The 219,698-nt window shown below is 32.0% G+C and overlaps 19 protein-coding genes, 1 long non-coding RNA gene and 5 pseudogenes across 50 annotated transcripts; 11 read left to right on the forward strand and 14 right to left on the reverse strand.

Moving 5' to 3' along the window:
• The first annotated feature begins 1,260 nt into the window (after nt 1–1,260).
• LOC111291988 (putative mannitol dehydrogenase) lies at nt 1,261–3,047 on the forward strand. The gene is made up of 5 exons (XM_089766459.1): nt 1,261–1,433; nt 1,545–1,658; nt 1,772–2,285; nt 2,406–2,559; nt 2,654–3,047. The coding sequence occupies exons 1-5, from the start codon at nt 1,336–1,338 to the stop codon at nt 2,857–2,859; spliced, it is 1,086 nt and encodes a 361-aa protein (XP_089622585.1). The 5' UTR covers nt 1,261–1,335; the 3' UTR covers nt 2,860–3,047.
• Nucleotides 3,048–4,339: 1,292 nt separating this feature from the next.
• Nucleotides 4,340–8,850, reverse strand: LOC111291757 (putative mannitol dehydrogenase). The gene is made up of 5 exons (XM_022883724.2): nt 8,648–8,850; nt 8,222–8,335; nt 5,214–5,727; nt 4,961–5,114; nt 4,340–4,830 (listed from the first exon to the last, which is right to left on the reverse strand). Exons 1-5 carry the CDS (start codon nt 8,743–8,745, stop codon nt 4,625–4,627), a joined length of 1,086 nt encoding a protein of 361 aa, XP_022739459.2. The 5' UTR covers nt 8,746–8,850; the 3' UTR covers nt 4,340–4,624.
• A 12,365-nt stretch (nt 8,851–21,215) lies between these two features.
• On the reverse strand, nt 21,216–24,017 carry CAD6 (cinnamyl alcohol dehydrogenase 6). Its single transcript, XM_022883723.2, has 5 exons — nt 23,860–24,017; nt 23,544–23,657; nt 22,001–22,514; nt 21,702–21,855; nt 21,216–21,601 (listed from the first exon to the last, which is right to left on the reverse strand). The coding sequence occupies exons 1-5, from the start codon at nt 23,955–23,957 to the stop codon at nt 21,393–21,395; spliced, it is 1,089 nt and encodes a 362-aa protein (XP_022739458.1). The 5' UTR covers nt 23,958–24,017; the 3' UTR covers nt 21,216–21,392.
• Nucleotides 24,018–24,884: 867 nt separating this feature from the next.
• On the reverse strand, nt 24,885–29,850 carry LOC111291755 (uncharacterized). 2 transcript variants are annotated; one of them, XM_022883722.2, is made up of 17 exons: nt 29,713–29,850; nt 29,456–29,587; nt 28,517–28,580; nt 28,218–28,339; nt 28,025–28,063; nt 27,813–27,935; nt 27,587–27,706; nt 27,343–27,484; nt 27,018–27,188; nt 26,746–26,904; nt 26,542–26,648; nt 26,338–26,428; nt 26,091–26,232; nt 25,802–25,958; nt 25,593–25,709; nt 25,379–25,505; nt 24,885–25,279 (listed from the first exon to the last, which is right to left on the reverse strand). In XM_022883722.2, the coding sequence occupies exons 2-17, from the start codon at nt 29,566–29,568 to the stop codon at nt 25,043–25,045; spliced, it is 2,031 nt and encodes a 676-aa protein (XP_022739457.2). In that variant the 5' UTR covers nt 29,569–29,587; nt 29,713–29,850; the 3' UTR covers nt 24,885–25,042. The 2 variants fall into 2 exon arrangements, with proteins under 2 accessions (XP_022739457.2, XP_089622586.1); XM_089766460.1 differs by lacking the exon at nt 24,885–25,279 and having other exon boundaries at nt 25,379–25,510.
• Nucleotides 29,851–37,399: 7,549 nt separating this feature from the next.
• On the reverse strand, nt 37,400–40,280 carry LOC111292991 (L-type lectin-domain containing receptor kinase IX.1 pseudogene; annotated as a pseudogene).
• Nucleotides 40,281–44,647: 4,367 nt separating this feature from the next.
• On the forward strand, nt 44,648–53,779 carry LOC111292992 (MADS-box transcription factor 23-like). Of its 2 annotated transcripts, none has more exons than XM_089766462.1 (8): nt 44,648–44,906; nt 48,100–48,178; nt 49,398–49,459; nt 51,202–51,301; nt 51,406–51,447; nt 51,544–51,585; nt 51,759–51,913; nt 51,989–53,779. In XM_089766462.1, exons 1-7 carry the CDS (start codon nt 44,725–44,727, stop codon nt 51,909–51,911), a joined length of 660 nt encoding a protein of 219 aa, XP_089622588.1. In that variant the 5' UTR covers nt 44,648–44,724; the 3' UTR covers nt 51,912–51,913; nt 51,989–53,779. The 2 variants fall into 2 exon arrangements, with proteins under 2 accessions (XP_089622588.1, XP_089622587.1); XM_089766461.1 differs by having other exon boundaries at nt 44,650–44,906; nt 51,544–51,624.
• LOC149516359 (uncharacterized) lies at nt 47,840–53,934 on the reverse strand. Of its 2 annotated transcripts, none has more exons than XR_016345570.1 (4): nt 53,818–53,934; nt 49,391–49,520; nt 48,377–48,511; nt 47,840–48,236 (listed from the first exon to the last, which is right to left on the reverse strand). It is a non-coding gene; the product is annotated as an uncharacterized LOC149516359 (long non-coding RNA). The 2 variants fall into 2 exon arrangements; XR_016345569.1 differs by having other exon boundaries at nt 49,391–52,091.
• Nucleotides 53,935–54,617: 683 nt separating this feature from the next.
• On the reverse strand, nt 54,618–55,761 carry LOC111293198 (uncharacterized). Its single transcript, XM_022885975.2, has one exon. The coding sequence runs from the start codon at nt 55,664–55,666 to the stop codon at nt 55,334–55,336; it is 333 nt and encodes a 110-aa protein (XP_022741710.2). The 5' UTR covers nt 55,667–55,761; the 3' UTR covers nt 54,618–55,333.
• Nucleotides 55,762–59,548: 3,787 nt separating this feature from the next.
• On the forward strand, nt 59,549–63,633 carry LOC111293231 (serine hydroxymethyltransferase, mitochondrial-like; annotated as a pseudogene). Its single transcript, XR_016345458.1, has 16 exons — nt 59,549–59,728; nt 59,808–59,859; nt 59,975–60,061; nt 60,144–60,265; nt 60,354–60,430; nt 60,617–60,741; nt 61,055–61,147; nt 61,499–61,590; nt 61,704–61,901; nt 62,016–62,186; nt 62,435–62,512; nt 62,728–62,863; nt 62,928–63,038; nt 63,220–63,382; nt 63,504–63,529; nt 63,591–63,633. The product of XR_016345458.1 is annotated as a serine hydroxymethyltransferase, mitochondrial-like (transcript).
• A 254-nt stretch (nt 63,634–63,887) lies between these two features.
• On the forward strand, nt 63,888–71,956 carry LOC111292357 (putative cytosolic oligopeptidase A). The gene is made up of 17 exons (XM_022884686.2): nt 63,888–64,485; nt 64,776–64,943; nt 65,331–65,454; nt 65,803–65,879; nt 66,174–66,317; nt 66,442–66,672; nt 66,739–66,829; nt 67,315–67,436; nt 67,530–67,637; nt 67,730–67,975; nt 68,734–68,879; nt 69,419–69,536; nt 70,158–70,317; nt 70,441–70,472; nt 70,787–70,852; nt 71,278–71,349; nt 71,580–71,956. Exons 1-17 carry the CDS (start codon nt 64,054–64,056, stop codon nt 71,658–71,660), a joined length of 2,418 nt encoding a protein of 805 aa, XP_022740421.2. The 5' UTR covers nt 63,888–64,053; the 3' UTR covers nt 71,661–71,956.
• Nucleotides 71,957–73,148: 1,192 nt separating this feature from the next.
• LOC111292358 (protein BRICK 1-like) lies at nt 73,149–94,390 on the forward strand. Of its 9 annotated transcripts, none has more exons than XM_089766463.1 (4): nt 73,149–73,408; nt 73,507–73,623; nt 86,733–86,908; nt 91,670–91,726. In XM_089766463.1, exons 1-4 carry the CDS (start codon nt 73,276–73,278, stop codon nt 91,709–91,711), a joined length of 468 nt encoding a protein of 155 aa, XP_089622589.1. In that variant the 5' UTR covers nt 73,149–73,275; the 3' UTR covers nt 91,712–91,726. The 9 variants fall into 9 exon arrangements, with proteins under 9 accessions (XP_089622589.1, XP_089622590.1, XP_022740423.1 ...); XM_089766464.1 differs by lacking the exon at nt 91,670–91,726 and adding an exon at nt 94,021–94,390 and having other exon boundaries at nt 73,151–73,408; XM_022884688.2 differs by lacking the exons at nt 86,733–86,908; nt 91,670–91,726 and adding an exon at nt 94,021–94,390 and having other exon boundaries at nt 73,157–73,408.
• LOC111292356 (nodulation receptor kinase-like) lies at nt 74,758–80,974 on the reverse strand. Its single transcript, XM_022884685.2, has 15 exons — nt 79,899–80,974; nt 78,887–79,385; nt 78,102–78,568; nt 77,828–77,978; nt 77,638–77,709; nt 77,485–77,553; nt 77,287–77,358; nt 77,128–77,199; nt 76,865–77,040; nt 76,485–76,711; nt 76,254–76,380; nt 76,112–76,180; nt 75,817–76,000; nt 75,509–75,641; nt 74,758–75,377 (listed from the first exon to the last, which is right to left on the reverse strand). Exons 1-15 carry the CDS (start codon nt 79,990–79,992, stop codon nt 75,024–75,026), a joined length of 2,766 nt encoding a protein of 921 aa, XP_022740420.2. The 5' UTR covers nt 79,993–80,974; the 3' UTR covers nt 74,758–75,023.
• A 172-nt stretch (nt 94,391–94,562) lies between the features above and the next one.
• LOC111292722 (ABC transporter G family member STR2-like) lies at nt 94,563–97,777 on the reverse strand. The gene is made up of 3 exons (XM_022885237.2): nt 96,644–97,777; nt 95,719–96,458; nt 94,563–95,606 (listed from the first exon to the last, which is right to left on the reverse strand). Exons 1-3 carry the CDS (start codon nt 97,124–97,126, stop codon nt 94,625–94,627), a joined length of 2,205 nt encoding a protein of 734 aa, XP_022740972.1. The 5' UTR covers nt 97,127–97,777; the 3' UTR covers nt 94,563–94,624.
• A 1,557-nt stretch (nt 97,778–99,334) lies between these two features.
• Nucleotides 99,335–102,465, forward strand: LOC111292023 (endoribonuclease E-like protein). Its single transcript, XM_022884204.2, has 6 exons — nt 99,335–99,569; nt 99,850–100,127; nt 100,468–100,633; nt 100,783–101,027; nt 101,665–101,852; nt 101,948–102,465. The coding sequence occupies exons 1-6, from the start codon at nt 99,383–99,385 to the stop codon at nt 102,168–102,170; spliced, it is 1,287 nt and encodes a 428-aa protein (XP_022739939.2). The 5' UTR covers nt 99,335–99,382; the 3' UTR covers nt 102,171–102,465.
• A 562-nt stretch (nt 102,466–103,027) lies between these two features.
• On the forward strand, nt 103,028–106,605 carry LOC111292226 (heat shock 70 kDa protein, mitochondrial-like). Its single transcript, XM_022884484.2, has 6 exons — nt 103,028–103,364; nt 103,817–103,890; nt 103,971–104,049; nt 104,167–104,733; nt 104,808–105,428; nt 105,730–106,605. The coding sequence occupies exons 1-6, from the start codon at nt 103,290–103,292 to the stop codon at nt 106,354–106,356; spliced, it is 2,043 nt and encodes a 680-aa protein (XP_022740219.1). The 5' UTR covers nt 103,028–103,289; the 3' UTR covers nt 106,357–106,605.
• A 1,614-nt stretch (nt 106,606–108,219) lies between these two features.
• On the forward strand, nt 108,220–113,849 carry LOC111292202 (glycine-rich domain-containing protein 1-like). Its single transcript, XM_022884455.2, is given in 10 exon segments — nt 108,220–108,392; nt 108,494–108,671; nt 109,013–109,130; nt 109,231–109,485; nt 109,887–110,342; nt 110,815–111,356; nt 112,163–112,361; nt 112,934–113,089; nt 113,182–113,434; nt 113,437–113,849. Coding segments are annotated over 9 exon segments (2,445 nt in total). The 5' UTR covers nt 108,220–108,392; nt 108,494–108,507; the 3' UTR covers nt 113,739–113,849.
• Nucleotides 113,850–136,670: 22,821 nt separating this feature from the next.
• Nucleotides 136,671–140,764, reverse strand: LOC111292248 (putative beta-D-xylosidase 6). The gene is made up of 6 exons (XM_022884522.2): nt 139,872–140,764; nt 139,359–139,525; nt 139,158–139,255; nt 138,699–139,049; nt 137,920–138,336; nt 136,671–137,606 (listed from the first exon to the last, which is right to left on the reverse strand). The coding sequence occupies exons 1-6, from the start codon at nt 140,628–140,630 to the stop codon at nt 137,011–137,013; spliced, it is 2,388 nt and encodes a 795-aa protein (XP_022740257.2). The 5' UTR covers nt 140,631–140,764; the 3' UTR covers nt 136,671–137,010.
• Nucleotides 140,765–154,638: 13,874 nt separating this feature from the next.
• On the forward strand, nt 154,639–156,488 carry BHLH093 (beta HLH protein 93). The gene is made up of 5 exons (XM_022885177.2): nt 154,639–154,783; nt 154,957–155,549; nt 155,727–155,897; nt 155,998–156,165; nt 156,266–156,488. The coding sequence occupies exons 2-5, from the start codon at nt 154,971–154,973 to the stop codon at nt 156,350–156,352; spliced, it is 1,005 nt and encodes a 334-aa protein (XP_022740912.1). The 5' UTR covers nt 154,639–154,783; nt 154,957–154,970; the 3' UTR covers nt 156,353–156,488.
• A 2,110-nt stretch (nt 156,489–158,598) lies between these two features.
• Nucleotides 158,599–161,560, reverse strand: LOC111292343 (uncharacterized). The gene is made up of 2 exons (XM_022884669.2): nt 160,762–161,560; nt 158,599–159,512 (listed from the first exon to the last, which is right to left on the reverse strand). Exons 1-2 carry the CDS (start codon nt 161,449–161,451, stop codon nt 158,754–158,756), a joined length of 1,449 nt encoding a protein of 482 aa, XP_022740404.2. The 5' UTR covers nt 161,452–161,560; the 3' UTR covers nt 158,599–158,753.
• Nucleotides 161,561–167,316: 5,756 nt separating this feature from the next.
• LOC111292819 (uncharacterized protein At5g65660-like) lies at nt 167,317–168,178 on the reverse strand (annotated as a pseudogene). The gene is made up of 2 exons (XR_016345571.1): nt 167,816–168,178; nt 167,317–167,719 (listed from the first exon to the last, which is right to left on the reverse strand). The product of XR_016345571.1 is annotated as an uncharacterized protein At5g65660-like (transcript).
• Nucleotides 168,179–172,388: 4,210 nt separating this feature from the next.
• Nucleotides 172,389–173,173, reverse strand: LOC111292117 (uncharacterized protein At5g65660-like; annotated as a pseudogene). The gene is made up of 2 exons (XR_016345572.1): nt 172,815–173,173; nt 172,389–172,719 (listed from the first exon to the last, which is right to left on the reverse strand). The product of XR_016345572.1 is annotated as an uncharacterized protein At5g65660-like (transcript).
• Nucleotides 173,174–183,598: 10,425 nt separating this feature from the next.
• On the forward strand, nt 183,599–188,336 carry IAA9 (indole-3-acetic acid inducible 9). Of its 2 annotated transcripts, none has more exons than XM_089766467.1 (6): nt 183,599–183,849; nt 184,706–185,395; nt 185,504–185,730; nt 185,878–186,019; nt 187,202–187,263; nt 187,930–188,336. In XM_089766467.1, exons 2-6 carry the CDS (start codon nt 184,734–184,736, stop codon nt 187,965–187,967), a joined length of 1,131 nt encoding a protein of 376 aa, XP_089622593.1. In that variant the 5' UTR covers nt 183,599–183,849; nt 184,706–184,733; the 3' UTR covers nt 187,968–188,336. The 2 variants fall into 2 exon arrangements, with proteins under 2 accessions (XP_089622593.1, XP_022740849.2); XM_022885114.2 differs by having other exon boundaries at nt 183,599–183,758.
• A 13,011-nt stretch (nt 188,337–201,347) lies between these two features.
• On the forward strand, nt 201,348–204,943 carry LOC111293079 (putative E3 ubiquitin-protein ligase EDA40). Of its 2 annotated transcripts, XM_089766468.1 has the most exons (3): nt 201,348–203,009; nt 203,093–204,783; nt 204,835–204,943. In XM_089766468.1, exons 1-3 carry the CDS (start codon nt 202,671–202,673, stop codon nt 204,896–204,898), a joined length of 2,094 nt encoding a protein of 697 aa, XP_089622594.1. In that variant the 5' UTR covers nt 201,348–202,670; the 3' UTR covers nt 204,899–204,943. The 2 variants fall into 2 exon arrangements, with proteins under 2 accessions (XP_089622594.1, XP_022741538.2); XM_022885803.2 differs by having other exon boundaries at nt 201,358–203,009; nt 203,093–204,943.
• A 4,296-nt stretch (nt 204,944–209,239) lies between these two features.
• LOC111292685 (protein RMD5 homolog pseudogene) lies at nt 209,240–213,399 on the reverse strand (annotated as a pseudogene). Of its 11 annotated transcripts, none has more exons than XR_016345582.1 (5): nt 213,302–213,373; nt 212,786–212,829; nt 211,186–211,316; nt 210,993–211,045; nt 209,240–210,597 (listed from the first exon to the last, which is right to left on the reverse strand). The product of XR_016345582.1 is annotated as a protein RMD5 homolog pseudogene, transcript variant X9 (transcript). The 11 variants fall into 11 exon arrangements; XR_016345577.1 differs by having other exon boundaries at nt 210,986–211,045; nt 211,188–211,316; nt 213,302–213,372; XR_016345579.1 differs by lacking the exon at nt 211,186–211,316 and having other exon boundaries at nt 213,302–213,382.
• Nucleotides 213,400–213,761: 362 nt separating this feature from the next.
• LOC111292609 (Aldolase-type TIM barrel family protein) lies at nt 213,762–218,597 on the reverse strand. 4 transcript variants are annotated; one of them, XM_022885057.2, is made up of 9 exons: nt 218,438–218,597; nt 218,220–218,325; nt 217,719–217,797; nt 216,862–216,970; nt 216,630–216,766; nt 215,449–215,585; nt 215,035–215,141; nt 214,520–214,647; nt 213,762–214,048 (listed from the first exon to the last, which is right to left on the reverse strand). In XM_022885057.2, exons 1-9 carry the CDS (start codon nt 218,480–218,482, stop codon nt 213,979–213,981), a joined length of 918 nt encoding a protein of 305 aa, XP_022740792.2. In that variant the 5' UTR covers nt 218,483–218,597; the 3' UTR covers nt 213,762–213,978. The 4 variants fall into 4 exon arrangements, with proteins under 4 accessions (XP_022740792.2, XP_022740790.2, XP_022740793.2 ...); XM_022885055.2 differs by having other exon boundaries at nt 217,659–217,797; XM_022885058.2 differs by having other exon boundaries at nt 217,659–217,797; nt 218,434–218,577.
• Between the last annotated feature and the right edge of the window lie 1,101 nt (nt 218,598–219,698).

The following is a 219,698-nucleotide window of genomic DNA, read 5'->3' on the forward strand; positions in this document are numbered from 1 at the left end:
TTATGAATTGTTCATAAAATTTATAACTTATAATATCATTTAAAAAATTTATATATATATAAAATTATTAATATATGAATATATTTTTATATGCCGCTTGTATTTAAAATTAATTTTCAAGTAAAAATAAAATGAAAGAGAAAGGTGTAATCCTTTCGTAATTGAGATGTTATTGGGCTAATGAATTATGATGACGTGTTTGATGAGCTGTTATAACGTATGATGTGAACTCATCATAGTCTGATTATAATAATTTTATTTGTTCCGTATTCGAAAGATTAATGAGATATAACTATTTTTCTATCATAAATATTATCTTAATTTAACTTTTAAATTTAATTATCAATTTTTAATTTAAACATTATTTTATTGATTAAAATAAAAAATCAATTTTCAAAATCCTATAATAAAGAGACTTTAAATATATATATTTAAAAATTTTAATTTAATAAAATATTTAAAATAATAAAAACCATGAATATTTTTATATATGTACACAAAAAAGAACAAAATATAGATACTCCATGTATATGGAAAGTGAAACATTTTATAACAATAATTTTAAGGAAAAGAGATAATTACTGCTAATTAATACGACGGTGTTTGAATTTAATTTAATTTAAATGAAAATTTTAAAATAAAATTTGTAAAATTTTTATTAGAAATAATTAAATAAAATAAAAAATTAAAAATTAAAATCAATAAATTAAAATATCTTATTATATAAATTAGGTGTATAAAATTTAAAATAAAAATTTTTGATATATATTTTTAGAAAAATAATTTTAGTAAAAATATTGACAATTTTTACCATTTAGATAAGTATTAATCAAAGTTGAATTATAAATACTATTTTTAATTATTTTTTTTATATATTATTGATTTTCATATTAAATTTATTAATTTATTGATTTAAATTTTTTATTAAAATTTTTATTAAATCATTTAATAAAATTTTCACAAATTTCACTTAGAAAATTTGGTGTTAGCTTTGCTCCTTCCTAATCATAACAATTAACAAGAGAGTCAACCTATCGGTGAAAATTGAAAATTTTGCTTTTGGAATTAAAAAAAAAAAAGAAGGAATTTGAGGGGAAATTGAAAACGAAAGGTAAGCTGAGAAAGTCGAATCATCGAATCCACTTTCATTGACAAACAGTTTCCTGTTTTATATTGGCTAGCTTTATTTAGCTCACCCTATACGTCAGCATAGCCCTCAAATCCCCGCTATAAATAATTAAGCAAACTCAAAAACTTGCCACTTCATGTATCATTTTTAATCACCATTTGCTTTGCCTTGAAACTTGAAGAGTTCAAACAGTTATACATACAACAATGACGAGATTGCCTGAACAAGAGCACCCCAACAAGGCTTTTGGATGGGCAGCCACAGACACTTCCGGTGTTCTCTTCCCCTTCAAATTTTCCAGAAGGTTTTCACTTTTCACTGTTATTCTATATCTTAATTTGAATATGTGCATGCTTGATCTTCTTCCATGGGTCTTTGTTGCTTGTTGTTTGATAAATATGATGTGGTTTTGCAGGGCAACAGGAGAAAAGGACGTGGCTTTCAAGGTGCTTTTTTGTGGGATATGCCATTCTGATCTTCATATGGTGAAGAATGAATGGGGCACTTCTGTCTACCCTCTTGTCCCTGGGTATTTCTCCATTAGTTCATCTATCTATTTTATGCTGTTGGTTACTATAAACAAATATATTGATGAACCTGAATAGTTATAGATTTGATTTGAACCATTCGTATTGGTTGCAGGCATGAGATTGTTGGTGAAGTGACAGAGGTGGGAAGTAAGGTACAAAAGTTCAAAGTTGGAGACAGAGTTGGGGTGGGATGCATGGTTGGATCATGCCATTCCTGCGATAGCTGCATCAGCAATCTTGAGAATTACTGTCCGAAAATGATACTTACATATGCAGCCAAGTACTATGATGGAACTATTACATATGGAGGTTACTCTGACTTTATGGTTGCTGATGAGCACTTCATCGTCCGCATTCCTGACAACCTGCCTTTTGATGCTGCCGCTCCTCTTCTTTGCGCTGGAATCACAGTTTATAGTCCATTGAGATTTTATGGACTTGATAAGCCTGGTTTGCATGTTGGTGTTGTTGGACTCGGTGGCCTAGGCCATATTGCTGTGAAATTTGCCAAGGCTATGGGGGCCAAAGTTACAGTCATAAGCACCTCTCCGAACAAGAAGAAGGAAGCTTTGGAAAATCTTGGTGCTGATTCATTTTTGGTCAGCCGAGATCAAGAGCAGCTTCAGGTTTAGTTTTGAAAACGTTTTTTTTTCTTTCAATAATTTATCAATAAGAGATTAATTATTGTGAGTGTAGGTATAGCAGTTTTCCAAATTCAATACATCATATATGTTTGTTGTGTTTAGGCTGCCATTGGCACATTGGATGGAATCATAGATACAGTATCCGCTCAACACCCTCTGCTGCCTTTGATTGGGCTGTTGAAGACCAACGGGAAGCTTGTTCTTGTTGGTGCTCCAGAGAAACCATTTGAGTTACCAGCCTTTCCTTTGCTCCAAGGTAAGAATCCTTTATTCATATGTTTTCCTAAGAGTGATACGAGATCTCAAATTCCTTTCTTTTATATATTAAAAAAATATATCAAAACTTTCAGGGAGGAAGGTAATAGGAGGAAGCATGATTGGAGGGATGAAGGAGACTCAAGAGATGATTGATTTCGCAGCTAAACATAACATAAAACCAGACATTGAAGTTATTCCTGTGGATTATGTGAACACCGCCATGGAACGCCTTCTCAAAGCAGATGTCAAATATCGATTTGTGATTGACATTGGGAACACGTTGAAGGCCACATCTTAAAGTTTGCCCCCTATTATTACACGACAGTTCGGCAAAACAAGTTCCAATATTCTTATGTTCTAGTAATAGTTTTGGATTATTCTTCTTTACTTGATAAGAAGCGACAGTATGCAACTAGAAAAAAAGTACGGAATGTTCCTGTAATACTTTTCAAATAAATAAAGCATACAATAAATTTTGTTTGAGTATATAGTTTGTTTTAAAAATTTATGTCTCACTTATTTTGGTTAATTAAATTAATTAATTAATTAATAAAAATATTATATACACTCATTAAAAATACATAATTTTTTTTAACTTAAAAAATTCACATCAACCTAGCAGATCCACATATAGAGTATGGGTATCCAAAAATTAAAAAAAAAATAAAATTTAATGAGAATTTTTATTTGGATATTTTTCGTTAGTAAAATTAATAAATTTATTAATATTTATATATAAATATATATTATAAACAAATGCGCTAAAAAAAAAAATCCTAACTCCGTCCACCACTACTCCAAAGTTTGGTCTTCTTTCTTGCCGATCAATCTAAAATCTTGTTAGAATAAAATAAAAAGGTCCTTTTTTTTTTTGGTCAAAACATAGGTCAAATAATAAGAAAACTGTCCCGTATGTATATTTAATTATCTTTCCCAAGCCAGATGTGAACCTTGACCTTGAAATAAGTATTTTTATGCCACTGTTTAGTTTTTATTTAAGTGTAAATTCCCATTTTGAATATTAATTTTATCTTGTCATGATACATATGTAATTTTTTTTTCTTTCAAAACAAAGGAATCATTCATTTCATGTAATAACAAAAAATTTTGCCAGCGTTTGGCTACGAAAAATCTTTTTATTTAAACGTATTTTAATTTTAAAAATATTTATATTTTTTACATAATTTAATTTATATAATAACATTTTAATAAAATGAAATATAAGGTAAAAGATAAAATTAATAATTTAACATTTTAAATTTAATTTGAAAATATTAATTTCACGGGTTACTTATTAGGATTTATTAATATAAATAAGAAATTATCTAATTTTACCTCAAATATTTTTTTGAAGCAGTTTTAAATCAAATATATAATAAATGATCATACATGCATGCATTCAATTATTACTATGTTTTCAAATCTTCCATGAAAATTATATTTCATTGTAGCATATTACATCCTTTTCTATGTGTATTTTAGATTAGTATAGTCTATACATATCTTTGCAATGACTAGCAATGACCAGGATCATGCATGGTAATACCTACAAAATTGTGATTTATATTTGATGTATTATCAATATATAAATTTTATATACTATCAATGAATCCAATGATATTATCTAATTAATGAAGTGAATCAAAAGATTTTGCTTTATTAATGAATAAATTTTTAAAAAAAATTAAATTTTTGTATATTTATTTTGAAGATTAATATTTATTCATTAATAATGTGATATTATTTGATTGATTGATAGTGTATATATACTAACAATACATCAAATATAAAATCGTAAATTATAAGGATCATGCTTTGTTAATTACTTTGAGTCAAATACATGCAAGATCCATAAATTCATGGTTTAATTACAATATTTTATCTAAAATACCCCACATCTCTATATAAAACAACTATTTTTTTTCATGCTAGCTTGGCAGTAATCTGCCATCAAAGCTTTTACACCATCATCCAAAGTTGATAAAAACCAGGAATTAAATTACAAAGGATAAGAATCTATGCCAAGATATATGTCAACTTGACCTGGTTCTGGCAACACAAAGTTAAGAGGTGGCCTTCAATGTGTTCCCGATGTCGATGACAAATCGGTATTTGACATCTGCTTTGGCAAGGCGTTCCATGGCAGTGTTCACATAGTCTATAGGTATAACTTCAATGTCTGGTTTCAAATCATGTTTGGCTGCAAAATTAATCATCTCCTGAGTCTCCTGCAACCCTCCGGAGAAGCTTGCTGTTACTGCCTTCCTCCCTGTCATTTGCAACGATCATTAATTGGCTTCTTGATTATCGATCAAATGATAATTTTATACTCACATATTGAACAATGAAGCAAAAATTTCAAAAATGTAATGAATCTATCGGTAATTTCATATGCCTACCTACGATCAAAGGGAAGACTGGTAGCTCAAGTGGCTTGTCTGGAACACCAATCAGAATAAGCTTGGAATGAGACTTCAATAAACCAATCAATGGCAGCAAAGAATGTGGAGCAGATGCTGTATCAATGATACCAGCCATTGTACCCATGGCAGCCTAATAATATATCAACATAGTGCCATTAGAATTTAACCATTACACCCAAGAATCCTCATATCAAGACAAAAAAAAAAAAGATGAAATTCAGAACCAAACCTGCATCTGATCCTGATCGCTGCTAATTAAAAATGAATCAGCACCAAGATTTTCAATAGCTTCCTTCTTTTTGTTAGGGGAGGTACTGATTACTGTCACCTTGGCTCCCATAGCCTTGGCAAATTTCACTGCCAAATGACCAAGCCCACCAAGGCCAACCACGCCAACATGCAAACCAGGCTGATCAAGTCCAAAATATTTCAATGGACTATAAACTGTGATCCCAGCACAGAGAAGGGGAGCGGCAGCTTCAAGTGGTAGATTATCGGGAATTCGGATAATGAAGTGCTCATCAGCAACCATGGTATTGGAGTAACCTCCATATGTAATGCTTCCATCGTAGTACTTTGCTGCATAGGTGAATATCATTTGTGGGCAGTAGTTTTCCAGATTGTTGACGCAGTTGTCACAGGAGCGGCATGATCCAACCAGGCATCCAACTCCCACTCTGTCACCTACTTTGAACTTTTCTACCTTGCTTCCTACCTCTGTCACTTCACCAACTATCTCATGCCTGCATCCAGAAACTTATTATTTCACCATTTATACATGCCACTGTGTTTTCTTTTTAGATGCAATTTGGATTATAAGTTTTGAATTTACATATATATTATCTTTAATAAATAAAAAATTCAAATCTAATCTATTCACTTGGGAATTATGCTTATTTTATCTACTATAAATGCAATTTTTTTTTTCTCCTTTGATTGAAGTGATTTGTTTTTGTTGGATGTAAGGTTGAGAGGAATCTTTCTTGTCACATATCAGAGTAACTTAATTAGTATTTGAGTTTTGACCTAAAAAACCAGGAATAGCTTTCATCAATAATTAGTTGGAACATCCAGCCCATCCCTGCTTCAAAGTTGAAACACTGGGCACCCTGGTGTCCAAGTAACAGTAGCAGCTTCGGTCCACACATTGCGTATTCGATTTCCAACCACACAGCAAATTCCATCCACACATTGGGTGTTCATATTTCATTTTCTCAGCATGAAATCAAACTTTTCTGCCAATTTGCAACACTGTAAAAGATTTTACATGTTGTCTTTAAATATTGTTATAGTTTTTAATTCTTTATTATTAGTATTTTAAAGTACTTTTAAAGGTAAAATTTGCGAAGGAAATCAATGGTATCTTTTGCTTGGCTAATTAACTCAGTAAAAGCTCTTGAAAGCTTTCTCGAATAGTAGACATCAAGGCATGAAGAGATCATAAATTTGGGACCCTTCGAAGCTGAGACTGAGATTTTCCTTGCCCTATCCTCTAAGCTTAAGCCTTCCTTTATGTAAAAAAAGAAAAATAAAAATAAAAATAATGGAAGGTAAATATGATAAATGGAATTTAGCAGTAATAATTAAGTATATTTCTCCCTCTCCTACGGCCTAAAGGTTGAATTGATCTTAATAAAAGTGTGAAATAAATGAAAATACTTTCTAGCTACTCTATCAAACCAAAAAAAAAGTTTAAAGGAATGATATTTATTGTAGACATCTCGTTTTATTTGAAGTTGATTTTATAGGATTTGGTTTGGTTTTTGTTAAATTAAAAAAAGGAAGGAAATAGAGAGCGGCGGAGGTTTGATTGAAATTGATGGAGTTGTGAATAACAAAGGATTTCATTGAATATAAAACTCAATTCTCATTTGGTGATAAGTTTTTGAAGAATTCAGCTTTAATTGAAATACTGATTAAGTTGGGATTTCCATCTATAAAAAAAACAGAGAATCAACAAGCAAAAGAACATGAATGGACAAAGATTATACGCACCAGAAAACAGAGAGGACACAAGAGCAAAGTTCTCGATAGAAATTGTGGGAGATTTGAAATTATGAATTTGACAGTGTTTTCAAGTCGTACCTCGCGAGCCTCCAAGCCGAACCATTTTTCTAGTATTATTATTATTATTATTATTATTATTTATTTATCTATTTATTTGTTTTTTTATTTATGTTTTCATTATTTTATTTATTTGTTATATATTATTTATTATTTAATTGTAAATATTTTTTAAAAAAATATTTTTTTAAATAAAAATGAATCTTACAAACATATTAGAGGGTTCAAATCTTCTAAAAATTAAATGTTTAAATAAAAAAATCTTATTAATATATTAGAATATTCAAATTTTTAATAAATTATTTTAATAAAATAAAAAATCTTATCAATAAAATAAACAATCTTATCAATATATTAAAAGGTAATTTGATTTTCAAAATAAAATTATATTAATATATTGGAGAACCTTATTAATTTTTTATAAAAAACAAATTTTAAGAGAAAAATAGTTTTTAATGAAGCTTTACTAACATATTAACAGATAATTTAATTTTTAAGATAAGATTTTATCAATATATTAGAGAATCTTATTAATTTTTTATAAAAAAACAAATTTTAAAAGAAAAATAGTTTTCAATGAAGCCTTACAAGACAATTTAATTTTTATAAAAAAAGTTTTTATCAACATATTGAAAAACCTTATGATTTTTAAATAAAAATTAATTTTTAGAAAAGAAATAATTTTCATAAAATCTTATCAAAATACTGAAAAATAATTTATAGCAAACAATCTTATTAACATATTGAAGGATAATTATTATCAACATAATAGAATAATTTAGGGATAATTTCTTACATTAAATTATTTGGTAAGTTTTTTTTAAGCTTTTAGATAACACGAAATCAAATTAATATTATCTTTTAGGTGAACAATATGAAAGTGTTATAATTTTTTTCACATATAACCATACTTTCAAATATAGTTTTGATTTCGTACATATGAATTTACTTTTTAAAAATATTTAAGTTAAAATTAAAATATTTTTTTAAAATGGGACAAGATCAATTATATTTATATAAAAAACATTAGTGATGACTCTTCTTATTAAATATAACTATAAATTTATAGATTATGACACTTATAATTCCTCATCATTTCAAATTGGTCCATTTTCTTTTCCTTTTTATCAAATAAAGTGATATATTTATATTTATGTTCATATATTTACTTACCCAGGGACAAGAGGGTAGATGGAATTGCTCCATTCGTTCTTGAGCGTATGAAGATCTGAATGACATATCCCACAATAAAGCACCTTGAAAGCTACATCCTTTTCTCCTGTTGCCCTGCAAATTAGCAATCCATTTCGATGTGGAAATTAAAACATTAATATCAAATTATATTAAATTGAGAGAGATTAATCCTAAATGCTTTTTAAGGTTGGTGTCATTAAGTTTTTAAAATATATACCTAATGTAAAATCAATTGACAATAAATAAATTTTTTTTTTATATTTATGTGCCTAGATTATCTTTAATTTAACAGACGTTAACATGAGATTTACTCTAAATGCATAATAAAATTAATTCTCTTTTCTTTATTAAGAAGAACAAAGAAATTGTGAAGAACCCTTGAAAGAAGATATTAGAATTGAAAACCTTCTAGAGAATTTGAAGGGGGTAAGGTAGCCGGAACTGTCTCTAGCTGCCCATCCAAAAGCTTCTTTGGGGTGCTGTTGCTCTGGAAAACTGCCCATAATGTTGTTTTTAGATCACTTCACGTACATACAAAGTAAATTTAGAAAGCAAACAGTGTCAACTTAATAACAGCAAGAACTGAGGAGAACTCTCAAGAAGAGATACACGTGTTACTTGAAACTTGACAATGCAATTTATAGGGGAGAAGTGGGGTTGACTAGCTAGTCTTCATGTACATAGGAGACGTATGGGATGAGCTAACTGATGTCGTCTGGGGGCCCATTTACTCCACGTGGATTCAATCTATTGCCAAGAAATGTTTACATTCAAACAAAACGAATAATGTTCACATGTATGGCTGTGACATTATGCATCATACAATAGAGGAAGACAAAATTGTTCGCAAAAAAAAAAAGAGAAAGAAATTAATTGATTTGACATTCAACCTATCAATATTCATGAATGAAAAAGTTAGATTACAGCCATATCAACATTCAAACACTTAAACGCTCAACTCAAAGCAATTCCAATCACAAATACAACAATATTGTCAATCCAAACAAATCTTTGAGCACTTGGCTCAGTTTCAACAATCTCAAAACCAAGTCAAACCAATCACAAATTATATAAGACTCAAAAACACTCTTCCTTAGTTCAATGAAGTGTTTATATATCTAATCTTGTAAAAATTCTACAACTCTACTTTCGATTTTTTTTCATATTACACTCTAGGAAGGTCATTCATCTTTATTTATAAAATAATTAATTTATTTACCAAGTAACTTGATTATTATGTAGAATTTTAGTGAGTATTAGATATCTTAAAATTTTTTCAACAAATCTTTTGAAATTTGGGTTTTTATTCCTAACAACAATTATGTTTGAACGTTTTCATGCTTATTATGTTAAGAATTAATTGCATGTCACCTACTTAATATTAAAAATCTAGAGACAGATCATTAAGGTGCTCTAACCACTACAAAAAAATTTTTATATACTGACGTTTGATTATACTGATGATCAAATTATATTAATAAAAGAGACTTTAACTGATGAATTTTTAATACCGTAAGAATATATTATACTTATACCAAGATTTTATTTAATTGTCGATATAAATAAAATTTTTTTATGGTATATGACTATCCATCAGTATAAATATGTTATATACTGACGGTTATTAATGTAACCGTCAATATAAGCTAAAAAAAACTATTAGCTTTTATCTGGGAAAAAAATTAAGGGTGTTTGGGAATGGATTATTCAAGGCATTTTTTAGCAAAGCCTTAAATAATCCTATTTAATTTTTTATAAATCCCTTACAAAAAATTGAATGGGGGCCAAAAACGCTTTGGATAACCTCATTCAATTTTTATGAGAGAATTATTCAAGGCGTTTTTGGCTAGAAAATACCTTGAATAATCTCTTGAAAAACTCAACAAACATAAGAGAGAGGAATTGAACTTACGACCTTATGGTTAATAATTGTATGCTCTAACCAATTAAGCTACTCCAATGTTTTTATAATTAAAGGTTATTATTTAAACTAAGATTAATCTCAAGGTGTTTTCTATTAAAAATACATTGAATAACCATATTTAATTTTTATGCGTGGCTCCAGGACACGGGGATAGACTCTTTCGCATCTTAGATCAGCCTAACACAAGAAACGATGCATGGACACATTGGACTGTGGGGCTTAGCAACCTAATACGCTGCAAAACAAAAGGGCACAGCAAGTGCCTGAAGAAAGGCTAACTAAAGAACAACAACAAGTTTAAGGCTAGAGGAAGGATATTGTATTACTTAAGTTGTGGTGTCTATACATGAGGGTGAAAGACTTTTTATTTATAGTTGAGTCCCCCTTACAATCAATGTTGATTTACATGCCTAAACTCTAGGGATCACATTAGTTTAAATCCTATAATTCTAGGAGATATGATACTACAACATATTTCTAGCATCTTTGATCAAATATGAGTGGGAATCTATCTTGGTTGGTTTCAGACTCGTGCTCAGCATCGTTCTCGCCTAGGCTTGTACCCGTGCCCATACTTGGGTTCGACTCAGTGTTGCCAACTCTGATTAGCTCAGGTCTGTGTTCAGGTATGCTCACATCTGGGCTTAACTTTGTGCCCGCACCTCGGTCATCAGTGCTCCCACCCAGGCTTGACTAAGTGCCTATGCATTGTGCACCAGTGCTTGCGTATTGCGCACTAGCTCTCATCCCTGGGCCTGGCCAAATCTTGTTGAACTTAAACACTTTCCTTAAGCATCTAGAGTCTTGATCACTACCTGCACCAATGTTATGGGCTGGTTTCCCATAACCTAGACCTCTAGTGTGCACGTCTGTGTTTGCCTATGCACCCACACTGCTCACACTTAGGCTTAGCTAAACTATGCTGAACTTAAACACACTGCCTGAGCTATTGGAGTCTTGATCATTACCTACACCATTGTTTTAGGCTAGTTTCCATCAACCTCAACCTTCAGTGCACCTTAGGGCTCGGTCCCTTTGGTTGTTAGATTATATCTTGTTAGAACTTAAATTGTCACCCGACTTGGAAAAAACTCCTGAGCTTGGACTAGCTTGCGAAATGTGAAAATCTCTCACAGTCATTTTTGTAACGCCCTTGTTGCTTAGGGGATGATGCACCTGCATTGCATGCCAGTTCTAACTCCTGCCTGGTGAACTAGTTTTTTAACGTTTTGGTCCCATACACAAATATGTACTATACTAGCTTTTGTTGTTCTTGATTATAAATTTCTTAACACTTTGCTGTAATGATCCTTTTCTTCCACGTCGTCGACGCTTTATGTGCTTCTTCTGAGTTACCCATAGCACATTCCCTTGTGAGAAATTTGATTGCACTTTAAGACTTATGCTGTGGCACTCGGTTGCCACTGGTTTGTCTTCGCCAACTCCTTGAGAGGTTTTAACCCCTTTGCAGTATAAAATAGCATACAGTCGCATCACCTCAAGCTGTCCATCCTTGCTATTACAATTCTCTCTTTTAGATAATTTCTCTGCCTGTTTGATAGATACAAGCCTCGTATGCATAGGGCACTCTTTAGCCCTATGTGGACTGCCACATAAATAGCAACTCAAGGGCTTTCACTCCCTACCCTTGTTTGAAGTAGCTTTATCGATCTAGGCCTTGCTAAGTTTAGGCTTGTTACTAGCCCTTTCATCAGATGAAAAACTTATATCTGTGTCTTTCTCACTATTACCTTTGTGGCTTGACCATGGAGACAGTGCTCTTAAACTCTATCAATGATTCTGTAACTACAATGGCCCAACTTAGTTCTCGTATGCCTTGTCGTTATAATTCAGACTTTACCCATAGTTTCAATCTATCCAAAAAGTAAAACAGAGCCTTCCCTTAGCTCATGCTTAGGGCCAATGGCAATAGCTTTGAGAAATCCCTGTAATAATCTCAAATTCTCCATTTTTGAGTAAGCTTGTGAAACTTTCCTTGAGCTTTTTCTTCCATATACTCTGGCTTAAACTGCCACTTAAGTTCTTCTATGAACTAGTCCTATATAGTGATTGCTTTCTTACCATGCTTGGCATTGTCATCGCTATGATGCCACTATAAAAGAGCATTTTCATTAGCAACGCACAATGATCAAACTAAACATTTATGAATGCAATATAAGAAATTTACCTTAACTTTCAAACTAGCACTCCAATGAATCAGGATTCTGCCAAACACAACATATGACCAACACTTTATTGGGTACCAGTCAGTACCTCTGCATAGCATGCCCAACACACCCATAATATAACTACAAGAATTGGTCAAACAAATGATCTACACTCTTGCACGCCAACACCTTGTGCACTAAGAAGCGTTTCACCAGTACATGAACATAGAAACATCCTAAAATACATGTACCACACAATCGAATGCCCTCACCAACATGTTTGCAACTTCTTTTAAGCTTAACACTAGTTCCAACAGCACTTGACATTAATCAGCTCCTTTAGACAAGCTTCTGTAGACTCTGAACTAGCTTCAAACCTACTATAATACCAACTGTCATAGGTGTGAACTTTAAACCAAAATTTGTATGGCCTTAGATTAGGATTGAACTCCTTAACCTAAGTTCAACTTATGAACCACGCATGTTGGCACTAAACCAATGGGAAAGGCAAAATACACAAGCTAAGAAAATAAGAAAACAATAAAAAGGTTTTATTATTATTAGAGTAAGTTTTGTGCAGGTTTTGTTTGATGGTGTTCAGATTACTCTTAAGGCATTCACGAAAATGACATTCCATAATGATGTTGCTAGCTAACAACAAGAGGCCCAAGAGCAAGGCCGTGGAAAGAGAAAGAAAGCTAGTTTAAGGGATATATGGTCAACCATGGATAGAAGGTTATTCTGGGTAAAGGTGATAGTTAGACTGATCTAGGATATCGGATGAGTTCATGCTTGAGTCCTGAAGCTGTACGAGCATGGAGCTTGAGTCTCGACTCATGATAAGTGATATCAAAACTAGCTTTAAAGGTATTAATGATGTACCACCGAGGATAGTGAGCTTTCATTGGAATGAAAAAAGATGTCATGGTCCTAGAAAAGAGTCATGAATCTTATGTTGACTATATACTAGAGTTGGTTATGAGATAAAATGGTTCACACTGTCTTCTACTTGTGAGGCACCTTTTATAGGACAAAATAAAAAATGTCTTGAATAATCCTTAAAAAACTTAAAAAAACCTAGAGAAAAAAATTAAACTTGTAACCTTATGGTTAACAGCTGTATGCTCTAACTGATTGAGCTACTCTAATATTTTTATAATTAAAAGTTATTATTTAAACTAGGAATAATTTTCTCATGAAAGAGATTATTTAAGGTATTTTTTACTGACACCTTGAATAATCACATTAAATTTTTATGAAGAAATTATTCAATGCATTTTTTACTAGAAAATGCTATGAATAATCCTTAAAAACTCAAAAAACACTAGAAGAAATGATCAAACTTATGATCTTATAGTTAATAGCTATATGCTCTAACTAATTGAGCTGCTTTAGTATTTTTATAATTAAAAGGTAGTATTTAAACTAAGAATAATCCCTTCCTAGAATGAATTATTCAAGGTATTTTTTTATAAAAAATATCTTTAAAAATCTCTTTTTATTTTTTTAAGGATTATTCTAGATATTTTTGGCAAGAAAACACTTAAAAAAATCTTTTGAAAAACCCAAAAAATGTTAAAATGAGGGATCAAACCTACAACCTTATGATTAATAGCTGCATGCTCTAATTGATTAAGCTACTTTGTGTTTTATAATTAAAATGTATTATTTAAACTAAAAATAATCTTCTCTTAAAGGGGATTATTCAGTTTTTGGTTATAAAATACATTGAATAACCTCATTCATTTTTTTTGTAAAAGATTATTCAAGGCATTTTTTAGCCAAAAATGCATTAAATAATCCCTTCATAAAAATTAAAAAGGATTATTCAAGTTATTTTTGATAAAAAATGTCTTGAATAACCCCGTTTAATTTTTTTATAAAGGATTATTCAAGGCATTTTTTAGCCAAAAATACCTTGAATAATCCCTTAAAAAAATTAAATGGGGTTATTTAAGGTAATTTTAGCCAAAAACGCCTTGAATAATCCCTAAAATATTTAAATCATTTTCCTTTCGTTCACATTTTGTTGACTTTACAAACTTAATTTTCACCTCCCACCAACTCTTTCGACCTATCAATACCCATAGCCTAATCTCCATCTCTCATAAACTCTTTCCACCTCTCATTAACTCAACAAACTTAAACCCATCAACGCCTATTTTATTTTAGAGTTGAATCAAAGTTGAAACATTAAGACTCTCGTTATTTTTCAAAAGTATTTTTCATTTTTTGCATTTCAATTTTGTGTCATCGAGCATACTTATTTTTTTATCCTTCTATTGTGCCGACTTTGATGATTGAATGTTTTGTGAAGAAGTAATAGTTTAGGATGATTAAATGTTTGGGGTTCACATAATTTGTACAAAAATATCCAAATCTTTGCAAGTAGTGACTCAACACATTTACAACCTTGGTATAGGTACAACAAAAATAGTAAATTACATTGTTAAAATTTTTTTTTTGGAATTCAGTTATTAAATTACATATTTTTTCTGTATGTAGGTAATGATAATTAGTTTATGAATAAAATTTTAGATCCATCTTATTTAGATGGTGGGCAACATCCCTTTAGAGACTTTTAAATAATTTTGAAGAATTCAACAACTTTAATAGTTGCTTGGGTTGGTGAAACATGGGGCCCTTATAACAGTGAACAAAATCTTATCAGTAATTCATTTGTTTATAGTTTCTAGTATGCTTCACTTAACATTGGGAACATTTTCTATGTTAATTGACTGATTAAAGCTTAATTTGACATGGAATTCTTTATTGGGTTTTACTAATTAAACAAGTACTTGGACCAACTTAGGATGGCATCATCTTACTTTAGGGAGTTGTTTGTTAACTTTGAGCATCATGTTTGTAGGCATTCAATCATAGATATTAATGTTTTTTTTTTTTTTTGGATTTGGTACAATGACAATAGTTCTTGACTTATTTTAAATTTGTGGATTATAAAAAGATTTTGTTGTTATTTTATTTCAAATGTTATTAAGTATTTTTACTTTATATGAAATCATATCATATTATGATTATAAATAAATTAATATTAATAACTGAAAATATAATTAAAAATTTTTTTATCGACATTTTGAAATTTATACCTACGCGTTTTACTATTAAAATATTTTAGGCTATACTGATGGCCGTAACAGACTGTTGGTAAAAGTTAAAACACATAAGGCTATACTGACGGGCATTGACCGTTGGTAAAAGATATACTGACGGACACATCATAGGTATAAGTTAAAAAAATTAAAACGTACAAGTCTATACTGACGAAAATAACCATCAATAAAAAGTATAATGTAAAAAATACAATAGTAGATATATCAATAGCTATACATATAGTGACAGATTAAAACTCTCAGTATATCTCTGTTACATATTTCGATAACTTAAAAACTGTCAATATAGGTCTATACCGACAAAGGATATACTAATGGTTATAAATTTGTCAGAATATATATTTTGATTGTTATTATAGGATTTATTGTGCTATACTGAAGGATTTTTAAGTTTTACTAATGATTTTTTGAACATTAGTTTATAGCAACTTTTTATAGTGAACCTAGACTTGAACTAAGTAATTAAGATTATTAGGAACAAATTAATTAAATCAATTCTGCCTTGATTATATCAAGTTATTTTTAATGCTAATCATATATGTCATAAATTTTACACCTTTTATCTTAAGGTGTATTATAATTGATCTTATGAAAATGGATTATGAGATTATTTGTTTGGACATGAAGTAATTATTTCATAAAATTTTTTCTTAAATTTGATTTCAATTTGGATTCTTTTACCTTTATTATTTTTTAGTTGTGGTTCCAATTTGTTGTTTTTGTTAGGAAGAGTGGGGTATAGCCTAATTGGTTTTAGCTAATTAAAAGGTCTAAAGCATTTTTTTTCTTTGACCTAAGAGAGCCCTACTTATATAAAGCCTTAAATAATAAAAGGAGAAATTGTGTAATAAAGAAATAGAAGGTGGTGGTGCCGAAACCAAGAGAAAGACAACTAGTTAGGAAAAATAGAGAAAAAAGAAGAAGAGAGAGTTGGTTGAACGAAAGTCAATCCGTGATTTAATTGAGCTAAAATTTTATCAGTAGGTTTATGATTTAGAGTTTTACATTTTGAACTGTGAAAATCAAGTTTGAAACTCTCTAGGAACAAATTTAAGGTGTATTTATTGAGTCACCTATTTAGTGAGATTTTTTCATTTGTCTATTTAGTTGTTGATTAGCTCTAGCTTTAATTAGAAAAAAACTTTGTATATTTATTATTTGATAATGAAGATTTTTTTAGTGGTCTATGAATTTTTTCCTCTATGCTGAAAAGTTTTTTTTATGTAAATCTTAGTATGCTTTATTTTTTTTGCGTTGTTGATTATTGATTGTTGTATATTACTGTAGGTTTATTGCAATATATTATTTTTACATTGTTATATTTATTAATTTAGGCCCAACAAGTGATATCAGAATAAGAGTTATTTTGAGACATCGATATAAAAACAGTATAAGATAAAAGTAAATTTATTTAAGATCATGAAAGATGATACATGTTTCATAATAAAATTAATAGTATCAAATTATTAAATTTGAAAGCCTATGATGAAAGATAATTTATATTATAAAAATTTGTAAAAGTCAGTATTTGATGATTCGGCTAAACCAGCATATATAAAAGATGAAAGCTAAAAAAAGTTAGGTAAAAAACTACTAGCCACAATAAAAATAGGTTGATATCAGTGTGTTTCATCATGTAACGCAGGAGATATATGCTTATACTATTTAAGAAAAATTAGCAGTATTGTATGAGAGAAAAATAGGTATGAATAAAGTTATACTTATTAAAAAGCTTGTAACTTTACAGTATAAGGATGGATGATCGATTACAAAGCACTTAAGTGATTTTTAAAATATATTTAATTTGATGACTACTATGAAACTTAAAATGGATGATGAAATGAAAGCGTTATTTCTTTTGGGTTCATTATCAGATAGCTAAAATACTTTCATTGTGATTATTCTTAATTTAACTCTTAATTATAAGATGACATTGAAGATGATAAAAGATAATATGCTTAATGAAGAAGCAAGGAGAAAATATTTAGACCATGAGAATCAAGCTCTGATCATAAAGAATAAAGGTAAAAATATTGACAGAGGTTAGAACTCAAAAGACTGTAGTAAGTTTAAACATATATCCAAGTTCAGAGATAAAGTAAAGTGTTTCTATTATGGTAAAATAGGTCATATAAAGTGATACTGTTAAATCTTGAAGTAAGAGTGAAAAGATGAGAAAGACAATAGTTTAAATGATAACAATGTTACGGTAATGAATTCAAATAGTAATTCGATTACTTTGATTTATAAACATAGTGATTGTAATCATGTTAGTGATCATGACATTGAGTGGATACTTGATACATGAGCGACATATCATTGTGTTCCTAAGAGAAATTTATTTACAACTTACAAAGTAAGAGACTTTGATTGTACTAAGATTAAAAATAAAAGTGTGATGCAAATTGTTGAGATTGGTGATATTATTGTACAAACTAGTACAAACTGCATATTAACTTTGAAGGATGTTAGATATATTTCAAATATGAGAATAAACTTACTTGCTATTAATATCTTTGATAGGGAAGGATATGAGAGTCAGCAAAAGAATAGGTACAAAAAGCTTCTTAAAAAAATCTATGATAGTTATAAGGAAAAAATTATGCTGTATAATGTATAAGACATGGATGCAATTGAACGATAATCAGATAAATGCCATTGAGAATGATGCTTTAATAAACTTATGGCATAAGAAACTAGCACACATAAACGAGAAGGGGTTACAGGTTTTGGTAAGGCAATCTCTTAGTACTTTGGCCAAATGTATGTCTCTCGATTCATGTAATCATTATTTTTTTGGCAAGCATCATAAAGTTTCTTTTCGTAAGAGTTTTTAGAGAAAAGAAAACATATTAGAATTGATTTATTCTGATGTATATGGTCCAATTGAGGTTAAGTCATATGATGGTAGCAGGTATTTTGTTACTTTTATTAATGATACTTTATGTAAAACTTAGGTATATATGTTGAAAAATAATAACCAAGTATTGCAGTATTTTTAAAAATTTTATACCATGATAAAAGGGATAATAGGGCTACTCTTGAAGTATATTCAGATTAATAATGATAGAAAATATACATCCAAAGACTTTGAAAAGTACTGTTCAAAGCATGAGATGATAAAACCTAAAACACAGTAGCATAATGATATAGCTGAAATGATGAATCACATAATTATGAAAAAAATCAGATGTATGTTAAGGATGGCAAAATTACCAAAGGCATTCGGGAGTGAAGTAGTCAACATAACTTGTTATTTACTTAATAGATCACCATCAGTTTCTTTAAGCTTTGACATTCTAGAAAGAGTGTGGATAAAAAAAGAAGGTTCATACTCTCACTTAAAAATTTTTTAGTGTAAAATATTCATGCATGTGTTAAAAGAGCAAAAGTCAAAGCTTAACAATAAAGTCACATAGTATGTATTTGTAGAATATGATGATAAGGAATTTAGCAACAGGGTATGAAATCTAGTGAAGAGAAAGATAGTCAGAAGCATAGATGTGATTTTTCATGAAAAAAAGCATAGCAGATCTTGAAAAAAATAAAAAAAATTATATGGGTTACTGTTTAGTGTAATATTTCAACACCGATAGAGGTTACACAGGCAAAAATCACAAATGGTGAAAATGGGTAAGAAACATAAATTGAAGATATGAATGAGCCAGTTATAATTAGTGATGAGCTAAATGTAATTAGTTTTGAGTAGATGGAGCAATCTTCTCTACTTGAGAATGTTGAGCAAGGTACGTAATTCTCTTCACCAAAAAATATTGAGTAGAGAAAGCTACCTTCAACATCAGGTGGTGTAAAGTCTCAGCTTAAGGGATCTACTAGATAATACAGGTCATCTACCAGGTTTTTAAGTTTAGATTTTATTTCAGTTACCCGTCAGAGAGAGCCAAAAAGATTTCAAGATGTGTAAACTACTCCAGATAAATAACACTAGTTAAAAGCAATGAAAGAAGAGATGGAGTCATTGTACAAAAATGATACATATGATCTTATTAAACTTTTAAAAGAGAGGAAACTGTTGAAGAATAAATGGATGTTTAAGTTGAAAAAAGATGGTGACAAACTAGTGAAGTATAAAGCTCAATTGATGGTGAAAGATTTTTATCAGAAACCAAGCATTGATTTTGATGATATATTTTCTCCAATTGTGAAGATAAGTTCCATTCGAGTGGTATTGAAATTAACATCTAGGTTGAATTTTGAGCTTGAATAACTTGATATCAAGATTGCATTCTTATATGGTGACTTGTAAAAGGACATTTATATGGATCAAAATGAAGGTTTTGAAATGAAAAGGGAAAGAGCACTTAGTTTGCAAATTGAAGAAAAGCTTGTATGACTTGAAACAAACTCCACAATAGTGGTACAAAAAGTTCGATTCTTTTATGGTAAGCCACAGTTATAAAAGAACAGTAACGGATGTTTGTGTGTATATCAAAAAAATTTTTATGGTAGCTTCATTATTCTTTTATTTTATGTTGATTATATGTTGATTGTGGGATAAGATGCTGGTATGGTTCATAGGTTGAAAAAACAATTATCTAAGTCCTTTAACATGAAAAATTTAGATCCAGCAAAACAGATTCTCGATATGAATATTATCCGAGATAAGAGAGCTAGAAAGCTGTGATTATCATAGAAAAAGTATGTTGAACGGGTGCTTAGTAGATTTAATATGTAACATGCTAAATTAGTTAGTAATCCACTTATCAATCATTGTCATCTAAGTAAGAAATCTTGTACAGTGACTAAGAAAGAACAACTAACTATGTATAGTATTTTTTATTCTTTTGCAGTCAGTTTTTTTAATATATCTTATAGTTTATACATGCCTGACATTGCTCATGTAGTTGATGTAGTGGGTAAATTTCTTTCTAATTCAAGAAAAGTTCATTGGGAAGTAGTGAAATAGATTTTTAGATATTTAAAGAGTACCTTAAAAATGTGCTTGAGTTATGAAGTTTTACAACCAATTCTGGAAGGGTTTACTGATGCTAATATGACAAGTGATCTTAATGGTAAAAAATCTATTTCAAGGTAGTTATTCACTTTTGTAGGAAAAGTTATTTCTTGGCAGTCTAAGTTACAGAAATGTATTGCTTTATCAATTACGGAGACTAAGTATATTGTAGTAATCGAAGTAAGTAAAGAAATGTTTTGAATGAAATATTTTTTTCTTGAATTGAGGTTAAATAAAAAAAAATATGTGATATTTTGTAATAGTCAAAGTATTTTAAATTTAAATAAAAATATCATATACCATATTAAAATAAAACATATTAATATTAAATATTATTGATTACGTTTGATAGTTGAAGAACAACAAATACTATTGAAATCCATTGGGTTTTTTTTTTTTTTTTGTGGCAAGGTTGTGATGTCGTGAAACACATGGAAAACGGACCTTCTGGATCTTGTCCTCCACGTCTATAAAAGTCCTCTTTTTTGTCTTAAGATTCTGTGGTGCGAAAGGTTCATGAGAAATTTGATGATCTGCATGTGGTACTGCAGCAGAGACCTAGCACTAGCATGACAGGTACCGATGAAATTGTCGGTTTACCAAAAAACCTTTTGCTGCGTGGTTTCAATTGGTTGGTGTATGATTTCTGCCTCAAAAGCAGTGTTTAAATCCCTCTGTTTCTCAGATACAAAATATCATATTCAAATATCTCTTTTTTAGAATTAAATAAGTACATATAACTTGTAATAAGAGGTTTTCTCTTGTCCAAAAACCATGAAGCATTGAATTTTTTGTTCCTGCACTCTTTATTGATTGACTGCTTAAACTGTCCATAACAAGTCTGTTTAAGCAAGCTTTATTCGATCACAAAACAACCCCAATGTCCAAGCTTTTTAAAGCTATGGCTGATACTATAGTAGTTTAAACAAGGCTAGACAGAGCCGACTGGTCTTCAGGGCTTGGTAGCGGCCAATGTGTTCCCAATGTCAATTACAAACCTGTATCTAACATCACCCTTTTCAAGTCTCTCCACCGCTTTGTTCACATAATCCACCGAAATAACTTCGATGTCTGCTTCTATGTTGTGTTTTGCTGCAAAATCAATCATCTCTTGTGTCTCCTTCATTCCTCCGATACCACTCCCAGCCATCGTCTTCCTTCCTGTTGTTTCTCAAGATACATCATGTTTTCTTGTCAGCTTAATTTAATTAGACTCAGAAATCCAACTCTATGATTAATGGTTTAAGTGTTTTATGCTTACCCACGATCAAAGAAAAGGCAGGTAACTCAAGTGGCTTGTTGGGTGCGCCCACCATGATAAGTTTTCCATGAGATTTTAGAAGCCCAAGCAGTGGCATAATTGGATGGACAGCAGAGACTGTGTCTATGATTCCATCAAAAGTACCCATGGCAGCCTGCTCGAATCCGAAATGACCCCAAAAGAATTCAATTTAAAAAATTCTTTTAGCAAAATTAGTTAAAGCAATTACCATCTGAATTCTAAATGAAGCATCCAAATTACTAAGTTTGCTTCAAATTTGGGTAGTTGTACTCAATTACCTGTAGTTCTTCTTGATCACGGCTAACCAAAAAAGAGTCAGCACCAAGATGTTCCAAGGCTTCGGCCTTCTTACTAGGGGAAGTGCTAATTACTGTTACTTTGCACCCCAAAGCCTTGGCAAATTTAACAGCAACATGACCAAGACCACCAAGGCCAACAATGCCAATGTGCTTTCCAGGTTCACCTAATCCAAAATATTTTAATGGACTGTAAACAGTGATTCCAGCACATAGCAATGGAGCTGCAGTGTCAAGGGGCATGCCATCAGGGATCCGAACAACGTAGCGTTCATTAGCAACCATTGAATCTGAATAACCTCCATGTGTCATTGTTCCATCATAGTAAGTTGCATTGTAGGTAAGTATCACTTTAGGACAATAATTTTCGAGGTCATTTTCACAGCTCTCACAGTTGTGGCAAGCACCAACCATGCATCCCACACCCACTTTATCTCCCACCTTAACCTTTTTCACTTTGCTGCCTAGTTCTGTCACTTCCCCTACAATTTCATGCCTGCAAATTACGGAGAATTTGTGTTATCTCTCATTAGTTGAAACTAATAAACATTTCTTTGAGTGGCCTAGTGGAGAGGCCCAGCAGGTAGCTTAAAGCGCAAAAGTATCCAGGATTCGGCATGGGCTGCTTCAGGAATAAGCTACGTACATTAAAAATTATACATACATGGAACTTGTCTTTATAAAGCTACTTTAAGGCCGCATATACAACACACCACATCTTTACTTTTCAGTGTTGAATAAAAAATATGGATTCCCAGTTTTGATGATTTTATGAGAGACAAATGGCTTCATATCTGTCTCATAACATGAGGGCTGAATGCAATACTAATGCCCACTTTTAATATATAAAGAAGGAAAAGATACGTAGAACTATTACACCAATCAGGCTTAGGGATGTTAGTAAGAATTTCTTCTTTTAATGTATGAATAAATCTACCAAAAATTGTCTTTTTCACTGAATTAAAAGAACATTATTGCATTAATTTTAAGAGGAATGGAATTTATCCCGTCGAGGAAAAAGCAAGTAGGTGGGAGTTTTACTGTTTCCTTTCGTTAAGTTTACAGATCTCATTCCCGGTGGTCCAGAAGAAAATGTTCTCCTATTTTTTGTACAAACAAAGACACAAGTGAGATTTAAATCTCATTTGTGTTGGATGTCATCTTTAAGAGTGACTGTCTAAGATCTGAATTTAATTATCAGATTGAAGTTAAGCTTTAATACTGCTGAAATCCATTCCATAAGGGAAAAAAAAAAGATTAGAACTTAGATTTGGTTATTTGAATTTGCAAGGAATGAATGTAACCTCAATTTCAAGTAGTTATGATTGGCTAAGATATGATGAACGAGCAGCAGATTTCAAGGAGTTTTTCTTAGCCTTGAGTTTGAATATTGTTATTTACCAAGCAATTAAAAATTTTGTGAAGTAAAACAAAAAACCAAATAATTGCGAAAATAAAAGAACAATTCAAGATTAATATTAAGAGGAGAATCCAGAATGAGATGGTAAAAGATAGATGATCTCACCCTGGAACCATAGGGTAGATGGAGATTCCCCATTCATTCTTGATGCTGTGAAGGTCAGAATGGCATATCCCACAATACAATATCTTGAACCTCACATCTTCTTCTCCAGTTGCCCTGTTCTCACCAGTTAAATACAACACATAACATTATCACATTTAAGGAATTAACCCCATGTTCTTTTTCCCCTCGAAATAAAAGAAAATCACAAAGATGTAAAAATCATTTAAAAATAACCTTAAATTAATGGAACAAGACGAAGAGAGAGAGAGAGAGAGAGAGAGAGTTCATGGTACTAAGAAAAATTGAGAGAATTCACCTTCTCGAGAAGTTGAAAGGAGAGAGATGACCAGATGTGTCCCTGGCGGCCCAGCCATAGGTCTTAACAGGGTGCTCTTGTTCCGGTGACTTTGCCATTTTTGATCCAAAGTGCGTTAGGCAATGAGAGAATTAGAAAGAAGATCAACTTGGTTCTGCAGATGTTTAGCTAATACCATCGCATTGATATAGCAAGTGATGATGCTTTGCTTAATGCCCTTTGTTCCGTATGGTGACATGACATGATATGACATGATATGACATGATGTGACATAAAATGTGAGCTCCTTGCCACCTAAAAAAGATGAGGAATAAAAACATTCCTAACAATTTTACTAGCCTGATTCCTGTTGCTCTTTAATTTCTATTATTTATTAAAATCAATACTCAAGCATAATGATTGTTAAAAAAAATTCATTTTATTGTACTTTCTGACCAAAAAAAAATACATCGCATCTCGGATTATTGATGTGCAGGATTAGATTGTGATTTATAAACAAAATTTTATTTTTTATTAAGGAATAATTTTTTAAAAAAGAAAACTGCGAGAGTAGATCCATCAAACACTCAACGCAGAAAATATCTTGTATCAGTTCAATAATTGTTGCTCGTATTATATTTGTAACTTTTTATAATTCCAATTTTTATTCTTCAGCCTTTGAACAATTAGGGCCCCTTGGGTTTTGCTAAACTGGTGAAATATTTCTGCATTGTGAACAAATTATTTATGCTAATTTATCGAAAAAGCTTCTCGAGCACAGTCAGGCAGTAAGAAGGCAGAATTAATTAAGGTCCTAGGTTCAAAATCAAAGGCTCTCTCAACACTGAATTGTGAACTACCAGCTTTTGTTAAAGTTGGTTTTGTGCTATGATTTTTTTATCTGGTTTGTTTGGCGTGTTTTAAGGTAATTTTCTTTCTAATCGACTATGGCTTGGACTGCTGCCTCCTGGGTGGGATCTTGTAATTGGTATAATGGATAGTTGCCAAAATCAAAGAATTCAAAGCAAGCTAGCCAATGAGCAATATCAAGTAAATGAAACAATAATTTTCTCTCATTTTACCTTCTTACTATGCATTTTGGCCCAAATTAGGCATGGATCAAAATTCACTAGCAACGCCTATGATCATTACAACCTGAAAGAATATAAACGAACTTCCTATTCGCACATTACTAGATAATTGATTATACTGCTGGTCCTTCTAATCGAATGTAGTCATACAGAACCGCGTTGAATGAGCCTTGGCTTCTTGGCTGAGTTAGAAAGATTGTGTTGTCCCCTTTCTGAAATCTATTACCAGGTACTTTTATACTATACAATCTGTACAATCCGTGGATTCCATGCCTTGCTACAACATTATCGTAACCTATTCTCGTCGTTGTAAAATGAGGTTGAATGACATCTGGATTGTTGAATCGAACCTATGAATGCATTGGTAAAGAATTTATCAGAAAAGCAGTTAAGTGAAAGAATACCCCTGATAAATGATCATGGCTGAGGATGTGAGATGACATTTATACCTGTACTTCAGCATAAGAAGCTGCTGCCAAGGCCAACTGGAGAGTGTACCTTCCTGTCTCGTTCACATCTTGGAGATTGTATTTAATCTGCCATGTGGTTCCCCAGTTCGAAGCGTTCTCTATATTCCTGTACTAGAAAATATTAGCACCAAACAGTCAAACACCCTGAAAAATATACGAGGATCGTCAGTTATTAGTGAGTTGAAATTGGCACCTGGGAACATGAGCAAAGAACCAATCCCGAGAATAATTGGTAACGCCCACAGTGTAGACAAGATCACTGTGACGATAAATATCTGAGTAGCGGTCCCACAATCCGTATTGTTTGAATCTGTTAATTGTTAAACATAATTTTAAGTTGTTGAAATCTATGTTGAAAATATTAGGCAGAAAGGTGTCACAATGTAGTTAAACAGAGCTTACGCGTCCTCGTCATCGTTGAGGATTGGGTTAACAAATGTTGGGTCTGGTTCCGGTACGAAGAACTCGGCTGCAGTCCTGTCAGGAATCCCGATTTCCCACAATGTAGGGCCATTTCTTGGAGGATCATATATAAGGGTACCCAAGTTGATCTTGTTTCCTGCATTCAGAAACATGTTCATGAATCTCCGATAAAAGCTAGTTCAAATGAACCAGAAAGGCAAGCCCAAGAATATGTTGACTTGTTAACCCAACGGCCCAAGAAGTGCATTAATTTGGAGATCAATTTTACCTGGTTCGATAGTGATGTTGAGATCTAACTTATAGGTTCCAATGAAACCATGGACCCATGCATACAAATTATACTCCCCTGGTCGGACATTTTTTATACTGAAACGGCCAGCCTTGTCTGTTTGAGTCCAGAACTGATAGCCCTGGAAACAGATGAGAAGATAACAAAAACATAGTCTTAATCGCTCGTTACACTTAATCTTGATATATGTCTATACCTGAGATACAACTTTGTTAACAATATTAACCTTTCCTTCGGTTTGCCATGATCCTGCATATCCAGGCGCCGCCAACCCCACAAAGGCAGATTGCGCCTGCATTAATTCTTTATCCATATATCTGAACCGAGAAAATTAGAAGTAAGACACGCTTGCGCAATACTAGATTAATTGGATAAAGATGACAAAACAAAGGGAAAAAAAAAAGACCATGAATGTAGACTAAACAAATACCGGTCTCGCACTAGTAATTGACCCTCCACTACTCCTCGTTCTTCAGCATGAGGAAAATCATCCGATTGAGTGAAATTGTACGGCCAGCTTTCAATTTCTTCATTCAACTGAATGTGCACAAGAAGTGTTAAAAGGGTTAGTTGGTCAAATATTATAACATAAGATGTTTAGAAAAAAATTGGGTCGAGCTAGCAGTCAACAAACCTGTCTTTTAGCGTCATCCCAGAGTGTCTTGCGGTAATCATCGTCGGGAGAAGCAGAATTAAGATAGATAAAAACAGGACCAAAAACTTTTTTCCAAGCCTCTCCTTCCTTGTAGAATACATCTATCTCGGTCCCGGTATAATGAGTACTAACAAACATCTAGATCATGGAAATAATCAAATTTTAGACAAACATTAAGCCAGTCAAGCTGAATGGAATCTTACATATATATATATATATATATGTTTGTGTTGGCTTATAATTGGACTTACGGAGAGAGCAGTGGGGCCAACGTGAGAAGTGAGGTCCTGCTTGTGTGGGCCACCAGTTCGGAACTCATCGCTGGGGGTGATTATCCAGAAACCCACGGCATCATCATCGGATATCCACCCATGAAGCTTGTTATCTTTGTTCTCACATGAATATTGGTACTTATCGTCAACCTGCACCCCCACAATTATGAAAAAGACAGATAAAGACAAAAAAAAGCCATGTTTTTTTCAACGCCTATAAGGAAGAGATTCCTAAAGAATCAAACTTTCCCACGTAAAATTAGAGTAGTACTTCAGTTTAGTGTCTTGAAGAAAAAGAAAATACCTGTCCTCTAAGTTCTGGATTGGTTGGATTGGTCAATAGAACCGCTTCTTTGTAGGCAAGAACCTGAGACCGACTATCATCTCGATCTTCCGCAGTAGGCATGATCCTTTGTATGGTGTCCGATGTCGCCATGAAACGAAACCTGATTCAAAATGTGACATGAAAACATTCACATTAATTGTTTCCTGACTGTTTAGGCAAAAATGGATCTTGTATGGTAGTCAAGGGTTCATCTTTGTTTTACTTGTCTTCCTTGAGCTTGAAAGCAATCCTTATTTGGAACATATAAGCCTCCGGAAAATCCTCCTGGCGCTCGAGAATGCTATACATGTAAAGCCCTGGCACGCCTCGTCGGACAATGAACCTGGAAGAATATTAAAAATAAGCACAAGGGCTATAAAAAGTTGTTCTTTCAAGCTGAACATTCAATCTTGTAGAATTTTGAGGTTTTTTTTATAACAATTGCAGACCTTTTGTCTACGTTTAAGGGAACTGAATAGCGATGGTCTGTTGCAAATTTCCATTTTTTGGTAAAGGAAACCTCTACTAAGTCATCAGTTTGTGTGATAACCTTGACATGTTTTGCCGCTAGCCTGCAGTAGCATGCAAAAAAAACAAGTGTCAATTAAAGAAATGACAGATATTCATGAAATCATTAATGTAGAAAGGCTGAAGAACTTACTTGTCATAGACATTATCATTCCAAACAACGTCCCAGTACCTAGAATATATTCCATCCCCCAAAAGAAAAATGTAAGTAACGGAGAACATGGTTTTTCCAAAACCTGGGAAAGTCAAAAAACAAAAACAAGGGGAAAAAAAAAGAAACTACAGAGGAGAGAACTTTTGTGACTAATTAACTAAAATCTGCATACCCTTTATTGTCGTTTTCGTTTCTCCTTTCAAGCACATTATGCATTCCCTTGTATTTAATTCCTGTCAAATGACCAGATGGATTCTCGATAGTGACTTGAACAAGTCCATTGTCAATAACCACCTGAAAAGGTTCATTTGATAATTAATGATACTATGATATGAAGAATAAACAAAAAGGTCCTTTTCTCGGTACCAAAAACAAAATGAATCGTACAAAGCAAGTTGAATTATTTTACTTTTCATCACCACTGGCATATACTAAACTTAGAACCTCATAAGAGGGGGAATATGATCTTACTCTGTGATCACTTATCAGCAACTGGACTTCAGGAGGGTTACTGTCCGCTTCCTTTAGGAGTTTTCTGCAATTCAAACATTCAAGAATGTGTTTATTTTTGTAAATGTCTTATAGTTAGTATAGATGTTTAATTTGTCCATGAAAAAAAAACATAAAGATCAAAAAATTGTGGACGGTTCTTAGTTCCAGGAATCAGATTCAATCTTTCGTAATCTCAAATTCTAAAAAAAAACCAAAAAAATTGATACTACAAGCAATAATCAGGAACTTTGAAAAACATGTTGATGTTAACCAAAAAAAGGAGGTCCGAAAGAATTTTATTGCCACCCAAAAAGCATTGCCGCAGAGACGATAAGGAGTTGTTGGGATACCAACTCTTATTAGAACTTTGGGTCACGGGTCACTATTCAATCATACCGTGTTCTTTAGGTTAAGAGTGAAAAAGTCATGGTGTGCCAAACCCTTCAATAGGCCCAATGAACTCTTAGATAGAGTAAGCGAAAGCGATGAAAAAGAAAACAGAGAACTATATACAAAGAATAGAAAGTTACGAAGAACTAGATTACTTAGGGACAAAATTTGTTTAAATTTGATTTGTTGACAGAGTATTTAACTTTTAATTTCGTGATTGGAGTTCAATTCCTGGCGACTTCAATTGTAACAAAAAAATTTTTTTTAAATCAAGCCATAACTTGAATTATTTTAGTCTATTTGAACCTAGCTCCTAATATTTAACATGGTGCACCATAAAGCAACCGGGCATGCGGACTCATCAACTCTCTTAAAAGCAATGCAATATCTCCTCTCTCTCTCTCTCTCTCTCTCTCTCTCTCTGTGTGTTTAATCACTCCCATAAGGAGAAAAGGCGCAGGCAGGAGAAACATACAGAATAGAACAGGGCAAAAATATGGGAGAATGAAGGAAGAGCAAAGGGAGAACCTGGCTGGGATTAATTCAGCAGAGCATGCAGAGAGAACGATTAATAACTTGATGATCATTATTAGCCATAAAACAAGCCCTCTCATGTGGCTCCTGTTTGCCACCTTCTCCATTTTTCTTGAAGGACTGAAGCTGTAAAGACCAGAACTTCTTCAGAATATAAGACGATTCATAATAATATTCACGCTTTTCAAAACATTAAATAGACGAATCCCAGAAAACAGGTAATAAAATCAAAAAGAAGCTTTCAAACTCACCATAAAAGAAAAGAAATCCTATGAACTTAGACAATGTTAAATCGTTTGGAAGCAAAAGAGAAAAGGGAAGAAATCAATGATTCTCTGACTGGACAAAGACTCGTCTTTTTCGTTACAAAAATATAGCAAGCGATTCTTAACGGCATTCAAAAACGTGCACAAGCCATAATGTTGCAGTCAGATGGTCTTTATATAAGTGGTCTAATAACAAAAGAACGACTACTAATTTCTTTTGGACAAGTTATGGCTGTTTTTAATTGAATTATATTCTCTTTAATTAGAGCTGTTTGACCTACGTTAGAACTTACCAAGAAATTATATTCCAGTAAACTGTTCTACAAATGCCGTAAATAAAATTTATAATGGTATATGATAAATTTTTTTCTATGTTATATAAGATGGATTATTTGATAAGTTTATTGCAAAAGTCCTATATGATATCGAAAATTATTTGAGATAGATTTTGTTTTATTAAGTCAAATCATAAATTTTAATTGAAAATAATAAATAAATAAAATTAAGTGAAAAATTGAACCAAATAAAAAAAAATGGATGTGAAAAATGTAATTATCCTTTCATTGAAAGTAAAAACTCTAAATAAATCTTTATTATTATTTTTTAATTTAACAAGAAGGGATTTTAAGACTTTCCTCGATATATCCCATCCTTCGGTCATTCAAATAGACTTATCAACACATAAGATAAAAATTTCGAGTAAAAAAGTCCATTTCTACTTTCAATAACGTGTGTGAAAAGCCAAAGGTCCAAAGTATTCTTTTGAATTTTCAATAATTAAAAGGGAATTCTTGGGTCATTTAGAATAATTCATCCGGGTTAAGCACCACGTAGACATAGAGAAAAAAAATATATGTTCAATGTTGTTTGTTCCTGGCTTTGACAAATTGATACCAAAGTAGCATTTTGTTCACCAAAATTTAGGTATGGAAACAACATATCCCACATTGAAAGGAAGAAAAATAAAAGTAAAAAATGACTTGTAATTCAGTTCCTACCATTTAACTTTGAAAGATTCAAAAAGGGTTTGATCCAATTGAACGAAATGTAAAAGCAGAAAAAAAAAAAAAAAAAAAGAAAAGAAAAGTCATATGAACAATAGGGAGAGAAAGAAAAAAGTGGTAAAGAGAAAATCTTACTATTAAGCTGACAACCATAAACTTGTTCTGTTATGAGACAAGAATTGTAGAAAGAAAATTTTTTGATGATTCAAGAGCAATTCATAAACGCCCTTTTTATACTGGCCAGATATAATATGTAAGGAATATAAAAGAATTTTAATTCAGGGAAAATTGCAGCTTAATATGCGAATTTCTTCAAAATGATACCAAAGATTAACTCTAATCAGACCAAGTTAACTGTGCAGCCAAACAAGAATTGCTGAAAGAAAGGTGTGTGATTTAATTCAAGTGCACAAATTCCTATAAAGGAATTAAACTTGTACTGAATTTTAGTTAAGGGCCAATTGAGCTTAATAAAGAAGGTTATTCTAATCATACCACCAGGCGCCAGTTAGATTAACACTTATCTCAGACCAGATCACCAGGTGCTTGATATTCGAATCATAATAAATGAAATAAACCTTTAATTTGATGCATTTCATTTTTTTTTTTTACAAAATTTGTCGACAACTTAAAAAAAAAAAATTACATGTATCGGATTTAATTAAAAATTTATTAAATATTATTAAATATCATTTTTTAAAAATAATTATAATTGAGGTAAGTTTCAAAATTTTCATACTGTCTAATACAGTACCCCTAATCAAATTTTCTTCCCAGTTGCCTATGCTTAAGGGTTTAATTCTTAGCTTACTAGCTAATTAAAACAACTTCCTCTTTTTCTTCTTCCTTGCTTTTTTGGTCATTAAGCCTTTGAGTAGTCATCATTGCCGATGGAATTACTGGCCAATGGAGTTGTAAACCTTTGAAGACCGTAAAAAAAAAAAAAAAAAGACTTTCAAAAATTAATTAGGAAAATTTTCAGGTTTTGAATTTAGATTCGCACTTGACCAATCACCAATGGAAACTCCATGACATCAACCGACCCCCATCGCGGTTGGATTACAAAGGTGAAAAGGAACCAAACCTTGCTATCCTCTTGTGACTTTTTACAACACCTTGTGCTGGGTGCCGCAGTCAAGACGCACAAAAATTTAAATACGGGGCAGCCGTAATCTCCAGGGTACGTTTTCCCATGACAAGTTTATTCTTTACCCTTTACCTGAACCACCATTATCAGATCTGTCCCTTTTTAACACTATTTTAACACTATCCTTTATTGAAACCGCAGTTCCTCTATTAGGACAGGACCACAAACCAACAAGAACAAGTGGAGTCAACATGTGAGATTCACAGCTTATCATCATTTTTACTCGGTTCATCTTTCTCGGCGATATATCATTATCATTAGTATTTTCAGAATCAATTCTGATATCAATTATCATTTATATCAACTTATGAGCTATTTAAATATTTATTATTTAGTTGATTTATAGTTATTAAAATTTTTTGAACAAATTATGTTATTTGAAAATTTTTTAATAATTACGAAAATTATTTTGTATTACTTAAAAATTTTATTTCAAAATAATATAATCATAGTGTGTCTTAATTTTGAAATGTGATATAAAGATATTTCTTTTTTCTTGAACAGTAAATTATTATGAAGTTTGATAATTTATATGATGAATCGACAAGAAAAAATGGGATTTATAGTATTAATTTAAGAAAAAAATTGGACCAGGATGCAAGCTCAGCGATGACATTGAACCAATGTCAAAGTTGGTTAACGAGACAGGTTATTATATCCATATGCCAATGTCAATTCTGTTTTGTTGAAGTGGTTGAAAATTTTTTTTACAAATACGTCAAAAAGTCGTTAGTTTAGTGGTTGAAAGTTGAGTTTTATTTTATCAAAATTGGTTTCGTTTCAATGGTTGAACTAAATCTTGAAACTTGAAAGACGTCATATATTTTATTCTTTTATCCGGTAAAATACAAACGTCAAATTTGATTGCTGTAAGGTGGCCGGTTTATCCTTCTTTTTCATCCTCTATTCACCCATTCTAGATTGGTTTACATTTCTTTTTCTCTATATATATATTTTCGCTTTCTCTCTTCAAATTAAATTTAATAATTCGTATATTTATGTTATATAAAATATTAACAATTTATATATTTGTATCATATTTTATACGAAAATTACATGTCACAGTTCGTATTGACATGAAAATATAAAATATAATTTTTTTGATTTTGTTAAATCTATTTATGGGTTTTATTAAAATTTTAAATCATATCATTTTTATATTTTTTTTGTATCATTTTTATATTATGTTATTATTTTGTATTTGAAATTTGAGGTCTACTTCAAATTCAAACTATTGACAATTTGGACAGCTTGGTTAATCTTCTAACTAGTTTACGTCAATCTTCAAATTAATTGTTTAATCCCAACACGCACTCATGTCTCATGAGCTTACTTTTGGAAAAATGTACTTTCAATTATGGTCTAGGATGAAAATAATGAAGACTAAAATTATAGTCATATAAAACATGTTCATATTTTCAACGAATTGTGCATACTTATTCATTATTTACTGCATTGGTCTATAGTACTTAATTGGTTGGACTAGTGCTTTGAATTTCTTCTTCCTATATATTTGGTACATTTCATCTTAATTACTAATCTTGTAAATCCTTCAACAAAATTAATACCATAAATAATGTTTATGCACATTAAAATGGGTGAAGTAAATTGATCGATTGTTAGGTTTAGTTCAATTGATTTATACATTCATCCGATTATGATCAAAACTTATATTTTCTTAAAAAGGTGACATGCATTTTTATATTTTGTTTTGCCATTGGCATGTTCTTAATTTTCTTCCCATATTTTTCACGTTAATTTGTTTTTGGCCTAATCTCTTATCGTAATGGGAAACGTAAGCGCCGAGTCCTTGAAAACGGCTGCCAATGTTTTCTATTTCCTTTGCAAAAATTTTGGTTAAGATCCAATCGAAATAGCCACCTTATATTCAGACCTAAATCATCTTTGGACTCAGTCTTGCCTCACATAAATTTTGATTGAAATTGTAATTTTCCAATTACGGGTACAAAATGAACTACATCGTACCGTTCAATTTCCAATTTAATTCATTCGATCTAGAAGACAACCTATTCCACGTTTAGGCATAAAAATGACCAACATGTGTTAACATGTGGAAAATATTTGTTTTATGATATCGTTGTTCCTAAAAATTGTCAATATGAGTAACTAGCTTAGAAAGAAATGTAATTAAATTATTATTATCATCCGAATTAAAGGGTCAAACTCTTCATTCTTATTAATTTTAACTTCTTTAAAATATTTTTTTATGCAAAGAGTGTCATAATCTTGAAATAGAAGAAGTGATATAAAATACTAAAATTTATATCTCCGATCTGTTAATATTATTTTTTAAAAATAATTATATAAATTAATTAATTTAAGATTCGAGTTCAACTTATAAATATTTTTGTAATCCATAATCTCTTCGTGTCAAGGTTTATAATTGTTAAGCTTCAAATAAACATATTTGAGTGAATGAAAATGAGTAAAAGAAAAAGGGAAGAAGACAAAAATACAAAGAAATTTGTAATTCTATCATGATAGCTCGGGAGAAAAGTCCGGTTAACTTGTATGAAAAGTATATAGAACCCTATTTACATAAACAGTGTAAATAATATATAAAATATAATAATGAGAGAGATTAGACATTATAACTGATTATAATTTATTCTATAAATTTATTTTAGGTTAATAATTGATTACTCTTTGATTACTAAAGTTATCTCATAATTATTTTTAAAGAAATCTTGAAATTTTTGATACTTTCTAATAATAATTAGCATAATAAAGTACTTGGTTGGCATTAATTAGATGCCAAATTAACAAACAATTTAATTACTTTCATTTTATCCATTTAGTTAGGTAAACTTTTTATCCCATACCCAAAAAAGCAAAAAAAAAAAAAAGTTTGATTTAAAATCTCGCATTTTGCTCGAAAAATGTAAGGAAAAAACACTTCATTTTTTTTTCATTTTTTAGAAATTAAAAATTGTAAGTTGGAACAAACAAGATGTGAAGAACAACTAAAACCCGTAACATCAACTACTTTGCAATGGAAAATTCCACGTTTTTCCGCTAACTGATTCTCTTGTCTTGTGTTGTTCGCATCTATAATGGAAACAGTCCACCAACACTGTTGAGTCTGTCACATGTGGTGCATGCACCTAACATTCTTTCATTTTATTCGTCAGGGTTCGGCTCACCACTTCTATTTGTCTTGTCCATCGTTTACAACAAAATATTTATGATGACAAACTTAAATATAGATATGTATATATATATATATATATTTGATAAAATGTTAAATTTTTTTTCAGTATTTATGGTTTAATTTTTGATAATCTTAAATAAAAAAATTATGATAATCTTCAATATAAATTTATATTTATAATGTATAGAATTTAATTATATATCTCAATCATTTGAAAAATTCAATTACAAAGATCAATAAAATAAACTTTTAAATTTTAATTAAATTCACAAATGGATTAGTATTATGTATAAACTTTGAACTATAATAAAATGTTCGAGTAGTATATGAATTTTAAAATTTTTTAATATGGATTTGAATTATAAAATTTTTTAATATGTAATAATCATTCATAATGTGATTGACTTCAAATTATGATACGTAACAAGCAAACAATTCTTTAAATACTACATTAATTAATAGATTCATAATTTAAATATTACATTAAAAATTTTAAAATTTAGATATTATATTAAATATTTTATTATAATTATCACATTAATTAATAGATTCATAATTCAAATATTACATTATAAATTTTTAAAATTTAGATATTATATTAAATATTTTACTATAATTTAAAAGTTATTTATGACATTAACCCTTCCCAAATATATAATATACATATATTTGATAGATAATAAGTCAAAACAAACCTAATAATCCCAATCAAATCATAAATGGATTATGATTTAATCACATTGAAGGATAAAACTGTTTATTAATCACACTCATGACCTAAGCATTAAACAATATATACTCCTTTAAGAAAAAAAAAATCTAATTAAATATGTGACATTTAGAGATTTTTTATTGAACAATGATACATCCTTTAAGAAAAAAACTTTAATTAAATATACTTACAAATACTTGTTTCCATAATATATGATTCAATAACAGTGAATTCAAGTTATATATCAACTGTATCATAAATTAAAAAAAAAAAAGTTACATATCAATTGTTACCTCTATTGTAAACAAACAGAGCAAAATATATCAAAAAGTTAATATTCAATAAACGTTTTAGAGATATATACTTAAAAAAAAAAAGGTTTTAGAGATAGGTTTGGGCTAAGATTTGAAAGAGTGGACCAACATAATTAATTGTTTTAATATTGTTTCTATACTATGTATTGTCGTATATAATATAAAAAAATTAATTTTGTTTCAAAAAGTAATCTAAAAAATTAATGTTATATATTATGTTATATTTTGTATATAATATTTGAATTATTTAGATAGATAAATAAATATAAATAAACCAAAATTTGAAATTTCAAGCAGAGTCCGACCCAGCACTTACTTTTCTGCAGCCTACTTGGGCCTCCGTAGAAACTGTTATGAATATGGGCTAATTTATTCTACTTGGCCCACCTTAGCTGACCAATGGATACATCACACATGAAATTAAATCAACTGAAAAACTTTTTTGGGCCAAAAAAAGGAATCAACTCAAAATTGACTTTGCCCCAAAAAATTGAAAATTAAACTTGAACTCATAATTTATGTTAATTGGAATTGCACCCAAAAAACCCAAACGCTCCCATTATTGAACTCATAAATTAAGCTTCATTTAGTACATTGTTTTTTTTTTTTTTTTTACTTTCTTTTGATTTTATTTCTATTTACTTATTTTGTTATTATATATAAAGAAAAGCATGAAAACAAAAAGTTAACATTTACTACGCCATATTTAATGAAGTTTTTATAAAAATTTTATTATTATTATTATAATTAATTTATGCAATCAATATCCAGCAAATAGAATTAAATTCTTGTACCTATAATTTTTTTTTTATATTTTCAAATTACAACATCTTTTATACCAAAAAATTTTCACCTTTCTTTCACTTATCTTGTCACTAACTGATATTTTGTTGGTTCAAAATTTTTTTTATATAATTTTAACTTCTTTTTGTTTTAAATAAAATGTTGATTTAAAGATGAAAAAAGTATTTCAAAATTATGAATGAAGTAGTTTCTAATTATATTCTTAAAATTTAATTTAACAAAATATTTTAAATAAAAAATAAGAAGTTTGATAGAAAAAAAAATACTATCAAACTGTGACAAGATGATTTAAGAGTATTATAATATATTGTCCAGGAACTTCATAGGAACTAGCTGTATATGATAACTAATGAAATGGGATCAATTTATTTATTTTTAAGTTTATGTTTTTGGGTACTTTTTTGCAGTTCATTGAGTTTGACAGTATTATAGAGCTTCAGATTGAAGGAATCAAGACGGATGAATCGAGGGTGGAATTATGTTCATATGGTCATCATTTGACCTTTATATTGTATGTTACAATCAGGTTTTGTCCAATTTCTATTGTAATCTTTCTGAAAGGGAATGGGAATATTCGGATGGCGGAAGTAGCCTTGTATCAGAAAAAGACTAGAAATATGGAGCCAAACTATGGAAATCATATAAACTTTGAAGAAACCGAAGGGGAAAAATATCGGATGATACCATAATTTAGCGCACACGACAACAAAGTTTATCAAAATCCAGAGGCAAAGCCACCAGATTTTGTTTGGGGGAATGCGTTGTAATGGACAAAGACAAAAGAAGGTTTGAAGATGGAACATGAGATTCATAAGGTTTCTGGAGGTTCTTTGAATTTGCTGTTGTCTGAATGGAGACTGCTGACAGACAATTTAAAGAGGGCACATCGACTAGAAAATGAAAGAAAATAGATTATCCCTTTGTTTTTTTATCAATGGTAGCATTCAAATGCTATTTGATGTCAATAAAAATTTCACCAACATTGTTAATACTCCTCAGAACCGAATTCTGGCTATTCGATTAGTTTGGCAAGGCTTTAATTTTCAGTTTAACACAGTACATTGAGACCATGATTCTAAAACAAACGATGAATCCATTTATCACAATTTTCACAAAATACCTGAACTAAACACAAGTTACATGGTGAAGCTATACTTTACCTATACTTGTATGGAATGTAGAGTTGCACAGGATATACTAATTAGTCTTATGAGAACTATTTAAAAGGCTTTTCCAGAGCCTCCTGACGTTGATGAATATGTATTTTTAGAGCAACTACTACATGAACATTGAGTTCGATGTTTCTCTGAACCTGTGAGACCTGTTGATGACGATGATGTGTAGGATAATTTGCAGAGATTCATGGGAGGCGCATAATACATTGGTACTGGTAACTTTGATGGCAGGATAGGCAATGGAGCTTCAAAGTTTAGGACATTTATCACTTGTCTTATAGAAGGGCGGTGAGTGTAATCAGGATGGCAGCACCATAACCCAGTTACCATCAAACATTCCATTTGTCGCTCATCAAAGTCCTTGCCTAATCTCTTATCGACAGCTTCTAGAAGTTGGCCTTTTCCATAGAGGTCCCAAACCCATTCTGTCATCCTTACCTTGCTTGGTTCTTCCCTCGGTTCAACTGGCTTTCTTCCACATGCAATTTCGAGGGCCACAACTCCAAAACTATAAACATCAGATTCCTTGCTAGCCTTGCCGGTTGTGACACATTCAGGTGCTAGGTAGCCCATGGTGCCGGCCAAAACAGTTGTTTGTGAACCAAGGTCATGGTCTACAAATCTTGCAAGACCAAAATCTCCCAGCTTTGCATTGAAGTTTGAATCCAACATAACATTGCTAGATTTTATGTCTCTATGTACCACACATTGTTCCCACTCTTCATGAAGATATAACAGGGCAGAGGCCAAACCAAGTGCAACTTTGTGCCTTACAGTCCATGTTAACATGGTTTTACCTCCAAAGAGATGAGAATCAAGGCTTCCATTAGGCAGGAATTCATAGACAAGAAGGAGTTCACCTTTTTCATGGCACCAGCCAAGAAGTTGAACCAGATTCCTATGTCTCAAACAGCTAATAATCTTCACCTCTGATATGTACTCCTTTTTTCCTTGCTTTGACCCACTGGAAACCCTCTTTACTGCCACTTCTATGTTGGACTCACTTAATAATCCCTTATAAACTACTCCAAATCCTCCCTCTCCAAGCTTTCCAACCTCAGCAAAACTATTTGTTGCGCGAATGAGTTCATGATACGTAAACCTTTTTGGCCCTGTCCCCTTTTCAAACTCATCCTCTATGGTGACATCAATGGCCTCACTGTCTTTCAAACGTGTCCTTATTTTCCATATGATGATGAAAGACAAACATAATCCACAAGCCAATAGGCCAAAACCTACAGTCAAACCAACAATCAAACCTAAATTCTTCCCCTTCCCACCACCTGTCTCCAAGCTTGAATCAAAACTCCAAGAAAGAATGTTATGAATTTCAACCTGACGCCCTGTGGATGCAGAGAAACCTATTCTAACCCATTCTGGCAAAATATCCCTCAAGTCAACAATATATGCAAGGCTAGAATTTCCACTAAAGACTGGATTATCAGCATAAGTTAGAAAAACACTTAGATTTCTTGTGGTAGAGTTGTAACTTACCCATGCGTTTGCTCTTGATCCTATCTTAATGCTACTTTTCCATGTGACAGTTTTCACTGAAACGATGGAGTTGATATTGATGCCTACATGATCATCACTTGGATCCCATTCATTTTGGAAACTATCAAACTCCACTGCAACAATATTATTGCTGGAGGAGTTAGTGGTTGAGTTAGGATTAAATAATGCAAGATACCCATCACTCGAATTGGGAGGAATTTTGGAGTCGAATGGTGCAATAAAGAAGGATATCCCATCACCATATTCACTAAGATTGACTGCTTTTAAGATGAAGGAGAAATGGGTAGTAAAGTCTGTTAGCTTTCTGTTGCTAGCATCCCAAAGGCGCACTGGTTGATTGTACGAGGCACGTCCAATGCTGCCAGTGAGGCTGTCAATAGCATCATTCTTTGTGAGTTGAAGAACGTTAGCTGATGCGAAAGAATCCCCTTCGAATTCAATGTTTTGCTTGTTTGGACTGAAACTATTAAAGTTGAAGGAAAGTGGATTGGCATAAGGGAGTAGCAAAAGAATGGAAATGAAGATCTTCATGACAAGAGAACGACATTGTTGAGCAGGAAGATGGCATGAAACTGAGATGGAGAGAGCCATGGTCGAAAGGCATAGAGGAGAGAATGAAGGTGAAATGTTCTTCAAGGCCTAAACGAATGGTTAAACTATATTACTATAGTTTTAAACAAACTCTTCTAATCATTCAACTTTGGCATATATAATTAAATTAAATCAGCAAAAGGTCAACATTATGTAAACAGATGCGTGTGTTTAAAAATTGAAGACTCTCTAATTGCAACAATTGGATCCTGAGAATGAGACCAAATGCCATCATATCCTGACCGTTGAAGGCGAGTTTTGGACTATACATAAACAGGTTTTCAAGGAATATAGAATTCTTATTGTCTATGCAGAGTCGACTGATAAATTAGCTTGGACGGCATGCGTGTTGCTTTAGGATGGTAATTTCGTATACGCGGTTTTATCTACTCCGACTTAGGTATTGAAATGTTTTTTTTTCACATGGTAGGTGACGATTCTTTCAGCCTTATGGTTTGGTCTCTTATGTTTGGACTTTGGTAGGAGGTTGACTAGGATGCCAACAAATGAAAACCAAACAGCAGGGATTAAAGAAACAAGGAAAACGAATGAAGTTCCATCATAGAAGGGAAATTACAGACAAATAATAGAAAAACGTCTGATGTTAATATCAGTAACCAACTTCAGAATTAACAAAGCTGATATTGCCGCCTTCTTATGGATTGCCAAATGTTCTACATTAACTGGTTTTTTTTTTCTTCAAGTGAAAGCCATCTACATATTGCTGCCCCGCAAAATTCAACGATCAAAAGGTAGATTATAATTCTGTCTTTCCTTTCTAATGGTCACTAGGTAATAAATCACCAACAGAACTATTTGGGAACCACGAGAGATTTAACAGCATAAAGTTTTTAACAAAAATTAGTTTCCCATTTAAAATGGTAGCAAGTTCATACTGTATATATACAAAAGAAATACGACTAAATTTGAGTTATGGGTTACTCATGGTTCGTCACATGTTTTGTTTCATGGGGAAGTTTCACTGGCTTTATTGGATACCCTTCCCTAGTTTATTTCTTTGGGCTTTTGGATGCTTGGATTTGTGGCATCTTTGTCGTATGTTTTGCCAAATTAGCCTGTTGAGCTTCATTTTATTTGAGCCTTCTAATCAAAAGAATTGCAAGGGGAGCCCACGGTCCATTCCAACTTCCAGGACAAACCCTTTTTAAGTAAATTTAATAATTTAAAAAATATAAGATAACCCGATATAAATAAAAAAATATTAAAATAATATAATTTAAAATTTTAACAAAAAATATAAATAGATTTAACAAAATAAAAATATATATTTTATGTTTTCATGTCAATATAAATTATAACATATAATTTTTATGTAAAATATGATACTAATAAACGAATTATCAATATTTTACAAAATATAAATATATGAATTATCAATATTTTACAAAATATAAATATACAAATTGCTAAATTTATTCTTGTCTAATAACAGTTGGTTTTTTATACAGGACAATATAAATTTTTTTAATTTTATAAATAAAATTAAAAATTAAAAAATATTTAATTTTTTAATTTTTTTTTAACTTCACAAACAAATTAACATCTTCATATAAAGCACAACAAGCCACAAGGTATATTTCTAATAGCAAAATAAAATTCCAAGTTCCACCAGATTACCATGTGGGCTTCCTTTCAGAGAGAGAGAGAGAGAGAGAGAGAGAGAGAGAGAATGACAAAGGCAAATCTTCTTTCCTTAGGTGGAGAAAAAATATTTGACAGTTATGATAAAGTTCATGTGCATCAGTTTCTTATTTATTTGTTTATGTCTCACTCTTAAACATCCCTAATTCCCAACTTTAATTTAATTTTGAGTAATTTTTTCTGATGGTGGGATGACTCATAAAAGCGACATTTCCATTTGTTGGGATGATAAATTAATGGGAAATTAATTCTTCATTGCTACAACTTTTTCTTGGTCTTTGTTCTTATATCATTTGTTGATGATTGACACCTGGCTAAGCTCGTTTGTAGCTACCATTAAATTAATATCTAATCTCGGATTTAGGTCTCCTTAATCTAAGAACCCTAGCCCTAGTTTCAGTTCATAGCAAGGATTATCGAATCTTATTGGTCCGACAAATTCCATTCACATGGCCTTGAGTCAATGGCAAGTTGGGTTTAGTGACAGGCAGTCACCAAATTATTAAGGTTATCTGTTAGCTTGGAATGGTCCACTAAACGTCAATTATAAACTTAATTAATCATAATTAAATCATAATTAAATCATACTAAGTATATTTTTTTTAACTTTATAAAGGATAATAAAATTAAATTAATAAGTTTATTACGGTCCAATTGTATAATTTGTTCATATAATATTGTATTCTTTTAATTTTAGTGATTAAGATTTAATTTTTTTAATTTTAAATATATACAAAAATACATATGTCTGTGGCCAATAATATTTCCCATTTGCTGAGGTCGATGCAAGCGTGCCGTGACTCCCCTCGATTGGTGGATGGTGATTTTTAGGCTTTCACATGTATGTCAGTACTCAACTTGTATTTTCCAACAAAAATGTTGGAAGAGATTTAATTGGTCATCAACATATCCATGCTTTAATCAAAGATAAAGCTTATGATATATTTATATTTTGTAAAATATGCATACATTTTATTTAGTGTATGTTTGAAGGCAACCTTTGCTCATGATCCATAAAAGAGAAGCTAATAGCTATGCATTTTCACTCTAAATTTGGCAAGTATATCAGTAAATGCTTATTGTTTGCAATCTTTGTTTTTACTTTTACAAAAGAAAAAACCCGAAGTTTAAGATTAAAAAAAATATAATAAATATTGAGATTTAAATTTTAAATTTATTAAATTTTATTTTTTAAAAATAATTATATTAATTAAATTTCGAGTTCATTTATAATCTTTGTTCGATATCTATAAATCATTAGCTTTACTCGGGTTAAAACTTAGAAGAGACAACTAAATCGTCCAGGAGATTTGTCCACATAAGTAAACTATATTAAATTAAGCATAATCAATCTCTGTCTATTGAGAAGACAAACGTTCGACAAAGACCTTGATAAAATAAAATGGAGTAGTATTTACATAAAAAAAAAAAAAGAAGCTTTAGCCATAGACTTGTTTTGTGTATAATTTTTTTTTCTTTTATATAAAATATAACACTTATAAATAAAAAAATTAAAATTAATCTCATCGCACACCAAGACAAGAATTTCAAATAAATTGCATCGATGACCAAAATAGAATTTTTTTCATATAAAAAAGAATAATTTTTTTTTTTTTGCCATCTTTAGTGTTTTAAGATTACTTATATCATATGATCGTGTAATTAAACTAAGGTAGGGATTCTTTAGGTTACAAAATACTTATATGTGAAGTCAAACAATTTCATCATTTAAAAAGAACATAAAAAAAAAACCCTATAATTTTCTTTATTTGGATGTGAATTTTTGAAAGAAACATTAAATTCGATATCAATGAGAAGAAAAGATAATTATTTTTACAGACAGAACAACTCTAAAACCCCATTAAAAAAAAAAAAGCATGTGCAACTTTGTACACTTAAAAATGTTAGGTTCAAGTTTCTAATTAAATTTGGTAAGGTTTTGTTTGGTAGTTTTAGAGACCAACATTGAAATGAAATAGTACCAACCAACCCGGAAAGCTTGCTGCAACCAATAGAAAAAAAATATGTAAGGCCTTTTACATTTGGATGGAAGAAATTTGTTTCTCTATCTTTTCCTTATTTGGAAACTTAACAAGGAATGAACCCCTCTCCAACTCCAACGCTCTGTCTGACACGTGGAGATAATCCCAAGTTTTGTAGTCGTTAATGCTATATATAACAATTGAAAAGAAAATACCTAAGTCATAAGCATTATATATGATTAATTAATTATACGTTAATATTTTATTAATGTATAAAATTAAAAATAATCAAATCTTTAAAAATAAATATTAATAGGTTTAAACTAATGTTACCTTTTTCTATTAAAATTTTTTAACTTAGGCTTGAAATTAAGTATATAGTTGTTAATTTCTTTTCCTCTTTTGCTTTTGATTCAACTTTTTCTATCGTGGCCTTGTTTAGATGTTTAAAAAAATAGTTTAAAAAACTTTTCAAGAGGTTTTTTGTTTCATTTGTTTTAGAATTTATTATCCAATATACCACTTTCATGTATACAAAAATATCTAAAAAAAATTCAAAATTTAATTTAATTTATTCATAAAACTATGCTTAAAACGTGGCATCCAACAAATTCTGAGTCCAAACCAGAACTATTCATAGTTATTAATTTAAACCTCAAAAACCAACTCCATTAATTTGCTCAATATGCAGTTCTACCTTCACCATAAAAGCCACTTTGCACTTATAAAGCTTATGTTGACCACCTTAACCACTAGCTGACTATTTCCAATTGGCTTAGCCCTGTAAGCAGCTTTCCTTGTATTCTTCTGAATAAGCTGAGAGAATCTTTAGTTTTTATTCACTAAGACTGGCCTTGGACTCTCATCCATTTAATTTTTTCTTTGTGCACTGTGTAGAAACCCTAGCTAGAAGAAAAGGATGGGGAGAGGGAAGATTGTAATTCGAAGGATCGATAATTCTACGAGTAGGCAAGTAACCTTTTCAAAGAGAAGAAAGGGTTTGATCAAGAAGGCGAAAGAGCTCGCAATACTATGTGATGCAGAAGTTGGTCTTGTCATCTTCTCCAGCACTGGAAAGCTCTATGAATTTGCAAGCACCAGGTAATTTGATATCATTTCATTATAGATTTTTTAAAAAAATAATTTCACATTCCAAAAGTCATGGATGAAAGGAAAATCTAACTTTGAACATTGAGAGGTTTTTTTTATATCTGAGATTGTCAAAATTTAAACCATAAACACTGAAACTAATAGAATTACTCGCGTTATCATAGTTTCATATGCTTTTTTTCTAATTTCTTTATATCTTATGCCTAATTTATGCTTTTTAACTTATGCAAATCACAAAATCTTCTACATTTCAAGCATATATATATATTTTGATAATGGTTTGTGCTATGAATATATATTTAGTAAGCAAGTAATTATCTTGCAACTCTATGTTAGTATTTATATGTGTTAAACATTCCTCATTTGGTTCATCACCGACATCAATTAATAACGTTGGCCAGTGGAGGTTTACCGTGCAAGATATTGCATGGTATCCAACTAATAAAGGCAAGGATTGTCTTCGTGCATGCCTCTGCCGTAAAAAATAAAGCTACTATATTAAGAAAGCTTACGTATATATATGCACCTTAATTTAGAAAAATGATCATGAACCGGCATCACTCAAATAAATTGTAGTGAAAGCTGATATTATTCAAGCATAGCAAAAGTCTTAGAACGCAGTCCGTAGGGATGACCAAGAGATTAGGATTGAAAAGGTACAATTTTGCAAGCGCTCCAACTGTCATGAAATTTTGAACGGAGGGTTTGAAGTTCCAACCTGACTATACATACATACATATATAAATATATATATATGTATATATATATATATATAGTTAGAATTAACTCGTTTTTTGCATAATATATCATGGGAGAGGGAAAAAGATTTAGTTTTCCTAATGGTTTAACATGGATGTTCACCGATCTTTTATAGGAGGTGAATTTTGCAAGCTGAGATTCGATTTCTAACATTTATAAATATAAATTTTCCTTTCTCAATTTCCCTAAATTTCGGTCTCCTTTGTGAAAAAAAAAAAAAAAAAAAACTGGAGGCAGGACAGTGGAGCTTATTTGCTTATTCATGGTCAATCTCATTACTCTCTTTTGCTAGAATTAGCCCCCAATAATATGATTTTAAAAGAATAGCCTGTCACAAGTTCATAAGATGCTTATTAATGGATAAGCTTTGTTACAGTTTTCTTCTCGGAGGGTTTAGCAAAAGAAGGAAGAATCTAGGGAATTGCAAGTTTTTGGTTGCACATGAATTCCAAACTCTATTTACAAACCATGATTGAAAATTGGAAAAAAATAAGGACAGGATATTGATTAAGAAGGATCAGCAGGCGAGATAAATGGGGTTATCAGATGAATGATTTGATTAGGATCGTTTCAGCAATAATAGAGACTAATTAACAAAAGAGAGAACAGCAAAGGTTAACATTAATAAGTGCTTTTTATCATCCATCCAGAAAAAAAAAAAAAAAAGGAATATAATAAGTGCTTTTCTATGAAGAATGCACTATTAGAAGGAACTGGATTCAATTTTGGTGTGCTCCAAGGACCATAGGAATGGCAGAAGTAGCATGATCAACACTGAATAGCTGACAATAAAATGGTGAAAATGGACCATTATCAAAAAAATTAAGAACATATATACATTAGATAAGGTAAATTTTGTAAAAATTTTTATTGAAAATTATTCAATAAAAATATTAATAAAAAATTTAAATCAATAAATTAATAATATTTAACGAAAAAATCAAATAAAAACTTAGACTAAATCTTTTAATATTATATATGCCACATTTTCAGTACCCTTTTTTCATTTCAAATCAAAGGAAATTCCCACGCCAGTTCTTTTTTGTACCTTTGCTGCTGTTGATTCTTATGTTAAGAACGTGATTGTATCATCTTTTTGACTAATTTCTCTGCTTTTGCTTATAAGAAATCATAGTAAAGTGCTTTTCATGATTTTATTGCTAGACCGATGACATTATTTATGTTGTTGATTTGATATTTGATACACCAATTCCCATGCATGTTGGCATTGAAGTCAAAATTATACGGCTAGCTTTAGTATAAGTTTCATTTAGGTCACCTCAAACGATCTCAAAATGGAAAAATCATATAGAAAAAGTAATAAAAGAATCAAGCATCATGCTAGAATGTTTTTTAGATAGCCACCAAGCACATATATAGTACTCCTCTTTTTTTTTTTTTTTTAACAAAATAGCCCTCAACTTTGGAATAAAGAAAGTAATTATAAATATTAAAATTTAAACGTCAAATTTATTAAAAAGTAAGTGTATAAATTAATTAAATTAAATTTTAAATTTATTTTTTAATTTCTTTTCATGTAATTAGATGAATGTATGATAGCAAATAACTTAAGTTTTATATGCAATGACATGGGTGTTATTCTTACAACTAGTAGTACCAAGTTTTAAGCTACTCCATGTTTATACATAGAGGAAATTATCTTTTTGATCACCTAACTTTTTTAGATCTTTTTATTTTGATCATTGAATTTTGAAAAATAACATTTTACGTATCAATATTTATAAGTATTATTATTTTAATCACTTAACCATTAAAAAATAATGAGCCCCTTCAAATGACATTCCACATCACTGTACTTTGATCTGACGATTTATTAACGTTAGGTGCTTTATCACATGGTAATAAGAAAATTTATTTTTTAAAATTTATTTATTTATTTAAATTTTTATTACCATGTGGACACAATCATGTAGCTGAGTAGCTGCTGTGGATATGCAATGGTGATACGGAGTTAATGTTAAGTACGGAAATTCGTTATCTTTTAACAACTCAATGACCAAAACAATAGAAGTTTGTGACTAAATTCTAAGTTTTCAAAATTGGATTGATAGAACAAAAAATTTTAAAAATTAATTGACCAAAAGATAATTTACCCATAAATATGATTTAAATGAAATGAAACTATATATTTTTGCCATGTTTTTGTGAGTAATTCCCATTTGCAGCCAAATTTAATTTGGCTTTTTGCTCTTTCTTTATATTTCAAAAATTAAAAAAATAAAAGACAAATAACAAAACGCAGAAACCAAACAAAGCCTAAGAGAGATCTCTTCTGATAATTTCTGGAGGTCTCTTTCAACAATGTAACCATTGCAACCAAATGAAAGGATAGACATGAAGTTTCAAATTAAGCAGATGCAATTGTACTGCAAGCCCTTGATTATTCTATTTACTTCTACACCAGCATGAAATCAGTTATTGAACGATATAACAGCTTGAAAGAGGAACACCAACAATTGTTGAATTCATCATCAGAAGTCAAGGTAAAGTTCTCCACCACTTTTACCATATTTATGAGGATTGCTATGCTAAAATTGTTCTCTGCATACATGGCATGGAGGGAAAAAAATGAAAAGAATGCTGAATTTGGTGTTTTATGTGTTATCATAAGATGAAACTAGAGCAATTATTTTCTGAAAGAACATGTATGTTATATAATCTTTGTTTGTTGGCAGTCTAACCTTAAAAAAAGCAAACACTGCAGCAAATGAAAGAATCCCAGGTTTGAAAAGTCACCTTTCCAATGTAAAAATACATCTTTCAACTGGTTATAAAGTATTGAACAGCTGATCTAATTGTTGATGAATTCCCTGGACCTGCAAAAAACCAGAAAAGTTAGTCAATGAGGATACTGCTATGAGATTAACAATCCATCACTAAGGCAATCTTTAAAGTAAAGAAAAAGGATATTGGTTTAAATAAGTTCAAATTTTAAGGAAAATGACCCTTTAGAAAGCCCAGGTACACCAAAAATTGTTTACATGAGCTCCAAGAAAGTCAACATGAAAATTCATGGCAAATATAGGCTGTTGTATCAAAAATACCCAACAGAAGGCAAACCATAACAGTTCATTAGCAGTCTCTTTGACAAATATTGTTTGAATAACAGAGAGCAACAATCAAGTTGTACCCCGCTAACATAAACCTCTAATTGTGGCAACAAGGTAATTTATTCTGGTATGTACTAACTGATTTCATATATTTTAATAGTTTGATCTCATTACAAATAACTAAAATCACAAAAGGTGCACTCAAGTAAATGAACAGAACAGAATGCCAAGAACATGTAAAGCAATACAGCATGCAAATGAGCTGTATGTTAGAGATCACTTCTGGAACTTCAACAAGATTACAAAAAGAAGCAAGATTTCTGTTACTAACTCACGAGGCCATAATCAATTTATTAGAAGATAGCAGCAGATTATGAATAACCTTTAATCCTTTCATTAACCCAAAAATAAAAATAAAAAAACTAGAAAAGACATACAATAGATTGGCTTTTGTATTAAGCTATTTCAATTTGGATTGTTTCATTGCACAATGATGAAGCCTCTTTAAAAGCTAAGGAAACTATCTTATTACTGTCATATCATCATTTTCACATCATGTTATTAAAATGCACATTGCTTTCTTTCCATGGGAATTAAGATTACAAATTTTCTTATGTTCTAAATAAACTAATATTTACTGTTTACTTGACAGTTCTGGCAAAAAGAGGCTGCAATCTTGAGACAGCAACTACAGAAGTTACAGGAAAACCATCGGTACATCCTTCTCTTTGAGCTTAAAATTCCATATTATTTCTTCTGAAAGATGTTTCTTATCCTGAAACAAAATTTTAAAATAAAAAACTTAGAAATATAAGTCAGTTCTGTTATCTTTTCAAATGCCATAAAAAGATTATTTTAGTTTTTCAGATATAAGACAAATAGACAAATAGTATAAAGAAAAAATATTATTGCAAATAATAGAAAATACCAATTAACATTCTAGAAATGATGAAGAAAATATGCAAGAAAAAATATCTTTGGGAAAAAGAACAAACAATACATTCAATTGCCAATGCTTGAAATGTAGAAATGAGTTAGCAAAACACAGGTAGTTAATAATTCAGTATACATGAAATGTAAGAGGCAAAGAAGAAAATAGAAACAGCCAAGTAAGAAACAACCCTGCAACTACACTGCAAGAGGTATCTGGTGAATGTTTAGCACACATTTTGGTTTTGGTTCACTTACAACTAATAAATTTTATGTGTCAGATATCCTCACAACATTTAACTCATTTCAGTCCTTCCATTCACCTAAGCTTGGGAAATATATGTAACTCTAAGCACCTTAAACAGTTTGACTTCAGTGCATCTCCGTTTCACCTAAATAACACCTTCTCATATCTTCAGAGATTAAAAAGGGCCCCATGATCTGGTCTGACAAAGATAAAACAGGAAATATAACTCCCCATATGCATGTGCCACATCTATGGAATGGAATCATACCATGTTGGAAAACCACGGCCATCCTAACTTGTAATAAATCATGGTAGCAAAGCTACACTCTATAAAAAACCAATTCCCCCTCCAACCCAAACTTTTTTTATGTCCTTGAAGACCTCGCAACCTATGCCATAAATCCATATTGTCACTTCCCAGAAATTGACCCGCCAAGTATCTCTGAGAAGCTGCTTCCTGAACATAAGAATTTTTACTCAATCATTTCTCCTTGAGTATGGCATAAAGATAAGATTAATGGAACAGCAGAGTAAAGGCTGTGGATGATTAAATTGCTAAGTATGACCCAGCTCCTCTTTAAGCAAGAAGAAAGATGGAAATAGAAAACAATTCATCAAAATATATCCACAAACTTCACTGTGCTTTGAAATACCCCAAGAGAACTGTGAGGTGACCAGAATTGCAGACCAATCTTCACTTGTATGGGCTTTCTGACTCCCTGGATTTCTGATAAGGAAATAGCATGATAATGTTGGTTAATCATGTACCGACCTAGACCTGAATTTCAGACACTCCAGTCATTTTGGAACTCAACAAGTTCAAACATTTCAGACAACTGGATCGCATAACCATATGGCTAGTTTCAGACAGCAAACAAAGGGGTAAAAAATTACTGTCCAGGTCCCTTTATCCGTCTCAGAATCAGTTGGAATGTTGGTCAAAGACTTGGACTCAGAATAGATAAAGAAATAAATCACCAATCAACAATGAAAGTAGAAATAGATATGCAAAAATTTCACCAGATAAACACGCACTGCATACATCACCTTGCACTGAAGTTCAAGAAATTGTTATGAGAAGAAACCGCATTACAGATCTAACAAAGATGTAAATATGATAAATACATTACATTCAGACACACAAATACATACAATGTGTGCGTGTGCGTATTGTGTGTGTATGTGTCCACATTGCATGTGCATGTAAATGTATATAGGATGTGACACAACATAAGAAAGACCTGGTGATTGACCAACTCTAAATAATCTGACAAAGCAGGCAACTCATGGGCGAACAGCTTTATGGTTTGAGTGTTGAAGACCTGCAGAATCTAGAGAACCAACTGGAGATGAGTTTGAGAGGTGTTCGCATGAAAAAAGTCAGAAATCTCCAGTATTTATACAATTTTTATGCATAATCTCCTGGCAGTCAATTTGAAACAGATGCCTGAAATTTGATGTGCTTAATTTTTAACTTTTGCAGGAATGGATATTAACTGAAGAAATACAAGAATTAAGCCGAAGGGTCTTTCAAAAATTACACTAGCTGTGTTTTGGTTACATTTTTGTATATAGAATCACTTCAATTGTTATACTTACATAGTTCTTGCACTTTATTCAGGGGAACCTCATTCATCAGGAGAATGTGGAGCTGTACAAGAAGGTAAATCTTATTCGCAAAGAAAACACGGAATTATACAAGGTATCCCGTCTTATTGATGGATACAAACTTCAGAAAAATACAAGAAAATTAGTTAAAAGAATAACATTCTCTATAATTCCATAACATCAAATTAGAAACTCCACTCAGTTAATGGATTATGGTTCATGCCTCAGGTTTATGGAACAAGGGATGTAAATACATCAGGAGGAAATGCCTTGAATTCATATGGTTTTGACTCTGGAGAGGGTTCACATGTCCCTGTTCATCTTCAACTAAGGCAACCTGAGACACAAACTTATAACACTCCAAATAGAGATAAGGAATAAAGGTAAAAATGGTTTCTACTTTGAATAGAAATATTTCCCTGTCACCATTGATCCAATTATATTCTATGAAACTGCAGAAGCACAAGAAAGAATGCAAGAATGCAGTGAGGATTCAGACAACCGTTACTTCACCCTCAGTAAACCCCAAGTCTTAAGGAATATTATCCCTGGAGAGATGATCTACAAAAAGAACAATCAGTAAATGACCAATCTGACATTGTTTGTGGCAGTACAATAAAATCACTACAGGTTATCGGTGAACCAGGAATTCATGCAAGTGCAAACCAAAATATTAAATAAAACATTGTTTGCACAAAGGTATCCCCTTCATCAAAAAGATTTTAACCATTGCCAAAAGTATCTCCTTCAACAAAAAGATTTTAACCGTTGTCAATGAGATCCGGCTCTTCTTGTATATAATTTGTCCATTCAATTAGCTAAATCCAAATGATTAACGAGCATTAGAGATGAAATAACATTAAAGGCCCTTGCTTTGAGATGTTTCTACAAACTGGAATGAAAAATTATTTTGGAAAAGATGGGGGAGGGATAAAAAATATATCGTGTCAGGTTGCCCCTAGGCTGAATAAAGAAGGGAGGGGAAGTTATTGCTTCATGTCTTCCACCTTTAGCATGATAGTTTCTGACTTGTACTTCTATTTCAAAATAGTCTGCTTGATCCCCCAAGGCAAAGACATGGCTTCATCTTTCAGAACAATAGGTATCAATGAAGAGGCTCAAACATTAAAATCTCAAACTTTTTCTTCCTTACACTTCATGTCACTAAGTCCGTTTAATTACAAATTGGCAGGCTCTTCCTCACAGCCAAAGCTTTATGTCATCCTTATAAAGCTTTGATTTGGAAAAAAAAAAAAAAATCACTTCTCACACTTGCAGCTTCCAAATGTAGCTCTACTTATCTGAATTAGAGAACCATCAACACTAGTATTGTCTTATCTTCTACATCACTGCTTGTACCTATCTTCCAGAAATTAAAAAATGTTGAAATGCAATGCTATCATCTAGGACTGGTTGACATAAAAGTTTGTCTGAATGTGGATGGACAAGCTACCGGCATCAAACTTCTTGCAGGGAGTCCATTATGCAACTTCAGCACAAATACGATTTTAACGAATTTCAATTTACTAATTGTTAGATAAACCTTCATATCCGAATACTGCTGCAACCAAGAGGATATATAAAATGAACAGTGGCTACATCAATCTAGGCCTCGCTGGGAAATAGAAAAAGGACATGGCACCATACTTAAAACCTGAATGCTCTTTCAAATGATAACAAGTACCAAACTACAACTATTCCATTTGTACTAAAGGGTAACTAGTCCGCTAAAGTGTTGAAATAAACGTTTTATATTAGAATTAAGCAGGCTTTTCTAGACCTGCCAATCTTAACATGACACGAATACGATAGGAAAAAAGAACACCAAGGTGACAGATTTAAAATTTTAACATCAACAAAACAAAAAAAATATATTTTCTGTTTTCGTATTGACACACCATTTTAGTATAAAATACAATAGGAATGAAAGAATTTTAGTATTTTACATCATACAAATACACGAACCGTCTAGGCTTTTCCAAATTAGCTCAGACATGAAACCACATTGGGATTTAAAGATATGAAATCCCAAATAATGGGAAGAAATAAAAAACACCCTTTTAATCTTTATAATATTCTCTATTGAAATTGTAACCACCAGAAGGGAACTCTTTAGGTTCCTCCCCAACCGAAATGATGGTAACAGAAATGAATATATATCACCATTTTTTTCAGAAAAAAAGAAAGGAAAAAATGCTTGGAAAAGAGTAAGGGTTTTGAATTAACAGAGGAACAAATTTTGGGATTTGGAAAAGAAAGAAGATTGTAAGAAAGGATCGGATCTTACCAGTAGAGAAGAAGCTCACAGGGAAAATATCTGAGGTAAGAGTTGGTTTTTGAAAAAAGTAACGAGCAACTCAAAATATCTGGGGTTCACAGATTTAAATAATGGAGGGAATGTGGTCCCTTTTTGTTTAGACTCCACGTAATCCCTGCAATGGGCCGGACCCAAACCCAAAATTGATATGAAACCAAATTTGATCTAGGCCCAAAAAAACCCAAATATGCTAGGCTAACAATTGGGTCAAAAGTCAACTATTTTTATTCCTATTAAATGCGGTACCAAAGCAGAGAGGTTTTTAAAAAATTATTAAAAATATTAATTATATCCGAATTAGACCGGATTCAGACTTAAAAAACTTTATCCAAAGGCCGGTAATGGTCGAGACGAACCACCGAACCGGATAGGCAGCACAACGCTTGGGACGTACCTGAGACATTATTTGAAAAATTTATATTTGATTAACCTACGGTATAGATATAGATTTTATTTATTGTCAATAAATTAAATAATATTATTTTATTAAAAATAAATATATAAAAATTTAATTTAAAAAATATAATTATTAATAAAATAATATTATTTGATTTATTTTATTAATAAAATAATATTATTTAATTTACTGTTAATATATAAAATTTATATCAATGCATTAAATATAAATCTTTATTTGAACGGTGAAATAAATTAAATGAAAATTTTCTTGGCTATATGTGTATCAACTGTGTTGAATGTTGATCACAAAAACACTCTCTGATCAATCTCAGACAAACATACGGATCATTTATAGTTTCAAGTCTACAACATTGCCGGCCAACTTGCACATCTCTACCCCACAATTTGCCTTCCGTGACCTTTCTTGACAGGTGAAGCTTGCTTTCGAGAAGGCATATTATAACTTTGATCAATGCCAATATATGGTAATGAGTCATGAGAATCCATTTCAACAAATTTGATTTCAGAAAAAATAAAACCAATCAACAAAAGAAATGAACATATACTTCCTTTTCCTTGCCATCTTGGTTATTTTGTAAAAAACTAAAGTTCTACATGCAACTGAGTGTCTGATGGCATTTGAAACTAAATTTTCTGCAATGTAAGCAGTTATGAATCACAGTTAATTAGTCTTTTCACGGAGGCTGAAAGGCTGTTTGCCAGATGAAAATTAAATCATTGGTGAATGGTGAAATGCTGAAAGCATTCCCTTGAAAAGAATCTGAAGATGAGAATTTAATTATGCAGATCAGAAGAACAAGAAGAGTCTTGCTTCTGTTGGTTTTCAGTCAGTCCTGGAACCTGAAAAATGCACCCCCGACGGCCCTGACAGATTCAATATGCCATCATCCTAAGTATAGATCCATTATTTCTAGGGGAAAAAGAGAAGGGGAAAAAAAAAAAAAAACCAACAACAACAGAACTGTGATTCAGCAGAAATGTGATTCTTGGAAACTTAATTGCAGGTCTTAATATATATATTACGACAAACAGGAAAACGAAAAACAGCACATAAATAAACACAGCATTACTCATGTACTTCCCATCTAACATCCTGAAACACTCGCCGGCAATGGCCAGATTCTTCATGATGACAACCCTCATCAAAATTCTGAGAATAGCTAACTGCATCATAGTGAAAAGAAAATGGCTTTGATCCATATATGCTATTCTTCCCATCCCTTAACAACCTCCTCAGCAGATTCCTCCATCTCCTCCTTCTCTTGTCACTGCTGCTGCAATAATGAATGCGTGAGTACTCCATTTCTTCATGCACAGGGAAGCATGATGGGGACATCATATAACACCCGGAAAAATAAGAGGATCGCCGGCGGCCGAGATCCCTCTCCATCTCAGACATTGGTTTTTCTTCTCTGCCCTACTAGCTAGATGATGTCATGTCTCTCATGTGATCGTATGTTTGAGAAGAGGACGTTGTGTCTTTTATAAGTATCAAGAATACCAGATCTATCCTTTTTTTTTGGCAGCAACTTAGTGGGCCATTAAGCCTGACTAAATTGGATTAGAAAAAATAGCAGGACAATAATCATGTGATTCCTGACAAATAAGTAGTGTAATATATATGTTTTTTTCACTACAATTCCCGAACTGATCCGATGTGATGAAAATGAACTTTGGATTCTCACAGGACCTGAACAAAATCAGTCAATTATATACAAGATTATCTGTTTGAACTTAGATATCAAAGGATTTGAAATTGTTCTAATTGCTCAGCTGATTTTGAGCGAATAATTGCAAGGAAATTACAAAAATTAAAGCTAATAACAGCAAAACAACAGACAACAATATTTTCATTCACTCACAACTGACAGATAAGATTGTGTTGTTTCAAACCCAAATCAATAGTATAGACCAAAAAAAAAAAAACCTCCATCTAGGTTATACTAATGTCAAAATTCTCTTGCATTCTTTTCCTTTCCATATTAAAACTTGAATTTCCAAATATTACCTTTCTTAAAGCATATGTATTAAATTCCTGAATATATGGCAATGGCATCCTTGAAACAGAAAGATAGGGATATATATTGTTTGTTTTATACTTTATTATTGACCACAATATACTCTATAGAATCCAAATGCAAACAAAACAGTGAAAAGAGTAAAATTTTGCATTCGAACGTTTGACACAATAATTAGTGCATTATCTCTTTTTTGCCTTGGCAATTCCAGAATTAATGTTTTCCTTTAAAACAATTTAAATATTTTTAGCCAGAATGGCAAAAGTTGATACCTTGTTGGTGTCCGTTGAACATGTAATTAATAGTATTTTGGTTTGGTACATATAAAAGTTATAAGGAAATTACAATTAACCTGTCACTTTGTTAGTTGAGAAGCATTGGTCATCAAACAACTTCAAAGCTTTAATCATGATAACATCGACTTTCTTTTAATATATGATGGGTAAGCACATTAACTTGTGAAGAAATGCTTGTGAATGTCTTCATTTTCATGAAATAAAACACTTAAAGAATCTTAATCAAACGGTATTGACTGATTTGAACAACTTGGTTTGCTATTTCTTAAGTAAGATTAATGGAGGTAGTTGTGAAAAGAGTGTGTTTGACGCCTTAATTTATATGCTTAAAGATTCTGGTAAGGATGCAGAATTACATTCTATTCAAATAAACAAAAGCTATGTTGATACCCAAATTTTAAAAACCTATATTTCATGTTGGATGTACATGAATTATTGTTTTAAATTGAACAGTGAGTTGATGATTATATATAAAGCAAATCTACAAAATTGTGTAAAAAGTATTTAAAACCAAAACATATTTTCTACGAACTTTAACTTTCCCACTCTATTTATGTCTTCAAAACATATAGGTGAAAATGCTTTGAGGCATTGGTTGGTTCTGAAATGGTGGTGGAAAATGGCATCATTCCACTCACTTTACTGACAAAAACTGATTTTTCTGATCAATATGATGAGGAACAAAATTCAACATTTTCCATAATTCAAGAGTAGGGTAATGATCATTTCAACTACTCATCTTCATGTCACTTCAAGCAGTTGTAAATTTAGTTTCGGGACAAAAATTTACAAGTTTTTTAAGTAAAAAAAAAAAAAAAAAAGGTGATTGAATCTGTTATAGATATTATGGGAGACAGCTTTGAGTGTTCTTGAAGCATCACTGAACCAGTATTGTGACCTTGGTTTTCAATTTCTGTCCATTCTGATTTTGGTCAATAATTCCCGTTGTGAATCAAGCAATAATACTGCAGAAAGATAAGCTTAAGGTGAAGCACAGTTTGGCCCATTCACAGCTTTGTCTTACAGTTGCAGGTGATATATATTCTCTTTCTATTTATGTCTCCAATCTACCCTCCATTTATCATTTATCAGTTCACTGTTATTGCATGAAATTCATTATACCAATGTAGGATGTAATGTGCAGCTTTAATCACACTGGATTACCTGCTCTGCAAATGTTTAATTTGAACATATACGGGATTGTGGAAATGGCTTGATCAGGGAAAATATATATAGGAAGAATCAATAAAAGAGAAATGAGCTTTAAGTCCATGGTTGAACGAAAACAAACCAAATGAGACTGGACTCAAGAACACTATGCAAGCTGTTTTTTTAAAAAACATTTCGGTGTAAGACAGCAAATCACCTTACGAAAGCATTAGAACACCACTTGAAACTCATGTGGTCAGGATCAGGGACCCCATGTGGAGAAACTGAAGTATGTCTTGGACCCAAGACAAGGAGTTTTCACAGGTTGATGAGAAAGGATGGAGCTGGACAAAGATGGTGGGTGCACATGGACCGAAATAATGGATTTGACCCTGTTTACTGTATACTGTAAGCCTGTTTTTCTGCTTCAGTAACGTGGCAGGGCGGATGTGGGGTTGAACGGTTGATTTGATTCTTCAGACAAATAAGTTTTTTACCTCCTTCTTGTCATCATAATTAGTGTTTTATGTACTTGTTAAGCAGCCTGGCTTGGCTTCAGATATAAAGAGTAAGGCCCCGTTTGATTGGGGGACAAACACTGCCGTGTAGCTGGCTATATGCCCAACTCTTTTGACCTCATTACAAACGATGAAGGCCAGTAGGCCATCACGATTTTTCGAAATTGTGGTGACTTTAAAATATTTTGATAAAATTTCTTGAAAAGCTAAAACAGCTCAGAGTATATAGCTGTTAATCACAAGGTTCGAGGTTTAAGTTTCATTTTAGTAAAATAAATATTTTTCCTACAACTACAACCCAGCTTAAGCTCCAATGTCTGGGTTATTGTCCATTTCGAAGGCAAATGTTTAGGTTAGTGTATTTTTTTCCTACGACTACAACCCAGCTTAAGCTCCAATGTCTTGGTAATTGTCCATTTCAAAGGCAAATGTTTGGGCTAGTGTTTTGTGGCCAAGGTCCCAGGCGGCCGGCCCAGTAACAAAGCTATAAAACCTTGGAAAAATGACAGATGAGTTTTAGAGGAAAAGTACAGAGCTTTGGTGGCAAAATCTGTTTCTTAAAAATCAAAATGCATTGAGATGTTGCTATCAGCTGATATCTAAGAGGTTTTAATTTTTGTGGCTAAGAAATGCAGAGTTTTGGATAGGACCTTCCCGGCTTAGATTTTTTCACATCACGCATTTCTTACATTCAGTTGCCCTTTTCTTCATTTATATTAAACATTTTTTATTTTATTAAATTCATATATGATTTTATAAAAATTTTAAATTATTATATTTTTATATTATATCATCATATTATATTTAAAATTATCATATTTAATATAAACTACTTCAACATATGCGAACAAACATTGTTGATCACGCAAACAAAGAAAAAATATAAATTTAAAATTTAATATAATTTATTTATATAATCCGGAGATGATATTCAATATATATAAGATTAAATTTTAACGTTTATAATTTTTTTTTATTCTCGTATTATAATCTCTTTTATAAAAAGAAAAAACCAAAATTTTGTAAATTAAAATAATATAAAAACAACTTATAACCAACCTCAAAATTTTATTTTAGTTTAAAAAAAATTCAAATGCAAGGCAGCAGTCGATGCCAAGACAAAAAGGAGTCCATACTAAGTGGGAGCCACCAACGGTTCGAAAGGTGGTCGTTACTCGTTAGAGGTACAGAGGATGTTCGCTGTGAGGAAAGGGTCTGAGAATGTGAAGTAAGATGAAATCAAGGAAAATGACTTGGAACCCACGAAGATAAAAAATTGGCTTCCAACCACCAAAAGCTCGCCCTCACCCAATGCCACAAACAAAACCTTAGCAAACATCCCATTATTCCCATACTAACAAACTTCAGCGCACCAAAAAAAAGCAAAGAAAATGGCAATGGCAATGGCGCTTCGACGACTCTCCTCTTCCATGGACAAGCCTTTCCGTCCTCTCTGCAATGCCACCTCCCTCTATTACATGATTTCTTCTTTTCGTTCTCTTTCGTTTCTTCTTCTAAAATTTTATAATCATTTGTTTGTTTTGTCTTTTGTGGGTGCAGTCGTCTTTGCCAAATGAAGCTGTGTATGATAAGGAGAAACCTGGCGTTACTGTAAAGCTCCATTTTTTTTTTCTTTCAGTTTATTTATTTTAGATTGAAAATCCATTTTTCCTTTTTTGTGTTTGAATTCTTCCTTTAAAAAAATTGTTCTCGTCTTTCTATGCAGTGGCCCAAGCAACTGAATGCTCCACTCGAAGCCGTTGATCCTGAAATTGCTGACATCATCGAACTTGAAAAAGCTCGCCAATGGAAGGTATCTCTATTACTCTATATCCAACTTCAGCAAATTTAGGAAAAAAAAATCATTTCCTTCACATTTATATCATGTTTTAAAGGGACTTGAACTCATTCCTTCGGAGAACTTCACTTCGGTGTCGGTGATGCAAGCTGTTGGATCTATCATGACCAACAAGTACAGTGAAGGGTACCCGAGTGCAAGATATTATGGAGGGAATGAGTATCTTTTTTGGGTTTTTGATTTGACCAGAATCAGTAAATTCGTGTTGTATTCAGATGCTTGAGTGGTTTTAACTTTCATCTTTTAGGTACGTCGACATGGCAGAGTCGTTGTGTCAGGAGCGTGCTCTAGAGGCATTCAGGTTGGATCCTGAAAAATGGGGAGGTAAGGGATACGTTTAATTTGATTATGGGAAGAGAATTCAAAGTAATAGTTACTTGTTGGGTGGATAACCTAACTAGAATTTTACTGATTTAGTTACTTGTGGATGCTTGAAGAAGATAGTATATGCATGTTTTCTTTTCATTTCTGACACTCTTTGTATGCTTATCATGCACTGTTGCATGGCAGTGAATGTGCAGCCCCTTTCTGGTTCTCCAGCCAATTTTCAAGTTTACACTGCACTATTAAAGCCTCATGACAGAATCATGGCACTTGATCTGCCTCATGGTGGGCATCTCTCTCATGGTTATCAGGTACTTCAAAATTCCATAGCTAATTTTGTTGCAGTGACTTGTCCTTACTTGCTGGCAATAATTAACTGCACTATGACTTTGCAATCAAGTTTTATGCTAGACTGCTAAATATTATTGTCTTCGAACATCAGACCGATGCCTCAGCAATTGCTGGAGTGTTGTAGTTATTGCCAATGGATCCACATCTCTAAATTATGATGTTTAAGTGGATTTAAATTACTGAATTAAACAGTTTCTTAGCAGCTCTTCTTATTTGTAAATTATTTTCTTCTTGCGGATTGATGCTTACATGGTTTCATTTGTGGTTGCATAGACGGACACCAAAAAGATATCTGCTGTGTCTATATTTTTCGAGACAATGCCATATAGATTGAATGAGAGCACTGGCTATATTGACTATGACCAGGTATTTTATCAGTTTTAATATTGAGATAGCTTCTTAGTTTTTCTTTCATTACTTCTCGTTCAAAACGTAATAAAATCTTCCTAGATTGCAACTCATTTTTTGTTTAAAGTAATCTGTCCTCCCCAGTTAGGGAACACATTCTGCCAGCTAGCTGACACATATCAATTTTTGTATTGCTTTTAATTAATCGAAGATGTCCCGTGTAGTTTTGGTCTAGTTGTGCTGCTTTTGTAGTTTTGATTTTATCAGATTCCCCTCAATCATGGTGGGATGCTTTTGTAGTTTTGGTTTTATCAGATTCCCCTCAATCATAGTAGGAGATTTTCTTGACATCAAAGTTTTTAATTGCAGTTGGAGAAGAGTGCAACGTTTACAGGCCAAAATTAATTGTTGCTGGTGCTAGTGCTTATGCACGTCTATATGATTATGCACGTATTAGAAAGGTAATCTTCTCTAGATTTATCTTGAGCTATACTGATAAGATTGTCAAATTGCCATACATCAAAGTTCGATATTTTGACCCTGTTGGATGTCGTATTTGTTATGTATTAACCAGGTTTGTGACAAGCAAAAAGCAATAATGTTGGCAGACATGGCACACATCAGTGGTTTGGTTGCAGCTGGTGTCATCCCTTCACCTTTCGAGTATGCTGATGTTGTAACCACCACAACTCACAAGTCACTTCGTGGGCCTCGTGGAGCCATGATTTTCTTCAGAAAAGGAGTGAAAGAGATTAACAAACAAGGGAAAGAGGTTAGCAGATGAAAGTAAAGTTTACCTTTTTATAATATTTAGGTAATTTTTTGCTCTATGCTATTTTGAAATGGAGGTGGAACAAAAATTTAGACTAGTGATTTTTTCGTGCAGGTTTTGTATGATTATGAAGACAAAATCAATCAAGCTGTCTTTCCGGGACTTCAAGGTGGCCCGCACAACCACACAATTACTGGTCTAGCAGTTGCACTGAAACAGGCAACCACACCAGAGTATAAAGCCTATCAAGAGCAAGCTCTCAGTAATTGCTCTAAGTTCGCACAGGTATCATATGCAAGATGTAGCAGAACTTATTCTGAAACATGGAAACATCCCTTTTCCCATCTACTTATGGAGAAATTTTTTTTTTCAGTTTCCTGAAGTTATTCTTTTTCATACAATGAAAAAGAATGAACCATGTACGCCAAGAGTCATCCTTAAGGATGTGTTAGAGAAGTCTAAACAATAAATACATGTGATGCTCTCTTCTTAAATGCAATTGTTTTAACCGCAAAAATCTCCCAAATTTTCAGACTTTGGCTGCAAAGGGATACGAACTTGTTTCTGGTGGAACAGAGAACCATCTAGTTTTGGTTAATCAGAAAAACAAGGTAAAAGATAGACATTTTCTATCCTCTATCTACTTGGAGAAATTAATAAATCTGGTTTAAAGTTCTCGTACCTTGCTTCCTGCTTGTGCTTTATCTCCAGACTGCAAGTTTAAATTTGCTACTCTGTTGAATTTTGATACAAGAAATTCTCTTTACTAGTAGAGATGCTGGCTTCATGAAATGAACCATACCATGAAGGCTAGGATGAAACTAAGCTTTTTATAGCATCTTTTCTACACGGCATTGATGGCTCAAGGGTTGAAAAGGTGCTGGAAGCAGTTCATATTGCAGCAAACAAAAACACTGTACCTGGAGATGTGTCTGCTATGGTTCCTGGTGGTATCAGGATGGGTAAATTCGTAATCTTCATGCTCACATGACTAAACTTGTTCTGACAAGTTCAATAACACTTCAGGAACCCCCGCTCTTACCTCCAGGGGATTTGTTGAGGGGGACTTGGTTAAAGTCGCAGAATACTTTGATTCTGCTGTGAACTTGGCAGTGAAAATCAAGGCTGAAACAAAAGGTTTTTGCAAGCATTTATTCCTCTAGTTTTATTCTTCCGGACTAACTTTTACTCGTCTGACCATCATTTATATTTGCTCTATAATTTGGGTTAATAATACATATAGTTCTAGCTCCTCAGTACTTCATCCGACAACTTCTGTTGCTTGAACATTATACTGACTTGTGGCTGCAAAAACCAGGGACAAAGTTGAAAGATTTCGTGGCCACTCTGTAGTCTGCTCACTTCCAATCCGACATTGCAAAACTCCGCCGCAATGTTGAGGATTATGCAAAGCAATTCCCCACAATTGGATTTGAAAAACCATGAAGTACAAGAACAGAGAAACAAACCTTGTCTGCGAGGTATATGATTAACTTCAACAAGCTAACTCATCTCTTCTACTAAGGTGAATTAATTAGTTGACATCTAAAACCCATTTATGTTCTTCCCCATTTGTAAAAAAACTGTTCCCATGAATTTTAGGTTTTCCATATTTGCAACAAACCATGGTATTCTGTTTCTGTTCTTGTTGTCATGTTTTTTTGCTGACTATTCATCTGCTCGGAGCAGTTGTGCATGTGCCAGCATGAGTTTTTCCACTGGTGGAGGCTAAGGATGAATTAATAGCTATTATGGGTATTACATACATACATACTTAATCGACGCTTTGAAGCAATGAACCTGCATTGAGATCAAAAGTAGTTCTTGTTACTGCCTAGAATTGTATTCATATGTTTGAAGGACTGAAGACAGCCAAAATGGTATCAGAAACAACAGGAACAAAACATAACTAATGATACGTGTTTTAGATATGATCTTCTGATTTTTTAAGAAATGATATAGGAACTAGGTACAAGCTTCTATGGATCCCTCGTTAAATCTGCTACAACTGGAAAGTTCAGTAACGAGTATATGATAACCAATTATACTTTACACGTGGCAAACCAAACATAATAAAAAATCTTGGTCTCATCCCAAAAGTATCTTCCTCTAATCCAAGCAAAAGGGAAAAAACAGAATCAAAAGGTGAAAAATGAGAATTACGCGACACTATCCAAACGGGGTCCTATTGAAGACAACCTTAGTTGTAGTCAACATGCTCATGGCTACGTCACGCTTCTCTCTCTCCCGCTCCATCCATCCAATCCTAAAACGCTCCCCTTTTTCTTCTTCTTCTTATCCCCATTTTACCTCCAAGCATTTGCTTAAATCCCACCCTTGTCCTCTCTGGTCTTCATCTTTCTCCTTCTGCCTCCAGACTTTTCACCGCTCAACTTCTCCTTCTCTCTCTTCCTCTTCGTTTTCTTCTTGCTCTTCTCTCTCTCCTCCTTCAATGGCTTCTTCTGCGTCTGTTGATGAGAACATTGAGTCCAATCCTCTCTTGCAAGATTTTGACTTTCCACCTTTTGATGTTGTTGAAGCTAATCATGTCAGGCCTGGGATTCGTGCCTTGTTGAAGAAACTCGTATGTTCTTTTGATCTTTTGGGCTGTTTTTATTTCTGGGTTTTGTTTTGTTTTTTTTTTCCCTTGTTCTAGTGTTCAATATTGGGTTTTTCTTTTTTGGATCACTCGCTGATTTTGGGTCTTGTTTGAGTTTCAAAATTTTGGTTGCCATGGTGTTTTATTTTTTGGGTTTTGGAGGGTTTCAAGATATTATTGCGTATTTGAAACTATTGACACTTTGTGATGTTCTGGTATCTAGGGTTTCTGGAGTTTGTATGTTTGATTTTAATATATTTTTGTTGGTTGAGTAGGAGAGTGATTTGGATGAATTGGAGAAGGCATTGGAGCCTTCATGGCCAAAGTTGGTGGAGCCATTGGAAAAGATTGTTGATCGGTTGACTGTTGTGTGGGGAATGGTTAATCATCTTAAGTCTGTTAAAGATACATCTGAGCTCCGTGCTGCCATTGAAGAAGTCCAGGTACATTTTTGTTGTCATTATGTTGTCTATTTTCAGACAGTCAAATATATAACAATATAACATACAATATGTATATCTATCTTTTGGACATCTAATATCTATCTCCTCTTGTCTCAGATGAAATCATGAATTCTTAGTTTATAATTTAGGCATAAATCATAGTTCATGCCACATGATATACTGGGAATTTACTTAAATTTCTTTCCTTTCTATTGATTGAGTCAGGATTGTTGGTTTTCCTATTTGTTTTGGAGCAATTTGGTTTGGCAGTCATGTTCAAGTCCATCTTATTGTTTCTAGAGCTTAATTAGATATGCAGTGGCACGTTACTCGGAGTCTCTTTATTATAAACTTTTTGACCTTACTATATTAAGCTTTTCTTTACAGCCTGAAAAAGTAAAGTTTGAACTAAGATTGGGACAAAGTAAACCCATCTACAATGCATTCCAGGCCATTCGAGAATCTCCTGATTGGTTGTCACTAAGTGAAGCTCGCAAACGTATTGTAGAAAGTAAGTATCTTTATTCGTTTATCTATATATATAATAAAATAGGGAGTTGTTGTTTCATTTTCATTTCAGTGCCTTAATTCAATGCTAGAACCTCAAACTTAATTTGGTTATTAGATGTTGGTCAATCCTTACAGCAAAGTCTAATAGTTTACTTGCTACAACAGACAAGAAGATGAAACTCCTGAAAAAGGAAAGGAAAACAAAAAAGAGAAACTTAAAATTTAGTGAGGCTGCATGTAGATATTGAAGATATAAAATTGATATCAGGATGACGTGCTTTTTCCATTCCTTTTAGTTTCTATGAGTGTATGACCTGATAACTCTTTTTATTCTGTTGTATGTGTGCAGCCCAGATAAAGGAAGCTGTTCTTAAAGGTGTTTCTCTTGAAGATGATAAAAGAGAACAGTTTAACAAAATTGAACAGGTTTGATAATATTACTTGTGAAGTTAAAGTAACATAAATTTACTAGATGTCATACTACTGGGCCATTCTATCTTTCGAAGTCAAATTAGTAAAATGAGGAGAAATTAATTAACACAAGTTTCATTTGAAGTTCTTGGCATACGGTTTCTAAACTTTCATTCCTATCTTCTATGGATATTTTTCCTATAAAGTATAGCAAGTATGGAAATCTGAAAATAACCATATAGTGATATAAATATTATGCTCAATCTTGTCATGTTCATTCCTTACTATTTACTATGAGCTAATTTGCAGGAGCTGGAGAGGCTGTCTCAGAAATTTAGCGAGAATGTTTTGGATGCCACAAAGAAGTTTGAAAAGCTGATAACAGATAAGAAAGAAATTGACGGTTTGCCTGCGACTGCTCTTGGGTTAGCTGCCCAAACAGCAGTTTCTAAGGTTTTCTTTTAAAAAATTCAGCATATGTTTGCATTTATTTATGATTTCTCATTGTCAAGCCTAGTGCACTTTACTTTGTGTTTTTTGGCCATGTGATATATGTTATCTTTTGGTTCCCACCTAGGGGCATGAAAATGCAACTGCTGAGAATGGGCCATGGGTAATTACATTGGATGCTCCAAGTTTTATTTCTGTTATGCAACATGCTCGTAACCGTGCTTTGCGTGAGGAAGTCTACCGTGCTTATGTAACTCGGGCATCAAGTGGTGACTTGGATAATACACCAATCATCAATCAGATATTGAAGCTTCGTTTGGAAAAGGCTAAGCTTCTCAATTACAATAACTATGCTGAGGTATGAATCCAGAGCATCTACAAGAATGCATCCTTTTCATTGGCTGACCAAAGCATATTTGATCAGGTAAGCATGGCAACCAAAATGGCTACTGTTGATCAAGCTGAAGAACTTTTAGAAAAGCTTCGGAGTGCTTCCTGGAATGCTGCTGTCCAAGGTATTGTGCTAGATATAGTTTCTTAGTGGGTACAAAAGATTACAGTCTTTTGATCTGTAATTTATCATGTGAAACCTTCTCCTTAGAACTTGTTATGTATGATATTTTTTATTCTTGATATCTGAAAATTCAATTTTAACTTGCAAACACTGTTTTGTTGTTAGGAACACATTAATAAACTAGCTTGTTTTAAATGAAACACTGCTCACTGCAATTAATTTTTGTGTCAATTGTATTACTTGCTATCTGATTTGACCATGCATAAATTCACCTTGATGCTGTGCACAAGTTTAAGGCATTCTCAGAAAGGTTGCTTTTTCTTTGATGCAATTTGAGAACATGATTTTCCCCAAGCTCACTATGTCTTGCTTTCCTCTTTCTCTTAAACATATCCTGTCCAATATTTTCATTCTTAATGCAAGCTTTTCTATACAAAGATACATGGGAAGAAATTTTAAGCATATGATCCTTTCTGGTCCTTGCAGATGTTGAAGACCTAAAAAGTTACTCTAAAAGCCAAGGTGCATCAGAAGCTGATAATTTGAGCCATTGGGACATCAACTTCTGGAGTGAGAGGCTTCGTGAGTCGAAATACAACATCAATGAGGTTGACTCTCTCTCTCTGTTTGCTAATTAAATCATAACTTCAAGACCTCAGTTTTATGTGAAGAAAATCTTTCCTGATGCAAAAATTGTACAGGAAGAACTCCGGCCATATTTCTCATTTTCAAAGGTTATGGATGGCCTTTTCAACCTTGCTAGGACACTTTTTGGGATTGATATTGAGCCGGCTGACGGTCTAGCTCCTGTAAGTATTTCCTTGGTTCATCTACACTTTTCTTCACTGCCTATTAGATAGAATATTAATTTTACATCCTACTAATTTTTATTGTTTTAAAGGTTTGGAACAAAGAAGTTAGGTTCTACCGTGTCAAAGATTCTTCAGGTAGTCCAATTGCCTATTTCTATTTTGATCCATACTCTCGTCCATCAGAGAAAAGGGAAGGTGCATGGATGGATGAGGTTGTTTCTCGAAGTCGTGTACTGTCACGTAATGGTACCACAGCAAGGTTGCCTGTTGCCCACATGGTGTGCAATCAAACACCACCCTTCGGGGACAAGCCAAGCCTCATGACATTCCGTGAAGTAAGTTGAAGACATTGGTTTAAGCATAATGCTAATGCTTATAAAATCTTGTATTCTCAATGATTGGAACTGGAAGCTAAGGTAACAACAGGGAGCAACCAGGTCCGGAAACCTAGAGTTTTTAACCATCTGGAACCTTTCCCTATTCCTTTCCATCCCTGGTAGTGCTTCTGATCTTATCCCCAAAAACTAACATTTCGAGCCACCTAAGCACTGTGCTTTCATATTAATATTATCAGTTAAAGCAGCCTCATATGAAGTTGCTCTTAGTCACATTTAAGCTAAAAGTACCGGTATGATACTCCTTGATCAAATTTGATCATAGCTCATACTTTTTAAGTGTAAGCATATTTAAACAGAATGCTTTTTCAAAAGGCATGATGCATAAGTGATTATCGTTTAGAATTTATTAGATTAAAAAGCATAGCTCTAGTACATGCTTTTGAATAAAAACCCATAATAGGAACATGCATCGGTGTGCTAGACTGCCTGGTTCTAAAAGAGCCTAATCTCCAATAATATTTTTGTTTAACTCAGGCCAGATGCTGGCTGAGAGGATGAACATTTGTATGTTTGTCTGATCTTGGATCTTGCTTCCAGAGATTTTGGCTTTATTCTATCTTATGGTGTTTGCATTTGTGATTTCGTGGAATAAGATAGGATATACTTTTATCCTGATATGTTTCACTGAAACTTCTGGATTTTCAAAGTGGCTGCTATAAATTTCCCCTGTAGACTGATGGTATTTCATTTTTCAGGTTGAGACCATCTTCCATGAATTTGGCCATGCACTTCAGCATATGCTAACCAAGCAAGACGAGGGTCTAGTTGCTGGCATTCGTGGGATTGAGTGGGATGCTGTTGAGTTGCCCTCTCAATTCATGGAAAATTGGTGTTACCACAGGTTAATATCTCCGACAACCAAAATCTATATCTTTTTGATTCAGACTAGAGGATACAATTCCTTTTTGTTGCTAAAAGAAATAAAATCGGATGTACATGCATGTAGAAAATATGCAAACAAGGCCCTATGGCTTAGTAGTGCAGCCCCTATATTTATTGTATATTATATGGCTTCTTGTTTGTGGTTTCTGGCTTTATGCAGCTCTTTAATGTTTTTACTATGTTTGTGGTTAATCATATTGCATTGGATCATAATATTATGATGTGACAATGGGTTAGGAGAAGACATGTCTATTTGACTCTCATGACTGTGAAGATTGAGGTTATTTGATCTTTTTGTTCTCATTATTTTGTGGCCTGCAGGCAGAATCATGGACAAACTTCAAAATTTTCTGCATTCTCTAATTAGTTTGTCTGAATATATTTTCCATCTCCTCATGTTTGAATATTACCATTATTATCATGTGTATTTCATTTTTCAAATCAATTATAACTTTCATTAAGTAGTTTTTTATTTAAATTGTCTTTTGTTTGCTTCAGAGATACATTAATGAGCATTGCAAAGCATTATGAAACAGGGGAGAGTCTCCCTGAAGAGGTATATTTGAGGCTTCTTGCTGCAAGGACTTTCCGTGCTGGTTCTCTAAGTCTTCGTCAGGTTAGTTGAACTTGTTCCACCCTTCTCTCACTTTTGGGGTATGTATTTCTGCAGAAACAATGTGTTTCCTGAGGATTTCTTTTGGTGAAATATAAGCCTACCCCTTAATATATGAAGGGTACCTTGTGAGGGCTCCGTAGCTCCATACCTACATGTTCCCTCCTCTGTCCTTTTCTTCCTCTTTTTGTCCTTTTTGCTTACCTATCTCTTCCTCCAACTCTAGTATCAAGTATTGAACATTATAGCGACAGTTCTAGCTTGTAGCTGGCTGTAGAAAAAAAAAAAAAAGATCTATTTTGGAATGATAATGGAAAATCTTGTTCGGACACCATCCATGTTTTTAAGATTAAAGAAGGTATTTCTTGTTTATGAAAAGCTCATAGACTGTGACAGAAATGTGTGGTGTAAAATGATTTTAATGGACATCAGCTGTAACTTTCATAATATGTTTAAACCATCTTGTGTGTCTCTATGTCTGTTTCTTGAAAACTCCATAATTCTGTATGTTGTCTTGTTCTGATGATAGGTGATTGTAATTTTTGAGTGAGTGGGTTACTGTTTGCTCTAGTATTTCAATTTTGAATGCTTGATAGATCATTTCTAACTGTTTTCCTTCTCCAGCTTCGATTTGCTTGCGTAGATTTGGAGCTACATACAAAATATATACCAGATGGGTCAGAATCTGTTTATGATGTTGATCAGAGAGTTTCCAGAAAAACACAAGTGATCCCCCCATTGTCAGAAGATAGGTTCCTTTGTGGTTTCAACCATATATTTGCAGGTTTGCTCCCTTTTTTTTCCATCTCCTCTTCTCTGGTCTTCCCCCATATGTACTTTTTACTACTATTTTGGTGCAAACTTCACCTAGGACATTTTTTAATTTGTTGATTTTTGTGGATATCAGGCGGATATGCTGCTGGATACTATAGTTACAAGGTATATTTTATCTTTTATCTTTTATCTAGGCTATTTCTTAGAAAACTACTGCAGAAATATGTTTGAAATGTTTGTGGGTGGAACCAGCTACATTGGCAATCTGAGAGACCTCTGAGAGACCGTGTGAATAACTTATGATCTTTCTCCCTCTCCTTTTCCTCATTTTCTCTCTGCAGCCTACTTTTGCAGCCTAGCTTGTATCCTGTGATCTTTTTATGAACTGTGGGCATGATTTGTATCCTTGTTTTTCCTTTTCTTTCCTTTTCCTTTGCCCTCGGCTATGCAATCTAAAATCCGAAATGCATATTTTGCAGTGGGCAGAAGTATTGTCTGCAGATGCTTTCTCAGCATTTGAGGATGCTGGATTGGAAGACAGCAAGGTATGGTGGTTGGAAAAGCTGTTCAGGATTGGTTTTTACTATCTTTCGTTCTCTTATGTTTTTTTCCTGTTATATTGTATACATCAAGTAAAACCACCAAGTCAATTTCACCCCCTCCTCCCTCTTTCCCTTCTTTGTGCTTTGTGTAAATCTTACCAAGTTTTATGGCTGTGCCTACAATTGGTGAGCCATGGCTCCTAATAAAAGATTCAACAAAATGTTCACTTGCACTATATATGCACAACATGGTCATTACATGCAATTCCTCATTTAGACTGCTGATTGTGTTGCATACAGTGCTTCTTCTGTGTTTCCCTTCGAGTCAAAGCTTGCTAAAACAAATTTTTGATCCTGTTATTTTTAATGGTCTTTTTTTTTTTTAAAAGAAAATCGATGATCCATTTTGGCTAATTGTATTCCAACAGGCTGTTAAAGAAACTGGCCACAGGTTCCGAGAGACCATTCTTGCTCTGGGAGGTGGAAAAGCACCATTAGAGGTCAGTAATTGTACATTGACATTCCTATTTGTGAAAATTTTTAATTATATTTTCTTTTTGTTTCCCTTTCTCAGCAACTTTTCAATAAGAGAAACACCCTTTATGTTTTGTATCTTTAGCTTCTCATCAATTCAACATTAAGGTGTTTGTTAGACACTGAGATTTGTAACGTAGAGACTAGAGTGCTTCCATTGAATCTTCTTAATATAAGATGATGTACTTGCATCCAGGTCTTTGTCGAGTTCCGTGGACGCGAACCTTCACCAGAGGCGTTGCTGAGGCACAATGGATTGTTAGCAGTCACAGCCTGAGCGTCAGCTGTTCTTCAGTTGCCATTTGCAGTTATAAAAGAGACATGCAAAGCAAGTTTTCTAGGTCATTTAGGTTTCTGTTATACAACACTTTTGTGTTTAATTCAGCTCGTCAAACCATTTTTTTCTAGTCACAAAAGGAAAACACAACCCCTCCAAGTTTTTTAATCTGGAATTTTCTTTGGAGTTGATCTCTTCTGGTGAAATATTTTCAGATTCTGCCTCTCTTATCTGTTTATGATAATTTGTTCACTTTTATAGCAAAATAATAAAAAAAAAAAGTGTTGGTAAATGCACCCCATCCTTTTCTCTTCGTACTCTAGGTGTTTTTCTTTTTTTTTTTTTGTGTGAATGAAATTATTTAATAATTTTTCTCTGTCAAACAAGTTATCGGAAAGTCTTAAAGGTGTCAAAATATTCAGAAAATTTTTAAAGGTTTTGAAAATTTATTTCTGGAAGCGTTGAATCGTATCAAAATAGTTTAACATGAAATCATGTGACATGTTAAATTAAACGAGAAATCATATGAAAAAATTAAAAAAACAAACGATGTATTTTTGATTTTATGTTTTTTATATTTTAAATAAGTGAAATTTTTTATTTTTTTTTATAACCTTTTAAAAACTTCAAATCATTTATCTTTTTTATTTTTTTGTCTTTTTTTTTTCATAAAATTTTGTACTAAAATATTTTAGTGCGTTTCAAAATTTTGAAAAATAAAATTTCAAAATGTTTTCAAAGTTCTTTAAAATAAATGTTTGAAAGCTTTTAAAAATTTATTTTTGAAAAGTTACATGATTTTTTGAAAATTTATTTTTGAAGAAGTGTATTTTTTTGAAAATTTATTTTCAAAAATTTGTATGAAAAAAAGGAATTAAGTAATTTTATTTAAAATAATTAAAAAAAAGGCTATGAAGTGATATGATTGGTGTACATTTAAAAACACTAAAAAAAAAGTGTTTACCATGTTTTCTCTTTTTTTTTTTTGCAAAAAATAATAAAAATTAAAAAAATTAAAGAAAAACAACATTAACCAAAAGAGTCCAAATAAACATTACAGTTAAATATACAAAATCATTATGAATGATGATGGCTTGCCTTGAAAGAGAGATTAACTGTTTTTTCACAAAAAAAAAAAAAGAAGAATTCTTCAAGTTAATGAGCGCGTGCGCTTTCGTTTTATTGTTTAACTGCCAATTTATTTAAAAAAATACGAAAGTAATTTTGCATGAGTTCATTAAATTTGATATAAATAAATTATTTCATTGTTTGAATTTGGATTATTTGGAGGGTATGAAAATAAATTTTTATGAATTCATTAAATTTAACATAAATAAATTATTTAAATCAATGTGACAAAAAAAATGATATTTAACAAAATTTACAAAAAAAAAAAAAAAAGTCTAACTGGAAAAGGAAAACCTGCCACTTATAAGTCCACAACTAAAACCAACCAACCTGGGCCCAATTTTATTGTACCAAAAGAAAGGTTCTTTTATTTTCTATTTTAATAAAATTTAAAACAAAATATCAACGAAAAAACCGAAATAGGCGGGGGAGGAAGATCTGTAAAAATCGGCCATCTTTTTCGGATAAAAAAGGAGAAGGGAAAGAAATGGCAAGAGCAGGAGGGATAACGAACGCCGTAAACGTAGGGATAGCTGTGCAAGCCGATTGGGAGAATCGCGAATTCATCTCTCACATTTCCCTCAATGTTCGTCGCCTCTTCGAATTTCTCCTACAATTCGGTATAATTTACTTCTTTTTTCTCTTAATTTTAAAATTTCAATTTTCTATTATTACCTTTTTTTTTTTTCAAAATTATTAATTATTTGTATGTTTGAAGAGGCTACCACGAAGAGAAAATTGGCATCATTGAACGAGAAACTGGATACCCTGGAACGCCGTTTGGAGCTTCTTGAAGTTCAAGTTGGAACTGCTTCCGCTAACCCTTCTCTTTTCAGTACGTGATTCCAATTTTTAATATTGTATTTGTTCCCTTATCTTTGTCGTGATTCTGTTAGTTTCCGACATTGTAGAAATCAAAGTTTTCTTCTTTTTTTGTCTATATATAGTAACCTTGTTGATTGGTGAATTTTGTTGTTTGTTTCTTTCGAATCTGTCGTGTTTGTGGGACATTATTATCTGCTGTTAAAAATTTCAATGTTTCATCTTTGCCTTCGGTCCTTTTAACCCTTCTTGATTGCTTTTCTTTTTTGAGAGAGAGAGAGAGAGAGATTTTTTGGGCTTTTTTCCTTCAATAGCTTGGATTGAAGCCTAGAGTTAGCCAATGTTACCTCCAAAAACGACGTCTAAAAGTTCAAATCTTCGTTTCCTTTTTAACAATCAAAACATAGATATAAAGATTGGAACTTGACATCTTTGAGAAGGATGCTGAAGTGCTTGGCCGCTGAAAATTGCGACTCCTGCCTTGATGGACAATGGCAAAAATAAAGTTATTGCTGATGCTGAAATGAGGTTGCTTATCTCCTTAACTAGAAGAAAACAAATTTGTGGGTTGGAGTGGATCGTAGATTTGAATGTTATCAAGGGAAAGGAAAGAGGCTTTCTTTCTTTTCTTTTTAATAAAAAGAAAAACAAGTTTTTAGTTAGCTCCATGGTTGTGTTAAAATAGTCACTTCCACCTGAAATTAAGACCCATTTCACTTCATGTAACCCATTTCGCTTCATGTAGGATTCTTTCTGCTTTGTTAGTCTGCTCAAGGTCAAGGATATTGAATAGATAACTAAAATGGCTGCTTTTGGCTCTCTTAGTCATCAGTTCATCCCTCTTTGTAATGGTTATCCCATTTCCAATATGAACTGTTAGATGTTCAAAAGGTTTCTTGTATGTTAAATAATGTCAATATAAACATTTTAAGGGCAATTGCTTTAATATCCCCTGTAGTTGAGTTCTCAGTCTTGACTGAGGATTCATATTGCAAGATGTCTATTCTTAAGCATGGTAAGTCATCAGTTGCTTAACAGTTATAAAGTTTAAATATGGTGGTGTAAGTATATAACTTAGTAACACTAAAGTCATCGATCAGATAATTATAGCTTAAATCATCTGAACTGTCTAGATTGGTGTTGCATCTTTCTCCTAACTACATAGTGGGAGTGGTTGATAAAAGAAGATGCAACAACTTGGCTAATTACCTAGGCAAAGTGAGGAAGGGAGGGAGGAAGCGGGGAATGTGTAGTAATGCAACATTAAAGGTCTGCTGCAACAGTAAATACTTAAACTTCAAAATAAATGGAATAGATTAAGGTGCATAGTCTTACATTGAAAAAGCATGGAATAATCATTCCTGTTAGCCGATTGTCATTTTTATCTTGATAAACATCACATCCACCCATCTTTTATCTTGGCTCTGGAGGAGCCAATGCTTGTGTGTTAATTGGTGAGGGTTCTGATGCAGTTGGGATAGGTGGTAAAACTGTCTTTTTTTCCATAACTATTGAGAAGCGATTGGACCCTCCCAAACTATATATGCTGTCTATGGACTTCATGTATTCTGATGCATTGTTCTCTATGATCAAAGCATCCTCCAGCTCTCGAACGATGTCAGCCATACATGGTCGATAAGCAGAAAAGGGCTCAATACATGCCAATGCTGCCTCAACTACTCTCCACATTGCCTCGGCATGGTACCCTCCCTTTATATTAGGGTCGACAATTTCATCAATCTTTGACTCCCTTATATAAGGTTTTGCCTGCATGGGAAGGTGTTTCTTTGTTACTCTCTTTTTCTTGCCTTTGGTTGAATAATAATAAGAAATTTCTAATATAGGAGAGGTGTCTGTTCAACAATCTAGAAATGAAAAAACATGAGATCAGATGATACCCATTCAACCAAACTCCATTCATTCCGTGGCCTGTGTATGTTTAGAGGCTCCCTTCCACTTATAATTTCAAGTAGAACCACACCAAAACTGAAGACATCACTTTTTGCAGATAGATGCTGGGTTGAATAATACCTGAATATCAACATAAATTTTTAGGCTTCTTGAAATTTTTTTAAAGAGTAAGTAGGCAGTGGCTAACATTTTTGTTTTATGGTTAGATTGACCATAGTTTGTGTACTCAAGTTGCTTCTAAGGAAACAGATTAGTTCAACAAAATCTAAAATAGGTAGGAAACATTGATTCTTACTCTGGATCCATGTATCCTGCGGTGCCTCTTACTTCAAGGGAAGCATTACTGTCTCCTTCTTGAGGGGCATATTTCGAAAAACCAAAGTCTGCTACCTTAGCACACATGGTATTGTCCAAAAGTATGTTGCTTGATTTTACATCCCTGTGTATAACGCCCGCATAGGTATGAAGATACATCAAACCTGAAAAATGGGAAATGCTCATTAGACACTTCAGTAGGATCAATATTCTTATTTTGTTGTTGTAGAGAAAAATCATATATCATTAATAGCTGAGCATCTTGAGTTTCTTACCTCTAGCGGCACCAAGAGCAATGGAAAGCCTGGTTGGCCAGTCCAAAATTTTCCGTTTTGCTGCTTCCCCTATTAATTAACTGATGATCAGAGAGTGATGAACAGCATACAAAATAAAATAAGGGTTTCTGGTGATAAGTACCATAGAGTCTATCTTGCAGAGAGCCATTGGACATAAAAGGATAAACAAGGATTTGTTGGTCATTTTCACTGCAATAACCTAGAAGAGGAACCAGGTTCTCATGCCGAATAGCCGAAAGAAGGTTTAGCTATAAATATATTGAAAATAGTTAGCAATTTGCATATCTTTAACATGTATTGCAGCCATAGATGGAAGATTCTAAGATGACAATTTATGGATAAAGACGTTTACCTCATTCTCGAATTCCCGAGTTCCTTGAGTTGAGGTAGCTGATCGGACCTTCACTGCAACTTCCTGGCCATCAGGTAGAGTACCTCGGTACACAGATCCAAAGCCACCTTCACCAATCAAGGTTTTGTACTTTTGGGTGGCAATCTCAATATATTCTAGAGTGTATGTCTGTATAGATATTGACCTAACAAAAATTTCATCTGTGCTAGGTATGGAGAACACCAAATCTGCATTTTCAAAGATCTTAGGTAAATCATTCACTTTTGACTGAACGTAATACACACTAGAGAAATGCTTCAAAATCACTGAAAACATTTATATTAGCTTCTTGGAAATGGATTAAAGGGATTAATGAGTAAAGAAAGAGTGGATTTACTCACTCTTTGCCATGGGGAGTCGTTTCCCATTGTATTTTCTCCTAGCCATTAGTTTTTGTCTGTAAAGGCAAACAAGAACGGCTCCAAGAGCAACAGTAACCACAGCAGATCCACATGCAGCAGCACCAATGACAATTCCTTTTGTTGGACCACTTGATTTCTGGGGACATGCTCCATAGCTGAAATATTGATGCAAAACATCAGTTCATTTTCTTTTAAATCTTCCATTGTTCTTCAAAGTCATAGAAAATGGATTAGTTCCTTACTCAGTAGTTAGTTTTGAGCTATTCAAGCCAGATGGAAGGTCATTGTCAAGTTGAGGATTGCATCCATAGTATCTGGGGAAGAAATGACATGATTAGTTTCTACCAGATAATAGCTAGTTTCATGGCACAATATAAAACTTTCTGTAAGAAACAACTCACAGTGTACTCAAGTCCGGAAGTGAGATAAGAGACTCTCGTAGAGGTCCCTCAAGTTCATTGTTTCTTATATCCCTGAAAGTTAAATGTAAATCAATCAATATCTGATGCATAAAACTTTATAGAGAAGAAATTAATATGGTTCGGAATGTGGTAAGCAAATAGAATAGATAATAGTCTTTCAAATTAAGAGAAGATTACACTGATGTCAAATTGGAGGATGATGGGAATGTTGGAATCTCGCCACTGAATTCATTGTTGCTCAGGTTCCTATGAGGTCACAATCAATTGTAAGAATACAGGATAGAGAGTAGATAGTACCTAAAACAATAGCAAAGAGCATGGAGATCATACAATATTTTCAGGTGGGTCAGATTTGTGATACTTGGAGGAACTGGCCCATGAAATTTACTTGAAGAAAGATCCCTGAAATTATATAATAATAAGGAACATAGTCATAAGAACATAGGAATTAAGTGGAAGAGCTGTTATCAATAAAATAAAGCAAGTGCTATATCTTGAAGGGAAGAGTATAAAATCTTACAGATCTGTGATGAATGTGGAACCATTGACGGAGTTGCAGGCCAGACCTTGCCAGGGATCAGGAAGGCATGGGTCTCCTGACCAAGCTTCCAATAAGGCATTCCCTTGGTCAGCCATTAACAACTCCTCTTTTACCATCTTTATCACAATCACTAAGTAAAAAGAAATAAGTAAGAATCTTGATTGCTAGATAAACTGTGAAGCATAAACATTTAGAATTAAACTTGAACATTGAGAAAAGAATAAAAATGGAGACAAAAATTTGTTAGATTTACCATCATTGTAATCTGTCTGTTGATCCCTTGGGCGCACCTGCAAGATCTCAAGGGCATTGCAAATGGGTCCAAGTTCAGATCCATTTGATACCTTAACCAAGGTCAAATTCAGAGACCCATTAGCTGTTACATTGAAAACAGCCTCTCGATAGTTTGATCCATTTGCCATTATATCAAAATTCTCCCCTTTCCTCTCATTGTTGATGTAAATATCAAACATCCTTTGGCCAATTCTTGTAACAGTGTCATTGAGCTCAAGAAAGTAGAGAATCACAGTGTAGTTGTAGTCTCCATCATCAATGTCATTTTGCAGGAACTCCAATCGTTTTAAATCTGTAACAGCTGTTTGTAGAACTTTGAGGGGCACTGTTGTATTACCATAGTTGTGGATCATAACAGGGGAGTTGGCTGTTAAGTAAAGACTTGATGCGGGTTTCCAAATTCTGTCATATCTGTCTTCTGGGTACCTGAAGTTGGCAAATACGCTTAATAACCAGAATTTGCAACTTGATACTCTATTTCCACTGATTCATAACCGTAGTAGCACTTGTTTCTTTATGGTGAATAACATGATTAATCATTTATCTCTTTTACACTTGTGCTTTGTGCATGTTGATTGTGCTCTGTGCCATCCTAAAGGTTAACTACGCAATCAAAATGATGCCTTTTTCCTGCTTTTATGTCCTTTAAAGTATTCAGCTTCTAGAATCATTTTACTGTTTTATTTGCTGAGACTAATCTTATCATACTTGTTTGTGGGTTTTAAGGTTATAGAAATCATATACCTGGTCTCTCCAGTGCCCCCTAGATCAGTTCTGTTAACCAGCTTCAGAATATCGGATGATTTATCCTTTAGATACTCTGAATCATTCAAAGGCCTTAGTTCGATACTCGATATGTAGGGATCCCCTTTTTCATGCACTAAGCAGAAGTCAGTATAGCTATCAGTAGCTCTGAAAATTCCCTCCACCACCAAGTCCCCCGAAGAATTCACCAGGCCGAATGGTGTGACATCAATTGAAACACTAAATGAAGAGTCAAACTGAGCCCCCTCTGTTTCACCAACAGGGAATGAACCCGTTATCAGATAGTCTTGATCTTTAATTGTCGGTAAGCTATAACATCTTTTCCCTGATTCAATGTCAAAAATTCGAGCTCTTTCATTTCCCTGATTCAAGTCCTTGCAACTTTTTCCGTCGGTAAACCATCGATCATCAGGTGTCCACTGTAGACTATTATTATCTGTAAAACTTGATTTTGCACAGCATGCTATGCGCAAGAAACCTGCAAATATTTATAGCTTAGACCATCAAATTTGGTCAATATTAACCTCAGGCTGAAAGAATTGAGAAAAGAGTTGAATCCTATCAGAACATGTAACTAAACGGATCATTTCATTTCAGTTTCACCAATTAGAACAACAGATCTGCCTTTATTGATTAATAACATCATGTGGAACTTGTTAATTTCCATTTTAATGTTTGATCCAGGTTGTCCAACCTATATTCTGACAAAACATTCCACAGACAAGATCAAACCTAGTTGACTGTTTCTCGAAGGATAATCAGATTTGAGAGTTACTAACACAATCTATATCTTTCAGACTATGCAATGAGATTAAGATTCATTCTTTCCTCTACTAAGTTTCAATTAAGATTCATGAAAAATATTTGATTTCATCAAACATTATGTAACAAATTTGGTTCAAATCCTATAAAAGTGTCATACAAGAGCATGGTCAAGAGTTTTTGTCTGATACGTGATGAATGATAGAACAAAATATGTTGTGATACTAACCTTGTGCAGTAGTTGTTGAAAGAAGATTGAAGAAACAAAGGATAAATAACACAAAACATCTTAATATCCAATAAACCAACTCTTCCATCATCATCTCATCTTAAATCGAAAACGCCCCATGTCGGGTTATCAAAATCATAATCAAGCCAACCAAGTTCTCAGACTTGCACCAACTATTTGGCTAAGCCTTCTGAAAACCAAGAACCGAACCATTTTTTAAACTAGCTGTTTTTCTATGCTTTTGATGATGAAAGTATCTGAATTAACCTAATAATTCGGATCAAAACGACGTGTTCCTCTTGACGATCATTGAACCATTGAAACTTATCAAAAGTCCTAACGATTTTTCTCACACATGGGGTGATAACAAATGACATACAAATGAAAACAAGGGTAGAGGTAGGAAAAGAGGTTGATGATACAGGTTTGACTTCAAAATGTGAAAAGCAGAGGAGCTTAGTTTGCTAAGAAAGAAGAATGAATAAGAATAATACAAAAGTTGATTATCAAATTTATGTTAAAATATTGGTAGTAATTAACTAGTATTATTAATTGTTTAAATTTGTTTTGGTGGTGGATGGTCATCAATCTCATCTTCGTCTGCCTCCGTCTCTCTTCTTGTCTATTACCCCATGGAGGCAACATCACGGAAAAATAGGCCATTGGCTACTCTAGTATTAAAAAAACCATCCAATAGAGTTAGCTTAAAATTTTTTTAAATTCAAATATTACCTTTAAATTGTACAAAAATAAATAGTATTGTTAAGGGTATTTTTGGATCTAAAGGACAAATTGATTATTTTTTTCCTTACATACTATCAGTAAACGGTCAGAGATTTTTTATTTTAGGTTAATTTAATATATCAAATCGACTTGAAATATATAATATCACGTCAGTTCGGTTTTTGTCACTATTCTATCTTATAGATTCTTCATCTTCTGTTTATAAATAGAGTCATCTAAGTATTATTTATTCATCTTACTTTCTTCTATTTTTTTTTTTATTTTTCACTTTCCTTTCGATTTTTTATAATCGATTTCTAACTTGACATCGAAGTGCAAACACAAAAAATATTCTCTACCTTTGCTCTTATTTACTTTTTTTTTCTTATATGATTTCAGGGTTTTCACCGTCTGTTTGAAGCTCGGCACCAACAAGCATAAAGTAAATAATATTCGATAAAACTTAGACAAAGGAAATGAATTATTGTTATTGTGATATACTATAATTCAAATACAGTGGTTTTAGATAACAATAAAACCGTAAGTTTTATCATTCATGAAAGCTATACATGAATGTATATTTGATTCAGCTAACTCGGTCAGATGTAGGTAATTCTAATGCTCAAACCAATTAAAATAAAACTGTCAATTTCCACAAACGTGTAAAGACAATTATGATGAGTTGTAATCCTTTTTAGCAGAATTAAAAGCTATGTTTTATAGATTGGAGGATTGGGATCTCCCTCAGATCAGATGTAGTGTTTCTACATGGTCAAATATATCCTGCTCAAACACAACATTGTTGAACCAGTTACCATCACAGTTTTAGTAAAAAAAATTTCTTTTTTTCTTTGAAATCAGCCACATCCTGAAGTTTCATGGAAGACAGGAGAATATTTATATCAGTTGTTACAGCTAACATTATTAGTTTAAAACCATTGTCTTAATATTCTAGATGAATAAAATTGACGTATACCTGCAATTCGATCATAGGAGGTCATCAGGTTTATTTGGTCATACTAAGATGTTTGCAGACTGCCAGTTGCCAATGACCATATTATTCTAAACACTTTCTTTTAAGAAGGGTCAAGACCAATGTTTGGCTCAAACCTTTGCATGTATGTTTTAGGTTATAAGATTATTTTATGATCATGAACCAGTTACCCTAAACCCATGCACTTTAACTATAAATGATAGAACCAAGGTTTCATCCAGTTAGTAATTACCCAGGATTAGGCTATAAGATTGGTATTCCTTGAATATATTTTGATAATATTTTAGGTATGACTCTGCATAACCCCTCTTTCACACTTTGATAGTGATTCCAAGTAATAGTTAAAAGTAGAAAATGTCATCCTTTAGAAATTATTTTATGATCGTGAATTCCATTCGAAGTTGGGAGAGACTTGAACTGATCAAATTTACCTTAATGCACACGATTGTTTCTGTCACTCAAGGAACATGTCAAGGGCAAGTGGGTCAACCCTGTGTATCAGTTCAAAATTTTGGTTAAACCAATTAATGTGCTGGTTAAATAAGATTCTTTTGCAAATCCATCCAGTCAGACAAGGCCAAAAACTTGGATGATTGGTTAGATTTTTTTGAGTTTAGATTTAGAATAATAAAAAAGTTTGCTTCCTGATAATCCTAGCAGCATACTTCTATACGCTCTTGATTTGTTTACTGATATAAAGGAAATACAATTCTTTGCTAAAGCCGCCTGTCACCCTATAACTATTTTTAAGTATATTATCATTAAAAGCTTGGATTCTTTGTTTTGTCAAATTGATCTGAATAATATAATCAACTTTGTGAAATCATGCTCAAGTTTGTTAGCCTGTTTCCAGTGTGTTAGTTGAAGGCATATTCGAAGCATTAAACTTTGTCTATAGCTGATACATATGCCCAAAATTAGCAATGACTGGCTTCTGTTATTAGATTTCCCATTTTTAATACCTAATCAAATGGGTAATACAACTATCAAGCAATGGTTTATTTTCCAGGAACTCTTGCAAGAGTACTGAAGCCTTTTGTAATTGGCCTGTAACAATTTGGCAGGATAGAAGCCAAGCTGATATTATGTAATTCATGCCAGCAGCATGTAGCCTTTTTGGTATAAAAAAATTTCTTCTAAGGATATGGAGGTTAGATTTGTCACAAGAATAAGTATATATCTCTGCTGGTTTTTGAGAATTATATGATCAGTGAGCCTTTGTTAGAAATGAATAAGCAAATTTCACCCCCCATAGGTGTATTGTAAGCAGATATAATGTTAGATTGGTCTCAAACCAATCGGTTCAAGTGTTATAATTGAATGGTTGACTAAGACAAACCATGAACCTTCAGTTTTTCTTATTTTTATTGTAACTGAATATTGTTTACTTTTGCCAGAGTATTGGCAAAGGAAATTTATGTGCTAAAACAATAAGAGGAACAAAAGTTTGCTCCTCTGCAAAAATAAAATAAAAAATTATTTCTAACAACCTTTTTATAATATTGATTATGAAAACCAAAAATCAACTTTCTTTTCAGCTGATTAGAGCAGAAAATCTCGTAATTTGAAGGCTTTTCAGTTGATTAGAGCAGATAATCTCTTTAGGTGGTATCCATAAGCATGATTACAAATCCAATAGCAGAGAAACAAAGAAAGAAAATCTCAATCCATTTTGTGCTAAATAAAATGTTTGTTAAGCATTCCTCTGTGATTTTCCCTACTTCCATTCACAATGAAATGGTAGATCAAAGAAAATCCTATAGAAGCGATCCGACATAATATTTTAAGGAAAAATTTCTCACTTGAATATATCAATACTAAAAATATACAGATGAATTTCAGACTTGGATCATATGGTAACAGCCTAGCCTATCATATCCAATCAAAACAATTTCTCTGGTCTAATACTGAATAACAACAGTGAGGGTTGGAGTTTTGGACAGTTAGCTAAAAGGGTTTGATTTCGGTATCATATCAAGGAACTTGTTAGAAGAACTCAATAAGTTATACTTTGATTTTGGATAAATGGCAACTTTATTTATCCCTCAAGCAGAGTAAAAGAACCTGCTACCAATAAAACTGTGCAAGCTATATCATCGACTTACATCAACAAAAAACAAAGGTAATCTAAGTTATATGTACAGAAAAAAGGTTTACATATCTTCCAGTTGTGACAAAGACAAAAATTCCCAGCTACATCCACCTGATCCAAGCCACTTAAACCGGACAGCAGTAAGAATGAAGTGGAATTCTGACCAATGACCATGCTTCCTGCTATTTATGTTCATATAAGATGAAATAGATGTGAGCATTCGAAGCAATTTTAAGCGGATTTCCTTTCAGTGGGTTGATCCTTGTTAACTTCCCATTCCAGTCGCCAACTGGTCTGATCAAGTCAGAAAACTTCAAAACTGTATTCCAAAGGAATTACATGAATAACATAGTGCTATCTAAGAACTAGCCATGTAACAATGAAAAAACGTGCTATGAAAGCGAAGATGTCTGCATAGCCTATTTCGTATGGAACCAAGAGGTGCTTTGAGCACGCGTTTACCTTATAAAAAGGGTCTTTTTTGGTTGAAAGAAAGAAGTGATCGAGAGCAATCAAGAGAAAATAGAATGGCCTACGAAGCCTAAAAGCTTTCCAAACAATATAAGCTTGTATACAAGTTTGTATAACTGCTAGTGGTGCAGGAAAGTCGACGTGAATAGTTAACCCGAATATGTTAGAAACTGAGGTTCTATAAGCAGGATGAGAAGTTTCATGAATGAAATTGAATCGCTCTTCGATAACAGAAGAGAAGAAGAAGAAAAGACAGATGAGAAAGATGACGGAGAAAACAAGTTTAATGATTCCTTGCATGTTATTTGGGGTTCATTAACATAGGGATAGGCTGAGGAAGCAGAGAAGGATGTTTGAAAGATTGGTTATATTTGAAGGCAAATGCATCTGCGTAGGTAATTCCAAAGTTTTTGTAAGCTAATAAGAATCCAAATTCAATCATTTTAACATAAAAGAAATAATGACTTCTTCTTCTACTCCTCATCCTTTTGGTTTTGGCTTTTGTACTAACTGTATGGATTTTGCTTTACCTTTGTCCATTCAGGGTTTGGAAAACGTGATAATCAAACTTTCATTAACCCCAAACTCTTAAATCCTTGAAAGTAAACAGTCAGTTTGGAGGAGAAAACCTTCCTCTTGTGTCATAGATTAAGTTTGTCAAAGTTTATTGAACCAAGCTAACTTGTTTCTATCATCCAAAGAACATGCCAAGGGGATTTCAGTGATCACCTTGAATCAATTTAGTTGAACCATAAACACAGATGAAATTGAAAATTCCTTCTGAAAATCTATCCAATCAGCAAAAGCTAAGAAATAGATGATTGAGTTTTGGGGTAGATTTATTTTAGTTTAAACATAAAATAACCAAGAAGTACTGTTACTAATAAATCTTCCTGTCATCTTGCCAAAAAGCAAAAAAATCCTTCATTACTGTTACCTCATGCGCGGTTTTTGCTAAGTATCTCTCTCTCTCTCTCTCTCTATATATATATATATATATAATGCAGGACTTGTGCATTTGATATTATGTAATTCATGCCATTACCCCTGTGAGCTGCACAGAATAGGGTATTCAATGAGGGAGCATGTTATTGCCTTTTCGGTATAATAAAGTTGTGCTCTTAATATAGAATTTTCATTTGTTAACAAGAATAATGAGTTTGCCTCTTGGAAAATTATGTTCAGTAGCCTTTATAACCACATGAGAACATTTCACCCCCATAAAGCATACTGTTAGGAGATATAAACCTTTGGCTGCTGAGGCTTATAAATTGAAAAGTTGTCTGTGGTATCCTCCATATATCCTGGTTTCTTTTGCTAACCGACTAATGTTTACTTTTGCCCGAGTTTGGCTAAGGGAAATTCATGTATATAAATGCCTGCTAAAAGAGCCAGATGAGTACAAAATAAACTAATTCCAGTTGATTATATAGCAAAAAATTGCACAAGTCAAAAGTTACTAGATCTTGATTTCCTCCATTGGTGAAAATGTATAAATTCAGTACTATTTATGCATTTATAAGCATGATTCCAAATAGAACGATAAAGAAAAGAAAATAAACAGTTCATTTTGAACTAAATAGAATGCTTCTTATGCATTTCTCCTTGATTTTCCTGTATACTTTGGTTCTTCTATCCAAAATGGAGTGGTAGATCAAAGGAAATCCTATAGAAAGCTATCTGACCTAACATTGTTAGGAAAATTTTCTCACTTCTTGAATATCAGCAATAAAAAACCACTGAGTAAATCTTAGACTTAAGTCATAATCACAGCTCCCACAGCCTAGCTTATCCAAAGTATTTCTCCAGTCCAATACTGAATAACAAATTGAAGAACGATAGTCATTGTTGGAGCATAGACGATTGTTGATACATATCGAAGAACCTGAGAAAACAGAACTCAAGATAAGTTTTGTTCTCTACCTTGTATATCATTAGAGGCCTACCTAGAAAGTAACCACATAACCAGAAAAAAACGTGCAGTGAAAGCAATGATATCTGCATCACTCTTTGCCTTTGGCACCAAGTGCCCGCATGGGGTTACCTTAAGCGGGTCGTTTATTGAAAGAAATAAGTGGTTGATAACAACCAATAGATAATAGTATGACCTAGGAAGCTTAAAAGCTTTCCAAGCAAGATAAGCTAGTATAACAGCTTCTAGTGAAGGAATAGAAATGTAAATGGATATCTCATAAGCAGAGGATGCTCTATAAGCAGCATAGGAAGATTCATGAATGGAAATGAGTCGATCTTGTCTAGAATATGAGAAGTAGAAGGAGAAGAGACATATGATGAAGATGAAGAAGATAACAAGTTTGGTGATTCTCTGCATTATGTTAGTTTCTTTTGTGGTTCATTAACATAAACATAAAGGAAGCACAGAACAATATTTGAAGGCAAGTCCGGAGGTAGTTCCAAAGTTCTGTATGATTGAAGTATCCGAATTCAGCTGTTTTACTCAAAAAGATGAAAATGACTTCTTTGTGTCTTCATCCTTTGGTTTTGGCTTTTCTACTTAATGTAGCTCTAATTCTGCTTATCCTTTATCCATTAGAGTTTGGACTACTAAAAGATCATGGAAATGTGCAAAAGGTTTTGCGTTCGTTGAAAATTGAAACTAAAACCATTATCAGAGGAGCCAACAGATTGGAAGCTGTGTTTTATAGATTGGAAGATGGAGATTTTCCTAACATCTGGCCTGCTACTTCGTCAAAATCCCGTAGCATTGCAGTAAGTTATGATTCTTGGAGATTTTCTAAGAGCTTAAGTTATGATCTTTGATGCTTAAAGGATTATATTAGATTTGAGGATTTTCTAAGAACTTAGGTTATGATTTTTGGAGATTTTTTTAAGAGAGTAAATTATGATAATTGAATTATCAGTGATTTTCTATAAACGTAGCTTATGCTCTTTAGATTGAACAGATATTCTATGAGCATGACTATGATTCATATATTATGCGAAGACTTTTAAGTCATGTTTGATGCATAAAATTATAAATAGGATAATAATCATTTTATATCGTGTTTGATTTGTATCTAAAGAGAATGATAGAAATTGTAAGAAGGATTAATATCCTTTTGATGTAGGATTATTCAATCCTCCCCAAGTGAAGAAGATTATTTTTAATCCATGGAATTAAACTCACTTATCCAATTATACCTTTAAAAATTGTATGAATAATTTAAATTGTATAAATTTTGAAGAAAGATAATTTTGACAAATAAATAAATTATCTTATCATATCCTAACATATATCAGACATAAAATAAGATGATATTATTTAATATACTCCTATTTATAATATTATATTATCTTATTCTATCATAATTTTGTGTATCAAACATGACATTAAGGACTTAGATGATGACCTTTGGATTATATAAGGATTTTCTAAGAGTTTAAGTTTGATTTATAAATTATAGTAGTGAGTGTAAGTAAATGATTCGATAAATTTTGTATTAAAATTTCAATAAATTTTAAGAAATCAATGATTCAATGAATTTTTAGAGTAATTATATTAGTTAATAATTAAATATTGCTTTTGAGATTTTGTATTTAAGAAAAAGTCTAATTACTTTGATAAAATATAAATTTATAAATTGAAGAGATTTTCGTTACGACTTATAATGTGGCATATTTTATAAGTTAAAATATTATTAAAAAGGATGATTTGATTATTGGAGGTTCTATGGGTTGAGAAAAAACATTTAATTTAACAAAATTTCAAAGTTATTTGTTAAGTATTACATGAACCTTTAATCATGGACTAAGATTGGACTAATGCTGTGCATTGTTAGAGTTAAAAGTATAAAATATTGAAATTAGAATTGAATGATATTTTAAAATTTTGAAGGAATTATTTATGGATTATAATATTTGAGAATTTGTCTTGATGAATTTAATTCGAAATATTATAATTGTTGTAAATAGTTTTATATACGTTAAGAAAAATATTTACTTGATTTGGTTTTATATTTTTATTGAGAAAATATTTAAAATTTGAGCATGCGAGTTGAAAGTTTGTATAATTAATTTGAAATTTGATCATTATATTTTTATTTGGAGTGTAAAGAATTCTCTCCGTAGTTAAGTGATTATTTGTGGTTATAATTTGTAGCATAATATTGGATTTCTTGGAATTATATTCTTATGGAAAATATTGCCTATTGTGGTACAAGGTGTGTGTACTTAGCAAGAGATTGGATTTGTGGATAAAAATTAAAATTATGGTTATCTAAATGATTTAGTAAAGAAGTTGGTTTTGAAGGAGTAATTCATTTATAGAAAAATATATATGTTTTAATTAAGAATGATTTTTGAAATCTTACAAGTGCAAAAGATTATTTATTTTATGATCATGTCTTAATAATTAGTAATGATTTTGTGTAGTTTGTGATATTGAGCAGGGATTCAATTTTTGAAAAAAATTAAGAAAAATTATGAATAATGTGATGCATTTGGTTATTGTTCATAACTATACTTTTGGCATGAATTTAAGTATTTGGGGTTCTCATTGTTTAAATTTTAAATTTTATAAAAGAATTTTACTTCAGGATTAAGATGCATAAGTTTTGACTTTGACTTGAAAATGATAACAATATATTTGGTAAAAAAAAATTTTTTTTGAGACATTATGGTATTTATGAGAATTGTGGAGAATAAGTTGTTATATAATAATTAGTCTATGAAATTAGAAAGAATAATATTTGAAATTAAAGATAATTTGAGTAATCAAATATTTATGTTTGAATTTACATAATATAAATTATGGATATGATCTATTACATCGATTTTATATATTTTATATTGGTTAACTGATAAAAAATTTCATATTGTCTATGCAAAAGAAAAGATAATTATAGTACGTGATATCTTTTAGGTGACTAAAGAATTTGTTGATATTTTTATTCAATTTTAAGGTTGTTATGGTCATGAATACCTAATGTGAAACAAATTACAAGAGATTTTGTGGATATATGCTTTTTTAGCTATAAAATGATTTATGAAAGTTAATTTGTTAAAATTTTATTAGAAGAAAATAACATAGTATGCAATAAAAGTCCGATTTGATTTAAATTCTAAATTTTTATGTTGTTATTAGTTGAGAATGTGATGAATATTTAATAAATAAGGATTAATGGATTTTGGGTAAGAATATTTTGTATCCCTTCTATTTTTGAGATGTGTTATCATTGATTGACATTTTTTAAGAAATACTTATGTCATAACTTAAAGATAAATATTTTTATAACAATAGTCATAAGACAAACATTCGGTGATTTATTTTGAAGTTTGTATGAAAGTAATTCTAAGTCTCAAACTTATTGGGATAAGGACAAGGAAGAAAAACGTTTATTTTTTGAATTTATGGAACAAATGATTGATAAATTTTAGTTGATTAAGGAATTATTTAAACTAAGTAAAAGAATTATACCAAAATTCAGATATTAGATTTGTAGTTTCAAGTGGTTAATCATTTATAATCAAATATGTCATCACTAAAGATGTTGTAAGGATTATCAGGTAAGAAAGGTTAAGTTTACATTATGTAAAAATATTTGAAGTTCTTGATAAAGCGAAAAAAATTCAATATAAAGAATCTTACCAACTTAAATATCTATTGTACATATTGTGTTACAAATCTATGTTGAGAGAATATACTCTTGATTCAAGTTGGGTGGTTCAATATAAGCATTTAGAAATTCAATATGTTATAAGTTTTAACATATAAAAAATATCTTATTCAAATGGTTGATAGAAAAAACTAAGATTTGAGGTAAAATGATTACTTTTGTAAAAGTTTAATGAAACAATTATATTGCAAGATAAATGATTTTAGAAATGAAAGAATAAGGTGTGGATACAAATCAAGTTTTGAGGACGAAATTTTTTATATAGAAGGGAGATTATAATACCTTAGCCCAAATAATAATTGGATTAGACTATTATTAAAGCTCATTAATTTAATTAAGATGTTAATTACTAAATAAAAAGTGGTTAAAGTGTTTTATCAAAGAAAAACTTAGCTATTCTGAAACAGAAAAGAAAATGAGAGTTTTTTTTTTCATCTTTCTTAAGTTTAGAAAACATAAAAAATCAAGTTGAAAATTTAAAATTAAAAGCTACAATCAGATTAATGCCTTAAAAAGGATTCTATGCCCTCTTTTTATTAAAAAAAATATTATGTTGGTTGCTATTATTTGAAGTTGAAATTATGAGAGAAAAATCAAGTAAATTATGAAATCTTTTAGTAATCTTCATGATATATTTGAGAAAATTATTGGATTTTGTTTTATTCATGCTATTAAGACTTAATAATGATTATTGAATATATTTTAAAGTTGAAAGTGAGGATTTAAGTTTTTAAAAATTAAAGGAAAAATTATGTTTTTGGATAATATGTTATTATCTGTAACAGTAAATTAAAATAGAATTTGTATTAATGGATAAATTATTACTATAAGTATTATATATCATTGGAAAGTTTGTTAAATCTACTTTTTAATGAAATAAACGGAAGTCAATTTTAAATTTTCTATGAAATGTTGTCTAATTTTTACTTAAAGATATATAGGTTGTATAGCAATAGCATTAGTGATGAATTTCAAAAATTGTCTTAAATTTTATATAAGGAATTACAAATTGAGCCTTATATTTTTGGAAAACTTATTGAGCCTATTTTCCAACAAAATAAGTAAAACTAAATTTTAAGTCTCCTATGAATAAATAAATAATTTTTATTAGAAGGTGTACATGTTATTTGGTAGCAGCATATGATGTGGTTGCAAAATTTATTACAATTAATGTATAAAGGAATTAAGAGATGAACCATATATGGTTAGAAAGTCTATTAAGTCTAGTTTCTAACACATTATAAAAATTTTAATTCCAAATTATATATCTTGAGATATAGTCATTTTAGTGAAAATAGCACAGGTTGCCTGAATTAGCTAGTTCAATTAATTCTTGAATAACTTAGTTGTTTTAGTATATATGATCTCAAAAAAGATTGATTAATTTTTGATATGTTGAAATGACTTTGAATAGGCTATGAATTATTTTGGAAAAAAAAAAGTAAGTGGTGGAATCGAAATGAGATAAATAGATTATCACATACTTTACTTATTTTCAAACTTATGTATATTTGTATGTTTATAAATGAGTAAATGTTTTATTTTTTTTTTATTTTCGATATATGAAAATAGGATTATGCATATGATTATTTTATATTTTTGCTATGTAAATAATAGATTATGCTTATGAATGAAATAAAAAAATGATTTGTATTTAAAAAATAATTTTATAATAGTTACGTTTTTACATCTTTGAAAAGTATGATTATCGATATCAAAACTAGTTTAATAGAATGATGATCTTTAAAATATTTTGATATTATGATTTGATTAATATTAAATGATTTATATGATATATATAAAAATTATATTTAATCCGATACAGTGTGAGATACTAAGTTACTTCTGTTTTCAGACAAATGTTACTTTTGTCTACAGAACTAGTAACTTGACATGAAGCTTCAGAGGAACAGGCAAGCACCAATTCTTACAAAGCTAGAAAAAATCATGTCAACAACACTAGTCAAAAAATGAACTTGGATAAGGGTAAGTGTACTTAAAGGTTAAGGAGTACAAACACAAGTTGATATTATGGAATTTAATATTCATATCAAAATCAAACTTAGCCTAGTTGATTAATGCAGTAAGAAACTCAAATACCAGCATTTGTAATTCCTTTATGGCCTCCTTTATACAAAAAAGAAAAAATTAACCGAATATTGTTTAAGTATAATCATATACCTCCATTCCTAAGAGAACTTATGGACCAAAATATTAAGGTCTTGTAGAAAAATAAAATTACAAATTATTTTCATAGAATTGAAGAAAAAACCTTAAATTAACTATTTTTTGTTCATTACAGAAACTGGAATAAGATTAAAATATCCATGACGCTATCAAAGTAATAACCATGGAACAAGAAAAATCCGTGCTGCAAAAACAAGAATGAATGCTGCCAAAGCGGCGTAATCTGACATTCCTACATTGTCTAGCTCCCTGTAGGTCAATGAGTGTGCAACTACCTCGAGTCTGTCATTCGTTAAAGAGGAAGGAAAGGTACAGAACAAGAAGGAGATAATAGAATTGCCTACGAAGCATCAAAGCTTTCCAAACAATACAAGCATAGGTAACACCTTGTACAGCTTTAAAAGGAAGAAAAATGGTTTCACCTGGAATGGTGAAAAACTAGGCTTTATAAGGAGGAAGGGAATTTATACTAACTAACATGAATTGGATAAAAGCTTGGATGGTGTCATTGGAAAAGAAGAAGATGATTATTATAGTTGGTATAAGGAAGATAATGATTTTAGTCATTACTTGCATGCTAATTTCTTTCTGGATTCATTAGAAACATATTTGAAGGCATTTGCATTGAGGAGGTAGTTACTAAGTTTTGTAAGAGGATGTCTTAGTTGAAGAATATGAATTCTAAGGTCATTTTAATTGAAATGAAGAAAATGACTTCTTGAAGTTTTCATCTTTGGTTTTGGATTATCGTATGAATTGTAACACTCAAATGTACTTATCCTTGATCCATTCATCATTTGTGCAAAAGGTTTTGGAACTTTATCTTTGTTTGCAGCTTAACAATTTGGACTATAAGACAATCATCCGTATGAGAACTTTGTGAGACTCCTATCTATGATGGTTATCAACGATGTAGCCTTACTAAAATCTAAAATTGCTGCTAAAAATATCATTTAACTAAAACTTTTGTTTGAAACGCATTATACATGATTTTGGAACTTCTAGTTTTGATCAGAGCTTATTTTAGCAAGATTATCATCTGTCTTTTGTTTGAGTTTTGAATGTGAGTATTTTGATACCAATTTTAAAAATTTTTGTTAATTAGCTAGAATGTTTGTATTATTTGACCAAGTTGTATCATTTGAATTTTGGAGACCTGAAATTTTGAAAACAATAATTTTGGAGAATTTTGGAGTTTTTTATTGTCAATTTTGTATGATATATGTTGCTTGGCATGCTTATGGGATTCATGTCATGACTATGCAGCATTGGTATGTTCTAAATCATTCAGGTCTTTAAAAAGTCTCTTTGCATAAATCAGGAGTCATGGAATTTATTTCTAAAAAAATGCATTACTCAGGTAGATCAAGTTTACCCCAATGAGCACACCTGTTTGGCTGTTTCTATCACATAAGAAACAAATCAAGGGCATTAGCTTAACTCCTAGCATCAAGTTACCTGAACCAATCATCTGCAGATTAGCTGAAGATTCTTTTGAAAATCCATCCATTTAGAAAAGGCTAAGAAAACGGATGATTGGATATTCCTTAGTTTTTAGCCTTAAAGTAATTTCCTTTTCTGATAATCATCCTGTCAATATCGTTGCATGCTCATAAGCTCTAGATCTTAAGATGCCCATCCCCTCGAGTTATTTGATCATTGGCAGAGGTGTAAGACATGATTAATCTATATACACACACACACACATATACATATATGTGTGTGTGTGCGTGTATCTGAAAGATGAATTCTTTGTTTTGTCAAATAGATTAAAATAATCAACTATGTGACATTGTGCTTAAGTTGGTTAGCCAGTTTCCAGCAAGGCCTCTTCGATGCATACGAGGAATAGGTGGCATATTCAAAGCATTAAACATTGTCCATTGCTGATACATACTGCCAAAATCAGCATTCATATACCTGTTTCTGATAGTTTTGCAGTTTGATTGGGGTATGTTACATAATGGAAAAGCTGTTGCCAAAAAGTTACTGTATTTATCAACCATGTTTTATTTCCAGGAATTCTTGTAATCATGAAGCCTTTGGGAAGTGTCTTGAACCAAGTTTTCAGGATGAATATGCAAGCTGATTTTCTCTAACTGATGCCACTTTCCCGTTCAGAGTGTACATAACAAACAGGGCTGCTAAGAGACTACGATAGCATATCCTGAGGAAAATCATGTTCAACATAAATTGGATTGGCTAGTTCATACATAAACATCTGTCCCCTAAGCACACCATGGATCTCCATGGCTAGTTCCATTTGCTACTGACTGATGTTTGCCTTGTCTAGAGTTTTCTTTAAGGAGAATATGCATAATTGTTAAGAGGATCCAAGGACCAGAATATCAAGGTCCTCAAGAAAAGTAAAATAGCAAATTCCTTTTAACTATTTCTCCTTTTTATAACATTGATGATAAAAAAAAACATAAATCAACTAATTTCAGTTGATCAGAGCAAATAACGTAAGTCACAAGCTATTACATTTGTTTTCTCAGTTGTGAAAATGCATACATGGCATGACACTAAATTTTTTGAGAGGGAAACAAAAAAATGACAATTCACTTTGAACAAAGCAAACGGTTAAGCATTTTCAGCATCATTCTTTTTCCTCTTGATTTTTCTATGTCCTCTGGTTCTTTGATCCAAGACGAAGGATTATATAGAAACAAATCCTATAAAAAGCAGCCCAACCTAACAACATAAGAACATTTTCCCACTTCTTGAATTCTTCAGTACTAATTTTGAGCGAATTTAAGATATCGCATCCAGTTATAGATCTATTGGCTAGATCCTTTCCAAAAGTTTGACGAGTCTGGTACTGGTTCATCAACAGCCCTTCATATGGATATGTCATGGTGGAAATCTTGTTCATCCATTTCCAGTACGCTGGAATGTTATGGCTATTCAAGAAGTAGCCACAGAACAAGAAAAAGAGCGCAGTGAAAGCAATGACTGCTGCGTAACCTAATATATAATTTGGCACCACTGAGCTCACAAACATCACGAATGAGTTGGTTGAAAGAAGGGAGACAAAAAGAACAATAAAGAAATAGTAGAATGGTCCCCTAAGCTCCAAAGCCTTCCAAACAATACAAGCATAGACGACAGCTTGTAGTGCAAGAAAGGGAAGGTATGTGATGAGGCCAGCTATGGTGTAAGCAGAGGCTCTATAGGCATTATGGGAAGTTTCACGAACAAAAATGAAGCGCTCTTGGATGAATGCTGGCACGGCATCATTGGAAGAGAAGAAGAAGAGACAAATAGTGAAGATAAAAAAGCTAAGGCGATTGGTGATGCCTTCCATACTGATTTTGGGGTGCATGAACATTGTGGCCATCATGAAGCCCATAATTGTGAGGACTACGAGTCTGGAGAGAAAAAGCTCAGGTGTGCGCCTAATGTTCGTGAAGTTTCGGCGCATGAGAATCCAAGTTTCTGAGAAGAAGGAATTTGCAAATTTGGGCCCTAGGTGCTGCATTACGGTCTTTGGAGCTACATCCGGAGTCAGGTAATCATTTTCATTGACAGTGTAGTCACTGCTATGAGGTGTCGGCGTCCCTGGAAGGATATCACTTGAGTATGTGTAATAGCCAGGGGATGAACTGCACAATTTCATGGATGCAAAGGATATGAGCATTTCAGCTCATTGTCTCTAAAAACAAAAGATTTGCATCAGAACTTTCAAATTGCCGAAAAATATAACCACTCTATTACCTCATTGGGCTTGGAGCTTTTTGATCAGTACGTTGCCTGGTAGGGGTGAATCTGAGTTGTTGCACTACTCCGATGTGGCGAGCACTCCATGACCTTGATGTATTATTGTAAGGGCTTCTCAAACTACGATCAAAATCACTAACCGATTGTTCACTTACTTGCAAGGGAAGGCGCCTGTCTTTTTTCCCTTCATCACCGCGCCCTTCTATATGAGAGCGGCGGCCACGATTAGCCGGGACTGGTGTTGGTGCAGCCGTTGAAACAGACATTTCCTCTTCTGTTAGTGGTGGTGGTTTTACTCCAGTTCTGGCAAATTCAGCAACTGCCTCAACTCCAAGTTCAGATTGATCATATTCTTGTATCACATCAATAAGGAACTCTATTGCATTTTCACCGTTGGGGACCTTTCTCCCCATTCGATTAATATGTAGAGTGACATCTCGTGGTGATCCTTGATACATGAGCTGGCCACGAGCAAGGATAAGCAGATGATCAAGGAGTAGCTGGATTCTGGATGAGGGTTGGTGAATCGTGAGGATCACAGTACTACCAGAGCGTGCAATGTCCCGCACCTTTTCAATTACACTGTGAGCATTAGTGGAGTCTAGACCTGAAGTTGGCTCATCTAAGAAGAGCAAGGATGGTCCATGAATTATGTCCACACCAATTGAAACTCTGCGGCGCTCACCACCCGAGACTCCTCTAGTCCCAGCATCACCTATATAGGTGTTCCATGAGGACTGCAAGAAAGTAGTTAGAACTTACACCCTCAATTCTTATATTAAACACTGATAAATCAGCAACTTCATGAGAAAGTAGTTTGCTGTTAAATTCGTGAGAATTAGAATTTATGGTCCTGAAACCAATTTTTGCAGGCTACAGATAAGATGAACATAAGAGGTTTGAAAATGGAAACTGTACTTACTGTTAGTCCAAGCTGATCAATCAACTTCTCCACACGCTGCCTCTTCTCCACTCTTGACATCGGTCCTAGTCGAAAATCAGCAGCAAACATCAGTGTCTCATAAACAGTAAGCATTGGAAACAACCTATCATCTTGCATTATATAAGCTGAAGTCCTTTTAATCAAACTTGGACTCATCGCCATTCCATCCGATGACACCGTACCCTTAAGGCTTCCACTAGCAATACGCCCTGCCAAAGCATCCAGGAAAGTGGATTTCCCAGCACCACTAGGCCCCATGACTGCAGTGATGCACCCTTTTGGTGCATACCCGGTAATCTTATGCAACAAGTCCACTTTTTGTCTCAACCATTTCCCTTCTAGCTTGTTCTTCTTGATCACAGTATATGTAAGGCCAGAATACTCAAGCCCTCCAGTCAAATTCACTGGCTTGTTCCTTATATCAATCACTGTATCACTAGCATGACCGTTTCTATGAGCCATATTTTAAGACCAGTAAGGAAACAATATGGTTTTACTTTGGAAAAAATGGTTAAGGCATAGACAAAGGAAACGGAGGAGAATAGTTGAGCAATTTAACTAGTTATAGTCTCCTCCCTGTAGTTGATGAGGTGGCGGGGGAATTAAAAGGAGGAAAGATCATTAGAAAATGACTTTTACAGCTGGTGAGGCAGACATTGGAGGTAGTTCCAAAGTTCTATATGTGCTTTCTTCATTGAAGAATCCGATTCTATTCGTTTTGATCGACAAGAATAAGAAAATGACTTCTTGTAGTCTTCATCCCCTCAATTGGGCTTTAGCATCTTCATCGTGGTGGCTCTGGATTTTCCTTCTCTTTCATGCAATATTCAGCAAATCAACCATACATTACCTTTCCTTTTGAGTGAAATATATTTTCAAAATATACAAATAACTGATTGGCAATATTTCATTAGCAACTGGACTTTTCTGGTTCTGAGGTGTCTCTGGCTGGACTCTGGTGAAGTAAAGAAATAAACCTTTGTTTCCATTGGTAATTGAAGCATTTGCCTTTGCCAGTCAATTTGGCTAAAGATGCCAATATCAACTTAGTTCCGAATAGGGTGTAAAATGGAACTGCCTGTCCATTAATGTTAAAAACTTTTCTTATTAATATTGGAGTTGATGATGCATATTGGCATATTTTGGAATACTATCAAGGAATACTATCAAGTATCATCAATACGATCAAAATATTTTGGAACTGTATGCTGGGTTTGTAGCTAATATTTTGGAATACTTTTGTTCTTGTCTTCTGGTATCAAAGTATAATTGTTTGAGTTTTCATAGGAGAGTGATTTGGACTTTATATATTGATCAACCCTTTGGAGAACTTTGTTTATTACGATCCCAAACCTTTTAATCTTTGCATTTCAAGATAGCATTTGGTATTAATTTTAAAATTATTTTGGTAATTTAAGTATCATGATGATAAGATTATCAAATAATTTGATCTTTAATGATCTTAAATTACTATATTTGGTATAATATTATAAATCATTGCATTTAATATTATATGAAAAATAAATCATATAATTCAAAATATCTAAAATAATCGTGCAAAAAAAATAAAATAGTTAATACTTATTAAATCCATAATTTATAAAATAGTTAAACGTTATTTTATAATAAAAATTATAAAATATAAATCAATTTTGATAAAAATAATTTTTAAAAAATTATTAAATAAATTAATTATATTTTTTTAGTCAATATAAATTTATAATATAAAACATTCTTTAAAATAAGTGATTAAAAAATTATTTTTTAAAAATTTTTAGTAGGCAGCATCTTGAGATAATGTTAATTATATTTTTTGTGATGACAAATTAGTAAGAAAATGATATAAAAAATTAAATTTTTATGGTGATAAAATTTTTTATTTTTTAAGTTGATAATCATATTACTTCTCAAATTAATAATCTTATCACTTAAGTGATTTAAAATCACTGTCACTTAAATTTTTTAAAATTCTTACCAAACAATATAACATAATTACTAAATGTAGATTACCGCAATTTTTAAATATATCATCTATATCAAACACTCTCTAATAATTTTTATATTTGTCAAAATCTTTAGTTTTGTCTAATAGATTCTATTGGAGTGCAAATGTGAAATGATACTTAAAATTTTACAAAACCATTACTCTTTCTTCCAATAGATTGTTGACTATTACACATAAACTTTGATAATCAAAAGCAATATCCTTTATGAAAATATTTAATTGAAACATTAATGAAAAAAAAAACCCTTAAAAATTGAGAATTTTAGTTTGAGATTATTATCTTACATATTTATCTAATTTTATTTTAAATTTTCTAGTCTTACTAATTGTCTAATTTGTTTAGTTGGTTTTCTTTTTTCTCAATAATCTAGGGTTTGTTTTAATTTTATTAAATTTTATAATTTTGACTTATAAAATATACACCCAAGTCTAGTTTTTCATTCTTTTTTTTTTTTTATAAGAGTTTTTATTTTAATTACACCATATTTGTTTTGTCATTTGGATTTCAAAGGGTCCAAAATCCAAAGAAATGGGCTTTGAATAACCAGATGATCCAACATTACAAGACAGATTACAAGTCCAATCAAAACCCAAACCCCAAATCAAAGACATCAGTTTGGACTGGATATACTTATTGCCATGGATCTTAAAATAAGAACAACTTTCTACCTTCCTTCTTCTTTGCTCCATATCTAAGCAGTAACAAAGCAGCAATGTGCAGTCTTTTGGGATTGCAGCCATTGGTCCCTACTAGCTCTAACACTCTCTTATTCTCTTTCAATGGCAAATCAACCCCAACATCTTCTACTTCTCATTTCCCCTGCATACTCAAGCCAAGGAGGAGAAGAAGAAAACAAAGCCACAGCTTTTCTCCCCCTGAAAATCTCTTTTTTAATCTCAGTAAGCATCAAATTACTTCCTTTTTTGCTCTATTCATCTCAGTTTTTTATTCATAGGCTGCTTTCTGTTTCTGGGTATTTCTTATTTTCTTGTTTCATTGCTTTAGTTGTTGTAAAAGAGTTGTTTTTCATTTCTTTTTTGGATTTTTGCCCCTTTTTTATTTAATTATAATAACTGAAACTAAAACCCTACTTTAACTCCACTTTCAGAGGGCAAAGATGAAGTTGAAAATAATGGTTTTATTTATTGGTTACTTAAAAGAAAAAACTGTAATTTTCAGGTCTTCAAGTAAGTAGTGTAGCCAATGCTCAAGTTGAAGAACAAGTGGAGGTTGAAGTTGCAGAAGGTTATACAATGACCCAATTTTGTGATAAAATCATCGATGTCTTTTTGAATGAGAAACCTAGGGTAAAAGAATGGAAAAAGTACTTGATACTAAGGGAAGAGTGGAATAAGTATAGAGAAAGCTTCTATAATCGTTGTCGAACCCGTGCTGACAAAGAGATTGATCCAACTATGAAGCAGAAATTGATTTCTCTGGAGAGCAAGGTGAAGAAGGTATAAACCATGTTTTAATATCACAAAATGTTTGAATTTTGATTATAACTTGTTTGATATGGATGTGTATTATGAATTCTTATGTTTTTTGTGATTTTAGAACTTGAACAAATGAGAAAACTTACTGCAACTAAACATTGTTTTTGTTGGAGACTTAATAGGAACAGATTGGTTTTTGTCAGTATCTAAACAATTAAGATTCATAGCTCTATTTTGTTTCTTTTCCTAACTTCTCTAAAGTAACTAATAATACTCTAAAATGGGGTTATATTTGAATTTAGATACTCCTTTTTGTTTTAGAGATTCTTTTGGTTTTGTGTAATAGGAATGAGCATTGCAGATTGATGATGAAATGGAAAGACACAGTGAACTTCTTAAGGAGATACAAGATAGCCCAACTGATATAAATGCAATAATTACAAGGCGGCATAAAGACTTCACGAATGAATTTTTCTGCTACCTCACTCTGGTTTCAGAAACATATGATAGTCTGGAGGACCGAGATGGTAAACTATGCAGTCTCAATTAATTTGGTGGTTGAAAAGTGGATGCTCTAAGCTGATAGGAAGTGACAATGCCTTCAAAAAGTTAAACATGTGTCTCTTCTTCCTCTCACTTGGTTGAAGTTGGCTTAATTCTATCTATTTTGGCGCAGGGGTGGCCAGACTGGCAGCAAGATGCTTGTCGGCTGTTGGTGCTTATGATAAGACACTGGAGGCTGTGGAGAATTTAGATGCTGCGCAAGCAAAATTCGATGATATACTAAATTCTCCTTCTGTGGATGTGGCATGTGAAAAGATCAAAAGCCTTGCCAAGGCAAAGGATCTTGACTCTTCATTGATTCTGTTGATAAATAGTGCTTGGGCATCAGCAAAGGAGTCCACAACTATGAAGAATGAGGTATTGTCTTTATGGTGGATCTTGGTCTCTTTCTAGAGTTATTGCATCTTAAGAGGATAAAAAAAATTCAATTTACAAGTATATGCTTCTTTTATCTTAATTATTGTTTTTCGTTATTTCTATAAGATCTACTATTATGTTCCTGAGTATTTAAATTGTAGGATATGTTGCAATGGCATGCATGTAAGTCTTTAAATTTAAGCAGAGATAATTGTCAAGTGTTAGAATATAGTACAACAATGATAATGGTACGTTTTAATAAGATATCATAGAGCAAAGAAAATGTATTCACAATGTTGTGCATTGCGTCCAATTAGTACTGAGGATTTAACAAGTATAAGTCTAGAAACTTCATTAGATACAAAAAACTTAAACTGAAGATAATCCATGAAGTGGAGTGTTAAAACCTGATTTCAAGGATTTTTGGAATCAAATATGTGTCCATCATGTATAGATTGCCTCTCAGAAGGTAAATGAAGGCATTTAACATATTTAGGTTCTTAAGTTTAATAAGCCCTGATCACTGTAATGAACACCAAATCTCGATCATCAGAGGGAAAAATATTTGAGCACTATATGCCAGCTACTGCTTGTCTTTTCTATTCTCTTATTTTTCTTCTTCAACATCTAAGTACAGGTTAAAGACATAATGTATCGCTTATACAAAGCCACAAAGAGCAGTCTTAAGAGCATTGCACCAAAAGAGATAAAGTTGCTCAAGCATCTACTGAACATCACAGATCCTGAAGAGCGATTCTCTGCACTAGCAACAGCTTTCTCTCCAGGCAATGAACACGAACCCAAGGATCCTAATGCGTCATATACGTAAGGGTCTTTCTTTCCTCTTCAGATTAAAGTAGTACCTTCAAATTAATGTAGCATGACATATACCTTGTGTTTGCCATTACCTTGTTGAGCAGTACTCCCAAGGAGCTTCACAAGTGGATTAAAATCATGCTGGATGCATACCATCTCAATAAGGAGGAAACTGACATCAAAGAAGCTAAGAAGATGACTCAACCTGTGGTCATACAAAGGCTGTTCATCCTCAAGGAAACGATCGAAGAAGAATACTTGGATCAAAGAACAATGGCATCCGCATCACAGCAAACGGATGATAAAACTGGATCAGAGGATTTATAAACTATGACCTATTTTCATCAATATGTACTAGGACCATCTAGTATCTATTGCCATGTTTTTCTGTTAGAAATGGAACTGAGGTTTTCATGGTGAATCTTTTTATTATGTTGTGATTCATGTAGCTTATGGTAGCCAGACAGTTTTTGTAGTAATTCAGGTAAGGATGTCAATTGGTAGAGTATGGGTAGAGTAAGGAATTTTTTAAATTTATTTTCAAAATTTTATTTTATACTCATCTCTGTACTCATATTCAATAAGTATTTTAAATTTATCTCTACTTTCATTTTTGTGGGTATTTAACAAGTATGCATAATTATTATACTCATAATTAAAAAAAAAAACTAAAAATTAATTTTTTTTTACCTTTTTGAATTTTTAACTTGTATATTTAGATAAATTTTTATAAATATATATTAATATATTTTTCAATAAAAATATATTAATTTTAATTAATCTAAAATAATAATTTATATTATTTAATAAAAATTTTATATATTAAATCTATATCAATATATATATAATGTATGGTATAGGCCGGTACGATATTATTCATTTTCATACTTATATTAAATAAAAATTTAAAATTATACTTATTTTTATATCATTATATAATATTTATTCATATTTTTATTCGAATAAAAAATTGAATTTTTATTTAGGTAGAGATAAACTGCATCTCTAAATTCAGGATAGATGGTCCAGGCCTTAAAATGCTTAGGCAAGGCCCAGTTGCATATCTTTTGGGCTCAAAATATTTAATCAAAACTCTTTTTTTAATGGCTTCAAGAGGCTTTCCAATTTTGTCTAAAGCTTGCCTGATAAAAACAAAGCGGTCAGCCGTAAATTTGATGACGAATGACCCATTCATATGTCTTCATGACTTGTTGCCCACGATCCTCCGAAGCCAACTCCAACTTATGACCGCAGACATGTTCCATTTTATTCCTACTTTACCCTCCAAATCCACCAACAGAATCGTTTTTCTTAAAATAACTTAAGGCTAAAATTGTCATTTAGTTCAAAACCCTTCACTTTAAATAAAAGCCCACCCATACCGTTCCCTAAAACCCTAATACAGTCTTCCAAACTTCCGGAGGGCGTTAATATTTTGATCCTCTCATGGCCGTTTCAGTTCTCCGCCGTGCTTTACAGCGCCGTGAACTTCACTCTGCCTCTCTCTCCGCTTGCAAATCCGTAAGTTTCTCTTTTCTTTATTTAGGGTCTTTTGGGTTTCGCTGTTATTTTCAAAATTTAAGTCTTTTTTTGCTGTCAAAAACCAATGCTTTTTAATTGATATTGGTTTTCTTTTTTCCTTTCCTTTGATTTTATCCGATTTTAAAACTCTGTTATAACTTGATTCCTTAATGGATAAAATTGTAGTCTTTGCCCATTTTTTTATGTTCGTTTAGAGGTCTTAGATTTTATGCTTCTAACACCATCAATGGTTTTTTATTGGTTAGTCAGGAGCTGTTGGATTCGTTATAGCTATAGACTAGGATGTGTTTGTAGTTATGAACTTTTCTGGGTTAATTTTAGTAAACGAATTTGAAATATTGTTGGTAGGGTTCTTTATGTTGAGATATTACTATGTGGACTTATTGTAATTGGCCGTTGAAGCTTACTAGTGACTTTTGTCCTTGTTATAGTTGACTGGAAATGCTAAGAAATCATTGGCTAGCTCTCCACTGGTCAGATGGGCATCTTTGGCAAGACCCTTCAGGTATTCTTATTGTTTCTTCAAAACATTATCCATCTCAATGGCTTGTTGTTTGCTAAGATGTTGTTGTTCCTACAATACAGTGCAAGACCTGTTGGTAATGATGTTATCGGTATTGACTTGGGTACTACCAATTCATGTGTATCAGTGATGGATGGAAAGGTAGATTATTGTTCCCTAGTAATATTATTAATCTTGTTGAAGTATATATTAGATTTCCTTGTAGGGGACTATGTTCTACCCTGATTATTTGAGTCTTTTTTTTTGTGCATTTTGCAGAACGCTAGAGTAATTGAGAATGCTGAAGGTGCTCGAACCACGCCATCAGTGGTTGCCTTCAACCAGCAGGGGGAGCTAGTTGTTGGAACCCCAGCCAAACGTCAGGCTGTGACCAACCCAACAAACACATTTTTTGGAACCAAACGTCTAATTGGAAGACGTTTTGATGATGCTCAGACACAAAAAGAAATAAAGATGGTACCTTACAAGATTGTTAGAGCTCCCAATGGGGATGCTTGGCTTGAAGCCAATGGAAAAACTTATTCCCCAAGCCAGATTGGTGCATTTGTTCTAACAAAGATGAAGGAAACTGCAGAAGCATACCTTGGTAAAACGGTGACCAAAGCTGTCATCACTGTTCCTGCTTATTTTAACGATGCACAAAGGCAGGCCACCAAGGATGCTGGGCGAATTGCTGGGTTAGATGTTGAAAGGATTATCAATGAACCAACTGCCGCTGCGCTTTCCTATGGAATGAATAACAAAGAGGGTATCATAGCAGTATTTGACCTTGGAGGAGGAACTTTTGATGTTTCTATATTAGAAATTTCTAATGGTGTTTTTGAGGTATGCTTCTTTCCTTATTTGACATTTTGTTTATTGTTTGGCTAAGCTGATTTACTTGAGGAACTCTTTACCAGGTAAAAGCGACAAATGGAGACACCTTCTTGGGTGGAGAGGACTTTGACAATGCATTATTAGAGTATTTAGTGAGCGAGTTCAAGAGAACCGATAACATTGATCTCTCAAAGGACAGGCTTGCCCTCCAGAGGCTTCGGGAGGCAGCTGAAAAGGCTAAGATTGAACTGTCATCTACATCCCAAACTGAAATCAACCTTCCATTTATAACCGCTGATGCATCTGGAGCAAAACATTTAAATATAACTCTAACCAGATCCAAGTTTGAGACTCTGGTGAGCAGCTTGATTGAGAGAACTAGAATTCCATGTAAGAATTGTTTGAAGGATGCTGGGATATCCATCAATGAGGTAGATGAAGTATTGCTCGTCGGGGGAATGACTCGTGTACCCAAGGTGCAAGAAATTGTTTCAGAAATTTTTGGTAAGTCTCCAAGCAAGGGGGTTAATCCTGATGAGGCAGTTGCAATGGGAGCTGCTATTCAAGGTGGTATCCTTCGAGGTGATGTTAAGGAGCTGCTTCTGTTGGATGTAACTCCTCTGTCACTTGGTATTGAAACTCTTGGTGGAATTTTCACTAGGTTGATCAACAGAAATACAACTATCCCTACGAAAAAATCACAGGTCAGTGTTATGATACATTATATGTTGTGTCAGATATATTGGAGAGTAAAACAACTTTTCTGGTATTGTTTAAAAGTAGAAGGTGAATATGTTGTTCCAATAGACATTGTATAGTAATACATATGGTATCCTGCAACAATATTGAAAAGAATGTTTTGCCAATACACATGCATTTGTGCTCAATTGAATCTTGCCTTCTTGTGTAGATAAGTGTTATTGCCTTGTAAAATGATAGCCTAGTCTTTTTGCTAGCTGGTATTGATGGGTAATTTTAAGTTTTTAACAATCCTTTATACTGCAGGTTTTCTCTACTGCAGCAGACAACCAGACTCAGGTTGGAATTAAAGTTCTTCAAGGTGAACGTCACCTGGCAGCTGACAATAAGATTTTGGGTGAGTTTGATCTTGTTGGTATTCCACCTGCACCTAGAGGGTTGCCCCAAATTGAAGTCACATTCGACATAGACGCCAATGGGATTGTAACTGTTTCTGCTAAGGATAAGGCAACTGGAAAAGAGCAGCAGATCACAATCCGATCATCTGGTGGTCTTTCAGAGGATGAGATTGAGAAGATGGTCAAGGAGGCTGAATTGCATGCTCAGAGAGATGAGGAGAAAAGAACTTTGATTGACTTGAGAAACAGTGCTGACACAAGCATATACAATATTGAGAAGAGCTTGAATGAGTACAGAGACAAGATTCCCAACGAGATTGCATCAGAGATAGAGTCTGCTGTGGCAGATTTGAAGAAGGCAATGGCTGGGGAGAATGCAGATGAAATCAAGGCCAAACTGGATGCTGCAAATAAGGCTGTTTCAAAGATAGGAGAGCACATGAGTAAGGGTTCTGGCTCTGCCGGTGGTTCCGCTGGAGGATCCTCCGTCGATGATCAGACCCCAGAAGCAGAATATGAGGAGGCCAGGAAATAAAAGCTTGACGGTTAAGTACACATGATGCCTGACATATTTTTACAATTATTAATTTTATCATCATTTTGGCAAAAGCTTGTACCTACATTAGTTTGATGTCATAAAAAAAACTCACAGGTATTGTGGGTGCAATTCTTATAACATTATTATTTGTCAGTAGGTTTGTATGCTCATTTTTGCAGTTTATTCCTATGAAGGAAACTTTTTTATCTGCAAGTTGAACTCACAACTTGCCTTTATTCTGCTTAATGTCAGGTTTTTTATGTTAAAATGGTCCTGTTTACCAATGAGATCTAGAGGTGCTTTTGATTAATAAGTTCATTTCAACCGCAATCTCAATGTTAAACAAGGGAAAATTTTGAGCTTATGATAAAAAAGAGGCCAAAACTCTTTAAAGTTGTGTTGGCTGTTGAAAAATACTTTTAGAAGATAAAATTATTTTTATATCTTTATAACTTTAAAATTTTATTATATATTTTTTTAATATTACTTTTTAAAATTTTAATATATAAATAATAAATATTTTAATTTTTAAATGATATTTTTTCTATTCATATTTTTAAATACGCTTTTTAAATCAAATTTTTTTAAATCACATCAACATTGTTAAATTAGGTTGAAGTGTATTTGAAAATGGAGCTTATACTAATTGATCGAATTAAGGAAAGAAAATTGTTGTTTCGGACCTTTTGAGCTGTGGATTCATCATTACCCGCCATGAAAAAGTTGAGAGAGAGATCAAGAACATTGTTTTTAACACTTTTTGATGGAAGATCAGTTATCTTCTTCAAAAAGATAAAAGGTTAGGAAAAAAAAAAAAAACTCATGGCTTTTGCATTTGAAATGAGCCAAGCAATGTACTGCACATCACTTTCTGTACTAAAATGCCTCTTCCCTCCACTGGTGTTTCGTACGCGAAAGAAATCGACTATTTAAGCAACATCATTCATCATCGTGCCAAGCGGTTGGATTTACGTAGTTAAAATAATTTTAAATATAATACGATAATATAATATAAAATATATAAATATCAAATATCAAATTTATGTAATTTAAAATTTTAATAAAAATTAAAAATATATTTTTTATTTTTATATTGATACAAATAATAATATATAATTTTTATATAAAGCATAATATAAATATATAAATCATTAATATTTTATATATCACAAATACATAATATTATTACATTTAAATCTGTATTTTTTTTGTAAAAAAAAATCAGAAGTAGATAATTATTTAATTTTTTAGATTAAAATAAAATATATCATATTTGATCGTGCATTCGAAATAATTTTAATAAATAATATTCGATAAAATTTGAATTTAAAATTTTTTTATCAATAAAAATAAATTTTTATCAATTGAACTAATTATTTATTGATAAATCTAAATATGTATTTGCTTGCCTTTTTAATTGCTCAATTCTCAATCTATTATTAAAAAAAAAAAAAAAGAAAAAGGCTAATAATTGTTGCCATCTTCCTGTCTTCTATCCATATATTTTTCCCACCTAATGAAATTGAAACAAGGCCTAGTCAGGCCTAGTCAATGCATATTAATCAACTAATAAAATTTGTAGCATAAGAAAACTTTTTTCATTTTAAAATTTTTTTCATTTTTGTACTAATTTTGAGAATTCTAAAAGAAACAACCCTACATTGGATCACAAGTTTATAAAAATCTCAAAACTAGGTTTTTGTTCAATTATGTTTACAAAGGTTCTATTTCTTTGTATTTTCCTTCTTACTTCTTAGAAAATCATAATAAAAGAAAATTTTTATGAAGTTATGATAAAGACGCCAAAATTTAATTTCTTATAATATAAAAAAAATCCTTATCAATGATATACCAATATTTGTTTATTTCTGAATTTGTTTTCTTCCACATTTTCCAAACAAAAGAAAAAACATGGAAAGTGCATTGAGAGAAATAAAAAAAATTGAAGCATATTTACTTTTCATATTTAACTCGGCATAGAAGCCAACTTGAAATACATTTCTTTCCAGGCGGTTGCCTGACTTTTCTTTCCGGTACTCTTTATAGAATTTTGTCAGTTATAAGATTAAACTATAATTTTTGTGATGGGTTTTTTTTTTTTTTTTTTTTTTTTATTGATGGGGTTGTTTGTTAGGTGGGAATTAAGAGATGGAAATGGAAAAAGAGCAAGAATTGGAATGGGTTGAGGCGCAAAAGATAGAGGTAAGCTTGGACCTTGCGGCTGCAGCCAAGAAGCAGCTTGAATTTCTTGCTGCTGTGGATAGGAATCGTTGGCTCTACGATGGTCCTACTCTCCAAAGAGCTATTTACAGGTTATCACTTTCACAATTCAATTTTCTTGATTGTTTCAACTTTTTTCTTGCTAGAATCATCATTTTCCCATTTTCAAATTCTGGGTCTCTTTTGGGGGTTGGATGGTGTTGGTATGGATTTTTGGTTCTTGGTTGTCTTTTATATGTTTACTTGGCAATGACTTTCCTTGCATTATACTGATGTTCATATTCTTTATGATTTTGCAAGTTTTTCATTTGATTCGTGGTATAAACTCAATCTGTTTCATGCTTTTACTATGATTCCTGGGAAATAGATTACTAAGCACTTTTTATGTACATATTGAATGGAAGTTTGACTTTTTCAGATATGTTAATTTCAGGTACAATGCTTGCTGGCTTCCCTTACTTGCCAAATATTATAAGGAAGAGATTTTGGAAGGGCCTCTGGTTGTTCCTCTCGATTGTGAATGGATTTGGCATTGTCACAGGCTAAATCCAGTATGCCTCTAAACTGAAAATTACTAGTGTAAGAAATTTTGTTTCTCTTGGCCTGTTTATTTTTACTTGCTAAGCTGGATTTCCTTTATTTGTGTTTCAGGTTCGTTACAAGACTGACTGCGAGGAACTTTATGGGAGGATCCTTGACAACTCTAATGTTGTATCTTCTCTTGAAAGCACATGTAAAAGGAAAACAGAAGAAATTTGGAGTAGACTTTATCCAGATGAACCTTATGACTTTGACTTGACCAAAGCATTATCTGAAAATGCCTCTGAAACACTTTCTGGACTTGAAAAGCACACTAAATATGATCTAATTTCAGCTGTTAAAAGACAGAGTCCTTTCTTTTATCAGGTAATAATGAGGAAGATCATTTTTAGTTTTCAAAGTTGTGATTTTTGTATCTCATACTTTTGACGGTTAGATAATGTTAAAGTAATTACTCTGCCAATTTGTGATATCTTTAACAGAGATTAGAAGATGAGTTGATAGTCAGTAGAGAGACTAAAATAGTAAAAAAGTAGACCTAGTAGAAACTGAGAAAATCATGCATGTGGCTCTCACGATATCCATTGTCAGGTTGAAGCTTTATGCAATGCTAAGTATTTTGTTTCGTTCTGAGCACGTATTGAATTAGGAAATCACTTTACATGATAGATCACAGTTTAGCCACACAAATTTCAAGATTTAGCTTCTCAAGTTTGCCATATTTCAATTCTTCTTGGCAATCTTCCTGATCTTTTTTTCTATGACAGGTGTCCAGAGCCCATATGAACAATGATATCTTTATTGAAGGAGCTGTAGCCAGATATAAGGGTTTCCTTCATCTTATCAAAAGAAATCGAGAGAAGTCCATAAAGCGCTTTTGTGTTCCAACTTATGACATTGACCTTATTTGGCACACCCACCAGTTGCATCCTGTCTCTTACTGCAAAGATTTGAATAAAGCACTTGGCAAGATATTGGAGCATGATGATACAGACTCAGACAGAACTAAGGGGAAAAAACTTGATGTTGGATTTTCTGGCACTACTAAACAGTGGGAAGAGACTTTTGGCATAAGGTACTGGAAGGCAGGGGCCATGTATAGAGGGAGTTCTCCATCTCCCATATCGGCCATTTCTTGCATTCCTGACATTTTGACTAAGGAAGTACATTCCACAAATGAGTTTCCGAAAATTATTAAGCTTCCTGAGATGAGGGTTTTAGAGGTAGTTATTGATAACTTTTTCCCTTGCATTTGATGAAATAAAAGACATGCTATCATCTGCCATTTTCGTGTTCTTGTATCTGCATTCTTACCATTCTTGATACATGCTATAATTTCTTGGCAACTTTCTGTGTGCCATCTCTTTTGAAGACAAAAAACGGTGCCATGTCCTGGTTGAATTTTTACTTAAAACAGGGGAAGCTATATAACTTAGAAACGTTAGATCACAACTTATACCTAAATCATAATTAGTTTAAAAGATGATTGAATAGCATAACTGCTGATATGAATTCTATAATCCACATTTTTAAAGCCATTACTTTTCTTCTGCAAGTAAATGCCACTTATTGTCAACTCGATTTGATTGTACTAAATTACTCATAGTTTCTGGGTTTTTCCTATATTTAGTCTGGAACAGGATGATTGATTCTGCTATCATATTTTAAAGGTCTTTTCATCATTATGCTTTTCAGGTCCTTTTGGAGTTTGTAGGAGTTAAGAACTTGCCACATGAGAAAAAGGGAAACCATTTTGTCTTGTTTAGTAAAACCCAACCTGATGTGTTCTTTAACACTAAGCAGAAACTGACTATTTTATCTGAGTCTGGGCAGAAACAAGTTGCTTCATTTCAGTGTGAACCTACAGGCGAACTGCTTTTTGAACTTGTATCACATTCAGCTTCCAATATACCAGGAATAAAGAAGTTCAAAACTTTAGGTGCTGCTTCACTCTCTATACGAGAGTTTCTAGTTCCAGTTTCTAAACTTGCTGTGGAGAAATGGTTGGACTTAGTGCCCACTTTAGGAAATGGATCTTCAAAACCAATTTGCCTGCGTGTTGCTGTTTCATTTACAGTTCCTACAATAGCACCGCATGTACTTCACATGGTTCAATCCCGTCCTTTTTCAAAAGTTTCTTGTTTCCAACTTCCTCTAGCTGGAAAAGTCCCAGCTGGTAAGACTTGCACAAGTGTCATTGATGAAACTCAAGCTGAGGTGATAAGACTCCAAATGAGGTATACTTACATTTACATCCAAATTTTATGCTGGCAAGCAACTTTAAGCATATCTTCCATGTACTTTTGTGTGTTATTAAATACTTGTATCACTGTCTGTGCATTTGCATCTTTATCTCTTCTGCGTCTGTTTGTGCACATAAGGACGTATATAGAACAGTTAAACTTGCTGATATGTTTTTGTTTTTTTAATGGTAATAATAACAGACACATGTAATGGATAACTCAACAAATATTTGAGTGGGAACGTTCTGTGGACATGCTATTAACACTGCACACTCACATATAGATTCAATCTGATGCTGGAATTTCCTACTTGTTTTATTCTAATCTCTAAAATCAGAAATTCTGCAGTTTCCATAGTGACTCCTTGGCTGTGCTGTTTACTGTTGGTCAAGCTTTAAAATATTAAAACACAATTATGCTATACTATTCCCATAAGAGCTCTCACTTTTCCTAGAATTCAAAAGAAAGGTTTATATTGACCAGTCAGTTATTTGCTTTCCACTGGATAACCTGTAATTTGCTTATCTTACAAAGTATTGTTCAACTTGTAAATCTATTTCTCATGATGAAATTCAAGACGTACAAACAATTTTTAGGATTTTTTACTATAATTTATTTGTTTAGGATATTAAATGTCCTTGATTCAAGGATTTATGTTCATTGACCTTTATGTCAAAGGCATGATAGTTCTTTGAAAAACATATTGTAGTGCCTATGCATCTTTCTGTCTGCTCACCATTGTTAGTTGCAAGATATGTAATGTTTAGCAGTAATTTTAACATTTGGGGGCTTGATTATAGAGAATCTGGAAAGCCAAAGATGAAAGAAAACTGCCGCTCAAGGAAGCAAGTAATTGGTATCACAAAGCATGGTGAAACACATGTTGTAGCAGAGCTTCTTGGGACTCATTGGTCTTTGATGGATTCTGAATGTGTCCTTCAGAATACAGAAGAAGTTAGTAAAAATGGTCATCTCTTTGATCTCAAAGGCAATAGGATGGTATGCATCCATTTATTTCCTCATTATATACAAATCTCTTAGAATATTGCAAAATTTCTTCTCTGACATCCATATGGCCTGAAAGCATTATTTTAGACTGTGTCACAACATTATCACCCTATTGTCAAATCCTAGTAAAGCTTTCATTTTGGCAACTAAAGTGTAAAGTATTAAAGGTTGTTGTTTTTATCTCAACTGCCAACTTGATCCCACCTAGAAGCTCACGTATACCACATACCTGCATATGTATGTTTGCGCACACAAGCATCCCCTACATGTCATATAGGACATTTAATATATCTTGAATTTACTAGAAGTTTGCATGATTGGCTACCGGAATCATTCATTCACTTCTTGCACAGTGCTTGTGGAGATCATATTACGTATTTTATTGTTTCTTTCTTTGAATTTTCTCTGCCCAAGTGTTTACGTGTATTAGTTGTACGTATACATGATATATGTTGTATCTAATCTTCTTACTGAAATACTTACTAGTAAATTTTCAATTAAACTTCCCATTGTTTTTATTATCGTACTAAATTTTATCAACTGAACTTACCTTCTTTGAACAGGTAAAGGTTTTTCTTGGCAGAAAACTGGATTATGAGCCCAAACATCGTGAGAAGCAGAGGAATGAAGGTGACTTTATGACTGCAGTTGAATTTTCTGCAGAACATCCATATGGAAAAGCAGTTGCATTGCTTGACTTAAAATCTGGATGTCTGAGGGTAGGTTAGCTATTAATTAGACATACAAATATGCAATCATAAAAGAAGAATTTATCACTTACTGCTTCTACCTTTTAATTAAAAATGAATAGGCAAAGGAGGAATGGTTTGTTTTGCCTGGATTGATATCAGCGTTTATACTTTCTCATATTTTAAAGAGGAAAGGACACATTGGCTTGACCATTGATGGCAAAAGTACGAAAGAGATGGACAGTGCAACACAGAAGGAAAATGTTGAGAATGACCAGCATGACAACCTGACTGCCTCCATAGAAACTGAAGTCAATTCAGACAATGACGTGACCTTAGAAAATACAATGATACCCAAAAAAGATGGTTCATGCAATGGGATTATGGAGGTGAGAAAGGAAATGCAGTAAAAAGTGGTGGTTGGGTTGGTTGTGGTGCAGGCTGTGTAAACATGGTGAAGAGTAGTGGCTGTGGTGGTTGTGGAAGCATGGTGAATAGCAGTGGCTGTGGTGGTGGGTGTAGTGAAGGTTGTGGAACCAGGGTGAGGAACAGTGGCTGCGGCGTTTGTGGTGGGTGTGGCAGTGGCAACAATATAAAAACTAGTGGTGAAACCGGAAATTTGGTAGAAAGTAATGGGTGTGAAAATCCCCCATACATGGAGGAGGCTATAAAAGCTTGATGTCTGTGGAAGTAAATATTAGCAAGTATTCGCTGCATCTTGATGTTATCCTAGCAAGTTTTGCATGACTCGTGCACAGCACTTGTCCAGGAAATAATTGCATTTAGTGAAGTCTGTGTCCTTACATTGTTTCTGTTTCTTCTGATTCTCAATTGGGTATATAGTTTCCTACAACAATAAACGTCCTTGGGGAATGTATTACAATACCCTGTGATACTACTATCCAAAAGTTCTAGTTAATGGTGATTTTCAGTGATTATCTAATCTGCTATTTCTCTTTGAATTTGAAGTCCTCTCATGATTTTAAAAGCTTCGTACCCTTTTTGTAATAATGAAACTCAGCATAAAGTATGCATTTTTAATGTAGAACTTTTGTACAATGAAGCATGACAATGGCTCTTATTGCGCCAGCAAAGCAACTGTTCTATGCCTCTTGTTGTTCATTTTCAACTTGCCTTGCTATGAAGGTAAGCAATGTAGAGATGTTTGTGACATAACTAACTTGAAAAGGAGTTGTAATTATTAGCAATTGCAGTGCGGTTAAGGTTAGTTTAGGTCAAGGTTCAAATTCCTTTACCCCTTTGATCTTAGTTTAATTGTAACCTCTTTGATTTTTGGACTTCAGCTCAATTGACCATGTCCTCACTTTTTAAAGATGAGAATGTCGTTGATCTAAAATTCAATTCCGTTACTTACAATCTTGCTTGACCATTTTCACTTCATCAGGATGCAGTCTTCATGTCAGAGCTCATAAAAGGACAGTAAAAGCAACAACTTCAATACGCTTAAAAAGGGGTGGTTGAGATCCGCCTTTATTACAATCTTAAATGGTGTTAGGTTTATGTTGCTATTTGACTGCCTGCTATCAAACAATACCTGTTACAACTTATAACTACATGGTATTTACAACTTAACTAATAGCCTAATTGTGAAAATGAAAGAATTCATTGTATTCTGATCTTCATCTAATCAACATTAACATTAATTTAATTCTGTTGGCTATGTTATAAATCAAACTTCAGGGTCACATGGAATTGTTGATTTCTTCATTGTTACCACTTGTTTAAAGGGTTTGCTTGGTGATCAACAGCCTTCTTGATGTTAGAAATGAATAGTTTGCCCAGCCCATCTGTTACCCTTGTAAATGGCTCCAACTCTTAACAATTCCATCAATGATAATGGAGTTAAGAACATAATTTAAGATGATGCTTGAGCTGTTGACAAAATGGTAGCCACAACTTTGGAATTTTCTCCCTCGATTTAATATCCTGATTTAACACCGAGCTATAATAAACAGGGAATCGGATACCCACATGAGAAATGTTGAGTTTTGTGTGGCTAAAACCTTTCCTTCTAAAATAATGACAGATAAGATTACTCAACACAACAGGTTTGACTAGCAAACATTGCAAATTTTGCAACCTCAGACAATGGCTGCATGGCCAGGTCCAACACCACACGAGGAATAAAGATCTTGCCTAAGCCCTACGCATCCATCTATCATGCTTATCTCTGCTTGACTTTCTTTTTCGCTTTGGATGATCTAAATTTAGCTTCTTATTTGGATTAATAACAAATATTTGAGTACAAGAGGGGTTTGCTTCCACAAAAAGTCCAGCATTTCATACTCATTTCAAGTTGAAGCGATTTAGGGTCCACGAAGTATTAACTTTTATAAGATTAAAAATAGTAATAAAAATTATTATAATTATAATTAAAAAATTTTAATAAAAAAAACTATGTTAAATTAATTTCATTAAAATTAACATTTAAATTCAATTATATGCATCTCAATAGGTACAGTTACAGCCCAAAATGGGCTTAATCAATAATTATTTTATTGACTTCTTCTGTATTTAATCAGCTAATGACCCCACAGTTCTGGAAAAACTTCTGAAATTTTTTCAACTCAATAATCTGAACCACCAATGTCCTTTTCATTACCCCCACAATTAACTCTTCTTTCCATTTTCTTGGTGATGACATAGAACACTAAAACCAACTTAATTTCTTAAAATGATTTTAATTTCTGAACTCCAGAGAAACAATGAATGGAAAAAGAATAAATTTCTTTTCTGGGACGTTTGGTTTATCTCTTCAGTGTAATTATTAAAAAAAAAAAAAGTCTGGAGACTAGATTACCGGAAGCATATTGTCTTCATTTCTTAACAGAATTACAAGGATAAAAGGCACAGCAACTTCAAGGAATGACCTAGAAGTCCAAACCACAAAATAAAAAACACATACCAATATTATTATTATTGTAAATTACTAAACAGATTCCATAAGATCAACATCACTCCATTACACTGTCTTCATACATATATATCACAATAAACATAGAAGTGAAATTTCGGATGCAGTGCAATTACAGATATTATCAGGTCACCAAGATGATGGATGGATCACAGCAACATTCATCGATGAGAAAGCAGCAACACAAAGCTGCAAGACTGCAAACCAAAAATTTTGAATGAAATCAAAACATCAAAACTTAAAATTCTCTAAATTGAAGTATTGAACCATGAAAATAAATCATGCTAACAAATAATATAAAATGAAAAAATGAAAAGTAGAGGACATATGTGAAGAAGAAATACCAGCCCTCAAGGAATCCAGGCTCTCGTCTTGGTGGTGGAGCATAATATTGTGGTGGTGCCATCACTGGAGGCCCTTGATAATAACCTGGTAACCAAAAATTCAGACATTAATAAACATATTACTTACAACAAGACATATACATAAAAACACAACAAAAAAGAAACCCATAATTTTTCTTTAATCCAAGGGAAACACCAAGAAAAGAAAAAGATCCAGAAGTTCTTAAAACATCAAACAGAATCCCATGACCATAAACATAACAACTGGAAGGAAAGAAAAAAAAGGGTTACAACTACAAGCTTCATAATCCGAATATATAAAGCAAATTTTAATGTAAAACTTTGCAAGTAAAGCAAAAACTGAGAAGATAACACCTTTGCATACTGTAAAAAAAAAAAAGAAACAAAAGGGAAACCAGGAAAAAGTGTACCTTGAGCAGGGTAGGGATAAGCATACTTGGGGCCACTCATATTTGCAAACTGAAAAGAAACACACAAAAAAGACAAAGGTTTTAGCTGACTATGTATCAGAAATTGGCTGGGAAGAAGCAGTTTGCAGTGTGTTTGTTGGGGTTTTATATGTCAAAAGAGTAAAGATTTCAATCTGCTTTTTTTGGGTGGTTAAGTCTATATTTTGCATCGTTGGAATATAATTTCTCCGCCCTTTTTTTCTTTTAATTATTATTCAAACTTTCCCACTCTATCTAGTTTCTTCCAATTTCAGAATTGATTCGAGCGCTCCCGCAAACTGACGTCTCAATTTGATAATAGCTTCCCGATGCTTCCGCTGAGAGCTATATGTGTCTGGTGGCCGTTGAAATGCTTACATGAAGAGACAAGCAGAGTGGCGTAAGCAAAAGTTTTAGGATCCTTGAGACAGCTCAGCAATTCGAAATATTTTTCTAAAAGAAATCAAAAGAATATTTGGTTTTGTTTTTGTCTATAAAATACAGTGAATATCAGATAAAATAGAAAAGAATAAATACTAATAGAATATGTTGAATGGAGCAGTTATGAACAAACATAAATTATTATTAGTAACATGGCACGTCAAATTAATATATAAAACAGAAAAATTATATCATCCACGATTGTGAAATTCTTAAATTATACGAGTAAAACTAATAAAATGACATACTTTTTAGACGATGAAGAGTAGTTATAGCTATCATTTTAAATTGCATGAGCAGGAAAAGAATCTGCAAAAGTGAGAGTGTAAAAAGATAAAGCTGTCCAAAATGCTAACAATCTTATGAAATTTTAACATTGGATGGATGATGATGTTAATAATCATTACACCATTGATATACTTTTGTATTGTACTCATCCATCACCATGCCTTTCCATGATGGCATCCCATGCTTTTTTTATTTTACCAACTCCTAGCACAGGCATCAACAATGAAGTTGATAAGCACTTTTTTTTTTCTTTGGTTTGTGATTAATCTGTGTTCTATTATCTGAAGAAAGGTATAACCGAAGATTAAGTCTGCTGGAAAGTGCACATCAGAGAGTGCGATAAACCCAAGTTGCTTAAATTAGCAGAAAAGTTTTAGACCAAAAATGTGAAACCCAGCGGCCAATGATCAGGAAACAAGCCTACGAGCCAGAGCCATTGTCCAGAGCTCATATAAAGCATGTAAGCCTTGCCCCAGCATTGCCATTTGCCACATGCAATGTGATTCAAAGTTTTGGTACAGATTGTCTCGTGAAGAGCCGCATATGGAAATCAAAGAAAAAGGACAAAATAACGACAAAAGCTCGTGGCTTATTGCCACATTCATAACAAGATCTAGACCTTCCCTTGTGTAATGTGAACAACATCCTGGAACCATGCTCGTCCACATTTTATCTTCATTGATGAATGATAATACAAAGAAAGAGCATCAAGACTCCAATAACTTCATTGTGAATGTCAGAGAGGGAAATAAATGGAGAAATTATATTTTCCCTCCATTGCTTAGAAGGAAATAAGAAGTGAAGAAGAAAATGAAAGAACTTGCATCCTTTAACGTACAGGAAACATTCATCCAACTAAACTTAAATCTTTTCATTGTCACTGACAACTTCTTTGCTTACTTTCACTTTTCGTCTTTTCTTCTACCAAATGTCTCCAAGGAAAACTATAGTTCTTTTCCTAATTTTTCATTGTTTTCCTATCCCCTTGGCCTTTCAACTTCTACCAGACATATAATGTCACGAGCCGAGACTCAACCTCCAAGCTTATGCGGCTCCAAGACCTAGACATGCACTCATCCAGCTTCCTAAATCAGCCTAACTGTAAGGGTGTGACACGGGCCAAAACTCAACTTTCAAGCTTATGCGACTCCAAGATCCGGATATGCACTCATCTAACATCCCAAATTCACCTAACTGTCACGGTTCACACCTTTATAAGGTATTACCTACTCTAGCCCTTCTATCTTATGATTTTATCCCACAAAAGATGCCTCACAAAGAAGAGGTGGTGTGAAACCTTTTATATCCCAGTGACCTCTCATTTCATGTTCGATGTTGGATTATAGTACCCTGCATATTCCTCCTTGGAGCATTTGACGTAACATTCTCCCCACCCAACCTTATGATCTACCCCCATGAGGTGCTTGGCATGGGTCGAACGGTCTAGGGCCTACTCTGATACCACTTTTCATGCCAAACACTTCAAGGGAGAGTAGGTAGGGTACTTCAATCCTACATCAGACATGAAATAGGGGTCACTAAGGTATAAAATGATTCACATCACTTCTTCCTTGTAAGACTCCTTTTGTGAGACAAAATCATGAGGTTAAATGACGGACAATATCTCACAAAGGTGTAAACCATGACAATTAGGCTGATTTAAAACATTGAATGAGTGTATGCCCAAGTCCTGGAGCCGCATGAGTCTAGAGGTTGAGTCTCGACTCGTAACATATAATGTCATCTAAATCATATATTCAGTGATTCGGATGACCTTTTCTCATTCAGTTCTGCACCTCTTAGCAAAAATGGTTGTCATGGTTGACTTTATCATCATTTTCCCCCTTTCCTTAATAAGAGATTATACTTTTCACCATTTGTTCCCAGGAGCTACTATCAACACTAGGAATGATCTAAGAAAGAAAATGATAAAAATGGCAATTACCTTTACTTATTCAAATGACTAGCCATACCAACACAATTTGTAGATTTTTATCCTTTTACTATTCTTATCAATTTGTCACCAAGAAATTGATCTACTTTTTATTGTTTTGCAGCATGCACCTCAATCTACCAAAAGGTCATATTTTTTATTCTGACTTCTAATGTCCCTTATTGGATTCATCTAATTAGTGTCAACAACTCAGTCTCCACACAAGATTTATTCATGCAAACCCAATGAAATTGTAACTTAATGTCACAACTTAGTTATGACTTGGTTAAGGTTTTAAAGATTATGAAGAGACCAAAAAAAAAATTGAAAAGCCTAAAAAGAGAATAAAGAAAAATTAAAAAGACTACAAAGAGAATAGAAACGGATTCAGAGAAGAAATTATCTTTTCATTCATGAAAATCAGTTACAGCCATAAATTATTTAAATAAAGCTATTATGGAATTATTGTGTAAATTGTAAAAATTACAAATTTACAGAGTATTACTAGCCAATAGATTAATTACTAACTCTAACCTTAATATGTTAATAACAGACATAATCATTTTCTGCCATAGTCTTGCTTATACTGCTATTGCTCTTTTTCATTAAGTTCATCACAATACCTTCTATTTCACCACATTCTTGTCTCTAAGGATCAAAATCTAAAAACTATGACATCAATCCTTTATAGTCTTCCCAAGTTGTATTATCAGGCCTTAAATTTGACCAAACCATTAGAAGTTGGGTGACAACCTTATTGTGCTTTTTAACCATTCATTTATCAATCACAGCAATAGGATATACAAGCGGTTGTCCATCCTCATTCTGATGAAGCTAAGCTTGGAACTACTTTGTTGCCTAACTTTTTTTTTTAACAAACTGACATGAAACACTTGATGAAACTCAAAAGTAAGAGGTAATTGCAATTTATAAGCAACTAAACCAAATTTGGCTAATATAGAATAAGGACCATAATATTTGGATAAAAGTTTTAAACTCTTTCGAAGTGCCAAAGAGGCTTGTTTGTAGGGCTAAAGTTTTAAATACACTTTATCTCTCACCTGAAACTTTCTTCCTTTTTTTTTGTCAGTATATAATTTCATCCTCTGTTAAGCTTTATTCAACTGATCAACCATCAACCTACTGACTTGTTTTCTATCTTTCAATAATTCTTCCAGATTCGTCACTTTTGCTTGACTACTTGCATCATATGCTATGATTTGTAATCATACAAAGCATGAAATGGAGACATTCCGAGATAAGTGTGGTAGCTTATATTATACCATTATTCAACTAATGGTAGTCATCAAATCTAACTTTTAGGCTTGAGAAAACATATCACCGTAAAGACTGCTCCAAACACTAATTAACCTTCTCGATTTGTCTATCAAATTTTGGATGATAAGTTGTATTCAGATGAAATATGGTTCTCAACAATTTTATTTGTCAAAATAGACTAGTGAATACTAGATCCCTACTAGAAATAGTAATTTTAAGCGTCTCATGTAGTTTATGAACTTGGTTGAGATATATTTCATAACTGTAAAAAGATGTAACAAAGAAAGAAAGTGACTGTACTTAGTAAATTTATCCATTATCACCATAATATAGCTATATTTTTTAGATAAGGGCAACCCAAAATCTATGTTGATTATATCCCGGGCTTGTTATGGTATAAGAATTGGCTACAAAAGACTAGGATAAGGAACATGCTCATTTTTATTCCTTTTACAAGTATCACACTGTTGGATATACTCACGGACTTGTTTCTTCATCCTAGGCCAATAAAAATTTAATTTAAGTCTATGATAGGTGGCTTGAATTCTTGAATGCCCCTTTGAGATGAATCATGAAAGGCTTGCAAAATTTTTTCCCCTAACTGCCCATTATTACCTACATACACTTCATGTTTAAATTTTAAAACTCCATTACTAAATGAATAGTGAGAATTATCAAAATGATGGATGATAAAAGCCTTAATTTGCTATTGTGCTAGTGTATCACCATTATACTTGATCTCTTTCACCCATTCTGGTATAAATGTAGTGGATTGCAAGCTATAGCTTTATGCTTCCTCCTTATATTACCTGGATAGGGCATCTACTGTTGTATTCATCCTACCTTTTTTATATTATATAGAGTAATCTAGCCTAAGTAATTTGATTAGTCCTCTTTTTTGAATGGTGGTAGTCAACTTCTGCTTAAGCAAATATTTTACGACTTCATGACTTGTCTCGATAATGAATAATTGTCCTTCCAAGTAATGTCTCCATTTTGTTATTGCCATTAGTATGGTTAGATACTTTTTTTCATAAATAGAAAGGTCTTTGTGTCAAGTAGCTAGAGCTTTACTTAAGTAAGCTATTAGATTTCCATCTTAGGATAAAATAGCTCCAATCTCATTGTTGCTAGCATTAGTTTATAATATAAAAGGTTTATTGAAATCAAGTAATGCTAAGACAAGAGTAGAACACATGGCCTCCTTAAGTCGATTGAAAGCTGATATTGCTGCAGGTGTCCACTTGAACCTATTCTTTTTAAACATATCTGTCAGTGGTTTACTAATCTCTCTATAGCTTTTTATGAACTTCTTGTAATATCCAATCAATCTAAAAATCTCCTCAAAGACTTAAAACTCTTAGGCTATGACCAGTTTTACATTGCTTCTATCTTAACAGGATCTGTAGATACTTCTTAAGCATTTAACCTATTTTTAACCAAAAAAACACTTGCTTCTTTTTTCACATTGTGTGTTCTTTCTCAATATTGCAAATATAATGTTTAAATGTTTTTTATGTTCTCTCAAATTAGAACTATAGACAAGAATATCATCAAAAAATATCAACATAAATTTTTTTAAATAAAGAGCAAATATATCATTCATGAGAAACTGAAAGGTTACATGTGCATTGATAAGTCCAAATTGTATTACCTTAAATTTGTAATGTCCCTGATGAGTTTTAAATGTTGTCTTATGAATGTCATCTTTTTTTACCTTTATCTATCAGTAACCTAATCTGAGGTTTATTTTTGAAAAGTAATAGGCTCCTTTCAACCTATCTAGGAGATCTTCCATTATAGGTATAGAGAATTTATTTTTCACTATCCTTGTATTTAATTGTTTGTAATCCATACACATCCTTCAAGTGCCATCATTCTTCTTAACTAACAAACATAAAAAAGCAAAAGGGCTATTGCTGGTTTGTATGACAAAGAAAGATAACATTTTTGCTCTTTGCCTTTTAATCTCATTCTTCTAATAATGGTTGAATCTATAAGGTCTTAGATTAACAGGTTAAGAGCCTTGTTTCAAGGATATACTATGATCTTGCAATCTCTGGTGGTAATCCTATAGGCTCCTTAAATATGTCCTCGTATAAAGCTATTATTAGCTTAAACACAACTGGTGTTTTGACATGATCACACTTCCCATTGATCATGAACATTCCCTCCAATATTTCAAGATCCTTATAGGCTAGCTTCTATAATTTATCTCTAGAAATAAGCTTTAGGCTAGCTTTATTAAAACCAATTTTTAATGTAACTTCTTGTCTTTTTTTTTTAAAACTCACTGACATGTCATTGAAATCAAATACAAGAGAACTATATTTCCTCATCCAATCAACTCCAAGCATCATGTCACTACCCCATAATGCCAAAACTCTAAAATCATGAGTAAATTTATGCCCATGCATTATCCATTCAAGTTCTTTACATTTGGCTATACTATACAACCTTTCACCATTAGTCACAGTTATAGCCAAATGATTAGTACACGTCAACTCCACCCTATCTTTTGCCAATTTGGGAGTCACAAAACTGTGAGTACTTCTGCTATCTATAAGTATATTCAAAGGCTTTTCCTTCATATTCCCTTGTATCCTTAGCGTGTTGTACATAGTGCTACATGTTAGAGCATTAATAGAGATTTCCAAATTACCATTCGTTTAGTCAACTTCATTGTCGATATCCTGACTATTGTCAAGTAGTTCCTCGTCATCCTTTTTTCTTATGAAAATTCCTCCACCGTGATGAGGTTCAACTGTTTGTTCTTGTAAATGTAGCTAGGAAAAAGATTTTCACCACATTTAAAGCATAGGTTCTGTAATCTTTTTTACTCCATAAGAGTTTGCTTTTGTGTTGTTAATGTTGTATTGAGGTTGATTTTTTATGTTTGAGACCAAAGTTTTAAAGGTTCTTGGAAGGAATATAGGTGCTATTAATGGAACTGGGTTTAGTAGGTGGTCTGTGTCTTTTGTATCCAAAGGTAGCTGGTGTAATTTAGCTTGCCTATAGGTTGCTGCCAAAGTCCAAGGCTTACTAGCCTTAACTCTTGGTTTGAGATCTTCCTTTAGGCCACTTATAAAATTGGATACAAAATATAACTCATCTAAATGGGGGTATTTTGAAGCATGAATGGCCTGAGCTTTTCAAATTTCTCTTAATATTCTTCCACTATGTTCTTTTAAGTTAACTAATTTAATTCCTCAATCACATCCAAATATGTCTTGTCATAAAATCTATGATAGAGATCATTAGAAAATTTTTACCATGTAAATCTTGGTTTCTACATCAAGTATCTATCAAACAATATTTCTTCTCTACCAGTTAAATACATAGCAACTATTTCCATTGCTGATGATCTAACATTCCAAAAATGGTAAAATACCTCTAACATTTTTTTAACCATCCTCTAGGATTCTCACCTTCGAATAATAGAAGTTCAATTTTTGGTCGAGGGGTAAAAACATTTAAGCCTAGAGAATAGTTGGTCGCAGATGAAGCTTCAATATGTTTACCTACCATCATGCTATTATGTATATTGTCATAACATATAGATTTGTAAATCTATAGCTAGACTTAACAAATGGATGGAGTAGCTACCAATCTTTTTAACTAGGTATAATCGGCCACCTAAAGAATCTATCATCTTAAGGAACTCATAAGTTTGATTAAGGGTCCCTAAAAGAATAGGTTTGGATCTACTAACTATAACGAAATTCAAAAATTCGGTTACATGTGAAGAAGGTTATAGCACCCCTACATGTCCATCCAAACGATGGTACCACTTTATTTTAAATTTATCCTAGGATCTTGGTTCTAATAGTATTAAATTTTTTATGTTAAAATATTATAAATAATTTTTAAGACTCTATCAATTTGGTAGAATTCTTTAAAATATTTTTTTACCTCAAGAGTATTCAAAATTTTCATTTATTTTCTTGAAGAGGCTTCTTCGTCGGAAAAAGGTTTAATTTTTTTTTGAAAATATATCTAATTATTCTACCATTTGGGTCAAATTAAAAATATTTTCTCTTTTAAATTTCTAAATTTTCTATCATTTGTTCCTATTTAGAAATTTCTTTTATTTCTCTTTTGTTTTTGGAAAAAAAAATAATATGACAATTATTTTTCTTGAAATTTCATTTAAATTTTTTCACCATTTGGGACAAATTTAAAAAAATTTCTCACTTAAAGATTGTAGACACCCAATTGGGTCCAGGCCCAGATCAATTGGGCCTGGCCCAAATGGGTAAGCCCAATTCAATTTTTATCTTGTATTATTTTTATTTTTTTTCTTTTGTATTTTATGTATTTTATTATTTATTTATTATTATTATGTATTAATATGTGTATATCTTTATTTATCTATTTATTTATTTATTTTATTTTTATTTTCCTTTTTTTGTTAATATTTATAGGTATTTTATTTATATAGTTATATATTTATTATTATTATTTTGTAACATTTTTGGATTTATCTTATTTTAATTTTTTTAATTAATTATCTGTTAATTTTATTTTTATTCATTTATCTGATTTTTTTTCGATTATCTGATTATTATGATTTTTTTTTTAGGGCTGTGATTGAAAGTTAAAGAATCCCATTGTGAATGAGAATTCAATCTGAAGAGTCCAGATTAGATTCAAAGATTGAATCCCTGTCCAAACAGGAATTGGGATTGATCAGAAACTCTTAATCAATCCCTATAAAAGGGACCTCCTGAAACAGATGCAACACAGAGAACAAACAGTGAGCAAAGCTACTGATTTGAGAGAAAAGGAGGCATATAGGAAGCTGAGAAAAGGTTTAGAGTGTTCGGAGAGTTAGCAGAAATTTTTTGAGAATTTTTGGCGATTTTTTTTCTGGGAATTTCTGGAAAATTCCAGATTCCAGTGAATTTTTCGGCGAAGTTTAAATTTTTCGACTAAAATTTTGGCCAACCTTGAAGTTTTCGATGACCTGCCCAGTTTTCGGCGAAGATTTCTAGAAACCGGTGACCTTCCGGTGAACTTCCGACGAACAAACCCAGATTTCAGTGACAAAACCCAAAATTCGGTGAATCTTCAACCGAAGTTCTTCGACCTTTTAGAGAGAAGGGAGAGGAAAAAAGAAGAAGAGAGAGAGAGGGGAGGAGCGTTCTGTCGAAAAACAGAGGGAAGTGCCTTTTATACCCTCTCAAAACGACGTCGTTTTGACCTTAAGTAACCGAGAGGATCCACGCGTTTTGTCAAGATCCAACCCGATCCAAGCGTCGACCCGCTTCCTGACTAGCACGTGTCCGCCCCCCTGCAAGCCGAGTCGAGCCGAGCCGAGCTCCAAAGCCGCTTCTCCGAGCCGTTTTTTCTTCCTTGAGTCGAGCCGAGCCGCGATCCGAGCCGCTTCAGTTTTTTATTTTTTTTTTATTTTCATTTCTTTGTTTATTTGTTTATTTTATTTTTTTTATTTATTAGATTAGGTTTATTTAATATTCTTTTTATCTTTATTTTATTTTTATTTTTGTTTTACTTTTCTTTATTTTTTATTTTTATTTATTTTTTTTATTATTCTATTTTCTTTAAATGAAAATCAAAATTTTCAAAAAAAAATATTTTTAGGAAAAAGTTGAAAGCATTAATTTTTCTTAAAAATAAATTTCAAAAAAAAGATTTTTGAGGAAAAGTTGAAAGTATCAATTTTGCTTAAAAATAAATTTTCAAAAAAATATTTTTGGAGAAAAGTTGAAAGTATCAATTTTCCTTGAAAATCAAAATTTTCGAAAAATATTTTTAGGGAAAAGTTAAAAGTATCAATTTTCCTTAGAAATAAATTTTCAAAAAGGGATTTTTAAGGAAAAGTTGAAAGTATCAATTTTCCTTGGAAATCAAAGTTTCAAAAAAAATATTTTTGAGGAAAAGTTGAAAATATCAATTTTCCTTAAAAATAAATTTCCAAAAAATATTTTTGGAGAAAAGTTGAAAGTATCAATTTTTCTTAAAAATAAATTTTTAAAAAAAGTATTTTTGGGGAAAAGTTGAAAGTATCAATTTTTCCTACACAAGAACAATCATTCTTTCCTTCTTTTCTATTTTGATTTTGATTTTGATTTTTCTTTAACTAATCCGACGACGGAACCTCTACAAGTAAAACAGTAATTTTTCTTGTATACTCCTAAGGTGAAAGAATTTTTTCAATTTTCTACTAAAAGTATTAGAGTCAATTGAGAATAATTTTCAATAATTAATTACTTGGTAAAATTTTAAGGTTTATTGGATAACACAAATTTAAGCTGGTACCATCTTTTGATGGGCGTTGTGAGGGTGCTATAACCTTCCTCACACGTAATCGAACTCCCGAACCCTGTTCTAGTTAGCAGACCTGAACCTATTCTTTTAGGGACCCTTAAGCTTAGGTGTTCCCTAAAAGGACAGATTCTTTAGGTGGCCAATCGCACCTAGATAAAAAAGATTGGTGGCGACTCCCTAAAAGTCAATGTCTAGCGATAGATCCCCGAATCTAGATGTTATGACAGCTTGGCGACTTCGTTGGGGACTTTGAGAGTCAGGCCAGCAAATAATTTATGTTATCCAAAAGCCTAAAATTGAACCTTTTTGTATATATGTATTATCGTTCATTCATGTTTATTTACTTTGTTAATTATGTCATTTTACACCCAAGCTCCGTCTCTCTAGGAGGGAGTAAAGTACCTATTGCTTTCGTGAAGTCTAATGCCTTCGCAGTGGCTAGCGAAATACTCCCACTCAAATTGAACCTTTTCCGCTTGTAGCCTATAATGAGTGAGGATTAGGGTGCCTCACTAGTCTATGATGGACAAGGATGTAAGGAACAATTTGAGGACCTTTAGACTTTGACCTTAAAATCGCATATAGTGAACCTTAAGAGTGCCTAAACCTAGGATAGAGCCCTTTCTACCCAATGATAGATATACCCTGAAATTAAGACACAAAAAAGGTGTCTATCTAATCATTTTGGTTGTTTAACTTTGTGTATCATTTTCATTATCATATGTAACATTATGTATCAGCATCACTTTCATTTTATCTATGGAACTAACTATGTTGTTTGTCTGATTGTATGCATCTGCATTATTTTTATGATCATGTTTTAACACAATCATTTACATCCATTTTATACTAGATTTCATTTAGAAAAATATACATTTCATTAGTGCATCAAAGCATCAGACATAAAGCATAGCATAACATTTCTAATCATAAGATATGGTGCTAAAGGTTCAAGGATAGCTCCATCTAGTGAGAACCTTGCCCATCGATACAACACAAGATCCAGAGAAGACAAATGGAGCAGAAAAATTCTCATCGATTTGAAAAAATAAAAAAAGCACAGGAAAAGATTGAAAGTGAGCTGAGCAAGATTCTGGAGGCTCTTAATAACATGAATAAAGGAAAAAGAGTTGAAGAAGATACAAGCCAGCAAATTCCCCCATTACAAGAAGTGGCACACCCTCTGTACCCTTCAGATTTTGGCCCACCTCAGGCCCAGTCTGCTCAAGAGGTCCCGTCACAACACTTCGCATATCCAACATATCCTGGAATGCCATCAGCTTTCAACCCAGGGCAGTATAATAGCTATATAAATCCTGTCTTCACTGAAAATATAGCAAAACCAATTCCTGATCTAGATGATTTAAAAGAGAAAGAGAAAGAAAAGATAAGAGCGAAAGTTCAGAAAAGCTCTAAAATTAGCATGTTAGAGCAAAGGCAACGAGCTGTGGAAGGATTTAGCTTTTATGGATCAGTTGATGCTGCTGGGCTCTGCCTAGTTCCTGATGTGGTTATCCCTCATAAGTTTAAAGTACCGAAATTTAAAAAATATAACGGTACAAAGTACCTCAAAACTCACATCACAATGTAATGTCAAAAAATGGTAGCTCATGTGCATGATGAAAAGCTATTGATGCATATTTTTCATGACAGTTTTACTGGCTCTGCGGTCAGGTGGTATGTTCAGCTGGATAGAACCCGCATTCGCTCTTGGAGCGATATGGCACATGACTTCATCGGTCAGTATCGACATATTGATTTGGCCCCTGATCATTTATCTTTACAGAATCTGGAGAAAAAGGCAAACGAGTCTTTTAAAGAGTATGCTCAGAAATGGAGAGATATAGCTTCACAGGTACAACCTTCACTGACAGAGAAAGAGACTACAGTGCTGTTTGTTAGCACTTTAAAACCTCTCTATTATGAAAAGATGATAGGAAATGCAACAAAAAATTTTGCTGACATGGTAATATCTGGAGAAATTATTGAAAGTGCCATAAAAAATGGCAAGTTAAAAGGAGGAGAAACCAAGAAGACATCAGAAAAGAAAAAAAATTGAAGCTCAAGCTGTGAGCTTTGATAGACAACAATTCAGGGGTTATCAACCCTATCCATCTCAAGGATACTCTCCATACTATCATGCTGTGAATAATGCCTCATCCTACCCATACCAGCTAGCTTCACAACCACCTTATTCATCCACACACCAATCAATTTTTAGCCCCCAAGATCTTACATACAGCATTAACATTCAAGCTCCTGTAAGGACCCAAATTCGCCCTATTTACCCGTAAGTGGTTCACGAGAACAACGAACTACTCGAGAAAAATCTGTATTCGATTCAATCCTTATGACTTATACAGAGTTATATCGAGAACTCTATAATAACCATTTGATTGCCCCCAGCCATGTGGAGCCGCTTAAACCACCCTATCCAAAGTGGTATGATCCTACAGTCCACTGCGACTACCACTATGGAATTACTGGCCATTCTACTAAAAATTGTACTGCTTTAAAGTATAAGGTGCAACGGTTGATCAATGATGGAATGGTAAGTTTTGATCAAGGAAAAGTAACAACATCTAATGTTAGCACTCTGAATGAAAGTTAAGAACAGAAAGGGTCCGAAGAGTCACAATGAATTGAGGGGCAAGATGTCAATAGAGATTCTTCACCCAATCGTATAGGGGAACAATTTTAAAAAATGGAGATAAGGCTGGTTGAAGGTTTCTTTTGTCATTTTAGGATTTTTTTTCAAATAATGTTAGATTTCTTTTTGCAATGTGACTTCACTTGTTATCATTTTAATAAAGGTAAGTCAATGCATTTCATTACATTTTTCTCTTTCACTTGACCATTACTCCATGCCCTATTACCTTTCATAACTTTATACTCCCATTCTTAGATTTTAGGTGATGAATATTTAGACAATGATAACAATAATTCTGAGATTTAATTTTGAGAACTCATCCACATTAATATGAGGAGATGATTTGAGCAAAAAGTAAGTTGTTACTGGAGGTGAAATAGATATGTCTTGAAGATGTGCAATCTTTTATACAAGTTCATGAACTTTGTTCAATAGATGATGTTCAAGAAAGGTATTCACAATTGAGATGAAAAATGGCCATCTTTCTTTTACCATTCAAAAAATCATTTATTGCTACTCTTTTAAGCCTGTTATGATTTCTTTTTCTGAAGAATCCTAACCAATGATCACCTTCTACACTGGGGGATAATTTTTGAAAAAAAATATTTTTCACAAAAGGTCTCAAAAATAAAAAAAGAAAAAAAAAATAAATGCCACACATGACTTGGGGTAAAGTGATGAGAATCCTTTGTGTGAGGAAAAAAAAGTAGTGAAATGATGTGGGGTAAAATGCCAAGTTGTATCAAATGATCCTTTGGTTTTGAACCTTTCTAATACATGTTTTGAGCCTATTATATCCATTTTTTTATGACCCTTCACCTTGGCCTACATTACAACCTTGAAAAGTCCATTTAGATCAGGTGTGAATACTCAACTTGAATGATCATATGTTAAGCGAAGGTATGCTCATGATGAAGTAATGGAATCATGCTACATTACTCTAAAGTTTGATGTATGAAAGATATCAACAATGGATGAAAAATGAGAAAAAAGAAAAAAAAAGATGATAAAAAAAATAAAAAAAAGAAAAAAATGAGAAAATGAAAAAAGAGATTCAAATTGAAAACCTGAAAGGGTGATTTTTGGTAGAAAAAGATCCAGGTCAAATGGTTCACATGAATGAAAGATCAAAGACATCTGAAGATCCCTTAAAGACTAGGGCAAAGTTCGCCAAGCTCAAGATGACTTCAACAGTAAATGGAATGAGTTTTTGAAAAAGAATCATAGATTAATGTTGAGAATTGTTTGAATATTCATCATTTGGACATACCATCCATCCCAATGACATGTATCCAATTCATTTCTTTTCCCATTTGTTTTGTACCAAAATAGATCTTCATTGATTATCTTTACCATAATTCATCATGTGTTCTCTTATTGTTACACCTCTTGAATGAATTCAGAAAATGCTTGATTGCATTATATTTGTCAAGATTTGAAATGATAATGAATGAATGAATATGTGCTTAAAAGAGTCTTGCATTCATTTGAAAAGAAATCTAAGATGATGGTGGTAGAAACCTAAAAGAGATGATTTGAAAAGATATGTGATATGATCAAATGGAGGATATAATGGGGTAAATCTTGAAAAATGGTATAACCAAGTGATGAATACAAGGATGAATTGGTCGATATGACTTGAAAGTTAAGATTGGATGATGAAAGCAATCAGTGGACAAAGTTTGTTTTGAAATGGTTAATACTGAGACACTTATGAGTAATGACTCAGTGATGGTGGGTGAAACTTGTTCTGAAATTTTTAGTGCTGAGAAGTCTATGAACAGTGGTCAAGTGATGATTGATTGATGAAACTTGTTTCAAAATATGAAGAAACTGAACAAGAAAGACATGCAGAATGGTGGAGTTTTAAGAGCCATATCACCATAATTATTTAGAATTTTATTGCATAGACATTTGCATTACATGCATCATGGTGGCATCGTCGCTTGAATAGTACATGCACATGATTTGATGAATTAAACTTTGTTGGGACATGCATGGCACTATGAGAATATAGGTTGCCACATTTGCATCATTAAGAAAGCATTTGCATCATTAAGAAAGCATTTGCATCTTTGGTCATAATATTCATTCATGCAAAATTTTGAGTCACTTGAAAAAGAAATTATGAATCTTTTGATGAGAATTTGTGAGAACTCAAATAAGAATCTTTGAATTTCAAAATGAGAATCTTTGAGGAGTGAAACCCTAAAGTTCATCGAATGTGAATCTTCGAACAAATGAAAAGTTTTAAACTTTTGGATGTGGATCTCCAAAATACAAAACTTCAACCTTTTGGATATGAATTTCCAATGTTTTAAATGAGAGCCTTTGAATTAGATGTGAAACTCTAAGTTTTATTGCATGTGAGCCTTTGAACTCAAATGAAAAGCTTTGAATTTTTGGATGTGAATTTCCAAAATTCAAATGAAAAGCTTCAGACTTTTGGATATGAATTCCAAGTTTGCCAAATAAAAACTTTTAAAAAAGCTTTGAACTTTTGGATGTGAGCCTCCAAAATTCAAATGAGGATCTTTGATGCGAGTCTTACAAGTTGCAAATGCAAATCTTGAGATCTTGCAAATTCGAGAAGAAAGCTTGTCAGGTAAGTTCCTAATCTTTGAAATAGGATGTCTTTTGGTATCAAGGTTAATTTATAAGATCTTTGGGCATAATCTCCTGAAATTCTTTTAAACACAACTTTCAACTCCTTTGGACATGATTGTCAATGAGTAATTTACTTTTCAAAGTCGTGGTGCCTCTGTTTAGAGGAGCAATTTATTTTCCAAAGTTCCGTTGCCTCTGTTTAGAGGAGCAATTTACTTTCCAAAGTCGTGGTGCCTCTATTTAGAGGAGCAATTTACTTTTTCAAAGTCGTGGTGCCTCTGTTTAGAGGAGCAATTTATTTTCCAAAGTCGTGGTGCCTCTATTTAGAGGAGCAATTTACTTTCAAAGTCGTGGTGCCTCTGTTTAGAGGAGCAATTTACTTTCTCAAAGTCGTGGTGCCTCTATTTAGAGGAGCAATTTACTTTCAAAGTCGTGGTGCCTCTGTTTAGAGGAGCAATTTATTTTTTAAAGTCGTGGTGCCTCTGTTTAGAGGAACAATTTATTTTTCAAAGTCGTGGTGCCTCTGTTTAGAGGAGTAATTTATTTTCAAAAGTCGTGGTGCCTTTGTTTAGAGGAGTAATTTATGTTTCTCAAAGTCGTTGAGCCTCTGTTTAGAGGAGCTTTGGTCAAAAAAAAAAAAAAAAAACATAAAAAACAAAAAATGACAATGTTGAGTTGAGTCTTGATTGGGTGTCTACGTCTTTGCGCAATTTTTGTTTCACAGAAAATGTGCAAAGAGGGGCAGCTGTAGACACCCAATTGGGTCCAGGCCCAGATCAATTGGGCCTGGCCCAAATGGGTAAGTCCAATTCAATTTTTATCTTGTATTATTTTTATTTTTTTTCTTTTTTATTTTATGTATTTTATTATTTATTTATTATTATTATGTATTAATATGTTTATATCTTTATTTATCTATTTATTTATTTATTTATTTTTATTTTCATTTTTTTTGTTAATATTTATAGGTATTTTATTTATATAGTTATATATTTATTATTATATTATTATTATTATTTTGTAACATTTTTAGATTTATCTTTTTTTAATTTTTTTAATTAATTATCTGTTAATTTTATTTTTATTCATTTATCTGATTTTTTTTCGATTATCTGATTATTATGATTTTTTTTTTAGGGCTGTGATTGAAAGTTGAAGAATCCAATTGTGAATGGGCATTCAATCTGAAGAGTCCAGATTGAATTCAAATATTGAATCCCCGTTCAAACAGGAATTTGGATTGATTAGAAACTCTTGATCAATCCCTATAAAAGAGACATCCTGGAACAAATGCAACACAGAGAACAAACAGTGAGCAAAGCTACTGATTTGAGAGAAAATGAGGCGTATAAGAAGCTGAGAAAAGGTTTAGGAGTGTTAGGAGAGTTAGCATAAATTTTTTGAGAATTTTTGGCGATTTTTTTTCTGAGAATTTTTGAAAAATTCCAGATTTCAGTAAATTTTCCGACGAAGTTTAAATTTTTCGATGAAAATTTCGGTCAACCTTGAAGTTTTCGACGATCTGCCCAATTTTCGGCAAAGATTTCCAGAAATCGATGACCTTCCGACGAACTTCCGGTGAACAAACTCAGATTCCGGCGACAAAACTCAGAATCTGGTGAATCTTCAACCGGAGTTCTTCGACCTTTTAGAGAGAAGGGAGAGGAAAAAAGAAGAAAAGAGAGAGAGGGAAGGAGCGTTCTGTCGAAAAACAGAGGGAAGTGCCTTTTATACTCTCTCAAAACGACGTCGTTTTGGCCTTAAGTAACCTAGAGGATCCGCGCGTTTTGCCGAGATCCGACCCGACTCGAGCCTCGACCTGCTTCCTGACCCGCGGGTGTCTGCCCCCCTCCAAGCCGAGCTGAGCTGAGCCGCGATCCGAGCCGCTCCAGGTTTTTTTTTATTTTTATTTTCATTTCTTTGTTTATTTGTTTTTTTTATTTTTTTATTCATTAGATTAGGTTTATTTAAATTCTTTTTATCTTTATTTTATTTTTATTTTTGTTTTACTTTTCTTTATTTTTTATTTTTATTTATTTTTTTTATTATTTTATTTTCTTTAAATGAAAATCAAAATTTTCAAAAAAAAATATTTTTAGGGAAAAGTTGAAAGTATCAATTTTTCTTAAAAATAAATTTCAAAAAAAGGATTTTTGAGGAAAAGTTGAAAGTATCAATTTTCCTTGGAATTCAAGGTTTCAAAAAAATATATTTTTTGAGGAAAAGTTGAAAGTATCAATTTTTCTTAAAAATAAATTTTTAAAAAATATTTTTAGGGAAAAGTTGAAAGTATCAATGTTCTTTGAAAATCAAAATTTTCGAAAAATATTTTTAGGGAAAAGTTGAAAGTATCAATTTTCCTTGGAAATCAAAGTTTCAAAAAAAATATTTTTGAGGAAAAGTTGAAAATATCAATTTTCCTTAAAAATAAATTTTCAAAAAATATTTTTGGGGAAAAGTTGAAAGTATCAATTTTTCTTAAAAATAAATTTTCAAAAAAAGTATTTTTGGGGAAAAGTTGAAATATCAATTTTTCCTACACAAGAACAATCATTCTTTCCTTCCTTTCCATTTTAATTTTGATTTTGATTTTTCTTTAACTAATCCGACGACAGAGCCTCTGCAAGTAAAACAGTAATTTTTCTTGTATACTCCTGAGGTGAGAGAATTTTCTTAATTTTCTACTAAAAGTATTAGAGTCAATTGAGAATAATTTTCAACAATTAATTACTTGGTAAAATTTTAAGGCTTATTGGATAACACAAATTTAAGCTGGTACCATCTTTTGATGGGCGTTGTGAGGGTGCTGTAACCTTCCTCACACGTAATCGAACTCCCGAACCCTGTTATGGTTAGCAGACCTGAACCTATTCTTTTAGGGACCCTTAAGCTTAGGTGTTCCCTGAAATGACAGATTCTTTAGGTGGCCAATCGCACCTAGATAAAAAAGATTGGTGGCGACTCCCTAAAAGTCAATGTCTAGTGATAGATCCCCGGATCTAGACGTTATGACAGAGATTTCTTAGAAAAATTACCATTTGAAATTTTTAAGAATCTCATCATTAGATAATTGTCACATATTTTCAACCAAAATTTTATTTTTTATTTTTTTTATTGAAAATAAATATTAATTATTGTTATTAAAACTTTATCTAAATTATTTCACCATTTGAGATAAATTTAGATAAAATTTCTCATCTAAAAATTTTATAAAAATTTACAATTTAAAATTTTTATAAATTTCATCATTGGATAATTAATACTTATTCTCAAAAAATATTTTATTTTTTATTTTTTATTTTTTTAATTTAATCATGCAAAAATACTAAAAAAAATAAACATATAAAAAAATAAATAATACCAAAAATACCCAAAAAAAAATAAAACAACTTAGCTGGAGCGGCTCGGCACGGCTTGGCTTCAAACACAGAAAGCGGCTCAAAGACTCGCCTCAAAAGAAAAGATTGAAAAAAGTCGTTGGAATATGAAAATTTTTCAAATTTTTTCCAAAAAAAATTTCTTCTTTTTTAAAAACCCTTCAAAAATCTTCAAAAAACTTTTTTAACTTCTTTCTATGATTTCTGCCTCTCTCCTTAATTTTTTTTATGTGTTTGTATGATCTATGTAGGCATGTATTTACAGGGTTTTGAATCTGAGAACTCCAATCCATAAAGGAATTTCAATTTCCTTTGAATTCCAACCTTAAACCCAACTCCAACTTTACAAATCAATTCCAACAATTTCACACAAACTCAACTACTTATTTTTTTATTTTTTTATTTTTTATTAATAAAATTAACCCAAGTAGAACTTCAGACAGATTGGGGTGTCTACATATATTATTAAAGTTACTGTCGTAATGAAGTTTTGGTAGTAACCTTGGATCATCAGGCTTATAGCTAAACTTATTATATTCATCAATAACAGTTATCTCAATAGGATTCTTACCTTCCCTTTTGGTTTGCACCAACGGAGCCAAATGAGAACTACCAAGATGCTCTTTTCCTTCTTGATCTAGTTGGGTTGGAGATTCCCCTTTTTGCATTAAGGATTGCAGCATATTGGTCAAACTGTTATGATTCTCAGCCATCTTGATTTCCAACTCCCTTTTTTATCTTCCCATAGTTTTGACATGAAAGTCTGTGTTGTTTTCATATCCTCCAATTGCATTAAGATATTTTGAATGTTCATGTAAGCTATTCATTCGAGTGCCTTTAAATATGGAAATTGTTTCCTATTCTTTCCCAGCATTGATATGAGATCACAACAGGCTCCAATACCAATTTGTCATGATTTAGTTGTGACTTAATTAAGATTTTAGAGATTAAAAAGAGAATAGAGGAGAATTGAAAAGACTAAAGAGAGAACATAAAAGAATTGAAGAGACTAAAAATAGAATAGAGAGGGATTCAAAGGAGAAATTATCTTTCCATTCATGAAAATCAGTTACAACTATAAATTATTTAAATAAAGCTATTGTGGAACAATCGTGCAAACTATAAAAAATACAAATTTGCAACGTATTACTAACCAATAGATTAATAACTGACCCAATCCCAATATATTAATAACTAACATTACTATCTTCTGCCATAATTTTGCTCATGCTGTTATTGCTCTTTTCCATCAAATTCATCACACTTAAATGGCAACAGAAAACATTATATCCTCTGAAACAATTTGCATAATATTATTAAAAAATGATCATGCAAAACACTCTTTTGGATTCTTGAAAGCATCAATAAGTTTCAATTGACACCGAGTGCTCCAAATGTCCCAATGTTAAAACATGATCACCGAGGGGAAATATCCTTTTTCCATGTTCGTCCACAATGCTAAGGTGGTTACAAGGATCTACTAAAATTCTTGTTTCAGTTGGTCTAGACGAACTTGTGTGTACTCGATCAAATGCAATCAACTGTCTCTTTGGAGTTCCCTCAAAAATTTTTGGGGCTCCAGAGAATAACATGATAACATGGCTTCCATCTATATCTCCAACATTTGTTACAGAAATACGCACATAGAATCTCAATGAATCACATGATGCCACCTCATCAACGTGTATATAATCAAGTCCTTGGTTCTTGTGCAATACATTCTTTCTTGAAGTGCCCGTGAAAGACCTCAATAAACTTAATTTTCTTGGAGCAGACAAGAATTTGTAGGTAAAATTGGTATAGCTTAAGCCTTGGCCAAAGCCATACACTCTATTTCCAGTGTAAAACCGGTAGGTTCTCCCAGGATAGCCACGAAAAGGATCAGCACGCATGTTCATATCATTCATCGGTACCTTTGTAAATGATTCAGGATACCAAGTCATTGGAAGCCTTCCACCTGTTTTTAGATAGCCAAACATCATTTTAAATTCTAGAACCTTAGCAAGCATAGGGGTATGGTTTTGAACATTACGGAGAAAATAAAACATGCCACTTGGTGTCACAATTGGATTAATTAACCTTTTCGTAGCATTTGAAATGGCTTCAATTATTAGTTTCTTTCATGAAGAGATAACCCACCTGTGTTCAGTTCCATCAATTTTTCTCCCTACATGCTGGATTTACACTACCAAATGCCATACGAAATGAACTTAAAATTGGATGCAATGTCTACATGCCTGCTAATGAGCAATAGAGTTGTACCTACCAACCTGGATTGAAATCACCAAAGATGACCTCTGCAAGTGCCCTTCCACCAGCTTCCCCAGGGTATCCAACCCAGAGAATGCTTGCAATATTCGGGTCTCCTTCAGCAAATGATACATCAAGGGGTCCACCACCAGTAAGAACAAGAATTATCGGTCTTTCAGTTGCTGCAGCAATAGAAGACACCAGGACCATCTGTTTACCAGGCAAGAGGAGACTAATTCGGTCATGATCTTCAGTTTCTTGAGACAAATCCAGCCCAGCAATTACAATCACAAAATCAGCTTTCTTAGCTGTAAGAATTGCTTCATTAAACCCAGCATCAGAATCACAAGGCACATCGGAGCAACCAGATGCATAAGATGCCTGGTTTACATAGCCTCGCAGTCCCTCGAAAAAGCTCTTTGGTTCACATGGAACACCTGCCATATGAAGAATCTCAAACAATCATATTATACAAATTCAATATTGCTTGAACTTCTTCAAAATGAAGAAACCCAGTAACTAAGTGAGGTTAGTAAAACTTCTACTCTGTGTGATTTGCATTCAATATGACAACAGAAATATTAGGAGATAAACATGCTATGACCCAAAATGAAATAGTCTCAGGTAGCTTGCCATAATATTCGGGAAAACTGTATGACTTACAAAATAGAAGGACATTTTACAACGCTTTATATAGCACATAATCAAAAAATTCAATTGAACATAAAAACAGAAGAAAGAGAGACCATGGACGCTGATATAAACCTTCAAGAATTACACATTATTGCTTAAGTCATACCTGTGTGGCCACCACCCATATTGCTTATGTTGTTAGCCATTGGACCAATAATAGCTAAGGAAGAAACAACATTTCTATTTAAAGGCAGGAACTTTTTCTTGTTCTTCAGAAGAACAATTCCCTGCCTAGCTGCTTCAAGAGCCAACATCTTGTGATCTGAGGTACAAATTTCTTCAGGTCCCAGTTTTCCAAACTGCCCCTTTCCAGGGTCTCCATCAAACAGCCCAAGACGGAGTTGAACTGAGAAAAGATTTACAAGTGCTCGATCGATGTCTTTTTCTTGCAACTTCCCTTCTTCAATTGTAGTCTGAGTATGTCGAACTAGATAGGATCCACAGTTAATATCCATTCCTACAGACAACCAACTTAATGTTAATCCTCAGGAAATGAACATTCTATGGGCAGTTCTTGCTAAAAGTCGTTAACCAATGCAACTGAAAAAAATATAATTAGAAAAACCTGCTTTAAGAACATATGCAACAGCATCCTCCACTTTTTTTGTGTAATTCTGGTATTCTTGTACCGTTGCCACAGCATCACAATCTGAGGTGATGTATCTGACTTATGCCACAGATGGACGATAGATAAGTCTTATAACCAATCAAGGTTGAATTTCAAATTTTGCATTTATCATTGTGTAAACAACTACTAATTTTTTACCCTTTGAAGCCCCATTCATTTCGAGGTTTTTGTAAAAGATCTCCTCGTGCACAGGCTGGCACCCCATTAACTGCATTGTAGGAACACATCAAGCAGCTTGCTTTACCTTGTTGGATACAACTACGAAATGGTGGCTCATACGTATCCTCCATATCTTGCTTTGTTACCTTCAATACGATAAAGCAAGTATTTGTTACCAAACTAACCCAAACTGGCTAATTAACTTCAAAAAGAGGCTTATTACAGGTCACAACTAAATATTGGTTTAGAACCTATAAACATCAATAAATTCATAATAAAATGCCAAAGCTAATTGAATTTGACTAACACAGTTTGCAAATGTCTTATCAAAACCAAATATGCATTGAAACTTATTCACATAGATAAATTCAGCTAAATTTAATTGAAAGGGGCTAATACACAGTTAAACACTAAGGAAGAGGCATTGCAAATTCAAATGATGCTCAGAAACAAGCCAACACCACAAGTACAATGCAAAAAGGAAAACTTTACCACTGCATTGAAGCTATATCTGCTGAAGTTCTCCCACTTATCCAAGTCATAAGCAATGAAATGCTTGCTACAAGCAGAATTCACAAGTCTATCACCACTCTCGTCAAGATCATCATTATCTCCTCTAAGTGCCCTCTTTCCTCCAAACCTATCTACGAATTCTTCACTACCTCTCAAGGACCCACCCTGGAAACCCTTTACAAACTCAATAGCATAAGATGAAACAACCATGGGATCCTCACCAGGGGTCTCCTGGCCTCTTCCCCATCTAGGGTCCCTGAAAATATTAATATTGGGTGCCCAAAAAGTCAACCCAGCTTGTCCGACATTATACATGGCTTTAGCCTCAATACCTATGGCCGAGCCAATCTTGAACCAAAGGGTCCTATTGAAAGAAGCAGCTGTGACAAGAACCTGAGGGAAACTTGTTGCTGCTTTAACAATGCCTTTAAAGGAAACTCCAAAGCCATTACTGGCAATCCCATGAAGAGATTCTGACCACCATTGATAAGGCGGAATTCCAAGTCTTGGGATTCCTGAAGCATTGTTGGACAATTGTAGGATTTTTTCTTGGAGAGTCAGAAGAGAAATGAGAGATTGAGCCCTGTCTGTTATTGACAGGGAAGTGTCGCAGAATGGATAGAAGTTAAAGCGAGGTGGTTGGCATGGGAATTGTGGGTTTGGGTTTGATGATGAGATTGAAATCAGTAAAGTAAAAAGTTGTAAGAGGAAGAAGATGGATCTATGTTGGAGAGACATGAGTTGATGAAGGGTGCTTTGCTAGTCAGCTTGAATGATGTGTTTTTTAATGAGATTGTTAAAGGAAGACAAGACTGGTTATTGGGTCTAATTAGTGAGTTTTACCATGACTAAAATTCAATTAAAACCATTGCATTTGATTCTGTAATCCATATTGAGGTTGTCAGTATCTGATTTCATTAGGATGATGATAAAGGCCTTAATATTCTGTTGATACTTTCTTTGTTGACAGCAAAGATAGAAAACAAATATACGAGGGCAAAGTCATGGTTTAACTTTTAACAATCTTATTTTTAATTATTTTTAAATAACTTAATAAAAAATATTTTAGAACAAAATTATTATAAAATAAAAATTTTCTTTAATAATATCCAAACCATTTCTATGTCAGCTATATTCTTCCTAGTTCCTACTTCCAACTCTTGTTTTGTTCAATCTGAGTTGGGCCTTGTTGGCTCAGTCTTTCCTCTTCCTATATTGTTTTGTTCAATCTTTTCATACTATTTGGGCTTTGAAAGCCCATAATCTTATGGCAGTTGTCAAGGTCATAAAAATGCAACCCTTTGTTTACTAGGCTTCATTTTATAATTACACTTTCATCAATATTCAGAATATTCCCCCTTCACAATTTCCTACAAATCAAACAAAGCCTTGGGCCAAATAATGGTGACATATAGGAAAAATTGGTTCATTGTCAGCCACAAAAGTTTTGTTTTCTATTAATCCTAAATTATTCAACACAATGCATACTAAAATATTTGCTGATATAATATAATTTGCCTGGTGGGTGCATTGGGCCATGCTCTTGTTTGGGTGCATTTGGAGCTTTGGGGGCTCTTCCTTTACTAGAATCTTTCAAGGATTATTTAATTATTTAACTATTTAAGGAATCTTTGGCCCACTTCCCTCCACTCTTTTGGTATAGTTTTAAACATAAAAAAAACTATACATTTATGTCCATCTTCTATAAATATATGAAAGTAAGGTTTTGGTAAGATTATTATTTTATAGTTGGCACCCAATTGGTTACTATTTTTCAAGCAATAAACCTTTCAAAATCTTACTTTTAACAAAAAGAAAACAAAAAAAAAAAAGAAGAAAAATGAAATGACATAAAAAAAAAAAAAAAACAAATGAAGAAGAAACAAATAAATGACAAAAATAAAATAAAAATGTGAAAATAAAGAGTATGTCAACTAAATATTAATTTCATGATGAAAAACAAAAAAAATATATAATTTATGTTAATTAATTATGATTTAAATGTTAATTGATTTTAAAATATTCTATTTTCTTCTAAAAAGCTAATTATTTTATTTTTTAAGATATAAATATTATATTCCTATATATGAGGACTGAGGAGGATCCACTTGCATTAGATAAGCATACAGAGAAAAGGACTTTCCAGGGAGAAATAGATCACAAATTATGCTGGCAGTAGAGAAAGGAAAGAAACTAACCAATCTTCACATGGTTTATGATTCAATAAAAGACATTAAGCCCATAACAAGGACAGTAGTCCTGCTCAACAATATTTGTAAGGCTTTGGCCATTGACAGGTAGATACTTCGACCTGTCAGGGAACTTGTTTGCAGACTAGTGTTCACGCCCTAAATCCACAAAAAAGTGCCATCAAAGAATTAGAATCCCAATCTGGGGTTTTCCCAGCTGCTATAATAATCTCTTTGGTATCTGATGCATGCAAGAAATAACGTCCATACACCATAGAGTTGACAGACGTTATAAATTATCGATAAGTATATCAGCAATGGGATTTCATTTCATCTCAGGTGCTGAATACTAAATACTTTAACTGTCTAGTGCAACTCTTATTCCTTAATATGTTTTTTGAATCTCTATATATTTAGAGTTTAGATAAAGTTGGCTTGAATATGACCCTCAGGAGCATGGGGATAAAACTTGAGTTGAGCCTGCTGCTGCTATACTTTGGGAGATTCAAAGGTGGCATGTAACATATAAGACATAAAGAGAAGATGAGTTTCGCTGCTTATAATAAAGCCTGGAGAAAATATTTGAGGGCATCTGTTTGAGTTTGATAACAAGAAAGATGAACAACAAGTCGAAGATTGAATTCTTACTCCATTAGAGAGATAGCAATCATGAATAAACTAATATGTATTCCGCAGTTTGTCATTTAGTTATTAATTGTTAGGTGGATGAACACATCTTACCCCAAAGACAAGTTGTTTTTATGGCTTTATCAAGTGAATGTGACAAGTAGTCAACTTGTCTCTCTCCCTTTTTCCTTACCAAAGTGAATGAGAATTTGTTTCATTCTTTTATCTAGCAGCAGCTATAAGGATTAATCCATGATTGCAAAAGACTCAAAGAGCTTGTCACCTTCATCGGCTTAATTATTTAACAATTCACACAGTGAAAATAATTACAATCCTTAATTTTCAAGTTTTGTTTCAATAATTAAATAATAAACACGTGTCATATGCTTCAAAGTTTAAAGCTTTATCAATGAACTGTTAGTTTAATGGTATTTGAATCAGCTCCAGATCTCAGGGACTAGAATTTGAACTTCAACCATAATTTAAAAAAAAAATCAAGGTATTGATGTGCTTTAGCTTTACGCATAAAATAAGAACTACACAGCTAGCTTTGCAAGATTGACAAAGTTTTATTGGGACCAATTGCTTAATTACTCAATATATAGCACTACATTTGACTACTTATGTAATGATGATGGTTGTCGGAATATTTGTAATTTTGACACGTGAATGTAAACTAAAAGACATGGAAGCTTCAGCGAGAAGGACAAAGAAAGATTCTCAAATAGCTAAAGATTAAAGAGATATAATACAATCTTCAGAAAATTAGGGTCACAATATATAATAACCCTATGAAATAATCCACCACAAGAAATTGGTTGCTAGATAGCTAGTGAAAGAAAAAAAAATTTACATTGTAGAACTTATCAATGAATACAAACTTCCATTCTGACAGTTTGGAGACATATAGTCAGGTGTATTAATCAGAATTCACTAATTAAGGCTTCGTAGGTGCCATGGAATCCAAGGGATTTTGGTCTCTAACTACACCCTGGCTGTGTACATGGGCAGCGGTCTAGCAATGTAGATGGGGGCTCCCAACTGCACTGTGTCTTCAGTTTTTTTATTGGAGTGGAAGGATTCAGTGACTTGCCACTGAACTTTTGTTGGGATTTGCCTTGAATCTCAAAATCTCATATCGAAAGTTAAGTGAGTTTGAGTTTGTCTTGTATCCCACATCGGAAGTTTAGTAAAAGTATAAAGGGTTCCACCCTTATAAATAAGATGTTTTGGTTTTAGTTTAGTAACCCCAGAGAGTTAGACACCAAGATAATAGCTAAGTGAGTAGGCTATTAAAAGAGTGTAATTGGGCTTTGGGTTAAGTTTTGAGTAAAGAGTTTTATGAGACTTTTCTCATTCTAAAAGTCTCACAATTGTAAAGATTTATTTGATAGTGGATTAGGTTTGAAGTAGGTCATTTTGAGTTGGGCCGAACCAAATATATTTGTGTGTTTTTATTCTTGATTTGAGGTTGTTATTTTGTGTGTGGTTGCTGCGCGTGGGTGTTGTTTTTCCCAACAAGTGGTATCAAAGCGAAGTTCGAGGTTTAAGGTTCGTGGGTCTAAGAGATCGAGGTTTAAGGTTCATGGGTCTAAGAGATCGTGAAGCAGTGTTTGAAGAAGTGGTATCAGAGCGAGGTTCGAGAGATCGAGGTTTAAGGTTCATGGGTCTAAGAGATCGTGAAGCAGTGTTTGAAGATGTCTGACGAAGGTATGTCTGGTATGTCTATGTCTAAGTTTGAGATTCCGTTATTTGATGGAAAGAGTAATTTTATGTTATGGTAAAGTACGATTCAAGATCTGTTAGTACAACAAGGGTTGGATCAAGCATTAGAGAGTAGTAAGCCTGAAGGAATGTCTGATCCTAATTGGAATAGGATTCAGAAGAAAGCTGTTAGTACTATTAGATTGGCGCTAGCTCCAGTCACCTGAATGAGTTTAATAGATTGGTTTCTCAATTGCTAGCGATTTCTATTGATGAGTTAAAAGATGAAGAGAAGGCTTTAATTTTGCTGTCATCTTTGCCCAAGTCTTATAGGCCTTTAGTTCAGACTGTGTTGGTAGGCAGGTCTACTTTGAAGTTGAATGATGTGACTGCCCTGTTGCGTGAGAATGAAAGGTTTATGGGAGCTCAGAACTCATCACCTAGGGAGAGTACACTAGCTGTAGAGGGTTTTGATCGAAGGAGGACTCAAAAGAGTATTGATGGATCAAGATGGAGATCTAAGTCAAAAGATAGAGATTACAGTGATGTAAAATGTTATTATTGTGGTGAGAAGGGACATATCCAAATGCGCTGCAGGAAGCTGAGAAGGGATATGGTTGCTTTCAAAATGGCGAATGATGAGAAGAAATTAGATGAAGAAAAGAGAGTTATTGTTGCTGTCTTGTCTGATGATGATGATGTTGTTTTGATAACTTGTGTGGATGAGACCCAGACTTTGAAAAATGATAAAGGTTGGGTTTTAGATTCAGCTGCTACCGTTCATGTTTGCAATGATAGAAGCTGCTTTGTGGAGTTGAATGAGAATGAAAGGTATGGGGATATTATGGTTGCTAACAAAGAAAAGGTGCAGATTCAAGGCATTGGGAATGTTCGCTTTAGATCTCACAATGGTGTTATTAGGACATTTCGTCATGTAAGGTATGTATCAAATTGTCACTACAATTTGATTGCTTTGGGTGAGTTAGCTTCTCGGGGTACACATTTTATGGTAGTAATGATTGGTTGAAAGTGTATAAAAATGATAGTGTGATCCTACAAGGGAATAGGGTCAATCACTTGTACATGTTTGATGGAGGCTCAGTTGCTGGAATGCCTGTGATGAAAGAAAATAAGAAAGGTAAGCATGTTAGCTTTGCAGATACTGTTGAAGTGTTTGGAGATTCAAGTCAAGGGAAGATTTGTTGGGATTTGCCTTGAATCTCATAATCCCATATCGAAAGTTAAGTGAGTTTGAGTTTATCTTGTATCCCATTTAGTAAAAGTATAAAGGGTTTCACCTTTATAAATAAGATGTTAAAAGTAGTTTGAGTTTATCTTGTATCCCATTTAGTAAAAGTATAAAGGGTTTCACCTTTATAAATAAGATGTTAAAAGTATAAAGGGTTTCACCTTTATAAATAAGATGTTTTAGTTTTAGTTTAGTAACCCCAGAGAGTTAGACACCAAAAGAATAGCTAAGTGAGTAGGCTATTAAAAGGGTGTAATTGAGTTTTGGGTTAAGTTTTGAGTAAGGAGTTTTAGGAGACTTTTCTCATTCTAAAAGTCTCATAATTATAAAGATTTATTTGATAGTGGATTAGGTTTGGAGTAGGCTATTTTGAGTTGGGTCGAACCAAATATATTTGTGTGTTTTTATTCTTGATTTGAGGTTGTTATTTTGTGTGTAGTTGCTATGCGTGGATGTTATTTTTTTCAACAAGTGGTATCAGAGCTGTGGTGTTCCCCAACAACTTTAAGATAGCTAACTGTCCTAAGCAATTCAAAAAAAAAAGATTTTCAATTATGTCAATTGATTAGGATAGTCGACTACAATACTTCATCTCACTATCATAATTACTTTTGCATTTAAATATATTTTTACCATTGATTTTAATCAATAATACCTAATTTCACTATTACAATAATTATTTTCACCACTTTCACTTTTAATTTTACCGGAACCATTTCCACTACGTATCCAAATGATCCTAAATTGATCTTTCAACATCATTTTTTTGCATAAATCCAACTCATTCAAATAAAGGAGCAATTGTATATTCAGACTCAATTTTAACAGATAATAATCCTGGAGGCATCTTCCAATTAGGCTTCTAATGCATTATAATTACCTACAGCTAATTTATACCATAAATCTTGTGATTAATTAAGAAAAGATTGTTAGGATGGTGAAAAGAATAGTGCCAAAATATTTTACTTTCTGGCATGGTACTTTTGAAACTCTCATAAAAATAATAATATAAAAAAAAATTCCTTCCTTGCATAAGCATACTCAATTTTAACTTACAATAGAAAAGCAGATGCTACAGCTTCCATCCATGCCTTTTCCAAATCTTTTAATTTGTAATCATGAAATTGCTTAATTAATTCCTCAATGTCCTACCAGCAGATTTCATTTCTCTTCATCATTATAGGTCACAGGCATGTTAGATTCTGGCGGTGTCTGAAAATTTCTTGTCATTTTCTCTCCCCACTACAGCTAAATTGACTGTATATTGCGAATACCATAAGCAAAAAAAGCATGCAGACAAGCTCAACGTGAAAGCATGATCAATCAGCCATAATTGTGACTTACCCTATGGGCGTATAAAAGAAACCATGACAAAGAGAATGTAGAACCTCCCACTTTTACTTATAATGTAGAGACTGCTTCCAAATGCTTGTCTGTATTTGTAATTCTAAACTCTTGAAGTTTTACTCAAACTGACTATCCTGATCCTAATAAACTCTTTTTTACTTTAGTTGAATCTGGCATAAACCACAGGCTCAACATCTGTCCTAGCTCTTAATTATTAAACAAATCTATATTGTATGTTAAAGGATATTGGAATTTTTTACAATTGTGATTCACTGATATTGTCTATATATTGTATATAAATTGTAAAAAACATAAATTTTATTAAATCCAATGGAAATTAACCATGTAATTCTTGTTAGATATTAACTAAAATTCTAATTGACAATTAATTTGGATTCCGGTAAAATTTTATTGATTAGAAAATTATTTGATGATTAAATTTATTTAAAGGTAAATATATTTAATAGATAAAATTTCTTAATAAATAAAACTTCTTAATAATTAAGTAATAGATTTTATAATCATATAGAGCGTCTTAACTTTTAAATTGCAAGGATGTGAACAAAAGTTGGAGAAAACATCAAATTACATGAAATAAAGGTTATTTTATAAGTTAAACACAAGGAAGCAGAAAAATTAAGATTGTTTTGAGGCTTGAAATTAGTGTTTATTTTTGGTGTTTTATGCTCTCCATAATTTTTGTTTCTATAGTATTTTTTTTTTCATCCATAGATATGAAAAATTAGAGTCGAATCAAGTTAAATATTACATCTTATATGTATAATTTATTTTGTGTTAATTCCATTATGAAATATTATTTTGCTTAAAAAAATTTTCAACAGTTGTCATGGTTTTTCCCTTTTGAATTGAATGAATGATGATGATTAGTGACCTTGGTAAATCTGAAATTTAACGTCATTAACTAGTAAGATATTTGCATGCATGAACTTTGAGAAGTACAGGCTGCACCTTGATAAATCTGTAATTTTTATGTCATTTTTACTCTTCTAGCTAGAATAATTGCATCCATCGTCTGATCGAATCAATACAATAATATTCATTATAACCCTGTCATCTCCCAATTTTCAATCAGAAACTAAAATAAATTAAAGTAGATCTTAGCTTCTAATGGCTGAATCTTTTCCTACTAGCTTATAAGAAATCATCAACTTGATTAGTGGTTGGCAGTACAGTCCAACTAACCCCTAATCAAACGATAATCGAAATCATTGCCAAAACCAACAAATCAGCAAAATTTAATTATGAACCTAAATCTCTACTCTATATGTGCTTCTATTTTCTAATTAATGCTTGATAATCTGATAAGACATTACTATTGTTTTGTTTGTGTGTGTGTGCGCACAGTATACATTTAATCTACAGTGGGAAAGCATTCCAGGGCGGAAGCCACAGCTAAATTAAAGGACACTCTCAAAGACTCAACCAAGAAACAAAATCAATAACAATCCCAGACATGTTTTACAGTATATAGCCAGGTGGAATGATGTGAACTTTGAAACAATGTAATCTTTAAAGAGCGTTTTGGGCAGGCCTAGATTTTATTTGTGAACGTTAGGAGACTCACCCATATATGGGCTGCAACTGCATGAGGGATAAAAAAAGGGGTCTTGAGGTTTATAGCTAGAACACAAGAATCACAAAACCAATGATCCCTATCAGATAAATAAATCAGGGCTGAACTCAACTACAATCGTGAAAAAAACCCTGTCAAAATAGTGGAAATTGTTAGAGAATTGTTTTGTTGTTGCAGGAAAACAAGTGTGCCCTATAAGTTCCCTTTACAGGCTTCCTGTTTAAATATACAAAGGCCCTGGAAACAAAAAGGAAGAGAATCAGATAAACAAATCTGTTAATGAATCATATTTTTGCTGCAGTCTAATTAATTGACAAGGAATGGTGTTTAGCAATGTTAATGAAAAGATCTGATGGTACTAATTAATTTTAGCATTACAACTCACAAGGAGCAAGTTGTTACTGATAGTCCGTAGTAGTCAATTTCACTTCTTTTTATGTCACTTTTTGAAGCGTACCCTCGTTTTCTTGTGTTGATTTGACTCGATAGGGATGTCATTGTCACCATTTCCTTTCTCTCTTTTCCTTTCCCATTTTTTCCCTTTCAAACCCAAACAGCAGAAAATCACAGTGTTCTGACACGTGCTAGCCCTTCCATTCTTCCCCATTAATTTCTCACATTGACAGAGGAGGGAATTTGACAAAAATATCCAGCACCATAGGCAGCCTGCCAAGTTCCTCGAAAAAGATGGCCCTGATCAAAGGGTATAGTCCCAAGATTTTGTATGAATGCCTAGAGACGATTAAAAAGAGGACAATCAACTTTTATCTCTTCGTATGAACTAAACATAATTAACTGTTTGTCCAACCAACAAGATCATGTGTCTGCTAAAAGTGGGATTGTAATCAAGTCTTGTTGAAGGGTGCTTGAATTGAGCTGTTGTACCTCGTTTTAACTTGACTTCATTAATCTTAAAACATGCTTAAATTGATCAGATGAAATTAATCCAAACTTTAAAAGAATCCCTTTTTCCAATTAGCATATAAAGAAAGATTTGGCGTAGAAGAATTAGTTGTAGAATGATGACTTTGATTCATGATCGGAGTTTGGATTAATTCAAAAAGAGAAGACACCCTCCTCTCCCATACAAAGCAAATGGACTGGGGACAGCCAAGAAGAGCAAGTGATGATCCATTATAGAAGATGCGGGACCCAACCAAAGGAGCTAAATGAAGCAAACAAAAACAAAAACTGCAGAGAAAAGTATATATGAAAAAAGCAGTTTTGGGGAGAAGAGAGAAAGGGTATAATATATTGTGGGCTGCCTCTGCCAGCCTGCCTGTGGGTTTCTTTCACTTGGTTAATGCAAATAAAATAATCTGCTTCAATGAAAACAAAAATTCCATTAACCTATACCACCACACACTCAATTCATTTTCTATACTAATACTGGTACTATACTAATTATACTAAAAGGCAATGATTTGGGGTGCTCGAAGAAGAAAGAAACAAAACGAAACAAAACAAAATGAAACAAGGCCCTCGGTTTAGGAGAGATAAAGAGGTGTAGATCAGTGGTCTTTTCACAAGAGATTCTAATTGTGGCCAACTCAAATTATAAAATACTAATTCGTTTCTCTCCCCATTTCCAAAACCCAAATATATAAATACTAAATACTACTCTTTAATAATTGCTCGTAGTTCAATTGTCTTTTAGCAAGAAAAATTAATGATGGTTAGCGAGGAAAACGAGAGATAGGAGATTTTGATTTATTTTAAGTTATAATGTGAAAAATGAGAGAATGAAGTATAAAACTTATAGTTAACAGTCTCATGATATGTTAATAAAATGATGGATTTATAATCTCATTGATTAGAATTTTGATAATTTTAAATAAAAATAATATGAAACTTCTCATAATTTCAGTAACTAATGTGAAACCCCAGCTTACTGATTACAAATTAAATTATCCTTATATACAAATATTTGAGTTAAAATTATAATAAAATACGTTAAAGAAATCATGGTTTAATAGTAAGGAAGAAGTATTAGAATTTTAAGGTTTTAGGTTTAAATCTCGTTGTATATAGGTTTGATTATTTAATTATATTTTAATTTATTAATTAATTATTTAATAATATATTAAGAATGTAATTGTTTATTACAATTATAATTTTTCAACAAAAAAAAGTCAAATATGTTTGATTTTATTAAAACAACATTAATTTATATAGTGATTCGGTAAGAGAAGCAGTTCAATGAAGCCCTACCTAACTGCTCCTGTCGGGAATATGGAAATAAGAAAATATGTGTGGCATTCAAATTTCTTCCCCAAATCTTGATCTCTATTCTATTCTGTATTTTCCTTTACTGAAAACAAAAACTTTTGAAATATCATTTCTTTAATTAACTCTGGTATATGTTTGACCATTTTTAAGGAATCTAAACTATATATGTTTATTCTTATTTTTTGCTTTCTTAATAATAAAAAAAAAAAACAATACTTTAAAAAGCACAATCTTCATTGCTTTCTTATTTTTTTATTAATTAATTCATTTATGTTTTTTTTTTTTGAAGGTGTAATTGAATATAGCGTTTGATGAATAATTCACTAATAAGTTTGATTTTTGTTTGTTTATTAAACTTAACAAATAATTATAAATAATATTTCAAAATTTGTTAATTAAATAAATAAATTACAAATATAATAAAATTCATTTACATTTGATTCATTTATTCCCCTAAGTTTACGTTTCTTAATATTTATATGTTACTTCAATCTTTTTATTTCATATGAAATATAATTTATTTCATTTTTATATTAATTTTCTTAAAAAATAATTTTAACCTTAAATTTCAAAGTTTTTACTATATATAAGTTTTGTTTGATTTTGGTATTTAGTTTTATATAAAAGCTTCAACCTTATCTTTTAACTTGAAATTTAAAAATATTTATAACATGAAAATTTAGTTTATAAATTTTGACTTAAAATTTTTTTATGTTAATAAAGTGAATTGAAAAAACATATATACTTTCCTATCATCAAACTACCTACTTTTCATATATATATATATATATATATGCTTAATTGTTTTTTTTAAGGAATGTACTTTTTAATGAACATAAATAAATTTTTTTTTAATTTCTAATATATCCTTAAACCCTATTACATTACTACATACTTAACTGAAAAGGATATTAGGTATATAAATTCTCTCGAATTAATAACCTTTAAATATTAACTTTAATAACATACCAATTAATTTAAAAGATAGTGGACAACATAAATAAACTTTTTATATTAACTATTAAGGGAAGAGCATAAAAGTAAAGAAAAAAAAAACAAAAATTTCAATTCATGAAAGGAATTAAAATATTCTCTATTAGTGAGTGGGGTAAGTCAAAAGTTCTTATCAAACTGAATGGGATATGAAAATTTTGCCAATTTGGATCATAGTCACATTCCTTTGACAGCCTACCATACTTTGAAAGACAAAAAATAATTATTTATGGTATATTAAAAAGAAAAAAGAAAGGTAATATTTTAGTAAAGCTAATAAGCTAGAATTTGGCTTATATGGAAAATTGAAAGTTGCTTAACAGATGGAAAATAAAATGCCACTTGTTTTAAGGTAAGAAGATTCACATGGGTCTTGGGCTTCCTCATTTTGTCCCTTGTTATGCTACTTGACAATTGTGTTTCCTATGATTTTGCCTCTTAGAAATTCCAAAAACTACTTTTTTATTTTGTTGCAATAAAGTAAAATTGATTATGTCTCTTCAAAAAATATTTTTTTGTTACATTTTACTAACTCGTGTTTTTAGTATTTTTTTTAAAATTAAAATTAAATTTATAATAATTAAAAAAAAATTTAATTGTAGATAAACTGTTCAGTCCCTCAGATCAGGGTAAGATATGTCATACCTAACAGCTTAAGATAAGTAACTGCAGGTCGTGCATTCGAGATGACTCAAACAAATGGTCACCAGCAAGACTTGAACTTAATACTTTTTTATCGAGAAAAATGATATTAACCGATTGAACCAACCACTTGTTGATATTTATAATAAATATAATAGTTGATAGTTATAAAATTTAATATATTAAAAACTAATATCTATATTTTGTATTTCCAATTTTTTTATCTTTTATGTTAAGATTAACATTCAAACTTGAGACTCTCAATTCCGAAATCAACTCTAATATTAAATACATAAATATAAAAAATATATATTTCTTGCTAGATGTTTTTAAGTGCATACATAAAAAGAAAGAGAAAGAATTTTTAGACTACATTTGAATTATTATTAAGAAAACTAATTAAAAGAAGTATAGAAATATTACATATGAAGTGAACACTGCAATTCATTATATTTGGAAAATATGCAAAAAAAAAAAAAGGACCATTATTATCTATATATACTCAGAATGATACAGCATTATTGTGAATAATAGAGCAACTCATTAGTTATTAAATTTATGTATTAAGATGGTACCAACTCTTCTGAAATTGATCAGTTATCAGCTTACAATCAGGCTGCTATGCATAAAGCTGCAATCTCTTCTTCCTTCTTCCAGACATTATTTCCCTGCTATTTGAAGTCCCTGTTGATGCAAATCACCAATGAAACAGCTAAAGCATACAAATCATGGTGACATGTTCCTGTTCTTTTACCTTTGGGATTTGGATAAATGATGTAAAATGTTGGTCGAAAATTAATTAGGTTGACACATAAAAATGGTTGATTCAAGTATCATATATGGTTCACAGGGAGGCCTCGTCAGTCCTCCCCAGGCACTGTCAATAAGCAGTTAGACAACTTAGGTTTTCTAGGTGATGCAGCCTTTGCTTCTTTTATTTTGTTATTATTTTACTTGGCATGTGCTTCCGACTGCTGTAATAATATATGTAGGTGATTTGGCTAGCTCCCAATATCCGACACGCTTCCATGTTTCTTCGCGCCCAAATCACTAATGATTCGAATATCTACAATTTTATGATTTCTTCCCTTAGTTATTCAAACTCTTCATTGTACCCTTAAATGCATATCCATATTCGACATTTGATGAACACTTCACTATTCATATATGAACTTTGATTCTAAATGTAAAAAATTATCAATAGTGTAAAATATTTATATCGAACACATACTTATATTTAATATATGGTATCTCATCGCGAGTGTAATTAGCAAGATATATTGTTTTTTATAAAAAAAATTATAGTTACACATTCTTCTAGTAAGTTTCGCTTGATTGATTGTACTCCAATTTGTGTTTATATCAAGGAAAGGGAATTGAAAATTTGTTGTTCAAATTGATCAACTTTCTCCCCTGAATGGAATGGTTTTTCAGTAACCTAAAAAACGGCTTGAAGTTCTTTTTTTTTTTGGTTCAAAGAAAGATAACGTCCTATTACATGAAAATGAGAAGGGGGTGGCTTAGTTCAAACTCATACTCTAATGTCTTCCTTTAGGCTTTTTTGTCACTAGATCAAGAAGCACAAAAAAAAAAAAAAAAAGGCTTGAAGTTACTGCTATATATATAAAACATTAATGGTGAGTCATAAATTTATCTAAAAGCATTTGAAAGTAAAAACAAAAAGTTATAATAAATACCAATTTTATTTTCCTAAAAGATGCCTGTGAAATTATATATGTATTCTGTTGTAGTTTGATTGCAAAAGAAGATAGCATATATGCCTATGAAATTTGTTTGCTGTCATTTTCATTTACAGGGTCAAATAGAATTTGGATAATATCAAGTGGCCAGAAAGAAAGAAATATAGCATCAATTAATTGTTAATGTCAAACTAAAGACACAATTTAGGGATAATATTTTCTCTCCCTAGCCATGAGAAAAAAGTGAAAAAGGAACAACCCGGAAGGCACATCAAGCCTATGTTTATGGGGCATTGATGCATGGGACCTGATGATGAAGAAACATTATTTATTTTTTTTCCTTTATGATACCAAATAAGCAATAGAAAGAAAGAGACAGAAAGAGAAAAAGTTTGCATTATTTCTGATTTTCTGATGATCATATTAGTAGTAATAATACTAATAAAAAAGCGTTATGAAATGAACAAAAGACGCTGACAGAGTATGATGCTAAGCCATCGTTTTTCGGTTAAGACAGGTTTGTGGGTCAAAGCTCTTCAGGGGGATGGGAATTAAAATATTAAGTTTGTCTGATTGGTAATAATTCCGGTGAAAAAGACATGAATTCACCTTGAGAGGTAGAAAGAAGCAGATTCCCATTTTTAATCTTTAGGTTTTTTTTGGTGTAATGCATTTATAATGAGAAACTAGTATCATTTACTTATATATTCTAACTTGGTGCAACTTCATATTATTCAGCTTTTCTGTGTGGATCAGTTCTCATAGAGAGTTTTTTTTTTTTTTTTCAAAGAGAGGGAGAGAGAAATGGAGCTCTCACAGCATGGTTTCTTGGAGGAGTTAATGGCTCCAAGAAGAGACAGCTGGACCACTTTTTCAACTGGGGTGACTGAGTTCCTCCCTAATGGATGGAACTTTGATTTTTTTGATGAGAATCCAAATTTGGCTACATCAAATCTTTCCTATGTAGGATTCTCCACACCCACTGAAAACCCCAGCTTTGAATGTCCTTTCAGTGATCAACCCTACCCCTTTGCTGATGGATTTACAGTGCCAGGGTTGGATTCTTCATATACCAAGAATGACACATCTCCTTTTCCAGCTGCTCAAGAAGACTACCCATCAATGGTTGATGATGAAGAGTTTGGTCTTCTCAGCAGTGATTGTCAACACAGCTTGGGAGAAAGAAAGAGTAGCTGCAAAGTTGAGATGGAGCAAACCAGCAACATTCAGGGTTTTAACATGGGCTTGTTTGAAGAGAAAAAGACTAAGACAAAGAGATTAAGTGGTCAGCCCTCAAAAAATCTCATGGCGGAGAGAAGGAGAAGGAAGCGACTAAATGACCGGCTTTCAATGCTCAGATCAATAGTACCCAAGATCAGCAAGGTGACCCTGGTTTTCTCTAATTTGTTAAAAGTTTCATTTTTAGCATAATAGTAAAATATTATATTGGTAGCATTTCAGTTATATATATGCTATCTTTTAAAGCAAGCAGGATTTTTTTTTTTTTTTGGTAACGTTGAAAGAGCTCTGCAACTAACAGAAGAATGTGAACATTAGCAGATGGACAGAACATCTATACTTGGAGATGCCATAGATTACATGAAAGAGCTTCTAGAAAGGATCAATAAGCTGCAGGAAAAAGAAACAAAAGTGGGTAGTAATCAAGTGAGTTTGATGAGCAACCTGAAGGAGCTAAAGCCAAATGAAGTATTGGTGAGAAATTCCCCCAAGGTAGAGATTTCTGCTTTAGTTCTGCATTAACCATTAAATGAACAAGTAATTGAAGACTTTGTTCCTCTATTGAACTTCTTTTCATGTAATGAAAACACAGTTTGATGTAGAGAGGAGAGAAACCGATACCCGAATTGATATCTGCTGCTCAACCAAACCAGGATTGCTCCTATCTACAGTAAACACATTGGAAGCACTAGGCCTTGAGATTCAACAGTGTGTAATTAGTTGCTTCAATGATTTTTCAATGCAAGCTTCTTGTTCAGAGGTAAGCTTCTTTTTCTTAATTTTCTGAATTTACATTGATGTGAAAGTCTTAAACTCACCAGTATTTTCTTCAATAATGTGTATTTCTTCTAATATATTAGGTAGCAGAGCAAAGGACATTGATGAGTTCTGAAGACATAAAGCAAGCATTATTCAGAAATGCAGGCTATGGAGGAAGATGTCTGTAGAATAACAAGGAGAATAAGATTATCATCCAAACAAAGCCCTAAAGAGATTGGAATTTCTCTGTATTTGTTCTTCAAGGATTTGCTAATGAGAAGCTGTAACAGCATTTTCTTATTAATAAGCACTGTTCGTTCATCAGTTCCATCTCACAACCTGCCATGAATTATCTACCCCATGTTGGAGCATCTAACATTATTCCTCTAAAATTATTCCAATAGGTGGATATTAAATGGTCGAAAAAGGTTTTTTTTTTTAAGTTGAAAAAAAAAAAGAATTTTGTTTATATTTTTAATGGAATAAGAATGTATTCAGAGCAAATGTTTACAGAAATTAGTGGTCTAATAATGTTTTTTTGCCTAAACTTACAAATTCAATCATTGATTTCCTATTACTGCAGCAGAAACCAACCAATAATTGAAATTCAGATTGGCAATAGATGGTGACCTATTGGCCCTAGTCTTGAAAATTATCTGATATGCTACTATTGCTAAGCGATGCTTACCAGGAAAAGCAAATAGACACATCAATAACATCATTTCTACAAATGAAATTATCAGCAATAGACCAACAGTTAATAAGGATACTCATCTGAAATAGGTTACTTTCTCAAAGTTTTCTTTTCCCACTTTTTGGTCCTAATAGCAGTTCTCTCTATGTCAGTTTAATTACTAATTTCATTATTAAGCGGTGAGAGAAAGAAACTGTGACTACTGACTTCTTTCATGCCACTAAACCAATGCAATCTAAGCCCGTGACAACCATTGCACATGTGCAAACTCACTTTTCTTGTTATAAATCCTATTTTCTTCTGTTTTTTTTTTTTTTTCCCTCTTTTATTGTCAATCCATTTGGTACAAATAAAATTAGAAATTTTAAACTAATCTAACCAAATGTAGTGGTAGTAGCATTTTAACCGTTAGCCACAATCAAGATGTCCAAATGCAAGGCTGAATCTTGTATTCAGCAGAAGCATGATGACATAAAAGGGTATATAATGACTAAGACAGAGAGAGATAGAGAGCAAGAACAATGGAGAGACTGTTATGTTTTCCAGTGTGAAATTCTGTACCTAGAAATATTGATTCTCAGCATGGTTTCTCTTTTTTTTTCCTTGCTCAACAAATTATGATTAAACTAAATCAAGAAGGTTACCTAGGTATGTTGGAGAGGAATCAGCTACAGAGGTGGAACCCTTTAAAGCTTACAAGAAACATAGATTCCACATTGAAATCATGTATAGCAAGAGAATCTAGTTGCAGTAGAAGAGCAGCCTTATAATAAGCATCTGATGCTCTGCATACTGCACAGTAAGAATCAGTAACAGCAATTCAGTATACAGAATCCCTTGTTGCAGAAGCTAGAAACTAGAACTACTAGTAAAATCTTCTGTAGTCTTAAATGTGTTGCAATCTTTTCCATATCATGGTTTATTTGTTTCACATAGAATAATTCCTAGAAGCATGATTTCCAGATTTCCACAATTCTTAAATCTACATTCCATAATCGAAACGGAAAGTGGCAACCAAATATCAAAGCATTTTCACAGAATAAGACCCTATCATTTTCAGACATCCTACCAAGAACATACTAGACAAGGGCTGAAAGGGAATCCATTTTAAGTGACACGTTAAGTCTCATATAAACTTTCTTAACAATTCTATAAGTTGCTGATGTTTAGCTGCAATCTGCATTAGAATTAACTGATCAGGGAATAAGACTGCTACTATTTAAAATGCCATATAGGCAACTTTAGGTTGCTAGATTTTAGATGCATTGACATGTTTAGAGTTCTACTGCTACATTCCTTGAACTAAGATGAACTCTCTATTCTTTTCATCTTCGCTTTATTTTTTGTTCTCACTTCACTCGGTTAAGGTAACAACGTGTACAACCACCAAGGAAAGAATAGGGCTGGTTAAGATAATTATGTTGCTTTGTTATTCTGTTTATTCTCTTCTTTTGGGCAAATCACAAAGCTTTTTTATAGAAGAATACCAATATTGTAGTCGTACTTGAATTTGTAACTTGTCCCCATTTGCTAAAGTACATGTCTCTTATCTTTTTTTCATTTTTTTTGGTCTAAATTTCCGTTTACCAGGTACACAATTTCTTCATAGTAGTATTAATTATGACAAAATTCTATTGCAAATGTTTTTAACATTCTCCCGTTTGTCGTAGCATACAAAACACCAGTTGTGGAACCTTTAACATCTATCAGAAACCCTTCCTAATGCCCGAAAAAGTTAGAGAAAAAAATGAGATTAGTATTAGAAACAAATTTACAAAATAGAATCTCCATAACTGAAATGTGGCTAAACAAGAGGTTCAAATGTCAGCAGCTACATACGACAGCCATAATTAGCAAGCTATTTACATCAGAGTTTCATACAACTAAAAGAAATGTTAAAGCTGAACTTCACCTTCATCATCATTATCATCATAATCATCATAATCCAAATCCAAAGAGTTGTCAACACTAGAGGTCTGCTGATGTTGTAGCTGGTTAATAACATATCTTGCATCAGAAACCAATGCATTTTTTGCTGCTCTAACCTTATCGATTTTCTGAATTTGAATAGATTCCCTATTCTCCTGCCCAAAAACTTCTTTTTCTGCCCGTGCTTTTCTCTTAGCTTCCCTGCTATGTAGCTGGTCAATGTACTTTTCATGTAAGACCCTATTTTTAATCTGCTTCAATACTGGGGGACTAATAAGGGCTCCTGTACAAGAGTTACCAAGTTTTGAATGGTGCTTCTTAGGACCAGGAGAAGATATCTCATGACACTTCTGGAGAAATCCCTGTTTTTCCAATAAAGTGTTTGGGGTGGAAAGCATAACATTTGGAAGCATATGCATAGATGGACTTGTCTCGGGCTCAAGAATAGAGAATAGATCTGCTTCATCACCTTGGACCACATGATAATGCTTTTGCAACAAATGTCTCACCATTTTTTTCTGTACAAGATGGATTTTCTGTTTACTGCACGTTGGCCTTTTATTCCTAGGCGTAGTGCGTTTAAGCGGTTTGCTTGCAGACAATGACAAAAGTTCGATGGGCGACAAGTTCCTTCTTTTTTCCCTGGACCGAGGCTGGGGTTGAATTGTCATTAAACAGTCAGAGTGGATTTTATCAAAGCAATCCTGTGCAGATTTTCCTGGCACCTGCAATAGATTTTTGACCGGTAATTAAGTTCTGAGTATTGGAAAATTTCATTAAAGGTAAACCACTCAGCATATAAAGTATATAAGCCAAAACTTAAAGCATACGAGCAAATGCAAGACTATTTGAGACCAAAATGCATCACAGCAGGAAATCTTTGGATAAGATTAGATTTACGTAGGTAGAAACTAATTAGTAAGGCTCCATTTGGTTTGTACTTCTACTTTTTTGCTCTTTCCAATAGAAAGTAAAAATAAAATAAAATAAAAAAGAACTAAAAATAAGGGACAAATAGCAAAAAAATAAAAAACAAAAGCACCAACCAAATGGAGCATAAATTTATGAATAGTCATTCACATCTAAACGGAGCATAATGTAACAAAACTGAATGTAATGCTGTAGAGTTATAATTGATTTTCCTTCCTTTCCTTTATAGAATGTTATGTTTTCCATAACGACAAAACTTGACAGTGAAGCAACAGATTATATTCAATATTTTATCCATAGATATTCATCCAACTTTGGAATGGCAGATCTGTTTCTCACTCAAATAGCCCTAATTCAGGGACTCCAATTGCAGAACTAGACTAGCAGTACACATGATTCTAGCATAACCAAATAATTATTTTATTGAGATAAAATGCCAAGCATGACTGAGACAATGTCAAATCATAAAAAAAAAAAATCCTAAGTTCATAACAATATGCATTTTCATGAATAATTAAACAATATTCAACATATAGGAAACACACAAAACATACAAGCAGCATATAAGTCCAAATTTCACCCTTAGTATATTTTGGAAAACATCATAAATACACATATGCTTTTAGCTTTAAGAATAATCAGTGGGTAAGAAGCTTCACCATAAAACAACTAGTACCTCTACTTTTACCTCCTTGATCTTTTACCTCAAATGTAAGCATTACAGCGATCATCAAGATAAAACTAAAGTTAGTAGATGGAAAGTGAAATGAAGAAAAAAATTGAGATGAATTTCACTGAGACAGTAACTATCAACCAATAAGCATGAAAGTTGTTTTGTTGAAGAAACTTCAGAAACAGATTTAATTGTGCTAAATTGCTCTTTTTTCTTTCTTTAACTTAGGCATTCTCAAAAAAAAGTAGAGAACAATGCAAGAATGGAGCTTTTCATCACAACGTTATAATCCCTAATTCAAAGAATCTACAACATTATGCAATAAAAATCCAAGAAATTAAAATCAGGATATCAAGGAATGGAAAACATACCAGCTTTGAAACCTTCTTCCAAAAATCAGGCGCGGGCTTGGCCCAAAAATAGGCTCTTTGCAAAGCCAATTCTTGATCCCTTGTCCAACCTTGATCATTCGCATCACCTCTCTCGCCCGGCTTCCTCTTCCTCTTTCTCTTTCTCTCAACCCCAACATCTTCACTTATTTCACAAAGTTCTCTCCTTTCATCCACAACCGCATTCAAACCAACACAAAGTTCCCTTGCCTTCCTCTCCACTTTCCTTTTCTCATCATCCAACGATCCTCCATTGGTTTTCCTACATTCAACCTTCTTTGTCTCCACAAACTTGCTTTCCTCTGGCTTGTTAGACAAAGATCCAATGTTCAATCTTGGAGATTTTCGCAACCCAGGCGTCGAATTCACACCATTTGTTGAAAGTTTACTTGATACACTGTTCAATCTCGGAGATCTTCGAAACCGAGACGTTGAATTCACACAATTTGTTGAACCTTTACTTGGTTTTACCGCTTTCTTGGGAATTCTCTCCGTGGAGCAAGAGGGGTTTTCCTTGGATTTGCCCTTTGGGGCATTCAAATCTTTTGATTTTGTGGGAGTCTTTTGATTGAGAAGCCTTGGGGATCTACGGAGAGGGTTGGGTTGCGGGGCTTTAGAAACGGAGTTTCTCGTTAGCATTTTTGCAAACACTTGGTCGCCTTCCCTTCCCATTTTTTATCAGCTCATGCTCGTGCGTTTTTTCGGAGGGAAAATGGATATGCTCTCGCTATTCAAATTTAGGTAGTCAAGCCAGACTTTAGATCATGAAGTGAGCTTCACAAGTGCCAGAATGCACACGTGTGACATTGGCAGGCCCAATGAGATTGGGCTATATGTTTTCCCTTACATTTTCAACTACAAGAAAACCCAGCTGATAAAAAAAAAAAAAAAAAAATCTCATCCACTTCATACTACAGATTTTCAGGGAAATTTTATTGAAAATAAAAAATAAATAAAGAAAAGGAAGGTGGCAGTAGGACACTAAAAAATTTTCGTTTTGTGGTCCAAGAACATTAACAATTGACAATGAAATTGAAAGTTTATTTCAATTTAGTCATTGAATTGTTACCTTTTCGTGGGCACTAACAAATTGTAGTAGTATTAGTTTCCATTATATAAAGTAGCAAGGCCGATGCTTTATGATAACAAAAGTGTATAATTTTCACCACAATGGTTAATAAAAGAAAAACAAATGATAAGCTCATACTTATATTCAATTGATAATCCATGATGATGACGACGATGATGTTGATTTTTTTCTTCACATACATGAATATAAAATTGAGTGTATTGAAAAGCAATAACGATAAACTCGGATTTATATTGAGTAACCCTATATTTTCCTAGCCAAAGTGGTCAAAATTTTCATACTACTGAATAAAAATATCATAAGGAGATATGGAACATGAGAGACACATCGTTAGAAAACAACAGAATCCATGTTTTCAGCATTGTTAGAATCTTATCCTCAAGATAGGACGAGTGACTAATAAAAGCTTAAAATATGAGGATATGATATCACATGAAACATATGTTGAAGTACGTTGACATTTTGTAATAAACTTAATTAGAATTTAATTTAATTGATTTATAAATTTATAAAAATAATATTCATCAAATTTATAATTCAAATTTTAATATTCAAAATGATCCCTTTTTTATTAAAAAAAAAATCTATTAATGACTTTGCCCTTGCAAAATAAGATTAATATAATAAATATTTCATGAAAAGCAGCAAAAAGAAAACAATTATATATCTACCTAATTTTGATCGGTTGACCACTTAAAACCTTACCCTTACATCAAAATGTTAAATTAAATTATCAACTTACTGCCTAATGGTCACTAACATCTACTCCCTCTGTCTCAAATTATTTGAGCGCTATTGACTTTTATGAAGTTTTAAAAAAAAAATTGATTTTAATGTATTTAATATCAAAATTAAATTTTTTTATAAAATTAAAATTTCATGATTTTTAATATCAAAAAAATAAAAAAATCATAAAAATAATTTTAAAATATTAAAAAATAAAAATTTTAAATATTTAAAAAAATGACATAATTTTGGGACATTCCAAATAGAAAATGAGATAGAGGAAGTATTAATTTACCCTTCATGCTGACATGGAAAAGCGTATAATTTTAGTGAAAATTTTGGTTGAAAAAAAAAAAAAAACTAGTTTTAGCCAATCCACTTTGTACCATGAAAATTGAAGGAAAAATATGAGAAAAAAAAAAGAAAAAAAAAAGAAAAAAAATGTTTAGGTTTCAGCTTTTGATGATATATAAACTAAACTTTTCACATGGATTTCCACTACAACTACTACTTTTTATGTAAGTGGTAATAATATTTTGCTTTTAGTACCCTACCACATCAACATTATCAGCTTCAAGAATTGCAGCCAAAAACCTAACCTTTCTTTACTTGATTTGGGGGTAAGGGTATTGTTTTGTCCCTTTTCCAATTGGCAATGTGGCTTAAAATGATATAATTTGTGTATTTATTTATCAATATTATATTTTGAGAGAAATAAAAAAAAATAGTTACATGAGTTGTTTAGTTGGGTTTTAGAATTTTTTGTTTAAAAGTAAATAAAAAATTTATCGTAATAAATTTTAACATAATTTAAAATATAATGATAAAATTCAATATCGAATTATAATATAATGATAAAATTATATTTATTTCAAAAAATATATATTTAATTTACTATTATTGCATGAACATCACAAAGCACAAATTGAGAGTGATCCAACAAAAAAATCTACCACTCTAGCAAAGAAAATCACAAAAACCTACAAAAGTTAAATTAGTTGGTAAAAAATTAGATTTTTTTTTTTTCATCAAAGTTGGATTCTTACAAGAAATACTTCAAAAGTTAAATCTTGAATACATTATATCAATGTAGAAATGTGCTCTTAAAATTATTCAAAAAGAAGATTAGTTTAGTGAATAAATAAAGCTAGTTTCTTTGATTTAGTGATTAGTTGAAGACTTAAAGATTTTTTTTTCTTAATCAAAAGTGCACTTAAAATCCACCATGAAAGCCCATATGTAATAAATTAAAATCAATAACTCTCTTTCCATTTATTATCTTTTTTTTATTGATTTTTTTTATAAAAAAAATTCGAGAGTAGATAAGTTGCTGTCATACCTGATAGCAAGTCGTATATTTTAAATGACCACCGATAAAATTCGAATTCAAAATCTTTTTGTCGAAAAGAACGATTTTAACCGATTAAACTAATCACTGATAGCAAGTCGTATATTCCAAATGACCACTGATAAAATTCGAATTCAAAATCTCTTCGTCGAAAAGAACGATTTTAACCGATTAAACTAATCACTTATTGATAATTAAAGTAATAGTCATTAACCAAATCATAAATGTCAATTATGATGGTAGGAAGCGAATTTCTCTTCATTTATCAATCCAAATTCAGATCTTACAAAAAATATTTAAAAATTTAAATTTTAAATGCATAAAATAAAAAAAAATGTAATTTTAAGATCATTCAAATAAAAAATTAAAATAATTTATACAAAAGTAAAGGATACTTCTAACCTTGTTAAGTAATACAAAAAATTAAAAACTTAGATTAAGACATTAAAATTTTATCATCAACAACAATAATAATAATAATAAACGATGTTAAAAAAAAGAAAATAAAATGATTGAATTTTACATCATCATCCAACAGTTTGGATAAGACCGGTGGGAATCCACCAAGGATTGTCCATGTAAGGCTCTGTCCCATGTGATTTTGCTGAAGAACAGGGTCCCATTGGATAAGGGTGCTTATCAACCGTACGTTTACAAATCCTACTTTTTCACTCAAATTTCTTTGAATATTAGGGAACGCAATGGACCAAGCTGCTTTTATGGCGGCCAAAATCATCTCTGTTTACATTTTTGTAGTTTTGTAGGTGGTTGGACAGAAGGAAAACGAAAGAAAATTGAAAGGAGACGATCGTAGAACTACCCCACTGGGAAAATTACAAATTGGCAGTGGGATTTTAAAGATTAATCAATAATCTACGCTTGTAATTAATGAAGTTGGTAAAGATGAACATGATAGAAAGATCCAAGAACATGTTTTTCTTTTTCACAAAATTCAAGTCCAAAACTTATAATTAAAATTTCAAATTCTAACTATTAAATTGTTCTTTAAAAGAATAAACAAGAATGATAGAACATGTTTATTATGGATAGGATGAAAAACAATCAAAAAAATAAAAAATAAATTCAAAACTCTAATGTTTAGTTCCGGGTCAATTTGATTTTTTTCATTTGATTCATATTAAAATAAAATATTAAATATATATTAAGTTAGATCAAATTTTAGATTAAAATATGAAAAATTAAAAAAATTAAAGTATATATTTTTTAAATTTTTATGAAATAAAAATAATCATAATTATTTATAAATCTATTTAAATATATTAAAAATTATATTAAAATAATATAAAAAACAAAACAATAAATTTTAAAAAATGATAAGTGAATCAAACCGAACCAATAGATTTTGATTCAAATTAAACAAACCTTTTAAAAGATCAATTAAAATTTAGATAATTTTTTAAAATATATAATATTATTTAAAAAATTAAATTAAATTCGATTTAAACCGTTATCACTTATAATTATAGACATCAAAATAATTCTTTTTTTTTATCAAGATGTCTATAGATGCTTAATAATTAAAAAATAAATAAATTTAAAGAAAAATTTTGTCTTTAACACTTAAAAGGTTTTTTTTTTATTTTTTAACAAATTTAATAAATTTATCGATAATTTATATATATTATAAATAAACACTTAAAAAAAATTTAAAAAAAAAAATTCCGAACCCATCCATGTAAAGGTGAGCTAGCAAACTGGGGAGTGGGGACATCACATAATTTTTATTTGTATTTTGTTTGAGCATCAAAAGAACGCTCACCCAAAACGCACAAGGTAGTCAAATTAAAAAAGGAAAAGAAAAGCTCACAGTGCTGATTACTGCTGATGACAAGAAATAATGCAAAAGTGAAAGCGGCATCTACTGGAGCTTAACATCATCACGGAAGCAGTACAAACACCTTTTTCCCATTTTGTCAGCGTTGGAATGTTGGGGAAGGTGGGGAAGAAGAGAATCAAAAGCAACTCGGTGCTTCAAATAGTGAAATTTGGTCATCAGGGTGAGAGGTAGAGATCGAGCTTGATTTGCGGCATTCAAAGCGGCTAAAAGCAATTGAAAAATGGTTGATTGGGGATTCTGGATTTTAATGCACTTTTAACGGGGTATAATTGAATTTAAATATTAATTTCACTTAAATTTATTTAATATAATTTTTTATGAATTTTTTAATTGTAATTATAATATTTTTTTTAATTACAGTTATAATAATAATTCTTATTTTTAATTTTATTATTGATCCAAATAAATCTTTACTTTTTATAGAATATTATTATTATTTTTTATATCACAAACTTGGAGACTTCAATTTAATTCCTTAACATTATTTTTTATGTGGGATACAAAAAATAAAGGGAATGAAAACATGTGAAGAAAAAAATATTTTTATTATGTTTGATACAAAAGATGACAAATAACGAAATAAATTATGATTAAATTTATTAACCTAATTGTAAAGTTAAAATATCAATCTCAATCTGATATGAACTAAGCTTCTAAACATACAAGCATAAAAAGTGTCCGAAAGACCGTACTGCATCTCAAAAAGATGATGAAGAAACTTGAACTCTTAGTTCCCAATCTATTCTTCTTTTATTAAATTGTAAAATCTAAGTGAATATTTATTGATGGTAGATATTTTTGGTTGAAAATCCAATTTCTTTGTTTCTATAGTTAGTACTTGCTAAATGCTACAGATTCCGATTGACTGCAGTTTCCAGGAAATTGCAGACCATATAATTAAGTGGTTTATCAGCAATTTTCTGCCTCTGCTCATGCTCTAATTCTCTAAATTTAAGACGTAATCTTGCTGTACCAAAAGATTTGATGCACTTACCAATGATCATTAACATGACAACTGTGTTTTGCTTGACTTGTAAGTTTACATACAATAGAATATTGGTAAAAGCTTACAGGTTTGCCTAATTTTTGACAAAGACATGCACTGATCCTTCACAGATAAGGGTTACCTTGTTTCCACCCCAGAAAAAAAAGGTTTGCCCTCTCATTGGCAATTCTAGCTAATAATTAAAATCTTAGGCAAGGCTCCACCTGACTAACCCCAAAGAGATAAATTTGGGCATTGCTAACAGTAAAGAAACGATATTTTCCAGGGAGTAGTAGCCTGGAAACATACAGAATTGGCGACTCTGTTAGTCAAGAGAAATAGAATTAATTTTTAACAGTTTTCTTCTTACAATTAAGTGCTGAAAATAAACTGTAAATTTAAGTAGAAGAAATGAAAATATCTCTGAACCAGGACATTGGGTAGTTTCTTTTTCCCATTTTTTTCTCTTTTCTACTTTTGGGTAATTCAGTAATGCATGAGAACTTCATTAAACCATTTCATTTTCCAACTGACATAACAATTGTAATCTTCTTCCTTGTGGGAATAATGGCATAATAAATTTTACTACTAATACACTTGACTAGCCAGAAACTGTAACTGTGAACACTATTGAAATTGAACTATGTTCTACCAGGAATCCAAAGATTCCTACACACCCTTTTCATTTTTTTTTCTTTCTCTCAAAAAACTCAAGGTGAAAAAGAAAATTTAATCTAATAGTCCAATATGTACAACAAATTCTCAACTTGCTAATGCAAAGGTAAATGAAAACGCCGCGGATTGGGCAGCTTTTGTACTGTCAACCTTGTCTTGCCGTGGAGGTTCACATGGACATGGCAATGCTATGAACTTTGGGATCTGATCTCCTGGCATTAAGACAGGCAAGCTTTGGCTCTGGTTTTTCTTTAAATCCTGAATAAAAGAAACACCAAATAGAGGTTGAGCATCAAAAAGTATAGAAACCATATTTTAACATGTCTAATTAAGCAAAGGTGAGAGAAAATTTACCATGTACTCAGGCTTAGACTTCGAGGGAGATGCTTCGATATCCTCGTCGGGATGCGTGCCATCGGCGAAAGACCGACGGAGTGATATGAGCTTGTCCCAGTGGTAGCAACAGGAGAAGATGCCACTCAAACCGAAAATGAAAATTAACAGGAGAGCCGTGCCAAGAGGGAACCCGAGGGACGGTCGAGATGCATCAACGTGGGGTGGGGAAAGAGACTGACTCTCCATCACATATACTCTTTCGAACAACTGCTTCTTGTTGCTGTTGCTCCTTCTCTCATACGTATGAAAGGAGAAAGAAACTACGGTCAAACAGCATGCAAATTATGGCATTGAAAAAGAATAGTATTGTATCGAGGAGGGGAATGAGTGGGGGGGATTTATAAAATGAATGGAAGGTTGCGTTAGTGTGTCCATGGAATGGTACAACGAAAAATGTCCTTGGGATCCGGGCCATGGTACGGAATTGGGTGGGGTCCAATTGTTTGGTGCAACCCATAAATAAATAAATAAATAAAAGGGTTAAAAGCTAAAGCAGTAAAAAGATCAGTTGGGTTTTGCGTGATTGTTGGGGAATAGAAGAAAGAATTTGTTCGGGGTCGGAGAAAGCAGTACTTGTGTAAAGATGTGAAAGCAAAAATGGGAAATTCAGAACAAAGGATTATATAACGTTGGAAAGTGGTTTACCGTAAAATATCTTCAGTTTGTCCGGACAAAGGATTATACTTTGTTGTAATCTAGGATTTTAATTTTTAACCAGTTGATATTAAGCTTTACCCTTTGTAAATCAAGCTCAGCCTTTTGCCAAATGAAAGGAAACTGGGGTCCTGAACTATTGGTTCTACGGCAAGAGGATGTTATGGGTATATGGCTTTTTGAAGTTCATGTTGGGCAAAATCAGAAACCAAACCAAGGAACAAGAAGAAAGAAATATTGAGAAGCAATTAATTGAGTCATTTCCTTTCATGTCATACAATAATTCCCTGATTTTTTCTGGTTCACGAGTGTGAATTAAGACATCTTTAACAGCAAAGTGAAACTCGAAGAAATCAAGGAAGTTTCCGATACAAGAAAGTTCCAAGAAAAAAAAAAAAAGATCCGATCATAAAATAATAGTAATAGCAATTTTTTAGGCGTCAGTTCTCCTATGATTGAAAGCAACATCTCGGTGGCTATGAAAATCTTTAGAGAAGATAAGATATGGCATGTAGAATTCAAATTTGAAATGCTTAAGAAGATTTCAGCTGTCTTCTAACCGCAAAAAAAAAATACAGAAAGGAAAATCTATCCCTTCATTTTTCTTCATGATCCTGACTGTCATAAGTTTTTTTAATCGTTGAAACTGACTTGCTTGCTTCATCATAAGTAGTTAAACAAAATCGGATTTCTTTGAAAGATCAAAATTTTGGAATGTTCAGTGTAGTCAATGTAGCTTGGTGCAAACTAGAAAATTGTTTAATTCCATTATTTATCAAATATTTTGATATCTGTATCTTGCCATATTTATAAAATTATAAGAGATTTTATTGTAGTTAGAGTTTCAAATTTTGATTTGTTATCTAACAGGATAAAGCTGGGAAGAATTGAATAATTCATATGTCTTATGGTACACTAAATAAAAAAAATTAAAATAATTTATACAAAAGGATACTTCTATCCTTGTTAAGTAATAAAAAAAAATTAAAAACTTGGATTAAGACATTAAAATTTTATCATCAACAATAACAAAAAAATAAAAATAAAATAATTGAATTTTACATCATCATCCAACAGTTGGGATAAGACCGGTGGGAATCCACCAAGGATTGTCCATGAAAGGCCTGTCCCATGTGATTTTGCTGAAGAACAGGGTCCCCATTGGATAAGGATGCTTATCAACCGTACGTTTACAAATCCTACTTTTTCACTCAAATTTCTTTGAATATTAGGGAGCTGCTTTTATGGCGGCCAAAATCATGTCTGTTTACATTTTTGTAGTTTTGTAGGTGGTTGGACAGAAGGAAAACGAAAGAAAATTGAAAGGAGACGATCGGAAAACTACCACATTGGGAAAATTACAGCTTGGCGGTTGGGATTTTATATGATTAATCAATAATCTACGCTTGTAATTAATGAAGTTGGTAAAGATGAACATGATAGAAAGATCCGAGAAAACGATTCTTTTTCATAAAATTCAAGTCCAAACTTATAATTAAAATTTTAAATTCTAACTATTAAAATGTTTTTTAAAAGAATAAACAAGAATGATAGAACATGTTTATTATGGATAGGATTAAAAAATAAAAAATAAATTTAAAATTATAATATTTAATTCGGATCAAATTAATTTTTTTATTTGATTCAAATTAAAATCAAATATTAAATATATATTAATTCGAATCAATTTTTCATATTAAGATATAAAAAATCGAAAAAAATAAAATATATATTTTATTAACTTTTTATATATTTAAAATTATATTAAAATAATATGCAAAAAATAAAAAAACAAATTTTAAAAAATAATAAATAAATTAAATCAAACTAATAAAATTTAATTCAAACTGAATCAATTTAAAAAAATAATTAAAAATTAAATCAAAATTTGAAAATATATAATATTATATATTATTCGAAAAAAATCAATCAATTCGATTTAAATTGTTATCACTTCTAATTATATGCACCTAAATAATTCACCTTTTGGATCAAGGTGTACACATATGCTTAATAATTAAAAAAATTAAAAAATTTCTTTAACACTTAAAAGTTTTGTTAAATATTTTTAACAAATTTAATAAATTTATAAATAGTTTATATATATATTATAAATAAACACTTACAAAAAAAAAAAATTTCCGAACCCATCCATGTAAAGGTTAGCTAGCGAAATGGGGAGTGGGGACATTATAAAATTTTTATTTGTATTTTGTTTGAGCATCAAAAGAGTGCTCACCCAAAACGCACAAGGTTGTCAAATTAAAAAGGGAAAGAAAAGCTTACAGTGCTGATTAGTGCTGATGACAAGAAAAAATGCGAAAGTGAAAGCTGCATCATCACGGAAGCAGTACAAACTCCTTTTTTTTTTTTTTGTCAGTGTTGAACTGTTGGGGACGGTGGGGGAAAAGAGAATCAAAAGCAACTCAGTGCTTCAAATAGTGAAATTTGGTCATCAGGGTGAGAGATAGAGATCGAGCTTGATTTGCGGCATTCAAAGCGGCTAAAAACAATTGAAAAATGGCTGATTGGGGATTTTGGATTTTAATGCACTTTTAACGGGGTATAATTGAATTTAAATATTAATTTTATTTAAATTTATTTAATATAAATTTTTTATGAATTTTTTTAACTATAATAATTACAGTTATAATAATAATAATTTTTATTTTTATTTTATTATTCAACCAAATAAATCTTTACTTCTTATAGAACATTTTTATTTTTTGATATCACAAACTCGTAGATTTCAATTTAATTCCTTAACATTATTTTTTATGTTGGATGCAAACAATAAAGGGAATGAAAAAATATGAAGAAAAAATTTTTTTTTATTATGTTTGATACTAAAGATAACAAATAACGAAATAAATTATGATTAAATTTATTAGCCTAATTGTAAAGTTAAAAAATCAATCTCAATCTGATATGAACTCAAGTTTCTAAACATACAAGCATAAAAAGTGTCCGAAAGACCGTACTGCATCTCAAAAAGATGAGGAAGAAACTTAAACCCTTAGCTCCCAATCTTTTCTTCTTTCCTTGAAGTGTAAAATCTAAGTGAATATTGATTGATGGTAGATATTTTTGGTTAAAAATCCAATTTCATTGTTTCTATAGTTACCTGCTAAATGCTATAGCTCCCGATTGACAGCAGTTTCTAGGAAATTGCAGACCATATAATTAAGTGGTTTATCAGCAATTTTCTGCCCCTGCTCATGTTTTAATTCTCTAAATGTAAGACTTAATCTTGCTGTACCAAAAGATTTGATGCACTTACCAATCATCATTAACAAGGCAACTGTGTTTTGCTTGGCTTGTAAGTTTACTTACAATAGAATATTTGTAAAAGCTTACAGGTTTGCCTAATTTTTGACAAAGACATGCACTGATTCTTCACAGATAAGGGTTACCTTGTTTCCAACCCAGAAAAAAAAGGTTTGCCCTCTCATTGGCAATTCTAGCTATGGTTAAAATCTTAGGCAAGGCTCCACCTGACTAACCCCAAATAGATAAATTTGGGCATTGCTAAAAGTAGAGAAACGATATTTTCCAGGAAGTAGTAGGCTGGAAGATACAGAGTTGGCTACCCTGTTAGTCAAGAGAAATGGACTTAATTTTTAACAGTTTTCTTCTTATAATTAAGTGTTGAAAACAAACTGTAAATTTAGGTAAAAGAAAAGAAAATATCTCTGAACCAGGACCTTGGGATTTTCTTTTTCCCCTTTTTTTTTTTCTCTTTTCTACTTTTGGGTAATTCAGTAATGCATAAGAACTTCATTAAACCATTTCATTTTCCAACTGACATAACAATTGTAACCTTCTTCCTTGTGGGAATAATGGCATAATAAATTTTACTACTCCTGATACACTTGACTAGCCAGAAACTGTAACCGTTAACACTATTCAAATTGAACCATGTTCTACCAGGCATCCAAAGATTCCTACCTACCCTTTTCATTTTTTTTTCTTTCTCTCAAAAAACTCAAAGGTGAAAAAAAAATTTAATCTAATAGTCCAATATGTACAACAAATTCTCAACTTGCTAATGCAAAGGCACAGGAAAACGCTGCGGATTGGGCGGCTTTTGTACTGTCAACCTTGTCTTGCCGTGGAGGTTCACAAGGACACGGCAATGCTATGAACTTTGGGATCTGATCTCCTGGCATTAAGACAGGCAAGCTTTCGCTCTGGTTTTTCTTTAAATCCTGAATAGAAGAAACTCCAAATGGAGGTTGAGCATCAAAAGTATAGAAACCATTTTTTAGCATGAATAATTAAGCTAAGGTGAGAGAAAATTTACCATGTACTCAGGCTTAGACTTCGAGGGCAATGCTTCGATATCCTCATCGGGATGCGTGCCATCGAAGAAAGACCGACGGAGTGACATGAGCTTGTCCCAGTGGTAGCAACAGGAGACGATGCCACTCAAGCCGAAAATGAAAATTAACAGCAGAGCCGTGCCTAGAGGAAACCCGACGGACGGTCGGGATGCATCAACGTGGGGTGGGGAAAGAGACTGACTCTCCATCACATATATTCTTTCTTGATGATGAACAACTACTTCTTGTTGCTTTTGCTCCTTCTCTCATACGTATGAAAGAAGAAAGAAACTACGGTGAAAGAACATTCAAATTGTGGCGTTGAAAAACATAGTATCGTACTGAGGGAATGAGTGGGGGGGATTTATAAAATGAAGGGAAGGTTGTGTTATTGTGTACGTGGAAAAGGAACAACGAAAAATGCCCTTAGGATCCGGCCAGGGTACGGATTAGGTGGGATCCAACTTGTTGGGTGCAACCCATAAATAAATAAATAAATAAAAGGTTAAAAGCTAAAGCAGTAAAGATCCCTTGGGTTTTGCGTGCGTGTTGGGGAAAGGAAGAAAGAATTTATTTGGGGTCGGAGAAAGCAGTACGTGTATAACGATGTGAAACCAAAAATGGGAAATTCAGAACAAAAAAAAAAGGTCCATTGGCTGTCAACTTGAGCTTGCTGTAACGCTGGTCTTACTCTGTTGCACTTTTGCCTTTTGGTGTTTTTGTAAGGAAAACTGCTCTTATCATTCTATGGACGGCACCAAGCTACTTGTGTTTTGAAAGGATTAAGTTTGACAACTGTTGTACTTTAAAATCCGCAAAATTCAATTTTTGCAACTACCATTAATTATGTCTTAGCCACAATAATTATAGAACATTAGAAAGTGGTTTACCCTTAAAATATCTTCAGTTTGTCCGGACAGAGGATTATACTTTGTTGTAATCTAGGATTTTTTTTTTTCAACCAGTTGATATTAAGCTTCACCCTTTGTAAATCAAGCTCAGCCTTTTGCCAATGAAAGGGAACTGGGGTCCTGGACGATTGGTCCCACAGCAAGACGGATGTTAGGGGTATTTGGCCTTTTGAAGTTCTTGATGGGCAAAATTAGAAACCAAACCAAAGAGCAAGAAGAAAGAAATATTGAGAAGCAATTACTTGGGTCATTTCCTTTCATGTCATACAATAATTCCCTGATTTTTTCTGGTTCACGAGTGTGAATTAAAACATCTTTTACAGCAAAGTGAAACTTGAAGAAATTGCAGGAAGTTTCCGATACGAGAAAGTTCCAATCAAAAAATAAAAAAAAAAAGACCCGATCATAAAATAATAGTAATAGCAATTTTTTAAGAGACAATTCTCATAGGACATCCTGGTGACTATGAAAATCTTTAGAGAAGATATGGCGTGTAGAATTCAAATTTGAAATGCTTAAAAAAGATTCCAGCTGTCTTTTACCCACCAAAAAAATATACAGAACGGAAAATCTATCCCCACATTTTTCTTCATGATACTGACTGCTATAAGTTTCTTTACTTGTTGAAACTGACTTGCTTGCTTCATCTTATGTAGTTAAACAAAAATCAGATTTCTTTGAAAGATCAAAATTTTGGAATGTTCAGTGTATTCAACGTAGTTTGGTACAAACTAGAAAATAGTTTAATTCCATTATTTATCAAATATTTTGATATCTGTATCTTGCTATATTTATAAAATTATAAGAGATTTTATTGTAGTTAGAGTTTCAAATTTTGATTTGTTATCTAACAGGATAAAGCTTCATATGTCCTATGGTACACTAAGAAACAGGTAGTTTCTATCTAGAAAAAGGTCAGTAGACTATCTGCAGGTCATTTTCATACTTTCTGGTTTATCTGCTAGAAACACAGTGACACAAGCCTACCTCATTAGAAGGTTATGAATGTATAGTGCTTGATTTCTGCCTGGATGGCCACTACCAACTGTCAGAATAACATGCAGCTTCTTGGTCCTTCTTGTTGATCTTGGGACCAGGGAAGGGGCAAAACCGTTGAAACAGGTTCAGTAAAGAATGTGCGTGTGCTAAATTTTATAAGTTTTTGTCTCTTTTGGGGACATCGATTTAGATGGAATAGTTCATCCTGCGTAGGAAATGTTGATAGCCAACTCTACCTATTGTGAAATGGGACCATCAGCCATGTCAGTTTCCTGCACTCCAGAAAATTTTCACTGTCAGAGTCATAAATCGGACTTCTATTTTGTAAGTTTTCCTCAATGATGTGTCATAAATATCTTCACATGACCATGAATGATGTGTTAGAGATTATAACTAACCCATTTTTTAGCTCATGCCAACGGGTTCAGTTTTTAACACTAGCTATTCAGATTCAATTTAACAATCTTGTTGAAAAGAAAATTTGTTTGTGCAATATAAACCCAAATCAGTACAAACCATCCAAGGACAGGAATCAAACAAATGTAATTACTGGTTTATTTGAAGAAGAATGAGAACAATTTAGCCAGAGGGAATCAAAATAAATTCTCCATTCATGCAAATATGCACCATATTATGGTCAACAATTTAATCTCATTGTCATTACTCAATAATTTGCAGCATCAGGTGCCTGAAAGATCATTAAAAAAAGACCAGTTTCCACGCCTTCTCTACAAATGCTGAACTTAAAATTTTGTATCCTTCAGGTGGCAGTAGGCCCATCTGCTTCAGCTTTACATCAACTGCAATTGAAGGGCTTAACAGTAAATTGTAGTTAAAACATCAAATCGTATAAATTGCCTTTCCTATAAGCTAGCTAGCTACGCTCATACTTATCTCTAACTGCTACTTGAATTGCTGCTACTGATCCTTGGGTGTCTGTCACATCAACATATATACACATCAAATCGTATAAACTGCCTTTCCTATAAGCTAGCTAGCTAGCTACGTTCATACTTATCTCTACCTGTTACTTGAATTTCTGCTAATGGTCCTTGTGTGTCTGTCACATCAACATATATACCCATTCCTCCGTTACCTATGCTCTACTCTCTTAATAAACTTCGGACAGATAAGGAGCAGGGTAAGAAATAGGATAGATTAGGTACTTAAAAAAAAATTTTATAAAAAAAATTTGACATAAATAAATTATTTAAAATTTTAAATCAAAATAAAATATATCATATTTGATAATTTAAAAAAAAAATTAAAATTATAATTTATAAAAATTATACTATTTTTTCGAAATACTTCATGTCACAAACATGAATAATAATAGACCTTATTTAGGTTAAAAAAAATATTTTTTTAGTTAATTAAACATTTGATACTTAAATTAAAATTAAAAATTTAATTTAATATTTAAAATTTATAATTTATAATTAAGTATTTCAATTTTATTTATGTCTATTAGTTTACATGTGAAATTAATGATGTATCTAAAACCCTTAATAAAATTGTGAATGATATGCTCATTTGATACTTTTTTTTAAATATGCAATATGTTTTTATTAATTATTTTGACACGTTATTTATTTGACTAACGATATTAGATTTTTATCTAAATTGATGAATGTAAGCAATGTTGGAATATTTAATTGTATAATTTTTGAATTTTAAATGCAAAATTTTGAATTTACTTATTGGGAAAAACTAATAAAGACATGTAAATTATAAAAATAATAATACAATTCATATTAATTTATAAAATATTATTTATTTTGATTAAATAAATTTTATAATTTTATTTTATAAAAATATTTTATAAATTAAAATTAATGTAAATATTTATATTTTAAATTAATTTTAATACACACGTGGTATAGCATGTGTCTACCTATACATAGCATAAAATATAACATGATAAGCGACAATTAGACTATGTTTTGGTTAACATGTCAATTCAATTCCAAATTGATTTGACGTGAGATAATTGTAGTGGTCGTGCTTTCCTAGTGTTTAAGTTGGGTGGCCTGACCTCTGAGACAGTCAGATCATTTATTTGTGGGAATCATGACTGGGCCACGTGCAAAAGAAAATTACTGTTTTTGTACTAAAATATTTATCATGTATTAAATTTTATCACATTTTTTTTAAATCAATATATTTAATTTTAAATTTTTTATAAAATTAAAGTGAAATCATTTTTAATGTTAAAAAAATAAAAATAAAATATAAATTTAAAGTATAATAAATAAGAATTTTAGATAATTAAAAAAGACATAATTTTAAAATATTTCAAAAATAAAAATTAAAAAACAAAAAAGAAAGAAGGAGTATAATCCAAGGAATGAAATTACTGATTATGGGTTGTTTCAAGTAAAAGTAGTTCATCCATTCATAGACTTGTAAAAAATAAAAATATTTTATTTATGTAAAAAAAATTTTACCGAATAGAGAGAATTATATTGTAATTATATCTAATTTAAAATAGTATTCTAATAGTACTATCATAGTCTATAATATTATGTTTGATTACGTAATTATATTAATATCCCATTAACTTCGGTAAAACGGGTTTTAATGTTTTTGTTGACCCATTCCTTAGTGGCTCAAGTGGAGTTCATTGGTGAAGCCACTTGAAACAGGGCAAAGCACATCAAAGGCAATTAAAAGCACAACAAGCAGAATGATTCTCCTTTTCTTTTTTTTTTTGACAATTAAAATGTTTAAGTCAACATGAAAGTAACGATGATTTGCCAAGGTGGCTGGCGACTAAGTGAAGTGTCAAACCGAAGATCCACTTGATTTGAAGATAGTAATATTGGGTTTAGTAGAATTGGAAAGTGGGTAAAAAATATAACGAATTTGGTTAAAATATTTAAGCATTATTGAATTAACTTTGATTTCTTGGTTTTACATTATCATTCTAACCATGATTATCTCTATCAAATTTGTAAAAATTTGACCTCAAATTGACAGGTTCTCAATCCATAAACCAAAATATAACAAATGTTATGTACAGTTATTCCGATGTCTTTATGTTTGTTCGACAACAAAATGTAATGTTTTTGTTGTTTTGTGAGAGATATCATCAGAATCCCTACCATACTTAAAATGTAAAAAAATAATTACACGGCAGAAGAGGAACAGTTAGACGCACTTCGAAGTTGTGTTTATCTAGTCGTGGGGATTATAACAGAGGTCCAAATTAAAAACCAGAAAAATCTTGTGGTGGGCTTGTCAAGTTGATAGGATTCCCATGGATGAACTTGAGGTGGGCTATTGGAATTGGGCGGCCCTTTTACAACTTAACCCAATGATCAATATTCAACCGTAAAGAGAAGGGGGCTAAAAGAGGAAGAAAACAACGAAATTTGGCTAATAAGATTCATATAGGAATTACGCTATCGTTAGGATCAATTAGCATATTATTAAATTTGATATTTAGAGATTACGGATTTAAGAGAATTTAAGTGTGTAATATCTTTTTTAATTAGATATATAATAAGATAAGAGATTTAAAAATAGATTAAAAATTTAAAAAAAAAATGCATATAGGAATTATAAAAGTTAACTGACCGCCTTGTAACCAATTAAAGGGAAAAAAGGTACTCCATTAGTTGAGTTACATGACTAGAGAAACCCCATCTTATGTATCAAGACTTCAAATCTATAGTCTTGAAAAAACACGAAAACATTTGACTTTAATGGATAATTAAGTGCTTGAATCTTCTCAAAATGCTAAGTTATGTTCATATGAAGAAGACCAACTTGCCGCCAAACGTCATGTAATGGTTATTTAAGCTTTTGAATCTTCAAACGGAATTTTTTTAATATATTATTAGTAAAATTTTTTAATTTTATAAATAAGATTAACAAAATAACACATATCCCGTTCGGAAATATTAAAAAAAATAACCAAAAAGGCAGTGGGTAGAATAATTTTCCATCTTCAAGCACCTTAAAAAGAGCGAAACTTGATGTGCTTTAGGTTCCAGGCTAAATTTACAAAGAGTGAAATCCACGGCTGGCCCCAAGTTATTATTGCCATATCCGGAACTTGAAAGTAGACGGCTGGGCCAATTAACCAACAACTATGACCCAAAAAAAAAAGTTTCTGATCAGAAAAGCAAAAACCCCTTACAAAATGCTTTTCTTTCAATTTAAGTTTTGAAATTCAAATTTTACAGTATAAAATTTTTAAGTAATTTTTTTGGACAATTTAAAATACATTCACGAAAGTTATTTTCACAATGTTTCAACTTTCAATCACATATATATATATATATCCTTATTTTTTATTTTTTAATTTTTCCACTTCAAAAAAATTCAAAGTTCAAAGCTATATATAAATATAAATTAAAAAGAAAAAAGAAAAATATATGTATCGTAAAAGTCAAAAAGCTTGAGAAGAACAACACGAATACATACACACGTGAGCCATCAGATACGTACGTGATAAAGCGGACCCCACAATCTCTCATAAAACCATTGACTACCATTGCCAGTTGCTGGCCACGTGCCTTTTATTTTCCTTAAGTCCAAGCGACGCGTGTCATTTTCTCGTTGGATCAATGCAAAGCCAGGGATTTATTGACGACGTCCATGACTCTAATCCGACGGTTCTAATTTGCTTTGGAACCTTCAAACTCAAGATCAAAACGATAAAACCAAATTTTCTTTAATTAATCATGGTTAAGATTTTGGACTGTTGGGGTTAACCAGGGTTAAGTGAAAATGTCACCGGCAAAAGTGGAGATCACCAGGCATTGGGTCCCTATGTCGTGGCACAGCCCCGCAAAACCTGTGGCTGTTAAAGCAAAAGGCCGCAGCTTTGAAGAGTTTATTTTTTAATATAATAAATTTATTCTCTTTGCCTCATTCACTATGGTTGTATTCATAATATCTTTTTCATACACATACCATTGTGCTACCAACATTTGTATTGGTTATTTGGAACATAGATATTCATGATTTGATCGGATCAGTTTAGATTATATTTGATTGATTTATTTTGAGAGTTTAACCAAAACACGATCATGATTAGTGATATTCAATTTAAATAATAATTATCTTAATATTTTAAGATATGTACTAAAATTAAAATTAAATAATAAAACAACATTTTAAGTTGAGTCCAAGCCCATACTCATTGTCTCGCTTGAGTTAAGTCAGGTCCAGGGCTAGACAGATGATCTGGCTTTAGGATATCGCTAGTGGTAAACTAGTGCTTTATTGCATTACTCTGCAACTTCATTTATATGTGGTAACTTTAGAGTTTAAAGTGTTTGTTCATTAGAAAAAGAAGCATGTGAATTTATTGCATTACTCTCTATTTTTTTAATTAAAAAAATTACATCGTTTGCTACCAATTTTTGCTTCCGTAGCAAATTGGAGACATAATCCAATGGCATTAACAAAGCAAAACAGAGGAAGTATGGCTTAATCCCAAGGAATGACGTGAGGTGATGCGAGGGTGATGAAGGGTGGGGGGGTTGTGTGGCATGCACGGGACTTCAGCGGCGGTGAATGGAGCCTTTGACCCAAAGCGTGCTCAAGCAGTTGCAGTTGCTAATGATGCTATAGGAAAGGAAAGTAAGGAAATGTCTTTTTAAATTTCTTATAATTTAAAATATGATATAATATAAAAATAAAATTTAATAATTTAATAATTATTATATATAAATTTAATAAAATTAAAAATATATCTTATATGTTTGTATAGACGTTAAATTTTATATAAAATATGATATAAATATATAAAATTTTATATTTTATATAAAATAAATATATAAATTATCATATTTATTTTTTTTATTCCAAAAGATATCAATAACTTATTTTTATATAATTTGTTATTTTAAACAATTATCCATTGATGAGTTTATAATTAAATTTTAAAATAAAAACATATAAAAAAGTCTTAATAATTATACATAATTGCTCATCAGTCATTACTAATATATTTTTTTATTTTATTATTTTTAATCAACACAAAAAAAAAAAAAAAACAGTGTAGAAAGAGAGAAAGAGGGGGTAATGATGGAAAAGAAAAGAAGTGATTAGGAAAGAAAAAAAAGGATCAGGTGTCCTGGTCACCACCCGGCAAGCCGACTTCAAAATGCCGCTTTCTTGTCCCCCAATCAGCGCTCTTCCCCCTGTTTTCTTCTGACCCCTGATCTTCCCCCACATTTAATGCTCTTCAATGATTCCCCACCGCCCTTTTCTTTTCCACGTTTACCCTTTCATGTAACTCTTTTATTCAATTCTTTTCTTTTTACTATTTTTTTTTGCACAAAAATCTTTTTACAATTTAGTGCGAGAATATAAGAAAATTTTCCTTTAGGAAAATATTAGGAATAATGGAGGTTATTTATTTTTTAGATCAAGATAAATTGTTAAATTAATTAAATTTTATAAATTTATTAAATTTTTATCAACAAAAAATCATAAAAAAAATCAATTTTTTATATTCATTCTTTATCACCTGTACCAATTCTTGACTATAAAGAGTTGTTATTTTTATATATTTACTATTTTCAAACTTGGTACATTTCCTTTTTCTTTGTTCCACCTTTGTGTCAATGGAAAGATTAATGAGTCTTACCTTTTAAGGTTAATGCATTTACGGATTAAAGGTAATATTGGATTCGAATCCAATGCTTTTTACAATTGAGATAGATGAATTCATAAATTAAGTCAACTTTTCATTACGGTCGAGTCATTTTTTTTTTTTAAATCTAATTTAATTTGCAGTGTTTTAATAATTAGAAAGGAGATTGAAATGATATATTTTTTATTCAAAGGAGGCATTGATTGTAGTTTATATATATTTTTTTGTTATTAAATATGTATTAAATATGACAATTATTTGATAAATTGTTATTAAATTGTTAATTATATGTTAGTATGCCATTAATTTCAACAAATATAAAATAACAATCAGATTTAAGTTGATGATTGTTATAATTAGAAAAAAAAAAGAAAAAGATTGTTACTCTTCTTTAAGAGCTTTAAAATTTAAGATTTGAATGTCTTCTATTTTTTAAAACTTTACTATCAAATATCACTAGAAAAGTAGAATAAAATTTAACCATGCACGCACACTTAAATACTATGCTTTGAACATTAAAAAAAAAAATTGTCAAATTTCACTTACGCAACAAAAAAAAAGTAAAAAAAAAAAGTTAAATTTTAAACAGAAATCAAGTATGTTACTACAATACACTTATAATTTTTTCTTCGATCTTGACTTTCTATATCTTCCTTTTGTTCTAAAATTAGTCTCTTTTTGATATTTTTTGTCAAACTAATTTAACTTTCGATTATTATTTTTTATAAAATAATAAAATAAAAAATTTTAAAATAAGATTTATAAACTTTGAGTTTTAAAAATTTTAAAATATATATTTTTATAATTTTAATTTAATATTATATTTCAAAAAATAAAATCAAAGTATAATTATTTTGACCGAAAAAATCAATAGGGGACAATTATTTTAGAACGGAGGGAGTAAAATATTGAAGGTTACATTTATGGTGGGTAGATAGCCAACTATTGTCATTTCTTCCAAATTGTTGCCATTTTATGTAGAACTCAAGTTCAAGGTCAAACAGCTGCAAATTTTCCTAAGACATCTTTCAATGCTTTTTTAATTGATTGTTCTTGTCTTTATGCCAAGAGTATCTTAACCAATAATATTTGGAGATAAGAGGAAAATTTCCAACAACAACAAAGCAAGCAAACTCAAGCATCAAGCATAAAAAAAAGAATGAAAAAAATCCCAATCTAAAATTGCCAACTCTCATTGCTTAAAATGTAAAATAAAGATAAAATTGAAATATAAATTATTCTAATTTCTTCATTTTATATGGGTTTTCTATTATTTACTTTTAAATTTAGAAGCACATTTGTAATGGTATTTTATATAATAATATATATATATAGCAATGCATTTCATTTTTCCTTTTGTTTGGAAAATATTTGCTATATTGAATATAATTATGTTGAGGCATTTTAGGCATCAAAAGCCCAAAAAGTGATTTTGATATTTACATTTGATATACAAAAAATTCACAATTAATTAAAAATATAGTAATTACATTCAATTTGTAATAAACTAAAATGCAAAAGAAAATTTTAAAATTTTAAAAATTTGATATGAATAATTTAAATAATAACTTTCATACTTATAAATTATTTACTAATAAAGATCATAAAAATTTAAATTTAAATATTTTACATTCAAATTATAGATCTTAATTATTTGCATTAACCCCTATTTATATTATTAATACTAAATTAATTTGTAAGTGTTTTAATAATATGAGATTAAATTATGTATTATCTATCTTTTAAATACATACTTAAAAAATCAATTTACGAGAGACCAATGATACATGAAATATACTATACGTTTAAGTGAGTACAAAAATAATTTGTCCTTATTGCCATTTGTTAATCCATCAGAATAAAGCTACAATACTTAATTTAATGCAAGGGCAAAAACGACAGTTTATACATTCAAAACCCAGTCACTGAACCAGGAACCAGGAACCAGGAAAGGCAATCAAAAACCATCTTTCCTCAAATCTACCACCTGTAACAACAACAGATACTCATTTTCTAAATTATTTTCTAAAATCAAACGGTCCAGATCCTCAGTCAAGAAAACCAATCTCAACCGTTAGATCAGATTCCCCCACTCCAGCTTCTAGATCGGCGCAGTGTAAAACCGACATGGTCCCATTCTTTCAAAGAGATTAAAAAATTTACACGACTTTTTGTGCTTATTCTCTCTTTTGCCCCCACTTTTGTTTTTTTAACTTCTCGAGTTTCTCGGTGAATAGCTTTTGTTGCTTTCTGCTTAATGGAAGGACCTTAACCTCATTTTCTCTCTTGTTGTTTCTTTGCTTTTATTTCCTCTGCAGTTCGTGCATTTTCGCCTGCAATTTTTGAAAGCAGTAATCGATCTTCTTCTCTTTGTCTCATTCACCAAGTTTTTTTTTTTTCCGGTAAGTTTTTTTTTGAAAATTTTATTTAGATTTACAATTTTTTTCCTTTTTTGTTTTTTTTTTGGTTTTGCAGCTCTGGCTCATTTCAACAGTAAGGTCTCCAGTTTTTTTTTTTTTTTTGGTTTTATCAGTTTGTTCTGTTTGGTTGCCGGGAAAACAGAGGAAAATGGAAGGAGAGCAGATTAGTACTTTTTTTTCTTTTTTTCTGCTTTGTTTTTTGTAGAAAAAAAAAAGGAAAAATTCAACTCTCCTGAAAAGATTAAATGCATAAGACAGTAAGACTTTAGTTGACTTCTTTTTTTTTACTAGCTAAACAAAATTTAAGCTTCACGTATTTATTTTTCATTTGTTTTTATTTTAAGCTCTATTCTTTCTTAGATGTCAGCAACCTACTGGACAATAATATTAAGAGGAGTTTATTTTTTCTAAGATTCTTTTAAAATTTGACTCAGTTTTTGCTGCACTGTTTTTATTGGTAAATCACGGTTTAGTAATTAGTCTCCGCATGTTAAGAGGTATTTGTTGAAGTTGGTAATCTACTTGGATATTTCATTGGCATGCAATTTATTTTTATGAAGTTGGATTGGTTGAAAGCAGATTAGATGGGCCGTACGCCATTTTTTGAGCTTTAGGAAGTGAAAACTTTCATTAGTTTTGACCGTTAGAAGCAATTAAAATGATTCAAATTAATCAATTGTGGCAGCTGGAGTTGTTTAAAAAATTGGGTTTAAGTGAGTTTCTTAGATGATGTTAGTGGATTCAAAGAGTGCTTATGATTGCTTGGGTTAGATTACTTTGTGAGAAGTTTGTGATCTATTGTGGGGTAGTGGTATTCTATCTTGTGGTTTTTTTGTATAATTTGGCTTAAAAGGTGATATTCTTGAAATGAGTTTAAAGTTTGATTTTATTTATTTTTGGTTTGTTTTTTGTTTTCCATGCGGTAAAAGAGACAATTTTGGGAAGTTTTGAGTTCTGATGTCTCCACCTCTGCTGGGCGTGGAGGAGGAAGGGCAGAGTAATGTTTCTACCCCCTCTGTTGATTGTATCTCCCAGAATGGCACGGGGCTAAAGGTGCGGAATTATCTTGGATTATCAGATTGTTCTTCAGTTGACAGCTCTGCTGTCTCGAGCTTGCCTGAGGATAACAAGAGTAATCTGAATTTGAAGGCTACAGAGCTTAGGCTTGGTCTTCCTGGATCCGAATCCCCTGAGAGAGAAACAGAGCTTTGCTTGCTGAACTCTGGAAAACTTGATGAGAAGCCACTGTTTCCTTTACTTCCTTCCAAGGATCGGATCTGTTCATCATCACAGAAAGGTGTCGTTACTGGAAACAAAAGGGGGTTCTCTGACACCATAGATGGATTCTCTGAGGTGAAAGGCACTGTATACACTGAAAAAAATTGGATATTTCATGGAGCTGGTTCTGATTCTGAATCTCCACAACCTGTGGTACATGGAAAATATCCTGGTAATTCAGGGGTTAATGTGATGCTGTCAACAAGATCTTCTGGAGCTCAAACATCTGTAAAGAAAGATGGGCCTGCAAATGTGTTAAAAGAACGACCTCTTGCCATTGGTGGAACCAGCCTCAACCAAACTGGCATTTCTAACAACAACAGCGGTGCACCTGCTGCCAAGTAAGTATAATTTACTTGAGAATGAACTCTTAATCTTTGGAAGGATAAATGACATTATATCTTGACCTCTTTTATTTAATTGTTCTTGTGATACGCCTTCCTTGACAGGGCACAGGTTGTTGGATGGCCACCAATCAGATCATTTAGGACTAAAACACTAGCCACATCTTCAAAGAACAATGATGAAGTTGATGGAAAACCTGGTCCTGCTGCTCTCTTTATCAAGGTCAGTATGGATGGGGCTCCTTATCTGAGGAAGGTAGATTTGAGAACTTATTCAACTTATCGGGAACTGTCTTCTGCTCTTGAGAAGATGTTTGGCTGTTTTACCCTTGGTAAGTTGTTGCTGCACTCTTCGCCCTGTGGCAATATCAAGCTGAATCCTTCTTGATGCAAGAAATGTGCTTATCTGTGTTTTAAATAAAGGAAAATTTCCAATGTTTGGCATAGATATGGTTACCACATTTTCATTATGATTTCAGGTCAATGTGGGTCTCATGTTGCTCCTGGGAAGGAAATCTTGAGTGAGAGCAAGTTGAAGGATCTTTTGCATGGATCAGAATATGTTCTAACATATGAAGATAAAGATGGTGACTGGATGCTCGTCGGAGATGTTCCATGGGAGTAAGCTTCAGTCACTCAAAATTACTGTTTGCCTTAATATTGTCTTTTCCATAATTGCTTTCTTTTTAAAATCCTAAATTGCATGGGCAGAAGTTTTTGGAATATCTTACATAGACTGAATCTCTCTGATTAGAGTTATAGTTCATGTTGATGCAAATGACTGCAAATATGTGAAAGCATTGGATTCATGTCTATGTATTATTATTAAGTGCACCTTGGCTTTCTTATTTCTTGTCAATGGGAGGCCTATGGATTAATAGATATAGTTTATGTCTGATATTCATTTTTTATCTATCCATATCTTCCTTACTGAAAGATACTGAAATTAATATGATATGTGAATGCTGCATATTTAAAACTTCTATTGTCGAAATTGATGGATTTACTTGTGTTGTTGAATTGATAGATTTATATAGAAGAATTAAGAATTCCATTGGATTCATTCATATACTTTTAATTGCAATAATGTAAGTCCATTGCGTTTTCCACTTTGGACATGTGATATGTTTAATGTTGGATGGTAGGAAATGACTCTATAATAATTTCCTTTGACATCACCTTTAATGGAAAATCAGATTTAATTCTTGAAGGAATGAGTAGGATGGTTTCATTTACTTGTTAGATTACTATACCAAAAAGGAGAAAATTCTCAAGTCATATCCCCAAGTTTTGACAGAAAATATTACAAGATTATAATAACCAAGCAGGATAAAGTTGAATAGGCTTGTTTGAGTCATAATATGGGTTTCAGGAAAGTTTCTTTGAGACATTAGTTTCCTTTCCCACAAAGAGGTAAAATGAGAATAAATCTATACAAATAAGTTTGAACCTTCCTTTTTGATAAAAAAAGGTTGAACGAACTTGAAAATTTATCTCTTTTTAAAGGAATTTTGATTTTGTTTATTCTTATTTCTTCTAGATCTAGGGCCGGTTTTTCGATTGTCATAGGCTAGTTTGTCTTGCTTGAGAATCTAGATTCTAATGCTACACACTGATGGACAGGCATATATATGATACATGCATGATTTGTTCGGTGGCTGTCAACTTGATCTTTGTTTAATAATATTTCTTCCCTCGTTGAAGCTCGATGGAGTACTCCATAATAAAACTGTAACTGCTGATAGGTTGAGATTTCCTCACTCAGGTTACCTTCTCCTGAACCGTGATTTGATTTTGTTGCAGGATGTTTATTGAAACTTGCAAGAGGTTGAAAATCATGAAGAGCTCTGATGCTATTGGATTAGGTAAGTAATATTGGTTTAGTGATCTCCTTGGAATGGATCAGACTGATCATATTATTTGTTTGTACATCAATTCATTGTGGGAAATGGGATGCATGCACGTGTTTTCAGTTTTGGTTTGTATTTATCTTTATGTGCAAATCTGAATGTGTTGTTAGTTCTGGATTTGTCTGCACTGATCAAATTATATCCTGTCAAATGTTCTAAAGATAAAGATAAAATGAAAAAACGGAGGGTTGTGTGTGGAGGAGTATTACCTAAATTGAATTCTCTTATGTCTTACAATTGAATCATGTGGAGAGTAAATCTGGTATCTAGATTTATGTTTTGTACTCCAATTATCAATTTTTGGTGGTCTTTTGAATGGGAGGTGTACCAGTCATCATATTCATGTATGCAGCTAAGATGCTTATGCTTTGACTTCTGAGCTCATTTTTAAGGCAGCTACAATGAGTGGATTTTATGGTGTTTTCATGTAGTAGTTTTTATCATTAGGGTAAAGGCAGGGCCCGCTTGTTCTTGCTAGTTTACATATCATTTCTCTCTGTCGATTCTGAATTGTCTCCTCTAGTTTCACATCATGTAGCTTGTGATAGTTCCAATTCCTTTTGAATTGTAGATGGACAAAGTTTTAGGCTAATGTTAACCATATTATCTGTGAGTCTACAGCTCCTCGAGCGATGGAGAAATCCAAGATCAGCAACTAGAAAGACACTCTGGATATGAACGTTAATTTCCTCATTGCCAAATTCGAAGCGAAAATTCCAGGAAGCTGTGATAATTGAGAGCTGAAACTTGCAGGGTGCCTTGTGCAGAATGAAGATCTTCTCGTATTCCATCTCATCTATGTTTTGATTGCATGAAGAATTAGTGTTACTTTATGTTTGTTACAAGTTTATGATGATTGTTCAAAGTGTTAAGAAAATTAGTGATTGTGGATATTATATATCCACATAGGAACCTGTAATCTTTAAGATGTATTGTATTCTGTTGAATGTGTGTTTGATCGGAAAGCCACCCAGTTGTTCTGTTTCATTTGTTGATGACCTGTGATATATCATGTCGGTATTTTTCAATTGTGATTCCCTTTCAAAATTCCTGCCTTTTTTAGTTGGTGCCTTACTCAAAAGCTAGGAGTAACCTTAGCTGGCTTGGTACATCAACTCAGTGACAATCAGATTAGTATGCTTAAATCTCTCTTTGGTATTTGAAGCTACGAGGATTGAATCTAGATATCGAAACTAAAATTCAGCATTTTACTGACGGATCATGCAGTTGTTGGCTAAGATGTTCTTCTCAGTGTTACTTTTTTGGACCATTTGGAGCTTTAGCACCCAAGGTGACTTTTAACTTATTATGCAAGATTTTAGCTCAATTGTCAGAGAACCGCCATTTCAAGTCAGATCTATGTAGCAGAGCAAATATCATTTTCCATGCTTTATTTGGGGAATCAATGGGAGCCCCTGGGTATCCTTATATTGGGGATATGTACAAAGAATAAGATGCTTTAGATCTCATCAGTTTATAATTGGAATAGGTCAAATTGGACGGACAATTCTATCAGTTTCGTTTGGTTCGTTGGACCAAAATGGAACCTTGATTTCGCTTCTGGCTAAGGTGGTTCATGCCTTCACCTCATTAGGTTATGAATCTTCTTTTTAAGATCTCTGAAACAATGGAAGAAATGGGTATAATCGAGGTTCATAGAGAACCCAAAATCCAACCAAAAGAACCTTACATCTTGGAGTTCGCAAGACAAGTTCTGTTTGAGTAAAATGAGAAAGGGACATGTCAAAGGCCGTAGAAATAAAGACCAAAATAATGTTTGCTGTTGCTATTGCAGTCAGTAATTCAACCGATCCAAGCAAGGCTCGAGGAATAGCATTTTGGCAGCAAGTTCAATTCAACAGTTTGCGTTGGACTGGCAAAACTAGATCACTTATTGGCAGTGGAGGACCAAATATAATTGGCTCTTCAGATCGTTCCTCTGTGTGGTAAAAGGACTGAAAAAAGAAGGGCATTTAAAGACTTTTGAACTTTGCAGGGAGGCTCTACGGCTACAGTCTATAGGGTTGCCTAGATGGGTTGCAGTCAGCTACGAGTCCACTCTGGTGCTGAAGCCTTATTTTGGTAGCTGCTGAAAGTGGCAGCTGTCAGCTTATTGAAAGCTCTTGTTTTCTGAGATGTTCTTCCTTGCTTGCTGCTTTCAACATACAAGTACTGAAATCTTGTTTTCATTCCTTAATTCATCAAGTAATAATTAAACGAAAAAATTAGTTTAAGTAATGATTTCAAATGACGTTAATTTCAATAATTCTATACCTAACTTTCTCGCATCAAAAATCGTATTATGAAAAAAGAAAAAATATTGATTTTGGTTTAAGAAATGCATTAGTTACTAAGGAATGGATTTTTGGATAGAATCAACAACATTGGTTGTGCTTCATTAATTTATGTGGTGCATAATTCAAAACTAGATCATAAAAGAGCGGCGCAATCAAAGAAACTTTTTCCAAGATCATTTCATTATTTAGAAGCATAAAATAAACTTATCAGAATGATTTTAAAACTTCTTTAAATGTTATAATTATATGCACTAGTTCATACATGTTGATATTGACAGGCTTCAGTGGCAGACATTGAAAAGTGGTAAAAACTTAATAAGATTGTGCTGTTTTGTTTTAATGAATTAATTTCTATTATTACCTATAACATTTTTTTTTATAAAAAAAGCCATAACAAATTGTAAATGTTAAATTTTGATTTTCAAACTTATATATATTATTATAGAAGTCAACTGGATTACATCTCAATTCCTACTCTTTACATAGTGAAAATCACACTTCCATTTTTGCATGAAATGAATTCCATAGCAAGCAATAGATTGGAAGACCAAGTGATAATTTTGATGCTAATCAGTTCCTTTTTGTGATTTCCTATGTGACTCAGGACCCTTGACTCAAGCAATCAGATAAAATATGGGGTTGGTCAGATTTGAAATGTATCCTCTGTTTGAGTTCTCAATTTCGTTAAATTTATGTTTGTATATGGCTAACCACTAACCAGACATGTAAATTATGTTTAAGATCCAATTGCAGATGTCAGAGACGAAGACCAAGATTAAAACACCTAGTTGTCATGCCAATATTAATATCATTATTGTTGCTAAATTCCCTCCAACGACCAAATATTTTTTAAGTTGATGCTCAAAGATTGAAAATTGTTGATGATACACAATAGTAAACTGCACTGAGATACCAGCTTCATTATTATTATTATTATTTTGAAGAGAACACAACTGAGTTCATTGAATTTCATATTCAAATCTGTATATGATGACATTCAATACATGGATAACACACTCTTTATCGCAGAAAATTAAATCTGTATATGATGACATTCAATACATGGATAACACACTCTTTATGGCAGAAAATTTTGGCAAATTATTCTTTTATAAGTAGGACCTTTGAAAGTGGGGGGGGGGGGGGGGGGTGGGGGTGTGATTCTAGCCTTTCTAGGCTTATTTTTGGTATGTAAACATCATGATTTAGCCAACTGCAATTATTTTTTTTTTAGCTAGCAGAAAATATAATTCTCTCACCATGGAGCTTTCATACACCATTCGAGAGCTTCATCTTATCTAATTTCTTTGATATAATTATCTTGATGTGACCCCCATCTCAATTTGATTATTTTGCCTTTTGACTTACTGATTTGGATTTGTTGACCTTTCTAATTGGCAATATTGTTAACATTTTACTTGTTCTGTTGATTTAGCCTCCTCATTGGTAGTGCTATTAGACTTTTGTTGTTGCTTTGAAAATCTTCCAAATTAGTGCAAGATTAATCATGACAAACAGCATTAAATAATCAGAAAATCAGTTTCTGATGTGAATTCCTTGGTCTTCCAGGTTCTTCAGATTATAAAATTTCTATGGATTTTTTCAACCAAATAAAGTTGGATAGCCCACAATATTGTCATTATCTAAAGATTCACAAACTTTCCCCCACCCCTTATCTTTGACAAATTTCATATGTTTTTCTGCTATGATCCCATTTTCATGTTCTGTTACTTTCACCAGTGTCTTAGAAGAACCTAGCTAGACTGACGGCAGGGAAGCCACAATTTCAACATAATTGTTGATCCCACCACTATTTGTTTGTATTTCTTTTATGTGGGCTGCCATTTTTCTGAAGTCTTAGTCTCATGTTTTCCATTTATTGACACCTTTTTTTCATTAAGAAGTTCATTTTCTTTTCTTTACATTTTATTGGTGGAAGATTAAGATTGCATTTAAATGGATGATAAATTTAGTTTTAATAAGATTGAAAACAATAATAAAAATTATTGTAATTATGATTGAAAAAAATATATAATTATAACTGTTATTGAAAAAAATTTCAATGAAAAATTTATACTGAGTGAAATTGGAATTTGAATTCAACTATTAATGTTATAAGCTCAATCACATTGCATAAAAAATGCAATGAAATCCAAACCTAAGCTAAATTTATTTCTTGTTCTCCATTAGCACTTTGCATGTAATTTCCTTCACTTATTATAATTCCTTAGTTTTGCATTTCATTTGCAGAAAAATTACTGTTATCAATTGGTCATCAAATATGCCTAACTTGAAGTGGAGCCATCCCTCTCTCTGCATTCGAAACTTTTTTACTCTGTCAAGATTAATAGATTCTCTTTAAAAGAATTGAAGATTTGATGCATATTTTATGCTAGTTTATTGAACATTGAATCCTTGTGGGAAGTTGGAATTGGTGTCACCAAGTGATTAATCTTTAAGAAATAAAATCAAAGAAAGTTGGAGTGGTTTAGTTTAGTGAGCTTAGTTTTAATAATCAATCAATTAGTGGAAGAAAAAAACTGCTAAAAATGCCTGATGAATTCTACTGTAATCATAGATTTTTTTTTAAGAAAATCATTTTGCGGGAATATTCTTGCACTTTTATGATTAAAAGTTACCATTTCCTTTACCGTAACCTACTGTATGAAAGTCAGATTTAACTCATTAATCATGTTCCCATCATGATGCCAAAAGTTACAATCTCTGAAGAAATTGAAACTGTTCAAAGGGTAAGAAAAAAAATTTATGTTAGCAAAAAAAAAAAAATTTGCAGATTTTGGGCTCATTCTTGATGTTGAATTCGGCAGATTTTGGGCTTGACCCTCTCAAAACTTAACCACAATCTAAAAAGGATGAACTTCAATGATTAGCAACAAACATCCAACTAGCCAGCCTGCCTATTTTTTCATGTTTCCTTCAGTTGGAACGTGGGTCAAAAAAAAAAAAAAAAGTGTAACATTTCCATATATATATATATATATATATATCCTAGAATTATTGAAATATGATTAATTTTCGTATATAATTTAAGTGCATGGTCTCGAAATTTTGTATTGTCGTGTCATTTGTTAGGCCACAGCATTTTCCGAGAAATGATGGTATTATTTAACATTTTGAAAACGAAACAAGGAAGAAGCAAAGCTAGCTGTTTGAACCATTGAGCCATGGCATTGACGTTTATTTTTCTAATTTCCACAAGCAAAATATAGGCTATTAATAAATTTAAACTTTGAGTTTAGCTGCCATGGCAGTCTTTTTCAATAGCTCACCAAAGTGCATGAATACAACTTTTCAATTTGGATTTTTTTTTTTTGGGATTTCTCAACTTTGGTTTTATCTTTCAAATTCGTCGTCTGATGTATATATATAAAGAGTATATAAAGTACCCACTTCTTTTTATCTTTCTCATGATTGGGAAATTGATTTTACAAAAGGGAGAACGTGAGCAGCACTGGATATGCAATTGGGAATGTATGGATATGAAACAAACATTCCAATCCTCTCTGCCTCTTTTAATTGGAAGACCGATCGTTGAAGCTATAATGCATAAGAGAGAGTTAATTTAACTTGACATCAATCATCTAACAATTAGAATTCAGTCAAAATTCTGTCCTTATTTGTTAACGACATCTTCTCTCGATGGCAAGAAGGAGATTCCATAAGTTTTAAATTTCATATTCAAATCACATTAAATGCAAGCTTCGATCAAATATATATTGATTTGTTGATTTAACTTGTTTATTGATTTATTTTTATTGATATATATTAAAAATTATTTAATTATGATTATGATTTTTACGTACATCTGATTTCATTAAAAAGAGTCAAATATATAGAATAAACAAGAATGTTCTTACAACTTGAAAAGGTTGATAGGTTGCTAGTTAATTTGTATCAATAGCTTTCATTGAAGATGATAATATATGATCTATGTCATTCTCTTAAACATGTGTTCCATAGGTTTCCACATCTCCTAGTTTAGGATTAGAGGACATTGGTGAAGATGAAGATGATCATAGAGCTCACTCAATTCGGACCGCTAAATTTGATTGAATGCAAATCCTTAACCTAAATTTTTTTTTTTAAATAAATTTTTGTAAAATTAAAATTTGATCTCTGCACTTAAAAATTTATATTCCCTATATTTTAAAATTTCTTTAAAAAAAAAACTGATGGTACTAATTATTGCATGAGAGGACTAGGGATTATGTGATTTTGGATTAGAAAGTGAGGAAAAGAAAGTCTATATTCCAACCAAGTGTTGACAAGTAAGAAACAAGCAGGGCATATTATCTTTATTTGTCATTACATGTTAAATTTCAAAGACGTGTTTGATCCATGAGAAACTAGGCCTTTAGACAAATGATTGTAGGAATCAATTATTTCTTTGATTATCACATCAAAAATTATATTCCTATGTACAATGCAGCCGACCTACCAACTACTACAGATTTTAAACAGAAGAAAAGAAAGATTCAAAGATTTAAAAGTTTTCCACTTAAGAACAAAACATAACAGACTTTTTGAGACTAAGGATTCTTTAGATTTGGAAAAAAGAATGAACAAAAACAAAATTCCCATGTTTCATATGCTAGTTCTTGACAGACAGAGATCCTTCTTTGAGCTTATTGTCTATATTCTGTAACATGATGTCCTCTAAATCTTCTTTTTTTAACTTGTAATTAATAAAATAATCAAAGCATTTTACAAGGGATGCATTAACCTTGTTTTTACATTTTTTTTTCTCTGTAAAAAATTATTCTTGGTTGGTGGGGATTCTAGCAGTTGTGAGTCTAGGGCATGTGCCTGAATAATGGTGGCCACACAACCACCAACCAGAGCTTAAAAGAAAATCTTTCAATTTCCATCAATTAATCTTCTCTCCATTTCTAAATTTTGTGGAAAAATAATTGTAAAATCCCATTCTTTCTTTCAGCTTATTCATGTTACTTTTCCTAAATTTAATGGCAGTTTTATGGAATCTACATGATCCTAATTGCTAATCACATTAATAAATTTTAAAATAGATTGAACTTTAATTTTTCTTAATGCTTTTTGACATATCCATTTTGTTTGGACATGTGAGGCCAACCAAATTAATTCAAGTATTTAACATCAATGGATAATTAACTATGAACCCATCATTGGTTTCTGTCGTTTTGTGTTCTGAGACCATTTGCTAAGACTTTGCAGAAGGAGAAATGGAAAGGAATATTCTGCTCAGAGCCTAATGCTTGAATATTAAGCTCCAAAGTATAAACTACTAAGACCAAATTAAAGATTTATGCTAAATAAACACATTTTTTAATGCTCAATTAGGTTAACAAAATTCATAATTGATTGATACTTAAAATCACTCTGGAACAAATCTAAGCCTTTGGAATACTGATTTTTTTTTTTAAGTCACAGTCTGAAAATAAAAAAGAAAAATTGATTGTAGGTATTTGAATTTGAATATTACTTCTTAAAAATAATTATATAAATTAATTAAAATAAATTTTAGCTCTTTGAAATAATTATATGTATATTCCACAAGATTTATTCAAAATATGTTATCGTGTCAAATTTTAGACAAAAAAAAAACACAAATTTAAAAAATATTCTCAATTAGTGAATAACATTGGTAATCAACAGATTTGAGTTCCAATTCTCTTTGAGTTTCACAAGATTTGCTTTCGTTAATGTTGGATGGCATTTAGAAAAGAAAAAGAAGAAAAAAAAAACATAATCCTTTTATTGTGTAATTCAATAATATTTGAAATTCAAATATATGTGGAAATCAAACAATAAAAGCTACCAAAATGTTGGATGTAAGGGTTGCTATGGCTTAATTTCTCATGCGCCAAAGCAGGGATTAAGGCGACAATGTGCATGATACTCTCCAAATGCAGCTTGCGTTTATTACACATTCTTAGGTCTAAGTAAAGCTTGTAAACCCCAAATCTCAAACGTTAAATCAGCTTGGTCTTTGAAAATTTATAGCTAATCATTTTTTTTTGGGGTGTAGAATCACCATATGGGATGTCTCCCAAAATCATGTGCATGGAAATCTATTAATCTCTCTTTTTATTTTCTTTTTTTTTGTAAAATAATAAAAAAATCTTCAAACAAAATTCAATAATTATTTAAATTTTTTATATTTTATTACAATTAATTAATCCATGAATCATCTATTTCGAATAATTAAACTTTTAAATATTTATTTTTATTAAATTAAATCTTTAAACATTTATTTTTATCTAAATAAATTATTGATGGACGGAAGCAGTTAACCATTTTTCTTTTAATAACATGTTAATTAATGAAAAAAAATATTTGAGAGTTTAATTGATTGAAAAAATTATAAAATTTTGAATAATCATTGAATTTTAATTTAAGAAATTATTATTATTATTATTATTTTATTAATTTAAGATAATTTTATCCTCTTAAAGGGTCATATCAGGTGTATCGAGACATGTTTAAGGGAATTCTATAAATATTTACTTAGTTGCTTGATCCTATCATAATTAATTTAGGGTAAAGGATTTGATGAAGTGGGTATTAATAGTCCCACAAAGATGCTTATATCTTTGGTTATAAAAACTCACAAAAAGCATATAATCACGTTAATAATATTATTATTACTTTTAATTTTAATTTTCTTTACCAAGTCTGGGTTTGAATTGTCAATCAATGGAGTAAGGTCTAAGAGAGGAGCATGTGTCCCCCAAAGCACACACAAATCAAAGCTAGGAAAATCGTTCTTTACTTTCAAATCAAACAACTTCTTTTTACATAATAATTTTTAAGTAAATCATACTGCGATTCAATCTTACGATTTAAAATCTAAAAGGTTAAAAATAAATTTCTGTACGTTTTGATTTTTACATTTTTAGTTCTTATAATATTATTTTAAAAAAATTTTAATTCCTATGGTATTTTTTTAAGAAATTTAATTTTTGTGTATTGTTAACAATTAAATCAAAATCTTTTTAAAAAATAATACCATAAAAATTAATTTAAAAAAAAAAAGATTAGAGAAATTAAACTATTAAAAATAAAAAATGTAGAGATTTCTGACCTATTTTCAATATCCCATAGCATTAGTTTTCATGGATCACTGATAAAAAATGCTAGGCTTCCTTTTACCAAGAATCACGTGTCATATGAGGTCCCATTTTGATTTTTTTTTTTAAATTAACTTATAAAATAATCGTACGTAGTACGACATTTTGTTTATCGTATAAAAAAATTTACTTTACTAGTTACCCGTAAATTAAGATACTTAGCACAAATAAATATATAATTGATTAAATTTAATAGAAATTAAAATAATTTTTCACATAAAAAATTTAAATTTTAAATTTTAAAATTTCAGAATTTCTTTTTTATCATTAGATCAAAAGCTCGATGATTGTATTTGATATAAGCATATTCTTATAAATATATATATATATATATATATGTGCCGTTTAGGCATTTGGTGAGTATATTTAAAAAAAAAAATCAATAATAAAGAAAGTTAAAGGATGGAGTAAATCAATAAGTTGGTGGATTTTGAACGGTACTAAGTGATCTTAGCTTTTAATCAATTTTTTTAATAATGTAATTTGGAGTCTTAAGTTTTCTCTAGACTTTCATTTTTTTTTTTAAATTAGCTTAAAGATACATTTTATCACATCTGTCCATGTATTTAATATTTTAATATTAAAATTTTTCTTACAAAAATTAAGCACCAATAGATAAAAAAAAAGAGTTTTTTTACCGATTAAACTGAGTAACCGGTAGCAAATAACTTATCAATTTCAATCTTTAAAAAATAATTAAATATATAAAAATTATTGATATATTTAATTTATAATCAAATTAATAAAATAATACATTTTTATTTTTTAAGATATGCTAAAAATATTCTTCATTTTTTAAAATTTAATTTATAAAATTAAAAAATTAAATTATCAACATATTTAATAATTTTTCGTATATATATTTATATTGAACCGGGAGAAGATCCGAAAAGGAAAAAGATTTTAATTCCAACAAACGAGGCTAAATAGAGACTTTCAACAGGTAAAGTAATTCAGCGGTGATTCACTGTTGACGTTTACTTGGATCCAAGTTTCGAGGCGAAAAAAAAAATGGAGAATTTTGACTGACATTCCGTTCATGGCCGTTTCAACTTATATGAGGAGAATTATTGGATGGAGCTAACGGCGTTGAAGGGGTGAGCACGTGAGTGTTGCGCTTATTATTGACTGTCAACTGTCCAATCAACCGTCTCTCTCCTTGGAAGCTACCACGCTTTGCTGCAACGCTGGACGTCTGGTAGCGTCAGTGTTTTTCAATTTTAATTTTTTTAACAAACTTTATTTAATATTTATAAAATTTCAAATTATATCCACAAAATTATAATATTACCGCATACTCTTAAACTTCTTCATTTTAAGTCAAAACTAATGTACTTCACAAAAATCGTGCCATCGAAATTAATGGTTATTTTTTTAATTTGAGCTTTCTTATTACAATTAAATTTTTAATATTTTATAAACAAATCACATAATTTTGAGTTAATTGAATTTAATGTTATTAAAATATGGAGATAATTCAAATTTAAATCATGTCTTTAAAAAATTATAATCTAAATTATGCAATTACCTTTTGTATTTATCTGTTTTGGACCATGCTAATATGGTACCAACCATAATAACATTGCATTGATTGTCCATTGGCTGCAATTCCTCCCTTCTTACCCTTCTCACTCTCTTTTTTTTTTTTTTTTTCATTTTTTTAAATAAAATTTCAAATAAACATTTTTCTTTTTTTTTATTTAAAAAATAAAATAATATTTTTTATCACGTGTCATCATTTTTTTAAGTGTTCTTTGTTCTTACCACATTAACTAGTTAACTAAGTAGTTCACAAGTACAAAATATTTGACAATATAAATTCAAATGTTTAATTGCAAATTTAATTCTATAAATGCCTAATCAAGTGGCATAATATAGGAGCCAAATATGCAATTAGTCGCAACAAAAATATGTCATTGCTAGGTTAACAATTAAACCAACTCTCTAATCAGTTTTTTAAACAGTAGTAGTAGTATTTATGAAATTTAATTGATTAATGTAGGTCAGCATAGTTATATAATTTTTTTAGATTATGTTTGATGTATATGATGATTAATAGGATAATATGATATTCACTTTATATTATATTTGATTTATATATAATTGAAAGAAATCTGATTACAAGGAGGATTATTATATCATCTTTATATAGGATAATTTAATCTTTTCAAAGTTGAAAAGATTATTTTTAAATCATGGAATTAAATTTATATATTTTATTATATCATTAAAAATTATATCAATAATTGAAATTATATAAATTTTGAATAAGGATAATTTTGATTAATAAATAAATTATTTTATCTTAATATTTACACATATAAAATATAAGTTATAATGACATTATTTAATCTAATTCTATTCATAATATTGTCTTATCTTATTCTATCATAATCTTGTATATTAAATATGATTTTATTTATATTATTCGGTAAGTATTATTTTCAAAATTCAAATCTAAAAATTTTAAATTCAACTTTAAGACCCTTAATGACTTGAAATTCAAAATCATATTTATGTTAAAATTATCTCACCAACTAAACTTACTAACACATTTGATTTTGAATGTAATTAAGTCACATTTTCTAATGTCTCTCACATTTTTGTCATCAATTTAACAATTTAATTTTAAAAAATTCAAATATAAAACTTCTAACTGTTAGATTCCAAAATTCTTTAATTTTGAATTTGAATTTCATGTGTTATGATATAACCATAAGCCAATTAATTATTTAACCAACTACATTTACTATTAAACTCAACTTTGAATTGAATGATTTATAGTCTTCAAGTCACATTCTCTGATTATCTCTAATTGTTCTCTCCTTTCATAAACTTTACTAGTAATAATTTTCCTTTCAACATCCATATTTAAAACTTCTAAATTGAATTTCAAATTGCTTAAGCACTATTAAATTTCAGTTCCAAGTTGATGATAATATCTCAAAATCTTTTATCAAACTACAGCCACTAACAAAATTATAAATAGAATGATGAATTACAAGAATTTTATTTTTTTATCATAAATGATATCATAATTTAAATAAAAAATAAAATTAAAGGTGTTGGACTTTAATTTTAAATTAACTAAATATTAAATTTTTAAAATAATTATTTAATTTATTTATATATTTATAAATTAATGAATAATAGTGATTTTACATGTGGTTGTTGAAGAGTATTTTCAAATAATTTTAGAAGTACAAGTGAACTCGTGTGCACAATTTATTTTAAGAGACATTTTTTTTTTAAAGAAAAAGTGAAGACGAAATAAAAAGAATTGACTAGAACCCTAATTTTGTTCTCAAATCTCAACTGTTGCCTTTTTCAATGATTTATTAGTGATTAATAACCAAACTTGTTGTATCAAAATTCAAATACAAGTCAAGTCAAATCAAGTGATGTATTATCTGACATTTTTGTTTGTTGTTAAGAGATCAACATCAATCTTATTATCTCATAGAAGAGTGCATAAAAAACCGTCCAAATTCAATTTATCATATAACAAAATCTAGCCATACAAAACTTGAAAATCCCAATTTAATCTTTGTTTTTTTTTTTTTTTTCAATAACATATATCAAATACTATTTGTTATTAACATCTGAAATAACGGCAAATTGAATTAAAATTTTAATTAAACTAATTCATTCAATTATTTTTATAAAATAACATTTGATAAATATAAAATTTAAATTTTAATACTTTTATTTTATTTTTTTTATTTTTTCAAATTTTAACTTTTTTAGTAATTTTTATATGTTCATTATATTGGGAATATAACAAATTATAGAAGAGGAAATAATTGAATACATAAATTACTCCCATTTATATTAGTGGTCCACTATTTAGGTATAGTTGTTGGCAATTTAAATCTCTAGAAGGTGATATCATTTGATTAAAGATTTTGTCAAAGCTGGAAAAGAAAAGAAAAAAAAAAAAACAAGATAAGTGTAAGCCCATTTGTATTAGAAAAAGATAAGCAAAAAAATAAGTTAAAAAAAAAGGTCTATTTCTTTATAGCACTTTGATGGAGGAAGGAACTGTAACATTGGAAAATTGAAAAGAAATATATGGTGGTGAATGGTTTTTCTGTCATGGTCGGCATTGAGAAATGATGCAATATAAACGATTTGATGAAGTTTATTGACTTTTAAGTGAAAACATAATTGAAAAAAAATTGAAGATTTCTTGTTAGAGAATAATGAAATGACTGTCAATATCAGCCAGAAGAATTTATTTTTTACCTTCTTTTTTCAACAAAAGTGAGTATATCATTCGGCTTGCTCATTAATTTACCAATCTAATTGTAACTTTTTTTAAAACTTAACCGTTGCTTTGAATTTTACCTTTATTATATCCTCACCACAACAGTTTCTATTTATTTACAATATAATTGTTACATACCTAACATTAGAATTCCATTATTATTAGTATAAGAATTAAAAGACATATAATTGCTTTTATTCGAAATAATAATAATAATTTAACCAATTAAAATTTTAAATGTTATATGATTTTGATTATGAATTCATCAAATAATAATAATAATAATAATAAATACATTTTACTCAAAAATCTGAATTGCACTTTGGTCGTGGGCAAATAAGAGCATACAAAAGATACTTTGGATTTCATGGGATTGTGGTTATGTTGTCTCCCTCTTTGATCATTTACAACAGTAGATCAGGACTGTTGTTTTTTGGGATCCCTAGGAATTCTTGTCCCAAAAGAAGTAAAGAAAAAAAGATAATGGCCGTTGTTATTCTTTTATCAATTACGCAATAAGTGATAGCCAATCCCCATTAATGAACAACAGAAAAAGAAAATAGACCCCAACATCTCTGTAATTTCTTTTACCTTCCCTGTCCATCAATGGAAGAAAAGAAAGCTATAGACGTTGCAATAAGCATCTCTTAACTCATTTACATCACCGAAAGTGGGTCACAAGATCACAGATTTACCGGTCAGGATCTGATCTCACAAACTTCATTTGTTATCACAGCATTGATTGATAGTAGAAACTTATAAAACAAAACAAAACAAAACCCAAAGTGAAGAAAGATTCATATGAGTAAAAAATCAGAAACAAGAAAACTCTAAAAAATTTGTTTGTGAGAAAAGAGGTGAGTTTGACGAAGAGTAAGGCGGAAGTGTGAATTAAGATATGCAGTTTTTAGCAAAGGCTCCATTCATACGAAAGTCGGTGACTAAAAATGAAGGTGTAACGTGGGTTGGGATTTGAGAGAATTGATAAAAGACACTGTTACATGACAGAGAAAAAAGCCAAACAGTTGACTTGTTTAACAGTTCGGTAAGGATAAAAAAGTAAGAACATCCACTTGCCAGTTACCGTTTCCTTTAACAAGACCCCAACTTTTTTTTTGGTCATTAATTATCAGACAGTAAATGCGCCAGCTCAGTTTCTTCTATTGCAGAGTAGTATATATATAATTGTACTATAATAGATATATACAATTCATTTTCTCATATCCTTGTCTTTGAGAGAGAGAGAGAGAGAGAGAGAGAGAAGAGAGGGGAAGGATTTTTAAAATCATTTTTTTGGCATCAACTATTAAGCAGTAAGGGGTTTTGTTTGCAGCAGTGATCTTTTTGTGGGGAGGATTTGGCAGGAGAAGCAAACAATATAGAGAAAGCCTAAGAGGGAAACAGAGTTATAAGAGATAAAAAGGAAAAAAAAGAAGAAAGCAAAGCAGTGATCTTTTGGGGTTTTTTTTCTATTTCTCCGATCTCCTCCTTTTTATTAATCCATTTCTTTTGTCTGTCTCTTTTATTTTGTTTTTGTTCATCACAAATCCATTTCCATGCTCAGTCGATTTCTTCCCCTTCTCTATCAAACCAGATTCTTGCTTATAGACTGAAATCCCCCTTCCCCACTATAGAAAAGATAAAACTGAAACAGAGAAAGTTTTCAAAATGGTGACTGGTTGGAGAAGAGCTTTTTGCACTTCCATTCCCAAGAAACAAGACAGTCCAGTTTTACCAGAAAAACAACAGCAACAACAGCAAAGTAATAGCAGCAAGAGTCCAAGATTTACCTCAAAGTTTGGGTTTTTCTCCAACCCATCAACGCCAAGATTACAATCTCAACCTGTTTCAAGCCCAAGTCTTCGTTGCCGAACCACTTCCACCCCAACTTCTTCACTTCCCAATAGCCCCAAGCTCCATTGCAAAACATCCCATTTCTCCAATCCTTCTTCCCCTAAATCCCCTTCCAGTTTCTCCCTCCTTAAAGCCACTCTCCGCCTCTCCAAAGTAAGCTTCTTTTTTCATTTCTTTCAAGTCTTTTTTATTAAAAAAACTGTCCTTTTAAGTAGTTGTCTTTTTTATTTTTTCAGGGTGGTCAATGTGGAATCTGTTTACAGAGCGTGAAAACAGGCCAAGGAACGGCGATTTTCACGGCGGAGTGTTCCCATTCCTTTCATTTCCCTTGCGTCGCCGCCCATATAAAAAAGCAACAATTACTGAATTGCCCCGTCTGTTCCACCACCTGGAAAGAGCTCCCTCTACTCTCCCTTCAACAAACTGAACAACCTAATAAAACATCTGTCAAGAACATCAAAACGAAGTCATTTCGAGTCTATAACGACGATGAACCATTGGCCTCCCCTGTTTCTCTTTCTCAGTTTAATCCCATTCTCGAATCGGAAGAAACCGAAAACGACGACGTAGAAGAGGAATTCCAAGGGTTTTTTGTTACTCCGAGGATTGGTAAAGAAATTGGAATTAATGAAAGAAATGTGGACGTTAGGTTGTCACAAGAGGCGGCGATGTTGGCAGTTGGGAGGAGTTATGAAAATTACGTGGTGGTTATGAAAGTGCACGCGCCAACGGTGACGCGTGGGTTGAAGAGGGCTCCGATTGATTTGGTCACGGTGTTGGATGTTAGCGGGAGTGGGATGCGGTTGCAGATGGTGAAACGCGCGATAAGGTTGGTTATCTCTTTGCTTAACGAAACGGACCGTTTATCGATCGTGGTTTTTTCGTCGAGCTCGAAACGGTTGTTGCCGTTGAAAAGGATGAGTTCCAACGGACGGAGATCTGCAAGAAGGATTGTGGACGCACTGGGAAGCAACGGGCAAGGGATTAGTGTCAATGATGCGCTTAAAAAGGCGGCCAAAGTTTTGGAAGATCGCAGAGAGAAAAACGCTGTTGCCAGCATCATGATCGTATCTGACGGTCAGGATCAACAGTCCCAAACGATTTCTACCAATCAGAACCTTCCAGTTGTTTCGACCAGGCGCCTGGCAACGCATTCAGAAATCTCTGTGCACTCCATCGGTTTTGGCACATGTACTCACGCTCCAAACGATGACGCGTTTTGCAAAATCGTGAACGGTCTTTTAAGCGTGGTGGTTCAGGATGTGAGGCTCCAACTGGGATTCGTATCCGGGTCAGCCCCAGCCGAGATTTCATCGGTCTATTCATTGACGACCCGACCAGCTTTAGTCGGATCGAATTCGGTGCGGGTCGGGGATTTGCACTCTAACGAGGAGAGAGAATTATTGGTGGAACTGAAAGTACCCGTATCTACGAGTGGATCCCACAGGGTGATGTCCGTACGATCCTCTTATAGAGATCCATTTACTCAGGAGATGGTCTACTCGAGGGATCAAAGCCTGTTAATACCTCGGCTGCCGCAGTCCGTACGATCATCTTCTCACAGCATTGGACGGTTGAGGAACCTCCACATCAGCATACGTGCCGTGGCGGAGTCTCGTCGGTTGATGGAGCGGAACGATTTATTGGGGGCGCACCATTTGCTTACATCGGCTCGAGTTTTGTTGATGCAATCCGGTTCGAGTTCGGCCGAAGAATTTATTCGCGGGTTAGAAATTGAGTTAGCCGAGTTGAACCGGCGGCGCCAGAGACAAAGGGTAAATAATAATGGTCAGGTGGAGGAAAAGGCTGAGCTGTTAACGCCGACGTCAGCTTGGAGAGCAGCGGAGAGATTGGCTAAAGTGGCGATTATGAGGAAGCATATGAATAGAGTTAGCGATTTGCACGGCTTTGAAAATGCCAGATTTTAGTTTTTTTTTTTTTTATTTCTATTTTTATCCTTGAAAATGCCAGATTTTAGTTTTTTTTTTTTTATTTCTATTTTTATCCCACTATTTTGTAGCACAAAACAATTAGTAGTATAAATTTATAAATAAATAAAAAATAGAGGTGAAGATATTTTATTTTTATTTTTATGATTTACTAAGTGGGACCAAGAATAAGGGGAGGGATAACGAGGACAAAGAGTACCCGACGGCTAGGCCCTTTCTGCAGACGAAAGGAACGGATAGTGAGATGAGAGTGAACCCACTTCCGCTTTTGGTCTCGTTCAAGCTCTCTCTTTGCTTGTCTTTATTCTCAATTTTTATAGTTTTAAAATAACATTTTAAGAAAGAATCGGAAAATATTACAAAATTCTAATGAGTAAAACGGAGGAATTTGTTTTTTTTTTTTCTTAACCATAAATGTATGATTGTTCGGTTGGTGGGTCAAATCAAAAGAATGTACAAAATTTTGTAATGTAGCTGCAAAATGATAAGATGGATAAAGGGCTATTTTCTTTGTAGTGTTTTTATTATGTGAGCTGTGAATGGTTTTTGGTGATAGGAAAAAGCCAAATGGTTTTTTTGGATTGTTTGATGGGAAAATTCATTTGCTTTTCCTTTTCTTTAGGTAGGAAAGGGTCATGAATTTTTGTTAAAACTAGAAGGACTTTTTGTTTTTATTTTATTTTTTTTATCACTTAAAATCTTTTAATCTTAATTTGCTTTTGAAAAGTGAAGATATAATCTATTGGGACTGACGCAAGTTGTTAAAGTTTAGAGTTTGAATGTATAGCGTTCAGATTTGATTTTTTATGATTTTTTATTAGTAGATAATTTGTAAGTTTGAAAAGTTTTTTATGAATTGATGGCTTATCTTAACTTTAAATAGAGGAAAATCTTCCTTATTCCTAAACTTTTTTCTAGATAAAAAAAAAGTAAAAATTGTAATGTTGTTTCATTATTGCTACTATTTCCATGGTGGGTTTTCAATTCTAAGACTCAATTCGTTAGGCATTTCGACGATTGATGTATGTACAATGAATGCAAAAAGAAAAAAAAAAGGAATGATGATTTTGTTTTACTCTTTTTTTCTATTGTGTGCGGCTCATGTGTCCCGCACTATAAAGATTTGCTCTCTTAGTGCCCATACAAAAGAGCTCAATCATCCAATTTAGACCAATCACTAATCAAAACATTCCTAGTGCTTGGAATGTTATAAATAAGAATGTGGATTTAGTTGATTTAAAAAAAAAAAATTAATTGTGGACCAAAGCATAGTACATTACAAAATAAAGGGGGTCTGCATTATTTCGAAGGCTATGAAGAAAAGGTTTGTGAAATTAGTTTCAATTATGCAAAAAGAAAGAGGTAGTTTGCTTGGTTCTCACATTGGGAGCTTCCAACAACAAAAATATTGGTAATTGGAGTTTAAAAATCCAATTATTTTTTTCAAAATTAGGTTGGTATGTAAATTATCTCAATCGAATATTTGATTTAATAATTAATATATATTTATTTTTACTCAAATATTTGAATTCAAATAAATAAAAACTCTTCACTTGTTATTAATATAACATATCAATATTGTTGAATTACGCATAAAGAAGAGAAAGATGGTAAAAATAAAATTTTTTGTTATAATAAGTAAAGTAGAAGAGATTATTTTATCTTTAAAATCAAAATAAATCGTCAATCCATACAAAAATTTATGAATTTTTTAAAGTTTTTTAAATTTATAAATAATCTATTAATAAAAGATCGTGAGAGTTTAAATTTGAATATTTAATCGTTTACATCAAATTTTATCAGTAAAAAGTTTGGATAGAAAACATGAGAATAAATCTCAAGTTAAATTTAAATGATTTATTCACGTTCTTTTAAGAGTTACATTTCAATAAAATTGGAATTCGATTTCTAATATTTATATATATATATATATATTTAAGGTTTGGACGCCTTTATGTAAAAATAACAAGAAAGTAGAGATGAAATAAAAAATAGTGGGAAAAGGTACAGGCAGAATCAAATTCATATTAAAAACTACCAGGAAGTTGCTTACATAGTGGGGTGGCCATAATTATGTCAGCTTCCTACAACCTAAAAAAAGACATGCACAAAAAAGAAACATCAACGATTTAAATAAAATAAAAACATAAATAAATTCAATAAAGAGGACAGGACAACTCTCCTTGCTGTCATAATATAAGGTATAGAAAAAAAAAAAAAGAGAAAAGGGGGCTCTGCCTCGTAATAATCATCAATATTACGACGGGCTAGCCGTTTCCACAACACCATAATTGAATCCATAAATTGACATGCGATTTTTTTTTAAAAGGAACCCATTTATTTCGAGTTTTACCCTTTTCCATAATTCCCATTCATTGAATTCAATATGCCGTTGATTTCAAGTTTGGAGATGAGTGAAATTTAGATGAATTTTCTTGTTTAGATCAAAATTTTTAATTTATTTTTAAATTATATACATCTCGTTTCAATTTGTTTGTTTTGTATAGACTTTTATAGAATTAATTTTTTTTATTTTAATATATTTAATATTAAATTATTTTTTATAAAATTAAAATTTCATAAATTTTAATGTTAAAAAGTAAAAAAAAAAACATAAAAAATAATTTTAAAATATAAAAAATAAAAATTTTAGATGATAAAAAAAAACATAATATTAAGACATCTAAAAAATATATGAACAAAAAAAGTTCTCAAACATTTATTGTTTAAAATAGTTTGGTATAATTGAATTCATCGTATCATTAGTTGAATATAAATATAAATTTTAATAAAATTTATTTAATATAAAAATTTTATTAAAATTAATTTTTTTAATCACAATAATAATAAAATTTTTTAATCATTTTTATAATAATAATAATTATTATTATTTTTAATCTTGTTGAAATAAATTTTATTATCCACCCAAATGGAGTCGTAGTCTCGTTAGTCTTATCTTTAAAGAAGTAGAAACTGATGACATTGTTGAAATAAAACATACATGGACCACATATAATAATGAAAATCACCTTAGTTTTCAAATAAAAAATCTTGAACATCTCTATCCTAAAGTAAAGCAGTAACTGATCACATGGCTAAGCTAGAATTATTGTTTTTATTTTATTTTACTTGGATCCAACCCGTTTTTTGTGAATGTAAAAGAATACTAATAATAATAATAGAAGGTTTGACGTTAGCATGAATTTGGAAAAGTTTTTTTTTTTTTTTTTGAAGTAATGTTAAAGTGATTTTTTTTTTTGAAGTTAATGTTAAGTTTGAATTTTATATGTAATATGATTAAATTTATTATATCATCAATTAAATTCAAATACAAATTTTAATAAAATTTATTCAGTATAAATTTTTTATTAAAATTTTTTTAATTATAATTACAATAATTATTATTATTTTTAATTTTATCAAAATTAATCTCATAATCCATTAAAACAGAGCTTAAATGAATAATAGTATATAGGTAAGGCACTGATGAAATTATATATTGATGAGATTTTAACAAAAGAGTAAGGATTTAAATGAATTTTTATTGTATGGTTTCTAAGGCCAAATTTATCATTGTGGCTATAGGAGAGAGTGACAAGAAACTTAAGCTTAAAAAGGGTTGTTTACTGATCATCAAAGGCTTTTTTCATCTTCTTAGGATCTTTCCTGTGGCTTTTTGGGGTAGCTTTGATTCCCTTAAATTGCGCAAAAACTTTTTTAAGCTTTTTGAGGTACTACTCACTACTCATGAATGCTTACCATTTATTTGTTTTTTTTTTTTTATTATATTTTAATTGGGTTCTTTTGATTTGTGCATTTGGATTCTGGAAAGTGCTCTACTTGTATTTATTAACATAGTAATAATATAAAAATTAACCAAGTCCCAATAAAGAGTCAAAGAGATAACCTCTCTCTTCTTTCCTTTTCATTACTCCATTTTTTTTTATTTAAATTGTAATACATGAGCTTTGCTTTGTTTTTTTTATTTTCAGATGTTTTACTTTTTTTTTTATCATTTGTTTTTATTAAAAAAGTAAACGGTACATGTTTATCAATATCGTTAAAAAAATTTTAAATTATTGTAAATTGATAATATTTAATTTTTATTCATATAAAATAAAACATTTAATTTTACATTAAATAATCATCAAAATATTTAATCAAATTTCAACACATACTTTTTTTATATTCTTACTAATAGATCGTTCATAGGCCTATAGGAATGACCTGATGGGCATTTCAACCAGTTGACCATGAGGCCCATTTGAAATGACGGCTATCTCCAGTAAAGAAAAACTCAATAGCCTTTTAGAGTAAGGGCAGAGAAAGCCCTCTGCAACAAAATAGCCTAGCATATATGCCACAGTGTAGCCCACAACTAGCTTCCCTATAGTTTTAGGGCAGAAACAAGTTGGCTTCTTTTACCTGCATGAATGTGGAAAGAATTTCTATTTACAACAAGTTCATCAACAAACACTACACCATTACTGACCAGCTCCGCCACCATCAAACCCATTTCTAGTTCTACACATTTTCGATTCAGTCTAAAGGAAACAGTTTTTAATACAACCATGGACATATTTGGGTATACATCAGAAATTCAGCTGCCTGCACTGTGCCGCATCGATATCGGATGGGCAATATGGGCACTTGAAAGTTTTTGAGCCATTCTTTGACATCTTGTTAATAGACTGTTTGCAGAGCACATGACCACATGACATCAGCATTGGCGGGTTATCATCGGTTGATTGCTCTTTAGAAACAGGGCACACAAATACAGAATGGAATTGAAACTCTTTATCCAACTCCACTGGCACAGGCAACTGCTTCATTGATTGCCATTCCTGCTTCTTCCAAGACATGACAGTCATAAACTTTACAAGAGGTGGCAACACTTGGACTCCTGCTGCTATTGTAACACTTAATGGGCTCTCATATGATTGCCCCAGAAGATTGCAGAACTGCCTGGTGAGCTCCTCAGCTACTATATCCCAATTGGTTGGTGACAATAAGTGAGTATATGGGGAATCGTGAAGTCTATCAGAATACAAGAGACATCCCATGAGCTTCTGGATTTCGGCCATATGGTTTCCAGCAAACGCAGCAAAGTTAGTTCGTGCATACATGAGTGCTTCATCTCTGCTTTCCTTTTGTAGTATTTTCACAAACTGCAAATGATGGAGTCTCAGCAGAAGGTCCGAACCATTTTCTTTCAGTTTATTAGAGTTCGTGGCTGCCCATTTAAGGGCAGGCTCAAGGTTCCTACTCCTCATGGCTTCTAGTATTTGATACATTTCCAGGAAAGGTGATTTCATAGCAGCAGCCTCCTCTGCATCCCCAGCCTCAGTTACGAAACAATCACCAACATCGAACATCCCCTGCCGATAGAAATGGCTGGCAATTATTTGGTTAACCGTATGGGAATCAAACTCAATATTTCGATAAGCCATGGATATATCAGGATTAAGGGCTTTCTCAAGAGCTTTTGGATACTTGCTGAGCACTATGTTGAGTTCCTTCTGTGTGCCTTCTAGCTGACTGAGTGGAGCAATTTCATGAAACTTTTTCTTCAGTTCAGCAAGTACAGATTTATAATCAAGGGTGGTGGACTGCATCACCTCTATTGTCTTCTCGATTTCTTGAACAATCTGGTCCATAACTTCCTGGGTTTTAGAACACGACAGCTTTTGCTTTTTTGCAACACGATCAAATGCATCCTTCAGGCTATTCAACTCCATTTTCAGTTCTATTCACTGTATAAGTTGTTATATTTAATATTGCTACAAGAGCACCTGAAAAAAGGAAAAAAAAAATCCTATCAGTTAATATTCTACTTTCGAAGAACTTCCATCCATGTGCAAAAAAAAAAAACAGAAAAACCATCAAGACCTAAAATCTGCAGCCAATATATTCACAAATGCAACCCATGCCAAAACGGCAAGGGCATCAACGGCATAAAAGATAGGTAAAGCATATGTTCCACTGAACTCAGGAAAATGAGGAAAATGCGTAATCAATGGGAGGAAAGATCAGTGTACATTTGTATAATTCCCCATTTGGGTTATAACACAGTGCATTGATGTATAGTTTTCATTTGGGTTATAATCTCAAATGCACCAGAAAAGATTGTCGAGACAACAAATTCATCATCTAGAGGAAAGATTTGTTGGGGATAGTTACCAATAACCTTATACTAATAGAACCTAAATGCTGCTGGCCAGTGGTCCATCAATTTTGTAGCTGCCAATAACAAAGGAACAACTGTTTAATCTTATAGAAATTCAAGTAGTTACAACATGTGATAAACTAATTTAGAAAATGCCTCAAAAATAAAAATGATTGAATAAAATCCAAAACTAGTAAGAAGGGTCAATTTATACACATTCAACAAATCATGGCTAAACCATCCATCCAACACCAACAAGCTATATTTCGGTACACTACATATAGGATCCAGTTCTTCGGCTTTGTAGACTTCTTGTTGTCACTTGATAGTTTTCCCAATGACAATCTGCAATTTAATATGTTAAAAGATTGATTTAAATTGCTATGCAATTTAAACTTCTCTCTAATCTGTCCTTGTACATTCAATTTCTTCCATACTGCATTATTTGTAGTATCTAGAAATAGATTCTACAAACTCAACACACTGGAGATCGTTCCTGATAGATAATAGGCTGCTAATAAATCAATCAACAGTCCATTCAATTTAAACCTATGTGCAAAACATCATATTTGTGTTTAATCATAGGAATTCTAGAAAAAAATGATCACACAGAATTGGCAAAGAATGACCTCAGACACCAACTTTATAGCTTCAAGACTGTAAGCGACTACATGCTCAATCAGCATCTACAATTAAATAGGAGAAGAAAATGAAAGCTTTATAACAATAAGAATAGTCTTAATCACTTAAAAGAGTTTTTAGTCTATTAATTGAACATCTCTTTTCACAAAACTAGATGCATAGCTTTGACACAAGGAAACTGCATGTGCTAACAAAGTGCTTGAATCGATTATAGATGACATGACTGCAGCAGCAGGCTAACAGATCCTGATTATCCAACGCACATGCAGAAAAAATAAAATATTACCAGATACATTGTAAGTCTTGTGTAACCACAAACTCTATTCAAATTTAGGAGAAAGTTTGGCTAGACTTCAATAAGATTGACAATGTTTTACAGGACTGAATCTTGGGGTACAAAACAAATGAGTGCGACTGAGATGAGAATGCTACATTAGATGCCTGGACATGTAAAAATAAAACTAGGAATACACATATAAAGGAAAAGATGGAGGTTGCAAACATTGAGTACAAAATGAGGAAAACTCATTTAAGGTTATTTGGATATAAAGATTTAGAAATACCCCTGGGGGAAGGTGTGATTTAAAAGAAGATACCAATGTCAAGAAAAGGAATGGAGACCAAGGATGCAGATAGAAACTACAAAAAATCAACTTCACTTTCACTGAGCTTACTTAAAACATAGTTTTGAAAAAGTATAGTGGTGATACATAAACAGCATAGCGAATCCGACATACATGTAGGGAAAAAAAGATTAGTTTTTTAATGTTGCCGTTGTTTTGAAAAGGGAAACAAAAGAAATTCAACCATGATATATATTCTGTATGAACTATTTTGACCTTTAAAGGAAGTCGACACGCAAGGGAGGGGGCATAACTAATCTGATTCTCAGATAAACAAATTAATATCCACTTTCAAAAAGAATGATCTACAGGTTTGCATTGGATATAAGATTGGCAAAATAAGTTAAAGATATCACAAAAATTAATGAATTCAAAGTATTCTTCCATTATATGAACTTCAAATGAACCAAAGCTTATAATAATCAAAATTATAACTCAATATCAACAATCAGTTTTAAATTATAACTCAAAAAATAAATCAAAATTTAAACCAAAAAAGAAGAAAGAAAAACAGCCAACCACAATAGAAACAGATTAATCTGCAATTACCAATCTTAAGCTTCCGCAAGTAAAAGTGAGAATGCAAATGATTCCTGCACCAAAATGAATAATCAAAATTCAGTGTTCAAAATCAATCTGAAAATTACAACACGGATTTCATTCAATGCAAGATTCGCAGCTACAAATTTAACATTACAATATAAAATATTTGAGCTAGAACAGTCCATTAATATATAAATCGCATTATTATCGAAAATATAACTTAAAAAAAAATGATGCACCTTAACTAAATCAACAGTTTAATCGAACGAAGAAAAAATTAAGCGCGATTGAAATGAATTAGAGTGGCAAATCAGTCACAGAAACTAAAGCGCCAAAGATCAAAAACAAAGAACAACGATAAATTCATAATAATTTCATATTGGTAAACGAGATTGAAGAAAAATGAAGGACAAAAAAAGAAACGAAAATTAAAAAAAAAAATCAAATATTGGATTTAAAAAGAAAAGAATTGAAATTCGGATATAGAGTTTTATTTTTAAAAAATGAAAGAGAAGACCGTACGGATTTGCGGAGGAGGCGAATCAGTGAGGGGAAACCTCGGAGGGAGGAGCAAGCATGGGATGATTGAGTGGAATGAAATGGCCAAAAAGGGCTTCGCGGTTTTATGTTATTTCCGTCCTACCCCTGTTCAATGATGGGGGTATTTAGGGAAATTGAGATTGGCTGACCGGATCAAGGAATCTTGCGGTGGGCCATGGTTGGTCCATTAATCATTGTTGATTAGATTTGATTCTGATCCGTCACTTGGTTAATTAAACAGAAAATGAAATTAAATGTAAAACAATTGGCAAATTGTTTGGTTCATTAATCAAATTGTTTTGCATATCCTTTAATTAACCATATATTTATATTGATAATCTCGAAAGTTATATGATTTTCATATTTTAATTCATATTCTTTTATATTTAATAATTATAATTTAAAAATATCAATAACATATTTTAAAAAATATACATTCACGTGAGATACAAATGATCATATATTAATTTAATTTAAACGATCAAAATGTTACAGAAAACAAGAAATGCTACTGTTAACATAAATATTCAGTAAGATACAACACCAGGAGCTCTTAAATTCATCGGTTGGAGGCCTCCTTTTTGCTAGCTCATCTGATTCATCTAGCTTATTTAGTATACTGTTCTGTTCAGCCTACTGGAGCTTCCTGATGCAGTTATCTAATGTCCATTGAGTGAGAACCTGTTATCGCTGACCAACCGGAAATATTCTTCCTCCCCGTAAACTTTCCTGAAGCATCAGATGGAGGCATAAGCTCAAAAACTGAATTAAACTAGGATCATACATACATACATACATAAACTGACGGAATTATGAGAATTCTTTTCAAGTAATGAGATTTAATGATGAGCAACATAGGCTCTCATAATCAGAAAATTTAAATATACTTTTCCTGCATTTTGGCAAGTCAACCCCATTAATAAAACTTTTAAATCAGGTTACACACACACACACACACACACCTAGGCTGGAGAGAAAGAATGGTGAATGAGTGGTTTGTTGTTAACAAGAAAAACAGTACAAGCAGGCAGCAGATTTTCACTGTCTAATATCACAAAGGTTAATTCATTGCAGATATATATTTTAAAGTGGTTTAGCCAGGGAAGGATGTGAATGTTATGCTCCATGGAGATGGGAAAGTGACATGATTAAAGCAAGATGAGCAACCAAAGTGAAGATTAAATCTATAAACAGACTTACGCTAGATCTGCCAAATTTTCTGACTTGATCAAAGCTTTTCCCTCTGGGAGTTCAAGGCAGGAGTAATGCGTTATCATCTCCTTTAATGTATGCTTTGTGCTTTTAACGTCATTATCCCATAATATGCTCTGAAATAAGAGGTCCAAAAAATTGTAAACTCAATAACTCAGGCAAGTCCGATCCAGTACCAAAATCTGACACTTATTCAGCATGGCAGAAATCATAGCCACAAAATTTTGAAGAAATTTTCATTAATGACCAAAATGAATTACTTTATTCATAAACATTACTCTCAACAAGCATAGGTTTATTCCAATAATTTTCGTTCTTCTCTATTTAATACCATGTTTCTTTTTCCTAAGATTGAGATCTATAAACTTAAATAATTAACACTTAAAAACACATTCCTGTCACATTGGAATAGATTCAAGAAAGAATATTGCCATTCTTTCACAAAGGAACAGCGGTGCACAATTTCAAGTTCTATTAAAGTTGGCCAGTCAGGAGAAACCTACCTTTCTAACATACTCTCTCTTCACATCTTCCCAATGTATTTTACCTTTGGGAGAGAAAATTGAAGCATTCCAGAGAGCACCTCTTGCAACCATAACTGCCGAAGCACCTTAAAGAAGAACATTATCAAATGACAAATATCAGGACATAACATAAAGCATATATGGAAGTCGAAGGACTTGGAAGCTGAGTAAATGCATAAAATTTAAAACAGTATGGAACCCAGTAGGAACCATTTATTTGGAGATCTTGCCATGTAAGGGTCAAATACTTTGGCAGTGCTTCAGGCAAAGAGGACATAATACAAATGGTAAAAGACTGTCTTTTAACTACTTAACAGACCATTTTAAAACTTTGAAGAACAGAAACATATCTAAACATATCATAGAAAACCAAAAAGAGCATCTTTTAGCTACCTGTTGCAACTTTAATGCGTTCAAAATCATCATATTCAAAAACATCACCATTTGCAATAACTGGAATAGATAATGCTGATACAATATCAGCAATCTCATTCCACTTTGCTGGATCCCTAGGCCTATCTGCAACTTTTCTGCAATTTTTACAAGAAAAATACACTGAACCATTAAGAAAACAAATAAAGAAATTATAAATCTACCAAACTTTTGAAGAGTAAAACTAAAACCATAAAAGATGGAAGCACAGAAAATGATCCCGTATGGTGTCCTTAATTTGGTCCCTAGTTGATGTCAAAACAATCTTTTATGTTTTAGACAACATCTAAAGATGATTAGGTAATAAGTTCTATCAGCCTCTATCTAATTTATGCAATGAAACAAAAACCTCTTACATTATTTTTTCAGAGAGAACTGAGGACTTTACTTGTTTACTTTGTTGATACACTTTATGTACAGTAGATCACATGCTTATCAAGTATGATTGAAAGTCTACCAGTGCATTGCATGCTCATATATCCAACCACAAAAGTTTATTGGGGAAACTATAGATATGGTCGCTTTAATGCTATTTTCACTTGCTATTATGGTGTGTATAAGCAATCAGACACCCTATTCAATTGCTTACAGTTTAATTGCTCTTTTGATATCTTGACTTGCTTCTTTCTTATCTTAAATCCATATATGGGCAGTAAATACCCTTTTCCATTCCTAAATCAGTTACTGGTTAACCAAATAAATATTCCAGTGGCACCAGCAATGCTCATTTGGCAATTGGCACCATCCTTGTAAAGCTCTTGTCCCACCTACTTTATAACAATCGAGTTTAGTAACAGTCCTATTCTGAAGTTAGTCTATTTGGCATTACAGTTTAGCTCCCAAATTCTCATTCATTGGCCTGAGACTCAAGCCCGTAACTTCTCAAAAACAGCTCCAGGGTTAATCCAACAAAGTTTAGATTTCACAATTTTCAAAAAGTAGAAGAAATAACTAGCATAGATATTTCAGTAACTCAAGTACATAACATTACATACTTGCTCCTTTTCAAACAGATGAAACAGTTATCTATTACGACTAACGAATACAAAAGGCATTAACTTCAATCTAATTGATTGGCATATTGCAGTCACGCCAAAAGTCATAAGGGTCTCAACAAAGAAAATGTCTAGATCTAAAGTTACCTTCCATGGACAGCAAGAGCAGAAACACCAGTTTTCTCAATTCTCCGTGCAAGTTCTACCGTATCCTGGGATGACTTTAAAAGTCGAATCTTGCATGTTACTGGTGTGTCCATGTTCCTCCTTAAAGTTGTCAATATCTGAATTAGCAAAAAGATAATGTGAAGGGTTAAGGTTTAACCACAGACATCAGCAAGGAATTTAAAGGAATTTGCCAATAATATGCAGCACATACATCATGTATGAGATCAGGCTTCGTTAACAAAGCAGCACCCATGCCCCCACTCACAGAAAATGACTTGGGGCAACCCATATTGATATCTACTGCAGCGACATCTTTACACCTGCAAAATGATATAAAAGTTTAAGAGTTGATTTATATGAAATTTATTGCCAGTATCATTAAAAATGGAATAATAATTTGCTTAAATAATCAGATATTTGTCACATAAGTAGTTGGAAAGGAGCAATGATCAAAATTATCATGATGACTTAGATTTTTAAAAAAAAATGAGAAAACCCTTTTACATAAACCATGCATTTAATAAATCAATCATCTGTTGTCATGATAACTAAGAGTTTTCAGGAGCACAACACATTGCAGTACCAAAAACAAACTAACCATTCGCCGTCCAGATGAATTTATTCTTCATAAATTCAATTGAGTCGACAAAGTGGGTAGATTCCAACTTCAACCCTTGTCTATGTAATTATGGAGTAACATAAACCCTTTATTGATTCCAATTAACCTATAGTTCTAGCCATCTTCTTGTATGCTGAAGAAAACTCTTAACAGGAAAATTGCATAAGAAACAAAAAAGGAAGTAATTTGATGATAACAATTGATTCATCAGAATTCAACACAACAAAAAGGTCATTATCCAGATTATTGTATCATTTACATAACTAATAGTACTTGACTTGAAGCAAAAAATACCATGAGTAAAAGGATGATGCAAACAAACAAAAGCCCAGAGGCATCATTGCAACTTTATGAAAATGAGTAAAAAAATGCCATCGGAATAAACTTACACTATTTGAGCAGCCTTTAGAGCTCTCACAGCATCAGAAGTGCCCATTTGAAATACTAACCGATTCCTTTCTTGATTGCAGGTTCTGAATACAACATTATCGGTTCCCTTCTCAACAAAATCAGTTGACCCAATATATTCTGAAAAAAAAAAAAGAAAAAAGAATGGAAATAGAAACAGACATGAGTGTTTCAAAATCAGCATTTCAATCATGACAAAGACACTACACACTGCACATAATATCATAGCTCTGTTCTGCTAACTTCACAAGATAGAACATTAAAACACAATGCTATTCTCCTTCCATTCCTCTGTCGCATTTTCATTTCATTGACCCTATTTGACTTTCATGCAATTTAAGAAATTGGTGTTCCATGGTTTTTATTTATTTGTTTTTTATAAAATTGATATTCTAATTATTTCCAAAAATTAAAAGCAAGTTCATGGCCATGAAACTAAAGCTAAATTTAACGTAAAAAAGTCATAAAATTTTTGTACCAACAGAATTATCCAGCATAGTTTCCAAAAACAAATGAAATTGAAGCAAAAAATGTGTACTTACCATTAACTATACGCTCACATTTGATCATTTTATGATCAATAATTTCCTCGGCGTAGGTAATATCAGCACCGTAATCAGCAGCAAGTAATCTAAACGGCAGCGTTCCCTGGATCAACAAAAAAGAAAAAGGCACGATTATAGATGGAAATTTCGAATAAGGAAAAAAAGAGAGTATAACAGAGGAAGAAAGGGAGGGTATGGAAGTTCAATTTACTTACGACTCGAACCATGGGAGCGAGAACGAGCTTGTTCTCGTACTCCATTGTTACTGCTTCAGAGTTTCCTCTAGAGATGAGAAGGAAAGCCACAAAACGCAGCGCTAAATGCTGTGAAACGATTTTAAATGGGAAATGAAAAAAAAAAAAAAAAAAAGTACCATTCATTCAAAGTTTCAAAGGGAAAAGCGCGTTGAAAGTTGGGATGGCTATTTGTCCCTTTTGTTACGAAAATTGGCCCGCTTTAAGGGCCAACAAACAGCATCAGAATGCTTGAAGAATTGGGCTGCCTAGAAGTTAACCCTGGAAAAATAGGCCCATTCGAACCTATAATCTCCGTGAGAGTTGCAGCGGCCATAGTTTTAACGGGTTTAAAGCTTAGTCAAGGATGATTTTTTTATTTAAATATATTTTATTTATATAAATCCAAAATATTATTTATGATGATAATAATTCACATTTTTAAGATACAATTTTTTTTTTAACATGTGATATTGGGCTATATACAGGAGGTAACCATATTGTATCAGTACCGTACCGGTTTTGACCAAAACTGATACATAATGTGTCGTTTTCGTACCGACCCTATACTAGTCAAATTGGACTGTATTGGTCATTCTGGTACGTACCAATCATTTTGGCCGACACAAATTTTTGCTTTTTTTTTTTTTAATTAATTAATTATTTTATTTTTTAATCAATTCTTAATGCAATGTTGCTTTCTCTTCATGATATTTTTTTCATAATTTCATTCAAAAATAATATTGAAAGATTGATTTTTATTATGTACGGATAACTGGTACATGATTAAGAGATGCTGCGTGACACTTCTTTGTTTTTTCTTTTTTTTGCTAATTTTTTATATTCAATAAATAATTTTTTTGTAAATTTTATTTTTAAAAAATAAAACTCACTTTAGACCAATTTTTTTAATTTTTTATCCGTACATGGCAAAAGGAGTGTCACATGATTCTTTTTTTTGTTTTCTTTTTGTTTTTAATTTTTTTGTCTTTTTTATATTTAGTAAATTTTTTAAAAATTTTTTTATGATAAAAATATTATATTTATAAATAATTAAAATAAAATCTATGCATTCATCAATCCATTATATAAATTTAATTACTTTTACTTTTATTTTACTTTCATTCAATATGTTAACGTTACATTTCATGTTTCTTTCCTTTTAAAAAATTTTTTACTCTTTTTTTTTTGGAATTTCTTTTTTTTTTAATTATATAAAATTAAAAAAAAATCAATTGAGATA

This window comes from Durio zibethinus, chromosome 10 (assembly GCF_047325235.1).
Source record: "Durio zibethinus cultivar Kanyao isolate XHJ-2024 chromosome 10, ASM4732523v1, whole genome shotgun sequence".
Taxonomy (NCBI): domain Eukaryota; kingdom Viridiplantae; phylum Streptophyta; class Magnoliopsida; order Malvales; family Malvaceae; genus Durio; species Durio zibethinus.

What these genes read in the sequence shown, in the direction of transcription:
- LOC111293198 (XM_022885975.2), bottom strand. Translation starts at nt 55,666, where the DNA reads ATGTCTGAGATGGAGAGGGATCTCGGCCGCCGGCGATCCTCTTATTTT.
- LOC111291757 (XM_022883724.2), bottom strand. Translation starts at nt 8,745, where the DNA reads ATGGGCAGTTTTCCAGAGCAACAGCACCCCAAAGAAGCTTTTGGATGG. An exon ending in CCCTTCAAATTCTCTAGAAG is followed by an intron (nt 8,336 to 8,647) that starts GTTTTCAATTCT and finishes GCTAATTTGCAG; the next exon opens with GGCAACAGGAGAAAAGGATG. An exon ending in ATCTACCCTCTTGTCCCTGG is followed by an intron (nt 5,728 to 8,221) that starts GTAAGTAAATAT and finishes TTCTGGATGCAG; the next exon opens with GCATGAGATAGTTGGTGAAG.
- LOC111292226 (XM_022884484.2), top strand. Translation starts at nt 103,290, where the DNA reads ATGGCCGTTTCAGTTCTCCGCCGTGCTTTACAGCGCCGTGAACTTCAC. An exon ending in CTCTCTCCGCTTGCAAATCC is followed by an intron (nt 103,365 to 103,816) that starts GTAAGTTTCTCT and finishes TCCTTGTTATAG; the next exon opens with TTGACTGGAAATGCTAAGAA. An exon ending in TCCCTACGAAAAAATCACAG is followed by an intron (nt 105,429 to 105,729) that starts GTCAGTGTTATG and finishes TTTATACTGCAG; the next exon opens with GTTTTCTCTACTGCAGCAGA.
- LOC111292357 (XM_022884686.2), top strand. Translation starts at nt 64,054, where the DNA reads ATGAGAATTACGCGACACTATCCAAACGGGGTCCTATTGAAGACAACC. An exon ending in ATTACAATAACTATGCTGAG is followed by an intron (nt 66,673 to 66,738) that starts GTATGAATCCAG and finishes ATATTTGATCAG; the next exon opens with GTAAGCATGGCAACCAAAAT. An exon ending in GTGGAAAAGCACCATTAGAG is followed by an intron (nt 71,350 to 71,579) that starts GTCAGTAATTGT and finishes ACTTGCATCCAG; the next exon opens with GTCTTTGTCGAGTTCCGTGG.
- LOC111292343 (XM_022884669.2), bottom strand. Translation starts at nt 161,451, where the DNA reads ATGGGAAGGGAAGGCGACCAAGTGTTTGCAAAAATGCTAACGAGAAAC. An exon ending in GGAAGAAGGTTTCAAAGCTG is followed by an intron (nt 159,513 to 160,761) that starts GTATGTTTTCCA and finishes AATCTATTGCAG; the next exon opens with GTGCCAGGAAAATCTGCACA.
- LOC111291755 (XM_022883722.2), bottom strand. Translation starts at nt 29,568, where the DNA reads ATGGAGAAGGTGGCAAACAGGAGCCACATGAGAGGGCTTGTTTTATGG. An exon ending in GCTGAATTAATCCCAGCCAG is followed by an intron (nt 28,581 to 29,455) that starts GTTCTCCCTTTG and finishes TTTGAATTGCAG; the next exon opens with AAAACTCCTAAAGGAAGCGG. An exon ending in TTCTTTGCTCATGTTCCCAG is followed by an intron (nt 25,506 to 25,592) that starts GTGCCAATTTCA and finishes TTTCTAGTACAG; the next exon opens with GAATATAGAGAACGCTTCGA.
- LOC111292609 (XM_022885055.2), bottom strand. Translation starts at nt 218,482, where the DNA reads ATGGAGTACGAGAACAAGCTCGTTCTCGCTCCCATGGTTCGAGTC. An exon ending in AGCCTGATCTCATACATGAT is followed by an intron (nt 216,767 to 216,861) that starts GTATGTGCTGCA and finishes TTGCTAATTCAG; the next exon opens with ATATTGACAACTTTAAGGAG. An exon ending in AGAGAGAGTATGTTAGAAAG is followed by an intron (nt 214,648 to 215,034) that starts GTAGGTTTCTCC and finishes CTCTTATTTCAG; the next exon opens with AGCATATTATGGGATAATGA.
- CAD6 (XM_022883723.2), bottom strand. Translation starts at nt 23,957, where the DNA reads ATGGCAAAGTCACCGGAACAAGAGCACCCTGTTAAGACCTATGGCTGG. An exon ending in CCTTTCAACTTCTCGAGAAG is followed by an intron (nt 23,658 to 23,859) that starts GTGAATTCTCTC and finishes TGGTGAGAACAG; the next exon opens with GGCAACTGGAGAAGAAGATG. An exon ending in TGCCTTTTCTTTGATCGTGG is followed by an intron (nt 21,602 to 21,701) that starts GTAAGCATAAAA and finishes GAGAAACAACAG; the next exon opens with GAAGGAAGACGATGGCTGGG.
- LOC111292023 (XM_022884204.2), top strand. Translation starts at nt 99,383, where the DNA reads ATGTGCAGTCTTTTGGGATTGCAGCCATTGGTCCCTACTAGCTCTAAC. An exon ending in TAGTCTGGAGGACCGAGATG is followed by an intron (nt 100,634 to 100,782) that starts GTAAACTATGCA and finishes ATTTTGGCGCAG; the next exon opens with GGGTGGCCAGACTGGCAGCA. An exon ending in GATCCTAATGCGTCATATAC is followed by an intron (nt 101,853 to 101,947) that starts GTAAGGGTCTTT and finishes CTTGTTGAGCAG; the next exon opens with TACTCCCAAGGAGCTTCACA.
- LOC111292722 (XM_022885237.2), bottom strand. Translation starts at nt 97,126, where the DNA reads ATGGCTCATAGAAACGGTCATGCTAGTGATACAGTGATTGATATAAGG. An exon ending in TTGATCAGCTTGGACTAACA is followed by an intron (nt 96,459 to 96,643) that starts GTAAGTACAGTT and finishes ACTTTCTTGCAG; the next exon opens with TCCTCATGGAACACCTATAT. An exon ending in AAAGCTCCAAGCCCAATGAG is followed by an intron (nt 95,607 to 95,718) that starts GTAATAGAGTGG and finishes GAAATTGTGCAG; the next exon opens with TTCATCCCCTGGCTATTACA.
- LOC111292248 (XM_022884522.2), bottom strand. Translation starts at nt 140,630, where the DNA reads ATGTCTCTCCAACATAGATCCATCTTCTTCCTCTTACAACTTTTTACT. An exon ending in TGCATATGTTCTTAAAGCAG is followed by an intron (nt 139,050 to 139,157) that starts GTTTTTCTAATT and finishes GGTTGTCTGTAG; the next exon opens with GAATGGATATTAACTGTGGA. An exon ending in CTTTGGTGATTTCAATCCAG is followed by an intron (nt 137,607 to 137,919) that starts GTTGGTAGGTAC and finishes ATCTAAAAACAG; the next exon opens with GTGGAAGGCTTCCAATGACT.
- IAA9 (XM_089766467.1), top strand. Translation starts at nt 184,734, where the DNA reads ATGTCTCCACCTCTGCTGGGCGTGGAGGAGGAAGGGCAGAGTAATGTT. An exon ending in GTTTGGCTGTTTTACCCTTG is followed by an intron (nt 185,731 to 185,877) that starts GTAAGTTGTTGC and finishes TTATGATTTCAG; the next exon opens with GTCAATGTGGGTCTCATGTT. An exon ending in CTCTGATGCTATTGGATTAG is followed by an intron (nt 187,264 to 187,929) that starts GTAAGTAATATT and finishes GTGAGTCTACAG; the next exon opens with CTCCTCGAGCGATGGAGAAA.
- LOC111292358 (XM_089766463.1), top strand. Translation starts at nt 73,276, where the DNA reads ATGGCAAGAGCAGGAGGGATAACGAACGCCGTAAACGTAGGGATAGCT. An exon ending in CGAATTTCTCCTACAATTCG is followed by an intron (nt 73,409 to 73,506) that starts GTATAATTTACT and finishes GTATGTTTGAAG; the next exon opens with AGGCTACCACGAAGAGAAAA. An exon ending in CGCTAACCCTTCTCTTTTCA is followed by an intron (nt 73,624 to 86,732) that starts GTACGTGATTCC and finishes TTTATCCATTAG; the next exon opens with AGTTTGGACTACTAAAAGAT.
- LOC111292356 (XM_022884685.2), bottom strand. Translation starts at nt 79,992, where the DNA reads ATGATGATGGAAGAGTTGGTTTATTGGATATTAAGATGTTTTGTGTTA. An exon ending in CTGACCCACCTGAAAATATT is followed by an intron (nt 77,554 to 77,637) that starts GTATGATCTCCA and finishes GTGACCTCATAG; the next exon opens with GAACCTGAGCAACAATGAAT. An exon ending in AGCTCAAAACTAACTACTGA is followed by an intron (nt 77,041 to 77,127) that starts GTAAGGAACTAA and finishes TCAATATTTCAG; the next exon opens with CTATGGAGCATGTCCCCAGA.
- LOC111293079 (XM_089766468.1), top strand. Translation starts at nt 202,671, where the DNA reads ATGGTGACTGGTTGGAGAAGAGCTTTTTGCACTTCCATTCCCAAGAAA. An exon ending in CCACTCTCCGCCTCTCCAAA is followed by an intron (nt 203,010 to 203,092) that starts GTAAGCTTCTTT and finishes TTATTTTTTCAG; the next exon opens with GGTGGTCAATGTGGAATCTG. An exon ending in TTTGAAAATGCCAGATTTTA is followed by an intron (nt 204,784 to 204,834) that starts GTTTTTTTTTTT and finishes GCCAGATTTTAG; the next exon opens with TTTTTTTTTTTTTATTTCTA.
- LOC111291988 (XM_089766459.1), top strand. Translation starts at nt 1,336, where the DNA reads ATGACGAGATTGCCTGAACAAGAGCACCCCAACAAGGCTTTTGGATGG. An exon ending in GTCTACCCTCTTGTCCCTGG is followed by an intron (nt 1,659 to 1,771) that starts GTATTTCTCCAT and finishes TATTGGTTGCAG; the next exon opens with GCATGAGATTGTTGGTGAAG. An exon ending in GAGATCAAGAGCAGCTTCAG is followed by an intron (nt 2,286 to 2,405) that starts GTTTAGTTTTGA and finishes TGTTGTGTTTAG; the next exon opens with GCTGCCATTGGCACATTGGA.
- LOC111292992 (XM_089766461.1), top strand. Translation starts at nt 44,725, where the DNA reads ATGGGGAGAGGGAAGATTGTAATTCGAAGGATCGATAATTCTACGAGT. An exon ending in AAGTTACAGGAAAACCATCG is followed by an intron (nt 49,460 to 51,201) that starts GTACATCCTTCT and finishes CTGACAAAGCAG; the next exon opens with GCAACTCATGGGCGAACAGC. An exon ending in AAAACACGGAATTATACAAG is followed by an intron (nt 51,625 to 51,758) that starts GTATCCCGTCTT and finishes TTCATGCCTCAG; the next exon opens with GTTTATGGAACAAGGGATGT.
- BHLH093 (XM_022885177.2), top strand. Translation starts at nt 154,971, where the DNA reads ATGGAGCTCTCACAGCATGGTTTCTTGGAGGAGTTAATGGCTCCAAGA. An exon ending in TGGTGAGAAATTCCCCCAAG is followed by an intron (nt 155,898 to 155,997) that starts GTAGAGATTTCT and finishes ATGAAAACACAG; the next exon opens with TTTGATGTAGAGAGGAGAGA. An exon ending in TGCAAGCTTCTTGTTCAGAG is followed by an intron (nt 156,166 to 156,265) that starts GTAAGCTTCTTT and finishes CTAATATATTAG; the next exon opens with GTAGCAGAGCAAAGGACATT.